This window comes from Drosophila navojoa, chromosome 5 (genome assembly GCF_054131105.1).
Source record: "Drosophila navojoa isolate 15081-1374.11 chromosome 5, UAZ_NAV_1.0, whole genome shotgun sequence".
Classification (NCBI taxonomy): Eukaryota; Metazoa; Arthropoda; class Insecta; order Diptera; family Drosophilidae; genus Drosophila; species Drosophila navojoa.
This window is the reverse complement of record NC_142893.1, coordinates 24,258,033-24,492,726: the sequence shown is the minus strand read 5'-3', so window position 1 is coordinate 24,492,726 and position 234,694 is coordinate 24,258,033. Positions and strand designations below refer to the sequence as shown.

Here is a 234,694-nt window from a genome sequence, read left to right as displayed (position 1 = left end):
AAGTCTTTAGTTTTTTGAGTTCGCCTTTAAAAATTGATGGGTGGGGGTGGGGTGGGGTGGATATGAGGGTAAATTTGACCAAAAATCGACATTCTACAAGGTACATACATATGAATATACACTTAAAGTTTGGCGACTCTAACTTAAAAGATGCAGCAGATATAATAAACATTTATAAAGTTTCGGATTTTCGAGGCTTTTAATCGATATCAAAATAACGCGACAAGAAATCCATTTTTGAAGAAAAACTCGATATGCGCGTGGTATACACGGACCTAGGAATACAATTTTAAGTCTAGAGCTCTTATATCTTTTGAGATCGACGCGTTCAAGCATACGGACAGACATACAGGACTAAATCGGCTGAGTTCGTCGCCCTGATCAAAAATATATATGGGGTCTGCCATACCTCCTACTGCCACGAAAAAAAGTGTGCAAAAGCCTTACACTACCTGTCCGCTCTGTGTCTTCTAAGGTTATTGGTTTTACAAATTCAAGCTAAGCAAGTGAGACAAGTAAGAAGGCTCCAGTCGAGACTGCTCGACTATGAGATACCCTGAACCCTACACTCAGATATTCTAATCATTCTGTATTTATTTTATGCACATATACACATACATACATGCATCCAAAGCACAAGTCTCTAGTATTTGAAATTGGGGGCGAAGGGGGCGTGGTCAGGTCTAATAATGTTCAAATTAGGCTGAAAAAAAACTCAATTTTTCGATTATTCTATGGTATGGTATGGTATGGTGTACACTACTATGCATGCCAAATTTCAGCTCTCTAGCTTTTGTATCTTCTGAGATCGACGCACTCATACAGATGGACGGACGGACAGACGGACAGGGCTATATCGACTCAGCTCGCCGTCCTGGTCAAGAATATATATATACTTTGTGGGGTCTGCCACGCCTCCTTCTGCCTGTTACATACTTTTAAGAAAACTATTATACCCTGATCTTCAATTTTCAATGGGTTCAGGGCATACAAAGGAAACAAGCTAAAATTTACAAAAACCTTTGTTTTCTGATTCACAAATATATGTATGTATATAAAACTGATGATAAGTCGCATATCTAATTTTATTTATTCTACTAGACTTAAGACATACAAGTTTAGCGCGCGCACCATTCTGTGAAACAATGACGTCACGCTTACAATTCAGCTGTTCGCTTTGCATAACCCACTATCACTCAATCGTAATCGTGGAGTGACAGCACTATTGCTGTTAATCACTCAAAAGGAACTTGAAAGTTGCTCTTAACTGTTTAGCCATTCTGCCTAAGATGTCTGTTAACTTCACAGTGCTGAGTGTAAAATTAAACGTTAAAACACACTGCCTTACTTTATTTACATATGTATGTACATATGTACATGCATATGTATATGTATATGTATATGAACATGTATATGTATATGTATTTTTAATAATTTATTCATTCAATTAACTTTTGCTTTTATTCATGCCTGCACTATGTGCCACAACATTTCATTGTTCATTATTATTATGTTTATTTAAGTCAGCACGCATACATTTATAATATAAGCTAATATTTGATAAGGGCTACTGCTATTTCTACTACGCTTTTATACTTAGGCCTAATACACTACTTTTTTGTTTGTTTAGCACTGTTGTTGTTGCTGATCATATTGCACACTTCTCTCTCCTCTTCTTGTTTGCTGCTAACATTGTTGTTATTGTTGTTGCTCTGATTGCCGCTGCTGCTGTTGCTATTGCTATTGCTGTTGTGTGCATCGACTGCATCCAGTTCTCGCAGCGTAATCTTTTGGAAATCACAATCGATTATTCTTTTGCGCTTGCGCAACGGCCGAGTGCTCTCCGCCGCAGCAGCAGAGCCGTTGCTGCCCCCCGTTGTGGGCGATGTGGGAGTGGCCTCCCTGGTCTCTTTGGTTTGGATGATCGTGCGTTTGGACTGCAGTCGCGTTATCTTTAACTTGGGCAGCTTCTGGGTATCCGCCTCAGCCGAGCTGTTGGCATTGCACCCGCCCTCCTCCGACTCAACATTGTGCAGAACGACGCAGTGTGTCGTCTCGCCCAACATGTCCTGCGAGGAGTCTGTGACGGGCGACGTCGCTGGCGATGGTGTTGTCCTAGTTGTCGTTGTCTTTGGTATAGATTTCTGTTCCTCCTCCCGCTCCTGCTCCTGCTCCTGCTCCGGCCCCTTTTCCGAATCCAATTCCTGCTCCTTTTGCTGTTCCAGCTCCATCGGCCGCTCCGTTTCCGTTTCCAGCTCTGGCTTGGCCTTGCTGCAGTCCAACGGTTGTGGCTGCTCCTCAGCTGCCGTGTTCGCACGCTCCTCATCGAAGCGCTTGCGGTGCTCGGGAGTCAGGTGCGCCTTGTAAAAGTCCACGACGGGCAAGGGCACAGGTATGGGTATGGGGAGCGGTATGATAATGGGATACGGCACCATCACCGTCACTGGCGGAGCGGCGCCGAGCAGAGCACCCAGCGCTCCAGGCAACTCCGGCTGCATCTGCGGAGGCGGTCCGAAGTGAGCGCCGAAGCCACGCGGCAGCATGCCCGGCAAAGGACCGAGGAAGGGATGGGGCGGCGGCGGTGCAGGTCGGGCGCCAAACGGATGGCCCAGCATTCCGTTTGGCGCTGAGGCGAAGTAGCCGGCAGGCAGACCAGCGGTAGGCCGACACGGCATAGCCGGCGGCAGCTGCTGTTGATGCTGCTGCTGCGGTGGCTGCTGCTGCGGCTGCGGCTGCGATGACTGCTGCTCCTGCATGGGCGACAGGGGAGGCAACGGCACACTGGAACCGGCAAAGTCGGTGCTCAGCGTGGGCGGCTGCTGCTGCTGTTGTTGTTGTTGCAGCTGTTGCTTCTGCAGCAAGCTGGCAACAGTCTCCGTGCCGGCGCCGACCACACGATGCGGACGCTTGCGTCGGCCTGGCTTGGAGCCGGAGTTAAGTGCGTGGTGGCGCTGCAGCGGAGCAGCCGGCGCCTGGGGAGCCCCAGTCAGGGGGGCTGTCTTTTGCGCCAGCAGTTTGGAAACGGGTGCCACTGAGATCAGAGGTTTGCTTGGATGGGTGGGCGATGTGTGGCAGGGCGAGCTCCGCTTGGAGGCGGACGCAGAAGCGTTCGCAATGCACACAGCCGGCGGGCCAGGCGACACCGAAATGGTAGACGCGGGCGAGGCCGAGCGACTGCGACAGTTGCGCAGCCACAGATCGGGCGTGATAAGGCCCGCTCCGTCACCAGCGGCCGCGGCCTCCAGGCCCTGGTCCCGCAGGTGCGGATTCATGTCCAGGTGTGCCTGCGTCTCGTTGCAGAATATCTGCATCTTGTACTGGTTGAGGCATTTCTCCGAGCAGAACTGCAGCTGCGATGCGCCGTCCTGGAAGTCCACATAGCTTACGGCGTGTCTCACGTGCTTGCACCAGTCGCACGTCTTGGCCTTCTTGAAGGACGCCCGACGACTCTGCGCGAAACAGGACTCGGAGCAGTAGCGCGGCCCATCCGTGCTCGTCAGATAATCCGGCGCATTCTCTGCGATCGGGCGATGGCACCAGCAACAGTTGTTGTAGTCTGCAACACAAGCCAAAGAGAAATAGAGAGGTTAGCACAAATAAAGTATTGAGAAGCGCATAGAGCGGCAGCATGGCACAAGTTAACTTAGATTGAATTACTGGAAATGGGAAATTGATTTGTGAAAATGTATGTAAGTAACAAGCAGAAGAGGACGGTGCGGTACTCATATTTTTGACCAGAAAGAGGATTTTGGTTCCGATTTATCAAAAAAGTTCTCTGATTATAAAGCAACATGCAGCAAAAGCTAGATCGATGCAGGTGCTTTATGCTTTCCATGTATGGGTATGATAAGCGTACAACATTTTGCAGTACTCAGGCAGTTCACGAGAGTGAAATGAGTGTATTGATTTTGTGCAAAGTCCGTCCGTCTGCATTTTCCGATATCCAAAAAATCATATTAGCTAGAAAGGTGAAATTTGAAATGTAGATCCGCGTCGAACCCCCCCAGATCAAAAGCTATAGTAAATTTATATCTCCTACAGTTTAAGAGCCACCAGCTTCAAATTTGGATAGTTAAGTCTCCTCTATCGATTACCCATAAATAATTGTTGCGCTTTTCAGGGGTGTGGCATATCGAAAAATACCCTGGGATGTGAATGAGTATTCTGCAATTGCTGACGGCCCGACTGAAACGTTCTTAATTGTTTTTTTATACCCTGAACCCATTGAAAATGGGAAATCAGGGTATAATGGTTTTGTTAAAATGTATGTAACAGGCAGAAGGAGGCGTGGCAGACCCCACAAAGTATATATATTCTTGATCAGGTCGACGAGCTGAGTCGATTTAGCCCTGTCCGTCTGTCTGTCCGTCCGTCTGTCCGTATGTTTGAACGCGTCGATTTCAGAAGATATAAGAGCAAGAGACTTCAACTTTTTTTTAAAACCCCTAAATCCACCCCCTCACCCTCATCTTTGTAAAAGTCGTATATCAAATACTAGAAACTTGTGCTTCGATATACACATACATTTTAACATTATGATTACGTTCTGAAAGTTTCATTACGATCGTACGTCTAGAAATTAAATTATTCAACAAATAAGTTCTCATAATATTGCCACACTGCAGCGCAACCCAAGCGCAATCGCCTGTATATGTGAGTGTGTGTGTATGCGTGTGTTTGTTTGTATGTGTATGTGTGTGAATTTGTTTGTTTGTATGCGGGTGTGTGTGCATATGTTTGTTTGTATTCGTGTGTGTGCGTGTGTGTGTGTGCTAATTATTATTGAAATATCAGTTGCTTGTAGGGTTCAGGGGATCTCGTAGTCGAGCAGTCTCGACTAGAGATTTCTTACTTGTTTTTTTTACAACTTTGTTTGAACTAATACTCTCGGGCAGTGCATAAGCCTATTACTAGTTCAGGATCCAAAAATACGACTATATTTAAGACTATCAATAAATCAATAGGGAGAAATGCGACTGTTTCAACTAAACCACAGATTTTGATAAGTCGGAAAAATTATGAGGCTTATCAATAATGCAATTAGTAGTAATATTTCCGAAGTGAGTAGGGAGGTAGGAGGGCATTTCACAAAATGCAATTTACTTCATTCTATGCAGAATAGCAATAGAAACATCCACAAAGTTTCTCTCAACTGACGCAACTATTAAATTTCGTTACCAGGGTGGGCTGCCTTTGCATTGGTCTGTGCCTAGCTCCAAATTCCATTTTCATTTGCTGGCAAGCACAGCCCATTCAATAGTCGATTTTTCAAATTTGTAAACCATCTCTGGGTCTTAATGAATCTGTTGTTTGATAATGCAGCATCTATGGAAAAAAAAACACACATACACACGAAAAGAGGAAAAGGAGTAAAAAAACAAATCTGCCAAAACCAGTTGATGGTAAAGTTAGCAAAGTTTCAAGCCTGTCTGCCCGCAAAATTCGCATAATGATTGACTTTCAGTTGTGAGCAGTCGTCGAAAGTGGGAAAGAGAAAAGGGAGGAGCAGGCGAGGGGAACTTTTCATGCCGAGCACAAGTCGAACTTATCAGATTGCAAGGAATAAGGATAACAGCAGCAGCAACAACAGCCTCAAACAATGCGGAGGGCACGGAATTTATGATTTAGTTTTTTTCTTTGTCTGCCGCCCAAGACAAACTAAATAGTTGCGTATTGAAATATCCAGCATAATTAAAGAAGTATGAGTGATCTAGTCGACACTGCTCGACTACGAGATACCCTGAGCCCTCCACTCTGATATTCTAATCATTCTGTACTTCTTTTATGCATAAGTATGAACGTGCTCTGCTAACGGCGCAGTAAGCAGCGACTGCGCTTGGGCTGCATAATTTATTTTGTAGACATACAATCCTAATGAAGCTTTCAGAGCGTAATAATATGGTGTAAATGTATGTAAATTCCAAAGCACAAGTGGGCGTGGTATCCAAAACATGTAAATTACAAAATTTTTTTATTCACCATATGTATATACAGTGGCTCACACCTTATTTCGTGCAGCAGCATAGTACAACTTTGAAACCGTATTCCCGCTAAACCAGTAAAGATATCCAAAAAATTTAAATGAGGTTTTATTTATTGGTTATTCATTATGTATTAACACTTTCAATTATTTTTATATTATAATTAATAAGATTTAAAACTAAAGAACACTAAAAAAACAGCCCTTTTCCATGTCACAGCTTATTTCGTGCACTTCACTTTCAATGACTTTATTGTCCAAAAATTCTTAAATTAGGATAATATTTTAACTAATTTTTGTTTAATCACCTCTTTGAATAGTGATTCCATCGAGTTTACTCATTTTCAGGTGATTCCGCTGGAGATTTTTGGCCAATCCTCCAACAGGGCTGTTTTGAGGTCATTTTTATTAAATATTGACCATTTCCGAATGGCCACGCCCAATTTTGCCCACAAATTTTCTATAACGTTCAGGTATGACCACTGGGCCAGCGGATTTACCACATTTAGACTGTTCCAGATCAGCCAGGACTAGTCAATACCAGGTTTATTGTGTTGGTCATTTGCCTGATGCAATCGGGATCGCCCTTCTAGACCCAGTTCTTCTGCATTTTGGAGCAAATTCTTCTTTAAAGAGGATTGGTACATGTTATTGCTCATATTACCATCAATGAAAACTAAGTATCCAACTCCCAAACCCGACCTTCAGGCCCAACCATGCAACAGCCACAGCCATAGCTCATATTTGGTTTTAGTTGCTGATCTTGGAGCTCAGTATTTGCTTAGCGGCAATCATATTGGAACCCATCCGACGCAAATATATTAAATTTCGACTCATGTGCATATATATGGGTCGGATTGGAAGCAATCTGCCTGGCGCCCACCAAATACCGAGCTCAAAGATCTGCACCTAAAACCAAATATGACCTATGGAAGTGGCTGTTGCATGGTTGGGCCTGAAGGTCGGGTTTGGGAGTTGGATACTTAGTTTTCATTAATGGTAATATGAACAATAACATGTACCTATCCTTTTTGAAGAAGAATTTGCTCCAAAATGCAGAAGAACTGGGTCTAGAAGGGCGATCCCGATTGCATCAGGCAAATGACCAACACAATAAACCTGGTATTGACTAGTCCTGGCTGATCTGGAACAGTCTAAATGTGGTAAATCCGCTGGCCCAGTGGTCATACCTGAACGTTATAGAAAATTTGTGGGCAAAATTGGGCGTGGCCATTCGGAAATGGTCAATATTTAATAAAAATGACCTCAAAACAGCCCTGTTGGAGGATTGGCCAAAAATCTCCAGCGGAATCACCTGAAAATGAGTAAACTCGATGGAATCACTATTCAAAGAGGTGATTAAACAAAAATTAGTTAAAATATTATCCTAATTTAAGAATTTTTGGACAATAAAGTCATTGAAAGTGAAGTGCACGAAATAAGCTGTGACATGGAAAAGGGCTGTTTTTTTAGTGTTCTTTAGTTTTAAATCTTATTAATTATAATATAAAAATAATTGAAAGTGTTAATACATAATGAATAACCAATAAATAAAACCTCATTTAAATTTTTTGGATATCTTTACTGGTTTAGCGGGAATACGGTTTCAAAGTTGTACTATGCTGCTGCACGAAATAAGGTGTGAGCCACTGTATGTATGTATGTATGCAGTAAATCTGAAGTCTAATAGCTTTAAATGAGGCTGAAAAAACAAAATACATTTTTCGATTATTCTCGACAAAAAATTATCGCATGAGTTATCGAAAAAATATGATAAACTTGTACTGCATATGGGTCACACGAGTATGCATGTCAAATTTCACCTCTCTAGCTGTTATAATTTCTGAGATCGACGCACTCATACGGGCGGACGGACGGACAGACGGACAGGCCTATATCGACTCAGCTCGTCGTCCTGATCAAGAATATATGTTCTTTATGGGGTCTGTGATGATTCCTTTTGCCTGCTACATACTTTTCACAAAACCATTACCCATTTTCAATGGGTTCAGGGTACAAAGAAGAGACTGCTAGACTACGAGATCCCCTGAACCCGTCAGGCAACTGAGATTTCAATAATAATTCGCACCCACACACGTACACACACTTTCACATACTCAGGCGACTAACTAATGCGCAATCATGATTTTTATAGGAGCCAACAACGATCTCAATATATGGATATAAATAATAAGAATCTAGTCGATCTATTGCTGTCCGTTTATCGCCCACGTAGATCTTTCATCTGGTAAGATATATCTGACTCCGGCTCCATGCGCTCAATTCAATATAATAATTGAGTATATGTTTGCTGTGTGTTTATGGAGCGAGTGTCTCCAAATTTGACATACTTATTCTTTAGGCTTCCAGAATGGACAACAATATTGAATATTCAGACTGTTGTTTATATTACAGCCCTAAACAGTAAATGCCAAACTACATATTTAATCGTTCTTGAAGTGGTATACAGTGGTCGGACATCCACACTCACCTATCTTATCATCAGTATGCGATGTCGTCAGGACTGTGGCCGACGGCTTGCCAATTGAATGAGGACTCTTGGAGTCATCCTCGCGCGAGCTGCGGGTATCGTGATCCGATGGAGTTGTCGTATTGCTGTGGCAGTTCGAGTTGCTCGCCTTGCGATTGCTGCAGCTGTTGTTGTTGTTGTTGTTGTTGTGGAAAGCTGTTGCCAAAGCACTGCTGCGACTGCTGCGAAGATGACTGCGTTGCTGCTGCTGCTGCTGCTGCAGTTGCTGCTGTTGTTGCTGTTGCTGCTGTGTGGCAACCGCTGCTGCTGCAGCGCTCTGTAGTAGACGCGACGTCTTGGCCGTCAGGTCTAGGCGATCCACATCGACGCCATCGAAGCCATACCAGCCGAGTAGCTCGTTCATCGTGTGCTGCGCGAATTCCTGGAACGAAACAGAGCCAGAGACGAGGAATGATTTATAGATTGTGTGGCATGCCAAGGGTATACGGTGTCGCTGTTCAGCCGAATGCTGACACAGTTTCGGCATTTCCATTCCTAACTGCTGAATATAACTGAACTGAACAGCATTCAACACTTTCTGGCTAGCTCCAAAGCTGGCTGAGAGCGGGCCAAGCAGACCTATCTTTTCGTTTCGGGCAATTCAATACGACAGAGAGAGCGGGAAAAAAAGAGAGCGGGAGAGAGAGACTGATTCTCTTGAGAGGCGCAGGTGCAGCCCACTGAGCCTCATAATTGTGGCTACTTGGGTAATTCTTGCCGCGGCAGCAACCACAACCTGATGGGAATGCAGTGGCAACTAGCATATGGATATGCCCTAGCTTAGGGCTTTTTATCTGGTTTAATTTATTTGTATCGGTCAAGTATCGAGGAATGGATTATAAATGCGTCTGCTATCCAAACTGTTTTGCTTCCAATTTCAGCGTATCTGGGGAAGAGAGTATAATTGAACTAAATAGGTTAACTATCAGCTACTTAAAAAAAATTTTAGACGACCACTTCTTAAATTTATAAATAACTTGCTGATTACATGCATTCATGAAAATATGATACTGAAATCCAGAAGAACGGATACGTCACACATTGGGTTACAAGTCGAGTAAGTGGACTATTACAATAAGGATCAATTGTAGGATTATAGGACACTAATACACAATTATAAAAGACTTAAAAATACAAACATATCAATATATAAATATTTCAATATATCAACATATCAATTCATCATTATATCAATATTACAATATGAATCAAAGAAATACGACTATTCGCTTTTTTTTGTTAAAGTACTCAAACTCTACTGCAAATTGTCAGAATATGCACAGCGCATTAATATATCAGTATATCAAGCAAGTACATCTATAAATTTTTCTTGAAATACTTAAATTCTATTTAAGATTATTTAATTTCATCGGAATATTCATTATGCAACATAAATCAAATCGATACTTTTGTTGAAATACCTCTTAAGACACGCTGAACGTGTGGGATCTTAAATTGAAGATGCAATTTTAATGCAACTTTTGAGAGCACTTCTGAGAGTGTATTTTTAATAAGTTCTTCTCAATCAGGTGAGGCTGGCATTAAACCCCATTTGAAATTAATAACTTTGATGAAACTTGCAGCACATGCACACACACACACACACACACACACAGAGACACAGGCGCTTACATAAGGATATCAACTAACACACACGTAGCCGCAAAACGAAAGTTTATAATGGAAGCCAAGAGGTAAAAGGGGCGTGGATAGGATGGTAAGGGACAGGGGCAAGGGCCGGGTGGGTCGGAGTGACTGCCACAAATTCCAGGTGAGTTAGAGGCAAACGTACTCCCGTATAATCCTTTCTGTTGCTGCTGCTGTTGTTGTTTCTTTTCCTTTTTGCAATGGGATCTGGCTCTCGGCAGCTGCAGTTCCCGCACTCAGATGCTGGGCATGACATTGATATGCAATGGGCCAATGAATATGAGTGTGCATCTGTGTGTGCGTGTGTGTGTGCAGGCTTTTTGCATATAATACTCTTTTAAAATTGAACAACAACCATGTGTGTGTGTGTGCGAGAGTGTCTGATCGAATTGGAGAGGCAGTTCAAAAGCGCAAGGAGCTTGGCTGCGGCTTTTAAAGTTTGTTTCGGGCTTTTCGTTTCTTGTTTCTCGTTTCTTGAAATGAAACAAACCAAAATGATATATGTATGTATGTATGTTTGTGCATGAATGTGCTGTCTCTGTGTGGATACAGAAACATTTCACACAAGGCTACGCAACTGCATTAAGACGTATCAAATTACATTGAAATGCTCAAATTCAAAGTCGTCGATGTTGTTATTGTTGTTGCTGTTGATTTTATTCCAGTCAAAAGTAAAATGCCAAAAAGAAGGCAGAGGCTTTGCTTAAAAGGGGGCAGATATATGTAGCTGACAAATGTCGACACGACAGAATATTGACGGAATATGTGGTGAAATAGAAAAATAGATTCAAGAGTTCGACATTTTTTTTATAAATGTAAATGAATTGACTCTCAGGCCCATTTTCGATTCGCTTCCCAAAAATTTTGTTTGTCAATTGTTTAATATTAACATATAATTAATAGATGTGAGTACTTGAAAGAAAAGATTCATTGAACATTTGGAAGCTACAGACAATTTCCTAATCGTGTTTTGGGTATTTAATGGAGAGTATACTTATAGGCAATGCAACTCGAGCCCCTTTTCGGGCTACGCCACTGCCTTCGAAGGCAAGGCGAAAACATTTTTGGTGCTTCTGAGGAATGCTAAATTACTCATACGACATGTGGCCAGTGCTGACACGACCGCTGACAGCTCGAATGCGACAAGAACAACATGCAACTCGTGGGCGTGGCAGCCGACTGACATTTGTATGTTTATAAGTAATTCTTTTGTTATTGTTTTCGCTTCTTCTCTTTGGCAAATCTTGCGCAAAGCGTTCATTGTGTAAATTATTAATGGCGAATCGAATGAATCACTGTGCGGTGTGAAATCTATGCCAATGTCTCTTGACGGCTAACTTTGTTCACAAGCTGCAGCTTGGCACTTGTCATGCGACACCGAGATGCAGTGAGCCCTTCGACGTGGCCCACTGTACCCGCTGCACAGTGGGCAGGCAACCGTGGACCTTAATCACGCAAAAAGATGCCCAATCAGCGACGGCTGCGCGTCTCTGGCAGCGCCTGGAGCTGCGGCGCTCACACGCTCGCTTGACTCAGGCAGCAGCTTCGGGCCAAGTTTATTGTTGTTGCTGTGACTGCTGCTGTCTGCAGGGTATTAACAATTCGCACGATACAAATCTTGTGACTGCGCTGCAAGGCGTATCGATTACACGCCTCAGGTGCGACCTCGTCGCTCTGTGCGTGAGGGGAGCGGGGCCAGGGCAGGAGCTAGCAGGCGACAGAGGGTAGGAGGGGCTTGGCAGGGTGGGAGACGCACGCCCGGCTCAAGTTCAGCTCAGTCGCAGTCGCAGTCGCTGTCACACTCACAGCTACTCGCAGAGTCAAGTCCGACTGTGCGGTAATTGGAGGCGCGTTGCTGTTAGCTCTTAGCATATTATTTCCACCTTTTGATACCTCTTTCGCTCTCTCGGTCTCTCTATTATAATCTCTCTCTCCCTCTCTCTCTCTCTATTTCGTTCTCTCTGCCCCTCTTATGTCATTTTCTGTGGGGTTTTAATATCATTTGACTGTTAATTTATGTTTGGTTTTTAATTTCTGATTTGTGCGTTCGCCTGGACACTGTGGACTGGAGGGATTGGGAAAGGGGATAGAGGGCGGCATGATGGCCAACGGAAAAAGAAAAACAGGGTATAATAAAGGCGTGGCAGAAACAGTGTGAAGAGGGGCGGGGGGTCAGTCTCCAGCCGGGGGGCAGCCTCCAGCTACGACACGACGGCGACGACATTTAAGCTTGCGCTCAGTGCAAGCGCTGAAATTCTAAACCGAAATGCGAATAAAAATCAATTAATTAAAAAATGAAATTGTATGGCCTTTATTATTGTTGCTGTTGTTGCAGTATTTGTTGCCATGGAGCTTTATCTGTCTGTTGGCTATTCTCTTGCCTCCCGCCATATTTCCCCTTTTTCTTGAATTTTCATAATTAATGCTGAAAGAATCTGCCAGATACAGTTGGCAATTGCAATACTATCTCTTTCTCCCTCTCACTCTCTCCATCTTTCTAGCTCTCTCTCTCTCTCTTTCTCGCTTCTTGACGCTGTCTCACTGTCTGTTGAATTTCGCAAAATCTCAACTTACAAAAACATATCAAATTTTCGTTTTTATTATGAATCGCGAATGAACTGGAGCTGACTTGACGAGTGTTTTTTTTGTTTTCTCTTCATTTCGTTGTTATTGTATTTCTTTTTTTTTTTTTTTTTTTTGAGCCCAGTTCCAAGTAGCAATTCCCGTTGCTGAAGCTATTGTCTACACTGAGAAAAACGGTGATTTTGAATTTGATGCTGTGTTACGAAAAGTGACTGTGCCAGTCAAACAAAAAGTAAGTTACATGATGAAACAGGTAATTAATTTGAAATTTTTGGAGTCAGCCATATATCAATCATCAATCGGCCAACATTAAATCGTTAATTTTATTACCATATATTTTATTAAAATATATTATTAATAATTTGCAGCAAATACACTAAATATCTATTTATGTCAGACATCATAAAATCAGATATCAATCAATCATGTACCAAAATTATATTAAGTAAATGTTCAGTCAATCATAATCATAATTTAGAAATCATAAGTCAATCAATCATCGATCGTTTTTAGAAATTGCATAAAGTGTATGTCAGTCAGTCAGTCAGTCAATCACATATAAACTAAAACAATCAATTATTAATTAAACTCTTGGATAAATTCGGGAAACTTATAATCATTAAATGATTCAATCGATTGAGAACTTTGTATTTAATTTATGGTTAGTCAAATACAATATTTCATTCAATTATTCACAATGGCATAGAAAGTCCTTTAACACTCGAATGTAAGAAGTAAATCCTGCTCCATTTGGTTTTCATAGATTTAACCACAGGCAGTGCACGGGGCTTGGGGCTTACAGCTCGAAACTTGGGGTCTGTATGTTATGCGAGTCGGCCACATTAATACATGTCTACGGTTACTCAAAAAGAAACCTAATAGAATAATGTAAAGTATACTCTGGCAATGGCTAACGACGGAGACGTTGGGCAACCCAATACGCTTATAATAACTCACCCTGAACCCCGTAAACTGAACTCGGCTCAGCTTAGCTCAACTGAGCTACTGCTGCTGCTGCTGCTGCTGCTGCTGCTGCTGCTGCTGCTTTTGCTGCTAAAGCGAACTAAACCAAGCTGCACTACAGAAGAGGAAGGAATCGGAGGCGTTGCTGGGGCCACACCACCAGCAGCGCCACCAACAGCACCACCCCAAAAATAACAGCAATAACAACAACAAATTCTAGAATTACGCTAGTTTTCTCAACGTTAAGACACATACATGACTGTGAGTGCTACGTGTATGTGTATGTGCATGTGTGTGTGTCATGCACAAAGTCAGTCGGTTTTTAGTTTGTTGTAATCGAATATCGATAGCTCGGGATTGAATGACGCGCGTCCTTCTTTTGAATTCTTACATGACATACTTGGGAGCTAGCTATCTCTCTTTCTCTTTCCTTATCATTACTGTCTTTGTTTCTGTCTCACTCTATTTGTATCTGTGTGAATTTTCAGTTTTCCTCACATGTTCTTGTTGTTGCTGTTTCGCAACTCAATATTTTATTTCATTTTAATGTGTGTACATCAGATATGGGTTGACTCTATATGGATCTGAATGTGTATTGAATGACAAACATATACACATACATACATGCATGTATACTCTATTACAATGACCTTTCTGCTGTAGAGAAGATTGACTATTAGCTAAGTATGCTATATAAAACTTTTTATTTTATGACGATTTTTTTATTATTTTTTGGGTATTTTTCTAAATAATAATATTAGCTATATTTTTATACCCTGAACCCATTAAAAATGGGAAAATAGGGTATAATGGTTTTGTTAAAAGTATGTAACAGGCAGAAGGAGGCGTGGCAGACCCCACAAAGTATATATATTCTTGAACAAGGCGACGAGCTGAGTCGATTTGGCCCTGTCCGTCCTTCTGTCCATCTGTCCGTAGGTATGAACACGTCGATCTCAGAAGACATAATAGCTAGAACCTCCATTTTTTTTTTTTTTTAAATGTCCGTATATACAACGCTCATATCGAGTTTATCACTACAAAATGATAACTCATTCCCATATCTCGACTAGAGCTTTCTTTGAAGATCAGTTTAAAAATTATATCTCCTGCATCTTTCAGGCTAGAGTCTCCAAATTTAATATGTATATTAAAATAAATTTTATGCAATTTCGGTTTTTGTTAAAATTTACCCCCCACCCCTAAATCCACCCCCTCACCCTCATCTTTGTAAAATTCGTATATCAAATACTAGAGACTTGTCCTTCGGTATACACATACATTCAAACATTATAATTATGTTCTGAAAGTTTCATTACGATCGTACGTCTAGAAATTAAATTATTCATCAAATAAGTTATCATTATATTGCCACACTGCAGCGCAACACAAGCGCAATCGCCTATATATATGTGTGTGTGTGCGTGTGTTTGTTTGTATGCGTGTGTGTGTGTGTGTGTGTGTGTGTGTGTGTGTGTGCGTGTGTGTGTGTGCTAATTATTATTGAAATATCAAATCCTTGTAGGGCTCAGGAGATCTCGTAGTCGAGCAGTCTCGACTAGAGCTTTCTTACTTGTTTTTTAAAGATATATTAAGTCATATATTTATGAATATAAAAATAATATTTTTTAATGATTTAATGCCTTATTTTTAAATCCAGATTTAGGATAATTTTAAAGCTATTAACTTAGTTAATAACTTTTGTTTTTCTATAATTTCTAATTTGTATACTTGGAAATTGTTCTTTTTATACCCTGAACCCATAGAAAATGGGAAATCAGGGTATAATGTTTTTGTGTAAAAGTATGTAACAGGCAGAAGGAATCATCGCAGACCCCACAAAGTATATATATTCTTGATCAGCACGACGATCTGAGTCGATATAGCCCTGTCCGTCTGTCCGTCCGTCCGTCCGTCCGTATGAACGCCGAGATCTCAGAAGATATAAGAGCTAGAGAGTATGTGTGCATACTCGTGTATACCATACGCAGTACGAGTTTGCTTTATTTTTTCGATAACTCATCCGATAACTTTTTTATCGAGAATAATCGAAAAATTGATTTTGTTTTTGAGCCTCATTGGAATACTATTAGACGTGGAGACTTCAGATTTACTGTGTATAAACATATGATGAATACAAACATTTTGTAATCAACAGATTTTGGATACCACGCCCCCTTCGTGCCCAATTCGTAAAAAACGTATTTCAAGTACTAGAGACTTGTGCTTTGGAATGTACACACATTTTGATGTGATTACGCTCTGAAAATTTCATTAAGATTGCATGTCTACAAAAAAAGTTATTCATCAAATAAATTCTCATACTTTTGCCCACACTGCAGCGCAGTCCAAGCGCAGTCGCTGCTTCTTTTATATGTGTATATGTGTATATATTTTCTAACTATATGTATATTTAAAATTTAGTACAAAGCAAATTTTAAGTTCACTATTTTTTGTTTTAACTAGTTTTTGCTATAATTTTGAAACTATTGATGTTACAATCATACTTTATTATGATATATTTAAATATATGTATATACATTTACTTCCCTTTATATCGATTATTGGTCGCATTATGCTTTATTTATGGGTGGATTCCATAAAGTTTATCCATCTATGTATAATAGTCAGCTACTCGGCCTCTTCCACCTCGAAATCTACGCTCTGTCTTATCCATTGCTTTGTGCATTTCTATACTCACTCATCACAAAGATCCACTCATTGCACTTGATGTCAGAGGAAACGTCAACGCAGCAGCAGCTGCTGCTGTTGAACCCGAGCGCCATCTGGCGTATGACAAAGTCAACAGTAGCTCGTAGCAGGTCGCAGCGTGACCCAACGCTACTCGTCGTCCTTCTCCTGACCGTTTCTATACTATCCCCGCATAATGTCGCCCACTGAGTATCTCAAATTAATTTAACGTTATTTTAATTTGAGCTGCTGCCATTTCGCTCTAACTAACGTGGCACAAGAGCGCCACCTGTGAAGTAGGGGACATCTGACTGATGCTGCTGCCTCCACAGGGTGCTTCACGTTACGCTCGCCCAGCACCCGCTATGCGCGTGTGTGTGTGTGTGTGTGTGTGTGTGTGTGTGTGTGTGTGTGTGTATGAGTGTGTTGGCAACTGCATTTGCTGGTGTTTTTGTCTAGAATTTATCATATTCTATTTTGTTTGTAATACAATATGAGTCGCTGTTATTAAAGTTCTGCTACTGCCGTGTCATTTGAGCTCTGCCTGCGCCTAACCCCACCCGCACACACACGACCTCCACCCCACCTCTCCCTTGCTGCTGCTGCTGCTGCTGCTTATCAATAGAGGAGAGAACTTTGAGTGGCTGCTAGGTCAGCGCTGTCATTGTACTTGTAACTTAATACCCTGCCCTGCTGAAGGCTATACGTACAACTCTGATATGAATGTGCGTGGGCAAGTGTAAGCAAATAGTGGAAGAACCTTGGGGCTTACCTTACCTCTGCATGATATAGAAATATACTATGCTATTCCTATCAATCCACTAATATGTAAAGAGAGAAAATTTCCAGATGTTTATACATTTTTTTTACAATATTAAACCGGTTCATTTACCTTAACATCGCTAACAATGAACTATAGCTGAATTATTCTTGAGCTAGCTCTCTATTTCTTATATTAATCCCTGAACTAATTGAAAAAGGGAAATCATTTATTAACACTGGTTCTTTGGTATTATGGTTCTTTAGATAGGATCACAAATATTACAGTATCAATAAAAGTTCTAATCTAATCTAAATTCTTTCATTTTGACTGTAGATTACCACATCATAATTTTTATTAAACTTTTAATTTGTTATTTATATAATTTTTTTAATTACTGATATTAGAAAAAACAAATTTCAAATGGAATTATTTTTTTTCTAATTCCAAATTTAAAGGACTTACTCAAAGAATAAAAAATGACTCGTTTAAAATGTCATCTGAATAATATTAATAATAAAAATTAGTTTTGAATATTTTACTCAAATCCATCAAAGGGAAACCTCCCTCTCATATTCAACTCGATTGGATGCTCGCTCCAGTAATAACCAATGTACTAGGTCATTCCGTCAAGTTTGTAGGAGTTCCAGCTTTGTGTTCTGTGTCTAGTTGAATAACTGTTATATTTTTCAATACCGATTACTACGCCCATTGGCCGTTATAAATAGAATACTACCTCAACATTAGCCTTTCGGCTGAAATGCGCAAAAAATGTCAATACGCGAGGGTAGTCATAAAAGTTAATATATTTACGTAATGGAAAGCTAAGCCAGTTTGGATTGAGATAATATTTTAAATGTATATGTATGCAAAAATTTATAATGGACCCTCAGTTAACAAACGCCTCGGATAACGAACATTTCGTATAACCAACTAAATGAGTTGGGAAATATGTTTTGCTCACCGATGATGAAAAATTTCTGTCTGTGGCGTAAATTCGGCTTCGCTTAACGAACAAGATTCTGAAACAGTCCATTTTTATACTCATGCACGAAAGTGAAATGAGTATATTGGTTTTGTGCAATGCCCGTCTATATCTCCGACCATTGGGGGCCTGGCAAATCGGATAAAAGTGTATCTCCCAAAGTTCTAAATGTAGAATGCTGAAATTTTGCACGTGAGCTAATGTTTCGATTCTTTAAGGATGGGTGGAAAAATTATATATGTATCTACGCCTAGTAGGCTATATTTTATTTTAGGCACTATTGATGCTAGAGACCTGAAATTCGGTATATATACGCAGGTTGACCTCCCAACTCCAACGAGCTATGATGGATTTATCTCCGCTCAAAGGGGGCGTGGCAAACCGCAAAAGTATTTTTCTCCTAAAGCTGGAAGCTTCAAATCGATTCCCCAAATAATATTGTTACGCCTCTTTAGGGGCGTGGCATATCAAAAACACCCTGTAATTTTTTTATTTTTGGAGCGTAAGCCTAAAATTTTTGCAGCTAGGTTACGGTTAACTTGTTCCATGAGCTGACCAAAAATGAAGTGTCTACGCCTAGTAGGGGCGTGGCAAATCAAGAAAAACTGAACTTTCTACAGTAGTAGAGCTAAACTTATCTACTAAATTGCTTATGAGATGTGAATGAGTATTCCGCAGTCGGTAACGCCCGACTGCAACGTTCTTACTTGTTTTCAATTGATAATAGATAGTTTTGAATCATATTGGGAAGGGAATGGAAGATTGAAGAATTGAAAGAATAGTTAAAACAGTAATTGTAACTAAATATATTAACTGCATTATAATATAATATTCCCTATTTGAAACAATGGTAAAAGATTACTAGCTTTTTGTTGAACAATTTTCAAGTTGTATCGAGTTATAAATTACTTAAAATTTTTGTACTAGTTTTGTGGAACTACTTGGACTATAAATAATTTATCTCTGACGCTCTAGAATTCCTAGAATAAATGTTATTTACTTTTTATTTTCTGTTCCACTTAGAGTAAAGACAGTGAAGGTTTGAAGCCATGTTGCCTTAGACACTGTGCCCTGAGAAACGTTGTCTTTGTAAGTATATCTATGGCACACTGTGGAGAACTCTAGCAGCACCCCACGGCGGTCTTTGTTGAGACTGTCCCTTTTCGCATATCCTTTCGAGACATTGTGCTCGGCGCGAATGAGTTCGGCTTGGCTTGAAGCGGCAACGAGTCGCTGTTATAAAGCGGAAACCTTGAAGCGTATCGTCTTACCACAGTCCTATCCAATTGCACCCATGAGACGCGTTAATGTTGCTCTTGTTGTTGTCATTGTTGGGTTTTAATTATGTTGTCTGTTATGTTCACTTTTCACTCTCCATTAAATTTGTGCCGCTCTCTTTGCAACGAATGTAGCTCATGATTATGCCACGGCCATTAAGCCCGGCTAAAGGAAAAACTCCGTTCGATTTTCACACTTAAATTCAATTTCCATCAGAGTGAAAGTGTTGCATACTTTTTGGATCGGCAATTCGTAGATGTGTCACAGCTTATCTCTACTTATCGTCTCAATAATTAGTTTAGCCAATTCAGCAATATAATAATAAAATATAAGAATCAAGTAAATTTTATTGTATTTTTAGTACGATAATTATCCATACAATTTATCTGCGAAATTCAATAACATATCTAGGACTACGAATGGATAACAATATAAAGAGTACAATTAAGAAACAAGAATAACTTTTAAATATCTTTTTAATGTGTAAGTATTGAAGCAAATTGAAGCAAAGTACGTTAATTCCTTGAATCATTCGTTTTCGATGCCAACTGAAGCAAAGCTGCCGACCCTGAGATGAGCCGGGAAGGGACAATCGGGCTCCAATCGAAACGTCGCTACGTCAGAGAGAGCCACACTAAAATATGAAATGCAAAATGTACAAAAAAAAAAAAAAAAAAAAAAAAAAAAAAAAAAAAAAAAAAACTGAACTCAATCCCTACGCAGCTCCATTCATTATAATAATTTTTCTGTTTAATAATATCATTGCGCTCAACTGCAAGCCAACGGCTACAATTTCAATTTACCGATCCGATTACACGTGCAACTACAACAACAGGAACAACAACAGCTACAAAAATGTTGCTGCGACCGCCGTCAACGTTGCTGCTGCTGTTGTTGTTGGCGTTGGTGTTGTTGCTGTTTGTCATCCGCGCGGGTCTCTGGCATTAAATTAATTTTGCTCATTTGGCGAAAAACTTACACACACACACACATTGAGCGTGCTAGAGAATGTTTATAGAACGAGAAGAACGAGAGGGAGAGCGAGATACAGCGAGGGGCCGGAGTAGGGCAGGGCGCTTAAGCAGCACAGCGAGCTAGCACAGGCCAAAGAGGTAAGAAGAGACACTGAGACTCAATGCGAGTCGAGGCAGGCAGTCTGCGTATATTTGTAGCCCACTCGCACATATACAGACACACACACACACAGACAGACTGACTGACTGACTGAGTGTGGCACTCGTTCACTCACTCGTTAAAATGATTATAAAAATTTATCAATATAAAATTACCAGCGCTGCTTCGGTTTACAGTTAACTCGCACAATGTTGGGGTAATCGTAATTGCAAGACGTCTACGTCTACGGCGACGGCGACGTCAACGCTAGCTGTGCTGGGGATACCAACTCCCTTTACGAATTCGCTGCGATGTAACGCTAATTGCAGAGCCAAGGCTCTAAACGCAACAGAACAGTTATTCCGCAATTTTTGTTATCGCAATGTAAGCCGAGTCGTCTGCTCCAACTGAATGCCGTGGCGTTCAGAGCAGGGAAGGGAGGCCTTCAGCTTCGGTAGAGAGTTTCAATGGACGAGAGAACATTTCATTGCAGTTGCATATTTGAAATTTCGAAATGCTCGCCGCATGCAAAATTGTAATTGAAACTGAACTGAGCTGAATTCGCTTCATCTTGTTGCTGTTAAGGGATTCGGATTATAGTGTTTTCCTGCACATTATTTTTGCGAAAAATCGCTCGGTCGGACCCGGCTGTAGTTGTTCTCATGACTTCTCTCGTAATTGGAAACTAATGATGAACTCTTACTCATTTGGTATCGTATTCAGGAAATTCATCGTGAAGTTTTAAAGGTGGAAAATATATTTCTCTAGCCATATAAACAGATTTATGAGTAATGCGCAAATGATGTACGCTTTTCGAAAAACCGTTTGAATGACATACTTTAGAATCCTTAAACCCCATTATCAGTTGTCCTTACTTGTTGTCGAAAGCATAAGATATATAGGACTTAATCAAAATTATGGAAGATTACTCAGTGTCCAGTCCGAACAGAAGTCTTTAATGAGGATTTTTAAAAAGATAAATATTATGAATATTTTAAATCTATGGTATGTAATAGTAAAAATAGTCAAATAAGTGTTGGTAAAAAACTGTTTGTTTACTTTACTTAGGAAAAGTTTTTTTATTTTTCGAGTTTTCCGCGTTCTGTTCACCCCGTTGGAATAGCATCGATAAACATTTCGAAAAGAAGACTTAAAAACCCGCTATATTCCAAATGCAGTGAAAAATACTCCAAATCAAATAAAAATTTCGATAAGAAGCATTTACAATATGCACACCTATCATTCAAAAATGTTTAGTTCGCAGTTGATCTATGAAAATTTGTGAACATTTTCATGAAATTCTGTTGGCTGCGCATCCTTGTTATTGAATACTATTTAAAAGCAATGTGCAGACAGAAGTAATTAATTATAAATGTGTTTGTTTTGTGCCAAAAATTCAGGTGACAATTACGTGACATTTACTCGAATAAACATATATATGTATATGTATGTATATATGTATTTTTATATGTATGTTTATGTGCAAATCTGCGTATCTTCAAGTGTTGATGTGGTTGCGTGGGTGGGTTTTTTGATTTCATTCATGAAACTCACCTTTATCTCATCGCTTGGCAGCTCTTTCTTGATTTGAACAACGCCGCCTGCCCCAGTTGGAGGCACGACGCTGGCTGCTGCTGCTGCCACATTGCCTTCACGTGAATTCGATGGTGATGTTTTGGCCGACATTGCTAACGGGACTCAATTCAAATCGTTAAGGCAACTGAAACGCGAAAAATTACGAGTTAAGCGAAAAGCACAGTAATTGAAATTATTTTTTGAACATATTGGAATCACACGATTATTTTCTCTTGAATATACATATGTCATTAATATCTAATTTGTTCCTGGATTTTCGCACTTGTTTTTGAAAATAATCTGCTGAACTCTTATCGCTTGTTTTAAATAGAGAAATATGCTTATTGATAATAAAGGATTCACAATCAGCTATTTTCTGAGTACAAATTTAGGGTTTCTAAGCTAAACTGATTATAGAACTTGTTACTGAAAATCCTACTCTTTAATCAAAGTGCTTTAAAATGCCTTAAATTACCTTCACCAAATTTCAAAGTTGTTTAGTTCTCTAGAAGATTACAATCTCTTCGAAATACAATTATATTTTTCGTTTTTCTAATACCACGAAGTTTCTTCTCCTGCTTGAGATCACCCAGATTTACAGATGTATTTATTTTCTTCTCGTTTGTAAAGCTAACGATCAATCATGGCATGTGTTGCATCTGCTCACATTATGAGCCAAACACGCCCACATCTACACCGCCCCATAATCCGTTTTCTTTTTCTACTTTTGCTTCTACTCTTTCTTCTTCTTGCTTGTCTTCGTTTTGGGTCCATAATTAATTACAGCGTCTTCTTAATTTTCACTGAGCGCCTTCGATACGAGTTTTACTGGGTGTTTTTGTGTGTGTGTGTGTGTGTGTGTGTGAGTTTGTTTGTGTCTATGCTTTGCATATTGTTTCGCATCCATTTGATACGCACGCAAGCAGACGGCGGCAGAGTATTTATATACCCGAACCTGTATCTGTAGCTGTGCACACATGCACAAGTAGCTGTATTTGCGCGTGTGTGTGTGTTCGTGTGTGTGTGTGAGCGTGTTTGGTTCGCGCGCACTTTGGTGTCTTGTAATTTAATACCTCATACGAAACGTTACCACCTATCGCATAACACAGCACACAAACACACACACACACACACTATTCAAAAATATAATTTACAATAACAAATGCCCAACAAGAGCCACACATACGAACATACCTACAAAAATATATTAACAATAAGAAGTAAATACATTTTGAGCGCGAGCATGAATGGAAAACTAAGAGTTCCCAACTATATCGGATATATGGGAATGTGGCATTATCTATAGCTAAAGCGGTTCTTTCTCGTCTGCCCTATATACATATGTAGCTTGTAAACGAGAAACTTTCAGCAGACTATAATTAATATCTGTTTTATATGTCGGGCTATATTCATATTCTGTATATACATCTTTCATATACAGAAATATTCACATCTGCCTCAGCATAATATATATATCATTTTGGATTAATTTCGAAATGTTCACACCAAATGCGTTTTTTATTTGCTCTTTACACCTTTGTTTATTAATTCTTATATATGTACATATATGTACATATGTGGATAGGTTTTAATGATATTTTCTTTGTTGATCTTTATCTCTTCTCTCTCACTGAAACAATTCATTTATTCGCGTTGTTAGCTTTCGCAAATAAAACAGATTTCTTGCTTCTTCTTATTTTTTTTTTTTTTTGAAAAGTATTTCAATTTCAAGGATTATTTTGATGTATCAAAACGTACTCAATTGATTTCACTTAAGTATATATGTATCTTGGTTATTCACTTCAGAAATTAAATATACATATACATATGTATATTTTCCAATGCAGCGCGCCTGTCCAATATATATTCCGAAAATAGCTTTATATTTTCGACATTGTGTATATATTTTGTATGCGGCCTTTCTCACTCACAATTGCCTTTCTTTTTCCTTTTCGTATTTTTTAATTTATTTATATTTCTCTTTTTTGATTTGATTTTCCGCTTTACAACAAACACCGCAACCGAACGTCAAGGAAAACCATGCCCAATGCTCATTTTCATTTTCACTTTTCACATGCACACCGCGGCACGAATACGATTTTCCGACGAATCTTCTGACTGCGTTGTTGGTTTGTTTCAAAAAAGTTTTCAGATTCTTCACGATTCTTTCTCGCTAGTTGCGCCTTTTCCTCTTCTTTTTCAATCGTTCGCTCCGAGCGACGTCCGCATGCGGCCGCGTTTCATCAACGTTTGACGCTGGCGGCCACTGCCATGTGGATTTTACTTATTCGCTGTAGGCTGCGCCGCACAGTGGTGCAGCGACCACAATTACGCTTGGAAAATATTCTAATGCTATCAATTCATCATCAGTTGAACAATTGTATAATGTGAACCTTGTACTAACGTATGCTGAATAAATTAAACAACATTTTATATAATATAAATTATATTCGATTTTCGATAAAATCACCGACCTTAAAATGTTAGTTCAAATTTACTCTTCTGTATAAAAAATATGTACCCACTGAAGTAAATATATATTTTAGAACGTTTGAAATAAATTAAACATATGGAAATTGAATTTAAGTAATTTTCGCCTGTAAACCAATACAAAAACGGTACTTTATATGCTGAATAGTTATCATATAATAAATAACTTTAAAGTATTCATTTAATTAATATACAGTCATTTGAGAAATTATAATTCGTATTTAATTATTGAAAGCCTATTTTACTTTTGTGTATTGTTCATATTGTTTCATAGAGTTTTTCCCGAATAGCTTTCAGTGTGCAGCTGCTGCTTGCGCTCTGCTTCGTGTTGTGGCCTCTGCTGCGTTTGCGCGCAGTTGTGGGTCCCCCACAGGCAACGACGACTTCCCAGTTCGAAATGCTGTTGTTGATGACGTATTAAATGGAGAGCGTCCCCAAGCACCCAAGGGTCTTCTCACTCCTCTCGGCCCACATTCCACCATTCCACATAGCTGCTGACTCTGATGAGTCAAAGAATTTTCCGTCTCATGAAAACGAAAACGAAAACGAAATAGTCTCAGTTTATTTCTCTCTTTCTTTCTTTCTCTCTCTCTCTCTCTCTCTCTCTCTCTCTCTCTCTCTCTCTCTCTCTCTCTCTCTCTCTGTGTCGATGCCTCTGTATTTCTCTCTTCTCTCCGTGTTTTGCCATCTCTCAGAGCAGTAGTGGATGCAACTTAGAGTGTGTTAAAAATAAATTGCATCGTGTGGCTGCTTACCTGCTCGATTCGGAAATATATTTTTATATATAAATATGTTTACATATATATTTACAATTTGTTGTTGTTCGTTTAAGAAAATTTATTATTGTGTTATGTCTAATTTGATTTAATTTATTTGCAAATTTCTTCTAGCTGCACTGAGATAAATGCACTTGAAACAATGAATTTCAAATACAAAATATAAATCTGAGACAGTTCAAGTAATTCGAAAAATTTGTATGAGCCACAAAGATCAAACTGTCATATATTATTGAAATTAGAAGATAAAAAGCCACTTCAGACTTGGACAAAGTTCATATTTGCTTAGATGATTCAATATCAAAATTGTAGAACACACCGAACCCAAAGAGATGGCTCAACAGTTAGGATCTAGCTGCCAATATTGGTAACGGGACAGGTTGATGGAAATGAAAAGCATGAAAACAGCTGCCAATCGTGCCCTGCGGCGATTGTCAACAATAATGTATGAAGTAGGCAGCTCGTAACAACTACATGCAGTACACACCTACATACATATATTTAGATATGTAAAGTGGTAAAGCGGTGCCAGTCGTCGGCGCCCTTTAAGTTATGGTACCTGGAACTGGCGCAAGAACAGAACATACATACATAAATTGGCCAAGACAGTCCACTCGGCTTTGGCTAACTTGGCTGTCTGTCGTCTGTTCTTCGGCATGCATCACCATCCACTCTTTGAAAAATAAAAGAAATAACTGAATGACTTGTTCAAATAGGACATCACAATAAGCAACAGCAGTAGCAACAGCAGAGATCGTGAGCATAAAAATAATTCAAAACAGCTGCCGTGTCAATCATAATGGGCGCGCAATGAACAAACAATGCAACAGGAGATAAATTAAGCATTGCAACAATTTATTTGATAGATTACATACAAATGTATGCACATGCATACATGTAAATATGTGTATTTAAATATGTATGTACATAATTCACTTTCGATTCAAGTGCCAAATTGAGTCCTCATTTTGTGTGCTGTACGCATATGTGCTGACTAATGTATTTTGTGACAACCGTTGAAAAATGCATTTAAGTATTTGATTTTTTTTCAGTCTATGTCAATGAAATTAAAAAAAAAAAAATTGTTGCTGCTTCGTTTCAGAACAAGCATACGCTGCTTAACGAGAACAGTTCATGTTGGCATTTAGTCAAGATCAGTTCATGTGACTCCGTGGCGCAACGGTAGCGCGTCTGACTCCAGATCAGAAGGTTGCGTGTTCAAATCACGTCGGGGTCAACGTAAATGGATATTTTTAAAATTTTTTTTTCCAATTTTTCGGCCATACATTTTTTAGTCCATATTATTTTACAGTGCCCAATACTAGTTAAATTAACTTCATATGAACCCAATTAAAAATTAAAATACTATATGACAGCGAAAGTGTATTAATTTATTAAAAGAATAAAACAAACCCATTATTAAACTTATACAATGTGTACCTGCATATTTTAATAATTTGAATACGTAAGCATGTATTTTCTGCCAACACACATTTCGTTTCTGCTTTGTGCAACCATACGTCACTCTTAAATGTTGGGAGAGCGCATGCTCTTAAACTCAAAGAGAATCAGCTGTGGATTGGACTGGAAACAGCTGTTGGCATCAGCTGCTTCAAGTGCACGCGAATAGCAGAAACGTAATCAAAAAGTGAAAAGGCATAAATTATAATAGTTTTCAAACATAAAATAAGTAAACACACATAAAATGATAAAATGTCAAAACTGCCAAAATCTGCGCTTAGCTTAAAACAGGTAAGTGACAGATGGCACCTGGAATTTAGCTTTCTAAAATTTCTCATTCTCTGCTTCACCCAGTTCATGCTGCGCCAGGAGGTGCTGAAGCTGTATAGAGAAATTTGGCGCACTACGCGGCTGGTGCCGGACCAGCATAGCCGACAAGAGCTTAGGGCCTGGGCTCGCCACGACTTCCAAGCGAATCGCAACCAAAGCGACGAGGTGGCCATCAAAATGCTGATGCAGAGCGCCAGACGCAGCCTGACGGAGCTGCAGACCAGCCTCCAACTGAGCGGCACGAGCGTGAAGTGAGAAAAATGCTTGCATCTTTTATTTGAGCTTTGCAAACTTGGCTGCTGCAATCGAATTACAGCGACATAAAACACGATAATAAATAAATAAAGCTTAAAGAGAAAGACCTTTGAGGCGCTATAGCAAAGTCTGTGTTCGTTTCCGTGTCTGTGTAGAAAAAAGCAGTCTAGCATTTTGGTAGATGTTAACTAGGATGAGAGAGGAGCGAATTGAGTGATTCACAGCAGCGGGCGTAGCAGACTCAGCCAGGCGACCTTCAGCAGAGCCAGTCCGAAAAGCAGGGAGCCGACGCTAGTGATGATCAGCGAGATGAGATCCCGTTTAGCGTGCTCTTCGACGCGCCCCACCAGGAAGCTGTGTATTACGGTGCTGGTGATGTGGGCGCCGTCGAAGCCAAAGCAGGGGATGGCATTGATCAAAGCGAGTCCAATGCTGAACACCACATTGTATTTGAGTAGCAGCGAAAGGGCATCGGGCCAAGCGGAACTGATCTGTTTATAGCGGGGCACAAAGGCCGAAACGCGCACTGAGCGCAACACATCACGTGGCTGGCCCACATACATCACGGGCGGCAGGGCCTCGTGGTCTAGACTCTGCCTCTTGAACACCAGAATCCTCGTTGTGTTCTGCAGCATGGGCCGCAGACAGTATCCCTGGGCACACGAGCCTGCTCTGCAATAGCCACTCGAGTCCTCCAGCGTGCGCCGCATGGGTAGGCACACGTGTTGCGGTATCTCGGCTGGCGCATCCACAGTGGCGTCCTCGATGTACTCGAAGCAGCTGACATTGGGATTACGCTCGTCACAGCACTGCAACCTGCCCTCCGCATTGTGATGGGCTATGTCGATGCTCTCGTCATTGAGTCGTATGAAGTCGGAGCTGATGCAATATCCCAAACGCTGCTGCTGCGCCTGTTGCAGGCAACTCAGCCAGCTGTCCTCGTTGTTGACGGGGCAGTCGTTCAGCTGAGTGATTACATTCTGCACCTGCAGGCCGCGATCGCCTCGCAGTGGCGACTTGGCCGTCAGCTCTGTGACAATCACGTGCTCGTTGTATTGGTAGAAGGGCGACATGATCATGCCCAGCGTCGAGATGAACAGATAGCAGACGCAGGCGAACACAAAGTTGTTCCAAATGCCGGCGCAAAGAATGCGCAGCTTGCGAATCCAGCGCAAGCTGTTCAGATGATCATGCGAAAGCTCCGTGTAGGCCAGCGGCAGGCAGAAGTAGACCTGCGAAATGCGAAATGCAAATGTTATCTAACAACTTTTTGGAGTCCTCTCCCATCTCACCCTGAAGCCGAAGCCCGTGACGGGCACGTCCTCCAGCACGGCGGCGAACGCATGGCCCATTTCGTGGAGCAGTGTACAGAGCACTAATGTGGCTATATAATAACCGATCTCTTGCAGCGGCAGATTGACTCCGGGCAACAGAATTTCAAGCTGCACCGTCGCCGTGGCTGCTGCCGCACCTCCAGCAACAGCTGCCGCTCCATCACTGCCATTAAATATGGTAATGATGAGCAGTATTATGCCAATGGGCAGCAACAGAAAGGATAGCAGGACGCCTAAATTGAAGCACTTAACCAGAAAACCTCTCGTGCAGCTCTTGCCGGCTGCGGAGCCCCAGCGAATCAGCATCCGATTGAAGGCGCTGGCATTGGAGTGCCAGTGAAGGCTCATGAAGTTGACATTCAGTCCTGTGTTGCGCAGAAAGACGTCGTAGGGATAGTGCATGCAGCTCTGCAGGAGAAATTCAATAATTAAATTCGATTCGACAATTCATTCATTCGATGCCACCAAGCACACCTTGAAAAAGCGATCAAAAAAATACATGACACCATATAAAATCGTCAGCACTGAGAAGAATATTATGGGATCCATTGTGCGCAAGTTTGTTGTGTTCACTTTGTGCTAAACCTCAAACGACGCACATTGTTATTGTCATTTAATTTTATTGTTGATTTTTTATGGCCTAGCCGAACAGTTTGCCGAACAGCTGATTGTGCATCTACCGGGCTGCCAACTTGGTTTACTTTTTGTTAGTAAATAGTGAAACTCTTTGAATACTATTATTATTGTCATTTTGATTTATTACAAACCCTCTTATTCGATCGCTGATTAATTTGATACTGTTACCAACAGGTGGACTTGGGAACCAGTGCATGACTTCACAATTTCCCCACAGCAACAACCTCTTTTCATAAATACCACAGATACCAGAGCGTTGCCATACTTCAATATGTGCGTTCAAGAACAAGCGTCATCCCGTTGACTTAATTCCACAATTCATCAAATTTCGCATATTATCATAAACTAAAAATGCCAAAAGTGCGTCGTAGTCGTAAACCGCCACCAGATGGCTGGGAACTTATTGAACCCACACTGGAAGAGCTGGAGCAGAAAATGCGCGAGGCCGAAACGGAACCGCACGAAGGTAAACGCATTACGGAATCACTTTGGCCGATCTTCAAAATACATCACCAGAAGACGCGCTATATCTACGATTTATACTATCGCCGTAAGGCTATCAGTCGTGAACTGTACGATTACTGCCTGAAGGAGAAGATTGCCGATGCCAACTTGATAGCCAAGTGGAAGAAGTCGGGCTACGAAAACCTTTGCTGCCTGCGGTGCATTCAAACGCGTGACACAAATTTCGGCACGAACTGCATCTGCCGCGTGCCCAAGTCAAAGCTGGAGGAGGGACGCATAGTGGAATGCGTTCACTGCGGATGCCGCGGCTGTTCCGGCTGAGTAAATACGAGTGTGGTTTAGAGCCTTTCCGAGCTTATATTCAAAAGTAGACAGAACAAAGGAAAAATAAGATATAAAGTATATATCTATCCTCTTGTTCTGGAATAACACTCGTGCAGTTTGAAGTCTGAGTTGATATGTGTGTATAGAGTAAAAAATGAATTGAGCTGCTTCCTAGGCAGCAGGAAGAGAAGTACAGTTGATTACATAGTGAAATCTAAACAAAATTTTAAAAATAGAATATATATCGATATAAATGTAAACTTTTGACTTAAACATAAATTAAATATGAATTTATATTATCAATTTTATTCTTAACAAGTTTGAAAGTTTCTTTGTTGCAATTAAAAAGCTTATTTTGAGACTTTCAGTAGATTAGATTGGCTTTTCTTTTTGCAAACTTTCAGTGTAGGTAAACGTGAGTAGTTATGAATATATAACCACTAGAGAGCTCTCTGGTTAGTGGTATAACTGTACTAGTCTTATACATACACACGACTATCACCCAATTTCAGATTTCTATAATATGTTTTACTTAAATCATAAGTTAGTGGGTATCAATGGATGGTATTCCTTGCCATTTTACTATTCTATTCCGACTAGGCATTTTTTGCTAGTAGTCTTAGTACCCCTTTTGGTTTCGTTGAAAAATATGCCAAGCCTACAAAATTTGAAATATATTAATATATCTTTTGGAATTATATGTATAACAGTATGCATATTTTGCATATGTGTTGAGATAAAGTCTTACATTGCCCATAAGGGAGAGTATGCCAACATTATACTATTTAGTTTTACGATTGTGCATGTCGTTTCGTGCATTCTTTTAATAATTGGCGTTAAGCTGGTAAGGCAAGTAATATCGGTCTCTGCTAAATGGAATGTAATTCGAAACGAGAGTGCTTTTTGCAGATGAATTATAATTTTCTGATACCCTGGATGACCTGTTTGCCCCTCACCATTCTGAACTTCAACGTACTGTTCCTACTTGTTTTGAAGATGGTCTGGAGCATTATGACATCCATGATGATATGTATGTAAAGTTTTTAACCTAATATACGCAAGGCAGCCCTCCATATAATATCTTTCTTGCAGCCATTGCAATGTGGCTATTTGTTTTGAACATGTTCCTGAAGCTTCTCAAGGAGAAACGCAGAGCGAAAGCCGAAATGCCTTCTTCGAGCATTCTGGCCTATCAGCTTTCCGTAAGTTCCTGACCTAAGCGGCCAAAAATGCTGAGCAAAACAAAACGGAAATACAACGAATCAACTCTGTCGCACTCGCACGGAGCCCGGGCACTGCTATCCCGCTCACTCGTCACTCGTACTGCCACGCAACTCACCTCAAGCTCACCACAGTCCACAGTTCGTGTTGGAGTTGAGTTCGGCGCGTGCCCTGCTTTGTGTGGAATCGATTCAAAGCCATCGAGAGGACACACGGCGGAGCAGTATTACGCCGAGCAGTGAGCCAAGCACATCGAACCCAAAAGAAAAGAAACAGAAAATCGCAGAAAAGTTGTCACAGATATACCTAGTCAAGGATCAGATGGAACAATAAATGAAATTAGTTCGAAAAGTGTGCAGCCCAAATGTTATTTTCAATTCCCGGCAACAGACTGATGCACTCCACTGTAAATCAGTTATAAAGTGCATTCCAAGCGATCGGGCGATGTGCAACAATAGAAATATTTTTTATCGATTTGTAGCAGAAACTCTAGTTTGTTGAGTCCTCCAAGAGACACTGATACTGGCAGTGTGTGTGTGTGGGTGTATGTGTGTTAGTGGGCCTTTGTGTGTTAGTGCAGCAGCGGAAACAGGAACAGCAACTGGCATTAGCACACGACAAGATGACGCAAATGCGCCTTAGAGCGGAATAAACGTTCAGCTCACGCAAGTTCCTGCCAAGCCTTAAATGCAACACAAATAAATTTAACGGAACCCTGATAATAACAATAGCAAAATAAACAAATAGTCGCTGTACAGGAATCCAGTGCCAAAGCTTTAAGCCAGCACGCCTCGCCCATCACGCATACGCCGTGTGCGCGCTAACTGTTGTTATTCCGGAAATTGGGCCAACCCGTGGCGTTGCCCGTGCCGTTGCTTTTGTTCCTGCTCCTGCTTCTGCTTCTGCTTTAGCTGCAGCTGCAGCTGTAGCTGCTGCTGTGCTCCTTTGTGCTGTCCGCGCGTGGCCCCATCGAGCTAAACCAATGCATTTGAGTGCACAGCAACAACGCCCCAAGCAACAACAACAACAACGCGAGCAACAAGAGATACACCAGAGAAGGCGTCTCACATACCGCAAAGGACGAGCATGTCATCCCTGCAGCGCGAATGGCATTTACAGGTGAGCGAGCGAGCCCTGGGCCTTTTGCTGAACATTAACTCACAGTCTAAACGTGTTTGCATACCAATTGGAATATAGTCACACACCCAGCGACACCTGAGGTCAAGAAACGCGCCTAATTTATGTGGTCAGAGGCCGTGCCGTGAGCTCGGCCCAAGCGCAAACACATTGAGGTAGTTTGAGGTCGCTTGGCAGGCATTGTAGCATTTGGTGAGCATGCGCTTGGCCCCGTCCATCGCACACCTCGTCCACGACGACGACGACAACGAAAACAAAGCGAATCACTCGACTCGCCGTAAACAATGCGCCAATGCGAAAGGCTGGGTAGTGGGTCAAAGCCGGATCCAACACATGTCCGACAATGAATGTGTAGGGAGGGGGAAAGGGGGGGGGGGGGGCGTGGAAGGCGTCCGGTGTATGCTCACAAGTAACAGACCACAAAAGAAAGTGAACACAAGTAAAGCAAAAGTTCTAAAACCCTTTTGCAATTTCGAGCTAATGAAAGAAGCAATAGATTGTGATAGAGGAAATTATAGTTAGCTAAAAAACATTTCAAAAACGATTTCATATAGATATTGAATAGCTGGATGGAGTGCGAAAAATATGGCTGAAAACTGAAATGAAATAAAATAGCGACTGGTTGACATTATACAATTTAGTTAGTGGATAAATCGGAATCATTTCACTCGTTGCAAGCAAATCAAACTGGAGAGATTCTTAGATGCCATTCTGATGTTGCTGATCAAGGCAAATGCTATTTTAATTAATGAAAGTCTTTGCGATTTGGGAGAAGCGTCACGAGCAAAATTAAGTGTTGAGATCAATTAATTAATTAATCTTTAAATATAATTTTCGGGTTTCAAATTTATCTTTAGCCTTTTATACCTACTTCTATGGACTATTCCAGTTGCACAGCTTGTGAATTTTATCTGGCTTGTGGAAGCCCCTAAGAGTTCATAGCTCTTAGATAATGAAATTCATTAATTTAAATTTGTCTACATAATACAAGAAAAGATACAATAACAAAAAGAACCAATAACTTTCGGAAAAGAACTTAGACATTGTTTCTTTAACCCATTGCAGATCTGAAATCAGTATATTTCAGTATATTGGCAAATAAATATAAATATTATTTGCATTTTCAAACAAGTAAAAACGTTGAAGTTGGGCGTTACCAATTGCAGAATACTCCTCCACATCCCAACAGCAATTTAGTAGCTAACGGTAACCTACTGCAATATTTGGATGTTTATGCTCAAAAAATGAGGCGTCATAATTATTTTTGGGTCATCGATAGAGGAGGTTACTAGTAACTCAACTATCCAAATTTAAAGCTTCTAGCTCTTAAACTGTATGAGATATAAGCTTTTGCGGCTTGCTACTCCCCCTTCGGGCGGACATATATCCGCCAAAGCTTGTTGACTTGGTTGGTCAGTACTAATCTACTTTCCAAATTTCAAACTAATATGATTTCTGGCATATTGGAAAATGCATATTCGCTCCTAATTAGCGTACACAAATTTTATACTCATTCAGGTTTACATTCAATTTTTCTCACGATTACTATTACTAAGGCCTTGGGTTATATTGAGACCATCTATTTTATACAGGTTTCAATCCATATCAATGACAATTCTGTAGAAGCCCTCGACTTGCAACAAGTTAAGCCCTAGCAAATCTTTATACACGTGCTAATTGACAGAGCAACCAACTGCTCAACCATCAGGCCAGCCACCCGCCTGAGCCTAGCCCCTATTTCTTTCATTTCATTAGATTGCGTCAGGACCTTGGGTTGCTGCGAAATTGAAAATGTAACACAGCATTGCCACTTGAACGGAACTCGAGCGCGCGACATGAATCCCGCATCCACTCCCACAACCACGCCTACTCCTCCCACTACCACCACCTCGCCCTCCTCGCCCGTGCCTATGTACTGTGCGGCTCCTGGCAATTTAAGCCAAATTCCTGCTGACAGGCGACAGCCCAGGCTCAGTGCACAACAAAGGGGATAAAGCTTTGACATCTGGCAAGGTCAAAGGGCGTGGATGCTGCCACACAATGTTGCGACATGTTGCAGGGCTTGGCTCATTAGCGGGCAGCTTTGCCATCGATTGCGTGTTTTCCAGCATGCAGGGCATATGCTCTTGCACCATCAACATGTGGCATGCAACCATAGGGGGCACGTTGCCGCCCATTGACATGCCACTGCAATGAGTCATCCGATACGAGGCACGCGCCTTGCAGTCGACTTCAATTAGAATCAAAGCAAAAATACTTCTGATGCCTTCATTTGTGCGCGCCGTCTATACGCAATTTGTCCTTAACCGATTCCGTATGCACGCGAAACGCCCGAGTGAGCAGTGGACTTCATTAAACGTAGGCGGCAGCTGCTTAGCTGGGCGAATGATTGCTAAAAGACTCTTCAATCTTTTAATAGCATTTACTTTAATCACACATAATGTATGTTAGGTTATCAAATTTATTTTTCTACCTGGAGATTGATAAAAATTGTGCCACATTGTTAATTCTATATAAAGTAAAGCAAGCAAAACTCATGATTATAAAGTGAATAGGATATGGAATATCTGTGCACATCTAAAATATTTAGTTTACATTAAGAGAGACACTGAATAAGGCAGAGCTGAAGAAACAAGCTAGAAAGCGCTCTGGAAACAGTCTAAAACTTTTGAAATAATTTAAAAAATAAAGTAAAAATTTCCGTCCCAACTTGACCCCGACGTGATTTGAACACGCAACCTTCTGATCTGGAGTCAGACGCGCTACCGTTGCGCCACGGAGTCACATGTTGTGATCCGGCGCTAAATATGCATTTCAGTCTGAGACGTGTCTGACGTTAGAAAACCAATTTTATTGATTTATTGACAAACACATGTGCTGCACTTACAATCGGAATAAAATAAATTTTAAAATTGAAGCATGATATAGGAAACAAAGTAATTGTTCGACATTTTAGAGAAAAACAAAAACTACAAATAATAAAAATAATCAAAAAATGAAGTACAACTAAATAAACACAACATCGAATTGCTGTCAAGAAAAAGCACATATACATACATACATACATATATATTGAATATTCAAGTCGTGAAGCTTTAAAGCTCTTTTAGAATATAATGGTTGGAGTACATCTATATCAGTTTACATTTGTACCAACCGAAAAAAGACAAGCTCATATTATATTATATATTTATATAACATGAAAATTTTGTTATATTGTTATAGGTATATATAAAAAAAGATTTTTTTGCCTGCATATAGTCAATTAAGTATGTATATAGAATTGTATGTATAGAGCTCTAGGTAAGATAATAATTCATATTATACATTTTGCCTAAATGATGCTCATATAAAACGCTGTGCTACCAAAAAATATTTTCTATATGCAACATAGGAGAGAAAACATTTTATAGATAAGTTCCCCATCTCAGATCCAAAGTAGCCTTCAATTTTAGTGTGCTGAATTTACTGGGCTTATTTCTTATCAGATGTCTGCCAGAGACACTCCCACGACTTCATTCTCTCGTGCACTTGGCCCTGAAAAACTTGCAACTGGCAACGGGGAATTGGGGAAAACTGTGGGGAAAACCTGAAAAGCAAATGGGGAAACGGAAAATAACCAAACGCCATGCCAGCTCATGCAGCATGCGGATGACGATATTTAAGGGGGCTGTGGCCGTCGTGGGCGAACGTAGTGACTAACAACAACAGACGAGCATCGATTTAACAAAAAACTTACTTTTATAGCAGCAACAAAAACAAATAGCAAAAATATTTGTTGCTGCGGATAATTACAATAAAATGTGTATATTGCCGAAGGCAATGTATAGCTTTAACAGACAGGTGTGTGTGTATGTGTGTGTGCAGGCTGCCTCTCTTTGACGGGTCTATTTGCCACAGGATTAAGCCAATTAAGGGATAATTTATGGCGTGTATTTAAATGCTGACTCATCGTGCTTTAAATACGAAAGAAATGAATGACAGAAATTGCATTGCCAGAGAAACAACCAAACTGAGATGACTTCAATTCGTCATAGTCATTCTAGTTCGAGACAAGCATCTTTTATATACTTACTTACCTGTATGTTATATTCAGCGTATATCCAGCGGTAATTAATTGTAGCAACAAGTTTGCTCTAGACATTTCAACTCAATAGATTCACTTTCTCATTATTTTCCACGTCGTTTGATAGTAAAAATAAATATAGTTTCAATATATAATGTTAATTATTGTTAATTATTTTCCACGTCGTTTAATAGTAAAAATAAATATAGTTTCAATATATAATGTTTAGAAGATGTCTACAGATTTAGTCCCAAAATTGAGGTGAATAAAGTCTTTCCATTTTCTTTGGAATTGCATCCAATTAATCCGACTTTTATTGACGTATGTATATATGTAATTGTATGATTACAATAGATCTTTTAGCCTTTAAGGGAGCAAACTTGAAATTTTCAAGAAAAACAAATATTAAGGTGTCGGCTACACTAATCTATTATATTTATCGACTCGCTACCTGCAATATTTTTACAGTTAAGCTCAGGGCTCAGCAGAGACTTCAAGTCTCTACCTTTATTGGCATATATTAGACGGATATACTATTAGAGAAATGCCATATCTTAATTTGATTCAGTTCACAATAAATAACAAATAATAAGCTAGTGTCTTGAATGGAAACCGGTTTCGGCCTTGGCAATAACTGGCAGGAACTATCGAATACTATTTATGGAGCTACAACAAAGTCATAGGAGAGTTAATCAAATGAAAAGCTAATATATGGACTAACGTTTGAGAGCCATGCGGCGATATCGTATGCCTGGCCGTACTCAAGCTGCGGTTTGCGTGCCTAAAGGGTATTTAACTTAAGTATGACAGAGCTAAGGATCTAAGTTAAGTTGTTGATTGCTTGAAATGCATTTGATTTGCACAAAATTGATTTGAATTCCGTGTCTGTATTGCAGGGTTCACGGGGATCGGTGTACTGCGCGAGTGAACCGGACCCAGCTGGTCGAGTCCAGTACGAGTCGGGAGGGCTCGTTCTCAACGACACGGCGGGGCAATGCGTCGCCGGCGATGCTGGCTGCGGCGCTGCCGGCCAGGCCACAAGCGGATCCTTGTTCTCGGTTGTGTCAGCGCCACCTGCACCGCTGCCCACTGTGTCCCTGGCCCAGCTGGACGTCAAGCAAATCGAGGCGCTGTGCGTGCCGTCGCCCTCGCCATGCGCCTCGCCCGCGCTGCGGCCCGCCACGCTCAGCTTGGATGCGCCCTGCTGTCCGCGCACGCTGCACGCCAGCCTGCTGGAGCACCAGATCTCCGAGCTGGAAGAGGACGACAACGAGAACCTGTTGACTGTGTCCAGCATAACGGCTCGTCCGTTGATAGCCAAATCGCACGAGTTGCGCAGCAGCCGCAAGCAGCAGCTGTCCTCGGGCACGGCTCGCAGCAAATGCCTGAAGCGCGCGAAGGAGCTGGAGCGACCGTCCGCTCGTCGCAGCAGGCAGCTGGGTAAGGACCGCGACTCATCTACCAGCACTACGGAGAGCGGCGGTGGCTGTGCTGCGGAGCCACCGGACGGCGGCTATGGTTGGTTCATTGTCTTCGGCGCCTTCTCCGTGCAGTTCTGGGTCGCCGGACTGGTCAAGTCATATGGCGTGCTCTATGTAGAGATCATGGAGACCTTTCCCAGCTCCACGGCCACTGTGGCCTCCTGGATACCAGCCATCCTCTCTGCGCTCTGTCTCGTGCTCGCGCCACTCTCGAGCGCGCTCTGCCAGCGCTTCTCCTGCCGCTCCGTTGTGTTTGTGGGCGGCATCTTTTGCTCTCTGGGCATGGTGCTCAGCTATTTCGCCACCAGCCTGCTGCACCTGCTCCTCACCTTTGGGATTCTTACAGGTGAGCGAATAGCCTTTTAATCTACAAATTTGCTTGCCTTCCTACGTTACCTATTACCCTTACTCTTTGAAATCTTAACTACTTGACTACACCGACTAATGATTAGTCCAGAGATTAGATTTAGTTGATCTAGATTATCGAACAGAATCTTATCCCACATACGATTCTTATAGGATACATATTCACACTATATATTTGAGCGAAAATCGTCAGTGCGGCTATATAATCGAGACTTCAAGTTAAATAATCTGTAGTTTCTTGAGATATAGTAATTATCAACAATTACTTATCCATCCAATTACTTAAGCAATTAAACTCGATTGATACAATTGCCTAACTAATCTTATTACTCTAGTTGAACTTGATAGATGCAATTACTTAAGTAATAAGTTTACATCGTATGTACATATATACATATATTACTTGAGTTATTAAATGCATTTAATTAAATAATTAAGCTGTTTAAATATGGAATAATTTCGAATACATCCCATTACTTGAGTAATTAAAGTAGATTACTTCAGTAATTTAGATTTTCAGATAGATATAATTAGATAGGTATCAAAGTAACTCTTCCATCCAATTCTAAATACTTAAACAAGCAAATATGAGAATGCTTTATGCATTTCAAGTAATTATATTGATTAATCTACAATAATTATCTATTACAATTACCGAGGTAATTAAGAAAGTTAGTAATTAACATGCCTTCTAGGAATTGGTGGTGGTCTATCGACGACCCCTGGCATTGTGATTGTCTCGCAATACTTTGACAAGCATCGCGCCCTGGCAAACGGGATCTGTGTGTCGGGCACGGCGGCGGGCAGCTTCGTGCTGCCCATATTGATAAAGCATCTGGCGGAGAGCTGCGGATTCCATGGCACGATACTCATACTGGGCGGCTGCATGCTGCACGTGTGTGTGTCGGCGACTCTGTACCGACCACTGAGCGACTATGCCGAGCAGGCGCAGGTGCAGGCGCAGGATGCGGCTGACAAGCCCAACAATGATGACATCAACCCCAGCACTACGGGCATGCTGACGACATCCACGTACTTGGGAACCTGTGAGGTGGGCGCCGATGAGCTCAACGACAAGTTCATAGAGCATTTGTTCCTCGAGGAGTGTAAGAATCACCTGAACTACTATGCCAGCAAGCAGTCAGGTGAGTTACTGCGCATGGGCCAAAGCAATTCATGATGCAATTGTCCATTGCTCGACAGCTCAAGACAAGTCGGCGCAGGAGAGCGATGACGAGGTGAAGGACATCATTGGCGAAACCACCTTTATAAAGCCCATGAAAAAGGTGCGCAGCTCCGGCCTGCTGCACTCCGTGGAGGATCTGAGCACAGACTCCACTTGGGTCTATCGCAAACACTCAGGCACCGACTCGAATCGCGGCAGTCGGCGACGTCGCAACGTCTTTGCCAATGACGAGACCATCAGCAAGATCCATGCCCATCTCGAGAAGCCGCTTTCCCCACCGAGCGTGGTCAGCCGGGGTCTCAGCAAAAGCATGGAAATACCCACGCCCGTGAGTAACCTCAGCGAGCTGAAGCAACAGCCATCGGATGGCAGCATTCTGGACTCCCAGCTCCTGGAGTCCGCGGTCGTCTTTGACGACGACGACGATGACAATGACGCCATTGACGATGATGACGACGACGGGCGCCAGTTGAAGCGCAGCTGCTGCGCACGCATTGAGATGTACCTGGACATCAGTCTGCTGCAGGAGCCTCGATTCATACTGATGTGCCTATCCGTAACACTCATGTCTGTCGGCTGCCCCTACATGCTCTACTATCTTCCCGCGCATGTCATATCTATCGGTGGGTCAATCCCTCTGCTCTTCAAGCTATCTTCATTCGTAAATCATATATGAGTTGTAGTAGAACCGAATCGCATTTTAAGGCTAAGAATAATCCTAGACAAATATAGAATAATGAATAAATCAATTGTGCGGAAGTCAGGGTAATAATCTGATGTCTCTTAAATTCGATATAGATAATTTTAGTGATAAAAACATACATATCTGTCTCTTAAATTCGATATAGATAATTTTAGTGATAAAAACATACATATCTGTATATGGATATGTGATGATTTTGAGAGCCGATAACTTTTACAAAATCAGAGTCCATCTCAAATATTCTACAACACTATGAAAGGTTTCAGTAAACGCAAATATTTCGAAATATCTATTCATTTGTGTAGCCATCAAGTTTCCATCCCTCAGACCTAATATATTAGCTCACATTAAAAATACCTTGACTACCATATTTCATATCTAGCTATCAACATTTTTTTCCATTTTTTGATTCAATATAGGTACTAAAAACACAAAAGTCTAGAAGTATTTGTTTTCATTGAACTTCATAATGAATTATTATTTATATAAACTCTACTTCTTTCTATAGGCTACAATAAAAGCGAAGCGGGGTATTTAGTGGCCATCAGCGCTGTGCTGGATCTGTGTGGACGCCTGGGCTTGGGCTGGCTATCGGATCTGCAGCTCTTTGATCGTAAGAAGACCTATACACTATGGTAAGTCTGCTAAGGTAAAAAAAAAACAAGTATACCTATTGGATCTTGATTTTGAAGAATATGATTTTTTATATTATCTATCTGTTATAATATCTGTCCTATCCAATTAGCAGAATCATTTAATCATACCCTGAACCCATTGACCATGGGAAATCAGGGTATAATGGTTGTGTGTAAAGTATCTATCGGGCAGAAATGATATACAGTATTTACTTAAATCTAATATTTATATTGCCGAACTAACTTTCACATTTCTTTTCTAGTATCCTGGGTGCTGGCCTGGCTGTTCTGACAATACCCTTTGCCAAGACCCTGGTACTGGTGGGTCTATCCGCGGCAGTCTACGGACTATGCCTGGGCAGCTGGTATGTGCTGATGCCCGTGCTGCTGGCGGATGTGTTTGGGACGGATCGCATTAGCTCCAGCTACGGCTTGGTGCGCATGTTTCAGAGCATAGGGGCCATATCAGTGCCGCCGTTGGCGGGTCTGCTGAGGGATCTCTCCGGGGACTATGAGATCTGTTTCTATTGCATGGGCTCCTGCATGGCCTTGGGCTGTACGCCCCTCGTGGTATGGTCTATACTGGAGGCACGCAATCATCGGCTGTTCGTGCAACACGAGGAGGACGAATGCGAGGAGGCCTAAGGCAAAGACTTCATTCAGTTTGTTGATTAGCAGAGTTATACAAAAATATTTGTTTGTTGTTCGTGTTTTTAGTAGCCGTTACAGTTACATCAGAATATATTTTCCATACCAGTACAAATACAAGCATATAGGAAGAGAAACCCAAAAGATAATGATACACAATCGGAGTTCGAATGCCTCACCGATATTGTTGATACTCTTACTGATACTCCCATACGAGGAAACAAATGCAACATTTACTTTACTCAGCGTTCACACACTTTCCATCCATTGCAGGCAGCACTCAAATGCATTCTTATAGTATATCATCTGCCTGTTTATCCTATCTGCAACAGTTGTGTATTCAACAATGTTATCCCAAAAGCATGATAAGCACCGAAAGTTGCGCAAAGAACTGAGTTAAAAAGACATGAACACCAAAAAATGAGAAACATAATTAATACCTATATATGTATATATGAATCAATATATAGTAATTATAATATTCAATAAATGTATTGTCTGTATTTGAATGCCCGAAATACACGATATCTAACTATATTTAGCTGTAGGTTTACACAATGAACATCGTCGACATCATCAAACAATTTCCATTTGGTACCTTTCGGTTTTCGTGAAACTGAGAAGTGCGGAGAGAGGCTATTAATTTATAAATGTTGTACAACTGTACCATCTAGTTCTTGGGGCATCCTACAGCATTACATTAACGTAGCTGTACAATAGCTGTTGTGAGAAATTTACGTAACAAAAAATAAATAAAGTATCAAATTCAAGGTTTGAATTATTCTATTTTTATTGATATTGAAATGGCAATTACATTTACGTAATATAACATAAAAATGTGCTAGTATTGATTAGTTATTATTTGGAACTGCCAGATCATTACCAGAAGAACTATCCACAATGGCACGAGGAATATGATGGCTTTCCTTTTCGCTCCGCATAGCGTGTGTCTTTAAAATTCTTCTCTAATATCTTATATCCCGTGTTAGACCATTTACACTACTTTAATCTCAGAATTCAGCCGTCACATCTTCCGGGAGAGTTTTGCATAATGATTAACGTTAATTAATTTTGAAACATTTTATAGCACTTGAGGATTTGTTCAAGTTTTTCCAAAAGACTTTCTTATGTTGTTTATGCAATCGGCAAATTCCTAACGATTTCCTCACTTATATGTGTGTGAAACCTGTGAAACAGGTTGTTCTATGTTTCACAAAAATTATTTCATTTGAATTGTAGCTGCCAAAAGTGCCAATACCCAAAAATACATTAATTATGCAGTCTCAAAAATTTGAAGATACGTGAATCGAATTCGATGTCGACTCTTAACAATGACCATAATTATTCGTAGCCGTAATGTAAGTCATGGTCATAGATACAATTTACAGTTAGACGTGCATCAATTTATAGATCGAAGACCTAGGTAAAGTATGATTGAATTTAATATCGAGCACTCCAGAATTTTATAAGCAAACCCAAATATCAACATATTTTATTTATTTTATATCGAGTAATCGCAATGTTTTATACCGACAATTGTTGCTGCTGCGTTGAGCTAAAATGCGGCTGCATATTGATTGCAATATTCGATGTGATATTACGCGGCATAGATCGATTTCTTCTGGATGGTAAGTGAATGGACGATTGTCCTTATTCAGATCATTCATTGAGATATATTCGTACACTCAGGCAACTCTCTGATGGGCAACATTGCATTGGTCGTCAGCGGGATATATCTTATCTCCTGTATAATTCTCCTGATTGGAGCTCTCCTAGTGGGTATCCCCTTACAGTTACTGCCTATCATATTATTGGTATTTAAAACTACAGGGTATACGTTACCTCCTCTTGCCTTATATATTCGTTGTCATGGTACATGTCATCATCCTGATATGGGAATGCGGTTATGTCATTATGATGGACGACTTCTACGACTTTATAATATTTGACATTATTCAAGCAGGTAAGCAGACGATATACATTTTATTTTCATAGAGGAATAAATGTTTTTACTTTTACTTTTTCATTTTGCCTCTAGTGGTCAGCTTGTACTTTTGCCTAGTGGTCTACTCCTATTACGATACTATATAAATTCGTATATAGCGCGTATATAGGTTGCATGTTTTATTTGGAAATATAGCCAAATGATAACTTATCTTATTTACTCTAATTTTTTATCTAAACTGGACAGTATAATCTGATGTTACAGATTAGTCACAGATATTCAATCAGTTGATCTGAGCTTGTATATATACGCAGTTATGTTTTCATTGTAGCAGATACAATCAAGGGATTTCAGAATTTCGGTTTGATAAGGTAAATGTTTATGCATAAAGCAAACAAATATGTTTTAGAGGACTCTAGATAATTCTGAAATGAATCGGAATCTTGATAATTTAACAATAAAATAATATCCTGATTTTATAGAAACATATAAAAACATAAGATTTGAAGCCTGCACGAATGTCTATGGTAGAGCAATCTTTATAGTATACGAATATACATATATAAAAGACTAGTATTATCTGAACTAAAAATCTGAAAAGTTGTCTAGTATTAATTCTATATAATGAGGAAATATCGGTATCAGTATTTTGAATATTATATATCGTTTAATATCAAGAAACTCAACTTGAGCGTTGCAATCATGTATAAATAGTATTTACATATGTGTGTGTATATGACTCTTTGGACAGTACGTAGTCTTTAGGATCCTTAGAACTGCTCCAGTGTGCGCGGTGCTGGAGGTGCACCGTACTCATCGGCTGGCACGGCGGCAACGGCAGGTGGTCCGTATTGGGGGGCTGGCTTTGGCTGCTGTTTGTACTTGATGAAGTACACCTCGGGCTTGCTGGGCTCCGTGGGGGCGGGCGACGGCAGGATGACTGGCAGCTGCTCTTCGGGCTTCTTGACCAGCACATAGACCAAGGTTTTGTGTTCATCTTGCACCGGCGGAGGCAGCACCTGGCGCACTGGCGTTGGTGGATTCGGTGCCTTGATGAAGATGATCTTGTAGTGCTTCTTGGGCACCGAAGTCTGGATCGGCGACGCGGCGGGATACAGTTCCGGCTCCTCGGGTGGAACATGCACATAAACGTTCTTGGTGACGATCGCCTCGGCTGTGGGCGCAGCCGGCGGACCGTAGAAAGCAGCCGGTGGACCATAGACGGGCAGCGGTTGGGCCGGTTGTGGTGGTCCGTATTCCTTTTGTGGTGCCGGCGGGGGCGGTGCACCATATCTTGGCCTGGGTGGTTCCGGCCGTGCCACCACGATGGCCACATTGGCCACCAGGACTATAAGTAGCGCCACTTGCGTTTTCATTGTTGGATCAGCTCGTCGTTGGCTCACACCTGAATGATTCGAATCGGTCCCACTGCCGGGGCATTTTATATGAGCGGGCCGCCACAATTTTGATTTTGATCGTGTTTGTATAACCCCCTTGCAGCCCTTTGCATAATATTTCTGATTGCCTCCCAGTGCAATCGTTACGGAGGCGTTGCCGCCGTCATCGCCGACGCTCACTTTGCATACAAATGAGCCCGAATTGTTTAGCGCGTTTTGTACACAATTTCGTTTTCGATATTTCAATACTGAAAACGAAATTGCAAGCACAAACAGTAGCTGACCGCCCCTCAGCGACTGTTGACTGTTGTTGAGCCGGGCACGTTCTCTGCCTTTCCTGGACTTCCCGGCCTTATTTTTTTATTATTTGTTTTTTTTTTCGCCGTTATTTGCCAAAAACAATTAAGAAAAAAAAACTCGATTGCGTTACATACGACAGTTATTTATGACATAACACCTATATGGGTAATGCTCGAAACTACCGTTGCTAGGCCATGAACGGTCATTGGAACCGATTTTCAGACGGTTTGACGTTATGTAGATCTTTCCAAAACTTTGTAATCATTAAAAAAGCTAAGTCGGGTATAATGCTTCAAGGGAATGCCTGCAACATGCCTCCAAGAAGCTTCCGATCCTTAAAGGATAATGTTGTTAATAGACAACAGCAGCTTAGAAAAGCTACCCTGAGCCCCAGTTCACTCTCTGTCTTTCCCTCTCTAATAGGCATATCCATATAAGACTCGCATTAATGAATATATTTCTAATTCAATTTAAATAAATTTCTTCTTTAAATATCTTGGGGAATAATTCGAATGTTTTTGGCATTGCTCATTATAAAAGCAACTAACCCAACCCAATGCATTGATAATCACATTGTTTCATTTTTTATATGAAAAAAAAAAAAAAAAAAAAAAAAAAAACAAGAAAGAAAGCTCTAGTCGAGACTGCTCGACTACGAGATCCCCTGAACCCTACAAGCAACTGATATTTCAATAATAATTAGCAAACACACACGCACACACACACACACACACACACGCATACAAACAAACACACGCACACACACGCATATACACACACTCACATATACAGGCGATTGCGCTTGGGTTGCGCTGCAGTGTGGCAATATTTTGAGAACTTATTTGTTGAATTATTTAATTTCTAGACGTACGATCGTAATGAAACTTTCAGAACGTAATCATAATGCTTAAATGTATGTGTATACCGAAGCACAAGTCTCTAGTATTTGATATACGACTTTTACAAAGATGATGGTGAGGGGGTGGATTTAGGGGTGGAGGGTAAATTTTAACAAAAACCGAAATTGTATAAAATACATCTTTATATACATTTTAAATTTTTAGACTCTAGCTTGAAAGATGTAGGAGATATAATTTTTTAAGTGATCTTCGATAAGGTTTTTTATCGATAAAAAAGTATCGGAATGAGTTATCGTTTTTTAGTGATAAACTCGATATGCGCGTGATATATACGGACATTTTCTGAGATCGACGCGTTCATACATACGGACGGACGGACGGACGGACAGACAGACGGACAGAGCCAAATCGACTCAGCTTGTCGCCCTGATCAAGAATATATATACTTTGTGGGGTCTGCCACGCCTCCTTCTGCCTGTTACATACTTTTAACAAAACCATTATACCCTGATTTCCCATTTTCAATGGGTTCAGGGTATAAAAAACAAGTAAAAAGACTCTAGTCGAGACTGCTCGACTAGGAGATACCCTGAACCCTCGAAGCTTATATTCTTATCATTCTGCACTTCTTTTATGCACGCAAACATATATACACATGCATCCACCCTCACGCGCCCGCGCTCTGCTAACTGCGCAGTAAGCAGCGACTGCGCTTGGGCTGCGCTGCAGTGTGGGCAATAGTATTAGAATTTATTTGATGAATAACTTTTGTAGACATGCAATCTTAATAAAATTTTCAGAGCGTAATCATATGGTCAAAATGTGTGTACATTCTAAAGCACAAGTCTCTAGTACTTGAAATACGTTTTTTGCAAATTGGGGGCGAAGAGGGCGTGGTATCCAAAATCTTTTGATTACAAAATGTTTGTATTCATCATATATATATATATATACAGTAAATCTGAAGTCTCTATGGCTAATAGTATTCAAATGAGGCTCAAAAAACAAAATCAATTTTTCGATTATTCTCGATAATAAAGTTATCGGATGAGTTATCGAAAAAATAAAGCAAATTCGTACTGCGTATGGTATACACGAGTATGCACACAAAATTTCAGCTCTCTAGCTCTTATATCTTCTGAGATCTCGGCGTTTATACGGACGGACGGACGGACGGACGGACGAACGGACAGACGGACAGGGCTATATCGACTCAGCTCGTCGTGCTGATCAGGAATATATATACTTGTGGGGTCTGCGATGACTCCTTCTGCCTGTTACATACTTTTACACAAAAACATGATACCCTGATTTCCCATTTTCAATGGGTTCAGGGTATAAAAAATAGATGGGTTTTTTTTCTACTACTTAAGTATAGCAAAGTTTTCTTTATTTCAATGAAGAGAAATTAAATCGTAATAAGGATTATTGTGAGGACATTAATCAGATTGATATATGTCCGATCCAATGTAAAACTCCAACTATTGCTGGCAAAATTCTGACAATACGTATTTTCCATACATTTTAAAATGTACTCCCAATTTATAATATAAATAAAGTACATATTTACATGGCATTCTTTCCTTCCGTTCGTTTCTATGCAGTGCGCCTGTTAATCACAACAACAGATATTTTAACTATCGATATTTTACTGTCGATAACAATCGATCATTTCATTTGATTTGATTTCAAATACTACACAAACCATAAATATATAGGATATATAACTACATATATAGTCGGCTTGACAATATATGATCAAAAGTATATGGCAAAAATATGTCTGTGGCTAACTAAAGTACCTACAACTTATATAAATCAAAATTTATTGCTAAAAATGCCCTTTACCTTATTTAAAAATTGATGAAATAGGATTAGTTTACATATAAGAGAGGTATTTATTTATGAAATAGGCAAAAACAAATTTGTTTGCTTCATGTATGACCCTTTCATGCACCAAAAAAGGGCTAAACTACCTAAACATAGGCCAAAACAGATTAGGTACACTTCATCTGACCCGTTTATAGTTAGGTCAATTTTAACATTTCAAACCTTTTTTTCTTTACTTCGAGTCACATAGTTGAATTATTATGCATTACAATTTCATTTTTGCGAGAGAGATTGGTCGATATCGAGGAAAGCAAATTCGACTAGAAAGGCGCCCAATAATAATAAATCCCTACTTAGAAAGGAAAGGAGTACGCGAAATTGGCCGAACGATTAGGCGATCCCCTTCCACTGTTCAATAATAATATCCTACGGAAATACGGCAACACGTGAAGTTCAGGTAAGATCAGGGCGTCCTCAAAAATGTAGTGCCAGATAAACGCCAAATTCTGGCCAGGAGTTTATCCGCAAGCTGTGCGCCACAAGGAGAGGTACAATCCCGATCTCGCACAAGAATTCTTTTATTTCCGACGCCATCAGAAAAAAACGCATAGTATTTGCTCAGAAGCACCTAAACAAGCCAGATTCATTTTGGGATTCAGTAATTTCGAGTGACGGATCCAAATTAAAATCTCGAAAATCAAACCAAACCATTAGTACGGAGTATGTCTCGTGGACTGCTCGCAGTCATTGCTGCAAAGGCAGTCCTACTAAATATCAAAACATAGTTAATCATAGTTTCTTTTAAGTGTAACTCAACTTTTTTGGCATGATTTACCAGTTTTTATACACATTCACGTAAGTGAAATGAGTATATTGGTTTTGTGCAATGTTCGTCTTGCTGTCCGTCCGTCTGTCCGTATGAACGCTGTTCATTTAGGCGCTATTGAAGCTAGAGACTTGAAATTTGGAACACATACTCGTGTATATCTCCGATTTATAAAATGTTAAAATTTTCCGGATCCGCACGCTAGGCGCGTGGCAAATCGGAAAATGCATTTTCCGATATGCCCGAAACCATATTAGTTGAAGATCTAGAAGGCTGAAATTTGGAATGTAGATCCGCATCGACCACTCAAGATCACGTGCTATGGCGGATATATCTACGCCCATTGGGCGTGGCAAATTGGATAAAACTGTATCTCCTAGAGTTTTTAAGCTAGAACGTTAAAATTTTTCACATGAGCTAATGATATGATTCTATAAAGATTAATGAAAAATATAGTGGTTTTTGAAATTCTGCTATATTTTGGACACTATTGATGTTAAAAACCTAAAAATTGGTATATAACTCGAGCTGACCTCCCACAGGGGCGTGGCAAACCGCAAAAGTGTATATCTTAAGTTAAGTTACTAATAACCTCCTCTATCGGTTCCCTAAATAATATTGTTACGCCTCTTTGGGGGCATGGCATATACAAAAATACTCTGTAATTTTTCATTTCTTGATCGCAAGTCTCCTCATTTTGAAGCTAGGTTACCGTTAGCTGACCAAAAATGAAGTCTCTATGCCCAATAGGGGCGTGGAAAATAGAGTAAAACTCATTTTTCTGCAGTAGTAGCGCAAAATTTGGCTACCAAATTGCTTAAGGGGTGTGAATGAGTATTCCGCAGTCGGTAATACCCGACTAACAACGTTCTTACCTGTTTGTATTGAAATAAGCCAATAACAATATATAATTTAAAAGATCTCATCAACACTTTTAGTTATTTCGTTCGTTGTGTACCTAAACTTATTTGCCGACTATATGTATATATACCAATTGGAAAAATACCAAATACCAAACACGAATATACCAATAGGGAAATGAAGATGGCAACGGTGACCATGATTGAGTATTCCCCAGTTGGTAGCTTGCTTTTTATCAATATTTTAAGGGCATCTATATTAAGTTAATAAATAGCAGAGTCCTAAAATCGCTGCCCGACTCGACTTCAGACTACATCGTCATGCTGGATTCTATCGAATCAATACAATACAATACAATCAATACACCACATCCTTGGCGCCTTCGAACAGAAGATGTACTACTCTGCCGCATTCTTAGATGTCAAGCAAGCCTTCGATCGAGTATGGCACTTAAGATTGCTGCAAAAAGCAAGGGCAGCCCTCCCGGCTTCTATTTTTATGCTGCTGTCATCTTACATCACCAACAGAAGCTTCCTAGTGGCTAAGGGACAGGCTAAGTCATCGGCAAGACTTATCAAGGCTGGAGTCCATCAGGGCAGTGTACTGGGGCCAACGCTGACATGCTGATAGCAACGTATACAGATGACACTGCCATCTACGCAAGAAGCTACCGAGAGCCTCCAAAGGTACCTGGACGCATTTGGGAGTTGGGCAAAACGATGGTGCATAACCATCAATGCACAGAAGTCAGTTCATGTAAGCCTCTCAACGCGAAGAGGAGACTGCCCTGGTGTAACCCTGGGAGTGCAAATACCTACACTCAACAAAGTTAAGTACCTAGGTGTTATACTTGATAAAAAGCTGACCGATAGTGCGCACATCACGCAGGCAGTAAACACAGCCAGGATGAAAATTGGATTGGATGTTGAGAGCTGGAGGCTATGGAAGCAGTCGCTATGGAGCAAAACAAAAATTTATAATGCCATCGTTGTCCCAACGATTACATACGCTATCCCCATTAGGGGTACCGCAGCGAGGACACACATAAAAAAGTGCAAGCCCTGCAAAACAAGGCGCCACGGCGACTCATAGGTGCCAGCTGGTACGTTCGCAATTCTGTGCTTCACAGCGTTCTAAGAATGCGATTGTTGGCATTCTTGGCTGAGCTGATTGGACGTCACTCCTCGAAGTACGTGGACAGGCTCTTGGCGAACCCAAATCCACTGTCTACTGAACACTGGCTTCTAGCGCATAATTTAGGTTAAGGTTTAATGATGACTGCGCTATAGAGTCTAAGACAAGAAGCCGCAATAAATGAATTCTTAAAAAAAATAAAAATAAAAAAAATATTAAGTTCCTGCAATAGACTTTGCTATTTTGGATGATTACGAATGGAAGTTCCCAAGACAAGCACATCATATCATCAGAGATACATGCGAATCAAAACAGAAGTACGGTTGACCTTACGAAAAACCCTGACCTTGGCCACATTGAAACTCAGAAAACCAAACTGTTTCCTATTGGGCTTATCAGTTTCAGTTCTTAGTCCCTCATTAGCTATGCTGCATAATAAGAGTTGATACCATGAATCTTGATTCTCTTTGCAGCAATGCTCAGTGCCTTCCGTAACCCACTCACTAAGTACGCTTTTGGAGATTACATATAAGATTTTATAAAAGAACTTGCCTTTTATGATTTCAGCAGTACCAAGATTTTGCTGACTCTAAATTTAAATTGTTACATATGTATAGAAATGCCTTCCTATAACGCGAGTAGGCAAACCAATTTTCAATTCTTTATCACTTCATATGAATGCGCTGTATTTCGGATTTGTCATGCCACCAGTAGGCAAACGGATGGACAGTAAGACGCACTTAACAAAAAGAAGGAAATCAATTCACAATCATATCGCTATGTGAATGACATTCAAGTCAACTTGAACATTCTATTCCAAAGCCAAAAGTTATCCGTCGGTATTCAAGTACTGCAATGCGTTACTAACACAAACACACATCTGTTCACACCTGAGGGATGCATACCCACATATATATACACGCTCAAATATGGTAAGCAATCCAGGAGACTGTGTATGTCTCATACCATTTCCACCAAGTTCTGAATGCCCATCATATGACGTCTATCCCATTTACAATCAGCAGTCGAACAGAAATCGAAGTTTCGCTCAGCACTAAGGCTCGAAAGCAATCCACAATGTCTATGTCTATAAGTCTGTTGATGTCATCCCTGTTCCAACTAACTGTTGAACCGAATCTACAAAGTCTGTGTATCTTAATTTTTCACTTACCAATCTGAATGTTCAAGATATGACGTCTTTAAAATTTACAATTAGCAGTCGAACAGAAGACAAAGGTAAGCTCCTGGTTAGAGAATTGATCTTGATACATTTATTGAGTTTCGCAAATGTTAGTAAACAAACAGTCACATCAGCCAAGCTTTCTTCGTAGTGTCAAATCGGATGTTAAAGCCTTGCAGTAATATTTGTATTTGTGTCAGTATTTAATAGGTTTTTGCTTACATTATATATACACAATTATTTAAGATTTGTACAGGAAGTAAAACAAAACACGAAAACCAAATTAAGCCTAGGCCCACAGAGAGGTGCCGCTCTGCGAAGTTTCTCGAACCGTAGCATTACACAAGGAGTATATCAGACCCAGAGCCATTCGGTTATCAAGAAACTCTGTGAAGAGATATAGTTGAAGAAGAATTTCAGCAAGATGATCTATTTACAATATTGTTGCTTCTTCGTTGATTTGCGCATTGGCACGTTCATTATAGCGGCCAGTGAAATTCTAATGGATATTTGCTTCGGATTACTCATAGCAGTATATGGCGAGTCGGGTGAGTTCTCTGATTTGAGCTAAATGAACAGACTTCATTACTTCATTAACGGCATTTATTCAGGATCACCCGATCTGTGCCATAAATTATTTATTGCATTCATGATTTTGCATTTGATTAGCGCTGTGTGCCTCTTGATTGGCGCTATAAAGGTTTGTAATATCTATCTAGTATAGCGCGATATATGTAATATATGTATTTTTTTTTAGTTGCGTCCGGGATGCATGCTATTCTATATACTGATGACTATGGTCAAAATATTGGCCATGATCATACTGATTATATCGGACATAATACTGCTTATCTGGATACCAGTTATAATCATCTATGTGATTATGTTTGGTAAGCTGCACATACACACACACGCACACACACACAATTATATATATTCTAAATATATGTCTGCTCTTTCCATGTAGTGCTTGGGATATATTTCTGGTTTGTCACCTATTCGTTTTACGCTGCACTGGGCGGTAGCCTATTCATCTGAGTTACCAGTCGACGGCTGCCAGTAGATTATCGTTGTGATGAAATTGTAATGTGGACGTCAATTATATTGCCTTGCCTTAGCAATCATGTCTAAAGCAATACAAATAAAATTTAATACTCCACAAAAATTGATAAGTGTTATTATTGTTATTATTGCTTATATTATTGAAAAAATCTTCCTGCCCGTCCGCTCATTCGTGTGCATTCAAATCATTTCGCCGCTATTGAAGACTTGCAAATTAAAAAATATATACTGATACCTCTTCTGATTAGGTATAAGATTTTCCCGACACGCCATTTTCCGTACTGTTTATCTCATAAATTAGATTTTACTTGGATTAATATCTGAGAATTCTATGATAGACATCCTTGATGCTTAACAGTTATGTTCATTAAGTTCCAATAAATTCATAAAAATATTTTCAGGTCTACTGAAATTATGTGTAAAAAGTTTTGAACATAATTATTTATTCCTCAGTCGGTAGAGTCCGACTGCAACATTATTATTAATGCTAACATCAGCTGAACGATGGTTCTTCTAAAAAAATTTTGTTGTGTTCTTAAGTTGCGAACGGGCTGTTATCTAATTGCCGTCGTCGATTTGATCATTAATTTGAATATTATAATATTCAGCGGAGGTAATATCGCATGTATATTTATATATATATATATATATATATATATATATATATATATATATATATATATATATATATATATATATATATATATATATATATATATATATATATATATATATATATATATATATATATATAGTCTTCACAGAAAAAAAATTCAAACAAGTTGAGCGCGGTATGGCCATTTGTCATTGCATTGGATGTACCATGCTGATCATCGGAGCTATTGTTGTAAGTTTGCATCCGGTTTCACCCGTTTACTTTTATCAATTCGTTTCCATAGCAATCAACGGTATTGCTGACATTCTTTCTAATCACATGTTTGGTCAATTCGTGCATTTGTGTGATAATGATCATAATGCTATCGATTCATTTCAAAGTCCGCAACATAATTATAATTGTTGCGAGCACCATTACAATATGTGAGTACCGAAAGCCAACGACTCTTCTAAGTGAGCCACTAATAAGTGAGTTTTCATTTATACTTATATACGATTTACAGTTTGGAACATTTATTGCTGGATCCTTGTCTTCTCATACTATCGGAAGATAAGCACGACGAACTCAGGGAATGCGTAAATATACTATAAGATCAACAATCTTTTTTCTAGTTTTACAGTACATTGCGTGAAAGTACAGGAAGGATTGTGGATCTTATGGTAGAGTTTCGGGTACTCGTATATTTGCGAAATTATTAAGCTAAATAAATTGAAAGTTACAATAAGAGGTCAGAGTTACAAGTATGAAAATAAAATAAACTACTACCTAAGCTATTTGTAGATATTTTCTATGCAAAATATCCTCCAAATGAATGCGTGTTATAGTCAGTATACAGTCTCTTTTGCTTATTGGCTCTAGGTCCGTGTACAAGTAATACGATTTGTTTATATCTTCGACATGATCACAAGGCAAGAATATGTTCAATACTTGACGGTAACCATTTCCAATTCAAACAACATTCCACTGGCTACGGATGATACTGGGCGACCCCTGCAATGAAGGCAATATTTATTATACAACGCATAGAAGCGAGGAACTGCTTATTTGATATAGACCTGTGCCAAGTCGCAACATCTTTAAATATTAACTGAGGCCGCTCAAACGTAATCACCAAAAACATATTTGGTGGTCATCGTACTGGTTACCGATGGTACTTGACTACCCCTGAAATGAAAACAACATTGTTTAATTACAGAGAAAAACTATGAAGCAGACTTACTGAGTATAGCTTTTGACCAAATTCATCACATCTTTCATAATAGCTTCAATGTCCACATTTGGTTTCGTCTTTAATGTATCACACAGTATTTGTATAAAGGGCGTGCCGGTGTCCAAGCGATAGGAAACGTACCCCTCATAGGTACTGTAGCACTTGAGAATCTCGCTGGGATTACCATGTGGCTGCGTGTGAAGAGTAACGTAATAGTAATAATAATTGATTGACCACAATATTTACATTACCTTGATGGCGTCTGTTTTGAATTTGCCCAACTCCCTGGAGCCCTTGCACGCTTGCACGAATAGGATCTTTGGCTTGTTGGTCAACGTCTGATTGCGCAATATTGGAAATATTATATCATCATCCAACTTGTAGTCCCCATCCTTGGCGGCTATCGTTTCATATCGCTGACCGTGACTCAATATGACCAACACCAGTGCTGAACGATCCTCAAAGCTTTTTTGTTCCACTACAAATCGGAATTGGAATTAGAATTGCAGATAACATAATCTCGTTTCGAGAATGATGACATTGACGATGATTATGACACCATTACCATCATCACCAACATGTTTCTAATGATGATAATATTAATATAGTGATCATGTTTGCTATACTCGTAATTGTTATATTTTTTAAAAAACTATCGACTAACAATTTTTACCATGCTATCCGAACAAAAAATGGATCAAATGCACTCAATATTGGCAAGTTTCTAACCCACAATTCTATGACGAGCTTCGCCTTAGCAGGACCCCCACTTTTCTTCAAAATTTCACAGTTGAATAGAAATTGTAAAGTCATTCACGCATTTACTATATGTGTATTTGACATACAAATTATAGAACTTGGTTTATTTTCAAAATATATCAAAAATAATAAGAAGGAAGGCTCTAGTCGAGACTGCTCGACTAGGAGATACCCTGAACCCTCCAAGCTGATATTCTAATCATTCTGTACTTCTTTTATGCACATATGCATCTACACTCTCGCATAAGCCCGCGCTCTGCTAACTGAGCAACAAGCAGCGACTGCGCTTTGGCTGCGCTGCAGTGCGGACAATATTATGTGAATTTTTATACCCTGAACCCATTGAAAATGGGAAATCAGGGTATAATGGTTTTGTGTAAAAGTATGTAACGGGCAGAAGGAATCATCGTAGACCCCATAAAGTAAATATATTCATGATCTGGACGACAAGCTGAATCCGTCCGTCTGTATGAGTGCGTCGATCTCAGAAGATACAAAAGCTAGAGAGCTGAAATTTTGTGTGCATACTCGTGTATACCATACGCAGGACGAGTTTGCTTTATTTTTTCGATAACCCATCCGATAACTTTTTTATCGAGAATAATCGAAAATTTGATTTTGTTTTTTGAGCCTCATTTGAACACTATTAGACCTGGAAACTTCAGATCTATATGTATATACATATGATGAATACCAACATTTTGTAATCAACAGATTTTGGATACCACGCCCCCTTCGCCCCCAATTTGCAAAAAACGTATTTCAAGTAGTAGAGACTTGTGCTTTGGAATGTACACACATTTTGACTATATGATTACGCTCTGAATTCAATTTCATTAATATTGTATGTTTACAAAAGAAGTTATTCACCAAGTAAATTTTCATACTATTACTCACACTGCAACGCAGCCCAAGCGCAGTCGCGCTCTCAGCTCTTATATCTTCTGAGATCTCGGCGTTCATACGGACAGATGGACGGACGGACGGACGGACGGACAGACAGACGGACAGGGCTATGTCAACTCAGCTCGTCGTGCTGATTAAGAATATATATACTTTATGGGGTCTGCGATGATTCCTTCTGCCTGTTACATACTTTTTCACAAAAACAATATACCCTGATTTCCCATTTTCATTGGGTTCAGGGTATAAGAATCCATCTATTAAATGACTAAAATTGTTATTAATTTCTCAACCAATTCATCGAATCGACTCATTTGAATCGAAATCGAAATCTCTTGAGCCTTAAGCCTTTTTGGGGACGCGTTATCTATGTAGTTCGTTTATTGAACCTATCAATTTGGACTCACATTTTTCCACTGTGTTTCTGATATCATTTACCGTTGGATTCGTCACGGTCTTCACTTTACACTTGAGTAGTGTGCCAAAGGTTTTCTCCAACGATTCGACATCCTTGGCGCTTCCCGAACGGAACTCATTGCTGTTGTCGAAACGCTCATTGTTGAAAATGATAACCTCTGCAGGCTTCAGTTTTTTCTTCGGAACCGGCTTGACTTTAGGTATTGGGCCATACCCGGACTTTGTTGGATTCATTTCCCCATGGGCATCCAAGGTGCTTGTAGTGCTTAGGGATGATTTAAGCGCGCCTCCTTTAATTGGATTAAGGCTTATGAAAGGCTTTCCAACTGTTGTTTTTGGGGTCGACAGTGTGGACTTTGTACCAAGAACAGCGCTGCTTGTGGTAGGCTTCGACATCACGGAGCTCGCCGATGAATGTTTCGGGAGCACAAGGCTAGTTGTTGTGGGCCTGGACGAAAAAGAACTGCTACCCGAAGTCTTGGGCAGCGCTGACGGCGTAACTACCGAGGGCTTAGAAAAAGCAGAGCCGATTCCAGTGGTCGTCTTTGATGCATACGGCGATACATAGGTTGAATCGATTGGCTTCAGCGCGAATGGCGACACATAAGGCTTGTATGCAGACGAGCTGGCACTAGAAGTTGAGGCAGTCGTCTTGGGCGGCCAGCTAGTCTTGCTGCTGGGGCTCAGCACCACCCGGTGGGTTTCCACATGCTGAGTGACAGTGCGTCCCTTCTTCTGCGACACAGATGTTTGCTCCGACTTGACCAGAGTGCTGGATCTCCTGGCCTCCGCATTGGGCTTGAACGAAGTGGTCGAACGCAAAGCCACACCATTCAGACTAGTTGGACTAACGCGTTTGTTGCTGCTGCTTGTCGTTGTGGAGGTCGAGGAGCTACCAGCCCGGCTGCCCGTCCTCAGCTGTGCCATCAACTCCTCCAGTTCGGCAGGGCTCGGCGTGCGGCGCGTTATCATTTCCGTCACACACGCTTTCTGGCTGTGAGTCACTGTCTGTGTGGTCGACCGGTACGTTACTGTATTTGCGTTGCTATCAATGATCGTGGAGCTCTGCACAGCCGTGTTGGTCGTCACGCTGGCAGCGCTCTTCGTCTGCACCCGAGTGCGTGGATCCTGCCGCGCCAGGGCCTGGTCGTTATTGGAATCCGAGCTGGCGCTATCATCGGTGGACTTCTTTTTGCTAAATAAGCCCATTGCCACCTTCTCGCTTTCGCTCACAAACCTTTTGGTATCGTACTGACTCCGCGCCACTCTCCCTCTCACTCTGGCGCTCTCTACTTAACTCTTTTTCTTTTTTCTTTTCTTAATCGCAATGCGCGTGACGCGTTCTGTACTCGTTGCCGTTCTGAGAGAAACTGAACGCCAAACAAGCTTTTGCACCGATAGCGCAGCTTTGTTTAATAAGTTTCGTTGAGTTTATTCACCTACGTCGTGGGCCGCAGAGGAGTGTAAAGGGTGCATCTAAAATATCCCCATAACAGCTGGGCCGATTATTAATCACACGCAGAGCGTTATCAATGGGAGAATGGGAAAGTTTCCTCGCCTACGGGCATCCCATACCTCACCAAATCCAAAATCTGTAAAATATGAATAAATAAAGTACATATAGGACTGTTCTTACAGTTTTTATCCACTGACCCAATAAAAGAAAGCTTAATAAATGAACTGATTATATGAATTCCTCAATCATAATTTATTATAAAGACAAGTACGCACATTTGGCAATCGGCATATAAACCGGCTTCCGGGTTATACGAACATATAAGTTATATGTCATTGGGCTAGTCAAAAGGCAAAAGCTCCCTCAACATGGTGGAAGTGCTTTAAGCGATAAACGCTTGCGCATGAAAGTTTTTGCTACGTAGATACATACATATATATGTATGTATGCATCTGTGCATACATACATGTCTGTATATGGACATACACTGCTGTTTCAAATGACTTGTTGGACACTTCCCATAGCAATCTCATTAAATAAAATAAAAAAATTTGAAGACGTGCATTAAACCAGCATATGTATATAAATACATCTGGACCTACATACATATATACATATATGAATTTGGGGGCTCTCTTTGTTTATTGTTTGTCATTGTCTCCATTGCTCGCCCAACGACAACAACACGAAATCAAATTTCCAAGAACATCCATGATACGCGCGCGCGTAATAAATAATAATAATATAAAAAAAGTTCAAAAGCACCGTAAACAAACAAAAAACCTAATTTGCAGCTTTGTCGTTTTTTTTTTGCGTCACTCTTCCTTCTCTCTCAACCTACATACATGTACATATGTATGTACATTTCTCTCTCGAGATCAGCATATTCATGCACAGGTAGCCTATCAACACCTGTGCCCTAAACAGTTTACGTTTACAGGTGACGTAAGCAGCGGACAACTTTCATTGAGATAATTTTAGATGAGTAACGAGTGCAATCGCGCCTGATAAAAGAATTCCATCCGGCAAATACACAATCGCCATGCAGAGAGCCGTTAAAGCTAATCAAGGTCATCTTTAATGCCATAAACCGCCAAAGTTCCCACAAAGTCTACGAGCCGTAAAGGAAAAATAAAAATATCTTTATTGATGGATTGACTGATTGAGTTATTCCTGCATTGATAAGAGATTCGCCTAGCACCTACTGCTGTACAGTAAGTCAATGGAAGATGCCTGGCGACAGCTAGATTATATCTTGCACATGCTCAGATAAAATCTTCAAAAGCATATTTAGTAGTCATTGTACTAGTTGTCAACGGTACTGGGCAATCGCTGTAATAGAGACAAAATCCATTAGCACTCAGAAAGGCGTGATTCCATAGGCTAATTAGACTCACTGGATAGAGTCCATAACACCCTGTGTGACTTCGCTTACAATACTCTCAATATCAACATTCGGATTGGACCTTAGCGCATTACAGAGCTCACGAATAAAGGGCGTACCAATGGGATTCCGATAGGACTCATAGTCGCAATAGCACTTTAATACGTCGCGGAGGATTATAGTTGCTCTATCAATGGCACTCATACTACTTTAACTGACAGCGACCGTTGCATTGGAAAGATTGTGATATTACATTTGAGTCTACCAAAAGTTGTCATCAAATGCCCGATGTCGTCGATGCTGCCAGAATGGAACTTGTTGTCATTGTCAAGGCGCGAATTATTGAAGATGACAACCTCTGCGGGCTCCAGCGTTTTCTGATCGGCTTTGGGTATTAGGTGACTTGCCGCATGTATCTGGATGGAACTTTCTTGGCTTTGTTGAAAATATTTGGGTACGGCACCAGTCCTAGGATTATGGCTTGCAAAGGGCTTTGCATCGGTGGTCCTTTCGACCGTGTCATGGGGGGATGTCCTTGGCTTTCGGGCATAGGCATTTGAAAAAACTCGACTCTAGCTTCGCCCGACTGACTGGGATTCACCATCAGAAAAGCGTCGCTATCAATTGTCGCCGAGTTCTATCGCCCCATACGGTGTAGGCTTTATCAAAGGTTATCTTATTTCTAGAAACCATTTTATTATTCCTTCTGTACCCGTTTCATGCTCTTTTCTCGCCCGTTCTCAAGTGCACTTGAGGCTATGCCTTCCAGTCACGAAGACGTTCCTGAAGAAACTGACTGGGCGAGCAAGCTTTTGCAGAGTGGAGGAGCTTTGTGCGTTAACTTTCGTTGAGTTTTATTCAATTCTTGCTCTCTTGTGCAACGGCGACTGCAGCTGTGGAGGGTCTGTACATGGTAAATGCCTTCTGTGCAGGTATGCCAGATCATTACTCATACTTATTGTCATCAGAGAGCAGAGAAATGCCCGGGTACGGGAAAACCAATACTGATACATACATTTTATGCATGTAAATATATACATAAATAAATGATACTGTTATTTTTGTATTGATTGAATGAATGAACGTATTCAATGTCCATATTACTAAATCTCATTAGTTCGGACGAACGTGCGTTAATTAATTTGATTAACATACGTACGTACGTAAAATTATTAGGTCGTCTATTATGAAAAATATGTATGTATGTAGTATGTATGTATATATTCATATAAAAGTATACAAACGTATCCGTACATCTGAGTTAGTTAGGTAAAATCATATGGGTTGAAGTTGGCATTTATATTATTAGCCTTTTAAATATGCGAGAGCTTTCGAGATACGCGCGCATATTAATAACAAGAAAAAACAGATCAAAAGCTCTTTTCAGAAACAGAATGCGTGTGGTAGCTTTAACGCTCTTTACATTTTTCTTAAAAAGCTCTCGCATTCTCTTTCCGTCTAGCTCTCCCTCTTCCTATCACTCACACACACAGACTCTCTCTCTCTCTCTCACTCTCTCTCTCTCACTCTCTCTCTCTCTCTCTCTCTCTCTCTCTCTCTCTCTCTCTCTCTCTCTCTCTCTCTGTCGCTCTAGGTGTTTAGCTGCAGTGCGCCTCGTTCTTAGCTGTGTTTATTGATTTTCAGTTGCCGGCGTCTTGATATGCACTCAGAAGTACACAAACTTACTAATACACATGCAAGGCGAAGCTATCGTCCACAGCACTACGATGTTGGTGAATCGTTTTAGAAATTTCAGTGCACTGCCAAGCGTAGCATCGTGCGGTACATTATTGTCAACAATTGTGTCCTAAACAAGTAACGGTTACAGGTAGCGTAAACAGCTGACAAGTGTTTCAGGGAAAACGTCGCGGCAACAAAAATTTCTTGCCGGTATTGGGAGAGAATTTCCTGATGCCAAACGAGTGCAGCTATTCTGGACGATAAGATAACTCCAACGGGCTTGCAAAGCGCAATCGGCTTATCACCGGCTAATGCAGACTCGCCATGCAGATAACCTTTGAAATCCATCAAGGCCACGTTTAATGGCCCAAGCCGCCAAAGTTCCCATTAAGTCCATACAATATAAATGTGCTGAATTGGCAAATAATGCGACGCTGTCATAAATAATGAAAAGTTAAACGAGCAAAAAAAACATATTAATACATTGATTGATCGATCGATTGATTGATTCATTCCTTGGCGGTGTTCCGTTAAAAGATCTGTAAAGCAGCTACTGGTATAGATTACGTCAATCGAAGATGCCGTGAAACGTTAAAAGCCCAAGTGATGCATGCTTACAAATAGCCACTGTATCAACATGCAACAATTTGTATCAATTGGCAACAATTGCATGCGCCTTAACAGACATGCATCTTAAACAAGCATAGATAGATCAGATCTCAGACCGGATTCCCGATCAAACAAGAATATATTCCAGTAATTGCTCTGGCGCCAAGAATATAAGTAAATTAATAAATATATGTATGTATGTATTTATAACTTAATAGAAATGCTTGTTACTGACCACTGGATCATGAAAATAATATTTTTATAATCTTTTTAAATTCATGAATGCATTTTTAAATTATTATGATATATATTTAAACTAAAGAGTTTACAGAAAACAATTAAAAGTAGTATTATGAACTTTAATTAACTAATTGCAAGTTTCAAGACATAAACCAGATATTCAGATAAGAAAAGCGAAGTACTGAATAAATACATAATGCTGGCGATTTGACGATTTAAAATGCCATAATTTGTATACATATTAACATTTGCTAAGTTAGCACTAAAATCAATTCACATCAAATATCAACAATACGAATACGCAATAAGAGACTAGATGTTCCAATAAGAAGAGGAAAAAGAGAGCCTTTTGCTTGTGCGGCGACGTCATACGCTCAGCTGGGGATGCCCATCAAGCACTCACTCACCTACACGCACACACACGCTCGCCTATAAACTCTCTCTCTCTCTCTCTCTCTCTCTCTTTCTCTTTCTCTTTCTGTCCCTTTGTAAACGTGCATTAGACAGTCAGTGCAGTGCACTTGCTAGTGTTGCCAGCCACATTACAGAGATATCCAGTTTTGACTTAATGCCGTTTCTCTCACCATTGCATTGCAATTCATTTCACGTCCGAAGGGCAATTGGTTAGTTTTTGTTTTTTGTACACAATACAGATTCCTCAACGTTCTCTCATTACTGAGTTCATCACTAGAGCCAAAAAACACTTCACGCTGTTTCTATATTTATTTAAGTGAAGAGTGAAATACGGGACAGACGCACACGTGACCGTCGGCGGCGAATCACGAAAGTAACTGGATTTCTTTTTCGCACAAGTTACGTTAAACTCTACAAAAGTACGTTGGCCAATTCAAAAAATCGACAAACATCGACATCAGATTGAGAATGGCACAATCAGACGCTGCGATGGACTTCGACGAGATACTCAGCCAAATTGGCGAGTTTGGACGGTACCAGAGAGTGAACTATTTGCTCATCTGTCTGCCGGTGCTCTTTGCGGCCGCGAACAGTCTGTCGTATGTATTTACGGCCGGCACGCCGAAGTACCGCTGCCGCATCGAGGAATGTGAGGTGAACAGACAGCCGTATTACCAGACCGATTGGCTGGACGTGGCCATTCCGGGCTCAAGGGACAAGCACGGCTATTTCACGCCCACAGACCCATGTGTGCGCTTTGCGGCAAACGATAGCCTCCTCCACCAGTGGGACACATGCAACGCCTCATGGTTTCTGCCCCAGCAGACGGAACGCTGCCAGCAGTTCGTCTATGACACTGGCGAGTACACCATTGTCCAGGACTGGCAGCTAACGTGCAAGGAGAACGCCTGGAAGCTGGCCTTCGTCGGCACCACCCACTTCGCCGGGCTGGTGATCGGCACCGCCCTCTTTGGCTATCTTGCCGATCGGTGAGTCATGGCTAGGGACCTTCCCGCTACATTATTACTATTACTACTATTATTAGTTAACCCCACTCCCGTTGCACACATTTGATTTCTTACAGATTCGGACGGAAGCTGATCTTTCTCTTCTGCACCATTTTTATGGGCTTGACGGGCATCGGACAGGCGCTGGCCTGGGACTATTCCAGCTTCCTGGTCTTCGCCTTGCTCAATGCAGTGGGCACATCCGGTGTCTATCCGCTGGCCTTCATCATAGGCGTGGAAATGGTGGGGCCACGCAAACGCGAAATGACCTCCATTGTACTCAACTATTTCTATGCGGTGGGCGAGGCGCTCCTGGGCCTCGCCGCCTGGTTGCTGTCCAATTGGCAGATTCTGCAATATGCGCTCTCTGTGCCGCCGCTATTCTTCGTCGTTTACTTCTGGTTGGTGCCGGAGTCGGTGCGCTGGCTGCTGGCGCGCAACGAGCACGTCAAGGCGGGCAACATCATCAGGCGGGCGGCGCACGTTAATCAGCGCGAGCTCTCCCTGGAGCTGATGGCCAGCTTGAAGCAACAGCAGCTGGATGCCGCGGACAACAACTCCGATAAGCAGGAGCGATTGCAGGTGCAGCAAAAGCAACGCGAGATCTGGCCATCCGTGAAGCAGGTGTTTAGCTCCAGAAAGCTGATTGGACGCTACGTTATCCTGCTGTTCATATGGTATTGTCTATTCCTATCAGATGCCAGCTATCCCTCTAATCACACATGCATTCCCTAGGGCTGTCAATGCCATTGTCTTCTATGGGCTCTCGCTGAACTCGACCAACCTCAGTGGCAACAAATATTTGAATTTCGCACTGGTCTGCCTGATCGAGATACCCGGCTATAGCTTGGCCTGGGTACGTTATGATTGTGTTATACTATGTGCAAACATATGTATGCCGTATATACATACATACGTACCTATTTATATATTTTCGGTCTTTCTTGAATTGTCGCACCCAAAATAGTTGTGCCTGCGTAAACTCGGACGTCGTCTGGCGTTGTCCGGCTCGCTGCTGCTGTGCGCCGTCACGTGCGCAGCCAGCGGCTATCTGACAACAGGTATGTTACCGATATATATGTACATATACATATACATATACATATACTTATAATAATATATATATTTATCCTAACGCTCCTAACATGCCTCCTGCACAGTCTGTGACGATAAACAGAAACGTAAAGAAACCCTTGAAAATGTCTAATTTAAACAGCGAAACCGCTATGAACAAATAATTCTAATTGACTTTTACAAATCTTTCAAATATTTGGATTAGATCATTTTAAACAATTTCGAAATCGGAGATTTATTTGTTCAAAATAGTTTTGACTGTGTTTCAAATACTTAATATTTGATTTGACTACATACATATCTATTTAGCTTTACCCACATAACAAATGCGCTTCATCGATTTTCATACTTACATACATCTTGATCCACAGGTGCCAATTGGCTGATCGTAACGCTCTTTTTGACGGGTAAACTGGGCATTACCTCGTCGTTTGCCGTCATTTACACGTATACGGCGGAAATGATGCCTACGGTTAGAAATGATCAATATTCAGATACTTATGGCTCAGCTGATCATTTTTTCCTTTCATTCTCTTTCAGGTCATACGCAGCGGAGGAGTCGGAGTAATGTCCACTTTTGCACGTTTCGGTGCCATGCTGGCGCCCTTTGTGCCCTTGCTGGTTTGTGTTCAACTATGCTATCGAAAAATCGTATTGCAATTAAATACTGACTACTATTACCTATTTTAGGGAAGCTACTACGAGCCGTTGCCCTTGCTATTATTCGGGGCAATTTCAATGGTGGCAGGCCTTTTGTCGTTGCTGCTGCCAGAAACCTTTCACAAGAAGCTGCCCGACACGGTGAGTCACGCAATGTTATCTTTCTCTATATGGAACCTATGCTCATACATGTTTCTCTATAGGTTGCCGAGGCGATTGCCTTGGGCAGCAAGACTCGTGCTCTGAACGTAAACGACCATTGCACATCCTCCAACGGACAACATGAGTCCATAATTGGATGAGGCGTACCCTGCAGACAATATTTTCCCATTTAGTACAAAGCACTAGTAGAAGCATTAGACTTGTTAGTTATTTTTATGTAGCACTTGAATTTTTTTTAGTACGTACGTACATATGAATCTTAGATATTAGTAAGTGCCTTTATAATTTGCTTTACAATACTCGATGTTCGTTGACGAGCAAATCGTTTAATTTTTTGCTATGTAGCTCAAGTTATTATTTTTTAAAATTGTAAACTATATTAAATTTTTTGTATGTACACATTTTTATAATCGAAACGGAAAAATAATCATTTACACACGATTCGCATCATTGTCCAAAGAGACCCTCGAATAGAAGAGGGTCTGTTACAACTCCAAAACGATGCAGCAGCTTGTAGCGCTGCTTCTCATCGGTTCGCAGGCAGATGGGCTGATAGAAGCCTAAACGTCGCTTGCTCTTTGGCTCCCAATCTGGCAGCAAATCCTCGATATCGACGAGCGATTCTTTGCGTCGTCCCCAGAAGTCTACGTAGGCAAGCTTCAACTGATCCTCCTGATTGTTGATGTAGATGAAGCCGATCATGTTTGAGGTCACATAGCTGCCCAGCGAGAGTGTCATCAGACCGGAGACGCCGATGGCTGCATAAATACCTAACGCCTCGCCCGAGACTTGACCCCCATGTTGCAAAGCAAGAATGAGCGGTGTTCCAGCCGCAATTACAACTGCCTGATAGACTTTAAGGCGGTTGAATGCAGCTACTAGTCGAATTAAGGGTAACCGATATATGGGTCGCCAATCAGTGAAGGCAGCTCCCAAAGGCGAGGATCCCCCGGCAATTGTTGTTGTTGACGTTGGATTTTGTTTTGTTGCATAGTGTCGGCTTTTGACCATACAATATGACACGGGGAATTTCAGGAATTGTGCACTATACAAGCGTTGCAGCACTGCAAAACATGAATTCTATATTATTACATAGTTAAATTTTATATTTTTGTTTATATAAAAATAAAAACTCACTTGTTGTGGGGCTGTTAGATGAACGCTATTGCTCGCTGTTAAGCTCACGCACATTGGTGCTGCTACACTCAATTTGGCGCTGTTAACATAATATTAAAAATAGTTATCGATATGTTTACACGAAGCAACTGGTTACACGACTGTTCAATTTCCAAATATAACTGTCACCATATATGAAAAGTTCAAAAGTAGAAAGAAATGGTTGGCTAACAAAGCGTAGCTTAAAGTAGTTAAGCAGTGAATCTCTTAGCTGAGCTTTTGAGAGCCCATACATAAGCTACGTGATACGTGGAATTTTTTACAAAAAGAGTATACACTGAGCACTGAGCATTGTTTAATAATAGATCCGATGATGAGCGACACAGCCCAGAGCGTTCAAAACTATTATTCCTCAGTACGAGTCGACAACGGCGCATAGCTCGTTGCTTCAACGATCGCGTGGGCGCGGATCTCTCTTGGTCAGTTACAGCATACAAATTTACATAGTATGTACTTTGCTAAAGTTATAGATTTTATTAATAATAATAAAGTATGCTGATCGAAAGTTTTTAACCACTGTGAAAAGGGATTTTTTAACGTACAGCCAATTAGCGTCTAATGCGCAAAAGGAAGCTACGAATATAAACGAATTGAAATATAATAAATGAACAACCAAACAGAAGATTAAATAACACTTCAACTAATCAATGTTTTAAGCAAACCACAATAGATTGATGTTTCGTGACAATTTGTTATTTCGTTCGATGTGTCTAACAAGCTGCAAATATTTTTAGCACGATTTTGGCGTGCTGCTGAATTGAAAATACTTTTCAAAATCTATGTATGTGAGCGTAATTACACTTACAAAAATTTCTCACAAGTGCAGTCTATTATATATTTGAATATGCCGAAAAAACGAAACAAATTAAAAAATAGGCACAATGAAAAAAACTGAAAATTTATATATACATTTGGGTTTAATTTTGAGAAAACGAATTAATTTGGATTGTTAAAATGATTTCAATGATAATCCATTTGTTCCTTACAGTAAAGCCAACTTGATATGACATTTTAAATATATAAATTTTAAATAAAATAAAAATAATTTGTATAATAGAAATAAAAACAGAAATTGCAACAAAACAAATAAATACATGTGAAGTAAAAACAATGAACAATAAACAAAAAGCAAGTATGTTTCAGTCGGGTGTTACCGGCTGCAAAATACTCCAATCGGTATACACATATTCATATGCAAATCAATATCTCAATATCAATTTAGATATCAGCAATTTAGTCGCTAATTTTTGAGTTTCTAGCTCTAATAGATAGATAGACAGATCGATGGAGTAGGAGGTTTTCAGTATCAATTATCTCAATCAACTGTATGAGATATAACCTTTTGTGGGTTTGCCACACCCCCTGGGCGTAGATTTATACATTATAGCTTTTTAGTCTTGGGTGGTCAAATGGGTACCAAATGTCAGACCCATACAGCTCAACACATATCAGAACTTAAAATATCGCTATGTGCTCAGGACCGAGAAGACGTGGACATATAATTTTTGCATCAATCTTTATAAAATTATAACATGAACTCAGCTTTAAAACCTAAGATAGTTTTACACGGTTTAACACGCCGCCAATGGAGGACTAACTAACAAGATTTCTGCCACACCGGAAAGCGCATTTTCCAATTTTCCTAGTGGAAGCCGCCAGAGGGACGGGCGGCTAAATAAATGAATAGTAATATCTAACTCTAATAATTCTCGTTTTTAGAAAGAGTTTAGGCAGCATGTCGCTGACATCGCTGGGCATAAGCGCCGGCTTCATGGTCGGCTGTTGCACTGCAGCACAGATTGCGCGTCGAGTGAGTCAGCGCCTGCTTAGCCAGGACGGTCTTGTGCCAGTGCTGATGAACGAGGCGATCGCCGCGGCGGAGCTGTGCGCCTGCTGCTTTGAGCTGATCATTGGTAAGTGGTGTGGAGCACTCGGAAATAAATACGTGATTCATTGATTTGGCTGTCAGTGGCTGACAATTTTGGCGTGGCCACCTATGCCATTTTTCTTTTTCTACTCACCATCTGGTGGGGCAAGGTGTGGGGCGACGCCTCCGCCTGCCCGTACACTCACATGGAGGATGTGCTGGAGGGACGCACCAGTTTTAAGGAAATGGCGCTGCGCACCTGGGCGGAGCTAATGGGCGGCTGCTGTGTGTATCGCATTGTGCAGGTCTTCTGGTGGCTGGAGTTCGCCGAAACGCACAAGGGACGCGCCTTCGAGGAGTGCAATGCCGACCTGCAGGTTAGTCCCTATGTGGGTGCTGCCATTGAGGGCGTGGCCACGTTGCTGTGCCGCCTCGCATCGAAGACAATCAGCGTGCAGGAGCCGAAGTTTAGTAGTTACATTGACTCCTTCATCGGAACCAGCCTTGTGGTGGCAGGTAAGTGCCCGCCCGCTTGCAAAGTGGCTTCCAGTTGCCGCCATGTCCTCTCAAAAAGTTTACGCTTTTAATTATGCCCTGCTTGCAGCCTTTAACTTCTCCGGCGGCTACTTCAACCCGGTGCTGGCCACGGCACTTAAATGGGGTTGCCGAGGCCACAGTAATCTGGAGCACATCATCGTATATTGGATTGGCGCCTGCATAGGCGCACTGCTGTCAGTACCCATTTTCAAGCTCCGTGTAGTGCGGCGCTTGCTGCTAGGCGAGGAGAAGGAAAAGCAGGCCTAACTGTGACCCATTTCTAGTGATAGGGAACCGCATACTTTTTGCTTATGCACAACTGTCAAGAGTTTTAAAATGATTGATTTTAATTGTGTTTAATCTCTGCTCAGTGGTTTAATCTTGTTATTGATAATTATAGTAAAAATGTACACGATATTTTTGTTAGCTCAAAACTTACCAAAGAATTGTTTTTATAATCCATCAAGAAATTTGAAGAGGTCGAACAGCACACAATTGTTTGTATTTTGCTATCGATAATTTGCGCCCAAAATGTACTCATGTATGTATGTAGATACAAATTCTCAAGTACGATAGCACGATTTATCGAATTTTAAATTTCAAAATGTTAGTTTTATTTTTATTTACATTACAATGGGTAGATAAATGACATAGCGAAAAAATGCAAATATTCAGTGTGTAATATAATAAAATACTATTGCATTGTTTGATTGAAAAATATTTTTGTACCGCAGTTATCAATTAACATTATTATTTTATACAAATTTATATACATTTTGTTAGCTAGTTCATCAATTAAAACATTATTTATTGTCTAAAATCACAAGCTTTATCAATCATATATAAATTATTACGCTACGTTTCTCCTGTATTTACGTAGGCATTTATGTATTTTTATCCATAGCTTAAGTAAGTATATAGCCAGATATCTTACTGATGTGAACAGTTCAATATGTGTATATGTAGGACTTATTTATCGTCGATTATAGCTATTTCTGCTGCTGGACGGCGGCGTCGACGTCGTGTCACACGGAGTACTACCTCATCGTTGAGCCGCTCGAACTGATAGTCGCTATTGCCTAACGAGCAGCGTTTGGTCACCAGGAGTGAGTCGCTGCTGTTGAGGCTCTGACTCTGGTCCAAGCTGCTGGCATAGCAGGTTTCATCGATGGTCACATTCAGCTCCGAGGGCTTCGCTGTCGTTGCTACCTCTGGTGGTGTTGGCGGTATAGAAGGATCGTCACTATTAATTATGTGCTCGTTGCGTAGATCTGTGGTGCGTTTCTTCAGCGGCGTGTGCTCACGTCGATCTGGTGTGAGACTTTCTACATTTTCGCTACTTGGCGATTTCCGTTTTCTGATCGTTCGTTCTACAATTTGTTTTATTCCTTTATTTGGTTTTATCGGGCTGTGCTCCGCCGTCTGTTGCATTGGAGATTGCATAAGGATTTGAATGAGATCCTGCTTGGGTGTTTGTCCACCCTTCATCGAGGTGGACGTGACAGCCGTTTCGTCCGGTTGGTCCTCGCTTTGACACGGCGCCTGATGCAGCTGCTTCAGTGCTATCTCGATGGTGTCCGCTTCTAGGCTCAAATTCGGATAGCTTTCCTGCGGCTTAACCGGTATTAGCTCATTCATTGCCGCTTCGAGTGTAGCATCGTCTTCACTGTGGTCTATCTTTGTAGAGTCCGGCTGGGCGTACATGACAGTGGCCGCCTCAACTGCTAGCTTCGGTGTAATTGGCCTGTTGACAGTAACAACAGTTGCCGACTTGCTATCATTCTGATTGACAGCCATAATCTCCAGCTGCGATTTTTCCGATTCAGACGTTGTCGGCGCTGCTTCTCTCATATTTGAGTTTAGGTCTTCTGTATGGGTCTGCTTCTCGTTCGAGCCATCCACTTTGTCGGCAATGTTCTCAATGTCCATCTTGATGGGCAGGCGAATGTCCTCAATGATTTGGATGCTCTCCATGCTGCGCCCAGGCCGCTTGGGCGTCTTTAAATTCTCCTCGGCCAGCCGCGCGTAAGCCAATTGACAAGGATTTGGCTCCTGGCTCATAGTGGACCCGTTTACTGTAGTCTCCATATTTTGTCGTCTCTCCGGATGACAGATATCTATTGCTTGTTCACAATTGTTGTCTTTGTCACAATTTGTTGTGTTTGTTTTAATAGCTTCAGTTTTATCTGTCACAAAGGATTCATTTGCATCGCTTTTCAATTGCTCGGCAGTTACACAATATTGTTTATCGGCTTCCTCTGACTCCACATCGAGTTTAGCTATAAAACTATTTCCAATTTTCTGATTATCATCGTTCTCTGCAGTTATTTTATTGTCTGTTGCTTCATTTGTCAGCTCGTCAACACCTAATATCAGATCCGGCATTTCTTCGTCTTTTGAGAAATCTGTTTCCCCTGAAGCGTCCCTATCGGATGTGCTTTTACGCTTTTCTTCATCCTCTAGTTTTGAACCTCCCTTTACTCCATCCAGGTCCTGTTCAATTTTCAAATCAGAGTGTGAGACTAGATTGGCAACTGGTTCTGCTCTATTTACAGTATCCACCTCTTCTGCTAACTTCCTTTCAAGTCCACTTTCTAACTTTGTTTTTCCATGTTTTTTCTTCTTCTTTTTTACTCTTTCGATTTTTGGGGAATTTAAGTCCGGTATGAAGGGTTGGGCATTCGCAGCCTCTGCTATCGAACTTCCATCTTCAACTGAAATTCCATGAGGTTTCGTATACATATTTTTCACTGCAACCTCTTCAGAATTTAAGTCCTGTGCGTCATTCGCGTCTGTTAAGTTTGCCTGATCGCCTAAGCCCGAGCCGGAAGCGTGATTGTGTTCATTTGCATCAATTACTTCCATCATTTCAGCCTCCTTCGAATTCAAACTAATAAGTTTACTTGCTTGTGCTTTATCCATTTCATTCAAGTTTTTCTTGCCATTAATTAAGTCCAAGTCGGGAATGTGATCGTTGCCCACGGCATTATCAGTATCGAATACTCTTTTCTGCTCTCCGGTTCTGATGTCAATGGCATTATTTGCATCGGATTCTCGTTCCTGCTCTCTGGCTATGAAATCCAAGCCTGGTATGCGCTGATGGTTAAATGCATCATTCACTATTATATCATCCAGCCCTTTTTCACTATTTGGCTTTTCTATTACAACCTTGATTTCGGCTATCGATTCATTTTGTCGGGATGTTTTGATTTTCGCTTCATTTTCGGCATGTTCTCTCGCATTTTTATTTGATTCGTTGTCTGTTTCATTTACTAATTCCACCGTGCTCATTTTAGATTCTGCAGAGGTTTCCAGTTTAGACTGCTCTACATTTACTAGGGTATGTTGTCTTGGCACCTGTTTGTTTATTATTATCTCAGCTTCGCCCCGAGTCTCATTTCTTACATCTTTTTGGGATATTTGCTTTATCTTCTCAACATTCCTCTCGAAATAGTTATTAATGTCTTCCGCTAACAGTTGCCTTTCTTTTCCAATTAGCTCATGAGTTTGTTGCTCTTCCTTGGCTTCAATTTGGCTTTGTGGGGTGTATTGCTCTATTGGTGTATAAGGATCCACATTGGCTAATAGATTTTCCATCACTTTTTGGCTGTCTACGCAGCGCTTGCCATCCTTTGACGGACTCTTTTGTGTGGGCGTGCTGCCAAAGAGTGTATCCATCATATCTTCCTTGTTACGCTTACTTTGGGCTGTGCACTTAGCATTGGGTCCTTTCTCGGTTTCTCGGGAGCTGTTACGTTTACTTTAAGTAGGATAGGTGTCTTTAGAAACAGGTAAATATTGCCATGTAATCTGTTATTTGAAATTATTCAGCTTACCTGTTCTTGCTGCTTGTCTGGTTAAACGAACGCGAGCCCGAACGTGAACGATATTGTGATCGTGATCGTGATCGTTTTCTTCTTTGATCCTTGCTTCGAGAACTCTGTCTCTGACTACGGCTTTTAGCATGCTCTCGACTGTGACTACGACTACGACTGCGGCTGCGACTGCGACGTCGACTCCTGCCTCGTGCGTGATCTCGATCTCGACGTCTTTCTTGCTGCTTTTCACGATCTCTGTCATGTGTGCTCCTTATGTGCACTGACCACGGAACCTTTGTTGTGGGATTTGAGCATAAAGGCATGTCTTGTTTTTCTTGCCTCTCTTGCTTATATCTCTCCTTCCCATCCCGGACAATAGGTTGAGCTACTTGGTGTCGCTTCGCCTCTGGATTATCATGTTTCTTTGCCTTTTTATCGCAGTTCTCGTTTTGGTTGTTGAATGCGATTGCGTTTTCAGTTTTTCTGTCTGCCATTTCATCGCTTTTAAAGCGCTTTGACTGCTGGTGTTGCTGTAGCTCGGGTATCTGAGACGAAGGCGGTATCTGAGACTTGGGCGGCTGCTTGCGCCTAAAGCAAATATCATCTTTCCTATATAACAGAACATAAGAGGGAACAATAAAAGATCACGCATTACTGAGCTTGCAGTTACGTCCCAGCTACTTACTCCTTGCGCAGCTGAATTATTTGTGCGTCCTTTCGCTTGATTTCCGCTTTGGCCGTGTCCAAAAGATTTTGAAAATTTACCTCCATTGTCCTGATTTTCTTGGCAAGTGTTTTTTTCTCCGCTTGTAAACTTTCAATTTCCAGCCTTGCGGCGTTGTATTTCGCCTCCCAGGCTTCCAATTCTTTGCATTTCTAGTAACGAATCCAATTAATTTCGTTCAACTCAGTGCGGAAATATACATACTTTCGTTTCAGCTTCTTGGAATTGATCCAAATCATCATAAATATCGAGTTCCTCGTCTAGCATTTTACATAAACATTCGCGAATATTTTATGAAATGCAGCAGCAGTCTTAATGCGCGAAATACGTCCAGTGTTGGCTAGTGGTTAATCGCAGAGACATTCTGTAATCAAGTCTGCGTTTATGGGTAGCACTGAAAATTGTATCAGCTGGCGTAATCAATTTGAACATTTACTTTAGTGTCATAACAAGAATTCAGTATCACAGTTAAAAACTATATTTATACGTGCACACACAATTACATATGTACATATATTGGCAATCGATGTAATGGCCGATCTGCAATCGCGCCCATATTATTACAGGCTTGAGCGCCAAAGGTTTGCTTGCGTTACATATTCGATAACAGCATGCTTTCTACTGCTCGCTCTGTTGCAATGGTATATGTTTTATTTAATGTAAGTAATTATTGCAAACATTCTTAATTATTACATTATCCATTATTTTCTATCCAGAGAGAACACGAATAAATATTTTACCAAAAATTATTGGCTTGGCATTATATTCTTCGTACTCAGCTTGCTGCTCATACTCTTATTCATATTCTTCGAAGACCTGCGCTTCTTTACGCCCGTTAATTGGATAGTTGCCATACTCATAGTAAGTTGCAATTAATTTATATACTTATCTATAGCCTATCTTATTATTTAACAGTTTGAATGCATTGTCGTGGGCGTAACCTCGTTAGTTGTGCGACATTATAAGTATCATTTGTTAATGAGTTACCTTGTATGGGCCATTGTGCTGGTAGTATTCATTTTATTGGGCTCCTTCATTCCAGTGAGCAAGTATTTAAATATCCATATCATGCATAGTATAAATTGCAGCCTTTGTAGCACGACTTAACTCTGGATATTGTGGTACTTGTTGTTTTTGGAATTATTTGCATAATTGGAGCCATGTACTTTTTAATGCTTCATGTCGTCGCAAATGTGCCATATTCATTTTTTGTATACCGGGCGCTCGTCCTTTGCAGCATCGTTACAGTATGAGTTCTTGAATTTTTAATTTGGTTATATAATAAGCGAAATTCTGCTATTTACAGTTTATAATGTATCACGCCCAAATCATCAACGGTGGACGCTTTGCTGAAATTCGTGATATGGACTATCTGTTGGCTGCGCTTATATTGTTCTACGATTTTTTGCTAATGTATTTATTAACTTTTCAATTAGCTCCAAAGTGGAGTGACGACTGCGATTCTAACAAGGATATAACAGGCAGCCTTGTATTGGATAACCATTTACTGAATCCACAACTTAATATTTCGCGACATGAGACTCATCATTTCACATGATCTGGTTTGAGTTTGCGCGCTCTGTTATGTCGATTACATACAGTTGATGGGCAGCACTTATTTAGGTGGCAGCCAACTTCACGCGTTTCGAAATTCTGGCGCGCTGCAGCTGTTTCCATTTAATGATTTGTTGTTGTTGATAGTACTGCGAATAAACTTTATTTGGCACAAAGCTGACATAAGCAATTGTTTTTTTATTTTGCAATACCACCGAACAGAGTTCAATTAAGCAAGAGCTATGGATCCAACCATATCTGTCTCGAAGGTAAGCCCCTAACATGTAGGCTTTGCATATTGACGATGTTTCCCATATTTGCTTAGGGCTGTTTTGTATACAAGAATGGCGCGACACGCGCCAATAAGAGAACGGGCAGCAAACGAAAATTCTCTGTCTCAACCACCAGTCTGCTGGGCAAGGAGTTGACCAGCCAACCTTTCTATGCTGCCTACTCTGAGTGCTGGAACCAATTCCATAGTCACATAGTGCAGCTGCAAATGGCGAGCAATGCACGGACGCTTGAGGAACTGGTGGATTTTGTGACTGGAGAGCGGACTGACAATATGGACAGTTGTGAAGTGCTGCCCACTGCGGCGCTGCTGACAGGCATTAACCAGCCCGATCACTTGAAGCAATTCGAGACGCTCACGCAGCGTCTTCATACTCAGAAGGCTGCTCGGGTCTGTGTGCTCCAATCACGAGATTGCACCACTTTGAAAGCGGCGGTGGAGTCCATGGTATACAATCTAATCGACGACCAGTCTGAGCCCGTGAATCTAGATGAAGGGGATGAAGATGAGGGACGTGAGCGGGATCGCAAACGTCTGCGTCGCACGCAGTGCACCATGAAGCATCTGCATTCATGGCATGCAAATAACTATGCTGGCGGGGATAAGCAAATAGCCTTGGTTGTTATTTTGCCGGATTTCGAGTGCTTCAATGCGAGCGTTCTTCAAGACTTCATTCTGATACTCAGCGCTCAATGCGGACGTCTGCCCTTCGTTCTAGTGCTAGGAGTAGCCACCGCTATGACAGCGGTGCACAGCACATTGCCCTACCACGTGAGCAGTAAGATCAAGCTGCGAGTATTTCAGACCCAGGCTGCACCTACGGGGCTGAATGAGGTACAGTTCAGAGATTTCCCGTCAGCTATTAACGTCACTTACGTATGTTCACTTATATTCCAGCTGCTCGACCAGGTGCTCCTCTCGCCGAAGTATGTGTTTCATTTGTCCGGCAAAGCGTTTAAGTTTCTAACGCACATCTTCCTCTATTACGACTTCTCTATACACGGCTTCATACAGGGCTTCAAGTACTGCCTCATGGAGCACTACTTTGCTGGCAATGCCTACGCCTTATGCGCCAGCTATAGCCAAGCTCTGGTTCGCATTAAGCAGCTAACACATGAGGACATGGAGACCATTCGACGGCTGCCCTCTTTTCGCCCCTATGTAGAGCAGATCAATGATTGCAAACGCATTATAGCCGTGCTCACCGATGACGATTACTTGAAGAAGAAGCTGCCGCAGCTTCTTCGCGATTGCCTGCTGCACTTTATGCTCTTCCGCTGCTGCTTGGAGTTCTTCACGGAACTTGTGGGCGATTTGCCACGCTGTCCGCTGGGCAGGCTTCGGCGAGAGCTCTACGTGAACTGCTTAAGCAAACCCATCAGCGAGCAGCCAGAGTACAAGGAATGTTGGCAGATGCTCAGCTTTATGTCCAAGGCCGAATTCGTGGCAAAATTAGGCAAGTGTATTACGCGCACTGAACTCTTCCTCAGCGAGCAGATAGCTCCTCTAGAGTTGGGCGATGCGTGCTCGGACTTGATGCGCGCTAAGCTTCAAGCACTCAAGCAATTGCTCGATGATGTCGAGCTGGCAACCATGGAGCTGCAAACAGCCGCCACAGAAGCCGATTCGCTTACAACCGAAGCTCCATTGAGCGACCTCACGCAGGTTGCCTCCCGCCAGGAGCTGAAGGCGCAGCTGCTCTTGCGCAGCAAACAGGACAAACAGCATACCACGTCGGAGTTTAGCCGAGCTCTCAATAAGATTTTGGCTCTCATTGAGTCGGATTTGGTGCTTGCCTATCTTCGTCCACTGCAGCAGGCACCGCCGCTCCACGAAATCTACGTCTTCAGTGATATTGCGACTGTGCGTCGTAATATTATTGGAGCCCCTCGTGCCGCACTGCACACGGCTCTTAATAATCCGCATTTCTATATGCAATGCAAATGCTGCGAGCTGCAGGAGCAGTCGCAGCTGGCCAGCACCATGCCTGACCTGTCGGTGGTCTACAAATTGCACTTGGAGTGCGGTCGCATGATTAATCTGTTCGACTGGCTGCAGGCGTTCCGTGCCGTTCTGCGGACTGGCGACGAACAAGAAGAGAACGAAATGCCCCTGGACCAGATCGATCCACAGATTCAGTGAGTATATCAAATGAGTATAAAAAGTATGCCCAAATATTTACAATTTGATCGCCTTCCTTTCCTCAGAGCTCGCTTTACTCGCGCTGTGGCCGAACTGCAATTTCTGGGCTACATTAAAATGTCAAAGCGGAAGACGGATCACGCCACACGTCTCACCTGGTAGAATATACAATATCCATAGCTGTAAATTATACATGTGCATACCACATACATCCTGCATAACCAGATCTTTTTATTGCCATTTACATTCGAAACCAATCAGATTGTCCTTCAGAGATCTGGTTGGTATGCTCAAAATAAAACACGGGTTGTTTATTTATTGATTTAAATTATTAAATAAAAAATTAAATGTACAAACAAGTATAATAAATGTCGGAATTTGCATGACGTCACATTGTAATCTTATCAGTGTAACAGAGAAAGTACATTAGTCGGCATAAGTATTTTGACGAAACCGTGCTGTGACTATTAAGGCTGGCATTGCTTAGTACCGTTACATAATTGAGCGTAAAATGCGAGCAAAGCAAAGATTCTATTAAATATTGCTTTTTACCTATTCCTTTCTCTTGCTACTAAGAAGAATGCATGCGTGACATAATTATTTTCACGAAAGTCAAATGAGTATATTGGTTTTGTGCAATGTCCGTCTGTCTGTGTGAACGGTGTATTTGTATATACTGCGACTGAGCTGCCAATACCAAAAAGCGTTGACGGATATATGTCCGCCCACAAAGTGGGCGTGGCGAATCAGGGATTAGAGCTAAACTTAGCTAAAATTGCTTATGGAATTTGAATGAGTATGAGTAGGTGAGTTCATACAAACATAACTGCAAAATTTGGATACTTATGCTCAAAAAATGTAAAATTTTCGATATCATCGAGAGAGGAGGTTACTAGTAATTTAACTATCCAAATTTGAAGACTCTAGCTATTATACTTTAGTATATACAAACCCTTGCGGTTTGCCACGCCCTAGTACGTAATTTATTCATTAATCTTAATTTTTCGTTCCAATTTTACTATATGTTCTGCCGAAACAAGAACGCTAATCTTAATTATATTCTCTTAATTATACTATCGGATCATAACATTAGTTCCAGCTGTAAAACTCTTGGAGATACAGTTTTATCCGATTTGCCATACATACAAATGGGCGTAGATATATCCGCCATAGCTGATCTTGGTGATCTTAGGTAGCTATAAGCGTTAGGCGATGGCTGTAAAGGTGGGGATAAAGTATAAAAAAATATAAGTTATAAAAATTATAATAAAATATAATCTAGCTTTAAAGATGTGCAGATATAGATATATTACTAAACTTCAATCATTTAGATAAACTCAATGTCCGCGCTATATATACGTACAGTTATTTTTAAAAAGTTCAATTCTCTAGATCTTATTTCTTCTGAGATCGACGCGTCAAGACATACGGACAGTTCTAAATCAAGTAAGTCGCCTTGATCAAGAATATACATACTTTGTGGAGTCTCCCACGCCTTTTTCTGCCTGTTACATACACTTGAGCAAAACCATTACAAACCAACCATTATAACCATTATAAACCAAGTGTTTACGAAAGAATCCCGCCGTGGTAAATATGTCATGAAGCATATTGTTAAATAACCAAATTTTAAAATATTATAAACTTGTTTATATTAATTGAGGTATCAAAAGACTTTTGAAGTGCTTGGGTACTCAGCATAAGTAAATTAGTGGAGGAGTTTTACGGAAGACTTCATTTAAGGAAAATCCTTTTAATCCATATTTGAATTCATCTCTTGAATAACTTAAGCCTCGAAGTGGGCTCCACTAAAAGCCTGGGCATTTGAGTCCATTTGATATCATTTGCCGGATTGATATCAACTACGTCACCGAATAACGTATTATTTGAATTAGGGTTAACTGCGCTATCTCTGAGGACTAACCTCAAACTTGTCTATTAATAGACTGGAAGACAGTAGCACTAGCCTAACCAATACTATGCGGCTACACTATACGGCCACACACACTCTACGGCCGCAGCCGCCGCACACGTAATCAAATTGAACATATGCCCCTAATGCGCTTATGTTTGCTTAAATCTCTGACAGACGCACTCTGCTTCTGTGTTTGCTGGAGTATTTACCACAAATTATTTGAAATATGGTGCAAGTGCGGCATCAAGGAAAACGCTGCCCACTTTGTCATATGGGGTATTCCCACTCTCCTTTCGGGTTGCTTCGTTCCGTTCCATTTCAACTATCCGTATATATGGGCCACCCAGTTTCTGGGAGCCAAGCAAATGGTATAAAATGTGCCGCAGTCCGATAAAGTGTCACAGTTTCTCTCTACATCCCGCTGTGGATTGTGCTGCGCTGCATTGAGATATCCAGATACTTAAAGGACTGAGCTTTCGTCGACCATGTATATACTAGCTCCATTGGGGAAAAAGGGAGTGGCCTTTCTTCTGTTGTTGTTGGCCAGCTCTATGGGCACCATTGGTGGTGCACCACTCGAGGTAAGTCTCGACTTTAACTGGAAGTTTGACTGGTGGTTAGATAAAATGCTTGTCTAATAGGCCCCGGAGGTATGTCTCTTCCAATCTGGATCAATGGAATGCTCACCGGGTAAATTTATGTAATACCTAATCTGATATCTAATTATAGGCATAGATTAGTGTGGCTCCTCTTCATTGAAATACGTTGTAGATATTATATTATTTTGCTTTATAACTTGCATAAGCTCATATCACAATAATTTCCAATTTTTAGTCAGTTAGATTTAAGAAACTTATATATGGTATATTTTTTTTAGTTGTAGACCTATGAACGTATTAGGCCGACACTCATGTTTAGGTATCTTACACTTCTGCCGAAAAAAATTATAAATGCAAGAGATATACATTTATATTTATTTTTTTCTCGATATTCCTGACTCTGATTTGGTTGACATCTTGCAATGTTTCGGTATCCCCCAAGATTTGCTTGACAATTTTAAATTTTGTTGCAGACTTATTGAAAATGATCATCATAATAGGGGTTAAGTGGGTTGGCTGGCGAAAATCCTCAGACCGAACCCTCCACGCGGGTGCCGGCTGGGCAATGGACGGTTGAAGGACTGTTGGAATAAACAGAGCTTCGCGTCTAGCAAAGGACTCAATGCAGCCCTCAAATAGAGAGCTGAAATGAGCCATGGTCTTGAGGTACTTGAGAACAATTTCGTAGATATACTTCGTTCCAAAAAGGATCTATCTCCACAGAAGAGTCATGAGTTGCTTTTAAATAATTTACAAAACTAAATTACGTGCTAAGAGAGGCGCCTTAGAAAGTAATAACCTTGCAGTTATTCGCTACCGATTCCAGAATACTGATTCAGAGTAGATCAACAGTACTTTATTTATCTCGGAATTTCTAGCCGTAAAACCACAGATGATACGATAATGATACCATCTTATTGACTTGGATTGTCAACGCGAATATATTTCCATTTCATATTCTGACTACTTATTTAGCAGTTCTGATATATCACCTAGCAATTCCAATGAACTGGGCACTTGAAGACTATCAGGCGAGCTTACAGACGAGTATAGATGAATAAACAGTCGGACGGACAGCGGCACAAAACTCATTCGACTTTTTGAAGTAGTGCTCTACTCAGTATTTATTGGAATTCCTTATTAAAACTCCATTTCTTTAAGGAATCTTATCAATTATGTATTTAATTGGTCTATGTCGTATGCCCATGGATTCGTAATACGCAGCTTAACTTGGACCTGGACAATTTGCATAATTGTGACAAGGTAAAATATGTAACAAATTGTTAATGGATTTTTGTGTTAAAAATAGCAAAATTATCAAGTATTCAGTTTTCTCCTTTAAAAATCTTGTCTTGCATTTGATAAATTAGCACATATATTTTATAAATTGTAGCTATTAATAAAAAATGTTTAAGGAAACAAATTCATTGCAATTTTTCCAGTTGTTTTTTTTTTTTTTTTAAGCGAGTATAGTCAAGCGTCTATAAGAGTATCAACAAAAATGCAGATCAGACTGTGCACCCAGGGATTAATTGCCTCACATTAGCTTTAGCGTCTCGATGGCAGCAGCAATGCGTTCCATTTCAGTACGGGATTCGGTTAGCTTCGTATCATTAGCCGCTTTCACCTCGGCAGGTACCTTGGTGGCGTAGTCGGAGGCCTGAATGGCCTGGCTGAGTTTGCTGACGGTCTGTTCCAGTTGTTCGCGTTTCTTCTGCAGCTTGGCAATCTCCTTGTCCGCCTCGATCAGACCCTTGAGCAGTAAATGCACTTCACACTGTCCCGAGATGGTAAGTATTGCGCAGCCAGCCGGCGGTGCCGTATCGAATGCCACAGTGGAGCAGTAGGCAATAGTGGCCAAGTCGCTGGCATAACGCTTGAGTATCGCATTGGGTGCTGGATCTGTGCACACGACATAGGCTTCCGTCTTGGTCTTGTTGGGCAAATTGTAGTCGGATCGAGCGGAGCGTATCACACGCGCTGCCTTCTGCACGAACTCTACATCCGATTCGACCTGAGGGTTGCGCCAGCTGGTATTCGCTGTGTAAATTAAAGATCATTAAATATAATTCGATTATGCATTGCTGTTTCTTACTTGGATAACTGGCTACGCAAATGCTAGGAGTGCTGTCCGCCCTTGGCAGACGCTGGAACAGCTCCTCGGTAATGAAGGGCATGAAAGGCGAGAGTAGACGTAGGCCATAGTCCAGGCACACATATAATGTGCGCCTAGCTGCAGCCTGCTGCTCGTCATTGCCGCTTTGGAAGATGGGCTTCAGACACTCCAAATACACATCACACACATCGTACAGCCAGAAGGCATAGCAGGCGCTGGTTACGGCCGCGAAATCGTAGGACTCAAAGCCAGCATTGCATGCCTCAATGGTGGCCGCCAATCGTGACAGAATCCAGGCATCCATTTGGTTCAATTCATTTGAGATTGTCACCTGGGTGTTGTAGAGCTCATCGCCGGTGAAGTAGAGCAGGGCGAATTTCGTGGCATTCCAAAGCTTGTTGCAGAAGAATCGATAGCCCTGCACACGATTAATATCCAGATTAATATCACGAGCTTGGGTGATGTAGGCACACAGCGCAAAACGCAGCGCATCCGAGCCGCACTCGGGTATGCCCTGCGGATAGTCCTGCTTCTGACCCAGTTTGGCCTTCTCAATCTCACGCGGATCCAAATTGGAGCCAATGAGTTGCTTGTGCAGACCCTCCAGTGAAATACCATGAATCACGTCCATGGGATCGATAACATTGCCCAGCGATTTGGACATTTTGCGTCCGTGAGCATCGCGTACCATTGGATGCAAATATACCTCCTTGAAGGGCAACTTTCCCATCAACTTCTGGCCGAAGAAAACCATGCGCGCCACCCAGAAGAAAAGTATGTCGTGGCCCGTCTCTAATAGGGACGTGGGATAGAACGTCTGCAAATCAACCGTGTTATCCGGCCAGCCGAACACGGAAAACGGAAACAGACCGGAACTGAACCAGGTGTCCAGCACATCCTCATCCTGCTGCAACACTATTTTGCTGGCGTCCACGCCAAAGCGTGTGGCCGCCTTGCTCAAAGCCTCCTCTTCACTACGTGCCACAATCCAATACTGTTCATCATCGGGCTGTATAGCGAAATTAGGAAATTGTTTATTTTGTGATGCGAATAATTAAATGGAATGCTCACCGTGCTGGCTTTAATACTGGCATCATTAAAGCTAACATGGTAGGCAGGTATGCGATGACCCCACCAGAGCTGCCGCGAGACACACCAGTCCCGTATGCCATCCATCCAATGATACCAGGTCTTGGTGTGATGCTCCGGCAAAATCTTTAGCTCACCAGAACGCACTGATTCCGTGGCAGCGGCAGCCATATCCGCACAGCTGACATACCACTGCGGCTTGATCAGCGGCTCCACCACATCCTTGGAACGACTGCAAATGGGCACAACCATGGCATTGTTCAGTGTCTCGCGGTAGAGTCCCAATTGCTTAAGCTTCTCCAGCAGCCGTTTTCGGCAATCAAAACGCTTGAGCCCCGTGAACTCGCCATAGTCGCCAATGATGAAGCCGTCATCATTGAATATGGTAATGAAGGGCAGATTGCAGCGCTTGCCCACCTCGTAGTCATTGGGATCATGAGCGGGAGTTATCTTAACGGCACCCGTGCCAAAGCTCATGTCCACAAACTCATCACTGACAATGGGCAGGCGGCGATCGCAGAACGGATGCACCACATGCTTGCCAATCAAATGCTTGTAGCGTTCGTCTTGTGGATGCACTGCCACAGCCGTATCACCCAACATGGTCTCAATGCGAGTGGTGGCAACAATGATTTCCTCGTCGCTACCCTCTACCTTGTAGGCGAACTTGATGAGCACGCCGAACTCCACCTTCTCGTCGTAACCCGGGATGCTCAGGAATGTACGGCCAGCCAGTTCCACTTTGTCCACTTCAATATCTGAGATGGCGGAACGCAGTGAGCACGACCAGTTCACCAAGCGGGAGCTACGATAAATGTCTCCTTGTTCGTGCAGACGCACAAAAGCCTCCGTAACGGCGCGACACAGCTTCGGGTCCATGGTAAAGTTTACGCGTGTCCAATCGTAGGAGGAACCCAGAGCCTTCAGTTGATCATAGATGCGACCGCCCTTCTCACGTCTCCAGTCCCATATGCGCTCAATGAATTTTTCACGCCCCAGATCGTGCCGTGACAAGCCTTCCTCCCGCCAAATTAGCTTCTCAACCACCACCTGCGTGGCTATGCCCGCATGGTCACAGCCCGGCACCCATAATGTCGTGCGTCCCTTCATGCGGTGATAGCGCGTGATGGCATCCTCAATGGCATTAGTCAAGGCATGACCCAAATGAAGGGAGCCCGTAACATTCGGAGGTGGTATGACCATGATGAATTTCCCGTTCGGATTAGGTGCATCAATAGAATCGCGCTGACGTAAAGCTAATTAGAAATTACTTTAAAAAGAATATATTTTTACACCTACGCCATATTCGGGTGTGAAGAATCCCTGCTTCTCCCACCAGCTGTACCACTGGGCCTCCACATAGCGTGGACTATATGCATCGGGAAGAGCTCCGCTGATATCCTTCTTTTCGCCAGGAGCTGTGCTGGCCGTATAAACTGCTGATTCTTTGACTTCTTTGGCGCGTTTCTGTAATAACAAAAGTGATTGTAACTTTCACCGAAGAAAATAACAGTGCATATGAAAGATGGAAGGTGAGCTTTAAAATACCTGACCCAAATAGTTTTTACAAGGCATAACAAAGCAGCGTAATTATCTTTCACTTTTCTGCTTACGATTCACGCAATTAGTATTAATGGAGTTGAAGTAATTGCATATACGCATGAGTCATTCGAATGCCGAAATAGTCTATGCGCTGTCCTTCCCTGTTGCAAGTACAACGCCAATCGGCTTAACCTATGACAATTCGTGGCACAGAGCCTTACCTCAGGTTTTTGTTTTTTTTCTCCTGCCGCTGGCGCTGCTGATGCCTTTTTGTCCAACTTGGCCTGTAATTTGGCCAGCTTCTCAGCTTTTTTTGCTTCCTTTTCCAATTGTTTGGCCGTCTTTGGTGGGCCTCCATCACCGGCTGGCGAATCGGCGCTGTTTGGCTGTTCTTGTTCCGGCATGCTGCGTATTCGTGTTTATAGCTGCGCTGTTTTAATGTGAAATAAAGTGTTGCTGTTATAGTTTTTGCTGATGCAATGTACGTATTAAAAAAAAGTAAACTCACTTTTGAAGTTCCTCACGCGAATTGCACTCACAGATGAAAACGTGTGCAAAACGTGTGACCAGCGCAACCAGTTATTTTCCCAGTTAATATCGATGTATAGCACTGCAAAGTAGTGTAATCGAATCGCTTTATCGTATGTGGTGCATCTCTAGTTATTTCAATGTGTTTTGTTAAATTTAGCAAAAATTTGCAGTTTCCGTGTATTTTGTAACAGTTCATTGTGAAGTGTGTGACTACATAATCTCAAAAGTTGCAAGTGTGTAAAACCAAATGACAAATGTTGTATGCACAATATACCGCAAAAATGCCAATGGACAGCGACACCACAGACAAACGCGTCCCTTCAATTGAGTAGTGCAGTTGTAGATACTGATTGGAAACCACAAAAACAAATATAATGGTATTCTTATGAAGACAGCGATAACACAGTAAACAGAAGCGGAGACAGCCTAGCACACACTCACACGTGTGGACACCCATACACAGGCATGTCCAGCAGGGCGAGCTGATCTATTGTAAATAAACCGCATATACACATCTATTGTGAACTTGGTCACGTAGGCCGTTTGTTGTTGGATTTGTGTTCTGAGCCCCAAACTATTGCGAATTTGTAGAAGGCATTCTTTTATCGATAACAACTGAGCAGCATGTAAGAAAAAAGTTTAGCGACTCCTTAATTAAAGGTGAGTTACTCTCAATTAGCTTTAAAAATCAAATGCAATCCAGTCAAGTTTTGCACAAAATCGATTTTTCAAATTACCTTTGTGCCGTTCAGCGAGTCGCATTGTCGAGCCTAATTGACTTTGCGGCCTACTCTTTCCATCGCTTTTTATACCCTGAACCCATTGAAAATGGGAAATCAGGGTATAATGGTTTTGTTAAAATGTATGTAACAGGCAGAAGGAGGCGTGGCAGACCCCACAAAGTATATATATTCTTGATCAGGGCGACGAGCTGAGTCGATTTAGCCCTGTCCGTCTGTCTGTCCGTCCGTCCGTCCGTCCGTCCGTCCGTCCGTCCGTCCGTCCGTATGTTTGAACGCGTCGATTTCAGAAGATATAAGAGCTAGAGACTTCAACTTTTTTTTAAAATGTCCGTAAAAACAGCGCGCATATCGAGTTTTTCACTAAAAAACGATAACTCATTCCGATAGTTTTTTATCGATAAAAAACCTTATCGAAGATCACTTAAATAATTATATCTCCTACATCTTTCAAGCTAGAGTCTCCAAATTTAAAATGTATATTAAGATGTATTTTATACAATTTCGGTTTTTGTTAAAATTTACCCCCCACCCCTAAATCCACCCCCTCACCCTCATCTTTGTAAAAGTCGTATATCAAATACTAGAGACTTGTGCTTCGGTATGCACATACATTTAAACATCATGATTACGTTCTGTAAGTTTCATTACGATCGTACGTCTAGAAATTAAATTATTCAACAAATAAGTTCTCATAATATTGCCAACACTGCAGCGCAACCCAAGCGCAATAGGTTATAAATTTATAACTCCTACATTTTTAGAGCTATAGTCTCCAAATTTTAAAAGTATATTCCAATGCATTTTATACAATTTCGGTTTTTGTTATATTTTGGATACCGGCTCCAAATTCACCAGAATCCCCAGTGAAGGTCAGATTCTAGTATAGCTAATTGTGAATGATTTGATTTGATGTTTTCTTTTAAATGCCAATTATTCAATAGAATATGTAGATCATATGCTGAAAGTTTCATTAAATTCGGTTTAGTCAATCGACGTTAAAAAATAACAAAATGTTTGGCCAATTAACAAACGCACGTGCTGCAGCAACAGCAGTTTTCCAATACGTGTGCACACATACATTCAAACATCTTCTAGCACATTCTTTGAATCACATCAGCAGTTAGTTTCGTTTAGTTCTGCTAGATGGCGTTGCATCAGTGAATCTATTTCAGTTTTGACATTGCAAATGAGAACAGAGGAGTGGGGTCATGGTAGAGGGCGCGGCGCTCGATCGCGAGGTCCCCGGTTCAAATCCTGCTGGGCGTATGTAGATTTCTTTTAATTGCTTCAAAACTTTTATATATTTGTGATTAAATTTCTCTTATATTTTTTTCAAAAATCGAAATTGAAATTTTAACATTTTTATTAGTTTGGTTGTTCTTGCACATTCTTAAAGTCACATCAGCAGTTAGTTTGACTTAGATTTGGTAGATGGCGCTGTAGCAGTGAATCTATTTCAGTTTTGACATTGAGTGTTAAAACAGAAGGGTGGCGTCAAGGTAGAAAGCGCGGTGGCTTGATCACAAGGTCTCGGGCTCAAACCCGGAGCGTGTCGGAATTATCTTTTTTAATTGTTTCAAAATTTTTATTTATTTAATTAAATGAGTTTTCTATTTAATTTATATTTTTAAATACATCGATCAATTGAAATTTGAACCATACTAAATGTGCTTTTCTATTATTTTGGTTCAGGGTAGTATCTAGTCGAGCACTCTCGACTAGAGTTTTCTTACTTGTTTCTTTTGGTTTTCGTACATGTATTCTTTTTTAGCCGGTCAATGCGTAATTTGAGCTGCGGCTACGCGAATTTTGTTTATTTTATATTTGGGCAACTTATGACAAATACATATTTATTGCTTGCACTAAGTTCGAGTGTTAGCTATCTACTAATTACTATGCAAAGTTTGTACGTCTGTCGGTCTGCGATAAAACTAACATTGCATTCAAATTTTGAATATTGAGGAATATATATATTAGAAATTTATAAATTTTGAACAAAGTACATTTTTGTTTCTGTGGACGATAGTTTGGCCTTTATATAGTAATTTTTGTGTAAATAAAATTTTTAAAACTACTATTTCATCCTTAGAAATGTTCACTCTATTATTTTGTTCTATTAAGTCTAAAAACCTGTGAACTACATTTACAGTTACATTATAAAGCTAAGCAATTAAGTTTTATTTTTTATTTATATTATTGCTTTATATTATCTTTTGTGTATATAATACAAATATATAAAATGAATTTTAGATCTTCATTAATTTGCAAAGAAAGGAAAACAAAAGTAGTGTTTTATATAATTGGATTATCATGTCTAAAATTAATTATCTTAAGATCATTTGTTAAGGTAATGTAAAACCATTAATTATCTATCTGTTGAACAATCTATTAGAGACAGTTATTTAGTTTATTATATCATTAGAACTAACCAATAAGAACTACAAAATTATAATCAAGTAATATATAGTAGTTTTCAAATTATTCCTTTAATATTAAAATTAATCTACGGAACTTGATTCTGTTTTAGCATATAATTAAGCCAGGTTTTTAACGTTTCGTTAATCTAAGACAGTTTATAGTTTCTTATTTAGTGGTATTTGGTTTGGCAGCGCCCCGAAATTAAACACGACAGCTGCTTAGCTATCGCGGTGTTAATGACTTCTTCTAATCAAACAAATGCTCCTCGGCTCGCGGTGTAAACAAAGCGTCAAACAAATGTTTGAAAAGCAAAAAAAGTTATTGACATGCGCAGACAGCCCTTAGGCAGCGAGGCAGGGCAACGACGCAGGATAATGATACAAAGGCCCACGTCCAGGCTAGCACAGACGACAACTGACCTGCGACAAAGACAGCGCCAGAGAAACATCTGCCTCTCACAGCTTGAGCCAGAGCTCTAGCTTGAGTTCGAGTTCGGGTTCGGGTCCTCAAGATGTCTGTGTCTGCGGCCTACCTGCAGACAGGACAGCAGACAGGGAGTAGAGAATAGTGAGAAAGAGGGAGAGAGAGAGAGGCTTGGAACCGGACACCCAAGCAAAGTTCAATGTACGCCTGCGCAAACATTTTACAGGATGCACACGCGCAGCTGCCACAGGATTTGTCGCTCGGATGTGCGTGATTTTTATTCTCTCTGCCTTCATGTCTGTTCGTTCCTTGTCTTTTATTCTTTTGCTCAGTCTCTTCTTCCTTCTTGCACTTCCTAAACGGAAATCTCAAATGTTGTAACTGTTATATTTTTTCTTTTCTTTTCGTTTATTTTTTGCCAGACAACTTGTATGTAATCTGTGTAACGATCGCTTCGACCGCTTATCCTGGCCACGCCCAGTAACCTCTTGCTCTCTCTCCCCCTCTATCGCTCGCTTTGTGTGTGAGCTACCGGTTTTCCGAAAACAAGTTGGGAATGCAATTTGAAACTTTTTTCCATCCATATTTTTGAATTTTTTGTTGGAGTCCTATTCCTCGCTCAATTGGGGCGATCGTGCCCCTGTGCTCGTATTGAGTTACAGTGGCTCGAAAGGCTGCGTCTGGAAAGTATTTGGTTTTAAAACATTGCTGTACCTTGTTATCTCTGATATCCATATGCTGGCTGCCTGGCTGGACTGGCTGGTGGAACTGAAAAGCGAGCTCCTTTTTGCTGGGGGGCACATGCAGGTGATGCAGCTCGGACAGCTGCTAATGTTGCCTAACCAGCATATACAATTTTGTTGGTGGAAACGTTCCGCTTCGAATCCATTTGTACTTTCTGTACACCCAAAACCAAATAAATATTCAAAGTCAAGCAGCTGCGATTATAAGGAATCGAATATGCATAACTGCTGTTAATGTGAAATAAAGAGTTGAATATCTTTGTAATATTAGATAGTCTGTTCTATAGCCTGTTCTTTTTTAGATACTCAGAAATATTGTTATACATATACATATATGGTGATATGTAATGGAACTTTCAGTATATTTTATTATAATACTATCCTTATTCTCGGTTATTGTTACAATTTGTTGTTGATAATTAGTTAACCATTTACTGTTTTTACAGCTTTATCCAAAGTTAATGAACTGTTTATTGAAATCAAGCCGAATATTAATAGGTTGATATGGTTTGAATCTGGAAAAAAAGGTGTAATATCGAATCGATGTTCCTGATGTTCCTTTCATTATCAATCAAAATGCATTACTCCAAACTTTTCACCTAAAAATTCTGTTTTAGCTAAAGCTAAAACATAGTTAGTTTGTGTCAATATAGAACTCCCCCGCACTAATTATTACTATGATATGTGACTACGTGAATTATTGCAGTTAATCAATTGAACACTCAACTATTTCAATGCACACTCACACACACTCATACACACACACACACACACACACACACACACATGGATGTATTCTCAGCAGCAACCGCAGCTAATCAATCGAACGACGTCCATCAGCTGCCAAGTTGAAATACCAACTGTAGAAGGAAATGCATCAGCAACTGCTGCAGATGCTGCCTTCTGAATTGTGCATTGTGTAGAGCAGTCCTCTGCTTTGGGTCATGGCGCATGCCATAGCAGGAGCAGTTGCTGTCGCAGTCGTAGTTGCAGTTCCAGTTGTCGCATCTAGTTTTAGGGGAACTCCCATTTCAAAACAGATGTTGCCTATAGTCACAATCAATGCATCAGCGGGCAGCTGTAGGCAGGCAGTCAGTCGGAGGCAGAGGTAGTTTGTTGCAGCCGGCATTCAATGCATTTATTATCCTTCGTACCTTTGCGTGGCGACAGATGGCAACGCAGTCATTCAGTCCGCCAGGCCTGGTTCGGGTCAAGCAGCTGCTGTTGCGCTGAAGTCTGCACTAAGCACTTGAAGTGCAGGTGTTGGTTGGCCTGCCAGAGTTGGTCATACGGAGTCGAGCCTCTGCCGGGCTCGTCAGCTGGTCAGAGTGTTGGTCCGGTTGGCCCTGGTCGTGACTGACCCTACACGCATACCACGACGCTTGATGGGGGATGTTGCCAAAAATCAGCTGTTTTTGCGCAATGTTTATAAACAAAATGTAACCCTTAGACAAGTCTGGGCCAACACACCAATATGTATATATAGAGATATATTTTTGGAACCACCACTGAACACAGCAGAGCAGAGCTGAGCTGAGTCGAGCTGAGTTCTGCTGTTCTGTGCAGTGTGTAGAGTTAAAGGCAGAGCAACCACCGGCAATGCGACCATGTCCACGACCTACTTTGGCGCACTGGCTCTGGGCCACATGGCGCATGGGGTGGTTCCGCTCACAACAACACACACTGCAGACAGTGTAAGGCGTCCACGGCCTTTGTAGGTGCAAGGACGTTTGACACCGGGTGCAAAAATCCCCCCAATCAACCCAAACAGTCACGGAGTAAGCCGGCAGCAACCACCAAGTCAAATATGAGGCACCGACCGACCGACCACCACGGAAAAACCATGTGCTCTGCTGTGTTCCGCTCTTGGTCATGTGCTTAACCGAACCACCACCGCCGACACCACCACCACCACTGTCAAGAGCAGCGTATTACCCACCTTGCAGTTCATTGGCATGTGCCGGCATGTCATCAGCCTCATCCACACAACGTCTTCGTCACTTTTAGGAGTTTTCCCAAAAAAAAAAAGAAAACAACAGAAACCAAAACAAAGTGCGACTTGGTGGTAGTTAGAGTCGCGCTCCCATTCATAAAGCATAACATAAACATACCCCCGCTCTCTCTTTTTCTATATATATGTATATATTGTATTGTTTGTTTTGACTGTCTCTGGGTGGTTCTTTATTCTAGGTGGTGTTTGTTGGCATAGATTTCCCGACCTAATCGCAGGTGTACCCTCATATATATAGTATAGACAACCCCCTAAAACTTGTGGCTAGCTCAACAGGTCCGTCCTGGTTAGTAGTGGTTGTTGGTGTATATGTGTGGCCCGATTGAGGGTAATTAGTATTTTTTGGGGTTATAAAATTGGCATTGACCCAACCTGCATATATGTATGTATATGGATGAAGGGGTTGAAGGTCGTACAGGTTGGTCTTAAATGGGTTGTTGGGCAAAAGACTCTTGGAATTTTAAGATTTAAATACTTAAAGATATTTTATGTCAGATTTATACGAATATAGTTTTCAAGTTTTTTTGTTTTCTAAGAATACATATTATTCAAATAAATTGATCTTATGAAATGATACAAATAAAATGAGAGTTTTTAAAGCATTATGACATTCAATCAAAATACACAGAAATTGGGATTTAATAATATAGCATACTTTTTTGTAAGTTTTGTTTGTGAAATATATAAAAAATTATATAGAGAAATAACCAAAATAAAACACCTAGAATATTAAACATGTTATCCATATATGTTGAAAAAATTGCAATAATGAATACCTAAATATCCGCTATTACTCAAATGTATTTCACTTTTAAAGTAGGGTGAAATTGATAGCTCCGTTCTCAAAATGGTGTAATTGGAGCATTTCCGAGGAAGAAAAAGTAATAACATAAAAAACCAAGCGCTGTCTCGAATGCTCCTGCTTTCCGGTCGACCAGACACTTGAACACGCGCGATGTTGGCTTGAAAATAATATTTTGCCTACAAAAGATTTTTTCTTTGCGCTTTCAAAATGGCGACGCCGCTGACCAACAAAATCAATGCAAGAAAGCGGCGGCGGCGGCGGCGGCAGCAACTTCAACGACGTGCGTAGAACAAGAACAAGCGCAGCAGCAGCAACAAAGTAAAATAAAGCAGAAGAAAAACAAAGGCAAACATTAGAAACAGCAACAGCAAAAACGCTGACAGCGACGCAGACACTAAACATTTCGCAGCAGCGCAAATCAAACGGCACAAACAATGGCGGACAAGGCGAAACGGAACGTCAAGCGCAAAAGAGAAATAATTAGATTGAGGCGGCAGCTGGGCGCAAAGGCGGCAGCTGAGAGAGTGTGAGCCATTAAATATTATGAGAGAGCGTGTGCTGTGCATGGCTGTGAGTCTTTGAGTGTGTGTGTGAGAGAGAGCAATTACAATTGCGAGTGCGCAAGAACGATACAGCGCAGCGAGCATTGAAAGCTTAAATTTGTCTGCGAGCCACAACAACAACTGCAACAGCAATGGCGGCCACCGATCCAAGTACAATAACTAAATACGAACAGCACGAGAAAATGTAAACTGTAAAATCGAGCGGCTCCTAGCACACCAGCCCCCTCTCTCAATCCCAAGGATATGTACCAATTGTAATGAACAGTCGGCAAATGCAAAGCAAAACAAAGCATTGGACCAAGCCAAAAATGCTACAACGAGAAAAAGAAATGAAAAAAACAACACAGTTGTGCAATTGAGATAACAAAAGGGAAACTTGAACAAGTAAGAAAGCTCTAGTCGAGACTGCTCGACTACGAGATCCCCTGAACCCTACAAGCAACTGATATTTCAATAATAATTAGCAAACACACACTCACACACACACACACACACACACGCATACAAACAAACACACGCATATACACACACTCATATATATACAGGCGATTACGCTTGGGTTGCGCTGCAATGTTGGCGATATTAGGAGAACTTATTTGTTGAATAATTTAATTTCTAGACGTACGATCGTAATGAAACTTTCAGAACGTAATCATAATGTTAAAATGTATGTGTATACCGAAGCACAAGTCTCTAGTATTTGATATACGACTTTTACAAAGATTAGGGTGAGGGGGTGGATTTGGGGGTGGGGGGTAAATTTTAACAAAAACCGAAATTGTATGACATGCGTCTTAATATACATTTTAAATTTGGACACTGTAGCTTGAAAGATGTAGGAGATATAATTTTTTAACTGATCTTCGATAAGGTTTTTTATCGATAAAAAAGTATCGGAATGAGTTATCGTTTTTTAGTGATAAACTCGATATCCGCGTGATATATACGGACATTTTAAAAAAAAGTTGAAGTCTCTAGCTCTTGTATCTTCTGAAATCGACGCGTTCAAACATACGGACAGACGGACGGACGGACGGACGGACGGACGGACGGACGGACGGACGGACGGACGGACGGACAGACAGACGGACAGGGCTAAATCGACTCAGCTCGTCGCCCTGATCAAGAATATATATACTTTGTGGGGTCTGCCACGCCTCCTTCTGCCTGTTACATACATTTTAACAAAACCATTATACCCTGATTTCCCATTTTCAATGGGTTCAGGGTATAAAAAAGGGGACGCGCGCTTTGCTTTTTGTATGACGCGTGTGCTATAAGCCTCACAAAAGGATATAAAACGGGCACAGCAAAGCGCTAGAATAATAAATAACGTTTGTTGTTGTTGTTGGTGGTGCTGTTGTTCCTGGCGCAGCAGCTGAGGCCGTTGGCGAATTGAAATTTTATGAGAAAATGAAATTGTATTAGAAAATATGCTGTGTGAATCACGAGACACGCATACACAGGCGCACATACGAGCATTTACACATACGCACACATACATATGTATATAGAAGCACACGCTGTAGTGAATAGGGGACGCGCATTATTATGTTCTCTACGCGCTTTCGCTTCAGCCGTCGCGACGCGACGTCAACAGCGACCGCAGGACGACGTCATCGCCAGTCAGTTAGCTGTTGTTGTTGCCTTAGCTGCTGCTGTTTCGTTCCTGTTTTCGCTTTTTACCGTTCAGTCAATGACCACATTGTGTACACAACGTGTGTGCGCATATGTATGTATTTATGTGTGTATGTGTGTCTGCTCTTGTCCTGCCGGAAGTTGACGCTGCCATTTGGTCATTCTCGTCGGCTTTGCTCAAGCTCGCTGCGACGCTCTGTCGCTCTCGGTCTTGCTGTCTCTCTCATTCTCCCCCTCCCAACCTCTGTCTCTCTTTTACTCCATGCTACGCTTGAGCTGCGTTTGTAAAAAACAAGTTTGTGAGTTTAACAGCGCGCAGGATCCGGCTCCCCATACGAAATGCACTTCAGCTCCTTTGCCTCAATACAACTGCGCTGTTCAGTTTTTGCGCGTACGGCCTTTCGCGTCACGCTTTGATCCTGTCGTTGGCTTTGCTGCTGCTGCTCGTTCCTCTTTCTATTTCGCTTCCTCTTCCTCACTTCCTTCTAGCCATCACCCATGGCACAGAGCATAGGCGTTGCCCAGCTAATGACATGTTGTAAATTATATTCTCTGTGCAGCGTTTCGTTCTCTTTCTTCTTGTAATTAGTTTGGTTTCGCTTTTTCGTTTTGCGCTGCGGCTGCTTAAATTCTGTACTTAGAGGCTTTTTCTCCTTGTTTATTATACTATTTGTAGGTAGAGTACATCTCGTAAGAGCAGCTTGTCAGGCGCTACACACACAAAGTAAACCTTTCGAGTCAATTTTGTAGTTAGCTCAAATTTAAATTTAACTGTCTCGTGAGAAGAGATCAGAGCTCGTTAATACTGTTTTCAGATCTATTTTATTTATTTTTTTTTATTTCTTACATGTAAAGGGCATACTTATTATAAGTCAGGGTTTCTTACAAACAATTTCCTCATTCTTTAGATAATTTATTTATTCAGTATAAGACGATCATATGAAATTCAGCCACTTTTGATCGACGCTTTACATTTAGATTTTCCCGGAAAGCATTCAAGTATGTACCAGCTGAAAAATATGTAGATTACTATAGATGGAAGGAATCGATACATCAGATTCCTTACCCAGATCAGAGAGCTCTTTAAATCGCGGACTAATACTAAGCGTAATTATGTGTAAGCCCGGCGCAGTTTTACTACTACATAGTCTTTCTAGCGGTCTCTTTGCGGCTTAACTGTAGAAGCAAGAGTGAGAAAGGGAGAGAGACAGAAAGGGAACAACATAGAAAATTTGGTTTCCTTTGTAAAGCATTCGCTGCAGCTCGTTTTTGCCAATAATTCAGAAAGCATTTGCTGCGCAAAAATCTATTGTTTGCCACGAACCAACTGCCGTTTTTCCTCTGCATTTTCCGCACACACACACAGACACACACACGCGCATATACCTATTTCTATAAACATACACGTATATCAAGCATTATCCTGTCAAACTTGTTTTTGCTCTCGTTATTGTGAACGTTCGCTCTTGGTTTTTCTTGCACATTACGCTTTACTACCGTCGTTCGCATTAAAAGGACAACGCTCTATGTCTGTGTCTGGCCGTTCGCCTGCTTCTGTGTGTGTATGTGTGCTTGCTGTCGCAGTCGGCGTCGCTGTCACTGGCGTTTGGCTGCGCTGTTTCGTCCTCGCCAGGAACGTCTTGGTTTCAGTTTACGCTCGCAGCTCCGACAGCTCAGAACATGTTGCTGATCCGCGCCCGTTCCCGTGTGTGTGTTTAAAGCAGCAGTTCATAATATCTATATACATATAGATACATGTACATATACAAACATACATACATAGTTGTAACCACAGCAGCAAAATCTTAATACTATATTGAGAACTCCACCTCAGCCGGCAGCTTCCAACAAAAAAGAAAAAAAAAAAAGAATAAAAGAAACGAAACGAATAACTAAAATAAAAGTGCAGACAGTCGCCAAACGTTGCAGGCCAACTTTGTCGTATACAGTTAAAAGCTCGCAAATAGCTCCGCGTTAAATAAACAACAACAAATTGTGCAACTGTGCAAAATAAAGCGAGTGCCAGCCGCAAGAAAAAAAGAATAGAAAAGAGCGAGTGTGTGTGAGAGCGAGCGTAATTTGCGAAAGAGCGCCTGAGCGTAAGCAACAAAAAGCAAGCATTGACAAAAGTGTAGCACACAAAAGGAGTGACAAAATAGAAACAGAAGCAAAGAAAAGTTCGTTCTGTTCCAGTAAAGCCAAAAATACAACAAAAGCAAAATGTGCAATAAGCTACAAAAACAAAGCTAATTCAACCAACAAATGAACTTAGCGGGATTACAATAGAGTGAACGAGAGAGATTGATATCAAGGAACAGAGGTATAAGCGGGAGGCTGTATTTAAATTAAAACTCAACCGAAGCGCACACACAAGTGAGTTCTAAATTTTTCATACACTTTTCCCACACATATACACAATGCATATTACTCACACACATATATACCCAAATGGCATACAATCACACCTTTACACACACACACACACACACACACTTGTGACATATAAATACAAACACATATGTATGTGGCAGTCGCTCTCTCTCTCTCTCTCTCTGTGCATATGTGACTCGCTACTTTGCTACTCGCCCGTTCGCGCTGGCAGCATGTTCTCTCGCTTGTGCACACAGCGCGCACTCGTTGCTTAGGTTCTCTTCATTGTCCTCGTTGCTGTCGTCCTCGTCGCAGTCGTCTCATCGGGTGGTGGTACAGTTTTCTGCGTAGACCCAAAATTGCGTAAATTTTCATCCATGTAGTTTGCTTGCATGTCTCGCACGGCGCTGTGCTCCTTGTCACTGTCGCTGTCGTCCTTGTTGCTGTTCGATCTTTAAATTTGTTTATTCATCAATTTGTTTTTGGCTGCCAATAAACATTGACCATTTCGCATGTCGCAAAGAGGTTTGTACTTTGGTTTCTGTGTATTTCCATATTCCTATTCCTATTGGGCGAACTTCTCGGACGGTGTATCCTAATTTATTTTGTTTGCCATTTCGTTATTTTGTTCTGCGCCATAGATTTTCTTATGTATGCTGATTATGGCTCAGCCAAATTTGGAATCAAACTTGCTTATCTAACAAATCCAATTCTACGACTGTGTGGCTGTATTTGTATTTGCAATTATAGAGTTTATAGATACGTATACTATGCTCGTGTGTGTATTACTTTAACCCAGAAAACGCAGCTCAGCTGAATTAAAAACTACGAGGGCCTTTAAAGAATTTATGTGTACTCACTATGAATATTGCAGGAAAAAAGAAGGGATATCGGGATGATAAGAATAAACAAAGTAGTACATCTATTGGGAATTCGTACCATTTTGAAAAAAAAAATGTTTTCTCTACCTACCAATAGACGTGGTGAAATCGCAATTTACGAATATAAATAAATAAATAATTAAAATTTTCAGAGATTACATTTAATGTACAAGGAAAAAATTAAATATTTCCATTTTGTGAATCAGCGTCTTATTGGGTTAATGATCAGATATTATTATATTTTTATACAAGATCAAATACTAAATTAAGTATACGTGTTTATGTATTATCATCTCAGGATCAGTATTTTATAATGATAATTATTACTAGACCATATATCTAGTCATAAGTGAAACTAATAAAAAATAAGTTACATTCTAGATAAAAAATAACATTAATAATATTAATATATTATTATGTATAATATAAATTATTTAATTATATTTAATTTACTCGGTCATATATTTAGCCCCCTGCCTGCTGGCAGGGACTGATTGTTTTAATTTATAAAAATAAAAACTTTTCAGAATTGATATGTCTAACGATTTTTCAGGCCACAGAATTTTTACAAATTTTTTCCAACTATTATTTATTTATTAAAAATGTTAACTTTCAGCAATAAACAAAAATATTTGAATACAACCAAGCTTGTAGCACATCGATATCATATTTGAATTAAAATTTGTTTGTAAGATAATCAAGATATGAGAACGAGATCAACGCATCTTTTCAATGCGGACTATTAAAACTGGCTGACAGGCTGCATATCCCGCCAGTCTCCGAAGCCTGTTTAGCCCGCCTGGCTGCCTGCTGCTGCTGTGGCTGTTGTTGTTCTTGTTGTTGTCGTTACTGCCTGTCCCATTGAAAAAATGCGCTCGAAATTGAAGTAGCAGCTGTTCCTGTTTGCCTAGCAGCACCAACAACAACAACAACAACAACTACTGCAATGGCAATATAAGCAGGGCACACACGCATTCATGTCAAGTCCTTGGCATCGGCGCTGAATTAATGCAGACAGCAGAGGCAGCTCTTTGCTTGTCATCTCTCTCTCCCTCTCTCTCTCTCTCTCTCTCTCTCTCTCTCTCTCTCTCTCTCTCTCTCTCTCTCTCTCTCTCTCTCTCTCTCTCTCTATGTGTATATGTATATAGTCATATTTCTCTAACAGTTACAGATCGCGTTGAGTAAGATATACATAGAAATAAAGAAAGCAAAACTGAAAAATGACCGATATACCGCGCATTATGGTATTCCGTCCCACCTGGGAGGAGTTCAAGGACTTCCCCAAATACATAGCCTATATGGAGTCACAGGGCGCCCACAAAGCTGGCCTGGCTAAGGTGGTGCCGCCCGCTGAGTGGGTGCCCCGTCGCAGTGGTTATGCAGACTTGGACGCCTTGAATGTGACGATTCCTGCGCCAATTTGCCAGGTGGTTACGGGAAAACAGGGATATTATCAACAGATCAATATACAAAAGAAGCCGCTGACGGTTAAGCAATTCAGCGAATTGGCTAGCACCGAACGCTATGCCACACCGAAGCACTTCGATTTCGAAGATCTGGAGCGTAAATATTGGAAGAATATAACCTACGTGGCTCCCATTTATGGCGCCGATGTTAGCGGCAGCATCACAGACTCTGACCAGGATGTAAGTGTTAGGTGGACCCAACTGAGAGTCATTTTTTCATGCCTCCACAATTTCCCACAGAGCTGGAACATAAATCGCCTGGGCAGCATATTGGACTTTGTCAACAAGGACTATAATATACAAATTGATGGCGTCAACACTGCCTACCTGTACTTTGGCATGTGGAAAACGACATTCGCCTGGCACACTGAGGACATGGACTTGTATTCGATCAACTATCTGCACTTCGGTGCGCCCAAAACGTGGTACGTGGTGCCGCCCGAGTATGGCAGACGCCTGGAGAAGGTTGCCAATCAGTATTTCCCGGCCAGCTATAAGAACTGCAACGCGTATTTGCGACATAAAATGACGCTCATATCGCCACAGATACTTAAGCAGCACAATGTACCAGTTAGCAAGGTAAAATTAATGTGGATTTGCCATTGGTCTCGAAATACCTAAGAGACAGAAATTCGAGCTGGCCATATCACTTCATTTGGTTAGCTGCAATTCAGTAGTAGACACCTTGGTTAAAATAACTAAGTGTGGGGGTTGAGACCGGCTCGTTTCCAAAGTTTGGTGCATCAGGAGACTTTTCTAGAAAAGTTAAAAATGTCTTAATAATATAAGGAACGAAAAGATACTCGACTATCTAGGATTCACTTGGTTTTAGAAACCATGTACATTTCTAAATAATTATTGATAATGGAACAAAGAATTGTGTAATCCAAATGATATCTCAATATTTGATTGTCGAAACAAACTTATCAAATGTCTATTCCATATGGATCTGCGGAGTACAGTTCACAGTTCTGTAAACGAGACTTGTTTACAAATGATTACAAAACCAATGCAAAAGCTCGAGAAACGCGAGTCTGTTTGATTAGCTAACGAGAAAGACAGCAGTTCTAGAGTTGGGAAATATAGGCCAGCTCGAATCCAAGATAGGCGACTGTAAGGTCCCAAGTACTCAATGTTTTACCCATGCTCCACACACAGATTACCCAGGAATCAGGTGAGATTATGATCACATTTCCTTTCGGCTATCATGCCGGCTTCAATCATGGCTTCAACTGCGCCGAATCCACAAACTTTGCCATGGAACGCTGGATCGAGTACGGCAAGCGTGCAACGCAATGTACCTGCAGCAATGACATGGTCAAAATCTCCATGGACACATTTGTCAAGCGTTTCCAGAGCGAGCGCTACGATGCGTGGTTGGAGGGGCGCGACCTAGGCCGCCATCCAGAGGATCCGCCCAATGTGGTACCAACTGCGGCGCCGCTGCCACCGCATCTGGATGTCCTCCTGTGTGATAAAAAGTGGGTCGCTACCGAGCACCTAGAGCTAGTCTTCAATAATAACAATTCCCCATTAATCACAGAATGAAGAAGCAATGCAATCCCACCAAGGCGAAGAGCTTCAAGGAGCGCAATCCTGATCTGGACTTGGATGAAATCCAACAGAATCCGAATGTGCCCGACGACGTAAAAGCCATGTTGAAAGAGAGCGTGCTTACGCTCAATGAGGAGGAGACGGAGTACACGCCCGAGGATACAATGAGCCTGCAAAGTCCTGCTGACTTTAAGACCAAGCAGGAGCTGCTGGAGTACATGGACGATGGCACTGGTAAGCAGCGAAGACAGCCAACGTTTAGATCAGCCCAACAGTCGATACTTTTCATGTTTTCCTCTTTTGTTTCTCCACTAATCTTTGCAGAGGACGACGACGAGGAGGAGGACTTTAAGCGGCGCAAGCAGAAGCGTAGATACGACGCTGACTACGATGATGATTGGCTGACGAGCAAGCGTCGGAATAACTCGCGCAACAGCAGTCGTGGTCGTAGTCCGCGCGCCAACAAGGACGATCGCTCCATATCGCCGGCGTCCTCCACATCCACGTCCTCCACATCAAGAGGGGCACGAGGGGGTGGAGCGCGCGCCAAAGTGAGCTCCACACCACGCAAAACGCCCACAAAGCGAAAAAAGGAGGCGACTGCCAGCAGCAGCAGCAGTGCAACAACAACAACAACAGACAGTGCAGCAGCAACAGTTGCAGCAGCCATTGAGAGAAGTAGCAGCAGCAGCAAAGTTGGCGCAGGTGAGCGCAACAGCAGCAACAATTTGATCAGCAACAGCAACTGCAGCAGCAGCAGCAACAGTAGCAACATCAGCAGCAGCAACAGCCTCTGCAACGCCACAGTCACAACAACAACTACAACTACAACAAGCATAGTCACATAAGAACCACAGTCACCATCATCTTCGGCAACATCCAGCTAATCCAGCCAACCATAATCCAATCAACAACAAAATAACCATTGACTAACATTTTAATCCGATCGATCTCCCATTCACAGCCGCTTTTGTCAGCGATTTTTTTTTTAAATTTTCTTTTTAAATTCATTGCCATCATCGTCGTCGTTTTAGTTTCTCGTCTCCTATTTGTGTTTTGCTTTTACTGTATTTGTACACTTGTCCTGAAATTAGAAAGTCTTGCTAAAACATAAGTCGTCAAAGTTGTGTCCTAATTTGTAAGCGCCTGAGAAATATATGAGAGCACTCTATTCATATATATATAAATATATATATATAAAGGAAACTTTATGCTAAAAACTAACCAAAAACCAAAACTGTTTTACTAAAAAATAAAGGACGTTCTATGCATGGGCTCTACACGCAGCTCAACTTCTGGTTGGGCTTCAGTTTCAGCTTCACTTTCGATTTGCTTCCGCTGCAGCTTCGTTCGCTTTTCCTACATATGTATGTATAGAAATATATATATATATATATATATATATATGTGTGTGTGTGTGCGAGTATATATATATATATATATATATATATATATATATAACATGTGTGTGTGCGCGTGTGTGTGTCGCTTCACAACCCCAAACGCTTAACTGCCGACATATAACAACCACATCCAAACCAACATCCAACATCACAAACAATCAAAAATCCCCTAAATTGTCATGTAATAACAATTTCGAACGCATTTTTACAGATGCCAAACGCGGGCTCAGCGAGCAATCACAGCAGCAGCAACAACAACAGCAGCAGCAACAGTTGCAATTCATGCAACAGTCGCGTAAATTCGAAGGCAAAATACCAAAACTAAATCAACAGCAGCAGCAGCAGCAGCAGCAAGCGACAACAGCAACAGCATCTAGTCAACAACAGCAACAGAAAATTACCAGCACAAACATGTTGCCCGCAGCCAACACTCTGAACGGCATTCCACAGCAGCAGCACCAGCAGCAGCAGCAATATACCAGCACAGATGGCAATGTCTATCAGCTGCAAAATGAAATTCTCTGTGATGCAAATGGACAGGCGACAAGCGCAGCAGCGGCCACATATCACACAACGGCCGCTGCCGTGGCCAGCAGCAATAGCAGTCCGCAGCAACAAGTTGCTACCAGCGTTGCCGGTAAGTAACAATTTCTTTCTGCCAGAATTCGTAAATCTTTAAACGAAACCGTAAAGAAAATCCCTATCAATTGCGTTTGTCGTTTTCGTAGTTTGTTTTGCTTACATTTTGTGTGCTCGACTCTGGTTTTGGTTTATCATTTATTATTAGACTAATTTACTAACTCTTTTTTTTTTTTTTTGCATTACTTTAACCATACTAATTGGCAACCAGTATTATTCAATGCCATTTATATACCTACAGAGCGCCAATCAAGTCATTATCATCATGCAACTCATTAAAACTGTAGAAATTAACTTTTGATTTATTTTTTAATTTTCAAAGTATTATTGTTTTTGTGCCAAACATCAAACTGCAGCTAACAACGAAACGATGAAACAAATTGTGATATTCAAAAAAAAAGAAGAAATCAGTTAAAATTTCCATTATCATTCAATTAAATGTGTTGGTCTTCCATTTGCGTTGTTTTTATATACAAACTGAAATTTAGAAAAAAAAAATAAAAATAAAAAAAATTACTGAAACAGAAAAAAAATAACAAATCGCTTTTCAGTTCCCTTACACTTTCCACACCTTTTTAGCTCATATATATATTTAAAACTTTTCTCGTGCTCAGCATATTTGTTCGTATTGTCATTTCTGTTTTATATTTTAATGCAATGCAGATATCGAATAACTGCAAAAGAAAATAAATATCATATATTTAAATGCACAAGTTAGGCCCCGACATACACATACATATATTTATAACGAACGTCAATGAATATAACTAATAATATAGCAAAGCGCATTTGACAAAAGGCTCAAAACTTTTTTTAGTTCTCTTATATTTAATTAAAGTATGTATTTTTCAGTTTATTTACAAATTTTTAGTTTAGCTCTTAAGTTTGTTTTTTTGTTCTGCTGTTCACAATGGAGTCGATGCTAAATATGAAAGCACTAGATTAATATTTTAATTCTGAAAGAAATATTTTGAATTTTTGGATAGTTATCAAAGAATTCAATTATTATTTTAATTTCGTCTAGTTTATCAAAGCATAATTACAGAAATTATATTAAAAAACTGTTCAATTGAATGAATGAAATTTCTAGTGTTTTGAAATGTTGAAAAGTGCTGCCCATTTGCTTTGGAAGCTGTTCCACACCGCAATGTTCACATATCCGAAGTGCTGCCCAATTATATTTATTTACTCAACTCCAGTGTGAGCATAGCGCGTAGTTTATTTGAGTTAAATTATTTGTAAGTATTTTGCACTCATAGGTATATATATTAGTATTATTTTGTTTTATTCTTAGTTACTACAATTAAGAGTGGCCAATGTCGAATTGGAATAAACACACGTAATTGTTGAATTAGTTTTTTATTTTTGAGCAACTATTATAGATTTGTTTGACATTAAAGTTGATTCAATTAACGTTTGTATTATTGAATGAAACACGTATACTTACATAATTTGTAGAAATTAAGTAAACACAAATTGAAGCGACAAACGAAATATGAATATAAAATCCAATTCACTCACTTTTTTCGTATGTAGTAAATAAAATTTGCACAGCATTTTATTTGGGTATTTGATCTTTGAGTGAATTGTTGATTTCGATTACGATTACGATCACGATCACGATCACGATTTCGATTTTTCGAATTGATTTATTGATTATTTATGCAAATATTACATTGAAACACATCTTTTATATGAACCGAACCGAATATGTACTTTCAATCAATATAAACAAAAGACAATGTGGTCACAACTATTAGTTCGTCCTCCATCCTGCATACGAACGCCACCACGAATGGAGCCACGGAACAGCAGCAACAGCAGCAGCAGCAACCACAATATCACTATATAACCACAACGGGAGAGGATGGCCAAACGCCTACGACGATAGTCTTTGAGAACTATAACGGTGGCATGCCCACGACGGCGGTTAGCGCCGCCGCAGCGACGCCCATCGTCAGCAGCGTAGATGGCGCCGGTGGTGCAGGTGCAGGAGTGGGCGCGGGTGCTGCTGGCGCAGCAACAACAACCACAACCACGGCGCTAGTCAACACGGATGGCACGATCATCGAGTTCGATGGCAGCACCTACGAGGAGTACCATGTGCTGAAGAGCGAGAACGGGAGCAGCGATTGCCTGAGCAATGGCAGCAGCGCCGTCGCCGCGGACATCATCAAATACGAGCCCCAGCATGTGGGCGAGGATGAGGAGATGCTGGAGGAGGACGAGGAGAGCGGCCTGCAAGTGAAGTACGAGGAGCAGAGCATGGAGCACGATCATGACTTTGAAGAATACCAAGTGATCAAGGCCGAGGTGGAGGCCGAAGCAGCCGAGCAAGCGGCTGGCACCACTAGCTACACAATCAGCGGCCACGACGACCAACACCAGCAGCAGCAGCAGCAGCAGCAGCAACAACAGCAACAGCAATCGCAACACGGCATCAATGATGCCATTCCTGGCATGCTCTCCAAAGCGGCGGCAGCTAAGCAAAAGCGGAAACGCAAAACGCGAGTCATAGCGGAGGACGAGCAGGGCGAGTACCTGGAAAAGATGAGCGTGCGTGGCTTGGACATAGCGCGGTACGAGCACATCATCGATGGGGTGGCCTACTGCCTGGTCTGTGCAAAGAACGACATCTTCAAGACGTTCAAGAACAAGTACAGCTTCCAGCGGCACGCTTACCTCTTCCACGAGGGCCAGAATCGCAAGATCTTCGCGTGCCCCATCTGCAACAAGGAGTTCTCGCGGCCGGACAAAATGAAGATGCACAAAAAGGACAAGCACGGGGACGTGCCCATGCCTCCCAGCTCCGCGGCGAGTACGCCGCAAAAGGCGGAGGCGACGGGCACGCCCGCTGCGAAACGGGCGCGCACCTCCAGAACGCCGCGCGTGCGCAAACTGAAGTCTGGTGATGCGGCCACGCCCACCAAAAAGCGTTTGGCGCAGATTGACAGCGTGCTGGATGAGGTGCAGAATGCCGAAGCGGATCAGCAGCAGCAGCAACAACAACAACAACAACAGCAGCAGCAACAGCAGCAGCAACAACAACAACAACAACAACAGCAGCAGCAGCAGCAACAACAACAACAACAGCAACAGCAACTACAACAACAACAAGCGGCAACAGCTCCACCTCAGCAGCAACAACAGCTGCAAACGTTGCCCTCGCTCGACTTTAGTGGCATGATACTCCCAGGAGGTGCACAGCTGGCGCTGGCCAATCCCGGCGCCAGCAGCTCCATGACACTGCAACGTGGCCAGGCCACGCCCACGCAGAATGCACAGCCGACGACGACGACATTGATCTACTCGAATCAGCTGGAGTTGCAGCAGGCGCTGCTGCAGCAGCAGCTGCATGGACAGAGCATCATGATCCAGGATCAGGCGGGCAATCTGGTGCCGCTGCAGCTGGACGGCACGCAGACCATTTACACAACGGCGCCAGCGCCGCAGCAGCGGGCGACAGCAACAACGTACCAAACGACAACTCAGCAGCAGCTGCAACAGCAGCAGCAACAGCAACAGCAGCAGGTGAGCAGCAGCCAGGCGCAGACACAGCCCGCGCACTATGAGTTGGACAACGTGACCTACCTCAGCTCGACGGCGGCGGCCACGCCGACGCTGCCCAGCGATCAGCAGCAGCAGCAACAGCATCAGCAACATGTCATCGGCACAGTGCAAAGCTACCAGATACTGACGCCCGATGGCCTGCAGAGCTTTCAGCCCAAGCTGGAGACCGGGGAGTTGGGCGATCTGTGTCCGTACACAATGAGCGCCACAGCCGCGCCTCAGTACACCTTTACCACGCACGCGAGCACGCAGCCCACGCTGAATGCGAATGCGCTAGATGCCCAGCAACATCACCAGCAACAGCAGCAACAGCAACAGCAGCAACAACAGCAGCATCAGCTGCTGCAGCAGCACCAGTTCAGCCACAATCCGCATCAACAGTTTATGGAGCTAAAGAACGAGTTGCTGATAAAAAGCAGCGACGCCTACACGCTGGATGCCTCCTCCATGTACCACCTGCCCTTCTCGCCCACCTCGATGATAAATGCGGTGAACGATGTGAACACCTCGTCGCTGCTGGAAACCAAAGAAATTAGGTAAACACACTCGAATAACTCTCTCTCTCTCTCTCTCTCTCTCTCTCTCTCTCTCTCTATCTATCTATATCTCTATTTATCTGTCTGCATACATATATATGTATACATATACATATATATATTTATATTTATGACTATTTGATTGAAGTATGCTACTCGCTACAATTTAAGTAATTTTTTTAGTGTAACACGCGTTCTCGTTTGATTTACTCGCTATCTCTCTCCCTTTCTGTTTCTGTCTATTGCTGTTTCTCTCTCTCTCTCGCACTCTCTTTATGAGTTCTCTTGCGTAGTCGACGGCGGCGCTGCGTATTTGCTGTCGCTGTACCGTTACGTTGCGTTCAATTCCATTTCGTTTCACTTATGTTTTCGACTAGTGTTGAACAACGTCGCGAACATTACTAAAAACACACACGCACACTATTTTCAAATAATATCGCCTTTTCAATCTGAATTGCGAATTAAAATACAACGTAAATGCGCATTAACAAGATTTTTTTTTTTAGTTTTTAGTAAATTTTTCTGCCGTTTTTCTCTAAGTTTATGTATTTAAGTATTTTGAATTAAATAGATTGATATTATAATCCTATTTCTGAGTATGTAACAATGTTGTCTAACTTAGTTTACCTTAGTTTTTTTTATATTTAAATTTGTGCATTTATTTATATCATATTTCTCTCTTTTGTTGCTTTCGGTTACGAACACTACTTCTCCAGTGCTCTAAAACAGAATCTTTAAAAATTAACATTTTACCATCTACAAAAAGGAAATACAACTCACATATTTTAATGAATTTATTGTACATAGACATTCTCTGTTTGTTTTTTATTATTTTCACTTCCGCCGATGATTTAAATTACAATGAGTTCAATGCGATTTTGTTCTTTTTTTCTTTCTTTTTCTCTTGTTTTATTTTATGTACACAAAACCAACCCACCAACCAACCAATCAATCAAACGATAAACTAACGATAAAACTCGTCTATGAAATACAAATGAAACTTTAGCTACGATATATCAGAAGCCGTGCTTCTAGCGCTCTGAAAAAGCAATACGACCGCGAAATATATAAAAGCGACAACTGCAGCCAAAGTACCAAAAAAAGCAACTTAAATAAAAAAATAACACAATTGAAATTTTGTATGAAGAAATGATAAAATGAAAATTTAAAAAATTGAAAAGCAACGCAAATGGATGCCATTTACAATGCGAACAGAAAAAGAAAAATAAATAATTTAATTCGTACATCTCAAATATGTTATAAATCGTAAGGCTTACTCATAATACTCATTTAACATACACATTTTGCAACACTGAGCACACTGGCAAGGATGAACTCGCATACATTCAACTTATACAACACTGCTTGATGGTGTGTGAGCGAGCGAGTATTTGTGCATGTGTGTGTGTGTGTGTGTGTGCATACGGCAACAGAAAACATCACACTTTTTATTCATTTTTGCGCACTCCATAAAACATTTCATTTGCATTTGCCTCATAATGGACGCCCTTCCGACACACTCACATTAAATAAAAACTAAAACATAACTTGAATGTACATATATTTATATATTTATAAATATGAAATTGGACACATTAAGTGCAAGGTATGTGTACTTTTTTAATTCGGTTTTTATTTATTGTTAAAATTTTGTTTTATTATTTTGTTTTTATTTGTTTGTTTTTAACCAATTTTTGTATGAGCGCATTCATATCATAATCCATGAACCATTATCCCTAAAACATTATCCGTTCCCTGTTAACACACATCCAGAGCACGCTGTTCCTTACTTCAATGTAAGGAAATTTCTTAACGTTTTTGCAGTGTCAGGCGGGGCGTAATCTTTTCAATTAGAATATATGAGAAAGAAATCAATGGGGATCTAATAAATCTGCTTTTTTATTTTATTTAAAGATATTGACAAAACTAGAGTCAACTAAAAGTAAATAGCTTAAAAAAAGTACAACAATAGTATAACCAACCCGATGGAGGTATTTTATTCGCCAGTCCGGCTAGCTATGCCCCACTTCACAGCCAAATGTTGTCAGTGATACTATTGAAACTATGAAAGGACAGTGTTAAAATGGAAAACTTAAAGAAAGATTATAAAAGAGCTTAAATATAGTTACGATAGATCGATAGTAATATAAATTTTCGCTTTTATATCGGAATGAACTTAAATACAGTCAATGATACATTGATCAGTTTAAGGGCCAGTGCTGTCTGTGTCATTAAGCAACAACGATTAAATCAATTTTTATTTGCACCCCTTTTTGATTTGTTTTAAACATTAATTGGCTCAGAAATTGGATATATTTGTTAAGCTTACAACCACATCTTTCCATATCATGTACATAACTCACCTAACCACGTACACACACACACACATACATATACATGTATTATAATTTACTAACCCAGCAACTAAAAAACCCTTAAATTAATAAGAATATCAAAAATTATGCAAAATGCTAATCAAATTGTTTACTCAACCAAATATTTTTTTCTTTTTCTTCATTTTCCTCAACAACTTTTTGGTTCGCCCGTTGTGTTCATGTTTTGTGTTGTTTTAATGTCATATTTTTATGATTTGCACACAAAAATTCATATACAACAACAACAACAACATGCGCCAACCACCACCACCACCACCACTACCACCAAACAACAACCACAGGTTCTTTTAAACAACAACAAGCATACAAGAACAACATAAACAACAAGAATGCGCAGTTCAAGCAGCCATACACACCACGCAACAACAGCAACATTCAGAACAACATGCACAACAACAACAACCACAAGAACAACAGCAACGATCGGCAACGTCGCCATCGCGAAGCGAATCGAGTATATTACGAAGATATTGTCGTGCAGCATGGCAGCAACGGCAAGAGTAACAGCAACAGCAACAGTTGCTTTCAAAGCAGCAGCAGCAACAGCAATCGCAGCGCCTCTGTCAGCTTCGTCGACAAATTCGCTGACTTTGTAGCACATAATCGTAGCAATTCGAAAAGCGAACGCGGCTTGCAAGTGCATATCAAACACACTAATAATCCCAATGCTGTCTCATCTCTCATTCCAAACCCTAACAACAACAGCAGCAGCAGCGGTACCATTATCAACAACAACAACAACAACAACGGCAGCAACAGCAACAGCAGCAGTGCTGCCAACAGCAATAACAATAACAACGTTAGCAGCAGCAGCAATGGCATAAAGACAACAATTGGCAAGAAGACGCCAGTAATACTGCTGGCCGCACGTGGAGCAGTTCACAAATCGCAGCAGCAGCAACAACAGCAGCAGCATCCGCCACTCGCCCTGCTGAATAGCAGCCAAGCGGGCGCCAAGCCAGCGGTCACCTTGCTGCGCGTCAATGCGAATGCCAACCGCAGTCGCCAGGTTATCATTACGCCAGACGCATCTAACCTGCAGCAACAGCAACAACAGCAGCAGCAACAACAGCAGCAGCAACAGCAGCAGCAGCAACAACAGCAGCAGCAAGAGCAACAGCTGATCGAGGAAGAGGAGCTCATTGATGAGGATGTCTATGATGATGCGGACACACTGAATGCCACCCTGTGCTCATCGACAGCACAAATCCTGCGCAAATTTCGCATACCCAAGGGCACAGCACTGACAGCCAAGCCGGCGGATGGTTATCTGGCCATGCCTACGCCCACGCCTTCGCCGCCCATGGGCGCAACTGGAGGCAACGCTGCTCTAGACGCAGCCAGCTATGTGGACAACACAGACGACATCATCGAAGAGCTCAACGAGGATGATCTGGTGGAAGAGGTCATCGACGAGGAGGCGACTGGCTGCGAGGAGCAGCAGGTGCTGGAGCAAACAGTTAACGACAGCGACGGCCTTGATCTCAGCAGCGGCAGCAACAGCAATCAGAATGCGACAGCAGCAGCGGTGGCAGCTGCAACGACAACATCTGCCATGCTGCTGCAACAGCCGCAGCAGCAGCAGCCGGCGGCGCTGCAGCTGCAAACCGTGGGACCCAATGGCACTGTCACCTGCTTCAATCTGCCACCGAACACCATATTGGTGCAGTCAGCCGACGGCAGCATTATAGCGCATCCCAGCAAAGCTGGCCAGCAGCAGCTGATTGTGTTGCCCGCGGACTGGCCGACAGCCAATATGGCCTTAGCCGAGCCGACAGCAGCAGCAACAGCAGCAGCTCAGCCAGCGCAGACGCAAACGCAAACGCTGTTGCTGACGGCCGACGGCACCGCCATACCAATTATGGCGCCGCTGCAACAGCATCAGCAACACCACCAACAACAGCAGCAGCAGCAACAACAGCAACAGGCTGCAGCTGTTGCTGCTGCAGCGCAACTATTCGCCGCGTAGGGTCTAATGGGTGGCCAAATGGGTCGATTTTTGAACAATGCCACGATAATGCCAACCACATATTTCTTTTAAATCTCCAGCCAGTTGCACCTGCCGCAGAGCAGCACGTGGCACAGCTCGTTGTGTTGCTCTGCTGCCAGCTGCAACAAATTCCTAGATTTCTATCCACAATTTTCCACTTGCCCCGCCTCCATTTACGTAGGGCATCTACCGAAAATCGACGCATTTGGCCACCAAAGAGAGCAGCATTATATGAAGGGAAATCAAAACAAAATAAAATTTATATGTAAACAATAAAAGCCAAGTTAAACTTTAAAAGCAGCCACAACTCAATTGAAAAGCTTTGCGAGCATGTGAAGAAAAAAACACAACTGATATTACATAATGTTAATGTGCATACCAAATTTATTTTTCTATATATATACATATATACATAATACATTAAGCATTCAGAAGAATCCTATACATATACGTATGTCTATGTATATAGTATATACATATATATAACTCATGTTTATGTTTATGTTGTGCGCAAAAAGTAAAGCGGAGAAGGCAAGGAAGTGTTGATCATAATGTGAGCACACACACACACACACACACACACAGATATGCCTAAACGCATACACACGCGCACTCACTCACGCACAGCCAGTGTTGTGCAATGAATTCTGTAAATTTCAAACATTTAAATTATTTTCTAAGCATTAAGCCTATATTTAAGTGCAAAAACAAAATAACCAAACATACGACACCCGAGCCCAGTTTTCTAAATAACATTTTGACCGGGCGCTGCCAGCAAGAGCTCAGCGCCAGACAAAATTTATGTTTAACTTAATTTAATAACTACTAATAAAACAGGCAACCTAATCTGTATTATTTGCTAAAAAAAAAAAAAAAAAAGATAGAATATATACTGAATTTCAGCTTACTAAATATTTTAATATTTTAACTTACTCTTAAATACATATGTAAATGAGATACATAAATAATTTGTTCCTTTGCATTATATTTATACTATATATAATATATAGATAAAGCCACTTTGATTATTTGGCAGCTATGCAACGTATTTCATTTAGCGTATTTGCCCTATTTATTTATTTTTTATTTTATTTATCTTCTTTATTGTTGCTCCCCAAAATCACAGAGACTATCTACTCACCTTTCCCCTCATGTTGTAAATTATTTAAAAAGGAAAAGAAAAAAAACAAACAAAATATATTATTTGCAATTTTGTTAAGCCATCCGCATACTTTAAGAACAACACATTGATTTGATTAAAGTTAGGCCTAAGAATGAAGCATAGCACTGACCTAAGTTGATAATACTAAGCGCGTTACCATAGTTAAGATCAAAGTATTTTTCATAATCACAATGCAAAACAAAACGAAACTAAAACCTAAAATTATTGCTTAGGACTAACTAATTATAACTACTGGAAGACAATGATAAGGATTCAAGGCATATTTATACTAAGCTCGAAAAATAAAAAACAAAAAGAAAAAGAAAAAAATAACAATAAAAGAGTTAGTCACACCTTTTGTAAGATAATTATGTAGATTATGTAAGTCGTAACGAATGAACGAAACAACAAGCAAATAATTAAGCAAAACATGAGTAGAATACATTATGTATAAAAAGTCTATGAATAATAATTACCTATGCATATATGAATATATATTTATTATAAACGACAACAAAAATACAATTTTAAAAATTCAATGCAAATAAAGAACTAAAATAAAAATTTAAAAATGAAAATATCAAACGATATAAATGAAAATTCATTGAAACATTACGGTAAGTTGATGACGGAATTAAATCAATATAATCCCATATCATTTGAATATTCACTCTTCTATTAAAGATGCCTAAAATTAGAAAACTTGATTTGCAGAGCTATATCTCAGTAGTGTATATATTTCAATGAGGCTGCCGTAGCATAAACAAGAACTATAGCTAATTTTGAAATTCACAGATTATTGGTAATATATATATATATATATATATATATATATATATATATATATATATATATATATATATATATGTATGTATATATAATTACATATCAACAAAGTAAGCCAACAAACTCATCTAATCGCTAATTCGGGCATAAACGACGGCGGTGCGACAGGGCGTGTAGACTTGAATGAAGTTTGAGCGACCGGCATGACCCCAGGGATCCGATTGATGCTTGCAATTCATGTCGATACGATTGTGGCCGCCAAAGAGGGGATCGTCGGAGGAGAGCACAGCCTGATAGGTGCCAGCCCAGTTGGTGCCCACGCGATAATCACTGAAGCTCTTAGTGGGATGGAAGTTGAACACAAACACGAGACCAGCGCGCTCAAAGTGGATTGTCTTGTCGCTCTGGTGTTTCCAGCTCACATAGGCGGGGCCCGAGTGCAGCCAGCCATAGCGTTCCTCCAACTCATTCATGGCACGGTCAAATTCGTTTAGGTATTTGTACTTTAGCAGATTGTCATCCACCAAATTCCATTGGCGACGCGCATAGTGGTACGAGTCATTGTTGCCCACGCGCGGAAAGTCGAGCCACTCGGGATGCCCGAACTCGTTGCCCATGAAATTGAGATATGCCTCGCCGCCCAAGGCATGCGTGATGAGACGAATCATCTTATGCAGTGCCAGTCCACGATCAATGATTATCGACGGTTCGGATATTGTGGACATATGCGTGTACATTTCCTTGTCCATCAGCCAGAAGGCGATGGTCTTGTCGCCGACAAGCGCCTGGTCGTGGGACTCGGCATAGGCCACCGTGTTCTCCATCCAGCGTCGGTTGGTCAGCGTGTGCACAATGTTGCCAATGTCCCACTGATCGTCGGTTTGTTCCTTCAGCAGCTCGATCCACTTGTCTGGAATGGCCATGCCCAGGCGATAGTCAAATCCAATACCGCCCTCCGACACGGGGCGACACAGTGTCGGCATGCCAGAAACGTCCTGCCAAGCAGAAAATAAATTTAGAAATAGGAAGAAGTACGAGTTGGAATACAAGTTTCACCTCAGCTATGGTTATGACCTCTGGATCCAGCTTGTGCAGCATGTAGTTGGCGAGACCCAGATAGTTGAGTGCATCTGTATCCACGTTGAGGCCAAAGTATTCGTTGTAGTCGCCACTAAAGCCTTCGCCGATGCCGCGCGAGTGATACAACATGGAGGTAACGCCATCAAAGCGATACCCATCGAAATTGTACTCATCATGCCACCAACGCAAGTTGGACAGCAAGAAGCGCAGCACTTCGTGTTCCGTGTAGTTAAACAGACGGCTATCCCAAAGGGCGTGCTCACCGCGTGCGCCGTCGTGGAAGAAGCAGCTGTTGGTGCCATCGAATTGATTTAGGCCATCCTGCACGTTCTTGGACGCATGGGAGTGTACCACATCGAGTAGCACATAGAGACCCTGGGCATGGGCCACATCAATCATGCGCTTCAGTTGCTCTGGATTGCCATATCGACTGGAAGCCGCATAGAAACTGGTCACCTGATAGCCAAAGCTGGCATAGTAGGCATGCTCCATGATGGCCATCACCTGGATGCAATTGTAGCCTTGTCGCTTGATGCGCGGCACAATGCGATCCGCGAACTCATCGTAGCTACCCACTCGAGGCTCCTGCGAGGCTATGCCCACATGGCACTCGTAGATCCTCAGGGACTTGGGCTTTGGCGGTCGCGCGTTCTGTCGTTGATAGCGCTCTTCTTCTGGCGGCTGCCACACATACTGTTTGTAGTTGACTCCCTGATTGGCGCTCTTGGGAGGCTGTACCACATACTTGGCCCAGGGCGAGAGACGATCTAATAGCTGACCGTGCTGATTGCGTACGATGACTTTTATCTCGCTGAGATGCTTAATTGGCGCACTGCCATCTGGGTTGGCGGGCAAATGAAGCTCCCACTTTCCAAAGGGCAGTTTCTTGTACGGATGCGATTCCCAGTGCCAATTGTCTGGAATAATTTAAATGAAAGTCAATATATAATATAATTATAATAATTATATATAATTATATATGTATAATCACTGACCAGAGAACAGTGGTATAATATAAATATAACACCGTTCAGTATCGATACTAAAATAACCATAATCTGTAAAATATACTTTTATAGATTCGAATTTCTCTAAAATCGATTACATTTGATTTGATCTATCGATATTTCAATAGCTTTTAAATTTGCAGTATAAGAGCGAATCGAGGCGAAAAAAATAGTGCTAACTCCCTTGCACATCCTTAACGTCCAGAATATTTAACTTCATCTGACCTTTCGTTTCCGATTAATTGAAGAGAGAATTTCACCTCCAATCAATTTTAGCATACTCACTAAAATCGCCAGTAAGATACACATCTCTTGCTCCCGGCGCCCACTCGCGTGCAATCACTGAATTATCCGGCTGAAAGTGTAGACCGTAGTACTTGTAGCCCTGCGAGAACTCTTCCAAGCCGCCCTCGCATTGATCAATCTTCGCAATCCAATCCTTCAGTACGCCATGTCTGTATAAGAGTTAATGAAACAAAACACGGAAATCAAGTTTAGCTCTCAAGGCCAATACCAAGGAATGGCGCGACGGCAGTTCCAAATGTTTTCGCTGCACCAGGCCATCATTTGCACGCTCACGTAAAAAGCAAACAGCGAAATAAATTGGACGCACGACCTTCAACTGACATTGACCGCCTCACTTTTCGAACTGCACTTGGCGCAGCATTGCAAAACCAGTTGATATGATTCTGTAGGGCGCAACTAAAACAACAACAACCTGCTGCTCTTTTCCACACTGAGCAGCTTATCAGCCGGTGAAAACATCGGATTATATGACGTGCGTCTCTAACCGCTACCCGCACCCTGTGATGACAGCTCTAACTTACCGGCGACGAATCTCACGCTCGAACGGCTTCAGATAGCCATCCATTTCGAGCAGCTTGTCAATATCCTTAACCTCCACTTTCATTGGATCACTCATCTTGCAAACCGCTTACAAATTCAAATACACAAAAATAACAGCGAAATGAAAAGAACTGACGCACCCACCGGCGCTGCCTGCAAATTGAGAACTGCGATGCTCAGCGAGTGCGGGCCCCAATACAAAAGCTTTGACAAAGCGCTTTTTGACATGTAGTAACAGCTGTTTGCACTGCTTATTTATTATTGTGTTTTGCTGTGCTTATTCGCGCATATAAACAACATGGTAATTAGTTGCATAGCGTGTTGCTGATAAGAGCAGAATATGATAATGCGTGTATGTGGACAATATGCAATTGGAATCGCTTACGCTTAGCTGGCGCCGGCAGCTTGAATTATCATTATGTAAAGGTTGAAAAGATCATTTATTATAAATGTGTAATATCAAAGCGATCGTTGCTATGTGATGCATTTTCGTATATACACACAAACACACTCAAATTAACATACTTAAATGTTAACGATGACCTTATTCAATTGAACTTTTGCTGTGAGTGTTCCGTTTAAATTAATCTAGAATTAATACTCAGAATTTGACCAAATACGACAAATAGACCAATTTGTAACAAGTCTTTAATTCGGAAATTGATTGACTACGCATATCGATCTTCTGGCGATAAATGTTGGAAATTAAAAATGGCTGAAAAGCTGTAGGAAAATTCGCTGGGCCCTGCAATTTTAGAAATCAAGAAATTAATATCATTATTCAATTTTTTTAAAGTTGTGTATGTTTTATTATTAGAAGCATTTTTTGTCTTTTGGTATTTCGATACCAAAGTTAGGTATTTTTGATATATTGAATATGGAATTTTTAGTGTTTAGTAGAAAAGGGGTCACACTGATTATACTCCGAAAAATGCAAAAGTCCTACATATGAACCACAATCAGCTGTTATGGAGAGCGGCCATTTGCAGTCTGTTTTGGCGTCGCGGGTGTGAAGGAACGCGCTTCGTTTTTACACTTAGTTTTAGGTTTAGAGCGTTCGACTTAATGCCGGTGTCGTCCAATTTAAGTTAGACACAGCATTAAGCAACGGTGAGTGCTCGCGATGGCTCATTATTTTAATAAGACTGTTAATAAAATGTGACTTTACTTAGGCATTTGTATATTTGTAAACGTTTAAAAAACGTACACATAAATATTAAGGCTTAAGATGGGTCGCAGCCGCAGTCCCGCTTCGCCTGCACACAGACGAAGGGAAAAGGAGCGCACAGAACGCAAAAAGCGCCGAGAAAGACGCTCAAGAGAAAGAGAAGCTATTGGGATTGGCACCAGCAGCAGTCGCCGCGAGCGGGAACGTGATCGTGAGCGCGAAAGAAGCCGCAGCCGTGATAGGGAACGTGAGCGGGAGCGTGACCGTGCGAGAGGAAGGCGTTCGAGGTGAATAAGCAAGTGTAGTGTACCAAACCACAACGATAAGTATAAAGTACTAGCATTTTTTTTAAAACACATTTATTACGTATATAATCACTAACCAAACGACTTAGTATGCTTGGTGATGAAAGCTTATGTTCAAAGCGTGGCAATTTCAACGAACTAGTTCACTTATTTTCTGTTTTAATGCAACCCTGAGTGTGCTCTGCGTGCGATTTGACAGCTCACTAGTTCGCTATCTCCCATCTCCAGATCAATTGTTCCTTCGGCATATATTTAGCAAATTACCACGTGAAGCGAAATACACGAATTTCACAATACAGCTGAAAGTACCTTATTAGATTGTGTTAAAACCAGACAGCGTCAAGTGTGGGACATTAGAAAGCGAACGGAGCTCGAAGCGAATATAGTTTTATTCGACATCAATAAATACAATACTAAATCCCACACAAAATGGCGCTGCGCGTGCAATTCGAGAACAATGACGATATTGGCGTCTTTAGCAAGTTAACAAACACATATTGCCTGGTTGCCATTGGTGGCTCGGAGACCTTCTACAGTGCCTACGAGGCCGAATTGGCCGAGACCATACCTGTCGTCCATGCCAACATCGGTGGCTGTCGCATCATTGGCCGACTCACCGTTGGCAATCGCAACGGCCTGCTAGTACCGCATTCCACCACCGACGAGGAGCTGCAGCATTTGCGCAACAGTCTGCCTGATGCCGTTAAGATACAGCGTGTTGAGGAGCGTCTGTCTGCTTTGGGCAACGTGATTGCGTGCAATGACTATGTGGCCCTGGTGCATCCCGATTTGGATAAGGAGACGGAAGAAATCATAGCGGACGTGCTCAATGTAGAAGTCTTTCGCCAGACCATCGCGGACAACACGCTGGTCGGCTCCTACACAGTGCTGAGCAATCAAGGCGGCATGGTGCATCCCAAGACAAGCATTCAGGATCAAGATGAGCTGTCGTCCTTGCTGCAAGTGCCTCTCGTTGCGGGCACTGTGAATCGTGGCAGTGAAGTGCTGGCTGCCGGCATGGTCGTCAATGATTGGATTTCGTTTGTGGGCATGAATACAACAGCCACAGAGATTTCCGTTATCGAGAGTGTGTTTAAGTTGAATCAAGCCCAGCCGGCGACGGTGACGACAAAGCTGCGTGCTGCACTAATCGAGGAGATGTCCTAAGCGAACAAAACAGCTTTCGATTATATTTAAGTACACACACACACACATAAACACGCATACACACACATTGATTTTGTTATCTTTTGTAAACAGTTGGCAAAAATACAAGACAACCACAAATAAGTTTGGTTTATAACCGGTTGTATAATATTGAAAGGTGTCACGTTTCATAATTAAACCCTCAACTGTCTAATTTATACATATATATGTACAAATGACCCTGCCCTAGTTTGCCCAAGTGTACATTTCTGTACATTTATGCATTTCCATTTTCATTTAAATGCAATCAACTTCCAGTTCATTAAGTAGGAACCGCTTTCCCTCTTTCTCATATCCTTTCACAGATCCCGTTCACGTCGTGCAGGTAGCAGCTCAGGCCCTTCGACATCCAGACGCGCCACACGGAACAATTCAGCGAATGCAGCTGCAGAGCGTCCAAAGATCAATGAAGCAGATCTGGAGGGTAAATCGCCGGAAGAGGTTGAGATGCTGAAGACAATGGGCTTCTGCACCTTTGACACCACCAAGAACAAGAAAGTCGAGGGCAACGATGTTGGTGAAGTGCATGTAATCCTCAAGCGCAAGTATCGCCAGTATATGAACCGTAAGGGTGGCTTCAATCGACCGCTCGACTTTGTCGCATAGCCTGCGGCAACTAGTTTTTTAAATATTACTGCTACATTTTTTCACGTCCCTTGCGACTTCAAGGCGACGGACCTGCAATTTTATGCAATAGACCGGTTTACAAAATTCCTCAAATTTGCCACACAAAATTTCCACAATCATCACTCAACACATACAAATACCTCATATATAACTAGCCAGTTATTTAGTAGTTTAAGTCAATTGCGTTGTTTTAAAGTTAGCTTTTGCGCGCCTTTAAAGCAAAGGAAGAGTTAATTTTACAACGATGGCAACGCCACTAACCCTCCCACAATTGTAACTGAAAGCTTAATTCAAAAAATGTACAAAATTGCTATCGATAGCTCACGTAAAACGATGGGTGGCAGCACTGGTTGCTTGCTGTCGCAATTTTTTCATGGTTTTGATTACTTGAATCATATATTTTTTGTCCGTTTCTTTGCTTTCAGTTGCATTTGCAAAATGTTTAATGCACACGATTAATGCTTTTTAAATATTTAAAGTAATTACGAATGTTTTTTGCTGTCAGAAAACTAATTACACTCAATATGCTTACATACATTGCATATCAGTGTAAGCATTTGGCGTTTGTTAAAATCACGAAAGAAAAGAAACACGAATTAACTGAAAATCCAAAATTGATCACACATACACAATTACTTAAAGTATTTGAAAACATGAACACATACACACAAAATATTCCCTACCCCGATGATCCTTTTCCCACAAACTTCCTCCATACGCTGCAATAGTACAATTTTTACAACCAAACAAATATATATCAAATATATATTTTATATATAGAAATTTATTTATACACACACACACACACACCAAGTACCTACAAACCCCTCAAAGTCCCTACCGTTAAATCGCATCGAATCTACAATAGCCATAGCCATTTGTTGAATCTGTTATTTGTTTAACAATCAAAATGTTTTCATTTTGTTTCTCTTTAATATATTTAACAAACCAACAACAGTTAATTCATTGATCACAAGTGCCAAGTGAAAAAAAAAACTGAAAAAACCAACAACAAAGCAGGCAGATTAAACAAGTTTACGTTTAAGTGCAGGCGCAAATGAAATAAATACATGTACAACTTTTATACCTTTTTATACTAATAACAGTAACCGTAACAATAACAATGTGTAAACAATAGTTATTACTTTGGCAACAATGAACTTCTAAGAAACAACAAATTTGGCAAACACACACACACACACACACTTACATATATATTGTCATTGTAGTTTTAAACATAACAAAATTGCAGGGATTTTTTCATACACTTATAAAGCTATTTAATAAAATAAAAATAAATGTATAAAAAAATGTAAATCTTTGGTTTAGTTTCGCTCTTGACAATTAGTTTAGACCAAACTTGTAAATTATGAACGACTAAAATACAAATACAACAAAATTACAAATGAGAAATAAGTCTGTTTTATTTACGTCACGCGCTAGCCAGATAAGTCTCGACTTCTGTTTGAAAATATTTGTATAGGAAAAAAAAAACAAAAACCAAAAACCATATTCAAAATTTTAGATCGGATACAATGAATAAGTATGGCTTCTATACACGCGCAGTAACTGCTCAGCTGCAGGATACCCCGCTGTCACCATTCGTCCAACACCGCGAGATTCAAATACGGAAGCGTTCATCCTCTGTGGCGGATAATTGCCGGCGCTATGTGCGCGTCGACAAGACGCTGGAAAAGGATTTTGCACGCAAGTGCCAAAGAGCCTTCTACATGGGTAATCAAGCACAGGGCGACATATCGGACTTGGATGCGAAACACTTGCTCGGGTACAAAGAGAGCTTGGCGCGCATGTCCTGCCTAGATCTCGATAGCACACTTGCGGATGAGCATCGGATGAAGGGATGGCTGCCACCAATTAAACGTAAAATGTAATGTAAAAATCAAATTACGCACACCAAATAAAAAATGTTCTTTTCTTTAGTAATCAAAAAGAAGCATATTTATTTCTAAATTTCGATTGTGTTTCATATCGGATACATTGTAGCAAATATATATGTACACATATACATGCTATATATATCTATATATAGTTACCAAAATACACGTTGTTACATAAATGTATATATATGGTTTTATTTAAAGTGTTTTAGTGGTGATTCGCTTACATGGAATTACACTCCAGTAAAATACACATTGAATGATTTTAATTAATACATTATATTATCTGCTTTTTAATGAATTGAATTCTTCAAAATTTTTTTTTTTTTACTTTTCTCGTTGCATTATTTTATTTAAATTTCAGCTCAAATGGTATTTGGTCGCTTTAATGCATCTTGATGGATCAAGAGATTTTAAATGCAATATTTGCATTAACTTATTGACGAAAGACATCAATTTCACTTGTAATACACAAATTTAATACAGTTTGCCGTTTTATGGAAAATTATATCTGTTGTGAAAATATGATTTCCTTGTAAGTAAATGGAAACACATTGATTAGAAACGAAACTATAAAAGCAATGAAAAATGCAAACGATAAATAAAATGACTAATTATTTAATTATTGTTACTCCTTTATAATTATGAAATACGTGTTGGTGCTAGGATGCGATTGCCGATAATCGAATATTTGCTACTTAGAAAAGTCTTCGCGTTTGGGGAAATTCTCCTGCAGCTTCAATTGGAAACATTTCAAATGAGACGAAATTACTTCGTATTGTGCGCGAAACAGAACAATTCAAAACAGGTTCGCAATTACAATTACCTACAAATTGCAGAAAGCTGGTTTGTTGTTACAATGTTAATGTTTCGATTGTTTCTTTTGTAATGTTATGTTAGTCTTTTTGTTGCCACCCTACGCGTTGCTCTGCTTACTCTAATCCGCCTTGCGGGGCTTACGCTTGCGCACCTGTTCTGTACTGGGTTTATCTGTGATCTCGGACGCCTCATCGCCGGCCGATTTGTCTGTCGCTTCTTTTTTTTCTACTTTGATTTCAGACTTATTTTTATTTGCTGTGTCGCCATTGTTTTGCTTCTTTTCTTTCGCCTCCACTTCAGCATCTTCCTCCTCCTCGTCGTCATCATCATCATCATCATCGCTGTTGTGTTCCTCATTCGCGGGAGCTTCCTCATCATCTTCGATTTCCTCGGTGGCCAAGTCCTCTACTCCTTCGGCTAGATGCTCCTGTGACTCGGAGAAGCTCTGACGCTGTGCTTTCTTTGGTGGGTAAACAAAATCCACAATGCACACAAGCATCAACCCCAGGGCAGCTCCGACAAATATTGTGGCAATGGCAAACAGTGCATAGGAGCCCCAGGTGGGCAATCCATATTCCTCCTGCAGGCGTGAGTTGAAATCCTTAAAGAGTTTTTGTGTGCGCTATTAGTATATACAATATACAACATTTCATTATGCATAAGCTTGGGAGTGTGCGGAAACTTATAAAGCAGTGATTGAGCTCGATTTGATAAATTTGATGAATTGAATAGGTTTTGAACCACTGTTACAGTTCAATGGGAGATAGACAATATATGGAATATAACCTCTTGGCCCAATCTCGCGAGATAAGCTTCCGCATGCGTCCATTGAACTAAACGACTACATAATCAAGCCCAAGCAGAAGTAAACAAGCGATTGCATGGGTTATGTACCTTCAATGTATGCGACAGTTTAAAGAAATAGGATAGAAGGGACATATGAATGGTGTCGGGCTTCTTCCACGAGGACAGCGGCTCAATACTCTGCCACGACTTCTTCTTCAAGAAGAACAACAAAGCATCGGCATCGCGTGCGCCACGATATTGACGGAATTCGCCATCCTTCACGCTGCGTTTAATGCAAAAGTATTATTAATATTTACGAATTGTATATAGTATATATTTATATATATATGTATATTCAACTTACTGATAAATAGTGGGTAAGGCGGTGACAAAGAAGCGTCCACTAAGCGATGGCGATGTGGTTACATCAATCTTGGCCACATTAACATTAACATCCTTGGCTGTACTCGCATAGCGTTCCCAAACTGGCGCCAAATTCTTGCAGGCGGGGCACCAGGGAGCGAAGCTACAGAGACAAAGTTTGATATAATATGAAATATATCAAATAATGTATGCACATACAAGCCCAATATGGGCATAATTATTATATAAATCCTACAGAAAGTCTTAAGCACACGTTGGCTATTTTTTTGGTTATTTTGCTCCAATATTTGTTTAAAACTATTAATTTCTTTTTTTTTTTTTTTGTGCTGAAAACAGCTGTACAAATGCAGCTGCCGGCTTATGACTCAGGCACGCAGCAAATAACGTAGCCAAACAGCTATTCGCAACGCACATCACTAAGCGGAATGCAACATTCCACAAAACTAGAACCAGCTCCAGCACCAGCTTTACCGTTGCTGTTGTTTCTGTTATTGGTGTTGTAGTATCTGCTGCTTACCGGCAACACCCCACACAAACTGCGTCTGCGTTGATTTTTGCGTTTATTTCCAGTGTTCAATTTACTTACAATTCTATCATCCATTCGCCTTTTAACATTAAATGCCAATTGTCCTCGTCCAACTCGATTAAGTTGCCATTTGCCTGCGACACTCTTTTGGTTGCCGTCGAAGAACGGTCACCAGCAGCGTTTTGTGCAGCGAACAGCGTGACGATGACACATGACGCGGCCAAAATTGTTAAGGTACAGTGCATGTTAGCAAAGTTTTCGGTGTATATTTTGGAAAAACGCTTTTAATTTCGTTATATTTTTGCTAAATTTTCACAATTATTTTCTTCGTTTATATCAGTTTTCTTTTGTTTAAAATGAACGTAAAAATTGCGGACGCGGAGCTGTCCGGTCCGATACAGTAGAGATGTGTTAGTATGTAGATTGACATTAGAGATGGCTTATCGTATAATCGATTCCTTGAATATTTACAGTTAAATGTTTCAAATTCATTTGATAATAAATAATTGTATACATCTGTTATTAAATAGCATTATTTTACCTATACAAATATGAAGATCCTCTCAAATCTCAAGTATTTGATATAATTGATTTCTGTTGTTCATATGCCGTTACATTAGCAACCAAAAGCTGTTAGGGCACTGTTCTGATCATCGTAAGCCAACTATCGATATTTATATTAGATAACGATTGTATATCCGATAAGTAAAACGAATAACAACAAAGAAAATTTTATTAACATTAAATTGGACACAGTGACCCCAAAATTATCATATTAAAATTATTGTATTAATTGTGCTTATTGGTCAAACGCATTTTAAAAATGGCCAATAACTATCTGCAGCCAGTGAATAATCATTTTGATATAGATAAGTTTGCGGATGTAGAAGATGACCTGTTTTTGCGAAACACGCGAACAAGTGCAGAAAGGGCACAACACAGTACGAATCCGTTTGAAGATGATGACGAGATATCCACATCATCGTCAATTGCAGCAGAGAGACAGGCTTACGCGGAGAGGCGCAGAGAAATAGAGCAGCGTACACTAGACTCGACGCAAAAGAGTTTGGGTATGTTCAGATAAACAAAATATACATGTTTATTTTGTGGGCGGACCAATCGAACAATTCTGTTATTAGGTCTACTCTACGAAACGGAGGATGTAGGTAGAGCAACAGCTGTGGAGCTGGCCAGGCAGCGGGAACAACTAGAGAAGACCTCAAATCAATTAGATGAAATAAACTCTACACTACGATTCAGTCAGCGGCATTTGAATGGACTAAAAAGTGTTTTTGGCGGACTTAAGAATTATTTGTCGGGCAATCGGGATGCTCCAACGGCTACTGCCTCGCCTTCTGGCAGTCAAATATCACAGGAGACCAACTCAAATATCAATTCGATGTCAGGTGGTGTTGGTGGTGGCGCAATACCCAAACAGCCGATGTCACCAACAGAGCGGTATGACAATCATCCAGTTAGTGGTATACGAGACGATAGAAGTTCCTTTCAACAGCGCCAGGTCCAGGCTCAGCAACGCGCTGCGAACCCCTTTCAGCAGCAACTGGAATCGAATCTCGATGAGATGTGCGATAATCTGTCTCGCCTCAAGTTCTTGGCCACTGATTTGGGCACTGAAATTGAGTCGCAGAACAGTTTGTTGGACAATATGAACTACAAAATTGAGAGCGTGGACATTAATATGGTCAAGCAAAACAAAGAAATGAACAAGCTTCTAAAAAAGTGAATATAGTAGTTCGATGCATAATTGATTCACCACAGATGATTTTACATACATATAATTATACTATAGAGTAGCCCATAAATGCATATTAATCGTATCGCCTCTAATGAAAACCACTAAGTCTTGGTTTTTGTCGCCATCATGGAGCATTCATTGTTTATTATTTTTGTTTGTTATTTCGTATTATATTGTATGCACCAAAAAAGGTATTTGTATAAGCTGGTATTTGTGTTCATTTTCAGAAAAATGTTTGAATAAATACTAAAATTAGTGTATTCTAAGCATCTAAATGTGTGTAGCATTTGTTACAAACGCAGCTTGAAGCACGTCCTTTACAACACTGACTTAATTCGATGACAGATCATTGAAACAGTTTATCGAAAGGCTGTTTGAAACAAGTGCGTGTATTTCTTATCGCGCAGAAGGTAATCACCAATTATAAGCTCAACGCCCTGTAAATTTGAAAGAAAATTTGGTTTTAAAGTTTTATATTGCAATGGAGGATACCTACAACACAAACCCTCAATTGCTTAAGGAGCCGTTATCTTTTGCGTGAGTTAAATAAAATACGTGGTTAGGCTCCTCCATTCAAGATGTATTAAGTGAATTTTTGGTTTTGTTTTAAGTGACTTGATAAATGCTGGCACTCAATTTGAAGTAGATACGGCCAACTACAATAATACTGCCTATGATGACTTTGTTGTGGATGACAACGACGAAGATGTTGATGAGGAGGCAATTGATCATGAGGCTCTTGTCTCGCCCTGGACACGTTCCTTTGAGGAATTGCGCAAGCTAATGACGCCCGTGAATGAGCATATCTACAAACGAATTACACGAGCAGGTATCAAGGAGCAAGGCCTCGTTCCGGATAAGGCTCGCGTGGCATTGCGTTATACTGCATACTGGGAGGGCCAGACCGCTCCATTCGATTCGTCTATGCTGCGTGGAACCAAATTTGAGTTTGAAACGGGCCAGCATATGGTTCTCGAGGGCCTCGAGGCTGCGGTTCGCACTATGCGCGTCTACGAGCAATCAGAGTTTATAATTTCATATAAATTGCTGTTCCACGAAATGGGCTGCCCGCCGCGCATAAAACAACGTGCGGATGGTTTGTTCAAAATTGAAATAATCGAATTCACACTGATTGGCGATGAAAACTCTCTGGAGAAGATTGCACCCGAGGATCGCAACAAGTTTGCAGTGGTTTTTCCAAAGGCGCAGGATATGCATTTGCATGGCAAGGATTGTGTGAAGCGTGGCTCCTATCGTAATGCAGTTGCGGCTTTTGAGCGCGCCATTGCTTCGCTCAACTATTGTCGCCTGGCTGATGAGAAGGACGAGATCAAGCAGCGGGATCTGCTCATTACTCTCTACACCAACCTCATGGTGTGCAACAACAAGGTGAATAAGCCGGCGAGAGTCTGCATAGCCATGAAAGCTCTGCGGCGTTTGACTGACAATCAGCCCTCCTGCAAGGCTCTGTTCCAAGAAGGACGAGCTCTGGCCGCGCTAGGGGATTACGAGCAAGCACGCAAAAGTTTTGTGCAGGCGCAAGCCAAACAGCCAAACAACAAGGAGATAAGCGAGGAGATCATCAAAGTGGAGCAACGTGTTAGTAAATATAAGAAGTCTGTGCGTGAAATATGGACACGCGCTCTGGGAAGCGCAGAGCAGCCGGAGAAGAAATCTGAAGAAAACGTTTCAAATCAACAACTCAAACGCGACTTCGAGTCGCAGTTGAAAGAGTTCAATAATTCCTCTTTGCAGTCGGTCAATATGAGTCGCAAAATGTACACGGATAAGGAGTTCGACATGCTTCGCCTGCTGGCCACGCAGTTTAATATGAAACTGAGTCTCTCCCCGCTGGATGTAGATCAGCTTACACTATCCAAGCTGCAGATTAAATAGACGCAAAACGTTCTCAACATTTGCTTATGAATCAGCTAAAGTATTACTATTGAACTATAACGACACGCAACTATCCAAAGAATGAAAATGTTTATCCAATAAGACAAACTTTCCTGAAGACATTCGATAAAAAGACGAATTTAATTATGTTTAAATAGAAGTAAGCTTTTTTTGGTATATGTATTATATACATGTAAAGCTCTGGCCAAATCTTGAATATACACTTATATGTTTGTTGCTTAAGTCTCGGAAAGTGTGTTTAGTGCTCGCGTTTCAGCTGCATTTCGCTGCAAACAGCCCAGGCAAACGCATCCCTGGACGTGCGGCAAAGGATGATTCTGGATATGCACTTCCCGAAGCTCAAAGCCATTTGAGTTGTACGCTGTCATACTCTCCGCCTGCTGGCACTTGCAGTATAAGCAGCAACAGACGATGCAGGCTGCAAGGAGAAGCGTATCAGTAAAATCAGTTGTATTCATTCAGATTACTCACTAATGCACCCTACTTATGCATGTTACCCACAGCGACAGCAACAAATAAGGATATATATGTGCGGGCACAATGGCCGCTCTCTCGAAATCAACTTTAGTACTGTCAGGAGTCACAGTCGCTGTTGTTTCACTATGTCTGTTGGTGGTACTGCTGATGTTGTCGGCGCCTATGTATAAATCCAGAGCGGAATTTACCACCGTTTGGGAGTAGTGGCCCGCACTTGAAATATCGCAATGGACAGGAGTCGAGCCTGAACATAGGAGAAACGACAGAACAAGCCGCAGGCTTGATTGAATATTCATTATTATTATTGTTGCCAATCGAACAACTGTTGCTATACGTATGCGTTAAGTTGACAGCTGAGCACTGAAAGAAGCTTCGCGAGAGTGCTGAAAAGGTTGCATTAGTGTTAGTTGAGAATGCAGGCTTATCCACGTTGCCGAACAGGCCTGTTGATAAGCAAACAGTTGGGGATGGGAGTTATGTGAGAATAATATGTTTCTGTGCGGAAATATAGCCTGCAGAGGCCACTCAATTTATTGGTTGATTATGAACATGAAGACGAAGGTGAACAGTGTGGGTTTGATATACCACTAGAAAACATTCGATAGTCTAAGGATCTAAGGACTTCATATATGCATCCTTTGCATTTTGAACAACTAATATTGTAATCTTGGCATCGGGTGTTATGAGGACCTCATGCAATTTGGTGCGCACACGTAGCATAGATAGGGTCTGTGGCGGTTCCAGCTTTTGCAGGAATGCTTGGGTCTTTTCACGGAAGTTATCATAGAGGCAGGCATGCTGCAGTGCATCCTGTCGCGACATTGAAGTTTTGACTGGCACACCCGAATGATTCATGATGAGCACCTCCTCCACGCCGGGTTTTTCAAGAAGTAAACGATAGGCTTCATTCACATAGCTCTGCGTGCGCTTCGGCTGATAAAAAATATTAGCAAACAAAGTAAAAAAGTGAAAATTGATATACGCACATATATATATATATATATACCTGAGCGTCGGAACCTTGCATTTTGCTTAAGCTAGTTTGAGACTATTCTTAAAAAATTCTACATAAAATAATGCCGTAGCTTTGAAATTTGAAAGCGTTTGCTGCTATGTTTTCAGAAATTTATTTCACTTGAGAACATAAATACATTGAATTTGTGTTCAGTTGGTGCATTTTCCTCCCAGGGCAGACGTGCACCATTTATAGTTGCTAGCCATATTCTTAACCACAGCCATTATTAGTGGAAAGGCCACGCGCAGTAGTAGTCGGAGCGATCTCGAAGCCATTTGGTAGTATAGCATTTAGATATGTATTATCCACTGATTGTATGCGAGAAATGTTTTTTTTTTATACAAGCCCTAAGTAGTTACACAAGGTAAAATTTACGCGATCTAATGTTTGGTAATTTGCTATGAAATCCAATTTGCAACGCTTTTTAAAGCTGTTCCAATTGAATATACTGACACAATGTATGAAGGTAAAAATGGTACATGCAAAGCAGCGTTAAAGCAGTTTTATAGAAGCAGTGCAAAATGTACACAGAATCGTGCTAAAAGTTATTCTTGGACAAAACTAAATTTAGACCACTAGGTTCAGGGGCCGTTTGTGGCGTTGCTCGTTAACGTGCCGTGTAGTTTGATGCATAACGACGAGCACAGGTTCAAACCTCACCTTCGGCATGGTGAAGTTTCTTTATAATATTTACTTTACGTACGTGCATTTTCACATGTGTTGAGCCACTCTCTTTGGCCGGATTAATTTGATTATAATTAATTCCGTTTATGTTTGAGTAGGCAGATTAAATTTGGTGGGAATTACGCCTTCGGTGCCCATAACGGTTATCAAATCCGTGGGAAAACTATCATCCTTGTTTCCCTCCACAATTTAAATTTTTTCTCAATTCTTTATTTTGTTAAAACCCATAAATATTTATTCACAAATTATCTAATAATACAATATTTCTTATAATATAATAACATATATTAATAGTACATTTGGTTTTGTTGGCCGCTTTGGAATTTTCGATCGTTCCTTCAATTTTACATTCACAAATACATTTTAAAGTGCTTTTACATAAACAGCAAAATATTTTGTTAATATAAGAATAATTTGCTCAAAAGCTGCTTAAAACATGGATACATTTACGTGGGTTACTTGACTTATCAAATATATACTCTTTGATCGGACAATGAATGGAGCTCTCAAGTATTATTAATATATAATAGTAAATACAAAATAATTGTACAGTTTTTAACAACATTTGAAGTTGTGAACATTGTTTTATGATGACTTGCCAATTACATATCTGTTTAAGTTTCACTTGTTTTATAAACAATACCTCAATTCTTTTTTACGGCATATACTGTATGTGTATATATATGTACTTACATAATTATCTTAATGTTCATCAACATATATAATTTTATTCATTTGAGCTGCTTTTTAATGTTTTGCATTTAAATGAAGCTCTTTCTGTACATTGAGCGTATTAAAAAGGTGGGTGGAGTTAATTTTTTTCAAGATTACAGTTTACAGATTCATCGTATAGCTATTTTGGGTTTTTATAAGCTTAACGTAACGATATGAATTTTGTAATAATTCCTCAACTACTCTGATTTATTTATACCTCTCGTAGCCCAAAGATTTGTAAAAAATTTGAAGCTCCTATAGTTTCGAAATGTGTGCTCACTTAGAAAATTGATTATTTAGTTTGTAATTTTTGAAGTATCCTCTTTTATCTGCTACATTCATTCACAAATAGTTGAGCATACTTGTAACATTTATTTTGCCGGAATTGACAGCTTTAGCTAGATATTTTTTTTTAGGTACGAGTAAACAAAAATTTTGATTTGAGCAAATTGCTTTCGATTTGCTTATCTTATTTTATTTAACTCATTTATTCATGTATTTACATGTATTTGTTTTTCAATTGCATTTTCATCATATACATATTATTTTTATTATTTTTTTTTTTTAACAGCCATTTAACATTTCCATATTTAGATTATTGTTGATAATTTCATTATTTCTAATAACTAAGTAGCTTTTACAGGTACAGACACATTCACGTAAACAAACGACATGCAACAATTGGTTAATCCTTTAACAGTTGGGCTAATTGTATATACAGCCCTTATGTTTTGTAAATTTATTCTAGGTACTTTAATTCGTAATTTTATGTCACAGCTACTGCGCTAAAAACAACAACTCAAGAACAACAATTGAATAAGTTTCCTGTTTTGTTAATATCCTTACTTGCTCATTGGCTTTATATATGTGTATATAACTAAGTTCTATTCCTATAAGTGGACAATACATAATGCTCAAAAATTTAACATAGTATAAAAAATTATCACAAATTTCGGGTTTACGGTAGTTTGAATCTAGTCGGAAACTTAACATACAAATTTAACAAAATTAAATTACAAATTTTTTAATTCAACACCTAATACATTTTTGATTCTGCAAAAATCATAATCATATATATATTTATATTTATTTTTTATTATCATTTTATTTTATTTTATTTTATTTTTCCACTAGCTAGATGTACAAACACATACAAATGTTATAGGTACATTTTAATACAATCTTTACTCTATTCTTGTTTTTAGTTTTCCTCTTTTGGTTTAGGCAACACACAGCTTTTTGATTTTTGTTCTCCATCTAATAACATGTATATATATACAAATAGTATATTTCAACAACGATACACAATAATTGCCTTATAAATTATATTTCTTTCTTATTATTTTCCATTAGTTTAATTATTGTTTTTTGTTTTTCGATATTTATTTAGTTATTTGGTGAGTGTTCGTCTAAATATTAACACTCTTACACACACATAAAACATTTGTAAATACTTGCTTAGAATTAGTTTTTGGTTTTTAGTTTTGCTGTTTCTGTAAGATCCATAGGTCTATGCATCTTGAAAAATCCACTCGTATCTTAATTTCATTAGGTACATGAGTCTCTCATTTATTTAGGCCTATCAGAATAGAGTTTTACATTAAACTGTGTACTGTTTCAATAGATCTACAGATGCAGACATATAAATATGATCTAACATGCATTAAAGTCTAACTCAAAGTAATTAACATAAATAATAAAAGTCCAGCCCAAATCGCAAGCCATTTAAAATGCATTCAAAATGTTTTAAATATATTACTTAGAACATTTGCAGTAAAAATAAATATTTTTTTGTGTATAAGTAAATAGTAGTTATTTCAATATATTCTTGGGTAAATTGTAAATACATATGTATATAAATGTATCTTTTTCCATTGCATTTGCACATTGCTCTTGATTTGGTTATGTTTCTAATGTATCTTAATATAACCAATAGGTACAGAATACAGCTAAATATATTCGGGATATACATATATATTTATTTGTTATATAGACACCTTTTCTATCGCACAACAATCAAACGCGCAATTCTGTGATTTACTAAAACCTACGTTAACTTTTTGGTAATTGCATTGAGTCTTTCAACATAATACTTTTTTGAACAGAGAGCACATAAATCTGTTGTTAGGGAACTATTTCAACATAGTTGTAGTTAGTGCTGTTAGTTAGGCTAGCAAGCACGTTTCAAATGTCTGCTGCTTGAACACCCTTGTAGTGGATACTGAAGTTGAACTTATATAAAACAAAGATAATGATAAAATATTTATAGTTAATTTTAGTACAATTTATATTCTTTTTTGTATTTCTTTATTTTTTACTCGACCCATCTACAAGCATGTAATTGAATCTATATAGAGAATATTTTTAGGTAAATGTCTGTAACAAGCAGGAGGAGTGTCAGATCCCATATAGAATATATATTTTTGATCAGGGCGTCAAGCTGAGTCGATATAAGCATGCCATTTACTATCGATAATTATCTAGAATTAGTTATGTTTTCCGATGAGTACTTAAAATAGTAGACATGGGCATATACACATGTTCATCATTTTACGATACATTGTACTTCAAATGTTAATAATGAAAGTAAGTTTAAATTATTAGACATACATTTCAAATGTTTTTTACAAAAACTATTAAACTACAAGGGTGCTAGGTTTTCGGCTGAATGCTAAATGTTCTCTTTTTTCTCCATTTCTTTAAAGCCTTTTCATTTTCTATATTTTCAATTTCTATATTTTTACAATTTCTATATTTTGAAAAAGGTTCATAAAATCTTGGAAATTGTTTAAAGCTGTTGAAAGTGTTGCAATTTCCATTAAGTTGCTGTCGCTGTTCGGTGCCAAAGTAAATGTGACCCAAATAAATATTTATAAAATCTACATCTATATAAACACACAGGCGTATAACATTTATATAAATATCTTTATACGTATATATATAACACATATATGTATATATATTAATATAGGCTTAAAAACATCGTTTCGCTTAGCTCGAGTTCCTTTACATAAGATTAAATAGGTACTTAGAAAAATAGTGTTCAATATCGGAACTACAGTTTATATCAGGTTTTGAGTTGAGCTTCATTCTATTTCTTAGGTGTTGCAGTTGCTTTCGTTTTGCTCACTGTTGATGTAGTACTTGATGTTGTCTTTGCTGAGCTTGTTGCCGTCGGTTTGTTCTGCTTTGGGGACATGCTGCTGCTGCTGATGGATGCTGTTGCTGGTTTGCTTGTTTGGGTCTTACCAGCTGTTGGTGTTGCTGCAAATGCTGTGGACTTTTTTGTGGGCGATGTTATTGTTGCTGAGAATGGGGTGACCTTTTTAGTGGGCGACATTGCCGTGGGCTTTGATGTTGCTGATGTTGGGAACGTTGTTGTCTTTTTAGTAGGAGATGTTGCTGTGGACTTCAGAGTTGATGTCGATACTGATGATGGGGATGTTGTGATCCTCTTAGAAGGCGTAGCTGTAGTGATTTTAGTAGGTGATCCTGGTTTTGAAGCAGCTGTTGTTGCGCACCTTGCGGTTGCTGTTACTTTCTTTGCAGATGATGTGGCCGTGGTATTTGGTGTAGTTGCTGCTGTTGATGGTTTCACTGTCGCTGATGTGCCTACAGATTCTGCTGGTGCGGGTATTATTACCGAAGCTACTGGTGAATTACTGCCAACAACAGCAGGGGCTATGGTAACAACAGTTGCTTGTGAACCCACTGCTGTGCTGTTGGCAGCAACTACTACTAGTGGAGCTCCTGTCTTTGGCACATTACTTGCTGCTGTTGCGTTGTTGCTTGCCACAGTTGTCGATGCCACTGCTGTTGTTGCTGCGGCTGTATTAGGTACATTACTTGCAACAGTTGATGCCGTTGCTGATGTTTTGGTCACGTTACTTGAAACAGTTGCCGATGTAACGGCTATAGTCTTTAGCTCGTTACTTGCAACAGTTGTTGATGTTTTGGTCACGTTACTACCAACTGTTGAAGATGTCAATGCTTTTGTTGCAGCTGGTTTCTTTAGCAAATTACTTGCAGCTGTTACTGGCGTTGGGGATGTTGCAGTCACCTTACTAGAAGTAGGTGCTGCTGTCATTACTGTTGTTGCAGCTGTTGTCTTCGGCATATTACTTGCAACAGTTAAAGTGGTTGCTCCTTGCTTTAAGACAGTTGCTGATGTCATTCCTTGAGGCTTGGCAGTAATACCGACAGCTATTGCTGTCATCGAAGCAACAGTTGTTGCAGGTTTGGTAGCAATACTTGAAGTTGGCTTCGCTATTGTTGTAATAATCTTTGTTGACTTATCGGTGGCTATGACTGATGTGGATGCTGTCACCGCAGCAACTGTTGGTGCCGTCTTCAGCGTTTTGTTTGCAGCAGTCACGCTCGGTTTAAGCTTTGTTGTCACGCTCTTTGTGTCTATTATTTGGGAATTTTGAAACGCAGCAACAGTTGCTGTTGTGCTGACAACACTCACATTTGCATCTATTGCAGCTGCAGCTTTGCTGGGAACGCCGTTAGCAACAGCCGTTGTTATTGACTTTGTGGCCGGCATAAAAGTAGTCAGAGCTGTATTTGGCTTCGTCCCAGCTGGCAACGCAGAAATATTGCTAGTGGTTGCTGCTGTGGCCTGTGTGCTGGCAACAACATCAGCTGTTGTCTTCGGCTTGGCTGGGTCGTCCGGCACAGTTTCCGATCCAAAAGCAGTAAAAGTAGACATGGTGCTGCACTCACGCCCGCTGCTCATGGTGCCTGTGGACAAGACTTTCGTGGTAGCTGCAACTGTTGCTGTCGCTGATGTTTTTTTGACATCATTGTCCGCTTCAATGAGCGGCTGCCGGCTGGGATTCGCCGTCGGTATGGATTTGTTACGCCCGTTCTCAGTTTGAACTTGCTGCTGATTGCTGTTGCTGCTGTGCCTGGCCGATGTCTTTAATATGCTCGGCCCGGGCAGCTTACCCACCGTCATGGGCAACACATCAACGTCAACGCTGGCGGCCATCGCTGACGAGGATGCGTTAACCCGCTCTCAGAGTTGCAATACCTCATCCCGATAGCCATTGCCATTGCTGATGCAGTTGTCATTGGCGCTACCATTGCCATTGTCTTGGCTGTTGTCCTCGTAGGGCATGACTTCCGCTGGTGCTCCACTTATCAGAATTTGAGTATTGGTCACACCATCGTAGTTCTGACTCTGATAACGCTCGGCATGCAAATTGACACAGGGTCTGCCAGCAGGTCCCCATTCGGCTGTGGGTTGCATCAGATGTCTGATCCGTTCCTTGACACCAAGATGGCTTGGGGCCTTGTACACTTGCTGCATGCCGACAGCAATAATGATTAGCACCGGCAATAGACCTACGATCCAGCCGACAATATCGGCCCATAAAGGGTATATGTAATGGCCATATTGTGCAGGCTTGTACTCTACCCAGTTGAAGAATAAAATGAACTGTAAATGAACAGATATTCGATACAATATAATATACAATTGAATATACATATGTACTTTATTAACATGGCGACTGAAATTTAAGGACACGATAATTCAAACGTAATAATTGGTTTCTCGATTTATTCTTTGGTGCACTCCTGTTTGGAACTTCAATCGATGACAATTCACAACGATAGATTTTGCAGCTGTCGATCGTGATTATAACTGGCAGAATATATGTATATGTAGTTGCCGATAGATGGCGCCACAGATTCTTTTCATAATGTAAATCAAGCTTAATGATTGGTGAAGGCTAATGATATTGAATCGAATTAAGAAATACGTTTGTATGTCCGTTTGTATATAAATACAGAGGTATTTAAGCTAAGCAGATCACCTTTAGCCGCATAAAACTTGTTCAACATAATTTAAATGCAGTCTTTGACGAGAGGTTTTGAATCAACTAGCTTACCAAAAGAGTTGCTGGCGTTATATAGCGCCACATAAAGCCCCAGAAAAAGTTCCATAGGCGCGATCGCTTGCCAATCATACCCTGGATGTCGTTGAGGAATCGCTGTGACCCATAGATCCAGGCGATGAGCCAGCACTCCAAGATTGCTATAAGCAGCACAGACCAGTTGGCGGCGTATTTGTCCATCAGCTGCAGCCAGTACATGCCGCTCTACGGAAAATTACGCGTGGCTTAACGGTTATAAAAGGGGATATTGGAAATATGCAGATATGCTCACGTTGGTGGTAAAGCCGAGTCCGCCCGTGTAACCAAATATGGCCACAAAGAGTACAACCCATGTTTTGTATTGTCGCAGATTTGGAAATTTGTCCAAAATGGCAGTAGTTACGGTTTCCATTAAAGCAAACTGCGAGTCCAGGCCAAGAGTGAGCAGCATGACAAAGAACAGCACAGACCAAACAGGTGAGATGGGCAGACGTGTGACCACCTCCGGATACACAATGAATGCTAAGCCGGCCCCCTGATCCACAACCTTTTTCACCTCCACGTCCAGTTCGTGTGCGAGAAATCCAATTATGGAGAATATGACTAGACCCGCAAAGAAGGAGGTGGCTATGTTGCAAAAGGCAACAATGAGGGCATCCCTGGAAGATAAGCAAATTTATTTCATTTAAAGTATATACATATGTATGTCATATACTTTAAGCCCCATCTGTAAAAAAATCTTTCGCAACATTTGTACACATTTTTTACCTAGATTAGGTGCAAATGATTTTAGAAAATACAAAATTTTAGACTATCGTTCAAACGTATACAATTGTGCCTGAGTTTATACGGTCTTTTGGGATATATAGCATAGGACCACATGAAACATACTTGTAGCAGTTATTGGAGAATTTGTTGTATGAGGAGAGGGTGATGAGGCCACCCCACGCAGGGCTCAAAGCAAAAAATATCTGCACCGCGGCATCGCCCCATACCTGTAAAAGATTATATAATTTCAATATTATGGTACAGGCATTGATTGGGTAGGATGATTCACTTGAGCGTTGGCCAGTTGCTTCCAATCGGGAGTCAGATAAAATAAAATGCCCGTACTAGCGCCCGGTAGGGTAACGCCGCGAAAGAAGAGTATGACCAGGACCACATACGGAAAGAGCGCTGTAAAGTACACGACCTTGCCGGAGGACTGGACACCCTTGCACAGGCACAGAAAGACAATGGCCCAGGCGATGAGCAGGCAGGCGGCCAAAGAGATTTTAATGCTGCCCGTTTCCTCGATGCCAGCCGACAGGCCCAGCACAAAATTGCTGAAAAGACGGGAGAGATTGAAGGAGATGAGAGCACAGTAAATGGGAGTAATCTTTATTTAAGGCTGAGGACTTATATGCTATTGAGGGGCAATGGTCACTCACTTGAAGTACTCCTCTGCTGGAGGACGCTTGAGGGCGTGCAGCGCTAGGCCTGTAATATTGTTCGCCTCTGCGTAGGTAGAATTGTAGCACTGCCGGAGATAGTAGGTGCCGTTAATCGCATCACACTGATCGGCCGCCACGTAGGAGAAGCAATCTGTAAGGCCAATCAACTAGTTAGCAATTGAGGAAATCGTGCTCTTGCACGATGCAAACAAAAACAAAAGCAACCAAAAAAGGAATTTGAAACAACAAGGACTCGAGTCCTTGCTCTGCTGAGCTATTCAAGCTGACAGTCTGTCACTTAATTATGCATAAAGGGGCAGCAAATTTTTAAATATTTATGAACTATTTTCCGGAACAGCAAGAGGCTGGTGAAAAGCCAGGGAAATAGCAGCGCTGAAAAGAACTCGAGTGTGTGCGAAAGTACAACAGAAAAGGACGAGCCGGACAACTTTTGTGCGGCTTCATAATTAAAAGGACAAAGTAGCAAATCAGTGGAAAACATGAAAAGGGTAGACTGTTATTGTTTTTGCGTCTGCTGCTGTTGTTGCCAGCGAGCAAACAAAGAGCAGAATTTGAGAAGCTGCCGGTGTATGACGGCATAAAACACCCTGCAAAAAAACTAATAGCGACGAAAATTCTGGTCTCCAGACAAACTGATTGAAAAAATTTGAGATGTTATAGGGCCTCCCGGGTATAATGACGAACCCTTGATTCTAATCGGATTCTAGTATATTTAGTATAGGGGAGTATATACTTATCGAGATAAAGTGGTGCACTACTTTTTAAGATACTATATATGTACATATACTATATTTGATCATCTGATTATCATAAAAAACATATCTCAAGTTTGGAAGTACACTTCAAGTTTTCTTACGGATTATGTACCCCAATCTGAACAATATCAGGCGCTCTTTACGACTTTATGAAACCTTGTAGCTGTTCCTTGTATTAAACATATCTATCACAAACGAGGGGTTTCGTTTTATTTATTTAATAAATCATCCATCTTTAAAATTGAGCAAGGCTAAGCATTTGAGATACCCTTGAATGAACTACATCGAAACGGCAGATTGATAATAATTTCACATATCAACAGTCGAGCACAGCCGCCTTACCCCTTTGTTGATGCAGGGTATTTAAGAAGGGTTAAATGGTCTAAAGGGTTTGTCAGCCCCTATGACAGCGGGAGCAACGAGTTTCAGTTGTTGACCCAGGCCTGATTAAATTTGAAGAGCACGCTCTATGGAGTTGAGGCGAGGGCAAATCGATGCTGGATATTGACGAAAGGGCATAAAGCTCAATAGAAACGCTGACTAAGTTGATTGCGAACAAGGCCATTTGTACTTTTATTATTTAGAGTAATAGGAAAATCCAGTGAATTTTAAGTAAATATTATATGAGCGGATCAAAGAACAAAGAAAAGAACAAAGAACTCGCCGAGTTATAAAACAAACTTGAAGCGCCTTATAAAGCACTTTTTGCGCACATAATGTTCGAAAATAGGAGTTGGATAAAGAACGCGATGTAAATGACTTTGGCACACCTCGCGTCAGCAATTTGTGGCCGCGCCAATGTCAGCAGCTGATTATGAGTTTTGAGTTGTGACGCGCCACGTCTGCCACACAGGGCGTATGAGTTGGTACAAAAATACAAAAAAAGAGGCGAAACAGTGTGTAAGCTGCATATGCATGGATGTAGGTGTATTGTTCGGTGAGTGTGTGTGCGTGGTTGTGCGAAATGCCAAAGTTTTTTTGGGTCTTTCAGTTGACTAACGAGGCAAGCGGTTGACCGCAAAAATTACTAACTGACTGCTGACTGCCGACTCCTGCTGCCCACTGCTGACTGCTGTGGCCGTTCGCTTGCCAATTCGACAGTTTGTGTGTTTGCTGCGGAAATGAAATGCGGCAGCAACTGCTCAGTCAAGGTGCATGCCACATGCCCCACTGCAGCAAGCCAGTGCAATGGCTGGCTAATAGACCTTGCTGACACTGAGGCATGTCGAAAGCAATCTGATTTCCATTTAGAACTCCCAATTGCTATTTTTAGCCCCCTTCTGTTTGTTAATAACATTTTATTTTAATATGACTTTCACTGGGCGGGCACTGCAGCTAGCTGGCTAGCTAGCACCTGCTGGCAATCTGGCATGCAATTAATCTGCACATTCGCCATGCAGCTCACGTAGCTGCCAATAAGTTGAGCTAACGGTACATTTCAGCAAATGGTACAGTCGCCACTCTCGACAGCTGCTGCTAGCTGGGCGGGGTAAAAGGAGCAGAAGTTGGATAACTTGATTATGTTTCAAATCAGCAGCCGTGTGTTTCAGCATGTGATTACGATCGACATTTCACGTTTGATTACTGGCAAATTGTAACCCTTTTCAAAGCATAATCGCATTTAGAGTGAAGCAAATGTGATTAGAAGAAACAGGGCGCCTCGATTTACAACCAGCAACCAGCCTGTGTACTAATGTACAAAAATCTATGTTCCGACTTGGCTCGATGACTACTTAAGATTCTTTGATACATCTCGCAGTCCAAATATAACCCGATTATCGTATTATATTTACATTTTCGTTTTCCATTATGTGTCAATAAAATAGAATTGAAAATCAACAAGAAAGAAAGCTCTAGTCGAGACTGCTCGACTACGAGATCCCCTGAACCCTACAAGCAACTGACATTTCAATAATAATTAGCAAACACACACGCACACACACACGCATACAAACAAACACACGCACACACATACACATACAAACAAACACACGCATACACACACACTCACATATACAGGCGATTGCGCTTTGGTTGCGCTGCACTGTTGGCAATATAATGAGAACTTATTTGTTGAATAATTTAATTTCTAGACGTACGATCGTAATGAAACTTTCAGAACGTAATCATAATGTTAAAATGTATGTGTATACCGAAGCACAAGTCTCTAGTATTTGATTTACGACTTTTACACAGATGAGGGTGAGGGGTGGATTTAGGGGTGGGGGTAAATTTTAACAAAAATTGTATGACATGCTTCTTAATATATATTTTCAATTTGGAGACTCTAGCTTGTAAGGTGTAGGAGATATAATATTTTTAGTGATCTTCGATAAGGTTTTTTATCGATAAAAAGTATCGGAATGAGTTATCGTTTTTTAGTGATAAACTCGATCTGCGCGTGATATATACGGACATTGAAAAAAAAGTCGAAGTCTCTAGCTCTTATATCTTCTGAAATCGACGCGTTCAAACATACGGACAGACGGACGGACGGACGGACAGACAGACAGACGGACAGGGCTAAATCGACTCAGCTCGTCGCCCTGATCAAGAATATATATACTTTGTGGGGTCTGCCACGCCTCCTTCTGCCTGTTACATACATTTTAACAAAACCATTATACCCGGATTTCCCATTTTCAATGGGTTCAGGGTATAAAAAGATGGAGCAAAATAGCATTTTAACTTAAGTATTCAAAGTTTCTATATTTCCTATCAAGATATTTCGAAATAAGATAGATTTCTTTCTTCAAACAGATTATGCTACTGATTTCGACCTGTTGTGCAGCATGTCAGAGCTTCAGTAGTTTGCAGCACCTTTTTTTTCTGTTCAATATTTTCTTTGTTCAATATTTTCTATATTAACATATGATTTCCAGAAATATTTTGCAAAAATCGGCGAAGGCATCTGAGTTTGTGTTGAAGAAAATTCTAAATATTTCCATTTCTTAGTAAAATTGTTCGTTCCAAGAATCGAATGTACCATTTTGCTACCTAATTTGAGCTTAAATTTAGAAAATATTTCAGTGCATCTACATTAAAATTAATCAAAGAGTCTGACAACGGGCCGGGACCAGCTCAATCAGCGTTGATTCAATTGCCCCCCATTACGCTTACGCCACATAGGCCACGCTCTAGAAAGCTGTTGGCGTGCGGCATTTAAGCCAAGGCTAAACATATGGTCCCTTTTATATATACATACATATATATATATACTTACATATATACACATTTGCACAAATGTAGGCTTGTGTATCGCTTTTTAGAGCATATTCATCATCTAATCAATCAGCATCAAAATGAAAATCAAACGCTTCACAGCTAGAAAATTGAACAGAATTTCTTGTGGTTCTTGCGGGCGCAGCAGTTGCGTTTATTTTCTTTTTCATTTCCTATTTATTTTATATTACTTTATTTTCTTCTTTCGGTGTGTGGGTGGCTTCAAAGTGTTTACACGCCGTTTAATTTGCCTGTCTGCCTTTATTTGTTATGCAATTAATTTTATTACAAACATACGCACACACACACACTGAAACAGAGAGATAGGAAAGACAGAGACGGGGGAGGGGGGGGGGGGGGGGGGAGTGATGGATAACCTGATAGGACTCGCAGATACAAATCATATAAAAGTTTATGTGAATGCGGCAGCAGGCTAAAACTGTCTGCCTTTCAATTTGACCAACTCGAGCGTGTCAACCCAGCCAACTGGGCCTGTGTGTGTGGCATCTTGGCATCTTACATTTGATTACAAACATACACACGCACACGCACATGATAAGATTGTTATATAAGCCTCTCCCCAGTCGCCCAGCTGAGGAAATTGCCATAAAATTCTGTGACCTTTAAGTTTGATGTCAGCCTTCAACTGTATTTTTTTGTTTTTTTGTTTTTTGTTCAATAAAAGTTTTAACTTACTAACTAGCTGTTGTTGTTGGTCCATGCGTCAGGCACATGTTAGTTATGTCCATAACATTCACATTGATTAGCTCAACAACCTTACGGCCCCAATTAGAAGTTATAAAAACATTAGCAACAAAATAAACTATAATCACGAGTTAATGGCATACTGAACTTGCTTATAGCGGATAATCACAACAGTTGCTTTACTGTATGTCTTAAATAAATAAATAAATTTAGAGCTATTCCTTATTGTGAAGTCATACTTGGAGTAATCACTCAATGAGTTGACCATTTCGTAATAATTAACTATTGACAGCAGGACACTATCCGATATTCCATAGCAATTAATAGATACAAGGTCTATTAAAAAATCATTGGAACGTTAATATAATAAAGTTAATATAATAAATATTCAATAATATCAACATGGGAACGGCGTGAGAATGCTGCAGGTGCTTGTTAAGGTAATCCAATTAGCGCAAAACAAAAGGTTAGTTCAAACTGATAAAAAGATTATTTAGTAATAATGTAAAGCAAAGTTTCAGATTTGGCTCTCTCTCTCTCTCTTTCCTTCTTTCATTGTATTCATCTTTAAGTTTTTCTCTCTATGACTTCTTTGTATTAGTTTCCTGTAATATTTTGCTCATATTTATTATTAAATAATGTCGGCAATAAAACCGGAACATCTACTGTGTACCTTCACTGCATGAGCTGAGTGAATCGAAAAGAAAGATTTCGCTCAGCAAAATATTGACTGGGAAAGTGTTTGAGTTGTTGTTATTGTGTGCTGTTTGTGTTTGTCTGGAGGGTCACAAGCAAACAGAGGCTGGCACTAAGAGTGCGAGATATTCAATCAATGAACAAACAAGTTAAACATATTTTAATCATGAGGCTTAAAGTAAGCATTTATCATCTAAAATTCGACGAGACGAGCAACAAGAAACGAGAATTGAGCACAAGGACAGGGACTAGGATGCGAATGCGAATGCGAATGTGAAGGCGAAGACGAAGATACAGACGAGGCCAAAGCCACTGGCGAGACGAGGTGAAAGTGTCAATAAATGAAATCCTAAAGAAATTGCTTGTCTGCCATCTGAGATTGTGGCTGAGTTACATTGTGTGTGTGTGTGTGTGTGTGTGTGTGTTTGTGTTTGTGTGTGTGCTAAAGAGCTTAAAAAAAGCATAAGCACAAGGCTGCGAATCGGCATGCAGTCGCAGAGGCAGCCGCAGCCGCAGCCACAGCCGTCGCCGCCGATTGAATGTCAAAAAGCGTTTAGACATAATTGTTGTCATCTTAAGTATTTCTATTTTCTAGCTCACTCCAGAGAAGAAGGAGACGAAGATGAGAACTAAAAACAAGCCCATCTAAGATATTCCAGGCGGAAAGATAATTGCACGCAATTCCATTATTAAGAATACAATGAGAAACCTATAACTAAAACCAATATGCTAAAAGGAATAAAAAGCAGTAGAACTGAAGATAATTCTAATCTATTTTAGTATGAAATTTATAGATCAGTGTCTTAGCGGGAGGGGTTTGGGGAAGTGTGGGGTATGTCACAAGGAAATCGGAAATTAGAATATTCTGATTAATCAAATTATGAAATTATGTATATTCGGCAATTCAGTAAGAATCACCCCCACCCTCAAAAACCGCGCTATGCCGCTTGTTTGGGCCTTGATTGTTGATTCTTATGTACGGATTATAGCTATGAGACGGTAAAGGGAGAGAACTAACTCGGAAGCAGGTTATTTGTAAATATCTCCAATTATATTCCTGCCATACTAGAGTTTCTCGACTCACCGACAGTCAATATACATACAGAATATTTTTTTTTTCTTTTATACAACTTGTGATGCTTTTCACTGCTCACAACGTGTTTACAATTCGATAAAACTATTTTAAGCCCACTTTTCGTACAGGGTATGCAAACGAGAGGAGCATGAAGTGGGCGAAGCTAACAATGAAATTGCGCATATCGATTTCTATTGCCGACCGACAAAACGGAAACGCCAGAGTACTTTTTTCTCCACTGTGGCTGCTGTTGCTGTTGCTGTTGTTGCTGGTGTTGCTGGTGTCTCTGCTTTAGGCCATGGCTTTGCATCAATGACGACCATATTAAATCATGTTGGCTCAAGCGGCAATGGGCGTGGGTGGCGCGTAGTGGCAGCTGCTGCCGAAGCTCATGCAAAAACTTTCAATGGCGTTAGCTGTTGTTGCTATGATTATTACTTGTACGGGCTGTACCCTCACTCAGTGCCACTTCAGTCTGTGAGTGTGTGTGTGTGTGTGTGTGTGTATTAGTGCTGCGTGCATGGGTGTGTATACATGTTTAAGTGCTACTGAGGCAGCCGCAATAAAATAAGCAAAGTTCGCAGCTTGAGTCGCGTAAAAAAGCAGCAAAACAAGCTGCGATTTGAAACATATTCATTTTGCAACGACTTCTAATACCCTATCAAGCTTATACAATATATATGCAGTAATTGCTAGCATGAAGAGAATTTACTGAAAATTAAATCTATTATATATTTCATATATCTGCAATATAGGAACATATTGCTTGTAGTTCTTCAAAGGCTACTGATTTCAATCCCTCGAGAATTTGGTATTCTGATCAAAATTAAACACTCAATAATTATATACCATAGCAGTAGCAGCTGCAGCCAGCCAAGAATGCTTAGCCATCATCTTTTTAATTCCGTTTGGGCCTCATTAATAGACCTTATGTACCTTGTAGTCCATGGCATTTTATTGTAGCACCTAATACTCTACTTTTTGCCACCTAGCTCGCACGTATAGCCTTGACTGCCTACTGTCACCTCTCCAATACTCGTTCAAGATTTACGTCCTTCGCGCTGCTGACAAAATTTTAAATTGTGTCTGTGAGTTTGCATTACAGCTCTATTGCTGTGTGTGTGTGTCTGTGTAAAGAAATCAAATGCACGCTTAGGCGCGCACATTATACGATGCCCTGCCACGCCCATGGCGGACATGCCTCCTGTTTTGTCAGACGTAAAGCAGCACCAAAACAATTGCCTACTTCAAGGCGTAGTGTTTTTTGTTTTTACCGTTGTTGTTTTTGCTGTTGCCTGTTTATTATTATCATTTTTAGGAGCAAAAGAAAGGAAAAACTTATTTTTATTGTTTACGTGTGCGTCGATTGCGAAAGTATGGAAGCCTAGCTGGTAAATTCAGCAGCGTAGCACTAGCATTTGCTGTCGAACGTACAAATTTATGATGGGAGAAGAATTATTGTTATCGAAGAATTATTATTGGATACGGCCGATCATCAATTAACTTGAACATGCACTATTATCTGAATTCAGCGCAAACTACTCAACAACTATAGTTCTTAGAGATGTGTGACTTTATATAGCTGCTATCAAATAATACTCAATTCGCGATCAATTCGGATGTATTGTGATGTATTAATCAAATCAAATTATGAAGTAAAATAATAATAAGTGACTTATTAGCTACGTATATCAAATATGCCGGACAATCATCATCAGCTTAAATGGCCTTTGCGGTTTAGGCATTACGACCACGTTTGCCTCAGTGTGGGCAAGCCAAAGCTTTGAGCTGCATAAAGTTTTACTTTTGACAGCTTGCAGTTTGCTTAATTTATTGCCAACAAATATTGCTTGCTTTGACCACAGCTCTGGCAGCTTCAGCTCAATTTAAGTTTGTTTACTCACGCTGCGTGCTCCACTCTGGCTCGCAGTTCTGCCAGGGCAGTTGGGTGCGAAACGAGGCGAACATGTAGAATATGGTCCAGGCGATGATCAAATTGTAGTACAGCATGACAATGGCCGACACGATGACCATGCCAGTGCCCAGTCCACGGAACAGCGGGCAGAAGCGGCGATAGATGGCCACCGGACCCAGAGCAGCGTATTGGCCAAACGACAGCTCCATGAACATGAGTGGCAGACCCGCTATGATGAGCATTATTGTAAAGGGTATTAAAAACGCACCTGCAAGCGAAATTGGATTAGCACTGGACATTGTAGCAACGACAAATATGCGGAGCACCCACCGCCGCCATTGTTGTAGCACAGATAGGGAAAGCGCCAGACATTGCCAAGGCCTACGGAGTAGCCCAGCAGCGACAGCAGAAAGTCAAAGCGTCCCGTCCAGTTGCCGCGTTCCGGATCGCCCGTCTCAACGGCCACCGCGTCAGCGTCCAAGGTGACCAGCGCCGTGCCGGAGGCGCAGCCAGCAATGCTTATGGCAGTGGGCGTGGTGGTCAACTGAGGCGCTGCCACATGCTTGACCGGCGGCGTGGCTATCATTGCATTGGCATTTCCAGGACACACCACACTGGCACCGCCAGCTGCTGCTGCACCCGCTCCAGCTCCTCCAACGACTCCTGCTGCTGTTGTTGTTGCTGTTGCCGCCGGAGCTTTGCTGCTGGGAGGCAATTTGCTTGGATTGCCTCGCTCCACATTGAATTCACAGCTCGTGAAACGATCTTCATTTTGCTGCAAAGAATTCAATGTTGGTCCCGTTAGTCAACCTTCTATAACTGCGACTTGACAAACAAATACTATATAATTACCTAAATACAATACTACTATACCTTATTCTAATATCGTTCTTTGAAAAACAGTATTGTATCTTGTATCTTGAATCTTGAATCTTGTATCTTGTATCTTGTATCTTGTATCATGTATCTTGTATCTTGTATCTTGTATCTTGTATCTTGTATCTTGTATCTTGTATCTTGTATCTTGTATCTATATACTCGGGAGGTAGAAGCTTTAAATTTCGATAGGTTAAATTACTGATAATCTCCTCTATTGATTCCCTAAATGATATTGTTACGCCTCTTTAGGGGCGTGTTACATCAAAAAATACGCTCATTTTTTGAGCATAAACATCCAACTGCAGCTAGGATACCGTTAGCTTGTTCTATGAGTTGGCCAAAAATGAAGTGTCTACACCCAGTAGAGGCGCGGCAGATCGAGAAAAACTGAATTTTTACAATATTAGAGCAAGTCGGTAACGTCCGACCGCAACATTCTTACTTGTTTCAGTTTGGGTAATTACCTCCCATAGATCCACGTCCAGCTTGGTGCTTGATTCCTTATTCGACTTGAGGCTTTTCGTTTTAGATTTTTTCTTTGACTTCTTATCCATGCTGGGGCTCAGTTGTTGATGGTAATTGCATGCTATTCTCTGACTTTGGCACTCTCTGCCTCTCTATGTGCAGCTTTTCGGATTTCGTATAGTGTGATTTATGTCACTCGCTTCATTAATTCAAGTTTTCGTAACAGATTGCACTGGATTGCATGGCCAAGTTGTTTTGCTGTTGATGGGCAGAGCCTTTAGGACATGTTTTGTGGCCCTGCAATCAAACAGGGAGAGACAGAACTTTGTTAACGATGGAGAATTGTAGCCAAGTAAGAATTATGTGAGCGATATTTATGTCTCCATAAATGCAATTGAAATGCAATCGAGAATGTCAAGTGCAATTCGCGTGAGAGTATTACAAAGCATTCACTAATTGCGTTTTAAAGTTGCCCACTCAATTTGCGTTAAGTAATTAAATAAAGCATGTTAATTAACTCGCATAAATAGCGAAATGTTTCGACTATTGCTACCGCATTTTGCTTTTGCTTTTCCATTTCCCGACTGTTCGGGTGTGAAAAATGTTGGCACAAAAGCTGAATCGATTCCATTCCATTCGATTTTGCACTTTGACTGACATTGAAAAACACCAGGGTGCAAAATATAATAGCGCAAAAACTTTCGCATTGACATTCAAAAAGGAAAAAGGAATGTATATATGTATGTATGTTCATACTATATTAATAAATACATATATTGTTATATGTAGGGCTCAAATTAACTCAATTGATTGTTGTGTGCGGCCAGAGGGACTGCGGTGGAGGCACACAGCGGTAACAAGGGCATCAGCTATATGGATGTGCTTACATATTGCGAAGGTTTTACCTTTCGGCTCTCAGTTCGTTAACAAAAGATTTTGCTCAAGGAAATATAACAACAACCACAACATAAGGATAGAATGAAACACAAGTTGAACCTTGATGCAGATTATGTATGCAAAATGAAACATGGCAAATGGAATTGATAGATTTTGGTTTTTACAGGGGCAATGGAAACGGGGCCCGACCCACTCAATCTGAAATTCAATATGCCGTATGCCTTGTCAACTTATCACATTTATTGTCAGTGCATAAAATCAATTTCTTAATATTAACTTGATCAAATGGGATTTTCGGCTTTCAGAACGAAGAAGTTAACTTCTTTAGAGCTAGATAATTAAGATTGGTTTTAAGCTTGGGTCGTTGTTTGCCAGACTTTATACATATATTTAGGATAGGAAGATACATATTTATGTTTAAGTTTTTTTGATTATACACATTAACGTGGAAGTGAAATGAGTATATTGGTTTTGTGAATGTCCGTATGTGCGTATGAACGCAATTTTTCTCAGCGCCATGGAAGCTAGAGACTGCAGTTTCTTCCTAAAATTTTCCCGATCCACCCACTAGTGGTCGTGGCAAACTGGATAATGCATATATTCCCGATGTACCAAAAATAATATTAGTTGAAGCGCTAGAAAGCTGAAATTTGTAATCTGTAATCGTAATCGTCCAAAGTCCTTCTAAGAACATGTCAAAAAGTATGTGTCTATGCCCATTTGGGGCATGTATAATTGGGAAAAACTGAATTTTGTACAGTATTAGAGATAGAAACTAAAAACGCAGCTACTGTTAGCATCCCATATGACTTTACATAAAAGAAACTAAATCAATATTTCGAATTCTAGTCTTTCGTTTCATTTCCATAGTGAAAAGAGATTTAGCTAAGATAGTTTGAAAGAGCTCTCAAAGCATTTCGCTTTTAGCAAATTTGGCTGTATCATTTTGAGATTAATGAGTGCTTGAGACAATGACGCGTTGTCAATGACACTTTACGTTGTCGTGCACATGAGGTGACACACACACATAGACTCAGCTTTGTATATTTGTGTTGGCCATAATATTATCTGTAACGATGTGATTTGCACGATGCAACCCTCAGCGTTTAGGTCTTGGTCACGTTTTTATGCGCCATTTCAGCCTTTGGCTTACATTTGCCTGTTGTATGTGTGCGAGTGTGTGTGGCAATCTGTAGACAACTTTGATAATTAGGCAACCAAAAGAGCATATGTATGTATATGTGTGTCGCTATGCATGTTTTTGTATGATTGCTATAAATGAATAGCTTGGAATAATAACTGTTGTATACAGTGGCTAAGTCTTAAGGAGTGGGTGCTTCATCACCTGGGTCGATGAGGTTAGCTTGAAAGAAAGAAAGAGGGAGAGAGAAAGCCGCAAATATATATATAGGGAAAGCTAAATTGAGAGAGACATAGAGGGACGAGATAAATAGAGAGAGACGGAGACCAAAACATATAAAGGGAGAGATAAGGAGAGCAAGAGACAACCAGAGAAGAAGGCAGATAGGGAGAGAGAAAGAGAGAGAGAGAGAGAGAGAGAGAGAAAGAGAGAGAGAGACAGAGAGAGAGAGAGAGAAAGAGAGAGAGAGACAGAGAGAGAGAGAGAGAGGAAGAGATAAATCTCGATAGTCTAATAGAAATTGGAGAGAGAGAGAGAGAGAGAGAGAGGAGGAAATATATGAGATAAATCGAGATACGAGAGACATACAATAACAGAGACACGCATAGAGATGCAAATATGCAGGGAGAGAGAGAGAAATAATAAAGGAGAGCGGAAGAGGATAATAGTTTTGTAAAATGTCCAGTTTTATTAGTTACAATAATTCTAATGCCCGATTTAAATGAGATTATATATGAAGTATACTAATTTTAGTTTTTATTTGTGGAATATCGCTACCATGAATTGCACACTCTAGGATTATTTTCATTCATGTTTAGTATTGTTTTTTGATACCTCGTCTAATTCTGTTCTTTCATTTTGGTAATTTATCTACTGCAGTCTAGCTTAATGCGATAACAATAAAGTATTTATTCCTATTGTTGTTTTTGCCTCAGCCGAAAATTCGGTTTGTTATTTTGTTCCGTTAGATTGTTCGAGTTGTGAAACAGAACTTTTTGGCATTTAGGCTTATACTGGTTTTTAACCACATTGCAGCTGTATCTGTGTTTGTTCCAGTTTCTTTTATTTTTGCCGCCACTATTCGCGGTCTGCTGGGAGTGCGCCGCATCCTAGTGCTGGTTCGCATCCAAGCTCTGCTCCTGGCTGTGGGTCTGAGCCGGGGGCGGCGGCTATGGCTGTGGCAGCGGCTGCGGCTTTTGTGCTGTGGCATTCGCTCAGCAAATAGTTTTTAATGATTCCAATGCTTGTGGCCAGTTAACGAATATACACACAGCCACATAGCTCAGCCTTGGACTCGACACACACACACACACACACACACACACACACACATACACAGTAACAACTATAACAATCGTTTGGCTTTGTGCAAATTGTGCGGCAACAGCGTCGACGTCGAATCGGTGTCGACATTTGTTGCAAATAGTTTAAATGGCTAGTGGGCAAACGGATGCGGGCTGGTAGGGTCAGGGTGAGCCAAGGGGGTTAAGGAGGCGCCACGATTTGGCGAGTTGAGGGGTTTCGGCATTAGGGAATCTATTAAGTTGTTAACAGGCAGTTAAAATAGCATAAAGAGTTCACAACGGCGCGGAATTTAAATCATATTTTATTGATTTACTTGCAGGACAATAGAGAATACTGAAAAACGTGATCTGCAAAGTTTATAATACCCTGAACCCATTGAAAATGGGAAATCAGGGTATAATGGTTTTCTTGAAATATATGTAACAGGCAGAAGGAGGCGTGGCAAAGTATATACATATATTCTTCATCAGGACGACGAGCTGAGTCGTTATAGCCCTGTCCATCTGTCCGTCCGTCTGTATGAGTGCGTCGATCTCAGAAGATACAAAAGCTAGAGAGCTGAAATTTGGCATGCATACCCGTGTATACCGTACGAGTTGGCTTTATTTTTCGATTAATTATGCGATAACTTTTTATCGAAATTAATCGAAAAATGGATTTCGTTTTTTGAGCTTCATCGGAAAACTATTAGACGTGGAGACTTCAGATTTTCTGTGTATATACATATGATAAATACAAGCATTTAGATTTTGGATACCACGCCCCCTTCGCCCCAAATTTTAAATACTCGAGATTTAATCGGGTTTCGTCTATTGCAGAGCAGGTTTTTGGAAGTTGTCTTTCAATTCGCTTTTTAAGTGTGGGGAAACTGCAAGGACGACTGAAAAAATTCGATAAAAACGCGTTTCTTGTAACACGAAGCTTGTTTACTCCATATTTGCGATTCAGTATTAATTTGATTTGAGATATTATCTTGGAACTGATTTGCTGTATATTTTAGGCTAATGGCTTCGCTGCCTGAAATGCAATTTTTGTGAAAAATAAAGTGCGACTAAGTCAACGAGCGTTGCGACCTGATATATGGAGGCTTAAAGAAAAGAGGCTTGAATTCAATGAATGGCTTGAAATTAAGAATATTCAAAATCAAAATAGCTATAATAAGTAGACCGTTGAATAATAATTGTCTGCATTTTGGCATTACCGAGGCTAAGCACTTGAAGGCGACTCCGTTATCCCAGCTCGCAGACAACAATCACTCATAACAGCAACATTCTAAGGCCCTTTCATTGCATTGTAGTCAAACATAAATAGCAAAACACAAGCGAATTCACGCACAATTTATAAAGTTGATAAACGACAGCGATGCCAGATGTTTGCCAGAAAGAGGAAGATAGCAAGAGAGCGAGGGAGAGTGAGAGCGTGAGAACGAGTTGCCCACAAAAGTTGCTGGAAACTTCTTTAAGTGCTGAATCATGCCGCATATACCATATAATTAATGTGCAGGATACACACACACACACGGATATCAATGTATGTGTGTGTGTGCGTGCTCGTTAAACACCCCAAAGTAGCAATTAACCGTTACGTATACGCCAATCTTTATCGCAGCGTAAAACGCCATCTGAGGCTGGGCTTTCGCTCGCCTTTGTTTTTATACCCTGAACCCATTGAAAATGGGAAATCAGGGTATAATGTTTTTGTGTAAAAGTATGTAACAGGCAGAAGGAATCATCGCAGACCCCACAAAGTATATATATTCTTGATCAGCACGATGAGCTGAGTCGATATAGCCCTGTCCGTCTGTCCGTCCGTCCGTCCGTCCGTCTGTCCGTATGAACGCCGAGATCTCAGAAGATATAAAAGCTAGAGAGCTGAAATTTTGTGTGCATACTCGTGTATACCATACGCAGTACGAGTTTGCTTTATTTTTTCGATAACTCATCCGATAACTTTTTATCGAGAATAATCGAAAAATTGATTTTGTTTTTTGAGCCTCATCGGAGTACTATTAGATGTAGAGACTTCAGATTTACCGTGTATATATATATGATGAATACAAACATTTTGTAATCAACAGATTTTGGATACCACGCCCCCTTCGCCCCCAATTTGTAAAAAACGTATTTCAAGTACTAGAGACTTGTGCTTTGGAATGTACACACATTTTGACCATATAATTACGCCCTGAAAGTTTCATTAAGTTCGTATGTTTACAAAAGAAGTTATTCACCAAGTAAATTCTCATACTATTGTCCACACTGCAGCGCAGCCCAAGCGCAGTCGCTGCTTACTGCGCAGTTAGCAGAGCGCGGGCGCGTGAGGGTGGATGCATGTAAATGTATGTGTGCGTGCATAAAAGAAGTGCAGAATGATGAGAATATCAGCTTGGAGGGTTCAGGGTATCTCCTAGTCGAGCAGTCTCGACTAGAGTCTTCTTACTTGTTTTTCTCTCTTCTCTTTTCGTGCTCTTTTTTAGGTGCTTTGGCTGCTCGTTTCGTTTTGTTTGGTCAATTCGAGTGTGAAAATGTACTCGAGCGCTTTTCATTATTGTTGTTGCTGTTGTATTCGTTGTTGCTGTTGTTCCTGTTGCCGTTGCTTACACACAAGCGCACAGCCATTGACCTTGGGCTGTGATGTGCAAGCGCATGGAACGAAACGCAGTGCCCAGCTTCAGGGTCGACTTCAGCTGGCGCGGCGTTGCACTACAGGCGTCTTTTTTTTTCATTTATTTATATTTATATTTATATTTTACATATATTATTTATTTTATTTTGTTTGTTTGCTATTATGCCTTCATCTACCTTTGCTCGCAGCTCCAATTTCCGCTTTGCTAAATTTTGCATATCCTTGGCATGCAAATAGGCGGCAGTATTTTAGATACGGCAGTTGGCGTACTAAATCGGGGTAAGATTACTAGAAATCCTCTCTTTAGGTTCGATATATAAATACCCTTCAAAAATGATATGATCAAATCATTTTTCATTGAATTCGATAAATCCCTTTTGCATTATAGTACGGCTTAGCAATTTTGCTTGCAGGAAACAAATATTTACCGGATTTGGAAGGCTATATGTAATGCATATACACGGGAATTGCCTACTCTAAAGAGCTTCTAAAGACTTTTCTCTGTAGCGACAGAGTAACAAACTAGAGTCGATTGAGCATTTTTCAGCTGCACAATAAGCAACTCTAGTTAGTTGTTCTAGTTTACCAGCCACAGTCTGCGAGGATACAGATTCAATTTGATATCAAATATCAAAAATAATTATGCACTTATTCAAATTCATTCTATTCAAGAATTTTCATTTCAAAATATGAAAAAATGTTATTTAATATAGCTTTTAATGTTGTTCAAGTGTTTGCATTTCAGAGCATTTTGAGCTGCTTGTAAAAGTTTAGCCTCTTCGTTCCACCATTCAAGCGAAAGAGAAACAGAGAGAGAGAGAGAGAGACAGGGAGAGGGAGTCAATGGGAAAGATTTGAGGGGTTTTCATGAACAAGTCAAAACTGTTAAATAAAAATATTATTATAAAAATATTATCAACATCAACATCATGATGATTGCAAACGCTTGTCGCCTTCATTGATGTTGTTGTTGCGGTTGCTGTTGCTGTTGTGGCACAATTCTCGGCAATTTTTAAGTGGCCATCTGACTGAGTGAGCGATGGACCGCTGTGCTGCGGGCAGTGCTGAGGGCAGGCCCAAGCACTTGAAGCTCTTGAACTTGATCCTGTGAAGGCTGCATACAATCAGCAAATAAGGACAACAGCCTCGACCTTTTTGTGCGAGCCATTCTCGTGCATGTGGCATGGGCCTTAGCGATGCAATGAAAAATCAGCACGTCAAGCAAACGGTCGACTGTTTTTGCTTTTTCTCTCATCTGCCTCCATTATTTTTTGTACAGCTGCAGCTAACTCAAGGAGCAAAAGAATGAACAAAAATTGAGAATGAAGTGAGGTTGTATCGATTATTGAGAATGCCTAGAGAAATCATCTACAACGTATGCAAATTAGTTTCCATTCGAGTTCCAGCTACAAATTTTTTTCTAATTTACCTGTCTGCTGTAAATGGGGCGTGGCCTGGGGCGGGGCAGAGATGTTGCTTGACAAATAAATTTCACGAATTGCTGCATTTTCTTTTCTTCATTTCCTTCGCCGTAACCTTATCCTTTTGCTGTTGCTTTTTATGCGCAGCGTTTGCTATTTTTCATACTCTTCTATGGGAGCTATCTCCGCTGACACTTATTTTGTCAAGGAGCAAAAGTGGATGAAGATAACTAGGACTCTAGCGTATGCGATTCTAAGGCTAACAGTCGTGATATAAGCTTGCAAGTATGTCAGCAATGCTAATTAACGAAGTTCCTAGAATATATAATATGCACTTTTAAAGCTTTTATTCCGTATAATACAGTAAACTTACATTTTCCAAATAAAAATCGAATTATTTTGCATTTCCGGCACATTTGCAATATAATCAGATATTGAGACGAACAAATGTATTTGTTACGGATGATTATATATTATATACCTTTTATGTATATTTTATATTACAGTACCTTTTTTACGCGCTGCACCGTTTAGATGCGTATAATTTTAGAATTTGAATACTTTTAAAAGTTGAATTAATTAAGAAATAAATTAATTATTATTACTTCCTTCAAAGTCTTCCCAATTTCAATCAGTGCACCCATCCATCCCATCCAAGTGTATTTAAGTTTCGTCAAAAAACCATTGGCCGCCTCTTGTTTTTCACTCTCAGCTTGACTTCATAAAATATTCATAGGACTGTGGCAAGATGCCAGAGATGTCCTTGTCCGCCGGGTTAGTCCTCGTCGTTGTGGGTAATCGCAAATTCAGCGCTAAATCTCAATCAAAATGCGCGTAAAGTGGCATTTCACTTGATTTTTATGAATTCGAAATGCGTCATTTTTGTTGATTGAATGCTTAAAAAGAGCAGAAGATATTACTTAAGCTTACAAGTTAACCATGATTTCGCGCAGAGTTCCTTAAGCGTTGCGAGCTCACTAAAAGCTTAATAAATGGGCAAATTGCTTTATTTTCAGGCTTTTAAGATCTCTAAGATTATATTTGCCGTGTGCATTATATTAAATTGAAATATGTATATCGGATGAAGACGGTGAAGAATATAATGTAACTTGGAAATTTCCAAAAATTAAAAGTTACATTAAAAAAAATTTACTTCTGTTAATGAGTTCGCAGGAATTCAAAATTTCACAATTTATCGATAGAGGTTAGGCTAGGGTCGATGTTGAAGTATCGAAGAAGCTCTGCCACTGCTTAGAAATTTAAAATTGGAATACATACATCTAACCCTTATATATATTGTATTTACAGCGAAAGGATTGTTGCTGGTATTTGCATATTAACTCATCAGGGCTCCCATCCGAAAAATGGGGTAACAGAAATTGCATTTCCATTTAATCCGCTCGATTTGTCACCCGTTTTTAATGGCGCCGACTGAAAAGTTTCAAACGCCTTGGCTGGAGAACCCAGAATGAATGCATTCGCATTTCATTTGAATTTCAAAAGCTAAAGGCAGGAAAATATGAAAAAAGGACTGAAAAAAGTCCGTGTGAAAAATAATAAAAATAAGGAGAAAGAAGTGCTAACTTTATGCGGTATTTCCTAAGTGAATTAATGTTTTTGTCAAAAACTTTTTGAGCTGTTTTTGTTATTACTTTTGTTTTTTGTTATTTGTTATTATTTTGTCCTTGCGCATAAATTTCACACAGCTCTAGTGTGTATGTGTGCGTGGCTGTGTGTGTGTGCATATGTTTTTTTTAGAGCTTAAAATTTGCAATTTAAATGTAATTTCTCAACTGTTTATTTGGTTTATGACGAGTGCGTTCACGTTGATTTAACAGCCAGCGACAGGGTAAATGGGCGTGGCACGTGCCTCTTATTTTTTTAAAGGTGACAGCATGATGAATGATGACCAGTAGCTTCAAAGTACTACAAAACTAAAGTTTCCAATTGAAGATAAAGATTTTGTAAGCAGAGTAAAGCTTTCGCTTGCTCTATGCCGTGTGGTTCTCAAACTCGAGCTGTGCGCGGGCTCAGACACGTTCTATTATAATAACATTATACCAAAGACTTTCATACAAATCAACATTGGAACACGGCCTGGCGCCTAAAAGGCATCCCACAATCCATCGATACAAACGAGAAATTTTCCATTTGTTTGCGCGAAAATATTTTGCAAACATTGGCACGTTTTATGGTATAATAACAGCAAAATACACACGCACACACATACTTATGTACGCGTATATATGTATGTGTATTGATATACGCAAGAAATTGGCAATTCAAACAAAAGAACAACAGAGCTGCCTGGCAATTCATGGCATCCAACTTGGCACGCGGCAACCATTTTCGCTCTTTAAATTGTTTGAATTGTATTCGTCTCTGTTAATTGAGCTGCCATGATTTGTAGTGTGAATGGCTTTAGCACAGGCTCTTGTGGCTTCTCTTTCACTAGGTTCAATCGAAATTTGTCTGCATTTGGTTTTATTTATATTCAAGTAGTAAATCTCTCTCTTGGTCAAAGAAAAGTCAACCCAATTCAAATTACCTTATGTCTAAATAAATCATTAATAAATGTTGTCTACATTTATTCCAATACTATACATGTTTAATCAGTCTCAACATCTAGCACTCAGAGTTGCTATCGTTTCATAAATTGCAATTTTATTGAGAATAGTTGCTTTCAGTTGTCTTTATCGAATGCCTGCGATGTCGCTACGGCTTGCACAACTGTTTTGTGTTTTGTTTTTTTCTTTTTCGGGATCCGTACGACTTCGGTGGATAGCCTCAAGTAGCAGAAGGGCAGTTGCAGTGGAGCTGCGGCAAGACTTTTAGTCATTAACGAAATGGATTTGGGTGAGCGCACACGATGCATTTCCATTACGTGGGCATTATTAATCATAGTTTGTCAAACGATGTGCGAGTCGGTCTGTGTGAGCGAGAGTCCGAGCCAGAACTTTGCGACCGTTCTAACTGCTGTCTACCACAGCCATCGTATGCTCTTCCTAACCGGCCTGGCCACATTGGCATTGACTCTTCTTGGCTGCCTGGGTAGGTCGGTGCGTAGCTGCTTCACACTTGGAGTACTAACCGTTGACCCCTTCACAGGTTGCCTTGTCTGTACCTGCTGTCGCCTGGCAAGACGAAGAGCTGAGAGCCTGGACTCCTACGCTCCACGCACGCAGAGCATTGTTTGGCCCTCTATGCCCGCTGAGACGGCCCGTGTGCTCGAGTTGACCTTTTTGCACACTCCCAATGCCGTGGACTGCATCTGCCGCGGCTGCAGCAGGGCGCGGAAGGAGCGTTGCCTCGAGGACTGTCTGAATGGAACCGAGTGTTGAGTCAATGATTCTTGAATCTTTGGAATGTAGAGTTCTATTAGGTTTAACAAACAACAAAGCGCAGCATTTGCTTGTACATACTTTGCTTAAGGAATCATTCTTATAAATTTGTTATCTAACTAACAATCTACACAGTGTTAATTTTATATGACTGATCGAGGGATGGATGCTAAACCCTATATGTCAGTCCCTCCATTCCTGTCGTCATTTAGCTTTTATTTTGGCTTAATAAAACATAGACCATTTATCTTATTTTTCTTATGTCGGTCCAATAAATATCAACATGTGATGATTGGCAAGTAGCCACCTTTCCCTATTAGTAAATGACGAAAATTCATTTCAATGGCTTCAATGCAATGAGTTTTGTTATAATTTATATGTATGTATACGCTTCGTTTGTGGAAAATGAGAAATCAGACTATAATTGTTTTGTTAATGGGCATTGAATACATATATATATATATATATATGTCTTCGACTTTGATTCATGCCTCTCATAAGTTCTAAGTCTGATAAAGAATAAAAGTCGCGTTCTTTTTATTTAAAATAGGCCTTAAATTACCTATCATGATTTTTAAGCCCTATGAAAAACTTAAAAAGCGAAGTACAATATGAGATTGCAGTTTATAATATGTATGTATATTCATCAAATGATTAAAGAATAATTTCTGCAAATAAATATATTTCGATGGCGCTCAACGAATACCTAGTTAAAAGTTTATTAACTACTTGATTTATATCTATGTTTAAAATGTTTCATAATTAGAAAAATACGTTGTCCCGATGTATGTATGTACTTGCAATCTATGACAAATATTTAGATGAAAACAAATTGAGAAATATTTTCAGAAGTCACCTTACGTACCAGCACTTAACGTTATCTATGGGGTTTGACAGTCCAAATCCAAATGTTCGTACCTAAGTCAAACAGATTGCTCGCAGCTGTTTTTGTCCGTTTAATTGATCGAGCAAGACTTCATATTAGAGCCGTTGCGGATCGAAGCTTCAGTTTGTGAGCAAAAGGCAAAGAAACCACAATAGAGAAAATAATAAAGGCGTTAAAAGCAAGTCTGATGGAGTTATTGCTGTCGCTGTTGTTGCTCCTACTCGTAGCCTATCCTAAATTCTTGGAGGCCAACAACTTTACGGGCAAGTGGAAGTAGTTCGTCAATTTGAGGGATGTCTTATTGGAGTCAAATATTTCAGGCGATGACTGGTTTAATGGGACGCACTTGTTAGATGACGTTGATAATACGACTAAGTCAAATGAATATGCAATCATGAGGAACACTATGAAAGAAACTATTCATTATGTGCCGTTGGATCCATTGAGGAGAGTGGCTTTTGTGGCTCTCATGCTGCACATTTTGATCGTCGGTGGAGGTAAGATTCTTCAGTTGAAGATTGGCAGGCCATAAGTTAATATTACTGATCTGGCAACACTGGTAGGTCTTATCATCTATAGTGTCGTCTGTTGCAAATCACGCACGGATAGAAAACGATTGCTGGAGCTTAAGCGACGTCTACAGAGTCCACCCACATTGCAGCACATACCAAATTCACCGAATTGTCCCTGCCATGGCTGTCGGGTAGCGAGGCAAATTCTAAGCGGACTGATAGTACAGCAAATAATTAATGAGCGTGTCGAACGCTAGTGATCTAAATACATATAGGGTATATTAGAAAGGAATCACCTTGTAATGAATAAGCTGTCATTTTTAAAGTTGATGGAAGAGTTAAGTTGATTGCAAAAGTTTGTATAATACAATTGAAAATATATTTGATTAATTAATTACGCATTAAAAAATACCAAATGGTTGCAAAAATACCAACCGATTTCGATACTCAAGCCGTTGCTTTGTCCAATAAGTATTTATTGGCTTAAGCGCAGCCAACTTCACTAGTAGCATAAGAAAAACTATTGAGAGCATTTGCAGCTTGGATATGTGGTCGGCGAAGTGCTTAACAGACGACAACAATAATGACGATGATGAAAGTTTGTGCTATGATGAAAACAGGAGCTTTTCATTTGCGCAGCACTGTCGACCTCTGCTTGTTGCGAATTGCTCAGACTACGCCGTAGCCCACTCGAACAAGCGCCTGCAGCCTGCGCGCCATGTAAACGAGGTATCATTTTTGCCCCACATTCAAGGTGCGATGCGTCGCTTGCGATTGACGCAACTGCTGCGACTGCAAAGCTACGCCTGGCCACATCTCAACCAAGGCGCAGGCCATGGCGCTGTTATTGTGAGTGCACCGCGCAGTGGACGCACATTGAGTTATGTACTGCCGCTGTGTCAGGTGGTGAGCAACACCTTGACCGAGCATCGTTCTCGCGCGCGCTGGTGCTTGGAGGGCCCTATTGCATTGGTACTGGTCACCGATTTGGTTCGAGTGCAGCAAGTGAGTGCACTCTGCGCCGCAATGTTGCGCAAGTCGAGGAACGAGGAGTGGTTGACACTGGTGCTAACAGTGCCCTCCTCCTATACACCGGAGTTCTTTCAGCGGCTACTCAACGGCGTGGGATGCATGGTGGCCACGCCTGCTCAGTTCCTGTGGGTATGCGGGAACAGCTTAAAGTTACCCCATCTGCGATTTGTGGCTTACGATGATGCAGATTTGATGCAAGCTGAGCAATTGAAACAGGCCCATCAACAGCTGCTGTTATTGACCAATCCAGAACGACCACAGCTAGTTATTAGTTCGCAATCGTATAAGCCGCAGTTGCTTTCCAAGCTACGCGAGTTTAATTCCCAGCTCATGGTGCTCTTTGGTGATGTGCTGGAGGCGGCTATCTATGGCGGCACGCGTCTGCAAATCTCTCTTCAACAGCGAAAGGCAAAGTGTCAAGAGGTGTTGCGTGTACTGCGCGAGCGTCCGCCGCATTCGCATCGGACTGTCGTCAATTGCCAATCGGATTCGGACATACGTGAGCTGGTGGAGACGCTGGTGTCGCATGGCTATAATTGTTTGCCCTATTATCAAACGGCTGACTTAAAGGTGCGCGATCATGTGCATCGCTGGATGCAGGATAGTCGAGGCGAGCTGTTGCTTTGCACCGATCACTGCCCGGAGCTGGATGTGCGACACGCTCACACGCTGTTACATTATAGCTTGAGCGATAGCTGGAGTCTGTTTAAGCTGCGTCATCTGGCACTCGCGGACAATCTGAACAACCAATTGGCGGCCACAGACCTGAAGCAGCAAACAGGGCAACAGCAGTCTGAGCAAGGTAAGTGGACTGAATATAGTAGCTATATTGACTGAATTCCCATTTACAGATCGTTTACTTTCCCTGGTCTTGCTGGATGAGAGCAATAACAATCAGTTGCCGCGTCTGGTGGACTTCTTGCAAATGCATCAGGAAGTGGACAAACTTGTTGTCCAGCTGGCTCGCCGCATACGTATGAGGATAGAGCGCGCCAAGAGCAATGAGTCGGCTCTGTGCCAACTGATGCTCAGCTTTGGGGAATGTGTCGATACGCAATGCGAACAGCGCCATCAGCTGCTGATGCATGATCGTCTGCTGCCCCCGCAGATGCCTGCTCGTGGGGATGTCAAGTTGCAGCTAATACGTGTTTATACCCCTACGCATTATTGTGTCCGCCTCTTAGAGCATTTGCCACCCGGTGGCAGCTGGCAAGCGCTGTCTCGCAACGGAGCGTTGGAGCTGCAGCTACAGCTGCTACAATCGCAGGAGTGTGTGCGTGTCTGGCCACCTCTGGTCAACCAAATCTGTGTGTATCGCAATTCGAGTGGTTACGAACGCGTGCGGATATTGCGAGTGGACCCTATTGCGCAGTTGAATCTCTCGAGGAGTGATTTATCCGTGTCGGTGCAGGCATTGGACGTGGACACTCGACAGTTTACGACCACCAGCGGCAAGTTGTTCATATGCCCGGAACAATTACAAGATGAGCCGCCACTAGCTATAGATGTGCGCATTGTGGGCCTGGTGCCCTATACGGGCGAGCGCGATTGGCACGAAAGTGATGGCAAGCAATGTGAATCCTGGCTAAATTCCACGCCGAAACCCAGTTTCTTGCAGGCACGTATTCTGATGGTTCTGTCGCATACGGTCTTTGTCCACGACTTGGCAGTGACAAGCTATGCACCCAACCTGCAGTTGCATGTGCGAAGCCTCACCATTTGCCAGCAGTTGCTGCGCAAGCAATTGGCCAAGAAATGCAAAAAGGCCGAGGCGAAACTGTTGCAATTTCTAGAGAGGGACCCATGCCAAGCTCTGGATTTACCGGAAATGTCCGAGCTCCCGCGTCAAAAGCCAAATATGAAGACAGCAACTTTGCTCACAGGCAGAGCTGGCATCTTTGTCAAAATGGCGCTGCAGCTGGGCAAACAGAATAGATTGCGCCTGCTGCAAAAGCAACGGGAGGTGGAGGAGCAGCAACAACTGGATGACGTACAAACTACGAAGCAGGCAGAGCAGCAGCAACAATCGGAGGATAGCATAGAAGCATTGTGCAATTGCCTCATGAAATGCACAATGATGCAGCTGCAGCAGGATAATGAAGAGAATGACCTGCTAAAAAAAGATTGTATCGAGAACATGCCTGATGCATCGCGAAATAATATGACGAAGCTGGAACAGAAGCTGGAGGCACGGCCAGGCGCTACTAATAAATCAGCTTTTTCTACTGATTCTATTATCGACAAAATACAGCTGCAGCTACCGTCAAATGTAGTTCGACCCGAGGTCATTTACTATCAAACTGCTTGTACGCTGGAACTGCAAATTGCTCTTCCGGAAGATATGCTGCCTTATGAAGTTCAGCTGCACAATGTCTGCTGTATTGTTTTTTGGACACTGACGCCTGCAGTATATCCTACAATGCCCATTTATCAGTTTATTGTGAACACTCATTGCCATTTCGAGAACCTCAGGCATCGTATGCAGGGTCGCACTGTCTACGTGAGCGTACTAAAGGCTCTGGCAGTTCCATATCCGCTGGATTTTAGTTTCTATAAATTTATGAAGCCACATTACGAAAAGCTTCATCGAATGGAAAAGGAGCGCCGTCGTCGAATAAAGAGTTTTGAATCCTTTTTGCTTTGCAATGGTTATATCCCAAGCAGAGTTTTAAAACGTGCGAACAGCTCTGATGATTTGAGTAGTGATGATCAAGCGGATGATCCGGCTGTTTCTGGTAGAGAGCGCGTGGAGCGTGCTCGTGATGATTGCGAATTTATTTACAGTTAGAAGCTTAGATATTATATTTTGTCTTCCCCAGGAGAAGAACTGTACCGCACATGAATTTGACTCATTTATTATTGTTACTGTGGTCATAATATTATGATATTATTTGCCATAAAGTTATTGATATATTTCTTATAATAACTTAATAAAATATTTTTGAATATAAATAAGTTTAATTCATTATCATTCTAACCTTAATACAAATTATTTAAAAGGACTAAATTTTTTTATTCTTGATAATTGATTATTAAGAATTACATAAATAAAAAGCATAAAAAATAGAAAAAATAAGTTTGGTTAAAAATTTATATTTCTTTCTTGGTTGAGTTTTTGTTTCTTAGTGTATTAATTTTATAATTATTTTCTGTTTTTTTTTTTTTTTTTTTTTTTTTAATATTTAAAATGCCATTTATATTTATTTTATTTGTATTAATAATAATAATGAAATATTTTTAGTTGTCTGTAAAATGTTAACATTTGATATTTTGTAAGAAATATTGTGCCTTTTATATGCTTTGTTAGAAATATTATGTTTGCCACGCAAGAAGCAAGTGACCGTGTGGCCTAATGGATAAGGCGTCGGACTTCGGATCCGAAGATTGCAGGTTCGAGTCCTGTCACGGTCGAGTCGAAAAAGTTTTTTTTTTAAATTGCTTTCGGTGCACAAACTGTTAATAAGTTATCAAGAAGTGTCGGGCTCGAACCCCCATTCAAGTACATCGATTAAAAAATATATTTTTATCTGTATGTAAATATGTTTTTATACTCTGAACCCATTGAAAATGGGAAATCATTATTATGGTATTAATGGTTTTGTTGAAATGTATGTAAAAGGCAGAAAAAGACGTGGCGGATATATATATATATATATATATATAAATGATCAAGAAATTATATAAATCTATATATATATGAGTTGAGTCGATTTAGCCCTGACGGTCGGTCTGTCCGTCCGTCCGTTTTTTTAAATGTCCGTATATATAGCGCGCATATCGAGCTTGTATTTTATATAATTTCGGATTTTGTTGTAAAGAAGTCCAGAGTGATTAGAATATCACTAGGGGCGTGGCAAATCGGAAAATGCATTTTCCGATATACCAGAAATCATGTTAGTTGAAGAGCTAGAAAGAGCTTGAAATTTGATATGTAGATCCGCGTTGACCCCCCAAGTCCAAAAAGCTATGGTGGATATATCTACGCCCATTGGGGGCGTGGCAAATCAGATAAAACTGTATCTCCTAAAGTTCTAAAGCTAGAACGATTGAAAGTTCGCACGTGAGCTAATGCTATAATGCTATAAAATGAAAAAATATTATGTCTACGCCTAATAGGGGCGTGGCAAATCGGACCTGAAGATATAGTGATTTTTCAAATTTGGCTATATTTTAGGCACTATTGATGCTAGAGTCTTGAAATTTGGTATATATACGCGAGTTGACCTCCCAAGTCCAACAAGCTATAGTGGATATATGTCCGCCCAAAGGGGGCGTGGCAAACCGCAAAACTTTATATCTCCTACAGTTTAAGAGCTAGAAGCTTCAAATTTGGATAGTTGAGTTACTGGTAACCTCATCTATCGATGCCCCAAAAATAATTGTCACGCCTCTTTGGGGGCGTGGCATATCGAAAAATACCCTGTAATTTTCACATTTTTTGAGCATAAGCATTCAAATTTCGCATATATGTTACCGTTAGCTCTTTCTAAGAACTGGCCAAAAATGAGGTGTCTACGACCACTAGGGGCGTGGCAATCGGCATTTGTAGTATATACTTGAGCTATCTATGTATGTACATGTATATACAAATAGGCTTAATAGGCATTGATAACACGGAAGGAAACATTTTTATAAAATTTAAAAATAAAATTTAAATATTTAAAAAATATAAAAGAAGCTAAAATAACAAAATTTGCAATTTACAAAAAAGAGTTTTCCGCGGGGTTAGAACTCGCACCCAAGCCATGTTTATCAAAATAACAAAAACAAACTAAACCGGCGCCTTTGCCGACAGCGCCACCATATACTATCAACAACTGTAATTCAAATGAAATCCAAAAATATACAACATTGAAGGGGCTTTGAACCTCCGCCGCTGTAACATAACTTGCGACGCCTCTATCACCCACGCTATCGTTTTGCTTGACAATCTGGTAGCTAAAATACAATAACATGATAACAGAGCGTCATCTGACAAAACTACAATAACAGCTAGAAAATCCAGAAATCCGAAAGCTATTAACGAAAATTACTCAAAAAGTGCACGATCAATATAATAATTATCGATTACTCGATAAAAATTACCAAAAGCTACAATATATAAACAAAAAGCATAATTGTTTTGTACTAAATTTTTATAAAGCCAAATTAAATTTGAAATAAGAATAAATGCCCCTTTGTAAACATAGCATCATGTATACGGACTGTGAATGAGTATTCCGCAGTCGGTAGCGCCCGACTGCAACGTTCTTACTTGTTTTTTCTAGGTCCGTGTATATCACGCGCATATCAAGTTTATCACTAAAAATCGATACCTACTCCCGATATTCTATTATCGATTAAAAACCTTATCGAAAGCCTTTAGAGCTAGAGTTTCCAAATTTTAAATGTAGATGCATGTGTATTTAATATAATTTCGGTTTTTGTTAAAATTTACCCCCACCCCTAAATTCGACCCCTCACCCTCACCTTTGTAAAAGGCGTATTTCAAGTAGTAGAGACTTGTGCTTTGGAATGTACAAACATTTGAACATTATGATCATGTTCTGAAAGTTTCATTAAGATTGGACGGCTAGAATTATATTATTCAACAAATAAATTCGTTTAATGTTGCCCGCATCAGACTGGAGGGTTCACATACACATACAGCTGCAATTGCAGTTGTCGTAAAAATTGTTAGAGAACACGCCATAAAAACAATATGCAGCAATGCCAAGGGGGGCGTGGCAGAGGTGTCTGTGTGTGTGAGTGTGGAGGAGGAGCTGCTTGCAGTTGTCGACAAGGCAAAGAATCGGATAGAATGGATACAGGCTACAGGATGCAAGGGGAAATACACAAACTATTTAATAGCTTAGCTAAGCATTGCTGTTGTTCTTACTTTTGTTATTGTTGTCGCAGTTGGTGCTATTGTTATTGCTGTTGCAATGGCCATGCCTGGCCGCTGGCGTTAAGGTCAAAGTTCACAGCCTTTCCTCAGTGCAAAGAGTGGCCGCTAAAGGACGTGCATCCTGTGTACTTGGCACTAGGCCACGCACGTGAGGCGGTAATATATATGTATATATATATATATATATATGGAATACGCCAGAATATATTGATATAAACATCTCGTATTGGAGCTAAAAGAGCTTAAGAAAGTCATGACCCAGCTCTAATCTTTGCTTAATAGAAAATACTAACGAAGGTCGGCGAATTGAATTTTATAATTTCGTAAGCGATTGTAGAACGTAATTTAATTTAAGCACAGCATTTGCGTTGCCTCGAAACAGAACTTTACTGTCTTTTAATTTGAGTCATCTGGCTCTGTATTAGAGGATGAATCGAAGTAGTTATTGGGTTAGTATACCCTGAACTAGAGCGAATTGAGTCCTTATCTTTTGCAAGTATGTAAGATAGACGCTTTCTAATCGTTCTGCATTAAAATCTCAATTTCGCAAAAAATCAACATACGATCATTTTGAGGGAATGCGGTGACTTATATTCTTGATCAGGATGACGAGCTGAGTCGATTTAGTCCTGCCTGTCTGTCCGTTCGTCAGTTTACCGTCTGTCCGTCTGGCCGTATTTTTGAACGCGTCGATCTAAGAAGATATGAGAGCTAGAGACTAGAGACTTTTTTGAAAATGTTAAGTTTATCCCGAACAATAGATAACTCATCCCGTTATTTTAATAGATTAAAAACCTTAAATCAGTTTTAAAATTATATCTCCCACACCTTTGAGGCTAGTGTCTCCAGATCTTAAACATACATAGATTCAAATGCTTTTTATACAATTTCGATTTTTGTTATATTTTGAATAACGACTCAGTGAATGTAACAATATATAAAATAAAATTGTAAATGTTTTTTTTTTTTTTTTTTTCAGTTTTTAAAATAATGTCAAATATGCAATAGAATACGTAGCTCATATGTTGAAAGTTTCATTAAATTCCGTTAAGACAATCGACAGTGTTCCTATGCGTGTTCACACACACGCTCAAAAAGCTCGAAACTCCTAACAGTTAGATTTGTTAGATGGCGCTGCAGCAGTGAACCTTGTTCATTTTTGCCATCACATTTTTGAAAAGAGAAGTGGTGTTGTAATAGCAGCGGGACGCTCGATCAAGAAAACTCGGGTTCGGCTCCTATGCGCGCAATTTATGTCTATTTTAATAGTTTCAAAATATGCATATCATTTTCATAATTGCAACTAACATGAGCGCGTCAAGTCATTTGTTTTACCAATACATATGTATGTATGTATGTATGCTCTAGAATCAACAGTTCGCAATATACATATGTATGTACATAAGTATGTTGAGTGACATAGAAGCTAAGCCGAGAACGGGTTGAGTGAATGAGTGCGCCTGTGTATGACTCAGACAGCATGTATATGCTCAGCTGAGCAAAAAGGAATTGAGGGAGTGGGAGTGTGAGTACAAGAGTTGGTAAGTTCGCATACAGACACAAAAATGATCATGCATGTAGCACAGAGCTGTAAGTGTGTGTGTGCATTCTTGTCGCGAACCAATTTCGGTTTTTCTGCGCAATTGCTTGTGCGCACATAGAGGGAAAGATCATCGGGAGAAGCAAGAGTAAGTGATAGAGAGTAAAGTCATGCACATACATTTGTATATTTTGTCAAGCCAGGCAAATACGACGTAGAAAATGCATACAAAATCTCGAGTGATTCGACGCCTTGACGCTTTGGCATCTTTTCCATTTCATTTTAAGTAATCATTTATTCTCGCTCCTTTTTTTGAACTCCGTTAGCTATGATGCCTTGAGCTCGCTCCAATGTAAACTCACTCAAGACGTCTGAGCCTATAACGCACTCATTAACATGGCTGATCAGGTCAGAGTGACAATAAAAATCTATCTAATGAATATATGAGAGCTAGGACTTTCGAAGCAGTTTGTAATTACCACAGTGGTATTTTAATGAGTATTCATGACAAGGAATCTAATATATTTACCTTTCGTAGTTTACACTGCATAATTTCATCACTTTTTGATTTCATTTATATTTTTAAACATACCGAAATGTAAATTTTGAGCCGTTCTAAATGTGATTTTTTATTAGTTCGGTTCAGAGTAGTATTTGATTTCTATACATATTTCCTTTTGATGACGTGCTAAATATATTATAAACTTGTTCCTCTGTTTGTTGCAGACAATTTCAGATTAAGAATGTGATAAGAATGACCTACCATAATACTCGCACCATTTAATTTATAGGTCTATTCAACATGAAGTTAGTTCAGTATGAAATTAGGAAGTTTTCGGCTCTCAAACCATGGAAGGAGAAATTTCGACGACATGCTCTAAGCCTGCAGCGGCTCTCAGTAATTGAATTCTAGCATTTTGCTGCTTCAACCAGAACTGTGGAAGATGCAGTCAGTTTCGAAGGCGACGGAGCTCAACGATAATTCAATTATCAAACTTCTATGAAACACCCTTGCCACGCCCTGCCACTCAAGGCATACATATTTTCTATATAGCTTACCAACCCGCATTTACTATAAGCATCTACATTCGCTCAGGGATACAGTCGAAAAGGCTGCACATGACTACTGATCCAAGAAATAATTTTTATAAATGGAGTGTATTGTTTCGATGGGTGGATTTGTGAAATATCCATTTTTCCGTTCCCCTGTTGGTCTCTAAACAAAAAACGAGATTTGTAAAACTGAAATTTCAGGCCAATTTTACATACAATATTCTGTTTATATTTAGGGCCATTTTTATTAATACATATTTTTACTTGAGTTTTTTCCAGTTGATTGATGGATTTGATTAGCTTGATTTATAATATAGTCGAGCTGGCCGTGGCTCTACCTTTGGTAATCTCTTCAAATTCCAAGAAAACAACTGCTAAAACCATTCAGTTGGCATCAAAAAGAAATAAAGTGAGAAAGGGAAAACTTGGTCAGCTTTCAATGTCAATTTACTTGATTTTCTAGCAGATGATTCTGTTCTATTTGATAAATGAAAATGACGTAAACTGATGAATTTGTGGTCATGTTTAAAGCACATAAACAGGGAAAACTTTCGTTTGATGACTTAGCTTTGGCTGGAAGCAAAGATTAAAAACGGTTATGGCTTAAGGTGCAGATTTTCCTGAGCTCAGTGACCCATAAAAATAATTGTATTGAAAATCGAGGGAACCTTGGTGAACCTTCTCTTGCACATCCATGAGCGATTTATACGATTCTCAGTTATGACTGTGTTTAAAGTGAATTCGTTCAGCCCAAAATATGTGAAAATCAATTAAAAACTAAAAATGATAAATAAATAAATAAAATGAATATAACTAGTTGCTCATTTGATTTGGGATAGTTATATTTATGTGATGCTCAAACTTCTAATCTCTCTAACTGATTTGTCAGCATCAGGTAAATGAATGTATAGTCGAGTACCTGCTTATCTAAGTTTTCCCTTATATAGCCTATTTGATTGGTCAAGCTGTGAGCAAGTTGATCCTAGACTGAAATCAATTGAAAGTGACTGAAGTTGACTGAATTAGGCTAAACTGCGTCATATCACGCATACGCCATGTGTGGCAAATGGGGCCATATGTGCAATGTTGAAGCAATCAATCAAATTGCTGCCTCAATGGCATGGTTTTGCATGAGGAAAGCACACAGAAATAAGATTGAGCACCTGTTGTTCGCCATATACAATATAATATAAAAATATAATAGAAGCACAAATATATATATGTATGTATAAAATAAAATTGCTAAACTTACCAGCCAGAGTTTTGTTATCTCTTTTATTATTGTTGCTTTTTAATTGTTATTGTGTTTAAATCCTCGACTTTAAGTCGTTAATTGTTTGTTATGCAAAAGGCAAAAGGGAAAAGAAATAAGGCCGGAGGCACTGGCAGAGACGGGAGGAGGCGAGCCGAGGAAGCCGAGCAGTAAAAGAGAGCCAAGGCAAGCACGCAACACACGGCACAGGACGCGGCAGGACAAGCGAATCTGTGTGAGCAGGAAACATCGCACGTTCACGTCGAGCAGGAACCAGGAAGGAACCAGGCACAAGGCAAACAGACAGGAAAGCGAAAAGCGACGTTGAGCATTGACGAGCGCCAGCCAAGGACAAGGATACTAAGGTAACAACAGCAATAACTATAACAAAAGGCAAACGGGCCAAAGAATAAAAAAGCGAAAGCACAAAATGCAAGCTAAGAGTATCAACCGCTGAATGCCCTAACAGAGCGAAGTATTTTCTATATTGATTCGGCTGAAAATAAATCAAGCTCTTTTTAAGCGCTTTGATTAATTATTATATACTATTGATATAAATATAACATAAATATAACTTTGAGAACTTTCCTATGAGTTCCTATAAGTTCCGTTCTCCTGCATGTTCATATATCTTGAAAATTCCAAGCTATATAATATTATAATTATTTATATTTATCCATGATATACTATAAAATATTGTTTGAGGGAAGACAGTCGAGTAAATGAAATTTATATTGAATAATATCTAGCTTAAAATATATAAAAATAAAGCTAGTATAATAATATAACAATACTCGATGCTCGACGTGTAAAGTTAATAATGCGATATCACATATCTTCCACCCACTATTAGATATATAGATTTCGTAACATTGGCCCCAGCTCTGGCTCGGGCCCGCGCCACGAGAGGATGACAGCAGCAAAAGCGAAAAGTGAAAGACTTATTTCTATATAAATTATGTATAGTCCATAAGAGCTCAGTTTCGAACAGCTATTAATAAAATAAATGCCATTCACTGTGCGTTACATATTTGATGGGAAAATTAAAATACCGATAGCAAGGACATAAGGACGTGCGCAAAAAAGTGAAAGAGGGCAGCGAAAGCATAGACATTCCAATAACAATGGGCCTGGCTGAGAATAGCAAAGAAGAAGGCAGGAAAAAGTTTTGCCAGGCTTTGCTGCTCGGCTGTGCCGGGCCAGCGGAAGCTGGAATTAATTTTTCGTTTGGCCACGCTTGGCTAGAGCACAGTAAGCCTGTGGGGCTCGGGTCGTGGCTGTAGAGGTCAGGATGCCCAAAAACTTTGTCCAAATATTTGTGGACTACCTTTGGATCCAAGACGATTGGAGACCCCTTAAATGTTGGCGCAGAGCTCAATTGCAGCAATTGCCAGCAGTGCCTACGTGCATAACTGCATATACCTATGTGAATGGACTATATACCCTATAGAGCAACATGCCAGAGACAACAATGGGATCCCTTAAGGGAAGTGCATATGACATGTGAAGCAAATTTGTGTTAACCAAACAAAAGTCTTAAACAGCTGGGCGCATGCAAAATCCCTATTTTGCGTATACATTGAAACTCAAGCTAGAACTAACGGCTTTCCATCTAGAAGAAGGAACAGTTATATATAGGATATGCAACTAAAGTTTTGGTTCAATCTAATGCGCTCAATCAAAATTTCTATTTTTGATTGCTCGGCAAGCCTTAAGAATTAAAGGAGCAAAATCTATTCCGCTCTGAGCTCATAATTCGAATTAGAAAGTGGATGCTTTCAAAATAATATCAAGATTGACATTAATTTCACTTAAATACTTAAATTCGTGGAAGTGGAATTTCTAGTCTATGTAAATTTCAGATGAATAGAAGATGTTTTTTTGAAACTAAAAAACTAATTAGAAAATCTAAAGGCTTAAAAAGGAAAGCCTCTAAAAGGAAATCTCAAGTCCGAATGTATATTGCTAAAGTTATCAATTTAAGCTGGAGCACATTATGAGTTCTTTGTAAAACTAGAGTTGGAGTCAATTTGAAGTATGGCCTACTAAAGATTGTACTTATATCTGATGTGCTTTGACAGCTAATAAAACTGTTTGCAATATATATTGTTATATAGTCGAGTAATTTATAGGTTATATAGTAAAGTCTAGTGTAGTAGTTTGTTCAAGTTCACGACTTCAAATAAATATATTTATATAATAGTTACATTAATTTGAGAAACGTTATCTTTTATATAAGCTAAGCAAATAATGTAGACTCATTTTAAAATTACCCAACACTATAAGCAGAATATTAACCAAAAGAACATTTAAATTGAAAATTCCAATTAGGAATCCGTTAATTGGAATTACTGTAAACACTCTTTATAACTCCAACTATCCGATTTGTGATGCAAACATGCATGGATAGAAAATTTCCCTTTAGCTCAGTTCAAAAAGGCGTCGCATGACACGGCACGGAGGTCAGCAAAATGGATGTTGTGGATGGTCAGTACTGGGAATGCATAGTACAGTTAATTAGCTGGTAATGAAATCAGCGTAAACTCGACTATGACAGGGTATGTATGGCAGTTGGCAGTTTGCACAGTTGGCCAGGCTGAGAACGGGGCATATGTTTGAGCGCTGCATGCAGCAGTCGGTGCTAGAATTGCCACACAGTAATTGGCCACCGCAAGGTCCTTGTCGCTGAGTTTATCTATACAGCCATAGGCATGCATACATTTTGAGGAATATTTTAAAATTTGTGTTGGCGTTAAATGACGCGTGCTCTTATAGGAATTTCATTTTGAATTGTTTTTAACACTTTAGGCGACACAAGAGACACGAAGGACACGCGCACTGCAGTAAGGACACGCACAAAAAATACGATACGTGAATAAAACGCACGCAGCACTATGAAGTTTTTATTGAGATTTGATTAAATTTACAAATCGTTTTTAGAACGCGACTTACACAATTTGAGTTGCAGCGAAAACGCTTTATTGAGCTCTTGTCGATGTTGCTGATGTTGTTGTTGGCTTTAGTTGTATTAGTTCGTGTAGATGTGGGTGTTTCTGTTGTTGTTGTTGGTGGTTTGGGTGATAATTGATTGTTGGTTAACATGGAGCAACCGTCATGGCGCACAATTCGAAAGCAACTGAAAGCAGAGCACTAACAGCAGCAGCACAAGCAACACCGACGTCGCCATCATCGGCCCACCCACACAGAGCAAAGCTTTTACGTGAGCGCGAAAAAAGCTTTTGGCAAGCGCGCGCGCGGCCTTTGCCATAAAGTGTGTATTTTATAGCAGCGCTGCTCGCAACGATGGCGCTGGCAGCACCGTCAGCGTTTCAGCTGCGTTTGATTTACAATTTGATTAACTTGCGCCGCAGTTTTCGACGGAGACAGCATTCGAAGCTTTTGCGTGTGTGTGTGGGTGGGTGCGAATGTATAACCTATTGTAAATTGAATGCTTGAATATTTATTCGCTCAATTATGCATGTGTATGCAGAATATGCTGCATATCTTTGTGGGCGAGTAACGCGCTTAAGCATAAGGTTGGCCTCACCAAATAAACAGCAGAGCATCCAAAACTGCTCGAGTTTATTTAACAGCCATTAACAAGGATAAATAATGCAGTTTTCTGAACGGTTCAAAGAATGATATTCTTATATACTATGCATACAAACATAATATAATGGTTGAGTAATATCTCTCTCGGCTCTCTCATTGTACATTTACTTTAACCCGAAGCTGTCATACAACAAGTCCAGGGGATAATTTGGGCATATAAAAACCGCATGCCACTGGGATTTTGACAGTTTGGTTGACCTTCAGATCAAGTGAAACACCCATAGAGATATACAAGCGCCAACACACATTGACACCTTCAACTAAAGGAAAAAATCTGTCGCTGTCATTGTCGTTGCTGCCTAGACCTAGACACTGAAAGTGGCGCTGACGTCGATGCCGACGGTAACGCCAACGGCTAGCTTCAATAAATGAGTTGCTGCATAAATTCACTCTGCTGGTCTGTGCTGTACCAAAGCTTAGCACATGTAGAAGCTAACTGGAAACAGTTGGCATCCGACTGTGCTCTCCTCTTCGTTTGCTGCGTAGGCGCAGGCGAAACTCGTGAGAGAAGAAGAGGAAGCAGCAGCACCAGCAACCTGGCAGGAACAGCCGTTCATTAGAGTAAAACTATAAGGCGATTATAGACGAAACGCCCACGGGCATAAAAAAAGTTTCAAAGCAACGCTAACAGAAACAAAAATTAAAACATTATATTAAGAAGCATAACGGCAATAATTTCAAATTGGGAGAATCAGAAAGGAATCAGAGTGAAGCACTTGCGGGCTGCATTTAAGAAATGTTTGTTATTGTAATTGTTGTTGCTGCTGCTGTTGTTGTTGTTGTGCAAGGTTATGAATGAAAAGCTTTTTCAATTCAGCATCTGTTGGCCCTGCGGTAACATTTCCGATTCTGTCGCAGCTAAAAGAGCTTTGCAAGGAAAGAAAACCTTGACAGGTCGTTAACAAGACATTAAAAAGCTCTACGAAAAGGGGGCACAGAAGAGCGACAAAGCAGCAGAGCAGCAGCTGGTTGGCAGGCATAACTAAGGCTGATAATTGAGGGATAATTGTCGTAATTGTGGGTGGACTTTGTTGCTGATGTATAAATGCTATATGTAAGGTATACGAGTTGTTCAATTCGAAAGCATTTTAAGTGTATAAAAGCGTATAAAAGCTATTTAATGGGATTTTGGAATTAAAAATTTTGCATGTGGTATTATCAATATTTGAATGTTTTTGTGTTAAAGACAATCGCGATGTAGCATTTAAGCTCTGATCTCTAAACTGTAGCTAAAGCTTTTAGCTCGTACACAAACCACAGCCGCGGTAAACGATATTAATAGAGTTCATAAGCAGCTTAGGTTGCTCGTCAGTCAAGAGTGTTTTGTATGCTAAGAGAATCTCCATTTCTCTTACGGGTTACGTGAAGCAGCTGTTCCGCTTTGAACAGCTGATCGAGTGTTTGCCGGCTAAACGTTTTATAAATAGAAGAGTGCATGACAAACAAGGCGAGAGAAGGACAGAGCCAAAAAAAATAGAGAGAGAGAAAGAGAGCGGTGTCGCCATATTACGAAAGCTAACCGGAACTTTTTACGCTCCGAGGGATGTCAGAAAATTATGTATTTTAAGCAATGCATATATATTACTAGACAACGCTGATTGTATCTATGCAATAAAAATAAATAAATTTACAAAATGATTAAATCAAATATGTAAATAAAATGAGCTTATTAAATAAGAGCCATGCTCATTTATTCATATATAAAGTATTTATATGTTATTGTTTTTGATGATCTAAAGTTATATAGCTCCGATATATGTATATTATATTAATATTAAACGAAATAGGCTTCATTCAAAACAATTTGCGAAAGTATATTTAGTATATGCTATATAGATAGATTTATTGCAGATTAGCGCTTCTGTTTGTACACAACTCGAAACTTTTCACCCTGCCCTCGCACTCTTTTGCCTGTGTGCGTGTGGGTCGACCAATTGGTCGATCGACTCGACGCTCATAAATATAAAGCCGCCTTTGCAAAAATTTCGAAGTCAGTTCGCAGTTTGGCAGCAAAAGAAATCGACGTGAGATCGAGGCGTGTTTCCACAATCAGCGCGTGTTGTTTGCATTGTTGTGTATATTCGTGTGTGCTTGTATGTGTTAAGTGCCCGCGTTTATATTTAATGTTAACATCGAATGTGTCTTCAAGTCGCGCATTAAATTAAGTCTCTGACTCTGACTCTGACTCTGACTCTGGAAAATCGCCGAGTTATATAAAAATAAAATTTGTGCAATTGCGTTTTGCGTGTTCTGACTAAATTAATTACAAAACAACAAAAAATGAACAACGAAAGGTAATGTGAAAGGCATAAAATATAAACAAGAAAAACGAGAAATTATTTTCACGAATCACTACTGTTTGACTTAGTCTGCCCGACTTATTTTGCATATTCAACTAAATAGACTTTAAGCCGTGACTCTTACAATAAAAAGTTTTTGTTGTTGTTGCTGCTTGTATTCCATATTGCAAAACGATCTCAGTTGTTGGGTCTTCTGCTCAAATACTCGTTCAGTTTCGCTTAGTCGCTTAGTGCTTTCGGCTGCTGATAACACTGAGTCTCAGTCTACAATCGTACAAATGAAAAAAATAAAATTAATAAATAAATAAATAAAAATATTGCGAAATAAAAATTTGTTTATATTTTGTATGTAACAACATTGGCATCATCTTGTGTCGGGACGTTGTGCAAATATATGCAAAGCGAATTTCGGTTCATCGATAGCTTCACAATTAATGCCTAATCTTGGATTTGTCACTCGATGACGATCCACATGAATATCTAAATTTCATTGTCAATTCGAATACGGATCGCTATAGTGACTAGACACAGGTAGTCGCGTGTAAATTTTTATTGAACAACCAGATAAGATATATCTGTTCCCTGGCGACAAAACAAAATATATATATATTAGAAATGCAACTATAAATAGAAATTGATGAATGTAGGAGCTCGTTAGAGGAGATTGAAAGAGGTCCCTGAGCTATACTTACGCAGGTATTCAGATAGTTTCGGTTCAATTTTTATTTTTAGGTGATATATAGATATTAAAAACATGTATTTAGTCTAAATAAATCCATATTCAAATAAATATATAATATATTAAACTTCGCTTTTGAAGTAATTGATTTCACAATGTATACAAAAGTATTATCAACATTATCTATTATGATAGGCATTGTATCAATATATCAATCAATCAATAGCTACGAAAATCAATTATCAAAACCAAAATAAATACAGTCAAGAGCACAATTTTCACTTTCAGTTTGATATGAATTATGTGAATAAGTATGACTTGTATAGTAAAAATAAGTTTATTCGTTGCTTTCTTAAATCATATCAATTTATGTATGATACAAATTAAGGATATGCCCACATAGCATTAATATTTATTTTTGTTAATGAGTAAATAATCTATCTGAAATTAATTTATGAGCTTGCTAAATAGAGCTCTGGCATCTAGGACTTAAGCTTGTACAATTCATTTGTATTTCATCTTTTTATAGCTTTTGTTGTCGTTGTTTATAATGTTGGTATTTAACACATATAAGAAAAACACATTTTATAACGCCGCTAATATAATTTTTTATCAAGTTTATTCGTGTCGAATTAGCGTTGGTCTATCAAATTAAATGGTTCCGTCGTGTGTCTAAATATGAATACATCATTAGAATTTTTGTGCCAGGAATGTTATGATTTGGTTTAATCGTGCGTAAGGACTTTTTGGTTAAGTTAAAGAATTACTAAATTAAATAGATATAACGCATATTTTAAATTTATGTAATGCTCATTCTTTATGGTATGATAAAAATTATTATCAGACAAATATATGGGCCGTGTCACTGTTAAATACATTTACTCTGTTATAAAAGATATTTATATATCTCAATATATGCTACATATGTTCAAATAGACTTTATAGTAAGTGCTTGAATAATAATTTATTTCCGATTATTGTCAAATAATTGTTTAATCAATTCATTTGTTTTTAATTTATGGCCCATAAGAGCGAGCTAAGAGCTAATAGGTATTTACAATCTGGACAATTATGAGAAAAAAGAGCGATTTGCTTTGAGCAGACTTGATTATTTTGCCGATTCATAATCAGACTGAGGCGACCAGCTGAAGGTTTACTTCCGATCGACGCGATAACAGTTGTTCATGATCGAGCGGAGATCAGCGTCTATAGACAGACAGCTGATAGACCTGATGGTTGGTGATCTAGTAAGCTTATAAATCAATTCAACTTGATAGAAATTCGCTGCATCATTGCTGCTGGCACAAATTGGTAAAATATGCATGAGATTCCAGTTGAAGCCCCTTGTAATTGGCAAATATTTTTGATTGATTACAAGTGAAATGAATTGCAAAGCATTGTGAAATTGTATTCCTTATTGGAAATGTCTTTTCCCTAATTAGTTTGCCACTTGAATTGATCGAAATTATGATGAGTAATCAATTTCAGAAGATTGTAAAGTAATAATTTCAAAATGGAAACTTCTAATTGGATGGAATTTAAGTTTCGCCTTCGCCTTCGCCTTCGCAATCGTGTTCGCCTTGTTTGCCTTGGTAATTAACAAATTCATTGGAAGAAATTGTTAATTAGTGCGATAAGGCGAATTCGAGTAGCTGCTATCGAGCTGTTTCGGTATATACGGTTATGCGCTTGTAAATTATAATTCACAAATTCCCACGGTGAACAACAGTTATCTTATCGCAGGCCTTTCCAGCGTGCTGTCCAATTTAATTACGCATACGCCGTGTATGGCAGTCATGCCAACAACAAGAAGAACAGCAGCAGCAGCGCGCTAATGATTATGAAATCAATGCGTTCATATTGTATATACATATATTTGTATATGTTTATAGTAACTATAATGTATAAATCTACTTCTGTTGCCTGCTTAATTGGCTCAATTAGCCGGCCCAGCCACAAAACAGTAAAGTTCGGCTACTGTATGTACATATACCAATATAGATATGAATACATACATGTATATATATATATGTATATATATATATATATATATATATATATGTTACTCTTATCAATTGTCTAATTTGTGTGGCCAACATGGAAACTCGTTCGATTCACACTTGCCTCACTTCGATCGATAAGCGAAACGCGCTCTGCTTTCCCATTGGCATCAATCACGCCGTTGATCGATTAACATCGTGTGATTCTTGAGTTTGCGACTCGTGTCAAGCGATTGATTCCAGCGACTAGATCCGCTCTAATCCACTGTATCAACTTCGGCCATTGCCATTGAGCCACATTGGCACATTGAACTGTGTTCTTAATCAGTACTTCCTCAATTTCGGGTGGAGCATAACTGTGCAGCTCTATTGATAATACGAATTAAGAAATTGGCCGTAGATTTGTTGCTTTTATGATTTTCTACAATCTTTTATATGCAATTCACGCTTAGTTGTTCTATTTGGCTCGCCCAGGCTATAAATGTGCTATAAAGTTTAGCATTCAAGGTTCAAGATTCGGGTCCATTGGCCTCCTAGCGACACATTTGTAATCCTCTTAAGAGCAAGAATAACGCTGTTTGGCGTTTCTTTTCGATTTCATATAGAGAAGCGGTTAATTTATAGCATATATGCACTTATAATTTCGATCAAGTGAGGGGAGTTCCTCTGGAAAGAACCCGATTCCTGGTAGACCAAAGTAATTCAAGCATTTCAGGCATTTCTCATAAACTTTGAGGGAATCTTAGCAAAGTGTGTCACACGCGCTTCCTTGTCGTTCATGAGCAGCAGTTCATTGTGTATATAAGTATATCAAAGAAAACAGGTGAATCAAGGTGAGTTTAGCTTCGCCTTGACAACCAAACACCAAAAGTTATTCGCATCACACGCACCTGTTCAACCAAAACAATGCAACAAAATGAAACACAAACAACAACCAAAATTGAACGAACAAAAAAAAAAATGATAATAATTATTTTCGCCGAACAAAATAATTACAAAACGCAAACCAAAACAAAAGACAATAAACCTGCAAAAAAAAAGGTGACAGTCAATTAGGCAAATCGAGTGAAAAACGTGCGCAAAAAAACAAAAAGCTGAAAACGAAACACGCTGCGGAATACCGCTAAAATTGTTGTTTACTTTGGTTGTTGTTGTTGTTTTCTCTTTAGCTGCGGCGCCGCTTGGCGTTTGTGACTTTTTGCTGATCAACCAAAAAGTAAAACAAAAAATGTAATAAATAAAACGAATTGAATAAAATAATAAAAACAAAATGGAAACAGTAAATTCCGTCGCATGGCTTATGACGTATACGCAGCGTACGCCGAGCTGGCTAATTGTCTCCCCCAGGCCAGCCCAGCTGGTGTCTGCTTTTGTTTGTTTCTTTCTTCTTTGCTTCTGCATCTGAGTCAGCAAAGCAAATGACTTACAATTCCTTATCAGGAATCTAGAATACTGAATTCGATAATCTAGAATACTGAATTCTTCTCTTTATGAAAATATTACACAAAAATAATCATTTTTAATTTTAGTTTTTAAATTATATGCGATTCCTTAGTCTTGCTGCTTTATATTTTAATCAGTTATAGGGCCGTTTTTTTCATTTAAACAGAGACCCCTATTGATATATATTTTTACAATGAGAGTCAATGCGTAAGTCATAGGATTTTTTCAATTTGAAACATCTTAAACAAGTTGAGATAAAAGACAGAGAGGACAGAGATGACAGAATTATTATACAATTCTTCCTTATAAAACGATCTCAGAATCTCATTTGGCAATCATTGAGATGAAGTACATTTACAGACGTGTTTTTATCACGCTGATAAGCTCCTGTGGAGCTTTGTAATTATATGTACATGGGTTGCCCTGTTTGATTGCCTAATAAGTAGGGACTGCTCGCCTCTGACTGCAGTTGAATGGCATTTGAACCAGTCGAAATGCTCTCCAACCGAAAGTACTTAATGAACCGGCTATGGATTGTGCGAGAAATTTTTTTCCTGCTCATATGAATTGAACTGAGCACGCCGATTAGAAAATGTTCGATTAGTAATCGAATATGATCAAATAAATGTACATAAATAAATATTTGATTCGAATTGGAAATGTAAAACAAATTAAAAGAAAATAAAATCAATTAATTGCATGACATTGAAAAATGATCAGAGCCCAATTGAGGTTGATTAGCTACTTGCGCCTCAATAGTATCCTTTGCCATATTCTTAGACCGCCGCTTGATGGCTTTTGTGGTCGTATTAGAGGCACAGCGCACCAATAAAAGAAATAGCGTGATGTCAGATGACATCGCAATGTCAACGAATTGCAGTCTCAATTGGTTTGTCAGCTACTTAATTGCCATTATTGTTTCATTCGTCTTCCTCCACCAGGGATGAGGAGTACAGCAGAATCGTGCCGCAGAAGACGGCATATCATATGGTGCCGGGCTCGGAGTTCCAGTGCAAAGTGCCCATGTCCATGTCCATGTCGATGTCGATGCCGATGGCGAAGCAAAAGGTGCGCAAATTGTCGACCATCGATGAGCAGGACCACGATGCGGCCAATCGGCGAGGCATGATGAATCAGGTAAGCTAGCTCTTCAGCAAAAAAATGAAAGACACATCAATGCTGGCGTACAGGAAAAACCGGTTGGCACCAGACCTATCAAGCAGACTTGCTGAAGCTTTAAGCTCTCTCAGCATTATTAACTTTAAGAGAGAGTTGCCACTCTCTTGGCGCTCTCTTTTATAGCAACTTTTGTCGGCTGTCCTTGAAAATGAATTTTGTCGGCAGCAGCAGGAGTGGGTGTTGCAGTGGCAGCAGCAGGAGTGGGTGTTGCAGTAGTTGGTTATCAGTGTAGTTTGAGGTACAGCAACTTCAGAAACTCAGAGAGTTCGCATGAGCATTACGGTAATCCAGTCGAGCCGTTAATTAGCGTCGCAGCGAAACAAGTTTTGTCTGTTCTAAGTAGACCCCAAAGCAGGCAGGAGCCCGATTAATAACATTAAACACATAACAAAACAAATGCAGCTGGGCCAAAGCAGATTCTCGCTGACTAATGGGCCGCTTCATAATAAATGCCTTCATATGTATGTGTATTGTAGCTGTCAGTCATCAAGCTGTTCAGTTTTTTCTTAATATTCAATTATAACATAAATCAATCAAAAATCACACGACTCTGCAAGGTATCATAAATCGAACATATTGTAGATATTGTGGATATTTTTACTATGAAAACCGATTCAGTCGACATGTGAGTCAAGTATTCATTTCATCATTTTCGGTCAAGATCTCTCTCTCTCTCTCTCTGCCTCTCTCTGTTCTCTTTTTGCGATCGATCGTATTTGATCAACAAGTAAGACCATAATAATTTTTTATAGGGCTATATCATTATTCCTTGTTCTCTCTTTTACTATTACAGTCTCCTGTAGAGAACAGTCTCATAAGGCATTCAATTATCACGGATTATTTCAATTGTTGTCTCATGCTTTAAAATTGCATTCCTTAATTAATATTCAGCAAGAGACAACTTTGCGCAAAAGAGGTTGAGAACTAAAAACCAAACCAGTTATGGGATTTCTCTTCTCGAAGTCTCACTCTCTGTATCTCTCTCTCTCTCTTGTTTAGCTATACGTAATGATATTGTTTTTAGTCTGGTCTGAAGCTAATGAGCGTGAAGGACGCAATGATAAGATATAAATTGAAATTTCTTCGCATGATTAGAAAATATGAAAATATGAGGTCCCCAATTCGTTGGCATGTGACGCGAATTCGACGTCACAGATAGATTCAGAGTGTTTATATAGACGGCACCTTCGATCGCGCCATGACTAACTTGAGTGACAGGCACGTGGCAGAAGGAGGTTTCATTTCCCCGACATAGATCGTTTATCTCCATTGACACCTCAAGTGGAAAGCGGGTCCGCTGCATGGCACTCGCAGTTGCTTTAATTGCAGCGCGTCGCAACTTCAATTGCCGCCAATTGCCCGTCTCCCAATCAAAACTACGTCAACTTGCAACAGTGTCGCTTCCCCACTCAATTAAGTCTCAATTGCAGTTATTGGCTCCAACACGTCTTTAATATTCAATTGTGGCTTCATGCATATATTCTGATCAATATCTCGTGAGCAAATATTGCTAGATATTCATTTAACTTTGCTTTTCTATCTGTATTTTATATATCTATCTATTTTATATAGTAGGGGATTCCATTAGGTATAGGCAGATAACCCTTAGTAATATATGCAAAAAATCAGTTCTGATCAGATCATGATCAGGAATGACATCCTTTCGTAACCTATAAGAATGAAATTGATGAAAACTACTTAAAGTAAAGCTATTATATTTGGTATTGAGAGTCCTAGAGTATACACAGATATTGACTATGTTTTACTTTCTATATCATGCTATATGAAAGTAAATAACAGTTAGGTATCTGTTGGCTTTTATTTATATTTTGCTATGACTCAGCCATTCTTAATTGCCTTTTCAATGTCTTGATGAAACACTTGAAATTGATTCAAGTTCAAATCTGTTTGCCGCCAGTCTAAATATAACTCAAATATATACTAGTTATATCAAAGTTTGTCTTTTCAGTTAAACTGATAATTAATTTCATTTGTATTTCCAACCAGATTTTATCCACTTGCGCTGTTCTTTTGCTCTCCGCGGGCTGTGGCATGCCCATTGGCTACTCGGCGGTGCTGCTGCCACAGCTCAGCATGAACTCGACGGAGGTGCCCATAGATGTTAGCACCGGCTCTTGGATAGGTAAGATGATAACTGAGCTATATTATGCCTAGCGCTAAATATGATGTATTAAGTAAATAAAAAGTATATCTGTCAGTTTAAAGATCAGAAGGTTGTATCTGAATAAAGACAAAATACATTACTCGAATTTTTCTGACTCACTCTCCACTTTCATTTTGAACAATTTAGCTATTTATATATCTAGCTATCTGTTTATAAATCGATCTATCAAATATCTATGAATTTATGCTAATTACCTCCAATAATGTTAAAATATAATAATAAATAAAAGAACTATATGTATTTATTCCCAAGATTTCTGAGTTCTATTCAAAGTAGAAAATTACAGATAATATGAAGAAAATATGATCATTAATACGTATATATAATCATATATAATAGAACAGAAAGGGTTATATTTAAATTTTATAAATTTTTCTAGAAAAAATAGAAAATAGATTTCAACTAAACGTATTTGAGTCGCAGATCAATTCTAAAATATTCTAAAACAGCTACATTTGGGCCACAGGTCACAGTCTTTTATCTTCGTAAATTAACTATTTTTAAACTAAATCTCTACTTCACCCTTCTGTTCTCTTTGCAGCCAGCGTACATAGCTTGGCCACGCCGTTCGGCTCGTTAATCTCTGGACCACTGGCCGATTACCTGGGCCGCCGCAGGACTCTGCTGGTGTCGGTAATACCCCTGTTCCTGGGCTGGAGCACCATGGCCATGTCGAACTCTGTGAAGGCTCTGATATTTGCGCGCTTCCTCTGCGGCTTTGCGACTGGAATTCTGGGCGGACCCGGCCAGGTAATAAAGACGGGCCAATGCCAATATCGAAAAGTTCGTTCACGTCGCCATTTGTCCAACTGACACATTAACCAGATTAATAAATATGTGACATAAGTCGCCGCAGCCCTGACGCCCCAGTAGGAATTCTTGTGCTGCACATGCCCCCGACAAGTGGGTGACAAAAAGACGCAGCAGAGCTGTCAGCTGCCTTTTCTCGTTTGTCGTTTGTCGCTTGTCTCTTGGCTTTTGTCGGTTGTCAGATGGCTGTCAACTGCTCACTTAATTCCATTGTTCCGACCATAATCGAGTGCTCCATTGTGCTGTATGTTAATTCATAGTACGGCGTCCCTCTCACTCGCCTGCCCTCTCTGCGCAGCTCAATTTTCGCACAGCCGGCGTTTGTTTATTCATCTTATGGATATGCCCATGACTTATCCAGCGGCCAAAATGATAACGAAAGCGTCTTCCAAATGCGACGCAGTCCATTTGCATTAGCAAATCGCTTTCCGCACACACAGCATAAAGTTCCGGATTCTTGACCTTAGTCTATAATAAGTTTGTTGTTGCCAGCTGGGCGCTGGCCAGCGGGGAAGGGGCGGGCCGGCTGCGCCCCAAACCGAACAGAAACTTGTTGCGCGTGTGCCTCGAGAAACGTATTTCATTAATTGTCGTCTGCGGCGGCAGTGGCTGAAGATTTATGATTTTATGATTAAGCTTCAGATTATGCTGATATATCTAGTTGATACAGCTGCTTGATATTTCTGTGACCCTGTTTGCCATTCAGTTTGATCAAACTGTTTGTTTATAGACCACAGAGCGCGGGCACATACGAGTGTGTCCCAAGATTAAGGGAAAGTTGTTGTCGCTTGTTCGTTGTGGATTGCTCGAGAACTTGTGCGAGGTCAAGGTGGGTTACGCGTTCTCTGCTTCCAGGAATTTGTCACGCACTCATCTTGCCCAGCTGTCTCAACTAAATGATTCAATGGGGGTGCTTTAGCCATACCATGGGCGACAACAAATAGCACTTGAGTCTACTTATATATACATTCCCACAGACATTTCAGCTTTGGGCGGAGCAGGTGATAAGCTATCACTTATCGAAAGTGGTTTCCAATGATGTTTCATATTTATCAATTCAATTCAATTCAGCTGATCAAGCAGCTATACAAGGAACTTTAAAGCGATTTAGATCAGAACTGACCAACTAAATAGTATGCAAGTTGAATTAGTGACTGAAGGAGTGAATAGATTAATGAACTTGATTAGGTAAACTTGTTCTAGTTTTGTTATGACAGACTGAGTTTTGAGTAGTATAACATTAGGCATGACTTAAAACACGGTGGTACGGTACAGTAAGCAAGGGTGAGTTGGAGTACAAACAAATTATTATAGAGTAGTGCTGTAATTGAGATAGATGATGCTGATTAATTTTGATTCTGTCGGTTTGAGTGATTAGCGAGTTGGATGATAATATAATAGGTTCGATAGAAAGTTCAATGATGATTAAATGAGAGGAAGACAGATGAATACATATAGTATGACAAAAGTTGCTAAAATAATTACTAATGAGATGAGCTGCGTGATATATTACTTTTCTTCTTCGTTATCGTTGTCAGAAAGTCATCATGGAAAGAGTATTTCAAATTCGAACATCATATTATAATAATAGTTTTATTATTTTAACGTATACCACATTGTCTTTGCAATATTTGCTCATTCTTTAAAACGGAATAGATTGATACTACATAGACTAATAGAATGGATTTGGCAGGGTCGTTCTTCACATCCTGCATATGTTACACAGGCAGCATGATTAAGCAACCAAAATTGAATCCGAAATCACAGTGGTATTCAAATAATGTTTGAGTATCTTATATTGATATTATTGATCATTTAGAAATTTTCTACCATGCAAATGCAATGTCATTTTCTGAGCGGCTTTTAGCTTCTGAAATATTATTCAACTGCTTCTATTGATATAATTCAATTGAATATCAATTGATTCGGTTTGTAATTGGCCAATTAGTAGTTCACTCTTGCATAAACCAGTATAAGCTGACGCAGACACAGGACACAGTTCATAAGCCATCCCAGATATTTTACCATATTTAATATAAATATGATGTCTCCAATCCTTCTTTCCAATCAGGTGTATATTGCCGAAACAGCAGAGCCAAACCTGCGCAGTCTGCTCATTGGCGCTCCGTACGTGGCCTACTCGTGTGGAATTCTGTTTGTCTATTCGCTGGGCACCATTCTGTACTGGCGCGACGTGGCCTGGTGCGCCAACATTCTGCCGGCGCTGGCTGTCATCTCCATTTACTTCATACCGGAGACGCCGGCTTGGCTGGTGCGCAATCGCTTAGAAAAGCGCGCGCTGCAGGCGCTCACCTTTCTGCGTGGCAGCGAGATCACCGCCCAGAAGGAGCTCAACGACATGAAGGTGCGCTTGGAGAAGGAGCGAGCCACAACCAAGACGAATGAGAACATCTTCAAGCTCTGCTGTCAGCGTGTGGCCATCAAGCCGCTCTTCATTGTGATCGTCTTCTCGCTGCTGCAGATGTTCTCCGGCACCTTCATTGTGATCTTCTACGCAATCGACATCATCTCCGAGTTTGGAGCCGACTTCGATACGAAGCAGGCGGCCATTTGGACAGCGGCTGTGCGTGTGCTCTGCTGCATGATCTTCTGCGGCATCCTGATCTTTGTGCGCCGCCGTCTCATCATGGTTCTCTCGGGCATTGGCTCGGGCGTCTTTTGCCTGGCGCTAAGTGTCTTCATGTACATCCGTATGGGTCAGCCCAAGATGCCCTACGACGTGCTCGTAGCAGGCGGTTGCCTCCTTGGCTACATTGTCTTCAATACAGCTCTGATGGTAATGCCGGGCATCATGATCGGGGAGCTGTTTCCTGCTCGCATTCGTGGACGCACAGCTGGCGGTGTATTTGCCTCGATGAATGTGGCTCTCTTCATCTTTGCCAAGGCCTTTCCGGCGCTGCAAGCATTTCTGAAGATGCGCGGCGTTTTCATGGTGTTTGCCGCCTCCAGCTTCCTGCTGATAGTATTCATGTGTCTGTTCCAGCCGGAGACAAAGGGCCGTAGTCTGGAGCACATCGAGGACTACTTCAATGGGGACAATTGGCTCTGGCTGAAGCGTGATCGTGGCTACAAGACGGTCAAGCTGCTGCCCCTGGAGCCGCTGGCGGAGAATCGTCCTCTGCAGCGCAACGTGGAACATGCCTAAGCATAGATTTGTTAATTATTAGATTTAATACAGGGCTCTAAGATTCCTTAGATTATTAGCTAGTATTATGCATAGCTTCTAAGAGCGCTGGAGTACCTCGTAGCAGTAATATCTGTGCCTTTCCAGTGTTCGTTAGTTACTCCAATATATCACCAAAAAGAAATATTATGAGCTCAATTTCGGTTAATTTAAGAAACGTGATTTATGCAATTATGCATTCGAATTTTAAAGTCTCGATGTATATTATATATGATGTATTTGTACGATTATATGAGTACTGATATTAATAAAAAGTTGCATTAATTTGAAGTTTTCAATTTATTTGAGGGCGTCGTTACAGCCAAGTTCAAGTTATCGACTTGCCACCACAAACTAAACATCCCGCCCGGGCTGTATTCGTTTGAACACTGACCAGTGGTTTGAATTTCATCTGGTGGTTTTTAATATTGCACAACTATTGTATCGCCTGGAGAAACTAACTGGAAGTGTAATTTCTTAGCAAAATAATGAAGTGTTTAGCCAGCTAGCTACATTTTCTTCAGTAGTGCTAAAGAGCTGTTAATGTTCTCGACGTTTGTATCTCTGGTTTGTGAAAGTGCTGCCAGATCGTTTGATGTATATGGGCTTAGTTTCGTTAGGATTATTCCTATCATTCGACCGCCACAGTTTCGTTAAAAGCTTATCAATAAAGCTCTAAAAGCTCTGTTCGTTAACAGCGCGCGTTAGCAGCTGAAAAATTTAAATTCAAATATTTACATATGTTGTTAGATAGTTGTTAAATGTACATATAAAGTTTTAGGGAATAGATGTCTGTGTGTAAATAAAGGAACATATTACAGTTAAGTCTAAATTCGTTGGTTTAAATCAAGCTGTCATATAATTACAATAAGGTTGGGCTTTTAGTGCACCATTGCCCCATCATACTTTGGCAATTACGTAATTTGAAATATGCAGTACAATAGTAATTATTAAGACTTTGACCTGCCCCTTCTTTTCGTACTACCCAGAGGTAAACCCATTGCGAATGCGGACAACTTACGTACAACTACTCTATACATTTCGTAAAATAAAAATGCCCCACGTGATGTTAAATTTTTAATAGACTTCTCAGCGGCAGTCGAGTTGAAGTTTGAAATTAAAAAAAAAAAAAAAAGAAAAAAGAAAACGGAACAGAACTGGGCGTGCATGCATATTTAAAATTCTATTATCCCCATCAGTCCCCGGTTTTGATACTCGTCCTGCACTTGGTTCTCAGTGTGCTAATAAATTGTATAATTCTTGGCTTTTTTTTTACCGACTCCGCGCTTGTTTTGGCTCGACAAACTTGTGCCGTGTATTTTCTTTGTGCATTCCTCGGTGGTGGCAGGTGCTGGTGGTGCTGGAGGCAGGCGACTGGCGGCTGGAGCGCTGGACAAGTGGGTGGGCACGAGTGGGCAGGTTTCCACTAACCGGAATGCAGGCGAAAAAAATTGCTGCGGCATTCCGGAAACACTTCAAGTTGCTGAGCTCATTCGTCTCTGCGATTTGTTGGCATTTTAACGCGACCAACAAGTTGGACAATGAGCAGTGTGATAGAGTATGTATATACTCAGTAAATACTAAATTTATGTTGACAATTATCGGGTTCTGTATTCGTTTGTACTGTGAATGACACAAACGATTCACATTGATAGACCTGTGGAATTTCAAGATACATTTCAGATAAATTTACAAACTATGTACTTGTATTTAACTAGAACCGATTTATTGAATTTTCAATTTATTTGATCTATATATACTTTGAACAGAAGATTATAGGCTTCTTCTTTCTTAAATGTATCTTCACTCTGAAGATTTGACAGGGTTACAAATTGAACAAGAAATGAAATAAAATACTGTTTAATGTTTCTTTGGCAATGCAATTCTCACACTACCCACAGGGTATAACGACATTGCCAGCAATAATTGTACCGAGGGCTGCGCGTCAGCTAAATATATAGGGACAAGCTGGTCGAGGGAGGCGTTGAATGTTGTATAGTGGGCGTGTTGCCTGCTCATGCAATGATAAATGAAGTTTTAGTGGCTTTTGACCCATTTAATAAATTGTTAAAGTTGAAAAATGCGCAAGAATATTGTGAACTTTCATGCCCTAACTATATACGTATATATTTCATATATATAAATATATATATATATATGTATGTACATGTATATGTCTATAAATTTGTTGTTGTTGCTGTCTGAATTAGGGTTAATTTAAAAGTTGCTTGCAGAACTGACCCTTGGACTGCGAACTGAAGTTGTTGCTGTTGCAGTTGTTGCTGTTGTTGTTGCACTTGTTGTCCCTTGCTGCTGTGCTGTGCAAAGTTTTTTACTGTTGGCCCACTTTTTGCAACAGCCAAAGTTGCGGAATTTTAAATAATTTTGTTAAATTCTATAACGTGCCATGTTGCACGGCTCAAGCCTAGGCTCTGTTACCTCACCCCTCACCCCTCGCGCCTTCGGCTCCCGCTCAGCTCCAGCGTTGGCCAACTTGCAAACTTGGCTGCTTATTAAGTTAGGGGCGACAGTTTGCAGTTAATGTGATTATGCGTTCGTTTTAAATGCAATTTAATATTTTCATTTAGGTTTTCGTTTTTCAGCTCGCCAACCAGCTACAAAGTCTCTAAAATATGCACAATAAACATGCGGAACTGGGCTTGGGTTGGCTTGGCTTGGCTTGGCGTTCAGGTCAGGCCAGGCTATGCTTCAGCCATAATAAGCAGCATAAAAGGCTTCGTTTTTCTTTCGGGCAGGGACATAGCTGCACAGCGACTCTCTGCATCCATGTATATATATATATATATACATATATCTGAGTGTATTGCATATAAACAATTTTCTATTATGCAAAAATAACAAGCGAGAACAACAAAAGCAACAATAGCAACTTGAATGGATTTCTGCATAAGAAAAGCAGCGAGTGAAGTTGAAGTATGGCCAAAGCAGCAGCAGCAACATCAGCAGCAAGAGCAACAGCCAAAGCAGCTAAAAAAGAGAGTTGCAACTGGCTCGACCTATACCAACAAACCTTTTTTACCCTTTCCTCAAAGCTGCCCTCAACAAAAAGTTGTGCCTCCGCAACGATGTTTGCTGTGCGCTACACACAAAACATTAGAAAATCTATATTCGATTTTATTATCTGTAGACTATGGAGTATGTTAGATTTCAGTTATAGTACAACATTCTGAAAGCTAATTGAATATTACAGTAGATTTATATGACATATAAAAATGTATTGTTGAATTCGTTAGAATGATTGTTAATAATAATAATATCTAACTGTTATTGTATCTTAAATTATAAATACACTTATCGAGAATTTGAAACAGTTTTATATTATTATTATTAACAAGAAAAATCTGGTTTTCTGGTTTGATTTTTATTTTTATTTATTTATTAGAAGTTGTGTATACGGAACGTTGTAAAGTTTATTAATTTTGATATTAAAATGAAGGAGGGGAGTTATTTCCGTTAAAAGACATATGCGGAATTAATGTTTAGAAAACCCCAATAATATTTTTTCATATTGTTGGTGCTGTAATGATAATAAGCGCTTATTATTAATATATGTATATATCTATAAACAAAATATATGCAATATGTCTATAGATCTCAATCCTGCTCTAATATTCAATATAATCTAGTTTGGATAACCACACTTTCCATATAGCGAAGAGTGCTGTTGGCTCCTCATACAAGGCCTGAACAACAACGCGTTAATTTCTTTGGCTGTGCGTGTGAAGCATTATGCAACGTGGCCGCAGTTGCTAACTAACTGCTGAAACTGAAGATACCTCCGTGACCCAAGTCAATGCAAATGGTGTAGAGCACTAGACACACACACACTCACAGAGACACAGCCACAGCTGGATACACAGAGTGTATTGTGGAGGCAGCATTTGCAAGTGAAGCCACAAGCATAGCAGACGGCACTGAGACGCGCCCCAGCCACAACAGTGTATATAATGCCAAGGAGTTAGGCAACCACCCAACGCCCACACTTTGGCTACTGGTGCACCCTGCCACCAAACCACCGCCCACCTGCTGTGATCTGTGCTGCTGCAGCCACAGGATGAAGCAAAAACGCAGTTGTCGCTGGGATAGCGAAAAGTGCTGAGCATAAATAAGACATTTGCGAGTGTAAGCACACAGCACAACAACACCAACAATAGCAACAACACCACCAACAACAACAATGGAATGTCCAACATAAGATTGTTTGACTCAAGGATACTCAGCAGTCCTATTTTAGATTGCGGCATTATATAATTGAAAATAGTGAAAGTATTCAATTCAATGAGAAAGACTTCAACTGATAGTTATCAGGCGGAAGTAGAATAGCAATTCCTCAATATTGCTGAGAAAGTCTCTGACTAATACTTTTGATATTAATTAAGGGTGCTAAAAATATTCCATGCATTTCGCCTGCTGGCCGTCAGGATACCCAACTGCTTGACAACTCCTTTCAATGGGTACTGTCTCTAACAATAACAATGACTTGAAATAACTCTACACGCAACATTGAAATGCGGTGAAGTTGGCAACAAGCAGCTGCATCTGGAGTAGGAGTGGAAGCTGGATTTCCAGCAGGCCACGCAGGATCAACAGCAGCAGCAGGAGCAGCAGCAGCAGTCGCAGGACCGCCGGCAATGTTAGCTGAGAGACAATAATTTCGAAACTGCTTTCAAAGCAAAGTCGCCAGCAAAGTAATGCAAAATGCAAAGTCATCGCTACGCCAACGCCCCCGCCTAGGCTAAATGGGGGCGTGGAGTGGCTGCTGACTCCTGCCTGGTCCCCAACTAACCCGTACCAGCAGCTGCAGCAGCCATAGCTCCGCCCGAGCAATTGTTGTGATTTCTTTCTTGCTGCTTCTATGTGTTTTTTTTTTTTATTTTATTTTTTTATTTTTTTTTTTTTTATTTTGCGGGCAGCTCGTGCACATGCATTTATTTAAATTCTTGTTGTCTGACTGTGCGTGTGTGGGTCCATGTCTTGCCTCATTTTGCCAATGTATTCATTGTCTGTGAAATTGTTGTGCGGTATGCCGGCGCATAATGTCTTTCTTTTGCCACGTCCTTCAGACCGTGTTCCGAACTCCTCTCCAGCTTCTCCCTCTACCAATCGCCTCGTCTTCCTGTACCCTCTTATCCTTCTTATACAGAGCTGCTGCAGCAGTGTTGCGGTTTTTAACTTGTGACAGTTTTAAGTGGCTGCCGTTTGTCTCCCTCGTTGGATTCGCTGCGTACAGCCCCACCCACACTCAAAGCCATGCCCACGGCCACAGATAGCTAGCACACGTCCATATAAATAGAAAGTTTTGTATGGATTTCAGCTCCTGAGATTTGCATCAGAATTTAATGCTTGTTATTTGGCGCTTATAAATTGTCCAACTATAATAATAAATACCTCGCTTACATTTCTTGAAATTAGGTTCATTTCTACTGCTTGCGCTTTGAAAGCAGGGCACATCAGCGGGATTTGGTTTGATTTGTGGGCACTTGTGGCTAAAGGATTGCCATCTGAACATCCGACATTTCATTGCTGTTTGCTCTTGCATTTTCATGGATCTCGATCAATAAGATAAAGTCAGACTATACCGATTTAGTTGAAATAAACATGAAAGGCAGAAGGAGACGTGGCAGACCCCAGAAGGCATAGATATAGGCTTGCTTAAGTCAGGGCCATGTTTTGCACATGACGAGCTTCGAATATGATGACAGGGTTCAGGCTATCTCCCAGTGGAGAAGTTTTACCTTCTATGTATTATTGTAGGGGCCGAAATTAGTATTTATATTTAATGTAATGTATTTATACTTATGATTCTATAAATACAAACAAGTATGAATGCTCTAGTCGAGACTGCTCGATAGGAGATACCCTGAACCCTCCCTGAGCCCGCGCTCTACTAACTGCGCAGTAAGCAGCGACAGCACTTGGACTGCGCTTCAGTGTGGGCAATATTATGAGAACTTATGTATTTGTTGAATAATGTCTTTCATGGACATACCATCTTAATGAATCTTTCAGATCGTAATCATATGGTGAATGTACATTATAAAGCCCAAGTCTCTAGTACTTGAAATACGTTGTTTACGAATTCGAGGCGAAGGGGGTGTGGTATCCAAAATCTGTAAATTACAAAAGGTTTGTACTCATCATATGTATATACACAGCAAGTCTGAAGTCTCCAGGTCTAAAAGTATTATTCTTGGTAAAAAAGCTATGGGACGAGCTATCGAAAAAATATGATAAACTCCTACTGCGTATGGTATGCATACAAAATTTCAATTTCTGAGATCTTGGCATTCATACGGACGGACGGACTGTCAGACGGACAGGGCCAAATCTACTCAGCTCGTCGTCCTGATCAAGAATATATATACTTTGTGGGGTTTGCCACGCCTCCATCAGCCTGTTACATACTTTTTCACAAAAACATTATACCCTGATTTCCCATTTTTAATGGGTTCAGGGTATAAAAACGCCTTATATTTGGTCTGTCGATCATACATTCAGGGTCTTATAAGATGTAGTTAAGATCATTGAGAGCTTGATTAAGGGACAATATCTTGAAATTTCCAATATTGTCAAGGTACGGAGGGTAAAGGGAGAGAGACAAGCCCCAACTTGGTACTCTCCGTCAGTCATGAACATGGGGGGTTTAACATATATGTAGAGCGTGTCGGTACTTCCATTACTTAGGGTTTATTTCATTTAGATTCTGTAACGCGCAACAAAAGAAGTGTGTTAAGGTGGAACTGTGTAGGTAAAGAAGAATCCCGACAATCGAGCTAGTACGAGCATAGCGAGAGTGCGCACATCTAAGCACATGCTTAAATCCAGAAATTCCATCAACTGGACGGACCTCCTTAATCCCGTACACTACATTACCTACTACGTAATACTCGCTCAAATTCAAAATGTGTTCTGCAAGCAACTTAAATGCTTCAGGCGTGTATATAGTAGTTTACTCAGTAGCAATACAAATTTCATTAGACTTATCATAGCTTGCTCGAAATGCCAGAATTCATCTTGTGTCAAGCACTTTCGCTTCGATATTTTAAGCTGACTTTTCATATGTGAAGTGGGGCCAAACTGATGCAACGATAAAAGCACTTTCTATCCTTCCGGGAAAGTGTCGTACCGTACCGTGCTCCGCCTCCTGTGCCGTTCATGATTTTACTCCGGCTACAACTGCCTTGACTCCATTCAATTTTCAATCACGTCTCACCTGCTGCAGCTCCCACTCTGGATGCCTTCATCGCCTTTAATGCTCATTGCTCGGTTTCGTGACCCATTTGAATGGGCTGTCTCTGTCTCTCTTCCTCTCTCTCCCTCCTACGGCCTCTTGTGCTTGTACCTTGTCCATTGTCATTATGCGGCCTTTTGGTGCATGCCACACCCACCGGGAGCAACGGAAGGCGTTAGGCATGGAACAACAGTAGACAGAGGGTGAGATAGTAGAGAGCGAGAGATCCATAATCCTTCATAGTTTCCTGGCTGGTGCGCTGCCAACAACCTTTTGCCTTAGTAATATAGTTGTTGTTGCTGTTGTTGTTGCTGATGGTGCTGCGCGCCAAACAAAAGGAAAACAATTTTCATGCGTGCATGCGAAAAATCAAAGGAAAACATACCTGCAGTGCCGGGATGAGCCCAGCCGAGTACAATGCCTATTTGTGAGATAAGAAAACAGCACCCAACCCACATCAAAACCGAGCAATTTCCAAGTGCTGTTGGTCCACAGGTGAGGTATTCGCAGTTGGCGCTGAAGCATAGGTTCCACAGCTTCCATTCCCAGCGACACTCGCCGCCTAAGTGGCTCCTCTTTGTTTTTTGTTTTTTCTATCTATCTCATAGGAAACTCTTTTGTTCAACTGCCTCAGCACTGAGTGTGCATATTAGCTTTGCTGCCCAACTTAGCATATATACTACAAAACTGTGGATGGACTGCGTGTTACAGATACAGATACGGATACAAATACAGATACGGATACAGATACAGATACAGATACAGATACAGATACAGATACAGATACAGATACAGATACAGATACAGATACAGATACAGATACAGATACAGATACAGATACAGATACAGATACAGATACAGATACAGATACAGATACGACAGATATCAGATACAGATACAGATACAGATACAGAACAGATACAGATACAGACATACAGATCAGATACAGATACAGATACAGATACAGATACAGATACAGATACAGATACAGATACAGATACAGATAACAGATACAGATACAGATACAATCAGATACAGATACAGATCAGATCAGATACAGATACAGATACAGATACAGATACAGATACAGATACAGATACAGATACAGATACAGATACAGATACAGATACAGATACAGATACAGATACAGATACAGATACAGATACAGATACAGATACAGATACAGATACAGATACAGATACAGATACAGATACAGATACAGATACAGATACAGATACAGATACAGATACAGATACAGATACAGATACAGATACAGATACAGATACAGATACAGATACAGATACAGATACAGATACAGATACAGATCCAGATAGCAAGATAAGGATACGTACAGATACAGATACAGATACAGATACAGATACAGATACAGATACAGATACAGATACAGATACAGATACAAATACAGATACAGATACAGATACGATACATATACAATATACAGATACAGATCAGATACAGATACAGATACAGACGTCGTCTTTGCAGAGTATACAGAGGCTCTCATTGCAAATCTGCGTACATTTCTGGCCCGTTGTTTGTTAGTTGTTGTCAACGACAGAGACAGCCAGGGCTTTGTTATTAACTAGACTAGGAGCGCTATAAGCCATTTTCCGGCTGGGTGAATGACATGCCAGAAATCACAAATACCCATGCGTAGGCGCAGCACGTCACACATACATATGTAGGATTCTGTCAAGCATGCTTGGTAGGTATGTAGGTTAGGCAAAAGCAATTAGCGCAAGAGTTGGGGCCAAATTGGGCGAGTAGCCTCGATTTCAACGAGCTCATTAAGTGTTTAAGCATAAATGCCAATGGCAGGCTAATTAACACAGCAGCAGCAGGAACAGCAGTCGGAGCAGTAGCAACAACAACAAAATCAGCAACAACAGCTACAGGAGCTACAGCAAATGGAACCGGAACTTGGCTTTTGGTATTTTGGGCTGTTGTCCAAGTCGCAAGCTTCTATTCCTCTCGCTGTGCGTTGCAAGTTGAGATTTGTGGCAACGCTTGCCCACCTGGCAAATGCTTGTCGAAACTTTTATAATTATGTTCGAGCTATGGCAAAAGTTTCAAGTGATGCCGGCGTCTGCTCATTTCACAATTCTCTTGGCCAAGCTTAGACGCAGTGAAAGTTGGCTTCCTATTTCCTTTTTTCTTCCTATTTTTCATTTATATCCTGTAAACAAGCAGTGCTACAAAGTGGGTCCTTGCTTGAAGCATGAAGACAAGCAAGTCTCTTTACATTGCTAAGCTAAGTCAGAAGCCATTATATCTTAAGCGAGATTCAACTCGGGGCGTAAAAGTCAATTTCGACTTTGTGTTTAGGTATTCAATATATTTGCTCCTGTGTGATTTACTCGTAATTTCGGATCACAACAAACAAAAAAAAAAAACAAAAAATAAAAACGCTTTTCTCAAGATTGGTTAAAAGTTAAGTTGATTTTTATTTCATATTAAAATTATAGTGGTTAATGCTTAGCTGATTTGAGCTGATATCTTCGATACATCATTCGAATATCAATTAAAAGCTTTTTATTGTATTCCTTAACATGAACACGAACTTAGTTTACAATAACCTGTAGTTATTATATTGAAGTGTAGCCTACGAAAATACTTCCCGAAATTCGAGTTTAGGAAGTGCGAACTTATGCTTAAACAGCATCGTAGGAACATTACAAATTCTTTCAAATGGATATCAGACTTTTGTAATTTATACTTACTGCCAAGCTGGAGCGTATAGATATAGGCTCAATTTAAGTACTTCGTTTCTCCTGCTAGGCTGGTTGTCAACTCTGGCATGCACTTTTCCAGATACAGGGTAATTTTGAGTGCATCAATGTCAATAGGACAGCAAGATGTATTTTTTACCGCTATTGCTCTGTGCGTCGGCTACGTTTTTACGCGCAACTTTTACAAGTGGTTGCTGTGTGATGGAGGGCGGGGGAGCTGGTGGGGGTTCAAGGCGGCGACAGGTTGTCAGTTGTAGCTGCCTACAAGTTAATTATGCGCCGTGCGCTTTGCTGCGTGCGGTGCCACTTCCGGTTTGGCTGACGCCACTTCCGATGCGCTCAAGGAAATTAAAAATGTCGATGAGGAAGAAGGAGGAGGAAAACCAAAAATAAAAATAAAAGACGAAACGAAACTGCTTGCACGGCCTGTTAATTAAACGGCGCAACAACTAGTCATAATGTGAAATGTCCAACAGAATTCGACTGGCGATTCCACTTGGTCCTGCCGCGCCCACTGCGCCCTTGCCGGGCTGTGCCAATGCAGGCGCCATTTTTTAATCAATTAAAAATGCCACTTATATATTTTTTCATCCTGCATGTCGCACTGTGTTGCAGTTGTCGCCAGTCACCGGCAGTCGACGAGCCGCTCGCCACACTTGCTGCAAGCAATTATCGAAAATTTAATTAAAGCGCCAAGTGTTGCAAGCACAAAGCGTGTGTGTGTGGTCTCTCTCTGTGTGTATGTGTGTGTGTGTGTGTGTGCAGCTTATATTAATGTTAACGCTTTAATGCATCATTAAGCGGCGCCAACGTTGGCTTGGTTCGGTCAACACTAGCCGTCAAAAGACAACCAAAAATAAAGAAAGAAAACAAAAACAAAGAAAACTTTGCAAGAGCAAATATCTTCGATATGGAAAATATATTTAACGCCATGTGATAGCAGCAAAGAAAACATGTTAAGGGCATACGATTCAAGCTAAAATATTTATTTAAAAAGTACAAATATGTGCTGCATTTTAATGATGATTATTTTGTTGCTTATATTTTGAAGTTTTAACTACTCATTCTGATATATTCTGAGATAGCGAGGGAGAAGATCTGTTGTGTTGCTGAGTGAGAGCCACCAGTACACCAGGAACTAATAAAGCACAGAGGCGAGCTTTGATTTGTATCTACTACAGTAAGGGTAATTTATGTAGTAAACGATGCTTAAACGATTTTCATTTGTATGTAGCCCTGTTCAAGTACTTTCATTTGGATGGGACCCAAAGTCATTTAAAATAAGAATATAAAACAAAATATTATTTAATTAATAATAAAGAATTAAAAATATATAATTTTGTATAGGTGCTTACATAAAATCTCACAAAATAAAATCTCAGCTTTCTTTTCGTAGGTCTGAGCTCTGGTTTTCTTAATTAATGTTATATATCAATTTAACAATGTTAGACCCACAAATTGTGGATTTAATATTGCGGCTCTATAATATTAAGTAAATACTGTTGGAGTGGTGGCGTCGCCGATAAGTAAAGAGACCAGGTTGTAATTTCCTAGTCCTTAGTTGTAGTATGGTAGCTGTGCAGCTCTTATAAAAAGTGTGTAAAGTATATATATACATATGCCAGGAGAGGCAAGTGACAAGTGTGGGGGAGACGAAGTACTCAGCGGGCGCTAATCGGATATGGCATTAACAAATACTATGGTAAATACAAATACATAATCTAGAATCTTTAACATGTAAACAATGCCTGGATTAGTATGACTGCTTGTCAAATGAATAATAGCCTACAACTCACTTATTATTTCTAAGAAATGTAATATAAACATGTGCAAAAAGCATATTATATATATTTACTTCTTTCTTAGGAACTATCTAAGCCTGCTTGCTAATATGTAGCTGTAAGAATCGATTCAAATGGTTTTGGAGTTTTTAAATATACGATGAAATGTGGAGTGGCCAGTCCGAAATCTGGAACTTAAAATCCTTGCCTTGTTGTATGTGAATGTCAAGCCAAACTAGTCAACTTAATGAAATATCCAAACGGGAAAATTCACGCATTTGTCAGCAGCTCAACAGCTTCAGTTCGTGGCGTGATAGCTGGGGATGCCCTCGGGTCTGACCAATGGGAGTCCAATGCTCCAAATTGAAATGCAAGTTGTCGCCGACGCCTGTGGGGTCGATGTCGACGGAGGGGTGAGGGTTCTGGCTGGACTGGTTGTCATTGTTGTTGTTGTTGTTGTTGTTGACAAATGCAAAACCATTTGCCAAATAAATAAGCAGCTCAACGAAAATAAATATGCTTTCGCCACGCGCATTTACACTCAATAAAGATGCTGCCTTCAGTGGGGACAGATGGGCGATGCGGGAGTCAAAGGATAAGTCTGGCAATGCCAAGCATAAAAATTGTATTTTAATGCGCGCGCATAAATAACACAAACAGGACACACACACAACACACACACCCATTGGCATTCACACTTTGGGAGCCACGCTCTGCCATTTTATCAAATGCTGAATCCAAGCTGGAAGCCAAAGTCGCTGTCACTAATTTAGTGGGTTTCCGTGGCAGTGCCGAAAAATCAACAGGAAACAAACACAGAAAACGACGCTGATGATGATGATGATGATGATGATGTTGATGTTGATGTTGATGTTGATGCTGCTGATGGTGATGGCAACACCGTTTAGTGGCAGTGCCACGCCTCGCTGCACAGGCGGCGTTGACAACATTAGACGAGAAAAAATCAACCACTCGTCGAGTGCGACATGAAGTATTCCAAATACCCTTTACATTACTTTTACTATCGATCAGTTGTCGAAATTCAGTAGTATATCGATAGTTATCGATGTGTATACGATAAATAATTGAAATGGGTCCTTACTGGCAAAGTAAATAGTAAATCATTTGAAATTGTCGACTGAGCGTCAATCTTATCCATCGTAAACAGTCGATGTGCAGACTTTAATTTCAAATTTGAATTATAATAATTATTATTTTTCATGTCATGTCATCTAACAAACAAAACTTGATTGACTTACTCTGCTCCGATCTAATTGAATTTTTGGTTTTCCGCCAAACTTCAAATTTGTTAATCAAGACATGAACGATTCAACTTCAACTTTGTCTTACGTATCGCTTAACCGAGCATGGCCGGTTTAGCTAGAGTATTCACGAAAAAAAGATGGCATTGAATGGAATGGAGTGGAAAGTAAACCGGAACGATATGGGCGCCCAGCATCTTCATCATCAGGCGGCATATGTTGGCATTGGACTCGGAGTTGGCGTTGGCGTTGGCGTGGCCGTGGTGTTGGCGTGAGGTGCTCATCAATAAAATCATCGAGGTCATTAAGTGGATTAACTGCAGCCCATCAGAAGCATGTGGTGCCACAGCACAAAACGCAAAATGCCAAATACGGACATAGTCAACGAGCGAAGGGAACTCACACACACAGCTAAACGCACACACACATACACACGCACACACACACACACACACACACACACACACACACACACAAATACGAACACTAAGAAATGGGCGTCATCTTTGGCTTTTGCTTTACACTTTGCAGTTCATAACAGACAATGGAGAAGCACCGTGGAAATTTTCGATTGGAAATAAAGTAGAAAGTAAAAATTGAATATTAATATATTATACATTTTGTTTCGGTCTATTATATATATTTATATTTAAAACATTTTTAAGCAATACACATTATTATTTACACATTTATTACAGTCACATTTATCATATAATAACCCAGCACATTATATGATAAATGTGACTAATTTACAAACTATATTAAGGTGGATTTTTGATTAAGAGAAAAATGGTTAACCATTCGTCTGACAATTTGGACTTAGTATTTGAAGTCATTTATAGAGAAGATATAATGTTGTGAATATATTTCTCTAAACTATTGCTATTCAAATGCTTTTTTTTTTTTTTTTTTTTATATAAGTTAAGGAAATAATTTGAAATGGAGTTTGTTTTATTCTAGTTTGCATATGTGACAAATATATAAAAAAGGTGTTGATAAACTTGAATATCCATTTCAAGCTAATATAATATAAGTAACGATTCTCTAGAATAGAACTTCCACTAGATAGGGTAAATTGGGCTGCCTGGCAATTTTAAAACAGAATTAAGGCCCATTGTACCCAGTGTAGCAAATGCTCGGCTTGTTTGTTCAGCAACATATCTATATATATATATATATATATATATATATATATATATATATATATATATATAAAGAGACCTCGAGTAATATATATATATATATATATATATATATATATATGTATGTATATGTGTTTGTGTGTATGTGTATGTCTGTCTGTGCTGGTGCTATTCAGTCAGCTTTTCTTGCTAGGATCAGAGCAAAAAAGAAGTAGTTGAAAGGGGGCAGAATGGGCGGCCGTGGCAACGGGCGGCAGCAACGGCTGCTTGTCTTGTCTTGGTTCCTGTTGTTATTGACATGTACGAATTAGGTTAAATTTATTTACTGTCAGTTCAGTGAACTGCAAATGGTTTTAGTTTATTAAATTTAGCCAAAGGAACGGAGTTGGCAATCTGTTTTAAGTTTGTTAAATGCCAAAAAATCAAGATTTAGATTAAGTTGTCAGCGCAAAAATTCATTCAACTGCACTTAACCTCTCTCTCTCTCTCTCTCTTTCTCTCTCCCTCTGTCCTTCTCTGGCTTTCAACTTTTAATTTACATTGAAAAGCAGCTGCAAATTAATTTCAAAGCTTCCGCCGTGAGGGCAAAACTCAATTGCGGTTTGATTAATTGTGCTGTACTTGAAACTCAGCGCTTACACACACACACACACACACACATACACACACAAACTCACATAGTCGAACTGGCACTCAAGCTGCATTAATCAGCACAGCTCTGAACGCTGCTCATTTATTTGCAAAAAGGCAAATGAGGAAAAGCAAAAAATAAAGTACGAAAAAAAATGGTAAACGTAAACGTGGATTTTTCAAAACCACTTTGGCAAATCGTAGTCAAAGTTAAGCTGAGAGCAAAAGCGTGGTAAAAAAAAAAATATAAACAGCATCAACTATTTTTGACTGGTCGATATTAAGATGCTCTTGCAAAGAAAATGTCTTACGAACTCAAGCTCAAACTATAGTTGGCTTGACTCATGCTAGATGAGTCAGAGACAAAGAGAATACAGGGATCCAAGTGTATCACTAATCTAATGACAAAATCTAAACATATCCTTGTGAAAGACTAAGAAAAAATTATTTTGAAATTGAATATACTTTTTGTTATACATTTATTATCAATGAAAAGCTAAGCTCTGCGCACATGAAACCGTTTTTTTTTTAAATCGAATTAGAGTGTTTGCTACACTCTTCTTTCAGCTGTTACCAATCTCTTGAATAAATAATTATACCCACAGATGTAGCCATACTCCAAATAAATATACGCGTCCTTGGTGCATTAAAAGCTTTGGCAAAAAGTTTGTTAAGCAGCAGCGCAAAAAGCGATTGCTCTAGGAATCAATTAAATTGAAATTACGCATACGCCATGTGTGCAAACAGCCACAGAGCAGGAGAAAGAAAGAGTGACCAGGGAGGGAGAGGAGGAGGGAGTGGGAGTGCGAGTGGAGTGGGCGGGAGGGTAAGCGCAAGAACATGCTTTCACTTTCTGCTGTTTGAGTTTATTTTGCGCCAAATTGAATTTTTGACTGCCGTTTACCGACTTTAAATGTGCCAAACGTGACGTTTTCATTTTTAGCCAACATGACATACATACAGAGTAGATTTGATTTTATGTGTGCGCCTAATACCCTGCATTAAAATGAATATGGGCCAAGAAGAGCCTCACGAGGTTGCTCAGCCATTGCCTGGCTTACCATTTACAGCAACTAATCGATGGAGAGGTAATTCAATTTCGCATTATTATAATCTGGCATTGAACGTCCTGCAAAGCGCATTTAATATTTATATTGTTTTACACGGCATTGCCTAGCCGAACATTTCACCCTTGTGGTTTCTTAATTATTTAACCAATTGCAATGATTTATCAGCATGAAATCGCAGGCAAATCCATCAAGCTGAAGTGATTTTCGATTGTAATGTGATTGAATTTAAAGCTGACAGCAGAGCTGAACTAATTGCTAAGGCATATGCTGAGGCAAACGCAGATGCGGCTCCGCCTGCTGCGACTCCTGCTGCTGCAGCTGGTGTTGCTGATGCTGCAAGTCTCGCTTAAAATATTCATATTTATATTTATATAGTGCGGGCCACATGTCGTATGCGCTATTTGCGCCCTCGTATGCTGTCCACAGTGTTTGTTAACCAGACACTGTGTACGTGGGTGTGTGTGAGTGTGTATGTGTGTGTGTGGGTGTGCTTCGGTATGTGTACAATAAACAATAACCAGGAAGACAACAGCAGCGCTGGATTTATGTTGTCGTTTGAACGCTGCCACAACACTCACACACACGCACACTCCTGCCACGCCCCCCTGCATTTGCTCCATATGCTACATATATAAATATATATGCAGGCAGCAGGCAGTGTCAGGCAGCAGATGCTGCCGCCCGTTGTGGCCATCTAACCGCAACAAAGAGTTAGCAACACACACATACACACATTATATATATGTATGTATAAATAATAACACACACACACACACACTGGAATGAATATGCATGGCATAGAAAGAAAGTGTTGCATATTTTTTAGCGCATTTCGCAACACCTTTGGGGCATGCAACCAACTTTGCAGCTCATAAAGTTATAATTAAGCTGGCCACAGGCAAAGCTCAGACAAAGGCCAAACGCACGAATTGAGCTGATCAAGGGGCGCCGAGTGCTGGCAGATTTTCCTTTATTAATTAGAAGCTCAAGAGTGAACAAAAATAATTCATATTTTGCACAGCGAGTGAAAAGTGCATTGTGAATGTTTTGATACAACTTTGGTTTGGAAAAGGGCCAAAAGAGCCAAAGAACATTCTCTGTGGCTGTCATGTTTCTTTGAAAGTTACAGTCACTAAAGAATACATCCTAAGCACATAGGAATAAGACAGCGTTTAAATTAATTAACATGAAACAGTTTTCATTTGCGAATACTGGGACAGCACATATACAAAAATACAGATCTATTGAACATTCTTAAGGATTGGGTATATAGAGAGACCTGGGGCAGATTCAATCCTTCAAGTCGATAAACTTGAACTGCAATGGAATGCGTGGCGTAGCCAGTTGATAGGCAATGAAGGGCCTTTCCGCCGGATGGTGGAACTCCACTTGGAAGTTCCTAAGCAAACGAGCGACCCCAATTTCCAGCTCCATTTCGGCTATGCGACGACCGATGCAGCTGCGCACGCCAAAGCCAAAAGGCAAATAGGCAAAGGGATGACTCGGCTTGGTGGCCATCGGACACTCGGAGTCAGAGCTGGAGCCCTGTTGCTTCTCACGCAGCCAGCGCTCGGGGACGAACTCGCCGGGCTGCGAGAAATATTTGCCGTCGCGCCAAAGGTTCAAATGGATCATGGCTACCTCGCAGCCCGCCGGCACATGGTAACCGCTGAGCACCAGGTCCTGGTTGATTTTGCGTACGTTGCCCGCGATGAGTGGATAGAAGCGTAGGGCCTCCTTGATGCAGGCACGCAGATAGGGCAAGTTCCTCATCGAGTCGACTGTGAGGGGCGTGCTTTTCTCTGGCAAGATGCCAAGAATTTCAGCTCGCAGTTTGGCCTGCTTGTCGGGATGCTGGGCGAGGGCTAGCAGAATGGCCGAAAAACTGCTGGTTGTCTGCAATTAAAGGCCAAACCTTACTGACTGGACTGAATGATAGAGGCATTTACATACGTACCGTATCCACGCCAGCGAAGAGCATGTCCAGCGCAATAATAACGGCATATTTTCGATTTATGGCTAGCAGCTTTTCCAAAACACTTTTCTCTTCTTGGCTCTTGGCCGTTGTGGACTTCTCGATGCGTTCCATGGCGTCCTGCACTAGCTTATCAGTTAGGGCGAGCGACTCATCCAATACGCTGAGGGCTTCACGCAATTTGGGCGAACTGAACTTGAGCTGGCGCCAGAGTGAGGGCTTTACTTCCAGATCAACGGAGAGTTCGAAGAAACGCTGCAATTGCTCAAAGAAGTGTCTGCCTTCCGGATTGGTATTGTCGATAACCCCCAACTTGCAATCCAGGGCTATTTGACCCACAGACTCTAGAGTCCAGGCGCTTATTTCATCCTTGAAGTTCGCGGGGACTTCCAAAGTTTCAGTATCACGGATGGTTTTGATGCTACAACCAAGAAAAGAATTTATGTAGTGATAAGTTGATAGTTCGCTATATGTACAATATGTTATTAATGGAATTAAGAATCTTACCGTTCTATAAACTCCTGATTAATACGATCCAATGAGCTCAAATACTTTTTGACATTCTTGGGATGTATTATAATGGGATTTACAGCTGAACGCAAATTGCCCCACGACTCGTCTTGGGTCGTAAGTAGACCCGACTCTGGGCCAAAATAGTCACGACGATGAACGTTGCGATAATAGTTTAAGAGCTCGAAACCCTTACGATTGGGCCAAACACCATCGTGTCGGAAAACAGTTTCGAAGTCATTTGGATTTTCTGTTACAACTATCGGCGGTTTACCCAAAAAGCTTTTGATCTTTATAATATTACCGCCACTGTCCTTTAGTAAGTCCCTAGTTATATCATTGAGATCGGATCCACTGTATTTGCCGCCAGGCATAAAGTTCCACAATGTTTTCAGCACGCTGGTAGTCGGCATCTCTTGAAACGGCTTCGCAGACGCCACAACGCCGTAGTGACGCTATAAAAGAAAGTAAAAACAAGTAAGAAAGCTCTAGTCGAGACTGCTCGACTACGAGATCCCCTGAACCCAACAAGCAACTGATATTTCAATAATAATTAGCAAACACACACACACACACACACACGCACACACGCATACACACGCATACAAACAAACACACGCATATACACACACTCACATATACGGGCGATTGCGCTTGGGTTGCGCTGCAGTGTTGGCAATATTATGATAACTTATTTGTTGAATAATTTAATTTCTAGACGTACGATCGTAATGAAACTTTCAGAACGTAATCATAATGTTAAAATGTATGTGTATACCGATGCACAAGTCTCTAGTTTTTGATATACGACTTTTACAAAGATGAGGGTGAGGGGGTGGATTAAGGGGTGGGGGGTAAATTTTAACAAAAAACGAAATAGTGTTAAATTCATCTTAATATAAATTTTAAATTTGGAGACTCTAGCTTGAAATATGTAGGAGATATAATTTTTTAAGTGATCTTCGATAAGGTTTTTTATCGATAAAAAAGTATCGGAATGAGTTATCGTTTTTTAGTGATAAACTCGATATGCGCATGATATATACGGACATTTTAAAAAAAGTTGAAGTCTCTAGCTCTTATATCTTCTGAAATCGACGCGTTCAAACATACGGACAGACGGACGGACGAACGGACGGACGGACGGACGGACAGACAGACGGACAGGGCTAAATCGACTCAGCTCGTCGCCCTGATCAAGAATATATATACTTTGTGGGGTCTGCCACGCCTCCTTCTGCCTGTTACATACATTTTAACAAAACCATTATACCCTGATTTCCCATTTTCAATGGGTTCAGGGTATGAAAAACAAGTACACCACACCCCATAAGCAATTTAGTAGCCAAGTGTAGTTATAATACTGTAGAAAGTTCAGGCACTTTATTATTGACCAGCTCATGGAACAAGCTGACCGTAACCTAGCTGCAAAACTTGGATGCTAACACTCCAAAAATGAAAAAAATTACAAGGTATTTTTTTTATATGCCACGCCCCTAAAGAGGCGTAACAATATTATTTGGAGAATCGATACAGGGAGTTACTAGTAACTTAACTATCCAAATTGGAAGCTTCTAGCTCTTTTACTTTAGGAGATATAAACTTTTGCGGTTTGCCACGCCCCGTGTGGTCTTGGTCAGCACGCATATATATATTAAATTTGCAATATATACGCCCCTAAAAGGCGTAGACATATAATTTTTTCATTAATCTTTATAGAATCATAACATTAGCGTGCAAAATTTTAACGTTCCAGCTTTAAAATTCTAGGAGATACAGTTTTATCCAATTTGCCAGGCCCCTAATGGGCGTAAATATATTCGCATTGGACGTGATCTTGTGTGGTTGATGCGGAAATGCATTTTCCGATTTGCCACGCCTCTAGTGGGCAGATCGGGAAAATGTATAAATCAGAGATATACACGAGTATGTGTTCCAAATTTCAAGTCTCTAAAGTCAATAGCGCAGAAATGAACTGCTTTCATACGGACAGTCGGACGGACATTGCGCAAAACCAATATACTCATTTCAATTTCGTGAATGAGTATAAACATGTATTATTAATACATACAAAATCATAAATTGCTTCTATCCACATGCGCTGTGGTGTGTACATACATACCTGCTGCCATTGCTGTGTTTCTGTTACGGCGCTTCCATGTTTCGTTGTTGCTTGCAAGCATTTTATAACAGCGTTACTAGCGTGCACTTTAAGCTGCGTCATTTCGCTTGTTGCCGTCGTGTATTACTCGATCTCTCTTTCTCTCTCTTGCTCGTAGTTGTTGCTTTCTTTTTAGACGGCGCTGCGTAGCTTTAATAGCTGAGAGCTTTTAGGCAAGTCGCCGCGTTAGCTGCTCGCCGCATACTGAATTCGCTTTATCATTTAGCCCACAAATATGTACTTATACAGCTGATGCAAGAGGGAAACTTTAATTGAAATGCTCAATAGCATTGCTTGTGCTCGCTCTCTCATCTGCTCGCCGGTATGTGTTTTTTTTTTTTTTTGTGTTTTCTGGTTTTGCGACACTTTTGATTCTCGTGTCGGGCAAGTTACGACAAAATTAATTGGCTGTTACATTATAAAGTGCACACAGCATTTATGTATTTTTTTCATTCGCCTTTACCCATAATTTCTAGAGCTGCATAGATATAGATAATGATCGCACAATCTGCGAGCTTTTCGCAAAGTATTTACAGTTTGCCCAGCGCCCCAATTGAGATGCATATAAAATTAGGTCAAATTATTGTATAAATAAAGATAATCATGTTGTATTTTTATGAGCCGTGGTGTAAAAGACTGCAGTCATCCCTGCTACAATTGCTATGTTGCCTAATTTGCTGTTGCTTCTAAACTTTTTATAACGGCATTGCTATCCAATAATGTGTCACTGTGAGTTGGATTTTGTTTTCGTTGTGTCTCGCACACACGCCTTGCGCGCTGACTTTTCACTCCTTTCACTCAGTTTTGTTTACACTTGCTATCTCGAGCACTGACAGTTAAGTTTATTTCGGGATACTCGCCGCGCCAGCTGCTCGCCGCATACTGAATTCGCTTTGGCACTGACCTCTCAAATATATAAATTGAGCACGAGAGCCGTAATAATCGTGACAGCTGGTGGTTATCGCTCTCTCATCGTTTGCCCGACAACTACAAACACTTCGCTTAAAATTTTTAAGGCTCTCTCTGCATGCGCTCTTTCTTTAAAGCTCTCTTATGAACATTTACAGTCGCACGGCTGGTAACATGACAATCTGACGTCATATTTTCGATAATTTGTAGCAAACGTTGATCTTTTTAAAAAGGATCACTCTTGATTTCTCTTAAAGCCACTAAACGAAACATGTGCATCATTTGTTTATTGTTATTATTAATGTGTGTATTTTTATTCAATATGGATCTAAAAGTAGTTTGTATTGTTCCTTTAACTTAAGTACATATTTACAGTTTTATTTCTGTCATAGCGTTACACTTGAAACTACTTCCGTTTCCACTTGCCCATCAATGTGGACTTACACTCGAATACTAAAAATTGCTCACTTGTCAACATTTTGCATTTTTAAAATAACAATTTCCCCAGTTAGCAAATAAAATCAGAAAATCTCTGACAGAAAATTATTTGCACAAGTGCAGCAGCAACAAATCATAACAAGGATAAATACGTATTGTTAAAGTCGTTGACTAGAAAATACCCTGTGTGTGGTATATGCAAATATATACATACATAACATTATGTTATTATATGAAATTAATTACATATTTGTAAAATACTACTTTCTTACGTATGTACATATATTATTATTATATGATGCTTTTATGATAGTATTTTATTTAATTATTTTACGGTATCAAAAATATTAATTTTAGTTAACAGTAATAAGTTATATATATTAAGAAATTTGGAAATATCTATTTACCTTCTCTATTTGAAGACTCGCTGACCTCCTGGGTCTTTTATGCAGAAGTAAGTGTACAGGTGCATTCATATTTCTTATAAGTAATCGGAGATACATGTATATTTATATTACATATATATCGCACCTGTTTCGTAAATGATAATTGAGCTATCCTTCGCGCCACTGTTATCACAGGGTATCATCAAAGCCCGCTTGACCCGCTTTGCTCGCAACTCTCTTAAGAACACATTTTTTTCCAACGGCAAATCGCAAAATATGTTTTCTCAGCTTGAATTTGTTTGGCTTTAAATCACGTTCTGGCTCGCTTGTCAGAGATTCGGATTTGATTTATATATGGTATTTGTGGTAAATGGGAGTTTAATAGACTGCAAAGGCTAATTAAATTTGCATTTGCGCTGTGCAGCGGGGATCAGACAATAAAACGCCAGAAAATGTCGCCACGTGCGATTTGTCAGCCACGTAACATATGAATAAATTATTCAACATTTCTGACAAGCCGCCAAAAGGCGGAATTGGGGAAGAGCGAGGAGAAGTGGATGCGAAATGCAAGAAAAAATACAAAAATCAAATAGGAAACTACAAGCAAAAGTTGGAGAAAACTTTGCGCATTAGCCAAAAATGGCGGCCTGAACTTTGTCGTTGGCGGCAAATGTAATTTATCAGGCCGGAAATAAGTAAATCAAAAACAATTTAAAGGGGAGCAGCAACGAGGGGGTGGTGAGAGTGCCGAGAGACTGCTGCCATCATTAGCAGAACCAGAACCAGAGCCAGAGCCAAAGCCAGAGCCAGAGTCAGAGTCAGAGTCAGAACCAGGCTATGTCAGCAGCTGAACCGGGCGGCAGCTTTAACTTAATTAGCTCGTCTAAGCCAACTAGAAATGGGGCTGGCATTGTCTGCAGAAGTCACGCCAATGGCCTTCTCTCGTTCTTCGCAAGCTTGCCAAAAAGTTCAGCAAACACACACTCACACACACACACACACACACACACGGAGCTAATGAAATTTTGAAAATTTTCCAACACGCAGCCGACGAACCTCAAAAGCAATTAATCACCTGCATTAAAGCGCGTTAGGTGCCGACATTTGAAAGGCTCCCCCACCCCCTGCCCGACCTCCCACGTGTGTGTGTGTGTGTGTGTGTGTGTGTGGGTGTATGTAATGATGTTTGCTCAAGGACCTGCCACCCTAGCTGAGTGGCCTGACAAAACTGAAATCCTGCAATTCAACAGCTCCAAAGAGCCCCCATCAGGACCGCCCGCCCACCAAAAAAGTTGAGTGCTTTGTGTTATTGTTTGCCCAGCAGCCAATTGTGTTTGCTTTTTGGTAGTTAATCGTATTAATTAGCCAACTGTGTGGCAGCCAACAAAATACTTGATATAAAGCCCCCCTCCCAAAAAAAAAACATGCCCTAAGACAGAAATCAACACAGGATTTCTCATCGGTTTTTCAGTTCCGACCATCAAATTGATTAACGGCCTGTTGGAAAAGTTTCGCAACAACTTTTTGACAGCCACGAAAATTAAAACAAAAATTTTCGATTGAAGTTGAAGTGTGAGTACCGTTAGCTCAATCTTAAATGCCTACACATTTTAAAATACTTTCATTTCAGCGCATGCATTGGGTGAGAGAAATAGAGAGGTGGGGAATGAAAGAGAAGATGAAAAATTGATAATGATAGGGGTAGAGAACTAGCAAACGGATAAAAAGCTATGAAGAGATCGAGGAAGAGCGAGTGAGGGAAAAAGGCGGCAGATAGAGAGAGAAAGAAAGAGAGAGAGAGAGGAAAAGAGAGAGGAAATAAGAGAAGTAAATATAGGAATAGAAAGCCCGCTAAAGGAAAAAAGACAAAAGAAGAAAGGGAAAATGAAGAAAGAAGAAAGAAGGAAAAAATGTAATGAAGAGAGTTGCATAGAAAGACACTGCCAGATGTATATTGAGCAGGAGAGACGGAGAGGTGGATTGCAGAGAAATTGAGAGAACGGTATTTGGAAGAGATATGAAACAAATGTAGTATGAGAGGCAAAAGCAGCACTATGAGCGACAAATAATACATTTATAGGCGAACGGAGAATGATATTCTGAATATATACTTTTCTAAGAGTATTTAATATTTAGTTAGAGAAGAACAGCCAATCGAAATTAAGTGTAGATGTAGACATGAGAGAAGCAGCCATAAGAGAACTCTGTGTTTCGCAGTGAATTTGAATCACTCACTGGGATAAAAGATGTACTTATATATATCTAACTATTGATAAATTAACACATTTCATTTTTTTAGTAATCGTTATAAGAATGCACTGAGGATATGAGCTTTTCGTTTTTCTCAATATATTAGCCGTGAATATACAACTATTATCAAGGAGTGGCCTGTGACCTTTCAGAGAGATGTAACACATGTACAGAAGCACAGAGGAGTGGAAACTTTTCTGCAGAATATGAATACATGTATGTATGTATATATCTGTAATAAATGGCCCATGTATCTCACATTTTGAACGGAGAAGGAGAGACTGTCAAGGCAGTTAGGCCTAATCTATTTCATTGTCCCAAGTACTCTAATTTCAGCTGGAGCAAAAGCCCTTTCCTGCTTATTGATTCAGCGGAGCATCGAGCTAGGCCATCCCAGGCAGATTATTTGCTTTCACTCGTCCTTGCCACGTCAACGTTAACATCAGCATCAGCGTCAGCATCAGCATCAACATCAACGTCAGCCAGCGAGCAGCCGCCGCGAAAGTCTTGAGGCAGCAAAAAAATCAACAACATAATTGCGTTTAATGTTTATTAACTTGGCCATCAAAGGCACGCACGCACACACAGAGAGCGGCCAGGAAGGAGCGACAGGATGCTCCGCTTGGCATGTTGAGGCAGAATCCAATTAGCATTTGCTTCCCCTTTAACTGTGCCGCAAGAAAGTGGCAAGCGGCAGCTGCTGTCGCTGCTCCATTACACAGTTTTCCATTTTGTTTGATAAACGCGCGAGCATTTCAAATTAAATTACACGCAACTAATTTGTTTTTGTGATTTTCCTCGCCAAACATCCATGTGTGAGTGCGCGTGTGCAAGTGTGTGTGTGCGTGCGTCATAGTTAAGTGTGTGTGTGTGTGTGTGTACATAGCCATGTCGCCTGCTAAGTCAACAGTTAAACCCACTGCCAAAGTCGCTGAGCAAACATTAATTCATATATTTTACAATGTTTCTCTTCTTCTTCTCTTCAGTTGTAATTTCCAAGCATGGAAAGGGATATAAGACACTGCGAATGAGGAAAATTAAGTGTGATCTCAATTCTGTTTATTCCGCCTTGCAGCGCAACTTGTGGCAAGGAACTGCGTCAAGCAATCATGCTGCAAAATGTCGCAAGTCCTGGCACTTGCCGCCCTAGGAATAGGGCTTACGGTTCACACAGAGGTTGGCCCAAAGGCGTTTTGGACAGAGTAGGGTTAAGTAAATTTTGGAAAATATCAAAGAAGTTCAGAGTTTTTATGGCAGCACAGCAGATATCACACCAAATGCTTGAATCAACATGATAAATAATATTTATTTATTTATTTATTATTTATCCTCTGTTTTCAATGCTTAGCTGATCGATCACTTCACTTCCCTTTCCTGCGCGGCACGACTGACTCCCACCAGGCCTGAGCGACAGATGCTGCCCTTTATATAGGGAGACTTTAACTCAAAGCTCTCAGATGTTGAAACCGACTTAATGTGGGAGTCATTGGGACAATCTCAGCTGCTGCGAGCATTCTAGCTTCGTTTTACTCAAATAAAAATATCATATGAACACTGCTGCATACAATAATTGATCAATATATGACTATATGATTTTAGTGAAAAGAGTAGAGAGTGAAAGCTGATCTTTAATTGCATTCTAATAACTAAGGTTAAGACTAACTAAAAGCTAACTAAACACTCTCAGCTGTTTCCAATTTACGCATTCCAGTTTCGTTTCGCTTAAATATAAATATCAAATGGATACTGTTGCACAGCTATAGACAACTCAAATGATCTTCTGTAGTGCGTCACTTGCTTTTGCTAGGCAGACAGGCAGGCAAAGAGACACAACAGAGCGGTACGTGATAGTCAGGGAAAAGGACAGAGAGACAGACATACGGACCGCCACAGGAGCAGAAATATAGGCACCCACTGAAAGAAAATTATGATGAACTTAAAGTAACTTGTGTGTCTATTTATTTTTTTGCGCAATTGGTATTTTTATCGTTGAATTATTTGAATACAATTATAAATGTGCTTAGGAAAATATTCTGGAACTCACACTGATTCCGTTTGGTGCAACTTGCTTCTCGCATAATTATCACACACATAATTGCAGTAGACAATCCCTTAATTTATTCAAGGCAAAATTCAATCCTCCGGCATTTCCGATTCGAATTCTAGCCAGGCTCTGTCAACTCTTTTTTGTGGGGACCCTTTGCGGAATTAGCATTAAGTGTGCATAAGTAATGTCATATTACGGCAAATAATTACAAATGTCAGCTTACAGCCACTGCTGATGATAATTACAATGATAGTCACAGCGATGATGATGATGATGATGACAATGAGTTGGCAAGCGAAATGCTATACGCTGATGATTATGGCTGGCAGAAGAAGTGTGCCGCTGGTTAGCAGAAAACACTCTGTAACCCAATATAAATGCCATTTATCATGGTGCGTGCATGGTGCGTGGGTGGGCCGATGTGCCACTGGCAGTGGCAGTGGCAGTGGCAATGGGCGTGGCGCTGAGCTAGTCTATGCGATGACTGTTGTTAATAAATTATAGTACTCAGCCGGGCCTGGACATGTGCCCCCCACTCTGACTGAGAGAAAGAGTAAGCGAATGATAAGGACAGAGAGAGAGAGAGAGATAGACATGTTGTAAACGAGGGACAGGACTCTAGTCCTCGACTGCTGTCGCTGACAGTTTTAAATTACAAACGTTGGCATTTGGTTACGCTTTGGTTCCTCTGGCCTTGGTCCTGGCCGGGCTAATTAAGCCAAACATTTGGCAATCGCAACTTGTGTCCCTGTCATAACTTCTGCTGCTTATTAGATTTTTAATTGGCCTCGACTCGCGTGGCCACTGGCCAGGCGAAGGTACCAGCCCCCTCGAGCCGCATTCAGCCACAACAAATGCGCACATCAAAATCAAATTTGTTATTTATTGACTGCCTCGTTTGTTGAATCGTTTGCCCTCTGACACACTTATTTATTTATACACACTCACTGGGCCACGCGCCCCGCTCTCCTGGCCATCAGCCGCAGACCTGGCCTCATTTTTCACAGCTCGTCCATTGAATTGCGCCAATTATGCGTCGACAGCCTCGAAGCGCCAAGTGGGCTGCCCGCCGGCTCTCTAAGTGGCAACATATGCCCATACAATTGGGCCATTGTAATCGTGGCCAAAAGATTTCGCTCCCTCTCCTTCCGTTCCACGTGAAGTTGCTGTGGGGCAGGCTGCCAGCTTATGCTTAGTGTAATCTGTGGCAATTGAAGCTGCCCATAATGACATCGGTTTGTTTGCCAAAATCCTTACCAAAAGCGGATCCAATTTTTTTGTGTTCAAGTTATTCGTTTTATTCAAGTGGCAGATGATAAAGAAAATCATGAGCTCGAAGAAAATCAAATTCTTTGTAACTTTTGATATTTAAGAAATGCTATTAGAATTTACTTAATATGCTCAAGGTAAACCCAAACGCGTTTAATATAGTTACAATTATTCTGTTAATTTAATATATTTCATAATATAATATGTAATGTCAAGATCATTAGTTAAACAAGTAAAAAAGCTCTTGACGAGATCCATCGACTAAGGGATTCTTTGACCCCTTCGATGATCTTAGGCTCTTTTCTGCTTACGCAAGAAATAGCACTTGCACACACACATACGACACGATCAGACATGTAGACAGTCGGAGATATGGATGTGGCTATATCGACTCAGCTCGTTGCTCTGATCTATAATAATCTATATAGTTTTTAGGAGTCATCCACAATTCCTGCGGTCTGTTCAATACGTTTAACAAAATCTGAGCTTGATTCAGGACATGAGTTGTAAAGATAGATAATTTTACAAGCTTTGATTGAGTTAGGATCGCTGTGAAATGATTTATATAAAAATATTTGCTGATTGAACTTCTGCTAGAATAACAGTTGCATATCACTACTTGTCTTTTTGAAATCATTAGACAGATCATTCCAGTTCCCTTTTCGAATACAATTATGTACCTTAAAAACCTGTCTTGCATATCAAGTAATTCACGTAAATCACCTAAAATCCATAATCCGTAATTCATTATGCGATGCATATTATTAGAATATTACAATTGTTGTCTGCACATAAATTAGCAATTCCAGCCTGTTTTATGAGTGAGCTAAAAAGTTGTGCTGAGATTCAATGGAAAAGTATGTTTGCATATTTTATGCTGTCAAATCATAGGCAGAGATTGATCGTAAGGTCAAACCCGATGTGAATTAAGTGTTTGCTTATCGTATGCATATGTGAAGGTCATCAAAGAGTGCAGCGTCGGATGAGTTTTGGTTCGATAATTGCGCGAAATCCGTGAAGAAGAGCCAATTAAACGGCTAACAAAACATTATATCTAATCTAATCTATTTCTATTTATTACACATATTTATTAATATATACATATATCTATTGATATATCTTGACTTTTCTTATTTACCGGTGGCTTCTTTCAATTATATTTCAAAAACCAAATCTACGTAATCTACCTCTATTTATTACACATATGTATACATATGTAGATAGTATAGCTGAGCTCTTGTTTACAAAACGAGATTTATATCTCATTTTTCTCAGATTTCCCATCATAATTCCGGTTCGATATTTTTCTCGTCTATGTTCGTTTACTGTAGGAGCACTTCGCTTGCAAGACGTCGAAAATAAATCAAGTATTTCTTTTTGACAGGATTGCCCACTGAGCTGTCTTTATGCGCTGTTCGAGTGTGCTATGAGTATGTGGCAACATGCAGCAGCAGCAGCAGCAGCAGCAGCAGTGTGTGGCATGTCAAGGCTGTTTCCATGAAATGCTGACAAAACAGTTCACTGAAACAAAAAACAACAACAACAACAACAACAAATTGACAACAGATAAAATGTATTTGTATGCAATTTGTTAGTGTGCAGCACAAAAATATATGAAGCGCAAGTTGTGCACTTTTTCATTTGCCATTGCATTGCATTGTTTCACACATACATACACACACATGCATATGTATATGTATTTGTATTTATTTAGTTTTTTCTATATTTTGTTAGGTTTTATTCTGCTGTCCGCAATTGTGTCATGTACTTCAATATGCACGTCCATTGTTTGCGCAGGGCCATTGCCGTGCTGCAGGCTCCCCCAGCCGCTCCCATTTCGGGCGCTGGGGATTCCCCGCTGGGCGCCGCAGTCTCTCGCAGTCGTGTTCGCACTCAACGTATTCGAGCATCGTCAGAATTGTCGCTTTGATGTTGCAGCAGCCAGCTCTTGTGCCATCTGGGTTAATGGCTCGAATGCCACACGCGCATGCCACGCCCGCATGGCGCCACATCAGCAGAAACAATCAAAATTTAACGCAGGGTATTTGCGATGCTCCATATGCCCGAAATATTGAACGTGCGCTCCGGTTCAGCTTCTGGGTTTCTTCTCAAAAACACGACATTTTATATTAAATTACGTGTTTTGTGAGGCGCAACAGGAGACAGCTACAGGCCCCGGCATGCGCCCGGAGGAGACAGGTGCTAGGCGCGTGTCTTGTCATATAGAATTAAACAGCGCCTGGCAAAACAATTTAAGTAGCTGCCAAATACTAAGAGAAGCCTCGAGGAACTTCCGACAGCAGCAGCAAGTCGCGCACTGAATACTCTAACTCGTGAGAGGTGTACGATTGAGCTTAGTTGCGAGCTTAAGCTTTGGGAAGAGCTATTAGTACTGAATGTTAATTACTTTATATATTATATAACTAGATAGTTCCTAGAGCAGCAGCAAGTCGTATATTGAATACTCTAACTCAAGTGTACAGAGAAATGGTTAAGTTTTGTTAAAGTGATTAACTGGATTTATTATTGATGTTTCTTATTTAACTATAAGTCAAGATAAAAGATATACGTCAGTATGATTTTCTTTTATAGACAAATTTTAATGAATCAATTTGATGACTACCCCAACTATTGTTAAATACTTGTATTTAAATTGTCATGAATAGCCTTACTTTTGAGACATGTCAGTGTTCTCTTTGTCAAAATTTGAATAGGCAGTTGACATACCTAGGTCTATTTGCTCTACATATTTAAAATTAGATGTGGATATATGCACATTTAAAAATATGATATACATAATATAATGTATGATTTATAAGGCATTAAAATATAATTTATGTCTTTTATTTATTTGTTAACTCTCACAAATTTGATAGAAAGCACTTTATAAGGGAATGCGATATAATAAAACATTTTTAAGACTTTGCTTTTATTTTGATGTTCTATAAAATATTTAAATACTGAAATTCTTTTTCTTCATTTTTGGTAGCTAAATAATAGATTAGCCCAGTATTGCGTATTGCGTGCATATATACCTGAGACTTATTACACTGCAATAAAAATGTATTTTTAGTTGATGTCAGATTGCTCTGCTATACAGAGAAGTTGTAAGCTTCTTCATTTGGTGAATTTTAGAAATCAGTTTATTCATTTATTATTTCAGTCTTTACTTTGATTCAACGCTATTTCCTGTTCGTGTCACAGGTCAATCCCATAGCCCCATATGCTCCATTTGGAATCTTTAAAAAGAGCAACGAACGAGCCCTTAGAAAGTGGAAGTTAAAAACAAGCGCAGATTGACAGTTAATAAAGTGGCGACAAGTTGCCACCGGGTGGCTTAAAGGGAACGTGGCAACTGTGGCGTTGACAACTTGACCCACTGTGTGTGTGCGTGTGTGTGTGACAGGGCAGCCCCGCCCCTGGCTGCCGCCCAGCCGCGTCTCACTCCGATCGACCAACGAAAAAATTTGTAATAAAGCAAAAATTTGTAGCTTCAAATTTCACAAGCTGTCCGAATATTCAGTTTCAAGGCGACGCGGCATCGGCTTCGCTCTGACTGGGGGTGGGAGTAGAGTGAGAATGGGTGTGGGCGTGGGCGTGAGCGTGGGCGTGGCCATGGCAGTGTCGCTTTCTACGTTTACCAGCACAGAGGCAATCTTAGTCAAAGCAAAAGCAGCTGCATAAATTAAACACACATTTGTCAACAACAGGCAACAGCCAAAAGGAAGCAATTAAAACAAACAATTCCACTCAATGCCGCATGCCACATGCCACATGCCGCATGTCGCATGCCATGCTGAGTCATGCGCCGTCCGGCATGCGGCACGCACTGAGCAACTGCACGTTGACATCGAGAACTTAATTTGTGGACAGCTCCAGGTAGTTGTGTAGAAGGATTACAATTCATGTGAAACCCCTAATGGGACGATTTAATTTAGATATGTGGGCGTTTCACTGCCAGACCACTCTTTTCCGATTCTATAATTAGCTATATTCATATGTTGAAGGGGCTTTTTTAAAATTGAAAACCAAATTCACAACTCTTGATATCTAATTCAGTCAGTTAGTGAAGCAGCTTTGGGTTTACTTTTAAAGCAATTTCACTCAACCTGAATCAAAAGAAATACGTCTGGGTCGATATAAATATATATCTATTCAGAATGAGCTAAATTGCTTTATATCCGATTGAGTTAAATGAGTTAAAAGCTGCACCGCAAGCATGCAATGGAAGTTACGACGTGTCCCTACATGTCATATACATAGGTTATTTTTATAAGAATTGGTATTATTAGGAGTGCCTGTTATATTAAGCTTAAAGTTGAAATGCCTATCGATGATACATCAAGTCTATATATTAAGTGCTCATTGGCTAGGTCTGTTGATTCCACTATTGCCATGAATGAGCCGTCATTGTATAACAAGTCTCTATGTTAAGTTTGATCGTTTTGGAGAGACGATCATTTTAGCAGATATTCATTTAATTTTCCAGATTGGTAAAAATGGATTCTATAATTTTGAATTCGTTATATAATCCTTTCTTTTTTTTTTATGCCACCAAGTTCATGCTATTAAAGCTAAGACCGGTTTGAAAAAGCAAGATCTTAAATTAATATTTCATTGTTATATTTGCTAATAAGCAGCAACGAAATATGAAATATGTCTACATATATTTTAATATAATTAAATTCAAATTAAATATAAACATTTATTTATCTTACTCTATTCAATGTTACAATTTATTGTGAGTCGTAGTATTCGAGTGGAGGTGAATTTTAGCCTTCACTACTTATATTTAAGCAATATTAAATTACAGTTATTACAGGTATTGGTAGTTAGTGTTTTTTTATATTTTATGTATTTTCTTTAACTTTTAAATAAATAAATAAATTTCAAAAATGTAACTTGCTGAATTAATTTTGATTCAATTGTCAAGTATTATAATGGGTTGCTCTCTAGTTAGATTCCTATTCAATTCTTTATCAACAGCTATCGACATATTTGTTTTGATATTTAAGAACAATTTGAAAATGAATTGTATGAACTTGCTCACCTTTGTGTTGCACATTAATTGAAAATGCAACCAAATTCATATTATGAAAGGAACACAGCTGGAAAATGCAATGTGAAATGAATTTCCAATTTGGCAATTTCATTTCGAATGACCAGAGCATGTGACACAGAAATACAATACTGCTCGAACCTGGCCAACAATCGATAGTCGAGTGCTGAAAGAGAGAGATGGGGGCACTAAAGGAGCAGAAAGCAGAACAATTTTCACGCACTTTTCAATGGCTGCAACAGCCAATTGAAAGCATTTTCCTTTTATGAATTCAGTTGACATTTGCCGCAACTGTTTTCGCTGGAATCGGGAGCTGGGAACTGGCTTAGGCGATAAGCGAGCACCCATATCAACAGCGATTCAGTGAGGGCGTGAGAGGGACAGAGAGGTGGGGCAGAGCGAGAGAGAGGAAGTGAGCTGACTGCACATTACACGATAATTTTCAATAAATAGTTTCTGGCCAAATCATTTGCTGCGTGCCACGAACTTTGCGGAGCTGGGCACAGAATGCGGCACCGCCTGTGCCTGATGTCCCAAACGTGACTGCGAGCGCACACGAGACGCTTAAAATATCATATTTGCGTTGTTTTATTTGCGCTTCTCTTTGTTTTTTGTTTTTTCCTTGGGTTTTCGGTTTTCAGTGGCTGCACAAAGTCAACAACAATAAACGAAATGACAGCCGCCATTGTGCAAACTGAAACTGTGGCAACTCGGATTGCTGCCCCACTTGTCACTAGCAGTTGTGAGCGTTTTATTATTAGCCCTCCCCGTTCCGAAAGACAGTTTCCTCTCTCCCTTCTTTTTTTTTTGTTTGTTGTTTTGGACTGGGCTCATATCGATACAGCAGGCTGGAAAGGGTATGCCAGTGCCGCCTGCACGGCAAGTCGGCAATTAGCCTGTCAGGGCAATTAAAATGCTAAGGGAAAAGGAATTGCCGCTGACAGGCGAGGGCAAAGGCAAACTGCGTCACGAAAGAGCAGCGCCAAAGGTAGCTGCCCCACGTTGCAGCAGCGACGCCGCCTTCGAAGTATTTCGCTCCATTTAGCGGGCCCACATAATTCCAAGAAATTAGCGTAATCCATTGCACGGCGACTTGGCCTTGTGCTGACGTCAAGCAAACTCATGCAGCACGCGTCGAGCTCTAAAAATAATATCCATAAATTTACAAAGTTGAGCAATGGGATGAGCAAATTGACAGCCCAGAAGATACCCAGCCTATCAATATCAAGAACATATATACTATGCGGGGTCTGCCACGCCTCCTTCTGCCTGTTACATACATATTAACAAAACCATTATACCCTGATTTCCCATTTTCAATGGGTTCAGGGTATAAAAATGATTCACCATTCATTAGAGGAGCGACCTAGGATATACTCTGTAAGTGTAATTAATTAATTTAATTTGTTGTATAATTAAGTCGTGAAATATTTGTCAAAAAGAAACCAATATACTCGGTTCACTTTCATAAATGAGTTTAGATACAAACTTGTTATTGAACTAGCTCTTAAGACTAGGCCAGACTAGATCAAAAGATCTACCCTTTTAGTCAGACTTGTCTTATTCCAGGGTATGTCAATTAATTCCTTGCCTTGCTGAGATTCCTTATTGCATACTTAATCGGAAAATGTGTCATAAAAGCTGTTCGCTGGCTCTCCAGTTGTTGCAGCTGCTCGTCTGCATCGTCTTCTTCTTAGTAAAACAAATTTAGCAGTAGAAAGAATTACAAATATTTAATAAGTAAATAAGTAGCTGCAGCTACAGATTAAGCACAAGTATTTCCCTTCGTTCAGCGGGAAAAGCAAATCGCAAATATTTTCTAAAATTGAAATTAGTTCAACGCATTTAAAACAAATTATAGCGTAATGGTGGTTTGTTTAAAGGTACAGTAAACACTCTAGTGAAGCACCAAAACTCAATTAATAAAATAATGTATATGTGTATTTATGTATGTAAATACAAGTCATGTTTTAGAAAGCGTGCAATGTCTTCTCTTTCGATGTATATTCATTTTTAATGATAATAATTTTAGCTATTTATTTTGATTCTATTGGAGAGTTCGCATTTGCAATAATTTATACACTTTAAAAAAAAAATCATTTAAATAATTTTATAAAATTCAAATACATATATATTGTATATTAGAGTATAATTTGTTTAGGGTCTTGCAAGACGGTTTTTAGAGGTTCTTTGAGTAGTATGTCTTATAACTGTTTATAATATGTCTTCAAAACATAATTTTTCTTAAATTATATTTTATATGCTTTGTCTAGACTTTGATTATCTTCACTATTCCTTTCTTATGCTGACAATTTCAAAGATTTTACCTAGCAAATATATTTCTTGTTTAACTTTGGTATCAAACGTGAAATTTACAGCCCTCAAGCTTTAATTTCAGCTGAGAATTGCGTGCAGCTCTTTAATTGCTTAAGATTTTCATTCCACTTGTCGAGTTTTTACTGTGCCACAAGCACATTTCAAGCATCGCCAAGAGCGTGCAAGGGCTCCCGCCTGCTTGCCCAGTTGCCCGGTTGCTGGCACAGCTAGGTTGTCTGCCCCCTGGCAGACACCCACTCACTGAAATAAAAACGACAACTCATTTAGCTTCATAGAATCATGCCTTGGTTGACGTGAATCACTCACTCAGGCACTCAAGACGCCAGCGAGGGCGCTGAGGAGGCGCCTCAGTGCCATGGATGGGGAAAACTATTTTCGCATCTAACTCGCGGCGGCCTATTAGCTCTGACCGAGATGATCCCAAGTGGCGCAGCGTTGGAAAATTTAGCTCTCAAGCTGTCACTGGGGCGTCTGCCAGACGAAAGAGGGTCTACTCAAGACGACAACAAACGAACTGCGGAAAATGCGCGGACAAATGAAAACGCAAACAAGGGGCGAAAGCAACACGAAAATGCAAACTTTAGAATTGCTCATTAGATACGCTAGTTTTTGTGTTTTCATGTACGCACAATACGCATGCCTAATATACCAAATATATTATGTGTCTGCCCTAGGTGTGGCTGCGTGATAAGAGAAGTAAGTCGTGACACGAGGAATAACGATAGTGATAATTTTGTGAAAGGATAAAGTTGTTGATAGATGTGTTTCAATAAAAGCAATCAAAGTAATGTATATCTGACAAGAAACGTAATGCGTGACGCGAGAATAACGATAGTTATTAGTATATGTTAAACAAATGTTTTCCAATAATAAATAAAGATGTTGATTGATGCATTTCGATTAGAGTAGTGTTTTGTAACGTATTGCTCCGTGATAATAGAAGTAATAAAAAAAGACTTTCTTACGGAATACTTTTCCATACAAAGGGAATAAAGCTTTTGGTTGATAAATTTATATAAAGGTAGATTAATAATAATACCGTGCACTGTGCTCTAATGTAATATTTTGTAATATATTTTAATACCACTACATAATATTTTTATTGAGTTTCAGTACTTTTCTGGAGTTACAAAAGGGTTAATATATTAAATCAAATAAAAAGTAAAAAAATATTTGTAATATTATTGAATTCGGATATGTAATGCTTCGAATGACTGAAGAATAAGATTGGTTAATGCTAACTATTATGATAATAAAGTTGCATTCACGTTAACATATCGAATTGCGCAACAAAACTAAACCATAAACAGTTATCAACTACCAACTCTACGTTGTAGGTCTTTCAGATAACATACATCACCTTGTAGTGCTGCACAACTTCAACAACAATTTTCCTTCAGCCCTTCAGTTGTTGATGGCAAACGCACAATTTCGAGTACTTTAGATATGTCACGCGCCCATCGCTAATCCCTGGCAAGGCATAGTAAAAACTTTTCGTAAGTTTTATGCGCTGCTAGCAAAAGAGAGGGAAAAACACATTTGACAGACCAATACAAAGCGCTGGCTGGTCTGGCTGAGGGAGGAGGCGGGTGCTGGGCGCAGTAGTAGTTTAGCTTTGGCTCGTGTCATGTGATGAGTGCTCCTACTTTTGACTGACTTAATGAGGCTGAGCACAGCGTATGAAGTGCGTTTACTTACACGAAAAGTGCCGACCCGGCAATGTCAAGGCGCACCCGAAGCTGTGAAGGTCCATTAGTGAACGAAAGATGAGCAATGAGCCCGATGAACACGAACTCGAGTCATAAGCAAAAGTATTTATGCACGTTGATGAAACTGTGTCCTATCATGCGATTGAGGTTTAAATTTAATTTGCAAATTCAATTAGCATTAAAGTCTTGGTTGACTTTATGGTGGGGGTAAGCCTATATATGAAAACAAAGAAAGAAATGAATAAGAATTTGAGTAGAAATAGGAATAGAAACAAAAGCAATAGGAATAGGGAAGAGGATTGGATGGAATAGGAAAATTAATTGGAAATAAACTGACGTAGATTGATAAAACCAACGGTAAGGGATAATTTATAGATAAAAGTGGATAGGGCACAGATAAACAGAGAGAAAGTAGTTAACACAAAGTAATGGGAGTAGCTGTATCGATATAGGAATACACGTGTGAATGGGAGTAGGAAAAATATAAAAAAATAATAAATTTAATATAATTTAAGATAGGAATATTAAAATAAGTAAATAAGGAGTTATTATTCTAGGGAAAATTATATATGTGGGTAAAAATCGTAGTTGTAGTAGTAGCAGCAGTAGTAGTAGTAGTAGTTTTTGAAATAGTAGCAATACGAATGGTAGTAGTAGCAGTTCGAGCAGCAGTTGTAGTAGTAGCAGTAGGAATAGTAGTAGTAGCAATAGGAGTAGTAGTAGTAGTAGCAATAGGAGTAGTAGTAGTAGTAGCAGTAGGAATAGTTGTAGTAGAAGTAGGAATAGTTGTAGTAAGAGTAGGAATAGTAGTAGTAGCAGGAGGAATAGTAGTAGTGGTAGTAGGAGCAGTAGGAATATAACGGTAGTAGCAATAGAAGTAGTAGAAGTGGTAGCAGTAGGAGTAGTAGTAGTAGTAGCAGTAGGAGTAGTAGTAGTAGAAGCAGTAGGAGTAGTAGTAGTAGCAATAGGAGTAGTAGTAGTAGTAGCAGTAGGAATAGTTGTAGTAGAAGTAGTAGGAATAATAGTAGTAGCAGGAGGAATAGTAGTAGTGGTAGTAAGAGTAGTAGTAGGAGCAGTAGGAGTCTAATGGTAGTGGCAATAAAAGTAGTAGAAGTGGTAGCAGTAGGAGTAGTAGTAGTAGTAGCAGTAGGAGTAGTAGTAGTATAAGCAGTAGGAGTAGTTGTAGCAAAAGTAGGAATAGTAGTAGCAGCAGTAGGAATAGTTGTAGCAGAAGTAGGAATAGTAGTAGCAGCAGTAGGAATAGGAGTAGTAGTAGTTGCAGTAGTATTAGTACTTAAAAATGGGTGAAATTCAATTTGAAAATAAACAAGTAAGAACGTTGCAGTCGGGCGCTACCGACTGCGGAATACTCATTCACATCCCGCGGAAAACTCTTTTTTGTAAATTGCAAATTTTGTTATTTTAGCTTATTTTATATTTTTTAAATATTTAAATTTTATTTTCATATTTTATAAAAATCTTTCCTTCCGTGTTATCAATGCCTATTAAGCCTATTTGTATATACATATACATACATACATATGTATGTAGGTAGCTCAAGCATATAAATGTCGCAATTTGATAATACATATGCCGATTACCACGCCCCTAGTGGCCGTAGACACCTCATTTTTGGCCAGTTCTTAGAAAGAGCTAACGGTAACGTAAATGCGAAATTTGAATGCTTACGCTCAAAAAATGTGAAAATTACAGGGTATTTTTCGATATGCCACGCCCCCAAAGAGGCGTGACAATTATTTTTAGGGCATCGATAGAGGACGTTATCAGTAACTCAACTATCCAAATTTGAAGCTTCTAGCTCTTAAACTGTAGGAGATATAAAGTTTTGCGGCTTGCCACGCCCCCTTTGGGCGGACATATATCCACCATAGCTTGTTGGACTTGGGTGGTCAACTCGCATATATATACCAAATTACAAGTCTCTAGCATGAATAGTGCCTAAAATATAGCCAAATTTGAAAAATTACTATATCTTCAGGTCCGATTTGCCACGCCCTCAGTAGGCGTAAACATAAAATTTTTTCATCGGTCTTTATAGAATTATAGCATTAACTCACGTGCGAAATTTCAACGTTCTAGCTTTAGAACTTTATGAGATACAGTTTTATCTGATTTGCCACGCCCCCAATGGGCGTAGATATATCCACCATAGCTTTTTGGACTTGGGGGGTCAACGCGGATCTACATACCAAACTTCAACTTTCTAGCTCTTCAACTAACATGATTTCTGGTATATCGGAAAATGCATTTTCCGATTTGCCACGCCCCTAGTGGGCGGATCGGGAAAATTTTAACACTTTATAAATCGGAGTTATACACGAGTATGTGTTCCAAATTTCAAGTCTCTAGCTTCAATAGCGGCGAAATGAACTGCGTTCATACGGACAGACGGACAGACGGACAGACGGACAGACGGACAGACGGACGGACGGACGGACGGACAGACGGACGGACAGCAAGACGGACATTGCACAAAACCAATATACTAATTCACTTCGTGAATGAGTATAAAAAGGGTTTTTGCATATAGAAAAATATATGTGTATGTCTGAGGCCCTTATTTATGTACTTATTAATTTTGTAACCTTCATCAATTTAATCTAAATAATTAGACTAATTTACGACGAGTCCAATAAATTTATGGCATATGTATGTGTCCCACATTTTCATACTATCTAACACACATACATATATATAGAGGGTTCTTGGGTGTGTGTGGCCAGAGTTCATTAAAAATTCGTTTGCCACTTGTCGAATGTCTCGTTAAATGTGACTTAATCCAGTGCAACGTCAAAATTTGTCAGTTTCGAAAGGCTTATCGCATAATTAATGTTATTTAAAGTTTTAAGTAAATATACGCCAAACACCTACATGCATACACATGTATTAAACTGTGTGTGTGTGTGTGCCATAAACTTTCAAAATATGCTGCGGTCGCTATGCTCTGTAGAGACGCTGCTTATGCAGAGGTATATTGGACTTAAAGGCTTAATATGCTACAGAGTGAATTAAACCGGTAACATGTATACAATACTATTTTACCTATTTTTATATTCATTACTATTTGTATTATTATTATCGTTATTGTTGGTGTAAAAGTTGATTGAAAGAAAAAGTGTTTTTGGCTAACAGTTTTCTTTGATACATATTCAAATTTTCACAATCAAAACCCTTTGAATTTTATTCATAATATGCTTGTCCGACCCCATTACATTCATTCGTTTCATATACTTACCAGGGTATCTTGCCGGTCTAGCATGCACTCTCGCTTGTCTCGCTTGTTGTTTTATGCTGTTTGTGTTGTTGGCTGTCAGAAATGTTATTCTTTGTGGATCTTTATGGGTCGCGCGGCGTTGTGTGTGTTCTGTTCCGTTCCGTTTCGTTTCGTTTCATTCTGCTTGCTTCCAAGCAAATAATGATAAAAACATTCATACATACACATCTATATATACAATTTTATATGTGCGTTTTTTGTTTGCCTGCACGATTATGTGTATTTCACTTTTATGCTTTTCCCAAATAAATTTGGATGTTATTTTTGTTTCTCTCTGCTTGGGCGGATGACGTAACAGGCGGCTGTTGGGAAATTATTTTATAATAATTTGATTTAAAATAATAAAAAATATTCATATGCATATTTTCCATGCTGTTGCATTCTGTTTTTCTTTCTTTCGTCTCCCCCTTTCTCTCTCTCTCTCTCTCTCTCTCTCTCTCTCTTTGATTTCATTAATTGCTGTCAAAATCATCGGAAATCAATTAAAAATTATTTATGCTCGCATAAAGGATTTCCAGTCGTTGTTCCAATTGTTGTTTTTGCTGTTGTCGTTGTTGGTGTTGTTGTAGTATTGTCCATTGGCTGCTCAATTGGTTGACCGCAAATTGCATAATTTCAATTAGATTCGAGAGCTGGCGGAAAATGTTGTTACAGCGCGAAAATAGAGGAAATGGGTAGAGCGCATTTTCTATTATGCTCGATAATTACGACGGGCCAAATTTGAACAATCGACAAATGCGATTTGCTGTGTCATCATTTTAATTTAATTAATTATGACGCGACAATATCTGCCCGAAGCCATTTGAGCCGTGGGATCCACAGACCCCACAGACATAAATGTATTTTTTGGACAATCGTATTTTAATTATTTTTGCTTGCTGTTAATATCTGTTTCATGTGAACCATTTTAATAAAGCAGAGGGCTTCTCTTTGATTTGTGAAATTATCAATCCACTGACAACTCACTGCCCACTCCGCTCACTTTCCTTTCGACTGTTCGTAAGCCGATAATTTATAAAAATCCCTTTGATATTTATTGGCAGACTTCATTTTTATTACATTTAATCGCTTACATTATGAGTGAGGCCATAAAGGAGCTCAGCTCGAGATCGATTTCGCTTTAAATGAGGATTTTTTCTCTGAACTGACTTATATAAGCTTTAATCTATTTATTTTTGGACCATCTGTCCTTATCTAACTCACTTTTTCTCACCCATTCTCGTTTCGTCAGTTTGTTCCGTTTGTCTCTCTGTCTTTCTCTCTTTTTGGTTTGCTTTGTCTATTTCTCACTCTCTCCTCTCTCTCTCTTTCTCTCTCTCTCTCTCTCATTCTCTCCCACTCTCTCTTTGTCCCTCTCTCTCTTTCGCTCTATCTATCTCCCTCTGTTTCTGCTTCTTTTCTCTCGTTTTATCTCTCTCTACTACTCTCCTTTCATCTCTTCTCTCAGTATATCTACCAGTTTAGTATTTATAGGCTTTTTTATTGAAAATCTTTTGTAATAGTCTTTCTCCCTCTCTCTCTCTCTCTCTCTCTTTCTCTTTCTCTTTCTGTCTCTCGCATCCTTTTGCTGTTAAAACTCTCATCTAAACTCATAGAAACATATATACTCATATAATAATATATTCGTAACTATATTCAATTATTTAATATTTTGAAGCTGGAACTCTTCACCCATAGAGCATCGCATATATAACTTTATATATCTATATATTTTTTGCTTTAATTATGTAGGTGACACGCAGGTATTCTATATTATAATGCACTGCCAACAACGACATTTCTGGCTAACCGCACATGACAAAACTTGTTGGCCATGTTCGTTGTGGCCCAAACAGCAAAAACGACAACAACAACAACAGCAACAACGAGTTGTGAGAGCAATAAACAAAGCCACAAATGCGTTTTGAGGCCGAACAACTGACAGCGGCCATATAAAGGAATGAGATAGAGAGAGACAGATAGAAATGGCTATCTTTATATATACATATATAATATATATATATATATAATATGTAAAGAGAAAGAGAGAGAGGGGGAAACAGAGTGCTCAGAGTGAGAGAGAGAGAAAGCGCTATAACCTCTATATGTAAGTGCTGCACTTTAGGGCGAGTGTTGGAATGAAGAGGGATAGGATAGTGAGGAGGGGCGGCTTACAAACTTTTTGGATGGGGCGTTTGGCACGCTTAATTAAAACGGGGCTCACGTAGACCCGAATCCAACCAAAATGCTGTCACTGTCACTGTCAGTTTTTGGTCGAGAGCCGTAGCCGACGCCGCCGCCGCTTGGCTTCCACTTTGAGCCAAAGCTAATTTGGCCACTTTTATTTGGCAGAAGTCGAAAAAGAGGCAAAGCGAAAAAGGAGGAAGGAAAATGGAGGCAAAATTGAGGAAAATGTTGCAAGTGTCAAAGTGCATGGGAAATGCATTGCGGCACATTAATTGCATAAATTTCGACGTTGCTTTGAACTGAATGCGGCGTAAATTAAAGAGCAAGCGAGACGGCAAACGGGCCGCACGAGAGGCAAAAGTCATTAAATGTAGCTGCAGCACCTGTATAGTTGGCGCTGCCAGGCAGAGTGCGGGTGGTAGTGGGCCTGGGTGTGGGCGTGGTCGTGGTGGGGTTGGGCGTGCCTTCTGTCATAATTTGATGCCTAACTGTGTCAGACGCTGGTCGGCTGCAGTTGCAAGTGCTCATGCATAACGCATTTTGGCTGCGCTGAAAAGTATGCTATGAAAATGCAACTCAGACCTGTTGCCACACACACACACACACACACACACACATACACTCATGGAGAAGCAAAGGCACACAGTTGACTGGTTTTTGGGGCAGCGCTTTAAATCAGTTGCCATTTCATTAAAATGCACAAAGGCAGCGGACCTCTGTCTCTGCTCTCCTACTCACACTCACACTATCGCTCTCTCCCTCTTTCTTTGTCTTTATCCACCCACTCTGGCAACGCTTTTTACGTTCAGTTTTAACGCGCTTTTCTTTTTTCTTCTTGTTTCAGATTAAATTCACCGTTATGAAACAGCTTAATGCCCATCAGTTGCAAAAGCTTTGATGCAACTTTTTTATGGCTCGACGCAGCCTAACTTGAATTAAGTAAATGCCGCAGTTTAATTAGTCTGGCAACGTCAAAAAACATCAGCCGTTAAATAAGAGCAACCAATAGAAAAAATGCATAGTATAATCAATCAAAGTGAATTAATAGATACAAATATATACATACATATGTATGTAGATGTGTACTTTTTATTTTCGACAAATTCATTTTGCTGAAAGGTTTTTTAACGTTTCAATCAAAGTAAATCATTTTTAATTTCAATTAACATATTTTGTATAAGTATTGAATTATTAAATATGTCGAACATAATATTTGTGTATGGCTGTTTTTTTATGTAATAAGCCAATTTGTTTGTTATTAAATAAACACATTTAAATTAAACAACCAGAAGCGCAAATGAAAAGAGCCTTGTTTATCCTCATCAATATTATAACTAAACGAAAAACCCAAATCCAAAATAAATTGAGGCGAATATCCCCGCCTTCGCATAGAAAAGCTGTCAAATTTACAGCACACTCAAATGGCAGACGCGTCGCAATCGAATGTTCTGAGATGGCCAACCACAAAGCACCAATAGCAGGGCCTCTCTCTCGCACACACAGGCGATAAGCATTCTGTATTTTTTGTTGCTGTTGCTACTGTAAAGCTTTTGGCTGCCTCGCATAAATAACTGTAAAACGTAACGGAGCCAAAGTCGAAGTCTATGAAAACAACAAGAAGTAATGTGACGTCACACAAAATAACAGTTGCAGCTTTGCTTACGGTTCTTGTTGTTGTTGTTGCTATTGCTGTGGTTGCATTTATTTTGAGTGGATTTATTTATTTGCCTTGCCACGAACAACAACAGCAACAGCAACAGCAAAAATTGGATAAAGCGCAATAAAACAACGCAAATCAACTAAAAAATGCGCTGCAATAAAAGAAGCAAGAAGAGAACACACACAAAAAAAAAGGAGAAACAAAAAAAAAAAATAAGAAAAAATACCCAGCAGCACCCGCACAAGTTTTTATTTTATGCAAATGTAAGGTGTCCCAGGTGGGAAATGCACACGTATGCTACGATTCTGCATTGCTCCTGATGCCGCTGCTGCTGCGTCTGCCTCTGTTGTTGCATTTGGCTGCTTTTTGCTCAACATTCAATAAAAGCAACAACAATAACGGCACAGGTGTGTGACGCGCGCAAGGCAATGGGAAGGGATAGGAAATGGCGGGGGCAGCGGCCCTTGGGTTATGCTGTTGCTCTGTTGTTGTTTGTCTGCACGTCTGTGTCTCTGTTTGGCAAATGCCAACTTTATTAGGAATTTTGCAGCTGTTTGCGAGCGTGTGTATGAGTGTGAGTGTTTGTATGGGTGCATGCAAGTCAAATAGATGAAAGCGGAAATCAAAGCCTGAGCCAAAGCTCATTGGCGCTGCTTGCATGCATATATCGACTGTACGTGTGTGTGTGTGTTTTTTAACTCAACTTATCCGCACAGCACATTTGCGTGTAATATGTACGAATGAGTTTTTGTTTTTTTTTTTGTTTCCGATTTCAGTTTTGCTCAATGAAACGCAATGCCGTGTGCAACTGTGTGCGTGTGTGTAAACAGGTGTGGGAGAGACGATTGCAGAGAGTAAGTGAGAGCACGGGCGAGAGCGAGTGCACAGTGCGCCTGTCCGTTGGCTGTGCTGAGCGCAATTGCTGAGCGCAATTTCCCTTTATATTAGCTGCAACAGCAGCTGACAGTGGTGGCACACATTAGTGTTAACAGCTGAAATGTGAAATGATCACATGGAAACCTGTTAGGTTTTATTAGTATTAACGATTCGTATTGTTTCTTTTGCAATGTATTGGGCTATTAAATAAATCCTACTAGATGCTGTTTTCTATTATACTGCTTCAGTATTAGCAATTTCAAAGTCTTCATCATGCCACATATCACCCTAATTAATCACAATTTGGGCTTTTCTTTTGGCTTAGCAATGATTTTACTTGGCCATTAAGCAAACAAAGCTCAAAATGAACATTAGAAACATTAGCACATCATAAGCATAAATTTAACTGTGGCTCATAAAACAGTAAAGCTCCCAACTAATGGACGGCATTTAAGGCGCAATAAAGGCTCCCAAAGGGGCAACTGAATCCCCTCCTCTTCGCCCGCTAGCTACTCTCGCATGGGCACTACCAACCTGTCTAAGACAGAAAGCAAATTGTCCTTTATAATTGACCACAAGTGGGCGCTGTGGTCGTTGGAGGCGTGGCCACCACAGCCCGGACAATACGAATGGATGAATGTAAATGGACAATTATTATTAACTGCAATAAATTTCACGCACGCACAATTTACATAGAGAAGCACGCGAGCGTGCAGAGGCTTACAGTACACCATAGTAAGAGAGAGAGGGAGGGAAAGAGAGATGGTGGGTAAGTGCGGGCTGGGGGTAATGAAGCGAATGGGTGGCTGTTCGGTTGTTGTATTCATGTGGGAGTTGACGACACAATCTACATCACGTACAAATCGTTTAAGTGCAACACATAATTGTTCGAGGACCCCAAAACAGCCATTTTCGGATAGTATAATTGTGTTGAGCGTAGGTGTGCACGCGAGTGTATGTGTGTATGTGTATGTGTGTGTTTGGTATTTAAGTGTGTGTTGGTGTATGTCAATAGCAATTATGGGTGCGGCGTGGATCGAGATTGGGTGGAAAATACACTGAACATAACTGGAGTTCACTTCAGTTGAAAAACAAAAGAAAAATATCATTAATTAATTATGATTATCAATTATCGAATTAAATATTATTATTGAATAAATGAATGCCACTTAAACAAAAACATTTTCCATTTTGTTGTCAGTGTTGCCATTTTCAAAGTCAAAGGGAAGCAGAAGAAAATTAGTTTCAAATTGAGAGAAATAAATTGAAAATATCAAGCAGAAAAATGTTTAGGCGTTTGTAATATAATACAGCTTGTGGATCAGATTTTATACAATTTGGGTTCCTTATTTTAGTTTCGGACTACATTGTATTGCTATATATTTTTCAAATATCCTTGATGTACTTACAACAAATCTGTTGGTCACATTGATTTCCCTTGGAGCAGCTGAGGATCAGCAAATGCCAACAACAGATATAACGTCGATTCTTACTAGTTCATGGTATGCCTGTGCGCTCGCTTAAATTACATAAATTTTTTCAGTGTTTAGTTTTTGGGTGTTAGATCCAGGTAAGTGTTTCTTTTTTTTTGTATTTGCGCCTGGACTAA

General features: G+C 40.2%; 29 protein-coding genes, 2 long non-coding RNA genes, 3 other non-coding genes and 1 pseudogene across 49 annotated transcripts; 21 read left to right on the top strand and 14 right to left on the bottom strand.

Annotated features, from left to right (window-relative positions):
- Positions 1-1,467: 1,467 nt before the first annotated feature.
- Sobp (Sine oculis-binding protein) lies at positions 1,468-24,379 on the bottom strand. 3 transcript variants are annotated; one of them, XM_089261453.1, is made up of 4 exons: positions 23,864-24,379; positions 22,085-22,250; positions 8,472-8,892; positions 1,468-3,556 (listed from the first exon to the last, which is right to left on the bottom strand). In XM_089261453.1, the coding sequence occupies exons 2-4, from the start codon at positions 22,214-22,216 to the stop codon at positions 1,611-1,613; spliced, it is 2,499 nt and encodes an 832-aa protein (XP_089117579.1). In that variant the 5' UTR covers positions 22,217-22,250; positions 23,864-24,379; the 3' UTR covers positions 1,468-1,610. The 3 variants fall into 3 exon arrangements, with proteins under 3 accessions (XP_089117579.1, XP_089117580.1, XP_089117581.1); XM_089261454.1 differs by having other exon boundaries at positions 24,037-24,379; XM_089261455.1 differs by lacking the exon at positions 22,085-22,250 and having other exon boundaries at positions 24,037-24,379.
- A 2,157-nt stretch (positions 24,380-26,536) lies between these two features.
- TRNAW-CCA (transfer RNA tryptophan (anticodon CCA)) lies at positions 26,537-26,608 on the top strand. Its single transcript has one exon. It is a non-coding gene; the product is annotated as a tRNA-Trp (tRNA).
- A 262-nt stretch (positions 26,609-26,870) lies between these two features.
- On the top strand, positions 26,871-27,544 carry LOC108654815 (LYR motif-containing protein 2). 2 transcript variants are annotated; one of them, XM_089260886.1, is made up of 3 exons: positions 26,871-27,123; positions 27,187-27,413; positions 27,479-27,544. In XM_089260886.1, exons 1-3 carry the CDS (start codon positions 27,085-27,087, stop codon positions 27,501-27,503), a joined length of 291 nt encoding a protein of 96 aa, XP_089117012.1. In that variant the 5' UTR covers positions 26,871-27,084; the 3' UTR covers positions 27,504-27,544. The 2 variants fall into 2 exon arrangements, with proteins under 2 accessions (XP_089117012.1, XP_017961854.1); XM_018106365.3 differs by having other exon boundaries at positions 26,880-27,123; positions 27,187-27,544.
- Positions 27,412-29,453, bottom strand: S2P (membrane-bound transcription factor site-2 protease). Its single transcript, XM_018106361.3, has 3 exons — positions 29,226-29,453; positions 28,710-29,159; positions 27,412-28,649 (listed from the first exon to the last, which is right to left on the bottom strand). The coding sequence occupies exons 1-3, from the start codon at positions 29,298-29,300 to the stop codon at positions 27,636-27,638; spliced, it is 1,539 nt and encodes a 512-aa protein (XP_017961850.1). The 5' UTR covers positions 29,301-29,453; the 3' UTR covers positions 27,412-27,635.
- Positions 29,454-29,611: 158 nt separating this feature from the next.
- Positions 29,612-31,748, top strand: LOC108653761 (protein BUD31 homolog pseudogene; annotated as a pseudogene). The gene is made up of 3 exons (XR_016196919.1): positions 29,612-31,020; positions 31,086-31,206; positions 31,269-31,748. The product of XR_016196919.1 is annotated as a protein BUD31 homolog pseudogene (transcript).
- A 279-nt stretch (positions 31,749-32,027) lies between these two features.
- Positions 32,028-42,288, top strand: Sln (monocarboxylic acid transporter silnoon). The gene is made up of 6 exons (XM_018104493.3): positions 32,028-32,516; positions 37,497-38,427; positions 39,143-39,592; positions 39,651-40,256; positions 40,845-40,971; positions 41,235-42,288. Exons 1-6 carry the CDS (start codon positions 32,484-32,486, stop codon positions 41,614-41,616), a joined length of 2,529 nt encoding a protein of 842 aa, XP_017959982.2. The 5' UTR covers positions 32,028-32,483; the 3' UTR covers positions 41,617-42,288.
- Positions 35,246-35,317, bottom strand: TRNAW-CCA (transfer RNA tryptophan (anticodon CCA)). The gene has a single exon. It is a non-coding gene; the product is annotated as a tRNA-Trp (tRNA).
- Positions 42,289-43,118: 830 nt separating the features above from the next.
- LOC108653766 (uncharacterized) lies at positions 43,119-43,747 on the top strand. Its single transcript, XM_018104516.2, has 4 exons — positions 43,119-43,247; positions 43,309-43,394; positions 43,450-43,582; positions 43,658-43,747. The coding sequence occupies exons 1-4, from the start codon at positions 43,139-43,141 to the stop codon at positions 43,708-43,710; spliced, it is 381 nt and encodes a 126-aa protein (XP_017960005.1). The 5' UTR covers positions 43,119-43,138; the 3' UTR covers positions 43,711-43,747.
- A 464-nt stretch (positions 43,748-44,211) lies between these two features.
- Positions 44,212-45,139, bottom strand: Twdlbeta (Tweedlebeta). Its single transcript, XM_018104518.3, has one exon. It carries the CDS (start codon positions 44,938-44,940, stop codon positions 44,335-44,337), a length of 606 nt encoding a protein of 201 aa, XP_017960007.1. The 5' UTR covers positions 44,941-45,139; the 3' UTR covers positions 44,212-44,334.
- Positions 45,140-52,095: 6,956 nt separating this feature from the next.
- On the top strand, positions 52,096-53,117 carry LOC108653765 (uncharacterized). Its single transcript, XM_018104515.3, has 4 exons — positions 52,096-52,500; positions 52,564-52,652; positions 52,710-52,842; positions 52,920-53,117. Exons 1-4 carry the CDS (start codon positions 52,377-52,379, stop codon positions 52,988-52,990), a joined length of 417 nt encoding a protein of 138 aa, XP_017960004.1. The 5' UTR covers positions 52,096-52,376; the 3' UTR covers positions 52,991-53,117.
- An 8-nt stretch (positions 53,118-53,125) lies between these two features.
- On the top strand, positions 53,126-54,354 carry LOC108653763 (uncharacterized). 3 transcript variants are annotated; one of them, XM_089261459.1, is made up of 5 exons: positions 53,126-53,262; positions 53,416-53,627; positions 53,779-53,861; positions 53,914-54,052; positions 54,133-54,354. In XM_089261459.1, the coding sequence occupies exons 2-5, from the start codon at positions 53,519-53,521 to the stop codon at positions 54,207-54,209; spliced, it is 408 nt and encodes a 135-aa protein (XP_089117585.1). In that variant the 5' UTR covers positions 53,126-53,262; positions 53,416-53,518; the 3' UTR covers positions 54,210-54,354. The 3 variants fall into 3 exon arrangements, with proteins under 3 accessions (XP_089117585.1, XP_089117583.1, XP_089117584.1); XM_089261457.1 differs by having other exon boundaries at positions 53,779-54,052; XM_089261458.1 differs by lacking the exon at positions 53,126-53,262 and having other exon boundaries at positions 53,399-53,627; positions 53,779-54,052.
- On the bottom strand, positions 54,355-58,330 carry Damm (Death associated molecule related to Mch2 caspase). Its single transcript, XM_018104519.3, has 5 exons — positions 56,910-58,330; positions 55,092-55,318; positions 54,850-55,031; positions 54,686-54,794; positions 54,355-54,620 (listed from the first exon to the last, which is right to left on the bottom strand). Exons 1-4 carry the CDS (start codon positions 58,126-58,128, stop codon positions 54,728-54,730), a joined length of 1,695 nt encoding a protein of 564 aa, XP_017960008.1. The 5' UTR covers positions 58,129-58,330; the 3' UTR covers positions 54,355-54,620; positions 54,686-54,727.
- A 1,166-nt stretch (positions 58,331-59,496) lies between these two features.
- On the bottom strand, positions 59,497-60,652 carry LOC149091224 (uncharacterized). The gene is made up of 2 exons (XR_016197103.1): positions 59,773-60,652; positions 59,497-59,707 (listed from the first exon to the last, which is right to left on the bottom strand). It is a non-coding gene; the product is annotated as an uncharacterized LOC149091224 (long non-coding RNA).
- Positions 60,653-62,785: 2,133 nt separating this feature from the next.
- On the top strand, positions 62,786-67,227 carry LOC108653752 (organic cation transporter protein). Of its 2 annotated transcripts, XM_089262652.1 has the most exons (9): positions 62,786-63,691; positions 63,787-64,386; positions 64,445-64,565; positions 64,677-64,770; positions 64,870-64,890; positions 65,155-65,255; positions 65,324-65,404; positions 65,474-65,584; positions 65,647-67,227. In XM_089262652.1, the coding sequence occupies exons 1-9, from the start codon at positions 63,171-63,173 to the stop codon at positions 65,743-65,745; spliced, it is 1,749 nt and encodes a 582-aa protein (XP_089118778.1). In that variant the 5' UTR covers positions 62,786-63,170; the 3' UTR covers positions 65,746-67,227. The 2 variants fall into 2 exon arrangements, with proteins under 2 accessions (XP_089118778.1, XP_017959985.1); XM_018104496.3 differs by lacking the exon at positions 64,870-64,890 and having other exon boundaries at positions 62,788-63,691.
- On the bottom strand, positions 65,800-66,821 carry LOC108653759 (transmembrane protein 186). 2 transcript variants are annotated; one of them, XM_030387264.2, is made up of 2 exons: positions 66,743-66,821; positions 65,800-66,669 (listed from the first exon to the last, which is right to left on the bottom strand). In XM_030387264.2, coding segments are annotated over exons 1-2 (618 nt in total). In that variant the 5' UTR covers positions 66,744-66,821; the 3' UTR covers positions 65,800-66,052. The 2 variants fall into 2 exon arrangements, with proteins under 2 accessions (XP_030243124.1, XP_089118781.1); XM_089262655.1 differs by having other exon boundaries at positions 65,800-66,685; positions 66,743-66,815.
- On the top strand, positions 67,076-69,505 carry AQP (aquaporin). 3 transcript variants are annotated; one of them, XM_089262654.1, is made up of 4 exons: positions 67,076-67,192; positions 68,480-68,694; positions 68,751-69,164; positions 69,253-69,505. In XM_089262654.1, the coding sequence occupies exons 2-4, from the start codon at positions 68,517-68,519 to the stop codon at positions 69,450-69,452; spliced, it is 792 nt and encodes a 263-aa protein (XP_089118780.1). In that variant the 5' UTR covers positions 67,076-67,192; positions 68,480-68,516; the 3' UTR covers positions 69,453-69,505. The 3 variants fall into 3 exon arrangements, with proteins under 3 accessions (XP_089118780.1, XP_017959993.1, XP_089118779.1); XM_018104504.3 differs by having other exon boundaries at positions 67,082-67,200; positions 68,501-68,694; XM_089262653.1 differs by having other exon boundaries at positions 67,090-67,227; positions 68,501-68,694.
- A 471-nt stretch (positions 69,506-69,976) lies between these two features.
- Positions 69,977-74,102, bottom strand: FLASH (FLICE-associated huge protein). The gene is made up of 5 exons (XM_018103107.3): positions 73,932-74,102; positions 73,689-73,879; positions 73,022-73,612; positions 72,591-72,945; positions 69,977-72,560 (listed from the first exon to the last, which is right to left on the bottom strand). Exons 1-5 carry the CDS (start codon positions 73,992-73,994, stop codon positions 70,155-70,157), a joined length of 3,606 nt encoding a protein of 1,201 aa, XP_017958596.1. The 5' UTR covers positions 73,995-74,102; the 3' UTR covers positions 69,977-70,154.
- A 42-nt stretch (positions 74,103-74,144) lies between these two features.
- On the top strand, positions 74,145-75,467 carry LOC108652909 (uncharacterized). The gene is made up of 5 exons (XM_018103106.3): positions 74,145-74,386; positions 74,444-74,588; positions 74,643-74,768; positions 74,825-74,974; positions 75,034-75,467. The coding sequence occupies exons 1-5, from the start codon at positions 74,259-74,261 to the stop codon at positions 75,283-75,285; spliced, it is 801 nt and encodes a 266-aa protein (XP_017958595.1). The 5' UTR covers positions 74,145-74,258; the 3' UTR covers positions 75,286-75,467.
- On the top strand, positions 75,411-78,074 carry Orc3 (origin recognition complex subunit 3). Its single transcript, XM_018104494.3, has 4 exons — positions 75,411-75,550; positions 75,607-76,407; positions 76,471-77,711; positions 77,781-78,074. The coding sequence occupies exons 1-4, from the start codon at positions 75,524-75,526 to the stop codon at positions 77,875-77,877; spliced, it is 2,166 nt and encodes a 721-aa protein (XP_017959983.1). The 5' UTR covers positions 75,411-75,523; the 3' UTR covers positions 77,878-78,074.
- A 3,533-nt stretch (positions 78,075-81,607) lies between these two features.
- Positions 81,608-85,690, bottom strand: ValRS (Valyl-tRNA synthetase). The gene is made up of 6 exons (XM_089261446.1): positions 85,485-85,690; positions 85,198-85,406; positions 84,734-84,901; positions 83,417-84,679; positions 82,325-83,354; positions 81,608-82,269 (listed from the first exon to the last, which is right to left on the bottom strand). The coding sequence occupies exons 2-6, from the start codon at positions 85,378-85,380 to the stop codon at positions 81,767-81,769; spliced, it is 3,147 nt and encodes a 1,048-aa protein (XP_089117572.1). The 5' UTR covers positions 85,381-85,406; positions 85,485-85,690; the 3' UTR covers positions 81,608-81,766.
- A 426-nt stretch (positions 85,691-86,116) lies between these two features.
- LOC149091223 (uncharacterized) lies at positions 86,117-93,543 on the top strand. The gene is made up of 2 exons (XR_016196987.1): positions 86,117-86,167; positions 92,663-93,543. It is a non-coding gene; the product is annotated as an uncharacterized LOC149091223 (long non-coding RNA).
- Positions 93,544-96,272: 2,729 nt separating this feature from the next.
- Positions 96,273-111,886, top strand: LOC108652908 (uncharacterized). 4 transcript variants are annotated; one of them, XM_089261444.1, is made up of 9 exons: positions 96,281-97,224; positions 99,268-99,748; positions 99,809-100,147; positions 100,727-101,049; positions 101,112-101,356; positions 101,447-101,827; positions 102,737-103,162; positions 104,903-107,270; positions 110,378-111,886. In XM_089261444.1, the coding sequence occupies exons 2-9, from the start codon at positions 99,323-99,325 to the stop codon at positions 111,633-111,635; spliced, it is 5,766 nt and encodes a 1,921-aa protein (XP_089117570.1). In that variant the 5' UTR covers positions 96,281-97,224; positions 99,268-99,322; the 3' UTR covers positions 111,636-111,886. The 4 variants fall into 4 exon arrangements, with proteins under 4 accessions (XP_089117569.1, XP_089117568.1, XP_089117570.1 ...); XM_089261443.1 differs by lacking the exons at positions 99,268-99,748; positions 99,809-100,147; positions 100,727-101,049; ... (1 more) ...; positions 101,447-101,827; positions 110,378-111,886 and adding an exon at positions 108,277-108,399 and having other exon boundaries at positions 96,273-97,224; XM_089261442.1 differs by lacking the exons at positions 99,268-99,748; positions 99,809-100,147; positions 100,727-101,049; positions 101,112-101,356; positions 101,447-101,827 and having other exon boundaries at positions 96,276-97,224; positions 110,372-111,886.
- Positions 111,887-113,290: 1,404 nt separating this feature from the next.
- AGBE (1,4-alpha-glucan-branching enzyme) lies at positions 113,291-116,774 on the bottom strand. The gene is made up of 4 exons (XM_018104495.3): positions 116,519-116,774; positions 115,977-116,146; positions 114,661-115,601; positions 113,291-114,599 (listed from the first exon to the last, which is right to left on the bottom strand). Exons 1-4 carry the CDS (start codon positions 116,611-116,613, stop codon positions 113,733-113,735), a joined length of 2,073 nt encoding a protein of 690 aa, XP_017959984.1. The 5' UTR covers positions 116,614-116,774; the 3' UTR covers positions 113,291-113,732.
- Positions 116,775-117,489: 715 nt separating this feature from the next.
- Positions 117,490-121,052, top strand: ytr (U4/U6.U5 small nuclear ribonucleoprotein 27 kDa protein yantar). The gene is made up of 3 exons (XM_018104509.3): positions 117,490-117,647; positions 117,710-117,992; positions 119,522-121,052. Exons 2-3 carry the CDS (start codon positions 117,766-117,768, stop codon positions 119,820-119,822), a joined length of 528 nt encoding a protein of 175 aa, XP_017959998.1. The 5' UTR covers positions 117,490-117,647; positions 117,710-117,765; the 3' UTR covers positions 119,823-121,052.
- On the top strand, positions 118,089-119,300 carry eIF6 (eukaryotic translation initiation factor 6). The gene has a single exon (XM_018104507.3). The coding sequence runs from the start codon at positions 118,440-118,442 to the stop codon at positions 119,175-119,177; it is 738 nt and encodes a 245-aa protein (XP_017959996.1). The 5' UTR covers positions 118,089-118,439; the 3' UTR covers positions 119,178-119,300.
- A 1,287-nt stretch (positions 121,053-122,339) lies between the features above and the next one.
- Positions 122,340-124,695, bottom strand: LOC108653755 (thioredoxin-related transmembrane protein 1). Of its 2 annotated transcripts, none has more exons than XM_018104499.3 (4): positions 124,317-124,695; positions 123,711-123,872; positions 123,455-123,629; positions 122,340-123,182 (listed from the first exon to the last, which is right to left on the bottom strand). In XM_018104499.3, the coding sequence occupies exons 1-4, from the start codon at positions 124,499-124,501 to the stop codon at positions 122,679-122,681; spliced, it is 1,026 nt and encodes a 341-aa protein (XP_017959988.1). In that variant the 5' UTR covers positions 124,502-124,695; the 3' UTR covers positions 122,340-122,678. The 2 variants fall into 2 exon arrangements, with proteins under 2 accessions (XP_017959988.1, XP_017959989.1); XM_018104500.3 differs by having other exon boundaries at positions 122,340-123,161; positions 124,317-124,694.
- Positions 124,696-124,927: 232 nt separating this feature from the next.
- Snap29 (Synaptosomal-associated protein 29kDa) lies at positions 124,928-126,272 on the top strand. The gene is made up of 2 exons (XM_018104501.3): positions 124,928-125,326; positions 125,396-126,272. The coding sequence occupies exons 1-2, from the start codon at positions 125,080-125,082 to the stop codon at positions 125,998-126,000; spliced, it is 852 nt and encodes a 283-aa protein (XP_017959990.1). The 5' UTR covers positions 124,928-125,079; the 3' UTR covers positions 126,001-126,272.
- A 60-nt stretch (positions 126,273-126,332) lies between these two features.
- shu (inactive peptidyl-prolyl cis-trans isomerase shutdown) lies at positions 126,333-128,151 on the top strand. The gene is made up of 2 exons (XM_018104498.3): positions 126,333-126,549; positions 126,624-128,151. The coding sequence occupies exons 1-2, from the start codon at positions 126,494-126,496 to the stop codon at positions 127,906-127,908; spliced, it is 1,341 nt and encodes a 446-aa protein (XP_017959987.1). The 5' UTR covers positions 126,333-126,493; the 3' UTR covers positions 127,909-128,151.
- Positions 128,152-128,898: 747 nt separating this feature from the next.
- On the bottom strand, positions 128,899-129,730 carry LOC108653767 (dynein light chain roadblock-type 1). Its single transcript, XM_018104517.3, has 2 exons — positions 129,413-129,730; positions 128,899-129,339 (listed from the first exon to the last, which is right to left on the bottom strand). Exons 1-2 carry the CDS (start codon positions 129,431-129,433, stop codon positions 129,013-129,015), a joined length of 348 nt encoding a protein of 115 aa, XP_017960006.1. The 5' UTR covers positions 129,434-129,730; the 3' UTR covers positions 128,899-129,012.
- A 6,109-nt stretch (positions 129,731-135,839) lies between these two features.
- On the bottom strand, positions 135,840-173,916 carry GlyT (Glycine transporter). Of its 2 annotated transcripts, XM_089261456.1 has the most exons (11): positions 173,712-173,916; positions 170,760-170,826; positions 147,867-148,164; positions 146,854-147,298; positions 146,513-146,791; positions 138,132-138,285; positions 137,759-138,026; positions 137,593-137,696; positions 136,994-137,360; positions 136,717-136,926; positions 135,840-136,262 (listed from the first exon to the last, which is right to left on the bottom strand). In XM_089261456.1, the coding sequence occupies exons 3-11, from the start codon at positions 147,954-147,956 to the stop codon at positions 135,840-135,842; spliced, it is 2,340 nt and encodes a 779-aa protein (XP_089117582.1). In that variant the 5' UTR covers positions 147,957-148,164; positions 170,760-170,826; positions 173,712-173,916. The 2 variants fall into 2 exon arrangements, with proteins under 2 accessions (XP_089117582.1, XP_017958590.1); XM_018103101.3 differs by lacking the exon at positions 170,760-170,826.
- Positions 157,930-158,648, top strand: LOC108652904 (uncharacterized). Its single transcript, XM_030387269.2, has 2 exons — positions 157,930-158,307; positions 158,365-158,648. Exons 1-2 carry the CDS (start codon positions 158,103-158,105, stop codon positions 158,595-158,597), a joined length of 438 nt encoding a protein of 145 aa, XP_030243129.2. The 5' UTR covers positions 157,930-158,102; the 3' UTR covers positions 158,598-158,648.
- BoYb (Brother of Yb) lies at positions 160,357-163,917 on the top strand. Its single transcript, XM_018104491.3, has 2 exons — positions 160,357-161,829; positions 161,879-163,917. The coding sequence occupies exons 1-2, from the start codon at positions 160,542-160,544 to the stop codon at positions 163,813-163,815; spliced, it is 3,225 nt and encodes a 1,074-aa protein (XP_017959980.1). The 5' UTR covers positions 160,357-160,541; the 3' UTR covers positions 163,816-163,917.
- On the top strand, positions 164,366-164,438 carry TRNAR-UCG (transfer RNA arginine (anticodon UCG)). Its single transcript has one exon. It is a non-coding gene; the product is annotated as a tRNA-Arg (tRNA).
- A 2,430-nt stretch (positions 173,917-176,346) lies between the features above and the next one.
- Positions 176,347-188,436, top strand: pippin (solute carrier family member pippin). The gene is made up of 5 exons (XM_018106757.3): positions 176,347-176,665; positions 181,735-181,930; positions 183,980-184,115; positions 184,699-184,907; positions 187,039-188,436. The coding sequence occupies exons 1-5, from the start codon at positions 176,652-176,654 to the stop codon at positions 188,131-188,133; spliced, it is 1,650 nt and encodes a 549-aa protein (XP_017962246.1). The 5' UTR covers positions 176,347-176,651; the 3' UTR covers positions 188,134-188,436.
- Positions 188,437-205,273: 16,837 nt separating this feature from the next.
- LOC108655063 (cytochrome P450 CYP12A2) lies at positions 205,274-208,953 on the bottom strand. The gene is made up of 4 exons (XM_089261879.1): positions 208,646-208,953; positions 206,521-206,978; positions 205,996-206,434; positions 205,274-205,934 (listed from the first exon to the last, which is right to left on the bottom strand). Exons 1-4 carry the CDS (start codon positions 208,745-208,747, stop codon positions 205,329-205,331), a joined length of 1,605 nt encoding a protein of 534 aa, XP_089118005.1. The 5' UTR covers positions 208,748-208,953; the 3' UTR covers positions 205,274-205,328.
- Positions 208,954-234,694: the final 25,741 nt, after the last annotated feature.

Bases quoted from the DNA above. Each gene is read 5' to 3' on its own strand.
- Sobp (XM_089261453.1), bottom strand. From the start codon at position 22,216: ATGTCGGCCAAAACATCACCATCGAATTCACGTGAAGGCAATGTGGCA. The intron at 8,893-22,084 runs GTGAGTTTCATG...GTTTCGTTCCAG, and splicing joins TGCCAAGCGATGAGATAAAG to GAATTCGCGCAGCACACGAT. The intron at 3,557-8,471 runs GTGAGTGTGGAT...CTTGTGTTGCAG, and splicing joins GCATACTGATGATAAGATAG to ACTACAACAACTGTTGCTGG.
- LOC108654815 (XM_089260886.1), top strand. From the start codon at position 27,085: ATGTCAAAACTGCCAAAATCTGCGCTTAGCTTAAAACAG. The intron at 27,124-27,186 runs GTAAGTGACAGA...TGCTTCACCCAG, and splicing joins CTGCGCTTAGCTTAAAACAG to TTCATGCTGCGCCAGGAGGT. The intron at 27,414-27,478 runs GTGAGAAAAATG...ATCGAATTACAG, and splicing joins CTGAGCGGCACGAGCGTGAA to CGACATAAAACACGATAATA.
- S2P (XM_018106361.3), bottom strand. From the start codon at position 29,300: ATGGATCCCATAATATTCTTCTCAGTGCTGACGATTTTATATGGTGTC. The intron at 29,160-29,225 runs GTGTGCTTGGTG...TTTCTCCTGCAG, and splicing joins TTTTTGATCGCTTTTTCAAG to AGCTGCATGCACTATCCCTA. The intron at 28,650-28,709 runs GTGAGATGGGAG...CGCATTTCGCAG, and splicing joins TCACGGGCTTCGGCTTCAGG to GTCTACTTCTGCCTGCCGCT.
- Sln (XM_018104493.3), top strand. From the start codon at position 32,484: ATGTCATCCCTGCAGCGCGAATGGCATTTACAG. The intron at 40,257-40,844 runs GTGGGTCAATCC...TTCTTTCTATAG, and splicing joins CGCGCATGTCATATCTATCG to GCTACAATAAAAGCGAAGCG. The intron at 40,972-41,234 runs GTAAGTCTGCTA...TTTCTTTTCTAG, and splicing joins AAGAAGACCTATACACTATG to TATCCTGGGTGCTGGCCTGG.
- LOC108653766 (XM_018104516.2), top strand. From the start codon at position 43,139: ATGTTTTATACCGACAATTGTTGCTGCTGCGTTGAGCTAAAATGCGGC. The intron at 43,248-43,308 runs GTAAGTGAATGG...TCGTACACTCAG, and splicing joins AGATCGATTTCTTCTGGATG to GCAACTCTCTGATGGGCAAC. The intron at 43,583-43,657 runs GTAAGCAGACGA...TTTTGCCTCTAG, and splicing joins ATTTGACATTATTCAAGCAG to TGGTCAGCTTGTACTTTTGC.
- Twdlbeta (XM_018104518.3), bottom strand. From the start codon at position 44,940: ATGAAAACGCAAGTGGCGCTACTTATAGTCCTGGTGGCCAATGTGGCC.
- LOC108653765 (XM_018104515.3), top strand. From the start codon at position 52,377: ATGATCTATTTACAATATTGTTGCTTCTTCGTTGATTTGCGCATTGGC. The intron at 52,501-52,563 runs GTGAGTTCTCTG...GCATTTATTCAG, and splicing joins AGCAGTATATGGCGAGTCGG to GATCACCCGATCTGTGCCAT. The intron at 52,653-52,709 runs GTTTGTAATATC...ATTTTTTTTTAG, and splicing joins TCTTGATTGGCGCTATAAAG to TTGCGTCCGGGATGCATGCT.
- LOC108653763 (XM_089261457.1), top strand. From the start codon at position 53,519: ATGGTTCTTCTAAAAAAATTTTGTTGTGTTCTTAAGTTGCGAACGGGC. The intron at 53,628-53,778 runs GTAATATCGCAT...TAGTCTTCACAG, and splicing joins TATTATAATATTCAGCGGAG to AAAAAAAATTCAAACAAGTT. The intron at 54,053-54,132 runs GTGAGTACCGAA...TACGATTTACAG, and splicing joins TGCGAGCACCATTACAATAT to TTTGGAACATTTATTGCTGG.
- Damm (XM_018104519.3), bottom strand. From the start codon at position 58,128: ATGGGCTTATTTAGCAAAAAGAAGTCCACCGATGATAGCGCCAGCTCG. The intron at 55,319-56,909 runs GTGAGTCCAAAT...TCCGATTTGTAG, and splicing joins CAGAAACACAGTGGAAAAAT to TGGAACAAAAAAGCTTTGAG. The intron at 54,795-54,849 runs GTAAGTCTGCTT...TTTTCATTTCAG, and splicing joins TTGGTCAAAAGCTATACTCA to GGGTAGTCAAGTACCATCGG.
- LOC108653752 (XM_089262652.1), top strand. From the start codon at position 63,171: ATGGCACAATCAGACGCTGCGATGGACTTCGACGAGATACTCAGCCAA. The intron at 65,405-65,473 runs GTTTGTGTTCAA...TACCTATTTTAG, and splicing joins CGCCCTTTGTGCCCTTGCTG to GGAAGCTACTACGAGCCGTT. The intron at 65,585-65,646 runs GTGAGTCACGCA...GTTTCTCTATAG, and splicing joins ACAAGAAGCTGCCCGACACG to GTTGCCGAGGCGATTGCCTT.
- LOC108653759 (XM_089262655.1), bottom strand. From the start codon at position 66,796: ATGTGCGTGAGCTTAACAGCGAGCAATAGCGTTCATCTAACAGCCCCA. The intron at 66,686-66,742 runs GTGAGTTTTTAT...GTAATAATATAG, and splicing joins ATCTAACAGCCCCACAACAA to AATTCATGTTTTGCAGTGCT.
- AQP (XM_089262654.1), top strand. From the start codon at position 68,517: ATGTCGCTGACATCGCTGGGCATAAGCGCCGGCTTCATGGTCGGCTGT. The intron at 68,695-68,750 runs GTAAGTGGTGTG...TTTGGCTGTCAG, and splicing joins CTGCTTTGAGCTGATCATTG to TGGCTGACAATTTTGGCGTG. The intron at 69,165-69,252 runs GTAAGTGCCCGC...CCCTGCTTGCAG, and splicing joins AACCAGCCTTGTGGTGGCAG to CCTTTAACTTCTCCGGCGGC.
- FLASH (XM_018103107.3), bottom strand. From the start codon at position 73,994: ATGCTAGACGAGGAACTCGATATTTATGATGATTTGGATCAATTCCAA. The intron at 73,880-73,931 runs GTATGTATATTT...ATTCGTTACTAG, and splicing joins TCCAAGAAGCTGAAACGAAA to AAATGCAAAGAATTGGAAGC. The intron at 72,946-73,021 runs GTAAGCTGAATA...TCCTACTTAAAG, and splicing joins CAGACAAGCAGCAAGAACAG to TAAACGTAACAGCTCCCGAG.
- LOC108652909 (XM_018103106.3), top strand. From the start codon at position 74,259: ATGGCCGATCTGCAATCGCGCCCATATTATTACAGGCTTGAGCGCCAA. The intron at 74,589-74,642 runs GTAAGTTGCAAT...ATTATTTAACAG, and splicing joins GGATAGTTGCCATACTCATA to TTTGAATGCATTGTCGTGGG. The intron at 74,769-74,824 runs GTGAGCAAGTAT...CAGCCTTTGTAG, and splicing joins TATTGGGCTCCTTCATTCCA to CACGACTTAACTCTGGATAT.
- Orc3 (XM_018104494.3), top strand. From the start codon at position 75,524: ATGGATCCAACCATATCTGTCTCGAAG. The intron at 76,408-76,470 runs GTACAGTTCAGA...CTTATATTCCAG, and splicing joins CACCTACGGGGCTGAATGAG to CTGCTCGACCAGGTGCTCCT. The intron at 77,712-77,780 runs GTGAGTATATCA...TCCTTTCCTCAG, and splicing joins CAGATCGATCCACAGATTCA to AGCTCGCTTTACTCGCGCTG.
- ValRS (XM_089261446.1), bottom strand. From the start codon at position 85,380: ATGCCGGAACAAGAACAGCCAAACAGCGCCGATTCGCCAGCCGGTGAT. The intron at 83,355-83,416 runs GTGAGCATTCCA...TTCGCTATACAG, and splicing joins CCAGTATTAAAGCCAGCACG to CCCGATGATGAACAGTATTG. The intron at 82,270-82,324 runs GTAAGAAACAGC...TAATTTACACAG, and splicing joins TTGCGTAGCCAGTTATCCAA to CGAATACCAGCTGGCGCAAC.
- LOC108652908 (XM_089261444.1), top strand. From the start codon at position 99,323: ATGACCGATATACCGCGCATTATGGTATTCCGTCCCACCTGGGAGGAG. The intron at 99,749-99,808 runs GTAAGTGTTAGG...AATTTCCCACAG, and splicing joins TCACAGACTCTGACCAGGAT to AGCTGGAACATAAATCGCCT. The intron at 107,271-110,377 runs GTAAACACACTC...CAACAGCAGCAG, and splicing joins CTGGAAACCAAAGAAATTAG to CAGCGGTACCATTATCAACA.
- AGBE (XM_018104495.3), bottom strand. From the start codon at position 116,613: ATGAGTGATCCAATGAAAGTGGAGGTTAAGGATATTGACAAGCTGCTC. The intron at 116,147-116,518 runs GTAAGTTAGAGC...ACTCTTATACAG, and splicing joins GAGCGTGAGATTCGTCGCCG to ACATGGCGTACTGAAGGATT. The intron at 114,600-114,660 runs GTGAAACTTGTA...TCTGCTTGGCAG, and splicing joins AGGTCATAACCATAGCTGAG to GACGTTTCTGGCATGCCGAC.
- ytr (XM_018104509.3), top strand. From the start codon at position 117,766: ATGGGTCGCAGCCGCAGTCCCGCTTCGCCTGCACACAGACGAAGGGAA. The intron at 117,993-119,521 runs GTGAATAAGCAA...ATCCTTTCACAG, and splicing joins GCGAGAGGAAGGCGTTCGAG to ATCCCGTTCACGTCGTGCAG.
- eIF6 (XM_018104507.3), top strand. From the start codon at position 118,440: ATGGCGCTGCGCGTGCAATTCGAGAACAATGACGATATTGGCGTCTTT.
- LOC108653755 (XM_018104499.3), bottom strand. From the start codon at position 124,501: ATGCACTGTACCTTAACAATTTTGGCCGCGTCATGTGTCATCGTCACG. The intron at 123,873-124,316 runs GTAAGTAAATTG...TTGTCTCTGTAG, and splicing joins GGCGAATGGATGATAGAATT to CTTCGCTCCCTGGTGCCCCG. The intron at 123,183-123,454 runs GTACATAACCCA...ATATACTAATAG, and splicing joins AACTGTCGCATACATTGAAG to CGCACACAAAAACTCTTTAA.
- Snap29 (XM_018104501.3), top strand. From the start codon at position 125,080: ATGGCCAATAACTATCTGCAGCCAGTGAATAATCATTTTGATATAGAT. The intron at 125,327-125,395 runs GTATGTTCAGAT...TTCTGTTATTAG, and splicing joins CTCGACGCAAAAGAGTTTGG to GTCTACTCTACGAAACGGAG.
- shu (XM_018104498.3), top strand. From the start codon at position 126,494: ATGGAGGATACCTACAACACAAACCCTCAATTGCTTAAGGAGCCGTTA. The intron at 126,550-126,623 runs GTGAGTTAAATA...TTTTGTTTTAAG, and splicing joins AAGGAGCCGTTATCTTTTGC to TGACTTGATAAATGCTGGCA.
- LOC108653767 (XM_018104517.3), bottom strand. From the start codon at position 129,433: ATGCAAGGTTCCGACGCTCAG. The intron at 129,340-129,412 runs GTATATATATAT...ATTTTTTATCAG, and splicing joins TGCAAGGTTCCGACGCTCAG to CCGAAGCGCACGCAGAGCTA.
- GlyT (XM_089261456.1), bottom strand. From the start codon at position 147,956: ATGGATAAGAAGTCAAAGAAAAAATCTAAAACGAAAAGCCTCAAGTCG. The intron at 147,299-147,866 runs GTAATTACCCAA...AATTCTTTGCAG, and splicing joins TGGACGTGGATCTATGGGAG to CAAAATGAAGATCGTTTCAC. The intron at 146,792-146,853 runs GTGGGTGCTCCG...TTTCGCTTGCAG, and splicing joins GTGCTACAACAATGGCGGCG to GTGCGTTTTTAATACCCTTT.
- LOC108652904 (XM_030387269.2), top strand. From the start codon at position 158,103: ATGGATTTGGGTGAGCGCACACGATGCATTTCCATTACGTGGGCATTA. The intron at 158,308-158,364 runs GTAGGTCGGTGC...ACCCCTTCACAG, and splicing joins GACTCTTCTTGGCTGCCTGG to GTTGCCTTGTCTGTACCTGC.
- BoYb (XM_018104491.3), top strand. From the start codon at position 160,542: ATGTGGTCGGCGAAGTGCTTAACAGACGACAACAATAATGACGATGAT. The intron at 161,830-161,878 runs GTAAGTGGACTG...TCCCATTTACAG, and splicing joins GCAACAGCAGTCTGAGCAAG to ATCGTTTACTTTCCCTGGTC.
- pippin (XM_018106757.3), top strand. The intron at 181,931-183,979 runs GTAAGCTAGCTC...ATTTCCAACCAG, and splicing joins GGCGAGGCATGATGAATCAG to ATTTTATCCACTTGCGCTGT. The intron at 184,908-187,038 runs GTAATAAAGACG...CTTTCCAATCAG, and splicing joins TTCTGGGCGGACCCGGCCAG to GTGTATATTGCCGAAACAGC.
- LOC108655063 (XM_089261879.1), bottom strand. From the start codon at position 208,747: ATGACGCAGCTTAAAGTGCACGCTAGTAACGCTGTTATAAAATGCTTG. The intron at 206,979-208,645 runs GTATGTATGTAC...TTTCTTTTATAG, and splicing joins AAACACAGCAATGGCAGCAG to CGTCACTACGGCGTTGTGGC. The intron at 205,935-205,995 runs GTACGTATGTAA...CTTTAATTGCAG, and splicing joins TCTTCGCTGGCGTGGATACG to ACAACCAGCAGTTTTTCGGC.